General features: G+C 43.2%; 7 protein-coding genes across 16 annotated transcripts; 3 read left to right on the top strand and 4 right to left on the bottom strand.

The window, feature by feature from the left end:
- Positions 1-3852: 3852 nt before the first annotated feature.
- LOC120304100 (trophoblast glycoprotein-like) lies at positions 3853-11172 on the top strand. 2 transcript variants are annotated; one of them, XM_039334243.1, is made up of 3 exons: positions 3853-3980; positions 6333-6630; positions 8430-11172. In XM_039334243.1, the coding sequence occupies exons 2-3, from the start codon at positions 6365-6367 to the stop codon at positions 9265-9267; spliced, it is 1104 nt and encodes a 367-aa protein (XP_039190177.1). In that variant the 5' UTR covers positions 3853-3980; positions 6333-6364; the 3' UTR covers positions 9268-11172. The 2 variants fall into 2 exon arrangements, with proteins under 2 accessions (XP_039190177.1, XP_039190178.1); XM_039334244.1 differs by lacking the exon at positions 3853-3980 and adding an exon at positions 5536-5580.
- Positions 11173-13936: 2764 nt separating this feature from the next.
- SYTL1 (synaptotagmin like 1) lies at positions 13937-67576 on the top strand. Of its 5 annotated transcripts, none has more exons than XM_039334251.1 (16): positions 13939-14198; positions 17383-17505; positions 43259-43629; positions 45772-45920; positions 47691-47826; positions 49130-49181; positions 49847-49910; positions 50940-51028; positions 51634-51762; positions 54448-54614; positions 55225-55327; positions 56871-57032; positions 62835-62913; positions 63419-63518; positions 64905-65110; positions 65837-67576. In XM_039334251.1, the coding sequence occupies exons 3-16, from the start codon at positions 43448-43450 to the stop codon at positions 65980-65982; spliced, it is 1764 nt and encodes a 587-aa protein (XP_039190185.1). In that variant the 5' UTR covers positions 13939-14198; positions 17383-17505; positions 43259-43447; the 3' UTR covers positions 65983-67576. The 5 variants fall into 5 exon arrangements, with proteins under 5 accessions (XP_039190188.1, XP_039190185.1, XP_039190187.1 ...); XM_039334253.1 differs by having other exon boundaries at positions 43262-43629; XM_039334254.1 differs by lacking the exon at positions 17383-17505 and having other exon boundaries at positions 13937-14198; positions 47694-47826.
- MAP3K6 (mitogen-activated protein kinase kinase kinase 6) lies at positions 66258-123139 on the bottom strand. Of its 4 annotated transcripts, XM_039334245.1 has the most exons (29): positions 122004-123132; positions 113668-113807; positions 108155-108178; positions 107179-107366; positions 104780-104948; positions 101072-101178; positions 99483-99653; positions 97579-97691; positions 95271-95430; positions 93385-93535; positions 90188-90295; positions 89595-89644; positions 88599-88694; positions 86481-86559; positions 85126-85259; positions 84861-84988; positions 80409-80545; positions 80191-80296; positions 78332-78489; positions 76085-76256; positions 75830-75992; positions 74607-74778; positions 72931-73104; positions 72542-72647; positions 70227-70479; positions 69411-69520; positions 68105-68211; positions 67615-67691; positions 66258-67096 (listed from the first exon to the last, which is right to left on the bottom strand). In XM_039334245.1, exons 1-29 carry the CDS (start codon positions 122353-122355, stop codon positions 67012-67014), a joined length of 3990 nt encoding a protein of 1329 aa, XP_039190179.1. In that variant the 5' UTR covers positions 122356-123132; the 3' UTR covers positions 66258-67011. The 4 variants fall into 4 exon arrangements, with proteins under 4 accessions (XP_039190179.1, XP_039190180.1, XP_039190181.1 ...); XM_039334246.1 differs by lacking the exon at positions 68105-68211 and having other exon boundaries at positions 122004-123135; XM_039334247.1 differs by lacking the exon at positions 113668-113807 and having other exon boundaries at positions 122004-122139.
- Positions 123140-143029: 19890 nt separating this feature from the next.
- CD164L2 (CD164 molecule like 2) lies at positions 143030-174724 on the bottom strand. Its single transcript, XM_039334255.1, has 6 exons — positions 174487-174724; positions 167531-167638; positions 163801-163878; positions 160830-160919; positions 153244-153406; positions 143030-144178 (listed from the first exon to the last, which is right to left on the bottom strand). Exons 1-6 carry the CDS (start codon positions 174572-174574, stop codon positions 144172-144174), a joined length of 534 nt encoding a protein of 177 aa, XP_039190189.1. The 5' UTR covers positions 174575-174724; the 3' UTR covers positions 143030-144171.
- Positions 174725-196618: 21894 nt separating this feature from the next.
- Positions 196619-200718, top strand: GPR3 (G protein-coupled receptor 3). The gene is made up of 2 exons (XM_039334142.1): positions 196619-196901; positions 198194-200718. The coding sequence occupies exon 2, from the start codon at positions 198209-198211 to the stop codon at positions 199196-199198; it is 990 nt and encodes a 329-aa protein (XP_039190076.1). The 5' UTR covers positions 196619-196901; positions 198194-198208; the 3' UTR covers positions 199199-200718.
- Positions 200719-208556: 7838 nt separating this feature from the next.
- WASF2 (WASP family member 2) lies at positions 208557-262985 on the bottom strand. Of its 2 annotated transcripts, none has more exons than XM_039334256.1 (9): positions 262838-262985; positions 235353-235506; positions 225964-226098; positions 224448-224601; positions 222761-222878; positions 221058-221188; positions 218366-218521; positions 216199-216701; positions 208557-215460 (listed from the first exon to the last, which is right to left on the bottom strand). In XM_039334256.1, exons 2-9 carry the CDS (start codon positions 235480-235482, stop codon positions 215303-215305), a joined length of 1485 nt encoding a protein of 494 aa, XP_039190190.1. In that variant the 5' UTR covers positions 235483-235506; positions 262838-262985; the 3' UTR covers positions 208557-215302. The 2 variants fall into 2 exon arrangements, with proteins under 2 accessions (XP_039190190.1, XP_039190191.1); XM_039334257.1 differs by lacking the exon at positions 262838-262985 and adding an exon at positions 262525-262672.
- On the bottom strand, positions 235517-250366 carry LOC120304105. Its single transcript, XM_039334258.1, has 2 exons — positions 247501-250366; positions 235517-247276 (listed from the first exon to the last, which is right to left on the bottom strand). Exon 2 carries the CDS (start codon positions 242086-242088, stop codon positions 240691-240693), a length of 1398 nt encoding a protein of 465 aa, XP_039190192.1. The 5' UTR covers positions 242089-247276; positions 247501-250366; the 3' UTR covers positions 235517-240690.
- Positions 262986-288358: the final 25373 nt, after the last annotated feature.

Here is a 288358-nt window from a genome sequence, read left to right on the forward strand (position 1 = left end):
CCATCATAGCTGGAGACATATATTGGAATATTCTTTATTGACCAAGTGTGATTGGACACACAAGGCATTTGAGTCTCGGTGTACATACAAACAGCAAAGTGATAAGTCATAGATCATAAATCCTAAGATACAATCATAAATATACAAACAAGTGATAAATCATAAGATGCCAATGGGGGAAGGTAGTAGGAAAGGTGGGAAGATGAGAAAGATAATATTGAGTTAAGCCTGAAACCAGGAAACCAAGTCAAACTTTCCCTATGGTTTTACATTATACATGAATCTAATTACTAATTGCACACCTAAATATACTATAAAGCCTTGATCTGGTTAATTATATCCAACATTCTTATTTCAATTTAAGCATTTCTGGACAGGTGCAGGAAGTAAGTCTTTTCAGGTCCTTTCTAAAGAGAAACACATTTTGCCTGCTATGAAAATGAATGTGTTTTAACTTAGCCAAAATGTACAGCTTGGCTTACTTCATTCGTTTCTTTACCGCTCTTGTTTTCTCCTTCCGCTGTTGTTTATCCAAGGAAAGCTGCATTGCTTGATTATCCTCTTGCTTGAGCTTTCCATCTGTTTATCAGATAACATATTTCAAACTCTCAAGTCAAGCCACTTGCTTCATGTTTCACCCTTGCCAGCTCTCTAATCTTGGTTACCAAGATTTGGTTCTGATTGTAAAACTCTGCATGATAGTCCCTAATATTTGGGGGAGGGAGCTGCTTTCAAAACTAGTCTTTAAAAGTGGGAAAATGAAATGGTTTTGCCTCTATTAGTGTTCCCACTATTATTGCATCCTTTTTTAAAAAAATTGAAAGATAGCAGATCATAAGGTAAATGGGCCCAGGTGGGCTGTTTGGGTATATTTTGTCTCTCCCAAATGTAACTTTAGGCATCTTCTCTTTGCTTACAACTATGATTTAGCTCAGGCACGCTGGCTGAGGAATTCTGGGAGCTGAAGTCCACAAGTCATAAAAGGGCCAAGTTTGAAGATCCCTGATTTAGCTTATAGGAACTGAATATTATTTCTTTGTTGCTTGGAGAAAGAAAAGTTGGAAAGGGGAGTGAAGAGATTAGATAAAATGAATACAAAAAAGCTGTTGAGACTCTAGAAAGAGTGTAGAGAAGAGCAATGAAGATGATTAGGGCACTGGTGACTAAACCAGTGGTTCTCAACCTGTGGGTCGGGACCCCATTTGGGGTCGAACGACCATTTCAGGGGGTCGCCAAACAACACAGTCTGCCATTTTTTCCCCCTTTTCCTTAGCTGTGCTACTCCCTTTTATTCTATTGGCTTTTGAAAGCCAATAGAATAGACTCTCTTGAATAGAGTCTAATTCTATTGGCTTTCAAAAGCCAATAGGAATTGTCCAGGCTGTCTCTGCCCTGCTGAGCCCGCCAAAAGTCCCATTCTGCAAACGGTGCTGCACCAGTTGAGTAGTCCTCGACTTACGACCGGTTGAGTAGTCCTCGACTTACGACCGGTTGGGGTCGCGGCATTAAAAAGGTTGAGAACCACTAGACTAAACCATACGAAGAATGCTTGTGGGAACTCACTATGTTTAGTCTAATGAAGAGAAGGATTAGGGGTGACTTGGTAGCAGACTTCCAATATTTGAGGGGTTGATACAGAGAAAAGTGGCTATTCTCCAAAGCACCTGAGGGCAAGACAAGACGGATGGAAGCTTGACAAAAAGACACTCAACCTAGAACTAAGGATACATTTTCTATCATTGAAAACAATTAATCAGTGAAATGGCTGATTAATTGAGGGTGCTCCATCACTGAAGGATTTCAAGAAGATATTGGACTACCATTTGTCCAAAATGATATAGGCTCTCCTACTTGAGCAGGGGGTTGGACTAGAAGACCTCCAAGATCCTTTCTGTTATTCTCTAATTCAGAGCTAAAAGAAGGAATGCATTCTTGCAGCCCCTCCCTCCAAAAAAATGGGATTATGTTGAAGTTTTTAAAAGAGAAAGTTTTGCCTAAATTCTAAGGGGATAGAATGGGGGGAGGAAGATTAAGTCCCGGATATAGTATACTAACCCTTTGGAACAAGGAATAGGTTATAAAGTGCAACTTGGTGTCCTTTAGCTGCTTTGGATATATGATAGTAAGTAAATTTATTGTTGTAACCATGGGTCATAACATAATATATAAAATACAATAAAGTAACTGTAAAGCACTGTAAGATAAAATAACAAAAGGAGGATTGGATGTAAAATGTTACTGCAAAATCAGGCCAAGGCTACAGCTAAGAACTTAAATAGTTCTTTTTAAATCTTCATGACAGCAGAGCAAAAGTAGCAACTTGATTGCTGATGGTTGGAAACACATCTGCAAGAGGAATCTTTCCCCCCCCCCCTAGACTGGAGGCCCTAAGTCAGGGGTCTTCAAACTTGGCCCTTTTATGACGTGTAAACTTCAACTCCCAGAATTCTTCAGCCAGGCACGCTGGCTGAGGAATTCTGGGAGTTGAAGTCCACAAGTCATAAAAGGACCAAGTTTGAAGACTCATGCCCTAAATTCACCTACTATCAATAATTTGGCCTTAATCTCATTGTACATGGGGCGATGAAGAACATAGTAGCTCAAGTCACAATGGACAGTCAAGAACTGGAAAACAGGTGTACCAGACAACAGGGACCAGGAGAAATGTCTTCTCTGCTTCAGTTCCTGCCCTCTGGAACATTCTCCCTCCAGAAATTAGGGTGGCCCCCCCAACTCTGCTGATATTTAGAGAGGTCTTGAAAGCCTATGTGCCCAGGCTGAGGTCCCCAGTGTATGTAGGGTCCCTTTTCCTAGTTGTGTTAACACTGTTAGATTTTTAACTTTTAGCTGCCATTTGTATTTCTTTTCTTTTCTTTTTGCATTGTGTTTTAACCATGTTAATGGGGGGGGAGGGGGTTGTTCGCTGCCCAGTCATTGGCTTGAGATGAGCAGCTACACAAATTGAATGAATGTGACTTAGTCAGTCAATCAAACCAGACTCTTAATTTCCCACCCTTAGATGGATGTTTTAAAGTAGCGGCAGTCCATTTCAGATTTCATAGCTGACCAGGTGACCAAGGGATCCTCCAGAAGCAGCAGACACCTTTTCCCAGGTGTGCTAGCTGGGCATGATAAGGATTGTCACCAATCACATTTGGAGGGTACCAGCTGAGGGCAACTTCGCCAAAGATGCTGCCCTGTTAAGTGATGGGAGGAAGAAACCACATAAATCGTTTTTTTTTTTTTTTTGCAGCTGTTGCTGGGGCAAGTAAGATCCCCAACGCGGGGCGGGGCAAGACCAAAATGAGCAGAGAAGTGGGGGTGGGGCTGGGGGTGGCGGAGGAGCCTTCCGAGCTCTGCCAGACGGGAGGGTCTGTCTTTAAGGGGGCGGGCTCGGAAGGCTGGGAAAACGAGGCAGGATCCCCTTGCCCGGCATCTCCGCCTTCTTCGCCTCTCGGAATCTTTGCATCCCATTGTCTGGCCCGGCGGATCGGTGCTGGAGAAGGGGAAGGGTCCTTTTTTTCCCCCGGGGCTGGGAAACCGGGAGCCGAGGGGGGGGAGGGGTGAAAGCAAGCAGCACGCAGCTCCTCCGGGAGAAGTTTGCATCAGTTTCGCTCCTTCCCCCCCCTCCCGCCCCGTTTTTGAAAAGAAATGGCGCTTTTTGATTTGTGCGTATGTCTAGCCCGCTGGAGAAGCCGTTAGTGGGTGCATTTGTTAAAGCAGAGGGGGAGACGGGGTCGTTTTGGGGAGGGGGCTGTATTGAGGAGGGTTGGGCTGGGGACGGAGTGGGGTGGTGGCAAACCTGTCCTCTGATTGGCTGTTTGGCCCCAAAGATTTGGTAGGGTGGGTGGGAGGCAGTGAAAAGGGCAGAGGGGCGATCAGGCAGCTAACTTCAGCCTGGAGAGATGGAGAAGCCCCTTACGTTCAGACAGACGTCCAGCTTTTAATCTGACTTAACCAGCAACAATAGCCTTTCACTGGTGGGTGCTTGCTTATCTTTTATTACCTTGATTTGATAATGATTCTATGCTTGTACCTTACTGTAGTGTGGGTCCCTTTGAGCACTAAGGATAATAGGATGGAAAGGTAATAATTATTTTCTCATAAAAGGTTCCTGAGGATCCACCCTGGCTGAGGGGTGGTCTGGAATTGATGAAGGGGTTTTAAAAATGACATGTTGAGACTCTTCAGATTGTATGAGTGGACATTACCTTTTATAGGTGCTTTTTTAAAAAAAAGACATTTTCTTTTCCTTAAAAATAAGTTTTGACTTGTTCTCTCTTATGCTGGCTTTCTGCTTGCAGGTAGTTAAAATGCACAGAGGGTCTTCCATTGTAGTCAAAATGGAATGTCCGTTCTAGAAAGTTAGAACCAGATTGTCTCATTTCTCCTCCATTCTGAAAGCAGGTGTGACCAGAAGATTGGGTCGAGGTGTATTTATGATGACTGCTAAGGTAATGGGGGGGGGGACCTTAGACAAGAAATATCCACTAGTCATCCCGGCAGGAGCTGATGTCCAGCACAGTGAAAGGACCCCAGGATGAGGAACGTCAAACTCGCCCGTTGTCTTGGTAGTGAAATAATCATTGTAGAGTTGTTTTAAAAAAGGGTAGTTTTGCTTTATGACAGATATTTGAACAGACCAGGATCTCAATGGCTAAAACAGAGTTACAGTTCTTATCTTTCATCTATATTTACCAGGTATCGTAAGGTAAACTCTCTTACCAAATTCATTTATTCTGCCTTCTTCAGTCTGGACTCCTCCTGTTAGCTCCCTTCCCAGAATGAAGGGGGAATGAGAGAATCCAGTTCTAACTTTCTAGAATGGACATCCCATTTTGACAACAATGAAATATTCTCCATGTGCATAAGGGAGAACAGATGAGAACTTATTTTTAAGGAAAAGGAAATGCCTTTAAAAAAAAAAGCACCTATAAAAACTAATGTCTTCCACTCTACTTTTGCATCTCAAGAGTCTCAACATTTCATTAACTGGGCAGTCAAAAATGTAACAGTTAAATTCCACAGAGCTGGAAAACACCCCATTGGGAAAAATTGACGTGGTCTATCCTAACCCATACTAGGCTCTTTAGAAATTCTATAGAGCAGTGGTTCTCAACCTGTGGGTCGGGACCCCATTTGGGGTCGAACGACCATTTCACGGGGGTCGTCAAACAACGCAGTCCGCCATTTTTTTCCCCCTTTTCCTTAGCTGTGCTACTCCCTTTTATTCTATTGGCTTTTGAAAGCCAATAGAATAGACTCTCTTGAATAGAGTCTAATTCTATTGGCTTTCAAAAGCCAATAGGAATTGTCCAGGCTGTCTCTGCCCTGCTGAGCCTGCCAAAAGTCCCATTCTGCAAACGGTGCTGCACCAGTTGAGTAGTCCTCGACTTACGACCGGTTGAGTAGTCCTCGACTTACGACTGGTTGGGGGGTTGCGGCATTAAAAAGGTTGAGAACCACTGCTATAGAGGAATGGCTTAATTTTCATTTGCTACCTGATTCACTGAACCAGAAATGTTGGGTGTGAGAATTGCATGCAAAGCCTGAGAGTCTAGGACGGCCAGATTGCAAAAGGTAAACTTCTTCCATCTTCCAGACTGATGTAAATGGATAATCTTATAGCCTGATCTTAATTTACCTTACAGCTTAGTAAGGTTTAGTTAAAGGTTTTGTAATGTTTGTGTGAATATATATTATCTCTGAAGCATGTTGAATGCTAGGTCCAAAAAGTGTAGTCTGAAGTTGTATGAAGTAATCTAACAGAAGCCAAATAAAGTTTTGGCTGGAATGGAAAGTCTTTGGGTCCCATTCTATGGAAGAGAAATGGTACATAGAATTTCATAAATTTCATAATTGGAGGGGACATCAAACTCATTGAATTGAATCTCCTGTTTAGGACAGAAATCCAGATTTTAGCACTCATACAGAGAGTTGTCCACTTGCTCTAAACGCATCTAGAGAAGGGTTCACCACCACTTCAAGCCGTTCCCCAGTGATTCCATTCCCAAAAAATGGTTCTTGCCACTTCAAAGTTTCTCTTAATATTCAACTGAAATGTGCTGTCCTGTAACTTAGAGATCTTTATCCCACATCCTGTACTTGGGCCACAGAAAAATATGCTACAGTACCAGTGCTTGAGGCCTATTTGGATATTTTATACTTTGGGAACATTCCTCTGATAATGATGATGATTGGGAATCCCAGCAATTGTAGACCAACACATTAGAGTTATAGGTCAAACTGTTTATATGGAGATTCCTCTTCTTTGCCTGTCTTGGAATAGATTCTGTTTATGGATTCTGATCATCTTTTTCTTCCTTTATCAGCCAGGAATTGCTACAATTGGAATTTATTGGAAATGACCCCTGGGGGCCTCTACGGTGGTTGGACCCTCCTTTTCTTGCTTCTGGCACCCCTTTTCTGCCATCCGTGCCCCATTCCTTGTGAATGTTCGGAGGCAGCTCGTACAGTGAAGTGTGTCCAGAAGGAACTGACCTCCATCCCAACTGGCATTCCTGGGTACACCCGCAATCTCTTTATAACTGGCAACCAGATTGCCCATGTTGGTAGCCAAGATCTCCAAGGACTTCACAATCTGGTCACACTCTCCTTGGCTAACAACAGGTAATGCACCCTAGTGGGTGAGAAACTGCACTCAGATGAAATGGAGTAGGATAGGAGACAGGTTTGCCCTTGTTATTATTGGCTTAAGAAGGCTACAGGGTGGGAGCATATTAGGGTAAGGACCTCAAGCCTTGGAGGAAAAATACAGGTAGACCTAGATTTACAATCACAATTGGGACTGGAACTCTATCACTCAACAAGGCAGTTAGGTGAATTGTGCCCAAATTTGTGATCTTTTTCACTGTGAATAACTCATTTCTTAAAGAAATCTGACTTCCTCTGTTGACTTTTCTTATTAAAAGCCAACTGGGAAAATTGCAAATGGAGACCAGGTGACCCCCCTCCCCCAGGACACTGCCACCATCATAAAGACATGCCAGTTGCCAAGTGCCCGAATTTTGATCATGTGACCATGGGAATGCTATGAGGGTTGTAAGTGCAAGGACTAATTATAAGTTATTTTTTTTTCCAGCACTATTTGTAACTTCAAACAGTCACTAAATGAATGGTTGTAAGTCAAGGACTATCTGAGAATATGGTGGCCACTTTCTCAGAATGATTGCCAGGAGAGGGAGTTGCCCAGACTCAACCCAGCTGCTCTGTCAGCTACAACATTCCCAACTACCAAAAGATAAATAGTGAGGATGTTCCTTGTTGCTCCCTCAAGCTGACCCAAGATACTACTGAACCCCCAGTTCATCTTTGACAGGGGGTTGATGGGAACACTTCCAAGCAAAGGATTATGCTATGCAAAGGCCTCCGTTTTTATTATTACCAGCCTAATGCAACATTGGAAGAAAATGATGTTGGAGATCGGCCCTGTTTTTTTCTCTCTCTCCCTCCCTCTCTCATATAAAGCACATACTGTATATATAAAGCATATATAAAGCAGGATGTTTAAACCTTGTCTCCATAATTGAACGTAGTCAAGGCCTTGCGATACACATGGCAGAATCTTAAGTTATGGAAAGCTGCCTTTGTATCAGAATTAGATTGGATCCATGGCCTGTGCTGTGCATGAGGCATCGTGATTAAAGTATTATTCCCAAATGCTGGTTCAGAAAATTCCGGGAGTTGAAGTCTTAGACTTGTCAGTTTGAAAAACATTGATGTAAATTGTGAGCATGAGGCCTACACTTCATTAGTGGCAGCCAACAATTTGGTGTTTTTCAGCCTGTGTAGTCCAGTGTGCAATTTTTATGTAATCCAACTATACAGTTATAATCCTCATTGCATTATTCCTGGGCCTTGGATGCAGGTTTCCTTTGGGTCAGTCCTGGAGAAAACCAAATGGGAGAATGAACATCAGTTCTCCACATTCTCTTGGTGCTTTGCAAATTCTCTGATTGTAATTCCATACCTCGTGTTATCAGAAAACCCGATCTAGTCAATTTCATAATTCCTTCTGGTTAATGTCACGATGCTGATTAAAAAAAATGGGCTTTACTACCTTCTTTATGTGAGCTGTTCGAAGTCCTCCTGGCTTGCAGATGCTTATGAGCCCAAGGAAGGGGGGATTTATTAAAGCAGCCTGCACTTTTCCCCAGTAAAATCCCACAAATTAAAACTGCACATCTTTGTTCTCAGCTGTCAAACAACGTTTTTCTCCTAATACCCACTGCTTGATCCTTTTCACGTAGATATTCCAGAGATCTCCTTTTGAGTCTATGGAATGTTCCTTCACCTTCCTGCTGACTGACTTTACAAGGAGGGGCTAGTGATAAAAAGATTAAATCAAGATACATTTCACATGAGGTTACTTTTGAATGATGCCAGTGTTGTCCCTTTTCACCTTCCAGGATTAATGCTGTGGAGTCCCATGCCTTCTCTAATCTCCGGAGTCTGCGCTACTTGGACTTGAGTTATAACCACTTAGTCACCATCCACCCTGATGCCTTCAGTGCTAGAAACAATTCAGTCCAGGAGTTGAATCTCAGTCACTCACTATACAACTTCTCTGCCATCCGCCCGGTGGCAGCTGCCCTTGCCCACGGGGGTTTCCAGAATCTCTCCAAGCTTGAACTCACCAGCAACAAGATCATTTATTTGCCACTAGGAATGTTGTCCAGCCTCTCTAAACTTGAGTACTTAGACTTGAGGAACAATTCCTTGATCGATATTAAGAACTCTACCTTTTCTGGACTTCACCTTAAGTACCTTGATTTGACCTCAAATGCCTTCAAAACTTTGAGGAGTGAAGCTTTGTTTGCCCTGGAAAGACAATCCTACCTTAGTCTCTTTCTGAAAGACAACCCTTTTGTATGCAATTGTGACATTGAGGACCTGGTCAACTGGCTGAACCAAAGCCGGCAAGTAGTAGATGTAGAAAAACTAGCCTGCATTTCCCCCCAGGATTTGAGGAACACCTCCTTGGTAGAACTAGTGGGAACAGATCTGGAGTGTCACTACAGTCAACATAGTGAAAATGTTCTTCAGTCCTCATATGCTGCACTGGGTATCGTTCTGGGGATAATTGGCATCATCTTCCTTTTTGTGCTTTATCTGAATCGTAAGGGCATCAAGACCTGGATGAACGGTCTACGGGACGCTTGCCAGAACCTGATGGAGGAGTACCACTATCGTTATGAAATAGATTCTGATCGCCACATCACACAAATTTCGGCAGTGGACATATGACCTCAGTCTTTTCTTTGCAGTGGCATCTTTCTTTCAAACACGGCCTGTGGCTTGCAGATGTCCTTTCCATCAAAAACTAAACTTTAAAGAATTGATGTATAGATTAAACTCTGTATGGATTCAAGGAATTTCCTTTCTTAGCACAAGGAATTTCTCTAGGACAGTGGTTCTCAACCTGTGGGTCGGGACCCCATTTGGGGTCGAGCGACCATTTCACAGGGGTCACCAAACAAGGCTGTCTGCCATTTTTTCCCCCTTTTCCTTAGCTGTGCTACTCCCTTTTATTCTATTGGCTTTTGAAAGACAATAGAATAGACTCTATTCAAGACGCTCTAGTCTAGGAGATTTGACTAACGGGGGACAAAAGATTGCATTCTTAGTGCCAGTCTTGTAAACGTGAGGGGTAGGCAAGTCAAAATCCTAATCTGTTCAAATATTTAGATTCCTAGAAGAATAGGTGTCCTGGATTCTTGCAGTCAACCTTAACTAGGAGAAATTTATTTTGTTCTATATCAACAAGACCATTTATGTAGCTTGCTTGTGGAGGAAACCGGTTCCTTAAATTACAGTGGGACTTTGGCTTGTCACATATTCTGCACTCTAGACCAGGGTTTCTCATCCTGGACCACTTTAAGATGTGTGGACTACAACTCCCAGAATTCTGAGAGTTGCAGATCATACATCTTACGGCCCAGGTTGAGAAATCTTGCTCTAAGCAGACAGATGAAACATTATGTGAAGAAAGAACAATAGTGTGCAAATGATTCTGATCTTCTGATAGAAGAGGTGGAATAGCAGTAGATTAAGAAAAGGCAGATGTAATCGTGACTTCCTTGTCTCCTCTTCCCGGGAGCAGGACTTTCCTGTTGTGATATCAAGAACCTTGACAGTCCACCCAAGTGTTGACTTACAGGCAGGAAGAAACAAAAGCAAAGTTTATCCTTCAGAAATGATATCTCTCTGATTGGGGGTCAACAGCAAGAGAGATGGTTGAAACCAAGTCCTGCTTATGAGCATCTCAAATGAATCTGACTTGTCATTACTGTACAGGGATCAAAGTGCTTGACTTACTATATATCAATATGTTCAGCAGGACCCTTCCTGTGTGAAACTCACCAGCTTGATTCACAAGCATACTGAGATCTGGCTTACTTCTCTCGTATGGCTTATGGCCTATGTGAATAAGCCAATGTGATTTTACAACTATAGACTATGATTTTATATGAATATGTTGTGTGAGCACACCCAAGTGTGTGTGTGTGTGTGTTTAGTAAATCACAGTTAAGTAAACTACAAGTTAGCATGTATGGGAACACTCACTGCCTTAATTCAAAAGTATATGCGTCTTGGCATTTGTGACAAGAGAAGGAATGTGTATTAAGTTAGAAATTTGTTGTGCTTAATTCATTCAATATATTCCACTGAATTAAATTAACAGGCTGGAGAGTTAAAAGGATGACTCTGTGTGCATGTACTTTAATGGGTATAGCATAAGCTGGGAAGATGGATCGTTGGGGAATTCTGGGAGTTGAAGTCCACACATCTTAAAGTTGTTGAGGTTGAAAAACACTGGCTATTGTTTTGTGAAGTATGCAAAGGGCAAGAACATTTACTAAAGTCCAGAATCCAAGTTGATAAAATAAGTAGCCACAATTTGGAGGCCCAGTTACGGAATTCAAATGCAAGTATAACTTAAGCATGCAGTTGGTGAATTAATAGAAACTAAAATCTCTAAACCACATTTTGTTCAGTCTTAGGAAAATATAACATGTGGGCAGGCATCAGCTCTAGAGTTCAGTATGTTACATTTTCTTCTCTAACTCCCAAGGCTGCCAAGCATCTGGTACAACATGATGTTTTATTGTATTAAAAAAAATGTCATAGTAAAAACAATTTTTAACCCAATGATTCTACTCATGTTTTTGCTTTCTGTTTTACCTGAACTTTTTTTTCCCACCCAGCTTGGGGAATGGGAGTCTCCTATTGTGTAGCCTTATGCTTGAAGGGCTTATATCTCTGAGGAACTGTCTAATCTAGTGTGTCTCAACCTCAGCAACTTGAAAATATGTGGATTTCAACTCCCAGAATTTCCCAGGCAGCACAGCTTCTGGGAAATGAAGTCCACACATCTTCAAATTACTGAAGTTGAGAAACACTTGTCTAACCAAAAGCCAACATAAAGAGAAAAGACCAGTGGTAGCTAATTTTTTGTTCCTCAGGCCCAGAATGGACTTCCGGAAGCGGCATCCACACAGAGAAATGGTTGTTCTCATATTTGAATCCCACCACTGGAAAAGACCCATAAGAAGGAATAACGGCCTGAAAGTCACCCATCCATAGTGAATTGAGCAACTGATTGTTATGATTATATATCCATTTACAGGTAGAACTTCTGAATGCTGGTTTTCCATCTCATTGTCCCTGGCTACCGTGTAGCAAAGAGACTTGAGTTTCCTACCTAAACAGCTCTCCAAACCCAGCTGCTGGTTGAGATGTAGTCAAGATTGGGGGGGGGGGGTGTGAAGCCATGCAAATATTCAATTCCTCCCCGTCTCTTTATGAGTTCTGGGCAAGTCTAGGTTAGAAAAAAACATTCTGCATTTTAAGGAACTGACATACTGCTGTCATGTTCTCTGCAGCCTAACAGTGCATTCTGTCCCCAACAGTGCATTCAGGATGAAGTGGACACGTCTGATCACATGACCCAGGTGAGCTCTGTTTCTTTGTTTTTAAGGTATTGTAAATAATTTCCTTGAGAGAGAGGAATGCTTTAGGATGGCTGATCTTCTGAGATGGCCTCTTGTGGCTTGGGAAAAGCTTAAACACCAAAGAGAATGAGGATAGAATAGAGTTGGAAGGGACCTTGGAGGTCTTCTAGTCCAACCCCCTGCTCAGGCAGGAAACCTTATACCATTTCAGACAAATGGCTGTCCAGTCTGTTCTTTAAAAACTTCCAATGTTGGAGCATTCACAACTTTGGGAGGCAAGTTGTTGCACTGATTATTTGTTCTAACTGTCAGGAAATTTGGTGCTAGGTTACTTCTCTCCTTGATTAGTTTCCATCCGTTGCTTCTTGTCCTGCCTTCAAGTGCTTTGGAAAATAGCTTGATTCCGTCTTTGTGGCAACCCCTGAGATATTGGAACCCTGCTATCATGTCACCCCTCGTCCTTCTCTTCATTAAACTAGATGTTTGCAATGTTCGTATCTATTCAATCTTGGAGACTCTAGACCAGGGGTGTCAAACTGCCAGCCCACGGGCTGGTTTCATCATACCAAAGCCGCACCCTATTGCTGGCAATGCAAAAAAAGTCGCGATACATCGCAACATGTCACATGACGTGGTGAGTTTGACACCCATGCTCTAGAGCAGGGGTTCTCAACCTTGGCAACTTTAAGACTTGTGGACTTCAACTCCCAGAATTCCTCAGCCAGCTTTGCTTTGCTGGCTGAGGAATTCTGGGAGTTGAAGTCCACAAGTCTTAAAGTTGCCAAGGTTGAGAACCCCTGCTCTAGACAGTATATAAGAATACCATCTATATCCAAGGAACAGTACAATATAGATAATCCTCTTTTAGTGACTGCCTTGGATAGTGACCATCTGCAATTATGACAGTGATGAAAAAGTAACTATCACCAATCCTTGCATTTACAACCTTTGCAGGTCTGTAAAGCAAAAGAAAGATGAAGCTGAGCCATGCTGGCTCAGGAATTCTGGGAGTTGAAGTCCACAGGTTGTGAAGGGGCCACAGTTGCTCCACTCTTGCTGTATAAGTTTCCAGCCAAGCACAAAATAACTTGCTTCTTGAAACGGAGATCTTAGACTTTTGTTGTGAAGCCATGCTACCACTTCCACATAATTTTATACACAGTATACCTGGGACTTGGCTGTTTCCCTTACTAATTCCCTTTTTTTAAATTTTAAAAAAAATCGAACATACAAGAAAAGCCAGTTTTACAACCACACTGTCCTACTCTTACTTCCTACAATCTACAGGGTGGTTCTGAAGATGACACTGTTCCCAGCTAAACTGCCCTGCTTTTTTGGAGTAGAGGAAAAGGGGGAGACACAAAACTTAAAAATAAAACATTCTTTTCCTTTTATCCTGGGGAGAATGTATGTTTTCCTCAGAGACCCCTTGAAGAAAAAATACAGGCATCCGTCACAACTTTAGTCCATTCTCTGGGACCCCTGAAGCCCCACTTAGCCACGGATCACTCACTTGGTTATCCCAAAGATGCTTTTTTCACGAGGCAACTAGACTTGCTTTTTTTTCTTTAAAGACGTTTCAAGAAGCTTCTTCAGCTCTGGGTGCACAGCTAAATATCTATGGAGATTCTCAGTCATCCAGAGCTGAAGAAGCTTCTTGGATGAGAAGCGAAACGTCTTCAAAGAAAAACAAGCAAGTCCAGTTGCCTCGTGAAAAAAGCATCTTTGGGATAACTATGACCTGGATGACTGAGACTCTCCATAGCTTGGTTAGTTTAACCTTGCTTGGTTAGTTTAACATTGGCTAACCGTGGTTTGGGGCTGGGGAACCGTACGCAAACTCCAGCCAGCGCGCTAGTTGCGGGGGGGGGGAGCAGCTGGTGGTGCGAACGGGCGCCCCCCCACCCCCTCCCGGAGACGAGCGCCTTCGACTCCGCTCCAGTTCCGCCCAGCCAGCCGCTTGGACTCCAGGCCTGGTTTCCCGGCGGCTGCGCTGGGCGGTCTTTCCCTCCTCCTGCGGTCGATTCAGCTGGGTCTCCTGCTGAGCCTGCCTCGGCGGCGCCTAGTTGAGAAAAGGCTGCCCGGCCGGGCGGACCAAGGGCGCTTCCGAGAACCGACTTCTCCGAAGAAATTGCTCAGCCAGTCGCCTCGCCTCGCCTGCTCTCCCACTCCCCGGCTCGCTGCCTGCATCTGAGCCTTGCAGGAGACACCCCACCTGGCCAGGTAATGCGCGCGCGCGCCCTCCCTCTGCACTTTTCCCACTTTCTTTTTTGTTGGCACAAAGTTGGCAGGTATGCGCCGAAAGTTCGCCGGCTTGGAAACATATGGCCGGGCAGGGCTGGACGCGGAAAGCGAGCCTAGAGGAAGCCGTCGAGAGAGGGAAAGTGGGTGGCTGGTGCCTTGTCCTGAGTCCCTCCTGGCTGGCAGATCCTGTTCCATTGTGCGCACCTGTTTGGGCACTGGCCAGGGCAAGAAGGCAGGCAGGCAGGTAGGGTGTGTGCGCACGTCTGCGTGTACGTGCGGGCTTGTCTGGGGAGCGATACCTGTGGGGCGTGTTCAGACAACACGCCAAGCTAGGGTTTCTTGAGCTTGGCTGGGCTTGTGCAACATGTCGAGCCACGAAGTCACAAGGCTGAGCTGGGAAAACCCAGCCTGAAGAGCTGCTGGCAGCTTTTCCGGAGCTGCCAAGTCTGGGCCCTTGAATCTTCTGCGGGATGCCCCCTCTGTCTCTTACTAGGGCAGGGGTCTCCAACCTTGGCAACTTTAAGACTTGTGGACTTCAACTCCCAGAATTCCTCAGCCAGCTTTGCTGGCTGAGGAATTCTGGGAATTGAAGTCCACAAGTCTTAAAGTTGCCAAGGTTGAGGACCCTCTGAGAGACTCGGACCAAGCGAGCTTCACCCTTCAGTCTCCGAGATAGTAGATCCCTTTGCTTCGTGGGCTGAACGTGGTTACTCTTGGTTAGTTTTGGAGAGGAGCGGTAGGTTTGATTAGTTGCAGATTCAGTTTATAGCTGAATCTTGCAACTAGATAAACGCACCTAGAGTGGTCTTACAGAGGCATTCACACACAAGTACGCACCCTCTTTAGGGTTCCAGTGTGTTGTGTTCTAAAGACAGTTAGCCAACTGTAACCCCAATCCTTTTCTCCTCCTCCTACTAAAGTGGCCTACTAAAAGTGCATGGGCCAGGTTATGCCAGACTCCCAATGTTGGCACCGTTAAAATCCAAAGAGAAGTAAATGTTTGCAATGCTGTAAAGACAATGCTATAAGGATTATCTTTTATGGTGTAAAACCTTTCTATAAAACCTACCCCAAGGGAAAGTGGCAAAGACATACAATAGGGAGGCGGCAATCCCCTTTCTTGTTGGTTTCCTCCTTGCTTACCAAGTGGTGTTCTTACAGGCAGTTGTCGAATAGAGAGAGCCAGCTGCCTTTCAGTTCCCCTTTGGTCTGTACTGATTAATTTCTACCTATTGCAGCAAAACTTTGCAGGACGCTGCTCATTTTTGAGTAAAGGTAGAACAACTGAACTTCTGTCTTCGGCACAAGCACTTCTTCCTGTTTTTGTTTCTTTCGCGTTTTCATTCTGGAGAAACTTGACCTGTGTTTTGTAAAACAGACCTGTCTTTCAAAGAGAATGTACAAACATACATACATACATACACCTCTTTGCACCTTTAATAAATTTGCTTAGAGTAGCAACAACCCTTTTGCAACTTAGGACTTGGAGCTAAATAATTTGAGGCACTTCATGTTGCTACTAGAGCTTCCTTTTTATTTGCATCTTACTTCAAGATGTGGTAAGCACCAGAGGGGAGGAAAAGCAAACTACCTGCACATTTTGCTTAAAGGGAACTTTTACTTAGCATTTGCATTTCATTTAAAATATGTGTACCCTTCCTACTGTCCCAAGACTCTCGTGTCAGGTTCAGAAAAAAAAGATAACAGTATTCTTGAGTGGTAGGCTACAAGCCACTTAAAAAGGAAGGTAAGATGATATAGTGGTTAAGTTGTTGGCCTAGAAAGCAGGAGACAGTGAGTTCTAGTCCTGCCTTAGATATGAAGGCCAGCTGGATGGTTTTGAGCCAATGACTCTCAGCCCAACCCATCTCATGGTAGTTGTGGGAAAAATAGGACAAGGAAGAAATATTTAATATGTTCGTTCCTTTGAAGAACCTATAAAGCAGTGTTTCTCAACCTTGACAATTTTAAGGCATGTGGACTTCAACTCCCAGAATTCCACAGCCAGCATTGCTGGCTGTGGAATTCTGGGAGTTGAAGTCCACATGCCTTAAAATTGTCAAGGTTGAGAAACACTGCTATAAAGTAATAAAGGTGGGACAAACATCTAATAAATACATGCATAGTTGCCTATCCAAGCAGGATACATGGTAATTTTAAACATGGTCATCAACATAGCAATCTCAGCAGAGAAGTATTTGAGAGGCAAGAAGCTATAGAAAGTATGTCCCAAATATAAGAGTACAAAACATGAGTGGTTTCCTGGTATCAAAAGTTGAAGAACAGGGAAGACGGTCTGATCTGCAGGGAAAGGTCATTTCCAAACTGGAGCATCTTCCCAAAGGAGAAGTCTTATAAATCTCTCTGGAGGAGCAGCAGAAAATAAAATTACTTTACTTCCTTTGAAGCATCATCTAAAAAGCTATTTCAGCTACAGTGTTGAGTTTATTTCAGAATCAGATGCTATTAAGAAAAAGTACAAGACCATTATAGGAGCTCGTCAACTAATCACAAACATTTTTATTCTTTCAGAATTGCTATTTTAGTTCTGAAGTTGCTTTTAGGAATTCTGTTCAGATGGTTATATTTTATCTTTAATGGTAAGTTGGATCATGTGCAGCTGTCATTTCTTTGTGAAGAATAGTTACTTTAAAAAAACCGCTCTCAATCTTGGTTGACAAAAACCTCAAAAGCAAACTAGATACCCAAAGTAAACAAAGGTGCCCTTTAACATAGTTTTTCTGCTTAACTCTCCCCTTTCTATTAAGCCAGGGGTCTGCAACCTTGACAATTTTAAAACTTGTGAACTTCAGCTCCCAGAATTCCTCAGTCATCTGGCTGAGGAATTCTGGGAACTGAAGTCCACAAATCTTAAAGTTGTCAAGGTTGCAGACCCCTGTATTAAGCTACTAAAGTTTTAAACCCATTTAATACATGGCTTGAAGTTGAGAGTCCTTAATTTTAACAGCAGGAGCTCAGTTGCATGGTGTGTGCACACAAAACCCTTTAGCAAGGATATTCTTTGTTTAGAAAGGGAGTGTCTGTGTTCCAACAGGTGAAGCTTGTAAATACCCAAGGAGGAACTTGCAGTATTTCATCAGGAGCTTTACAGATTTTTCTTCATTTCTTCCATACCATTGTTTTTGTTTCTTTATTTTCTTAGTACTTTAGGTAACAGCTATTTATTTATTTCCATACCACCCACATCTTCAGTCATGGTAACTTTGGGGAGTCTCAGTGGAACCACAATCAGCACAAGGGAAGAAGCACACTGAACTTCTGTGAGGTGAGATGTTTGCATGAAGGCCTTAACTTTATCTAAACAGGACGTGGGTGTTTGGTAGCATCTTAGCTTGCTTTGACAGTAAGTATCTTCCAGTGTCACAGAAAAATATGGTCTAACAGGACAACTGGCTTCTCCTAAGTAAGGGGTCTTCAAACTTGGCCCTTTTATGACTTGTGGACTTCAACTCCCAGAATTCCTCAGCCAGGCATGCTGGCTAAGGAATTCTGGGAGTTGACGTTCACAAGTCATGAAAGGGCCACGTTTGAAGACCCCTGTCCTAAGTGATCATCCAGAAGCCTTAGGAAAACTAGAAAGCAGAAGATGTACCCAATAGCATCTCCTGGTTGTGTTGCTGAAAGCTGGTGTTTAGTACTACCATTACATTAGTCAATATAGATGTCATGGTTCCGAGAGATGAATCTCTTCAAAAGAACTTTGAGGCATTGTTTTCCTTAAAGAATCTTTTATTCGAGAAACAAAGTATTGGCACTACATAGTTGAAGCCAAAAACTGAATTCCCCTCCCCTGGCACAAAGTAGCAAAGGACAATTCCCTCCTCCAATTAACAGTCATAAATCACATTCCCCAATTAACTTGAAGCATGGGCTTTCTCCCCAGCTCTCCAGCCCGCCAAATCTCTGTCAACCCTAATAACTTTCAGGTAGATCTACTATAAAATCCATAGCAATTTCTTCCCATGGTTGGGAAGGGTCCGCCACTGGTTGCAATAACCCAGGGGTTTTCCCCAGAATTCTTTTCATGGTGGCACATACAGCACAACTCCGGACATAGTTTTCCACGTCCCATTTCAATCCAGGCCACCAGAATTGCCAGCGGACGAGGTGAAGTGTTTTTGAATATCCAAAGTGCCCAGCCTGTTTTATGGCCATGTCAGAGCGCATTAAGGCGGAGGGTTTCTGGCAAATATAGCTTTCCCCCCTTATAAGTCAAACCATCCCTGCATGTTAGGGAGGTTTGATTATTCTTGAACCATTGGTCGGTGAGGAGCTCTTCTTTTATTTTCTTTGCCCCAGGGTCATTAGGGTTAGGGACTCTTGAATGAGGGACTCTGCACAGTGTGAGTTGAGAAGCAGTTTGTGGATTGGAGATAATTGCCTCATTAACCTCTGTTTTTTCCTCCCAGTATGTTCTTTAAGGTGAAATTAAAATGATTAAAGTGCTGCGCCCATTGCACTTGTTTCAGGAACAATTTGTGGGGAGGTTCTAGGTTTTTGTGATCAATCCATATCTTGAAAGGCACCTTGCTCCCTTCTAGATAGTGTCGACAATTTAATAGAGCCCAACAGATTGCGAAGGCTTCCTTTCCCCACATAGCCCACCTCCTCTCGCACTCAGTGAATTTTTTCAAGGTATAGGTGCAGGGTTGTAGGGTCCCACTCTGGTTCTTTTGCAGTAGCGCAGCTCCAACGGTCACATCACTGGCATTGGCTTGAATCACAAAGGGCTTCCCTGGGCAAGGATGCTTTAAGACCGGTTCGACTGTAAATAGTCTCTTTAAATTCTCAAAAGCAGTTTGACAGTTCATAGTACATGCTAGTGGTTGGTCTGGACGTGGCTTTCCTCCCTCTTTGCCTGTTTTTAGTAATTCCATAAGGGTAGGGCAATTTCAGCAAAGGAGGGGATGAATTGACTGTAGAGGTTGGCGAATCCCAGAAAGCTCTGGAGCTGCTTGTGAGTCTTTAGGGGCTGCCATTCAATTATGGCTTTCACTTTGGTTGGATCCATTTCAATGCTCTCACTGGAAATTCTGTAGCCAAGATAATCTAGTCGGGTCTGGTGAAACTCATACTTTGATAGTTTAACATAACGTTTGGTGTTCAGCAGTTTCTTTAGCACTTCTCTCACTAGTTTTACGTGGTCAGCCATATTCCTGCTGTATCGAGATACACCAAAACCCCTTTGTATAAATGATCAAGTAGTACCTGATTAATCAGCTGCATGAAGACAGCTGGCGCCCCCTGTAGTCCAAATGGCATGGTTTTAAATTGGTAGCTCCCCATGGGACAGTTAAAAGCAGTCTTCCACTCATCTCCCTCCTTTATCCTCACCCAGTAATAAGCCTCTCTCAAGTCCAACTTAGTGAAGACTCTCCCCTTTGCCAGGTGGGTTAGTAAGTCCTTCAGGAGGGGGAGGGGGTATTTTTTTCCACATTCACCATGTTCAGACCTTTATAATCCATGCAGAGACAAAGCAACTTGTCTTTTTTTTTCTTTAAATAACACCAGTGCTCCCACGGCAGACTTGGCCAGTTCGATAAATCCCCTCACTAGGTTTTTATCCACATACTGCTGCATCTCCTCCATCTCAAGGGGGGACATAGTGTACATTCTTGGTCGTGGCAGTTTGGCTCCTGGTAACAGTTCAATAGAGCAGTGTTTCCCAAACTTGACAATTTAAGGCATGAGGACTTCAACTCCCAGAATTCCACAGCCACACTGGCTGTGGAATTCTGGGAGTTAAAGTCCACATGCCTTAAAATTGTCAAGTTTGGGAAACACTGCAATAGAGTAATCATTGGGTCGGTGGGAAGGCAGAGTGTCACATTCTTTCTTACTAAACGCCTCCGCTAGGTCCCGGTATTTGATGGGGATGAGTGGCTTGCCTGGTTGAGACAAGGCAGCCATTTGCGCTAGCTCATTGGGTGGGCTAAGTTCTCCTGTGACGTCCGACGAGTTGGGGGGGGGGGGCTTGGGTCCTATAGGTAACCTCACAGTCTTCAGTCCCTTCTCCCACCAGATAAATGGTTTCCATTTGTCTAACCAGGCTAGTCCTAGGATCACAGCCTCAGTCATTTTCGGGGCCACCATGAAACGAATGAACTTCCAGTGCTCACCTACTTCTAAGCATAGGGGTTCAGTCAATTGTGTGACTAAAGTTCCTATTAGGGAGCTATCGGCTTGCTCAATCCTCACGGGTTTGGAGAGCAGCCTTGCTCCTATGCCCCTTTCAGGGCAAGTGATAAGCTAATAACACACCGGGAGCATCCAGAGTCGAATAGTACTTTCAAATCTACCTGTGCCTCCGTCTTAGGGATTATGAGTTTGGCAGATAGTGAAGAAGATGGACTGTATCAACTCACCATCAGGTTATTCTTCATCGTCGCTGTCATAGGAGGGTAGAGCGGCAGCAGGTCCGGCTTGGGTTTCGGCATTCTCCTGCACAGGGGAACGTGACTTGGGCAACAGATTCCTGTGTGATCCAATTGGATTTCTCTTTCGCTGGCTGCTGGGCTGGTTTCTTTCTTACTGGTGGTCCCGGTCTATTCTGCTGCTGAGGGTAAGGGACTGCGCGACTCACTGCTCAATGTCCCTGTTGTCCACATCTGAAGCACTTGATCGTTGGGCCTGCAGGTAGCCTGGGATTGTCAGTAGCTGCGATGGTTGGAGGCTTTTGGGGGGGCTGTCATTTGGGTTGATCTGGCCTTGGCTCAGTTTCTTGTGGGAGTGGCTTCTTATAGCGGGTAAGCTGAACATCCAGTCTTAATGCTGCCTGGTACCATTCTTGTAGCTGATTAGGAACTGCTCTATAGATACAAGCCTGGGAGAAGTGGTTGTCTAGTTCCTCCTTGAAGTGATGGACTAGGGATTGCTTGGGCCACCTCCCTATTCGGCCGGCTATCTTGTGAAACTCTTGTACATATTCCAGTGCAGGCCTGCTGGCTTGTTTTATCTTGTGGACTTGCTCCTCCGCTTTGAGGGGTCCTCAAACCTTGCTCTCAGTCCTAGGAGGAAGAGATGGGGGTCTTCCAACTCTGGTACTTCCTCGTTATATAAGTTGTTCAGCCACTCAGATGCTTCCCCTTCCAAGTTGGAAGCAACCACGTCGAACATAGTGGCTGGGTTCGGGTACAAATAGGTACAGCGGTTCAAGTGAGAGCGCACCTGGTTGAGGAAAAAGATCAGCTTCTCCGGGTCCCCATCGAAGGTTGCTCTAAGAGGTGGCGCTATCAGTGGTTGCTAGCCTCCCCACTGTGGATGTTGCACCCCCACTGGTTGCTGCCCCCCCCCATGGCAGCTGCTGCATCCCCAGTTGCTGCAAGCCTCCCAGCGGTTGTTGCACATTCGGGGGCTGTTGCCACCCCCACAGCTGTTGTTGCATTGCTGGCGGCTGCGGCATCCCCAATTGCTGTATGACCCTCAACGGTCTCAGCGGCTGCTGTGTTGGCACCCCCAGTTGCTGTGGGCCTCCCAGTGGTTGCTGCATGTGCAGGGGCTGCTGCCATCCCCACTGTTGTTGACCTTGTGGTATCCCAGTTGTGGCCTCGGAGGTGGTTGTTGTTGGATCCCCATCAGTTGCAGGGCCCTCAGCGGTTGCTGCATGTTTGGAGATGGTGGCCAGCCCCACTGCTGCTGCTGTACTCTCAGTGGTTGCAGACTTCCTGGTGGCTGCATCACCCCCGGTTGTTCCAAGGCCCCCATCTGCTGCTGCACATTCAGGGGCTGTGACTCTCCCCAGTTCGGTTGCTGCACCACCAGCAACTGCTGTCTTCCCATCTGGGGAGGCTGCGACATCCCCCATTGCTGTATGGGTCCTGGGCTGCGTGGCCGGTAAGCATGTCGATCCGGGGTTTGGCTGTCCCGGTGACGGCTCGGGGTCTTATCTCGGCGGCGGCGATCAGGGCTTTTAAAGGGCGACGACTGGAGCTGTCTCCCTATGGGGCTGGAGGCCATGGTTGGTGGCTTTGAGGACGGGGAAGCTGCCTGACCTGCACAGGTGGAGCTGGGGCTTCTTCTTGACATGAGTTGGTGGCTGCCTCGCCGATCATCATGATCACTCGCATATGGGGAACGGGAGGGTTGTTCTCCACTTCTCATTTCTAGATCCTCAAATCTTTCCACCAACCTCTCCACTGATTGACTACGGGCTGCGGACAGGTACTTCCACTCACCCAAATCCTCAGCAGTAGTCGATTTTGTTTTTCTCCACCGGTCCGGGAAACACGACGTGCGGGAAGCCCCTCTTTGCAACTCGACCTCGTCCGCCTTCAAAGCACTTGATTGTGGCAAGGCCGTCTTGAGGTGTCTAGAGTCTTCACTGGGTAAGGTCCATTCCGACGACCAGATCAGCTGTCCTCACGGCTTGGGTCTTGCTCCCAACTGAGAAGCCTGAAAAAGTTCCTTCTCCACCAGCGCGCTGGCTTGCTCTTCCCCCTCTGAGGTAGTAGCCACTGCCAGGGTGCTGGTTTCAGGCACTCCTTCCTTCTCCATGCTGAGATCTTCCCCGAATCTTTGTCGGTCTAACCCTCAATTCTAGAGACAGTGACTGGGTAAAAATTGGAGTTTTTGGCTTAATGTCATGGTTCTGAGAGATGAATCTCTTCAAAAGAACGTTGAGGCATTGTTTTGCTTAAAGAATCTTTTATTTGAGAAACAAAGTATCGGCACTACATAGTTGAAGCCAAAAACTGAATTCTCCTCCCCTAGATACAAAGTAGAAAAGCACAATTCCCTCCTCCAATTAACAGTCATAAATTACATTCCCCAATTAACTTGAAGCATGGGCTTTCTCCCCAACTCTCCAGCCTGCCAAATCTCTATCAACTCTGGACCCAATAACCTTGGGTTCCCATGGCTGAGTTAATACTGTTATGACTAGTTGGACTCTCATCCACATCCCCCCTCCCAGCATCAATGAACTCTAAAAGTGACAGAGAAAAAATGGCTACATTTCTATCTGTTGTCAAAGCAAGAACATCCGATGTTAGCAACGTTGACAACAGCTAGTCTTCAACCCTCAACAGCTCATTTAGTGACCGTTCCAAGTTACAATGGCACTGAAAAAAGTGACTTATGACCATTTTAAACTTAGGATTGTTGCAGCCTCACCATATTCACGTGATCAAAATTTGGACGCTTGGCAACTGGCATGTATTTATGACAATTACAGTGTCCCAGTGTCACACAATCACAATTTGGGACCTTCTGACGAGCAAAATCAATGGGGAAGCCAGATTCACTTCACAGCTGTGTTACTAACTTAACAACTACAGTGATTCACTTAATGACTGTGGCAAGAAAGCTCGTAAAATTGGTCAAACGCACTTAACAGTCTTGTTTAGTAATCAAAGTTAATATACTAGTACAAGGGTATGAAAACTAAAATATACTAAAGTAAATGCTGGCCAGTGTTGCTTTTAAATCATGTGATTATTATGTTGTGGCTGAGCAGGCTTTTTAAAAACTTGTTAATTTTTTACAATGCTTTTATCTATTTATGCTTGCATTTCCCGAAGTTTTTCTTGAACAGTGATAAGCCAGCTTCAGAAGCCAAGGTAAACCAACACATGCCAGGAGTTGCAAACAGCTTGGAGTTTTTAGCAAAAAAGCTGTTAGTAATAAATATGCACAGAGGAAGTAAAGGTGTGAAGATGGGGCTGTTACAAATATAAAAGCTTGTTCTTATTTTTGCTCCGATAAATATAGCAGGGTATAGGATATCTGAGAATATAAAACCTTGTTCTGCAGTTTCATAGTTATTTCCCTGATACTTAGCACAAATTTCTGTTGCTGTTCTCCAAGATGCATTATTTGGCTGTTTACAAGTTGTGCTCAGTAGCTCTTGAATAAGCAATCCTTGCAGTGTTTGGGGGAGGACTGAGTGCATGAAGTTTTAGGCAATAGATGACCCTATGTCAGGGGTCTTCAAATTTGGTCCTTTGATGACTTGTGGACTTCAACTCCCAGAATTCCCCAGCCAGCGTGCCTGGCTGAGGAATTGTGGGAGTTGAAGTCCACAAGTCATCAAAGGGCCAAGTTTGAAGACTCTTGCCCTATGTCAATATTTCTCAACCTTGGAAGTTTTAAGCTGTTGGACTTCAGCGCCCACAATTCCTCAGTAAGACATCCTTCCTGTTGTTCTTTAGGCAAAAATAGAAAAGCTGGGTTTACTCAACAACAAACCACAGGAAGAAGAAATGGTCAAATTGGTTGTACTTTAACATGCTGGCTGGGGAACTGTGGGAATTGAAGTCCACACAACTTAAAGCTTCCAAGGTTGACAAACACTGTCTTATATTGAAGAGGATGGCCAGCAGATGTTCCAATACTGATGAATGTATAGCAGGCTCATAAAGCCAATATAATGCCCCAAAGTTGTATGATGATTTTGAGTCTCTCTCTCTCTCCCTCCCTCCCTCCCTCTCTCTCTCTCTCTCTCTCTCTCTCTCTCTCTCTCTCTCTCCCTCCCTCCCTCCCTCCCTCCCTCCCTCCCTCTCTCTCTCTCTCTCCTCTCCTCTCTCCTCAGCCCACCTTAGCAGGATAGCTGTTGTGGAAATAAATAAAAGTAGGGGAGACACAGGATACCAATGCAGTAAAGAAGTATTTGCTGTCTTCCGTTAGGGCAGAATAGAGAAGCTGGGCTTGCCGAAAAACCACAGGAAGAATTGGCTGTTCTGCATTGTGCATAGCACACTTCAAAGAACCGTACAGACATTTTGCCTGCACTAGGCCTTAAGCTTCTAGTCTGCAGTGGAGTGCATATTTTATTTATTCAATGTATTTATTGTGTATCCACCTATGTCATGTTTGGGATATTTGATTGCAGACCAGTGGTCTAGTGGATAGATGAATTTTGCTATTCTTGTTGAAGGTAAGGTTTAAGAACTTCTAAATACAATTCTCTCTCTCTCTCTCTCTCTCTCTCTCTCTCTCTCTCTCTCTCTCTCTCTCCCTCTCCCTCCCTCCCTCCCTCCCTCCCTCCTTCCCTTCCCTCCCTCCCTCCCTCCCTCCCTCCCTCCCTCCTTCCTTCCTTCCTTCCTTCCTTCCTTCCTTCCTTCCTTCCTTCCTTCTCTAGATTTATAAAGCCATCCAGCTCAAACTATTTTGACTGGGTGGTATACAGTGGGGGGGGGGAAAGTCCCAAACAACATGAAGCAAACAGATTACATAATTATATAAACACAAAATATAAAATGGCAACCAAGCCCACTAATAAAATCAACCGATCACATGACCATGGGGGTGGTGTGATGGTGTAAATGTGAATAAAGGTTCATTAAGCATTTTTTCTGAGGCTGTTGTAACTTTGGCTGTTAAATGAAGGGCCATATAAGTCGTGGACATCCTGGGCCTCTTTTGTCAGGGAACTACATGCTGCATACATACAGTAAACTGTAATTTCATACTGGTGTTTGATGCTATACAGCAGGGGTCTTCAAACTTGGCAACTTTAAGACTTGTGGACTTCAGCTCCCAGAATTCCTCAGCCAGCCCTGAGGGCTAGCTGAGGAATTCTGGGAGTTGAAGTCCACAAGTCTTAAAGTTGCCAAGTTTGAATACCCCTGCTGTATAGTCACCTTGTTCTTTGGTGAGGTTTCTCCATTTTCAGAACATGCAAGAAAGAGGAGCACCTTCTTTTGATTTTTTTTCACAGGCCACAATTAGTATGCCTCCTGATAATAGGCATTTGCAAAGCAAGAGGCCTATCATGGAATTAAACAGTTGGAAGCCCACTGAGAGCGACCCCAGTGCGGAGGGCAAAAATCCAAATTAAACCTTTCCCAGCAGATGGCTGTCCAGCTTGTGCATGTACATCTTCTGGAAAAGATGCTCACCATCTCCTCCTGTCACTGCTTCTTCCGCCAAACTGGCCTGACATGTCGGATCTTTTTCTTATTCATCTGCAATCTCACTTCCCATAACTTAATCATTTATTCAGAGGTTTCCATGCATGGATGCCCTTATGTTGCATAAGCCCTGGTAGAAGCACGAAGGGGGAGCACTGCAGAGTTTAAATTTTGCAGAAGGGGCAAAGTGGAAGCACAGCAGCTTAAACTTTGAAGTGGTGGGAGATCACAGGGTTGGGAAAGACCAAAAGGGGGAAATGGATGAATTGATTGATTAAGTAAATTTACAGGTAGTCCTCGACTTTTGACCAAAATTGAGCCCAAAATTTCCCTTGCTAAGTGTGACAATTGTTAAGGGAGTTTTGCCCCATTTTACGAGCTTTCTTGCCACAGTTGGTAAGTGAATTGCTGCAGTTGTTAAGTTAATAACACGGTTGTTAAGTGAATTTGGCTTCCCTATTGACTTTGCTTGTCGGAGGGGGCAAAAGATGATCACATGACCCTAGGGCATTGCCACCGTCATAAATATGAGTCTGTTGCCAAACGTTTAAATTTTGATCATGTGACCAGGAGGATACTACAACACTTGCAAGCGTGATCATAAGTCGCTTTTTTCAGTGCCATTGTAACTTTGAAGGGTCACTAAACAAACTGTTGTAAGTCAAGAACTACCTGTACATAAAACAGTTTGTTTAGTGACCCTTCAAAGTTACAACGGCACTGAAAAAAACAACTTCCAGATTCAGGTTTACAGCTTGTTAAAGAGCACTAAAATAGGAAAACACACACACGCACACACACATATGTGGCAGATGTAACCAATCCAGATGGGAACCAAAAAACAACACTCCCAGAGGCTTCAGTCACCCTTGCCAAAACCCTAGATATGGAGAGCCAGGTCTTCAAGGACCCTTTGAAACACCAAGGTGGGGGTTGTTCAAATCATGAGATGGACTCAATCCTGAGGGTAGGCAGTGCAACAGAGAAGGCATGCTTCCAGGGTCCTAATAGATCAGTGGTTCTCAACCTTTTTAATGCCGCGACCCCGAACTGGTCGTAAGTCAAGGACTACCCAACCGGTCGTAAGTCAAGGACTACCCAACCAGTCGTAAGTCGAGGACTTTCCCTGCCCGGGAGTGCTGTGCATGAATGGTGCCGCCCCCTGCGCCAGCTGAGGCGTAGCTGGCAAGCGGCAGAAACAGAGCAGGCTGACCATTGGCTGGGCCACCAGCTGGCCCAGCCCAAGGGAGGTAAGGCACCTGCCGGGCCTCACGCGCGCCAGCAACCCTCCCTGCGCCCGCCGGCCTCCCACCTCCCACCCCGGCCCTCTTTTACTTACATTTTTAGTAGTTGCTCAGCAGGGAGGGGTGGAAACTTCCAGACAGCTCGCCTTCGCTGCAGACAACTTGCAGCACCGTTTGCAGAATGGGACTTTTGGCGGGCTCAGCAGGGCAGAGACAGCCTGGACAATTCCTATTGGCTTTTGAAAGCCAATTGAATTAGACTCTATTCAAGAGAGTCTATTCTATTGGCTTTCAAAAGCCAATAGAATAAAAGGGAGTAGCACAGCTAAGGAAAAGGGGGAAAAAATGGCGGACTGCGTTGTTTGGCGACCCCCGTGAAATGGTCGTTCGACCCCAAATGGGGTCGCGACCCACAGGTTGAGAACCGCTGTACTAGATGGTACTGTTTAATGTATCAGCCTGAAGAGTGATAAAATATATAAAAGGAAGAAAGGGGACTAATTTGGTCTGTGTGAAGTCTCTGAGCATGATGGTTTTCTTGCAGATGTTCTATTACCACCAGATAACATCATCAGAAGGGAATGGGGTTTGCTCTCATTTTTTTATACCGGTTGTTTGCCGTCTCAGTATTAGTGGGAGTGTTCTTGGTGGTTCCTTGGTTAGGCTGTTGTTTACTACTAGTTGTTTATTTGTTTGGGTAATTCCTTGACTGGGGTATTGTTTACTTCTTGATTGCTGGTCTAATGTTAATCTTGGTGTTAATCTCTGCTCGCATGGGTATTGATTGCTGGTGAGGAAGTGTTTGGGTCTCTTTTGAATGGAATGTAGATGTTGTTTGCCTCTATATGCCTGTTGATGGCCGATTTGTCTGAGTGCCACACTTCCAGAAATTCTCTGGCTGTTTTGGACTTGATCTTCATCTAGGATGTTCACAGTTTCCCAGTTGAAACTATGGTTGAGTCTGTCCACATATTGTGAAATTAAGGAGTTTTCATCAAGTTTTCTGACAGCTAGCTGGTGTTCATGGAGGTGCTGTGCTACTCTTCTGCCTGTTTGTCCTACATTAGTGACAGTTACAACCTTACACTATATATTATAAATGACTCCTGTTTTTTCTTCTGGGGCTGCTGGATTTTTATTTTTTGCTTTTTAGAATGTTTTGGAGGGCTTTAGTTGGTTTGTGTGCTGCAGTGACGCCATGCATGCAATTTGGTCTGTCCATCAGTTCTCAATTTCTGTGCTCAGTTAAAAAGGCAAACACCAATTCCTTCCTTGATCCACTGAGACATTTTCAATCTTGGCCAAAATAAAGTCTGGCAAATGGAAGGACTTCGCAGAAAGAACAACTCATACAGTAATACATTTGAAAAGTGAATCAATTGACTTGAGTTATCAATTTCTGGGGCATTCCTTCCCTTTTGGGGGAGACCCCCCTTCCCTAGTAGCCAAAATCTGATACAATCTGCCAAATTATTAGCAGCACATTGAAAGGGCAGGAAGCAGCATAGTAGGAATGCTGAATGAATGAATTTATTTTACTTACACATACCCAACATTAGGGGTCTTCAAACTTGGCCCTTTTATGACTTGTGGACTTCAACTTCCAGAATTCCTCAGCCAGAGTGCCTGGCTGAGGAATTCTGGGAGTTGAAGTCCACAAGTCATAAAAGGGCCAAGTTTGAAGACCCCTGCCCAACATCATATGTTTCAATTCTGTTCCCTCCAGCAAAATCAACGTATTGCTGCTATGCAATTTTGCAGCCTTTGGTAATGGAAAGAGTTGGCAAGGAGATTGGGGAGGGGGTTGTGTTGTGTCAAATGAGAAAAAAAAAAAAACTGAAAGAACCTGAGATGCAGCATAATGGTTGCATTTATCTACATTAGTGTGTCTTTTTTTTTTCCCTCTCAGGACACCTTTCCTCTTTTAAAGAAGTTATGGAAGACCCCAAAAGAACATTATATTGATCAATATTTACCATATTAAAAATTAAATTTGATGCATTCGCTACTGCTGCTACTTCTCATGATATTTTTATTAATTAATTTATTAAATTTCTATGCCATACATCTTCGTTATAAGATGATTATAAAGGAAGTTATAAAGGAAGTAAAACATATTTAAAATATTAAACCTACACAGAGTATGATGATAAAACCATACTGAAACCAGAATCAAGAGTTTAATATGTATACTTTTTCAACATAGGCTGGTAGAGGTTCTTGGGAGAACTCCACAGTCTTAGGAATTGTACTTAAAAGCATGCTGGCCTGTGACATTAACATCTGGCATTGCAAAGTGGAATTGCTATGGCAGGCAATCAAGCAAGATGTTTTTTTCTGCACCATTTTTTTTTTTTTTTTGTCTTGCCTGGCGTTGAACTGATAGCAGTTATATTACCCCAACCGCAGAAAATAGCTCCTTCAGTTGTATATTTGCAAAAGGTTGTTTTCTGTTCATTATGAGGTATGTTTTGCTTGTGGGTTTGAAGGTTGGTTGTTGCTTAATTTATTTGTGGGAGAGGAGAGTTTATGTAGGTAGATGACAGATAACCTCTTCACATGTTTAGGAGTTAGTTGTTTTCTTCTGGGGTGTACTTACTTTTTGTTTGAGTTGACATTTTGCAGGATGATTGTGAGACTTTGTGGTGGGGCGCCTCTATTTTTGAAGAATTACCTGTTTCCTTTCAGGGGAAGGTATGTGATTTGGCAATTAGAGTCCCACTCCAACCTCTGCTGCATACAGGTAGTTCTTGACTTACAACTATTCATTTAGTGACCATTCAGAGATACAATGGCACTAAAAAAGTGACTTATGGCCATTTTCACAGTTATGACCTTTTCAGCATCCTCATGGTCACGTGATCAAAATTCAGCCGCTTGGCAACCGGCTCGGATTTATGATGGTTGCAGAGTCCCAGAGTCACGTGACCCCCTTTTGCGACCGTCTGACAAGCAAAGTCAATGGGGAAGCCAGATGGACTTAACGACCACGTTATTAACCTAACAACTGCAGTGATTCACTTAACAACTGTGGCAAGAAAGGTCGTAAAATGGAGCAAAATTCACTTAGCAACTGTCTCACTTGGCAACAGAAATTTGGGGTTCAGTTGTGGTCCTAAGTCGAGGACATCCTGTATGGACAGCTTTATGTGTGCAGGTTGTAGTTCCCTTACAAAAAGAGATACAGATCCATTTAACAATCAAAGTTACAACGGTCTCAGAAAAAGTGTTTTACAAACCTGTATTCACACATACAACCATCACACCACCCCATGGTCAAGGCAAGGGTTCCAAATGGTCAGTAGGGGGACTGCCGCCATGTTATCAAACCCCCCTCCCATGACACACGTTGTGATGCACATCAAAAAAGCATAATTGTGGTTGTTATTTGGGGAGTCCTCCTACAGGAGTGGTTGGGTGAGCAGGAAGTGCTGGGCCCCCCTCTCAGAATTCCCCAGCAGCTTGGACCATATCTGGATATTTCAGCAGTTGTGGTTGCAAGTGAGTGAGAAGAATATGGCTGCCCTGTGAAATGGCTTTTAAAGCAGTTCAGGGCTGTGAAGCAGCTGGCTTCGTGCTCTCATGCCATTCTGTTGCTTCACAGAGCAGATCAAATCTTTCTAGCTGTTTCTTTGACGGTAGTCTTTCTCCACTGATTGCCCAAGTATTTGTGTCTTTCCCAATCTAAGTTGCAAAAGGCTATGCAACCGAGTAGCTAACTGTAAGATGTGTACGAACTGGCTGGTGGCAAGTGGGAGAAACTGTGTAACTTTTTCTCCAGAATTGCATTTTTAATAGCAATAGCACTTAGACTTATATATTGCTTCACAATGCTTTACAGCCCTGTCTAAGCGGTTTAAAAGTCAGCATATTGCCCCCAATAATCTGGGTCCTCACTTTACCAACCTTGAGTCAACCCTGAGCTGGTGAGACTCAAACTGTCGAACTGTTGGCAGTCGGCAGTCAGCAGACGTAGCCTGCAGTACTGCATTCTAACCACTGCGCCACCACGGCTCTTTTTAAACCTGGCATCTTTCCGATTATGGAACTTTCACTCTTGTAGGATTCTTCTCTAGAAGAGATGAAGTGACTTGTATTCCACTATGGATTTGTAAGATCCCAGGTTGAGGAAGTCTTTTTCAGAAAAAAAATTCAGCTTATTCACCTGTCACACTTGGTACCCTCCAGTGGTGGTGGCCCAAGACCCCTCCACAATGGCCATACTAATTGCAGCTTCTAGGTCAGTGATTCTCAACCTGTGGGTTGGGACCCCATTTGGGGTCGAACGACCATTTCACGGGAGTCGCCAAACAATGCAGTCCGCCATTTTTTCCCCTTTTCCTTAGCTGTGCTACTCCCTTTTATTCTATTGGCTTTTGAAAGCCAATAGAATAGACTCTCTTGAATAGAGTCTAATTCTATTGGCTTTCAAAAGCCAATAGGAATTGTCCAGGCTGTCTCTGCCCTGCTGAGCCCGCCAAAAGTCCCATTCTGCAAACGATGCTGCACCAGTTGAGTAGTCCTCGACTTATGACCGGTTGAGTAGTCCTCGACTTATGACCGGTTGGGGGTCACGGCATTAAAAAGGTTGAGAACCACTGTTCTAGGTGTTGCAATCCTCTCATATATTAAATCTCTAATAGAACAAACTAGCAAATTTATCAGCACATCATTAAGAAATGTGTTTTTAACCTGGGATTTCACATCAGCCAAAATCCTTTATGCTGAGCATTTGCTTTTTGAAGCTGAGAACAGCATTAACTCATTCACGTTGCTCACATTACATATAAATGCACCCTACACATTTCAGTGTATTTAGATAGTGCTTATTTTTTTAATTGAAGTATGAGAAATAAATTTATATATATATATATATATATATATATATATATATATATATATATATATATATATATATATATATATATATATATATATATGTTTTCTGAGGTTTTCGGGGTATTTGTATGTAGGTCTTTGGTTGTTCGGGTTTTCTCCCACGTAAAATTGGAAGTGTCTTGGCGACGTTTCGACGAAGTCCCATTCGTCATCTTCAGGCTGGTGCTTTCAGCTTCGTGCTTTGAGCAGCAATGTGTGGTCTTAGCTGTTTCTTCCTTTTAACTGCCAGTGGGGGTATGAACTGATTGGGTGGGAGCTTGGCTGTGTTCTGATTGGGTGGAGGTGTGTTCTGATTGGTTAGGGGCTTGGCTGTGCTCTGATTGGCTGGGGGATTGGCTGGGGGAGTGTTCTGTTTGGTTGTGCTCAGGTTAGTCTGAGTTGCAGAGGGGTTTGAGATTTTGGGCTGCCTTGCTATTTTTTGGCTTCGCGTTCGTGGTCGTGCTTCCTCTTCATGGAGGGTGTCAGTTTGCTTCATGTATGGATTGGAGGGGTTTAAAGTGGCTAATGATGCAGCTGTGGTCTGGTTTCTGGTTTGTGGTCGTGCGTCGTCATCGGTGTGGCTTTGGGTTTGTTTTTTGCGTGGATGTGTGGTGGTGAGCTCCTGTGTGGTTTTTGTGAGTGTGGGTCTGGTATCATTTTTTGTGTTAGGGAGTCGTTTGTCAATAAGGGCGGGTTTCCAAATGGCTGGTAGGCGGGAGGTGTCATCTCGCTTGTTCATGCTGTGTGGGCGTTTTTCTATCTCGATGGCTTCTCTGATTATTCTGTTATTAAAATGTTCACTTTTGGCAATGGTTCTGGTATTTTTAAAGTCTTAACGAATTAACAAAGATCTCCTCACACTCCACCTCAAACTCAGCAACAAGATCCACCCCGCACTTTGGGACAAATCCAAACAACTCGCCGTCTGGAGAGCCGAAACACAGACCACCCTCAAGACAGATACACACACCAACAAACTCCGAAGACTACAAGAACGCCAGAAACAAACCCCTCCTCCCTCACAGCCACACATGAAACAAACAGTGCATAACATCTCAGATAGGATCCTCACCAAAGCCGAAACCAATGTCCTTTCCAAAGGATTCAACTTTGCAGTCGCTCCCAAACACATCCCCACTGAAACCATTATATGTGGAGTTGAAACCAGCCTGACCAAAATCAACCCCGACGACGCTAACAAAATCAGACTCGAAATCACCAACATCCTCTGCACCAGCAAGCCACCCAAAAGCAACTTACCCAAAGAGGAACAGACAGCACTACGTAACCTGAAAGAAGACACCAGCATAATAATCCTACCAGCAGACAAGGGCAACGCCACGGTGGTTATGAACACATCTGAACACATCGAGATAGAAAAACGCCCACACAGCATGAACAAGCGAGATGACACCTCCCGCCTACCAGCCATTTGGAAACCCGCCCTTATTGACAAACGACTCCCTAACACAAAAAATGATACCAGACCCACACTCACAAAAACCACACAGGAGTCACCACCACACATCCACGCAAAAAACAAACCCAAAGCCACACCGATGATGAGGCACGACCACAAACCAGAAGCCAGACCACAGCTGCATCATTAGCCACTTTAAACCCCTCCAATCCATACATGAAGCAAACTGACACCCTCCATGAAGAGGAAGCACGACCACGAACGCGAAGCCAAAAAATAGCAAGGCAGCCCAAAATCTCAAACCCCTCTGCAACTCAGACTAACCTGAGCACAACCAAACAGAACACTCCCCCAGCCAATCAGAGCACAGCCAAGCCCCTAACCATTCAGAACACACCTCCACCCAATCAGAACACAGCCAAGCTCCCACCCAATCAGTTCATACCCCACTGGCAGTTAAAAGGAAGAAACAGCTAAGACCACACATTGCTGCTCAAAGCACGAAGCTGAAAACACCAGCCTGAAGATGACGAATGGGACTTCGTCGAAACGTCGCCAAGACACTTCCAATTTTACGTGGGAGAAAACCCGAACAATATATATATATGCATTAAAGCCCTTGATGATCGTTGTTGATCCCCAAGGGAATGTAGCTTCTCTAAATCATTAACATCTTGTGATCTGAGATTAAAATCAAGCCTTCTTTAAGTTGCCAGGGATTCTTTGTGAATTTATGGATGTGGGCGTGTGGCTTTTTGGGCAACAATACAGAAGTGGTTCGCTGTTGCCTTTTGGGGAAATGTTGCTCAATTCCTCCGTCTAGACCAGCAATGTCCAACCTTGGCAACTTTAATACCTGTGAACTTCAACTCAGCCACAATGTTCGGAGTGGCATGATGGCTCAGCGGTTAAGACGCTAGGCTAGGCTTATCATCTGGAAAGCCAGCAGCCCAGGTTGGAGACCCAAGCGCTGCATGATGGGGTGAGCTCCAGTCACTCCAGCTCCTGCTTACCTAACAGTATGAAAGCATGCAAATGCAAGTAGATAAATAGGTACTGTCTCAGTGGGAAGGTAATAGCATTCCTTACTTTCATGCTGGCCACATGATGATGGAAGCGCCTCTCAGACAATGCAGGCTCTCTTGGCTGAGAATCAGAGACGAGCACTGTCCTCTTGAGCTGGTTACAACTGGACAGAGGAAACCTTTAAACTTTTAAATTCAATGTTCAAAGCAGAATCTTGATTACTCTTATAGATCAGCATTACCACCAGTCGTCCTGAGGCATGTCTTATGATCATGGGGCGGGTGAAGTCTCTCTCAAGTAAAGCTCGCCTCCTGCAGACTTCAGGACACACCCATGCCGTTTTCTTGTCAACAATACCCAAATTATTTGCCATGCCTTTTTCCAGGATGATTTTTTTACTTCTCCATTCTAGCCTTCTAATTCCTGGAAGGCTCCCATCCAGTTAGTAACCAAACCTGATCCTGCTTAGCTTCAGTGCCCCAACAAGACCCTCCATACATGGCCACATGCTAAGATGAGGAACAACTTAGGAGGAGCTCAGCCTTTCAGTTGCCTACCACCTGTATCGTCTGTCCTCCATCCATTCATCCACTCCTTCCTCCGAGAAGCTCAAAGTGGCTCTATGGTTTACCCTATTCCATTTTGTCCTTGAGATAATCATGTGAAATAGGCTAAACCATTAAGTTTATCCTGTGTGCATATAACTATGCAAATTTCATTCCCAAACTCTGAATATCTTACCCCAGTGAACTATTCATTTCACTGTAGTGCAGTGGTTCTCAACCTTTTTAATGCCGCGACCCCCAACCAGTCGTAAGTCGAGGACTACTCAACCGGTCGTAAGTCGAGGACTACTCAACTGGTGCAGCACCATTTGCAGAATGGGACTTTTGGCGGGCTCAGCAGGGCAGAGACAGCCTGGACAATTCCTATTGGCTTTTGAAAGCCAATAGAATTAGACTCTATTCAAGAGAGTGTATTCTATTGGCTTTCAAAAACCAATAGAATAAAAGGGAGTAGCACAGCTAAGGAAAAGGGGAAAAAATGGCAGACTGCATTGTTTGGCGACCCCCGTGAAATGGTTGTTCGACTCCAAATGGGGTCCCGACCCACAGGTTGAGAACCACTGCTATAGTGCCATACAGGCTTTTTTGGCACTTCTTCTAGAACCGGTCACTTTTCAAAGTAGGCAGTTACTTGGTGAAATTTAGTGTATTTTCATTCATTCTATTAACCATTAATCAAGGAATGAGACCTCGAAAAGGATTTAGTCCCCCTTGTTCAGTACACCATCTACAGTATATACAGGTAATCCTCAACCTACAACCCCAATTGAGCTCTCCAAATTTATGTTGCTAAGTGAGACATTTGTCAAGGGAGTTCTGCCCCATTTTATGACCTTTCTTGCCACAGTCATTAAGTGAATCACTGCTGTTGTTAAATTAGTAACATGGTTGTTAAGTGAATCTGGCTTCCCCCATTAACTTCCCCCCGCGTGACCCTGGGATGCTGCAACCCTTGTAAATATGAACCACGTCAAGTATCTGACTGTAAATCATGTGACCATGGGGGTGCCGCAATGGTCACAAGTGTGAAAAACGGTTATAAATCACCTTTTCCAGTGCCGTTATTGTAACTTCGAACGGTCACTAAAAGGAACTACCTGTACAACATTAAGAAGATTTCATTGAGTCTCATTTGCTGGAGGATAGGCAGGCTAAGGGAAACCATGTTGGATGGGTGTCCCCTGTTTATTTATTTATTTATTTATGAGACTTATATACCGCTTTAAGTGTGAGCACTCTCTAAGCGGTGTACACCAGTAAGCAATGTGTATATATATATATATATATTTACATTGCCCCCAACAATCTGGGTCCTCATTTTACCTACCCCGGAAGGATGGAAGGCTTGAGCCGGTGAGATTTGAACCGCTGACCTGCTGAACACAGTCAGCCAAAGTGGCCTGCAGTACTGCACTCTAATTGCTGCGCCACCTCGGCTCTTCTGTTGGATCCAAGGAGACTAAATGTTCAGCTTACTATTTTTTTTTAAAAAAGCACCCCTGTTAAAGTTTCCCTTAGGAAGTAACTCTCTGAGCTGGCTTATTTTCTTTCAGATGTTTCATTACCCAAACTAGGTAACATCATCAGTGCTAGTAAGGAGAGTTATTTGCTGTCAGTTTATCTAGCGGCTTTTGTTGTTGGGGATGGTCTTAGAAGTCCTTTGGTTGGGCTGTTGGCTTCTTTGGCAGTTCCTTTATTGGGGTTTACTTCAGGGGTCCCCAACCCCAGGTCCATGGACCATTACCCGGCCACGTCATGCCAGCAACCAGGCCGCACAAACCAGCAAAGCCCCATCCGCGAGATGCAGGCAGCACACAAAACCACGCACCCTCCAGTCCATGGAAAAATCTTTCTCCACGGAACCGGTCCCTGGTGCCCAAAAGGTTGGAGACTCCTGGTTTACTTGATGGTTGATCTGATGTTAACCTCGGAGTTAATCTATGCTGGTCTGGGTGCTGATTGCTGGTGGAGATGTGCTGGGGTCTTTTGTTCCTTTTTGGGCCTGGGATAGTCTCTTCTGCATAGTCTATAGATGTTGTTAATGTCTATGTGTCTATTGATGGCCTGTTTGTCTTCAGTGCAATAACGAAGCAGTTTTCGGCCAGATGTCCATTTCTAGGCTGTATTTACTAAGGTGACCAACTTTTTTACAACAAAAAGGAGGACACATATAAATTGAAGAAAAAAATATCGTAAATAAAAGAAACATTGTATTTATTGCAACAATAATACAGAATACACTATAATATGATAAATGCATAATAAAAAACATTTGTAACAATAACATTTTATATTGTAATTATGCTTACATGCCTATTAATTATTTAAATGAGTACTTTTCCATTGAATGAATATTTTTTGTCAATGTATCATTTTCTAACAATATATTGGAAATATTTGAACAAGAAGTATCCTTCATATTGAATTTTATGGCAAGTGCTGCCGCTAGAGTATTAACATTCAATCTTGATTTCTCACTTATCCAAAAATCTACACGGCTGGACTGCGTGGGGATGGGCGGCGGGGGCAGGTGTTGTGAGCCAGGTGCTCCAGGACGGCCACGTAGGTGCGCAGGGTGAGGTGGTGGCAGCACAGGTCAGCACTGCATAGACCACCAGCTGGCTCGGCCCATGGAAGGTCAACTGCCCGCTGCGCCCCTGCCCACAGCTGCCCCGCCAGCACCACTGCCCTGCAGTGGAGAGCCGCCCCCGAGGCTCACAAAGCACCAGCCGAGCCAACTCCGGCCCTGCAGCCGCCCCCCCAACACCACTGCCCACCCTGCGTATCCCCGTAGAGCTGGCCCCACGGCTCGCAAAGGCAAAGCACCAGCTGCCCCAGCTCCGGCCTTGCAGCTGCCCCCCCAGCCCCCCCCCAGCACCACTGCCCACCCTGCGCATCCCCCTAGAGCCGGCCCCGCAGCTCGCAAAGCACCAGCCATGTTGGCTCCGGCCCTGCAGCCACCCCCCCCCTAGCTGCCCCCCAGCACCACCACCTACCCTGTGCATCCCCATGTAGAACCGAACAGGGAAGATCAAGAGAAATTTACTGCTCCAGTCTCTTCCAGCTATCTGCGGAACTAAGTAGGAGATGGTGTAGTTGGGTAGCAGTGAGGGGTGCAAAGTTCTTGCAACTTGCACGTGCAAAGTTTGCCGCCCGGATGTTTTGGCGCGCTCAGCAGCAATTCCTATTGGCTTTTGAAAGCCAATAGGGGGAGTAGCACAACTCAGGCAAAAGTTGAAAAAAAACATCAAAAAAAGGTCCCGCAACGCCTTCTGAGCATTCTATGAGGAAAAAAAAGCCCTGCAGATAAGTCTTCAAATATAGAAAAAGAGGACATTTAGGAGGACATTTTCGAGGGAGAACAGAACTCCCAAAAGGAGAACTGTCCTCTCAAAAGGAGGACGGTTGGTCACCTTATATTTACTCATAGTTCACTGTATCTGCTTTTGCTCAGCTTGATTTGCATAGACTAAATTTGATAAACCAGCAAATCAAATTGTGGCTGCTTACTTTGTGATGCCACGTGTTGTGTGAACACAACTTTTGGGAGTTCAGAATCAACAGCCTGGTTGAAATTTACCTGCCTTCTAGAATATTCCCCCCCCTTCCCCCAGCAGATAAGACCTTGAATCTGACCCAGTTATTGTAGGATACATTTGAGCAAACCACGTGGCTTCCTGAGAGCTGACAAACCGGTTTTGTTTGCATAGCCTTCCCCCCTTTTTTTCTTTTATTTCTTCTTTTCTGGGTTTGAGTGTGCAAGATTGACACAGTTCTTTGCCAAAGGCCCCCTCCCAAACACACACACCTCCAGTGGAGAGACGTAGTCTTCCTGTTGCTGGTAGAGGTATATCTATCCTAGTTTGTTACAGCAAAAATGGGTCTGTGGGCATCTAGGCTACTTACCTGAGCCTCATTTTCGAGTTTGCTGAATGGTGAAGTTTCCCTTTTTTTTAAAAAAACCACTGCCTTTTAAAAGAGTGGCTGCTTAATGGCTGCTTGTGATATGCTGTGGAATTGGATGCGACCTTGATTGCCAGACAGTATTTAATCAGTAATGTGTATTAGTGTAAAACTGTTTGGGATTCCTCCTATTTTCATTCTGGAGTCTTGAACAACTTGGCCATAGACTCAATTCCTTTTTTTTTTTTTTAAATTACGTATAAAATAAGGTCAATAAACCATTGAAGTATCTTCATCACACTTCTTTGCCAGTAAGTCCTTGACTTACAACCATTTGTTTAGCGACCGTTTAAAGTCACAGAAGGACTAAAAAAAAATGACTTATACCTATTTTTCACACGATTGTCGCTGCATCCCTGTGTACAAATGATCATACTTTGGATGCTTTGGCAACTGGCATGTATTTATGACTGTTGCGGGGTCCTGGCGTCACGTGATTCCCTTTTGCAAACTTCTGACAAGCAAAGTCAACGGGGGAGCCAGATTCATCAAAGAATCCCACAACAATAAGAACCCTGTGAGGTGAGCTGGGCTGAGAGAGAGTGACTGGTCCAAGGTCACCCAGCCTGCTTTCATGGCCAAGGTGGGACCTGAGTTCCCAGTCTCTTACTTTTTAGCCTGGTGCCTTCATCACTAGACCAAGCTGGCTAGCTTTCCGAAGTGATTCTCTCGGTCTGGGTGGTTAGGGAACTACGACTCCTGTTTGTGAAAAAGGCCTCCTCTGGATTATTGTGACACCAGCACTGGTTGCTCAAAGCCTCTTTCATCATCTTCAGGAAGCCCACTAAGAAATTCATAGGTTGTGGGATCCTGCTGAAAAACAGTTGACAGGGAGAGAAGTCCACATTGCAAGAATTCAGAAGTTGCATGCTGCTTTCTTTTTTTTTTAAAGTGCTTTAATTTTCTACTTTTTGCATTTCTGTTAATCTTTTGATTTGAAGAGGTATCTTTACTTTTTTGCAAATAATGCTAGTGTCTGAGTTTTGCAATTCCATGCCAAAGTGTTTTAGCAGGCAGAGTAGGAAGTCTGTTGGTCATCAAAACAAAGTTTTCAAAACTTTCATTCATCCTTTTGAGGTGGGCATGAAAGAACCTTTTAAGAGACTGCCAACTTATTCAAGCTTATTTCTCTTTTCTTCTCCTTGAGTAATCACTCTTTTGAAAAGGGGATTTGCCACAGACTTCAGCGCAATTTTCCATAACGACAGAAAAGTCTTTACAAACATGAATAGAGAATTAAAAATGAATAAAATACACTTGTGTAGTCAAACAGCTATTGATTGTAATGAAATAAAAAAAAAATGTTATGGTTGGAGCCAGGCATTAGTACTTCACAATTGTTCCTGCCTTTTAAGGGTGAATGTAGATGGCGGGAGCTACACAGACAAGGAGCGAAACAGGAAGCTTGAGAAAGAATAAAAAGACCTTGACATGCTCAGGGAAGTGTTGAGATTGACTGAATCACAATAAGAATCTTGTTATAGAAATACAACCTTATGGATTCCAAAACAAACACAAGCTTTCCTCAAACTCCTCTCTGTTGGGCATATTCGGTAATTACAGTATGTTGAATGTTTGCTGTAAAAGAAGAATAAATATGAAGGGAGCTCCGTCCACCTATGGCTCTCTTGAGCTTCCCCTTGCTTTTGACCCAATCACTCTTCTTTCACAGATTCGTTTTGCAATTCTCTCTATATGACCACAACATTTTCTCCAAATCTTTCTTCTTGTCCCAAATTTTGCAAATTGGGCGTGCTCCAGGTCATAATTCAGGGATGGGCAACCATGGGAACTTTACAACCTGTGGGCTTCAAGTCCCAGAATTCCTGAGCCAGCATGAATGGGGGTTGAAGTCCACAGGTCATACAGCTGCCATAGTTGCCCACCCCATCCTAACTATTAAACAGTTCCATCTGGTGGGGCCCAGAAAGCATGCCTTCTCTTTTGCAGGTTCTACTCTATGGAACAACATGCCCCTTGATACAGTGGCACCTTGGTACTCAACTGATTTGAAAGTCATCAAATTTGGTACCCAATGCATTTTGATGCAAAAATTACTCTTTGCTTGCTTGGTACTCAGTGCACGTTAGAATCTGTTGGTGTCGGCTGAGTTGTGACTCACTACATCAGGGCTCTTCAAACTTGGCCCTTTTATGACTTGTGGACTTCAACTCTCAGAATTCCTTAGCCAGGCATGCTGGCTGAGGAATTCTGGGAATTGAAGTCCACAAGTCATAAAAGACCCCTGCACTACATTATTCCTTTTGGGAAAAAATTGTTTAGTACTTATCATTTTGGGTACCCATCGCATCTCCCAGAACCAATTCACATTAAGTACCAAGGTACCACTGTATTTGCTTGGCAATGACTCCACTGGCATTTCATAAATCCTTGAAGAACTGGTTGTTCCTTCAAGTGCAGAGTCTGGAGCTTGGATGAGCCCATCAATATAATGTTTCTTATTATAATTATTGTTTTATAGATTAAATTAGATTGTTCTTTCGGTACCATTATAGTGTTACTGTACTATTGTTAGAATTACTTTCTTGGATTGCTTCTGTTGTTTTTAATTCTGTGTTCAATACTCAGAGTTGCAATTGGGAGACAACAGAAGAACAGACTTGGAAGGGACCTCGGAGGTCTTCTAGTCCAACCCCCCGTTCAAGCAGGAGACTCTATACCAGGGGTCTCCAAACTTGGCCTCTTTAAGACTTGTGGACTTCAACTCCCAGAATTCCTCATCCAGCATGGCGGGCTGAGGAATTCTGGGAATTGAAGTCCACAAGTCTTAAAGCAGCCAAGTTTGAAGACCCCTGCCCTATACCATTTCAGACAATTGGTTGTCCAGATTCTTCTTAAAAACCTCCATTGTTGAAACACCCACAATTTCTAAAAGCAAGTCATTCCCCTGATTAATTGTTCTAACCATCAGGACATTTCTCCTTAGATATTGGAACACTGCTATCATGTCAAAGCATCCTAGTCTAGTTTAACAAAGAGAAGGACAAGGGGGGATATGATAGCAGTGTTCCAATATCTCAGGGGCTGCCCCAGAGAAGAGGGAGTCAAGCTATTCTCCAAAGCGCCTGAGGGCAGGACAAGAAGCAACTGATGGAAACCAATCAAGGAGAGAAGCAACCTAGAACTAAGGAGAAACTTAGTTAGAACAGTTAGAACAATTAACTAATGGAACAACCTGCCTCCAGAAGTGGCGAATGCTCCAACACTGGAAGTTTTTAAGAGACTGGACAGCCATTTGTCCGAAATGGTGTAGGGTTTCCTGCCTGAGCAGGGGGTTGGACTCGATGACCTCCAAGGTCCCTTCCAACTTATTATTATTATTATTATTATTATTATTATTATTATTATTATTATTATTATTATTACTATTTCCTCCAAATGTTTTTTATATATTTAGCCTCCAATCCCCTAATCCTCTTTGTTCTTCTCTGCACTCTTTCTAGAGTCTCTCCATTTTTTTTTATATCATGGTGACCAAAATTGGATGCAGTGTTCCAAGTGTGGTCTTATCAAGACATTATAAAGTGGTAATAACACTTCACGTGATCTTGATTTTATCCCTCTGTTAATGCAGCCTAGAACTGTGTTGGCTTTTTTTGGCAGCTGCAGCACAGGGCTGGCTCCTATTTAAGTGATTGCCCACTAGGACTCCAAGATCCCAAACTATATAAATTGATATAGAATAAAAAATAATGTAATCCTTTCAAATTAGTCATTCATATTTGGATTCAGTCCACATTTATTCAGCACCAATTTATTTTAACCCTCTCTCTTCATGTTTTGTCACGCACGCTTCCTAAGTGTTCCTTCCTATTGCATTCACTTATGTTTTTCTTGACAAATTCATCTCTCACTTTCATATAGCAATTTGGAGAGAATCACACTGTTATACACAGCCATTGTTGCATCTTTCAATAAGCATTCTCTGTCTCTCTCTCTCTCTCCCCTTTTAAGAAAAGCTATCTACATATGCATCAATTTGAGTGGGCCGTGGGCCCTTTTGTTAGCTTAAAAAAGAAAAGAAAAACCATTCCTTTATCTTTCCCCCCAGTAGGGTGCATATTCTCTGAAGGCAACCTGAATGGAGAGTCATCACCCATGTCTCATCGGTTAGAGCCAGGTGCTTCCTTCTTGAGAATTGTTCCTGTACCTATGGCAACAAGGAGAACAATAACATCTGCCTTCCAGTTCCACACTGAGGATGCATCGGCAGGAGGACACTAATGTTTAGCAAACGCTGATGGGATTAGAACTGGATGGTGTTGACTTGAGACATTCTTACCAAGTACTTTCCATGGATCAAGACCCTGGCATTGAGGCCCTGCTGGACCTCAGCTTCCTAACCGAGGAGGAGCAGAATGCAATTGTGGAAGTTTTGCACAGAGACTTGCAGCTCCAGATGTGTGAGGAAGGACGGATCAAGTGAGAACCTGTTCTGTGGTGGTTGTCTCAATAGATTTTAGATGCTTTCTTAAAGTGGCCAGATTAGGATCATCTCTATTTCTAATGGGGTCTTCTCTCCAAGATGTCCTCCATGGTTTCATTCACTGAGGCCGTACATAGGCAATCTATGGTCATCAGGCCAAATGTGGGACCTGGTACGTCTTTTGTACTGGTCGAGCCATACTGGAGTGGGCAGGGCAAGATTTGAGTGGGACATTTTCCTACCCATGTGCTTAAAGGAGCAACTCAGGAGAGTGTCCATTACATTATTCTTTCATTTTTGTCTTGCCAAACCCCACCCTAGAAAGGAACCCAGAGCCACTGATGTTTAGACTTGGGCTGCTTTCGTGTCCATCCCCATTAGGTTTTTTTTTTAAAAAAAAAAATTATAGGCCTTTTGCATCTATTAGAAATCATGACGATGACATGCACAACATAATTTATTGATTTGATTTAATTTGATTCAAGTTATATGGCCACCCATCTCGCCAAGGCAACCCTGGGCAGCATATACAAATAGTCCTCAATTTACAACCATTCATTTAATGACTTACAACCAGTATTTGCATTTAGAACCGTTGCAACATCCTCATGATCACATTATCAAAATTTGGGTGCTTTAGCAACCAGCATGTATTTATGATGGTTGTAGTGCCCCAGGGTTATATGATTGCCAGCTGGCTTCCCACAAGCAAAGTCAATGGGGAAAGCTGGATTTGTTTAATGACCGTGTGAGTCACTTAATACCTGCAGTGATTTGCTTAACTGTAGCAATAAACAGTGATAAAATTAGGTGTGAGTCACTTAAAAACTGCCTTGATTAACATCCAAAATTCTGGTCCCAGTTGTGATCATAAATCAAGGACTATATAGTTAAAAATATAAATATAACAATTACATATACATATGCACACACACAAAAGCCAAAAGGACAATTGAGGCTATATTTGTCAATAGTAGACTAATAATACCACACATAGGTCTGACACTTATTCTTGGGTGAACATCTAAGTCTTAAGAGTTTTTTAAAAGACCAGCACTGCTGGGGCATAATGATATTATGCAAAAAAGGCAAATTATAAAATTGCAGCAATATCATCAGAAATTGCATATTTTGTACTATAACACCTAAAGTCACTTATCATCTCTTACTTCCTATCACCTTATGAGGATACTTTAACAAACTTTGAGGTTCCTCCTGGTTGATAATGCTTCCTTACAAAGAGGCAATGCAGTGTGGGTTGTGTAGCAATCTGCACCGAATACTGAGTTTGCTATTAGTATGCATTGGAGTTGGGAACATATATATCCCTCCTAGCTTATCTGGCCTAAAAACTTTCAGCTTCTCAGCTTTGGTCATGTCAACTGTGATTTATGTGAGTCTGAAAAATGACACATGCCCTTCCTGGCATACGGGTTACTGTCCAGTCTTACGCCTCACAAAGAAGTCACCTTGAATTCAGTTGAACTTACTTCCAGGCAAGCAATCATAAGGTTGCATTTAGCTACCATAGTTTCATCTTTCTAGAAGCATTGGAATCTCCTTTTCCCAAATCCTTCTTGGCCTGAATTAATAATTTTAACTGTTTTGATTCACTTCCAACTAACTGTGTTTTCTGCCTTGAAAGCTTGCTGGACAAAACATTTGGATTCTAAATAGGCCAGTGGTTCTCAACCTGTGGGTCGGGACCCCATTTGGGGTCGAACGACCATTTCACGGGGGTCGCCAAACAACGCAGTCCGCCATTCCCCCCCCCCTTTTCCTTAGCTGTGCTACTCCCTTTTATTCTATTGGCTTTGGAAAGCCAATAGAATAGACTCTCTTGAATAGAGTCTAATTCTATTGGCTTTGAAAAGCCAATAGGAACTGTCCAGGCTGCCTCTGCCCTGCTGAGCCCGCCAAAAGTCCCATTCTGCAAATGGTGCTGCACCAGTTGAGTAGTCCTCGACTTACGACCGGTTGAGTAGTCCTCAACCTACGACCAGTTGGGGGGCGCGGCATTAAAAAGGTTGAGAACCACTGAAATAGGCGATAATGAGGAAGAAGAAAAAGAGGAGATTCTGGCCCAGCAAAGCTTTCCAACTTGCTTGTTTCTCTTTCCTTTTCTCTGCCCCCTCAAGCAACCTGCGCAAATCTGTCTCTGACCCAAACTGGCTGAAGATCTTGTCTGGCGAATGGTTTCGTGATGTCCGTTCCAAACGGCACCAGCGCAATCTCTTCGGGGCAGACATTGTCCGAGCTTCGATCCGACGGAAGAAGAAGCCCAAAGGTAAGAGAAGAAGGTGCTTGACTGTCCTCTTATTCCTTAGGTTTCAAGATTAGGGAAAAAGAAACAAGAGAAGCAATGTTTTGGGAACTCACTAACTGATGAAGATTGCTCCTCAAATAATCATATAGTCTTCTAGTCCAGGGGTCTCCAAATCTGGCAGCTTTAAGATTTGTGGATGTCAACTCTCAGAATTCCCCTGGGAGTCAAGGTCCACAAGTCGTAAAGTTGCCAAGATCTAGTCCAAGTCTGTGCCTAGTGCAGAAACCTTCATATAATTCTGGACAAATGCCTGTCCTATCCTGTCTTGAAAACTTCCAGTGATGGAGCACCCACAGCTTTAGGAGGCAGACTGCTCCATTGGTGTTAATAGCTCTCACAATCTTACAATGTAGCTTTTAAAGGAGAGGATTGCCTCAGGTTGCTCAGAATATCATGGTGAGGATGGATGATTTCTTCCCCCTGACTCATCTTCCTTTTCTGAGGTAATAAGGAGAGTTATCCTCAGTTCGGAGTTCTCATTCTTTTGGATCAATGCAGTATTGTTTCTGAAAAGGAAAGTGTTCTTGGTTACAGTTGACTTTGTTATGGCACATAAAGCTAGGCAGTCAAAGAATACAGAATACAAAATTATAGAGTTGGAAGGGACTTTGGATGTCTTCTAGTCCAACCCCTTGCTCAAGCAGGAGACCCTATACCAGTGATGGCGAACCTTTTAGAGACCGAGTGTCCAAAAACTGGCCCCGCCCCTGCTCCACTCACTGCCCCACCCCACCCCGCCCCCACTCTGCCTGCCTGCAGGACCACTCACCGCCTCCACAGCCCACCGCAGATCACCCAGGCAGCTCAGCAGCGCCATGGTGGCCACACTCTCTGCCCACGCCCCACAGCATCAACTGTACGTGATGGGGCATGAGGGCAGAGTCTTGTCTATGCTGCCTGGCTGCCATGTCCTTGGCTGCGTTGCTCCGCATGGGCCACGCTTGGGGGCAACTCTCTTCCAGGGGGGCTGCTGGTGATGGGGTTGTGGGGGAAGGCAAGGCTGGGACAACGGCACGTGTGCCCACAGAGAGGGCTCCGAGTGCCACCTCTGGCACCCGTGCCATAGGTTCGCCACCACTGCCCTATACCAGTTCAGACAAGTGGCTGTCCAGTCTCTTCTTGAAAGCCTCCAGTGATGGAGCACCCACGACTTCTGAAGGCAAGCCATTCCACTGATTAATTGTTCTCACTGTCAAGAAATGTCCCCTTAGAATAACGACAGAAAAATACGACAAGGGAACAATCTACCTGCTGCTACACATCCTGACTGCAGCTAGGCTTGCTTTTGCGCAAAAATGGAAGAGCAAGGAAATTCCCACAGAGGAAGAGTTAATACATCAAATATTAGCATGTGCGGAAATGGACAGGCTCACAATGATATTAAAAGATAAATGTGGATCAGTTTATTATGAAACCTGGAATAAATTTTACCGCTGGAGGAATTTGAAGAGGACAGTCGAGATTAAAGATGAACGTTAAGATAGAATTATATGTTATTTTAGAACAAGTATTGTATATAAAACTTAGATGTATATGTAGAGATGAAGAATTGATTGTAAAAAGTGGAATAATCTGATAAGAATGTATATACTGGAATGTCACGTTAAATCCAATGTTTGTTTGTTTTTAACTGTATTATAAATAAAATTTGTAAAAAAAAAAAAAAGAAATGTCCCCTTAGTTCTATGTTGGATCTCTCTTTGATAAGTTACTACTTTCACCCTACCAAAGCAGATGAACAGGAATTCAAGCAACAGAGAAGCCTGGAGAATGTAGTTATGATCAGTGAACCTGTGCCAGAGGATGGGAAGAAAATGGAGGCCATGGATGCACCAGAGGATGAGAAGACAATGAAGACTATGGATGTGTAAGCAGCTTTCATATTCAGGTGGAAGGAAGTTGTGTTTTTGCTATGAAAATGCAAGCTTCTCAAAAGGTGTTACAAACAGCTAAAGCTTCATTCTAACAACAGAAAACATTTCCTAAATTGTCAAGGAGGAAGAGTTATTTGAGAAAGCTGTAGACATTTTTTTAAGGGTGATGACATAAGAGGGTCTTTCAACAGAAGCTCAAGCAATGAGCTAGAGATAGGAAATGTGGCAGCAATGGCTCTTGAAACAAGTTTGGCCAGCAAAAAGAAATGTCAACCCAGACATTGTAATTCAATTTCTTGATTGAACACATGGTTTGAAGAATTTCAGAACAAGATATTTCTTCTGAACCCATGCCCAAATATGTGGCTACATTGCTAGAATCAGAGCTCAATCTTGACGCTTCATAAATAAATGTATTCCTTTCTTTGACTTAACTAAATAGAATTATTTCTGCTACCATTCAGCTTTGGGGTATCTTACTGATCATCTGCCTGTCATCTGAAGTTTTGCTTTCTCCCACTTGCAATCCAAAGTCTTTGAAGAAATTCAGAGGTAGAACATTCCCAAAACATAGTACTTCAACCTCTTGTTGAAGACCTCAACTGAGGAGAAAGTCCCTGAATCCCTTATATTGAAGAAGAGATCCTGTGTCCTCCAGATGATGCACCCACTGGCATGGTCAATAATGATGGAAGCTGGGAAATACAGTTCAGCATCATCTGCTGAGCCATGTAATCTCCCCTCCAATTGGTCCCCACTCCACTTTTAACTGCTTAACGCTTTTCAGTTGAAATTTATCCTTATCTGGAGTAGTGGAAGACAAGTTGTTTTCCTTTCCTATGTAAAAAACCTTCAGGTATTTGAAGAATGGTATTAACATTGTCCATCCACCCTCTCTGATATTTTCCAGAAAACAAATCCACTTCTTCCAATCTTTCCTTTTAGAACGTGTCTAAATCCTTACCATATTTAGTATTGTTATTTGTAGAGTGCCAAATCCCTGAGGATTTTTGGTAGTTTACACATAACATGCTTAAGAAATAAACAGATGTATATAAATAAAGGTCCAATGAATAATAAAAATATAGAATAAAATTAGATGAACCAAACAAAGCTATAATCAAACCAAGATGGAGTCAAAGTTTGATTCAAGGCCCAAATGCCTTTAAAAGCAGCTTCTGGAAGGCAATCTGGGTGGGACCCAATCAAACACCTCCTGGGGATGGAGCCAGAGACCTTGCTATGAAATAATAATAATAACAACAACAACAACAATCACATCTCTTTTTCTTATAGACTGCTCTCTGGGACTGCTGTGCCTCAGACTTTCCAGCTGACAAGGACCTCGGTAAGTGGTTTATTATGGCCAAGTAATCCATCATGCAGAGTAGATGGTGGTTGTGAACATTTGTGCCAGTTGTAAATGGCAGGAGGTGGAACAATAGAGTCAGGGTGCTGGAGCTGAAGGAGAATCAGGCAACTGCCCCATATGCTCATTTCTAAGGCTCTCCCTGCCAATAGCACACCGGGAGCAGGAGCATCACTTCTGAAATGCAGAAACTTTGATTCAGCTCCAGAAACCAAAGCCGGCAACCTCTAGAGATGCTTCTGTACTTTTCCAGTTCTCACTTACTCATAGGGAGACTAAATTTGGCAAAATCCGGAAAGCCACTGTTTGCCCTTTGGTATTAAATTGCCCCCCTTTAAAAATCTTGATACTTCATTCTGAGTGCAAGGGTGGCCTTTGTGCAAATAAGATTTGAAAAAAAATCTAAGGAAGAAGACGTTTAATGTTAGAACTTTGCAAATATCCCTGGAGACTTGTGGATCCAGAGCATTTTGTTGTTGTAAGCCTCAGAGTGCTTTGACAAATGGTTTGGGCTGTCTAGCTCTGGGTGCAATTGCAGTCGCTGGTGCAGTTTGGCTTAGGCCGATAAGGATCTGAAGATATATTTGTGTTCAAATCATCTGTGTCCAGTGTCCAGTGACCGCTTCTCTTTCTTTCTCTCTTAGGAGGCCAATCTCATGTCCAAGGATGCGGTCTGCTTCCCAGAGTTGGCTGTTGAAAACGCTTTTGGTAAAAACCCATCAGAAATGTGCAGCTGTGCTAGGGGGCAGCCACAAAACAGACATGTTGCATTAGTGTGTGGTTCTTTCTTTTGGGTGTAAATACCCACATAGGTCCCCCTGAACTTGAGGGAGGGTTGGGGCTGCAGAGATCTGAGAGAAGCAGCAGGATTCATCTCCCCGTAGCCATTACAATGGTGCCTTGGTACTCATTGTTAATTGGGTCTGGGAGGCACAATGATTACCAAAAATGATGAGCACCAAACTAATTTTTCCAATAAGGAATAATGTAGTGAGTCACAAGGCAGCTGACACTGACAGGTTCTAGCTTATGCTTTAAGTACCAAACAAATGATGAGTACCGGGAAAAAATTTTGCATCAAAATGCATTGAGTACCAAATTTGATGGGTTTCAAAGCAGCTGAGTACCAAGGTATCACTATATTCTGATGAAAATTCACTCCTCCTCCCAATCAGGGTTGTTATTTTGAGGGAGAGAGTTTTCATTTGTACTCAAGAAAGCAATTGGGGAGGAAGCAAAATAGTGAAGGTCCACAAATAAGAATTCATCACTTATGGCGACCCTGCGGTTTTCTCTCCCCAACCAGCTACTTGCTTGTTTCCAAAGCACAAAGCAAATCATGTATAAAAAGTCAGCTTTTTCCTCTCCATCCCTACTATGCATAAGCCCATTAGCAGCCATGCTTAAAGTTCTTTTAGCAAGTCCTAAAGTTGCCAAGTTTGGAGACCCCTGCTTTAGGAAAACAATCTTGTAAGATTTGGGGGGAAGGATACAAAACCATCTAATGATGAATGGGCACATCCACTTTCTCTGAATGGGTGTCTGGGTGTGGGGTGCAAACGACATGGGACTGGCTAGCTGGCATTCTGAACAGGAATATCCCATATTGTGACATTTTGTGGCAAACTCATTTGTGCTGTGTCTTGAGACTGGGGGGGGGGGCAGCACAAAACTGTCGAGTTTCCGAGTCCCGTGCCTCATCTTGTCCCTATCCATTAACCCCACTGACCATTGCAGAGAGAAGCAGCTCATTCGGCAGTCTGAATTCCGAGATAGAGGAACAAGAACAGCCTGGAGTGGACCCATTTCTCAGGGACACCGTGCAGGTACAAATGGCCACTTTTTTTTAATGACCCTGTAATTCAGGGGTCTTCAAACTTGGCCCTTTTATGACTTGTGGACTTCAACTCCCAGAATTCCTTAGCCAAGCAGGCGTGCCTGGCTGAGGAATTCTGGGAGTTGAAGTCCACAAGTCATAAAAGGACCAAGTTTGAAGACCCCCACTGTAATCCCTTGCACACACACACTTTTAAGAGCAGGCATCAGAATTTAATTTTTTAAATTTTTTTTTAATGTGTGCCAGTGTGTTCACAGAAAAAAGTGACAATAAAGGTTATCCCTGCCCTGCCTTGCCCTATTTAACGGACTTTATTCAGAGGTGACATCCAAACTAAAATTTTGTCTCCACTTCTCCACTCCCTGAATGGGGATTGGTAACACTGAATTTTTACCATGTAACCTCCAACTGGGAATTCACATATAGAAGGGCATACTACAGTTGTGATGTACCGTCCCTTCTTGTATGTACTGTATCCTTCTGCAGCTGGAATTTCACAGTGATGGGTTTTAAGATTAGGAGATTACCCTATTGTAGGCAGGTTATGAGAACATTCTTCTTTTTCTTCTTCTCCCAATTATTTCAAAACCTTAGAATAACAACGGATTGGAAAATGGACAAGGCTCAGCTTTGGTTTCTTCACCTTCAAGGGAGTATCCAGTGAGCCCCCCAAATAAAGGAATAAATACTAGCTCCTCCACCTCCAGTTTGAGTTCATCCACGGTACGTGATTTCATGGTTGTAGTAAAAATATAAGTTTTAGCTAAAAACTATATTATATAGGGCAGTGATGGCAAACCTTTTAGAGACCGAGTGCCCAAACTGCAACCCAAAACCCACTTATGTATCGTCGAGTGCCGGGTGGGCGTGGCCCATTGGGTGGGTGTGGCCCATTGGGTGGGCGTGGCTGCGATGGTAACGGCAGACTGGACGGGACTAAAAAGTTCAATCAATGAATTCTAACTTTGCGAGATTTTTTTTCCCATGAGAAGTTGAAATTGATTGATTGATTGAACCTTTTTTTTTTTTTTTTGCACACAGTGGCGGAAGCCTAAAGCGAAAAGGTTTTATAAAACCCAGCTGAATGCCTAGGACTGGGGTGAGGGCACGTGTGCCCACAGAGAGGGCTCTGAGTGCCGCCTCTGGCACATGTGCCATAGGTTCGCCACCACAGATATAGGGTGATGATGCAAAAAATATTGCTGGAATTCATAATGATAATCATATTTATAATACCTGAAGATAACAAAGAGAAGAGAGAGAACAATTCCAAATGGCATTGATAGAGATCTGCATATTTCTTTGTATCCCATATTATACTGTGTTGTGCCAGTTGCACATTTTAAGTCAATATTAAAATAATCACAATTAAATTCAGAGTATTAGGCAGCATTTTACAGCTATAACCAGTATGATTCAAATTCTAAATTATAAACTAGAATTAAAAATTGTAATAATTTCTGCTTAAGGCAAGGAATTTGCTGAATTTAGAATATCATAAAGAGATCAATATCTTAATCTTAATTACTAATATTAGGAAAATTTATCCACAGTAGAAACCTGCTCACAAGTTTATAGTCTAACAATGGATTCCATGTTGAATTAAATTCTATATCAGATATTCTTTTTCCAAATATAAAATTAGCTTTGGTATCAATGCATAGGTTTGGGGGAAAACTTAAGGTTTGTCTTGGCATTTAAAAATGTGTTAAGCCTTGTTTAGGACTTTTGTTTCTCTGTGGTTCTTCTTCTCCAAGTGACAGGAAACGGTGTCATCAGTGTTTAGTAGTTATGGGCAAAATGGATTCCAAGAATTGCAAAAATGGTCCTTGGGGTGAAGAGTTACAGACTGCTTCAGTAGAAAATACTAATTTCCCTGTTATCTTTTCTTGGATGATTTTCAACTTGAGGGCTGGAATGAATGTTGGATGTCTCCTAGTCTAACCACTGCTCAGGACAGATCTCTCCAGATCATCCCAGACAAATGCCTGTTTGAATAACTCCAGGAGGCAGGCTGTTCCACTAGCTCCTTGGTCAGAAAATAACTCCTTATTTCAAGTTTGGATATATCTGCATGCAAATCTTTCAGGGCTTGGTTCTTTTCCTATCTTCAGACACTGCAGAGAATAAATCTACATTCTATTCTTGGTGACAGCCCTTCAAGAACTGGAAGACTGCTACCATGTCTCTCCTTAAGCTTTTCTTCTTTAGGTTAAATGTACCCAGTGGTTTAAAATTATAATTCTTAGGATTCAGCCTCCAAGTCTCTCACCATTTTGCTTGCTCTTCTTTGCACTCTTTCCAGCCTCTTTTCATGGTGCCTCTACCCCTAAGTGGAGGGAACATTTAGATGCAGGAGAACTTCTCTGAGACTCCCGGTTAATTTTGATCTCTCCTCTCCTTCCCCCTCCCCTCCCCTCCTCTCTCCTCCTCTCCTCCCCTCCCCTCCTCTCCTTCTCTCCTCTCCTCTCTCCTCCTCTCCTCTCCCTCTCCCCTCCCTTCCTCTCTCCTCCTCTCTTCTCCTCTCCCTTCCTCTCCCCTCCCCTCCTCTCTCCTCCTCTCTCCTCCTCTCCCCTCCTCCCCTCCCCTATCCCTTCTCCTCTTCTCCCCCCCTGCCCTCTATTCTCCTCTCCTCTACACTCTCCTCTTCCCTCTCCTCTCCTCTCCTCTCTTTTCCCCTCCCCTCCCCCTCTCCTTCACTATCATCTCCTCTCCCCTCCCTTCTCCTCCCCTCTCCCTCCCCCTCCTGAGGGAAACAATTGCAGTAAGCAATTTATTTATTTATGAGACTTATATACCGCTTTAAGTGCAAGCGCTCTCTAAGCCAGTGGTTCTCAACCTTTCTAATGCCGTGACCCCATAATACAGTTCCCCATGTTGTGGTGACCCCCAAGTGGGTGTGGCCACCAATAAGAGGGAGTAGGACAGCTAGGGAAAAGAGAAAAAAATGGCAGACAGCGTGGTTTGGCGACCCCCGTGAAATGGTCATTCGACCCCAAATGGGGTCCCGACCCACAGGTTGAGAACCACTGCTCTAAGCGGTGTACACCAGTAAGCAATGTATATATATATTTACATTGCCCCCAACAATCTGGGTCCTCATTTGACCTACCCCGGAAGGATGGAAGGCTGAGTCAACCTTGAGCCGGTGAGATTTGAACCGCTGACCTGCTGAACACAGTCAGCTAAAATGGCCTGCAATACTGCACTCTAACTGCTGCGCCACCTCGGCTCATATTGTTTGTTTTGGGCTGGGTGTAGTATACCTATTGAACAGTGTTCAGTTTTGTATTGTTTTCAATTTCCTGGAAAGATTTCACACTCTTGAGGCCAAAACATTGTCCTTGACCTACGTTGAGAATCTGTCCCTTCCTTTCTTGACCCTTGACTGTTCTTATCTTACTGCAGATGAGTGGCAGTATGGCGAGCATGTTCAGTGACAATGATATTGGGAGCATCGAGGTCCGTGGTTGCATCCAGTTCTCCTTGCGCTATGACTCCTCCAAGAAGGAACTCCACGTCCAGATCATTCAGTGCCGGGATCTTGCTGAAGCTAAAAAACAGCGCACAGATCCGTACGTTTGGGGAAGGGGCTAGTTCTTAGATGCAGACCAATAGTTCAAGCATCCTTGAAGGCTGATGGGCATCTGGGTGTGTGTCTCACAATTTAAGAAGAATAGAAGCTGTTCAGGTCTTTCAACGGACTTGCAGCCGCTCCTAGCAGGATGATACCATAGTCAAATTTTGATTTAATAGACCTCCCTTTAGCAGATTGTGTTTTACTTGAGGAAATCTGGATTTGGACCTTCCCACAAATAATGAATTTAATTTGGATATTTTGATAGCTTTTGCACTGGTATAAACCTCCAGGAATTATTTGCATAAATTGGCATCATTTGCATAACCATGTCATATAAATTTTACCTAATGATATACTTAGGCAAATGAGGTCAATTTAAAACAAATCCTGCCAATTGATTGCTTGTCTGTAAATTTACACCAGTCAACAATTGGACAAAGGCCATTATGCAAACCTGTTTGTACATCATCTGTGATACGAATGGTGTATTTTATAGAAATGTCTCAGATGATTAAAACCTCATTCCAGGGCATCAGGTGCCAAATTCAGGCAAGCCTCTCATGGTGACTTACATTGACTTTGTAATGCCTTTCTCGCCCACCCAGATATGTCAAAACCTACCTGCTGCCTGACAGATCCAATCACAGCAAGAGGAAAACTGCTGTCAAGAAGAGAAGTTTAGATCCTATCTTTAATGAGACGCTTAAGGTGAGGGAGAAGCAGCAGCTTCTGATGTTAGCGCCTAGTAATCAGAAGCAAAGTGACGTACAAAGTCACCTTTCCAAGGACAGAGCCTTCCAGCCTTCTCTAGACATTCTCTCTTTCTCCTGGAATTGCTCATCCAGACATTTTCTGGCACAATGATCCGGTAGCTTTTTGACAATGCCACTCCTGGAACATTATGGAACTCTGTTTCTGTTCCAGAAAATTGACTTCTGGAAAACCACACTCCTCCTCAGTGTGGTTCTGGGAGAACAGAACATTTCTGAGAACATCAGAATAATTGTTAACTTTTATGCTCAACTAATCTAAAACAATGTTTCTCAACCTTTGCAACTTGAAGATAAGTGGACTTCAATTCCCAGACTGGGGAATTCTGGGAGTTGAAGTCCACCCATTTTCAAATTGCCAAGGTTGAGAAACACTGACCTAAAGCATTTTACATGAGTGGACGGGGAAAGAATGAAGCAGGCATAGGTAGTCTTGGACTTACAACCATTTGTTTGGTGACCATTTGAAGTTACAACAACACTGAAACGAGTGACTTACGATCGTTTTCCCACACTTACGACTGGTGCAGCACCCCATGATCACATGAGTAAAATTCGGATGCTTGACTACTGGCTCATATTTATGATGATTGCAACGTCCCGGGGTCATGTGATCACCTTTTGCGCCCTTCTGACAAGCAAAGACTATGGGGGAACGAGATTCACGTAACAACTGTGTTACTAACTTAACTGCAGTGAATCACTTAACAACTTTGGCAAAAAAGGTCATAACATAGGGCAAAATCCACTTAACTGTTTTGTTTAGCAACAGAAATTTTGGGCTCAGTTGCGGTCATAAGGACTACTTATATAGAGGAAGATGAATAAAGGTCTGGAACATGAGCAACTGATGGGGTGCCTATATCTCGTAATTTACAGTCTTCCTATATTGCCACCAATATTCAGCATTCTCACCTCTCAACAAAGGTGAAAATCAGAGCGTCTGAAGCCACCTGGTCCCATTCCCTCTTTGACTGCCCATTCAAAACAAAGGAAAAATTAGCTTAAAAGGTTCAGTCTCATTACATTTTCTGGGAATGTGAACAGGTGGCTTCCTGCAGCCAATCAAGATGTAGTCCTAATCTTTTGCCCACTCCTGCCCTACATGATAAAATTAGAAATATATCAAGGTTGGAGATATAGTCTCACTGTTTTCTACTATCTGAATCAGAAATGAGGAGACACTGTCTTTCAGATGTTTCTGAACAATTGCTCTACATCAGAGTTCCCCAACTCCTGGGCTGCGGACCAGTAACAGTTTGCAGCCTGTTGGGAACTGGGCCACGCAAGCAAGTGAAGTGTCATCTGCACTAAGTAGTGCACAAAACCACGTCCTCCCCCACCCCCAATCCATGGACATTTTTTTTCCTGTGGAATTGGTCCTACATGATTGTTAGGTGGAAAGTTGGAGTGTCCCCTAAAGTTGTCCATCTTTTCTCCTTCCCTTTTCTCCTATTTTCACCCCCAATCTTGACCTACAGTATAAGATTGAAAAGGCTGAACTCCAGGGTAGGATCCTGAACCTGTCTGTCTGGCATCATGATTCACTGGGCCGAAATCTTTTCCTGGGAGAAGTGGAGATGGCCTTAAGTACCTGGGACTGGAGCAACACAAGTCCAAAGTGGTTCAACCTTCAGCCCAAGGTAAGTGACCCTGGTTGGACCAGATTATGGGAAAAATGGGTGTCCTTGGATTAGTTTCCTGTAGCATCTCACCTTGTGTAACAACAGAAGAGGAAGTTTTGTATGTGAGTGATGGAGATTAGTTCTATTAGATATCTAATTCTCCATGAAAGTGGGTATCGGAATGTCTTCCACAAAGAAAAGTAGATGTTACAGCTTTCTCCTCAGCATTTTAGTTCTGCTCTGCTAAGCTAACTGATTCTGTACGGAGAGCAGTTATATTCTCTGAATTTCTATCAGAGGTTTGAAAGTCATATAGGTCAGGTACAAGCCTACCATCTTGATGAAAAGGAAATGCTTTATCTTGCAAACTTTCCCAAAACATTTCCTTCTCTCCTTCTGACCAGCTTCACGCATTGCTTAGTCCTTCCTTTTTGGACCATGATTAAATAAATAAATAAACCTTAGTGCTTGGACTGCCACTGCCACCTAAGCCAAAACCCTGGCTTCAGCCAGATTTCTTCGTTTGCTTGTTTATAGCACTTAGGCGCCCCACTGCTGAATTTGAAAGGTTCCCAGATCAGTTAATACTAAAAACCAACAATGTCCCTTTTCCTTAGGTCTAAATCTAAACAGGGCTTAACGTGAAAGGAAAAAGCAATGAGGCGGGAAACAAAGTGATCCAGGCACCACTCTTTTTTTAAAAATAGTTTTTTTAATTAAAAGATTTTACATGTACAGTGAGAAATACATTCAAAGAAAACAATATATTAAATGTGAAAAAAGGGAAAGAAAGGAAGAGACAAAAAAGGAGATAGGAAATACTGCAACAAAAAACATGAGAGAGAGAGAGAGAGAAAGAGAGAGAAATTGTGACTTACAGTTTGAACGATTAGAAAGAATTGATTATAGAAAGAAGGGAATTATTGTGTAATCTTACAGACGTTTAATTAGAATTATATAATGACTGAGAAGATCGGAATCCCTGGACAAGTCCTATGGCTTATCTTCAGAGAATCATTGGATCACTTAACCTTTGAAATTTGGTCTCCAATTAAGTTCAGTTGGTAACCACAGGAAGTAGTGGAGATGACAGTGCCCTGTTGTCTGCTTCCGTTGAAGATCATGTTGAGACAGGAATTAATTTTCTGTAGGTGTAGAGGCAAATGTGGCTCTTTGAAGGGAAGAAGTCCACTGAGTCATAGAGCCACTGCAAATGGTTAAGGAGGGTCTGTGGTTCAATACAAAATGCAAGTGATATGTGGTGAAACCTCCCAGCCTCACTATCTTATCATAGAATCCAATTATTGCCCTGTTTTGCTATCTCACTCTTTGAGGGTGGCGAAACAGACAGCTTTATGCACACATGTAGTCCTTGACTTACAAAAGTTCATTTAATGACCGTTTGAAGTTAGAAGAGGGCACTGAAAAAAGTGACTTATGACTGTTTTTCACACTTATGACCGTTGCAGCATTCCCCATGATAATATGACCCAAATTCAGAAGCTCGGAAACTGATACCATATTTATGACAGTTGGTGGTGTCCAGGGGTCATGGGATCACCTTTTGTAACCTCTTCTGACAAGCAAAATCAATGGGGAAGCCAGATTCACTTAACAACCGTGTTATTAACTTGACAACCGCACTGGTTTCCTTAACATCTGTGGCAAGGAAGGCCATAAAATGGGGCAAGGATTACCTGGATGCTGCTGAAATGCATGGAAAGGCTGCAAAAGGCTTCTTATGGATTGGTAATTACTGTAGTTCAAAAGAGAAATGGAGCAAGGACAACTGTCGGTTCTTATAGTAGGTTGGGTTAGTCTCTCCCAAATATTTTTCCTGGCTGATGCTCTTTTGGGGATGGGCAGTGAGGTAGCCAAAACGGCTGACCAATGGTGACTAATAAAAAGGAAGAGTGCTCCAGAAGTTAGCGTGACATTTTATTCATTTATTAAAGTTTTATGATGGCCACCTCCCTTACAAGGTGACTTTAGGTGGCTAGATTTGCTAAATTTGGCACAAAATGGCAAATTCAGTTAAGCAAATGTCAATAATACACACTGAGGCAAATATAGATAGTCTTTCAACCACAACCACAACTGAGCCTAAAATTTCTCTTGCTAAGCAAGGCAGTTGTTAAGTGCATTTTCTCCCATTTTATGACCTTTTTTTTAACCAGTTATTAAGCGAATTCCTGCAGTTGTTAAGTGAATTGCCTGGTTAAGTGAATCTGGCTACTCCCATTGACATTGTTTGCCACAAGCTGGCTGGGAAGTTTATGAATGGCGATCACATGAATGCATCCCAGTTGCTATTGGCCCAAATTCTGATCATGTGACTGTGGGGATGCTGCAATGGTCGTGTGAAAAACAGCCATAGGTCATGTTTTTCAGTGCGATTGTAACTTTGAACAGTCACTAAACAAATGGTTGTAAATCAAGGATTACCTGTTGGCTACTGCCTTAGTATTCTGATTGACCAAGAAAAATACCTTGTGGAGAGGAGCTTGGCTTAATACAGCTGACCTACATACCCTGTGTGGTTCCAAAGTATAAAATTCCAAGAAGCTAACGGGTTTAAATTGGATTCAGAGAAGGAAGAGAAACTAAGAGGAAATGACTAACAAGCAAAGATGAGATTACACAGTCATGAGCTGCTGAACAGAGACAATTTCCAGGGCAATTCAAGATCACTGAAAATGAGTTGACGTAGAAATCAGGAGGAGAATGACATGGCATGGGATCTGTGTAGCTGGCACAGATGCTCAGCAGGAGAAGAGGATCTGAAGACAATGAAAGGAAGATCAAGGTTGCCTAGCCAACGGCAGGTGCTATTTTTTATTTGAAGTCCTTGATTAACTCTTTGGGGAATGTAGTAATGCCTAGGTACCTAGCTAAGGCTTAGGATAGTCATGCTTTCATAGTAGGAGAAGGAGTTCTAATGCAGGCAGGAAGATAATTAATGCTATGGCAATTAGGCCATAAAGCAAGCTAGCATAGGAGGACAGAAAAAGAGAGAGGTGAATCTCTGGTGTGTGTTAGCTGGATGCTGCTTGCATAGTTATGTGACTGAGTCAGCTCAATTAGCAACTGTCTATCTTCTATCATTGATGTGCTATGCATTTAAAAACTGTGACCTGGTTCACAAGAATAGCCTTGCATTCTGGGTCCTGTCTGATCAATCCTGAGAAGGGCATGTGTTTGCAATTGTCCTAGAGTAGTGGTTCTCAACCTTTTTAATGGCGCGACCCCCAACCGGTCGTAAGTCGAGGACTATTCAACCAGTCGTAAGTTGAGGACTACTCAACTGGTGCAGCACCGTTTGCAGAATGGGACTTTTGGCGAGCTCAGCAGGGCAGAGACAGCCTGGACAATTCCTATTGGCTTTTGAAAGCCAATAGAATTAGACTCTATTCAAGAAAGTCTATTCTATTGGCTTTCAAAAGCCAGTAGAATAAAAGGGAGTAGCACAGCTAAGGAAAAGGGGGAAAAAATGGCAGACTGCATTGTTTGGCGACCCCCATGAAATGGTTGTTCGACCCCAAATGGGGTCCCGACCCACAGGTTGAGAACCACTGTCCTAGAGAAATATTGCACGTGTAGGCACATGGACAAACACACATATGACCATTGTAATTTGTACCTCCCATGTAAAGCTGGTCTTCGAGGATCTACTTGGGAAAAGACCAGAGAACAGAGGGAGGAATCTGCGGTTAAACCTCACTATTACATATATATATATGCCATCGTGCTATTGCTCTGGGTTTGCATCAGCACCAGCCCTCCCTGGACAGCTCCCACAACCCCAGCTTTCCCGGGCTTCCCATAGCATTCCTGTTGAATTTCCCATAATAGTCCCCAGCAGCCTTCCCCCAAAACTGTAACCCTGCAGATGTTCTCAGATTGCAGCTCCGTGGTGGTGATTCTGAGGATGTAATTCCAACATTTTCTTTTGTATCACTTTATTGATTTTCCAAAAATGTACAAAGTTAAAAGATAAGCAGAAAAAGATTTGAAAAAAAAAAAAAGTTCAGGAAAGAGGTAAAAGTGAGGAGAAGAGAGTGGGGAAAAAATAAGATAGGAAAAGACTGACTTCCAATTTTCTTTGGTACAGATATAGATTTTAAAAAATACATCAAACTCGTACCCAAAGCAAAAAGTCCAAAAATGATTTTCAAGTAGAAATAAAATTTGTCAAAGTCTTTCCTTTCATCAAAGCTGTCAGTTTTGCATCTCTGCCAATCCCACCAGCTTCATCCATTTTTCCATTCGGGGTATTTTATAAGTCAGTAATGGCTTATAAAGAGACCAAGACCAAGTGCTCAAACTGCAACCCAAAATCCACTTATATATCACCGGGTACTGGGTGGGCATGACCCGCTGGGTGGGCGTGGCCCACTGGATGGGCGTGGCTACAGTCAAGGCAGATGGGTGGGTGTGGCCAGGGTGGGCATGGCCAGTTCGATGTTGCTCCTGGGGAGAGATGCCTGTGGGGGCCAGGCAGAGTTGGGTGAGATCCAGGGGGTCTCTGGTGGGTGGGGTGATGGGCAGGAGGCTTGTCCTGGGGGTGAGGCGAGGCAAGATGAGGCAGGGCGGGGCGGGGGTGCCATTGTCATAGGGCAAGGTGAGGCAGGGGCGGCTGCTGCCTGACACCATTGGCCCCCGCACACAGAGGCCAGCGGGCGCATGGGTGCTGGGATTCATCTGGCCATGTGGGACCTCGGTGAGTTAGCGGGCGGCTGGTTGAAGAGGATGGTTGCCATCTCAAGGCATGGCATGCGTGCCCACAGAGAGGTTCGATATCACTGTTATAAGTTCTTCCACCTTTAAGCATATAAAAGCCTCACTGCCATTATCACATATAAAAACAAAGTTCCATAAGATGTTTCATTCGTTTATCCATTAAAACCAAAAGAAAAGCCTCTGATTTGAATTGTACATTCACTTTTAAATCTGCATCAAAATGCATAGTTGATCCCAATATTTTCTAGCTTTGTTGCACGTCTACTAAAGATGAAAGAATGTTCCTTCATTTGATTACATTTCCAACAAATATTTCAAGTTATACATTTCAATTTATCATAGATCAATGATACTGTAAGAGAAGAAGAGGCAGAGCCTGGGGGTGGAATCATGAGCGGACTTAGCCTAGAATTGTTACATGTTCATAAATGCTCCAAGCCCAGCCCCTTTTGAATTCCATTCACTGTTATCTAGCTCCAATTTAGTGCTAGATTCTTGTGTATAGGCTTGAGCAATAAATCTTAATTGGAACTTAATGTATTGTCCTGATTCTTTGTCTCTGACAAATACATCATTTTATAAAAATTCTCTTTAAAATGATACCAGTAATTCAATGTAAATTTCAACCCTTTCTTCCACATACTTTTCCACTAGTTACAATTCCAATATTTTCAGTGAATGCCTGATGGAATAAAATTGCCCTTTAGCAATGCAACATTGTGGACATAACCTATATAATACAATTAGAAGCATCAGTAGAGACTTGTGCAATTTCAAATCATTTTTTGAGCAGTGTTTTCATAGAATTATATAGTAAATTTTAGATATGCTTAATATAATTTTAGTGTTTACATTATAATTTAGTATAAGCTTTATCCTGGATTTCCCATATTAGCTGCTAGATAAGTTATTTTACAAATGTATTTTAACTCTGTCTTAAATTTTGTTTATTATCTGTTCTGGTCTTTGACCACAGTAAATTGAATTTAATGGCTGATTGAATCATATAGTAAGAAGGAACCTTGGGATTCATAACCACATTCCTGCTGTTGGCCGAATTTCTCCTTCCCACCTTTTCAGATTCCTGCTACTCCAGATATGGTCCCTAATCGTGGTAAACTCAACCTGGCCCTGAAATTTATTCCAGCTGGTTCAGAAGGTGAGAATTTAAGGATCCCTGGTTTTTTTTAGGCATTCTCCTTACTTCCTTATCTGCTATAGTTTTGGACTGGAACAGAAATGTCCATTCCTTCTGCAATATCTACCATTATGACTCCCAAAGGAACCATATCCTTAATTGACCTCAAATAGAGTCATGAGAATTAATGAAACCAGTATTTCATAGAGTCATAGGACTGGAAGGGACCTTGGCCGTCTATTAGTCCAACGCTCCAGCCAAGAACAAACTTATTTATGATATCTTAAAAGAATAACAGTTCATTGTTTTTGGAGGAATCCAAGGGATTTTGACTCCAGAAATCATTAATTAATCAACTATGGGCAATGGAAGAAGCTCAGGTTCTAAAATCTGGAGTAAGTGGCACACTTCTTGAATCTTTGGATGATTTTGGCTAAGGAGGGGTGTTGAACTAGAGGTTGGTATCATGCTGAGGGTGGATGGTATGCTTTCCAGAGTCCCCTTTCTTAACACAACTTTATTTCAGAGCCAGGACTTCCTCCCACTGGAGAGCTTCATATGTGGGTCAAGAATGCAGAGAATCTTGTACCTCGGTTAGGGACCACGGTAGATGCCTTCGTTCAATGGTAACTATCAGTAGTTGTAAGTCTTTTGTAATGGAGAAAGACTTGGATTGGCTAAGCAACTGAAGGCCAGGCTGGTTCAGTTATTATGTAGCTTGATGTGTATCTAGATGTTTCTTGTCTTTCTCAGTAGGACAGTCAGAATTATTCATTATTAGTCCTGTCTGCCTTTTTTTCCTCCCTCCCTCGCCAGAAAGACAATAGATTTCTTCTCTCCTTGTTCTTTCTGCAGAAACTTTTTGATGACAGGAAAATAACTGTATTTAAAATGAATCTGTCTGTCTGTCTGTCTGTCTGTCTATCTATCTATCTATCTATCTATCTATCTATCTATCTATCTATCTATCTATCATCTATCTATCTATCCATCCATCCACCTATCTACCTACCTATCATCTATCTCTGTACTTTGAAGGGTTATAGTTGGTTATAGAAGTTGCTCATGATTGTTTATTCAGTGATTCCTTTTTAAAAAAAGAATCAAAGTCACACTGTGTTTACAGGTCACAACTATGCCTGTTGAGAAATGATTTGTCTGTCAGGCTTCCAGGAATTCTCTAGCATTTTTGTCCTTGGCTTGGTCTAGGATGCTCTCTGTTTCCCATTTGAAACTATGGTTAAGCCTTTCTGTGCATTGTGCAATTAAGGAGTTTCCATAATTGTGTCCCAGTAATCTATTTGTGTCTGTTGGTTGGGCTGCTGCATGACATTGAATGCTAGTCTTGATGGCTCTTTGCACAGTGCTGCACTTGGATAATTTTAAACTCTGGACTCAGTGATCCAGATGGAGTTCAAACACTCTTGTCAGTGGATGGGCTCTTCTCTTTAGATGTAACTAGACAACTGTGTGATTTGTTGGGTCAACCTTTCAAAGAAAGGTAGTGCAATCTGATGTAACCAGAATGAACATTGCATTTTAGGTTGAGTGTATTATTTCTTTTTATCCCAATGCTGGATGGTCCTGTGATCATCTAAGAAAAGTATATATCATAAATAGATTAACTGTAGTGGCAAACAAACTTTTAAGGAAGAAAAATCCTGGGGAGAAAGGTTTAATCCTTCCTTGTAACAGTCTTGATCCAGCTTATACACCTGTCCTAACATGTAGCTACTTTTTGTTAAATAAAAGATGTTATTAGTTTGGATCAGTTTGTTTGATCCCTAATTTCTCAATGTTCAGCCCTCCCTGAAAAAGGCTACTGTACTCAGTGGACTAAATATTCCTGCACAGGGCTTAGCTTGCACTGTATTGGTTTGATAACAGAAACTTGGAAGCTTGGCCATTATTAAAAGAACAGTTGGGCCATGTCCAAATTGGAAGAACTCTTTCCTGCCCAGTTCAGGCTGAAACTTCAAAAATATCCATCTTGTCGCTTTATCCTTTTCTAGCTACATCCTCCCAGATGACACCAAGTTGAACCGCCAGAAGACCCGAATTGTGAAAAAGACTCTGAACCCTACTTTCAATCACACTATGGTCTATGATGGCTTTGAGGTTAAGGACTTAGCACAGGCATGTGCTGAATTCACTGTGTGGCAGCGGGAGACTTTCTCAAAGCATCGGCTAGGAGGCATCCGGCTGAGTCTTGGCACAGGTGAGACACCCAAGCACTAAGAGATGGAAGGATGGATGCATAAAGCCTCTTGTTTTGGAAAGGTAGTATTGGAGAACTTCATAATGTTCCATTCCTCCTCTGATTCACGTGAGTCTGGGGTAATCTGTCAGTTTTCCACAAATTAACTCTCCAATTTGCTTTAGAGCAGTAATCCAACCTCCAAAATCTTGAATAATGTCTTGAATACCTCAAACCACATGATTTGGAGGATTAATGTCTGGAAAACTAGCAAATGCCTCCCATTCCCCAAAATATAAGTGTATAAGTGGAGGTCTACATCTCTTTGCTGAAGATTGAACATCCATTGCTGTATGTATACAGCTCTTTGTTTGAGATGCAATTGTATGCACAGATCCTAGGAGTAGCAGAGACATTTTGTACGGCAGGGGTCCCCAACCCCCGGTCCGTGGACCAGTACCGGGCCACGGCATGCCAGCAACCAGTCTGCACAAACAAGCAAAGCCCCATCCGCAAGATGCAGGCAGCACACAAAACCACGGACCCTCCACTCTGCAGAAAAACCTCTCTTCATGGAACCGGTCCCTGGTGCCCAAAAGGTTGGGGACCTCCGCTGTAGGGCATTCCACTATTTCTTATCCAGAGAATTCATTATAGAAATCAAACACCCTGCCTGCAAAATTATCCTGCTACCTCTTGCTTATTATATACAAGGCAATCTCTGACTGGAAACTGGTTTTTATGCAGGGAACAGCTATGGCCTACCGGTCACTTGGATGGATTCAACAGAAGAAGAGCGCCACACCTGGGAGATGGTCTTCAAGCAACCTCAACAGTGGGTGGAAGCTGCTCTTCCCTTGAGGACCAACCTGACTTCAAGGACTTCGTCCTAGCCTTTAGCTGAACAACAGTAGGATTCCTGTGCTATCAGATTTAGTCTGATGGCAAATTGATGACTATACCTTATGGAGGCCCCCATTACAACCCCCTTGGTTTTGAGAGGATTTTGCCTAAGATCAGGTTCCTGATGCTGGGAATAGCTATAGCCACTGGGACAAAGGCAGAATAACAACTTTATTGATGTGTGAAGTTTGCCTCCTCTTACCGACTTAAGGAGAACCTTGTGTGGCTTCTAGGGATCTCTTGTGAAAAAAACTCCGCACTGGGATGACTAGAACACCCACTTTATTTCAAGGAAATAAACTGCCTTATAGTCACCTTTGCCCATTTCCAGTGTTCTCCATGCACATGGCCAAGGATTAATACTATTTTTTTAAATAACCATTTTGATTAAACATCTCTGAACTCCACCTTCGTTCCTTATGGCGATCCAGGGAAATGTTTAAACAGTCCCATTAAACTGTTCTTACTTTTTATAGGTCCCTTAGAGCACAGCTTGCAGTGTCTCTCATTACCACACCACTAACTCCTACAGCTGCACTGGTGGGTTTGTGCTAGAGATGGCAGGATTGGAGTGGAGTTGATGTAGAGCTGTCCACAATTGCTGAATTGATCTTGGTAGCCAAGGTGGGGCTTCGGCAGAGAACTCCTAATCCTGATGCAGCCTCTCTCGTAATAACAGTAAGAGTATCACAACATTCCTCAGTCCCTTTTGGGGACTTTCAGCAAGAAGAGAAAACGTTTTCTGCTTTTTCTCAGTCCATAATGCATGTTGCTAAATTTAGCAGAAGTCTTCCATGGAAACTGCCTCTGGGAGGTTCTCCCCAAATCTATTTGTTCTGAGGATGATTTTTTTTGGGTCACTTTCTTGGACCAAGGAAAGATAAGAAGCCAACATCTGACCTCAATATGAGGGCTGACAAGTTAGAAAATCTTTCCAGCCTTATCTCAACTGCTGGTGAGAAGATGGGCCGGGTGATCAGAGTCTGTTGCCTTGCCAAGAAATCCAAGCTTTCCTTTCCTCATGGTTGCTGGTGTAGCTGCTGCTGGGATAGGTTCTGTCGGTGGTCCACGATGGCTTTCCAGATACGGCACACCATTCCCCCTCTGCCGAGAGAAAACAACCCATCAACCAACTGGTATCTACAGCTGTGGAAGTGAACATTTTTCATAGGTCAAAGTAACATTGAACAGAACAAACGGCAGCTTCCTGTGGTTCCTCCTGACTGATATGCAGCATGCTTTTAGAGGAATTATTTGGCTTGCAATTTTTTAAAATTTCTGTTATTGCAGGATCACAAGTTCAATCCGCAGGAGCTCCCAAATAAGGGAGAAGACAAACAGCACCCTCTTTGAAATGTTAGAGACGTTCTGCTTAAATATGCATTTTTTTCTTAGGTAATCAGAACTAACATGGTGCCAAGGATAATACCAATTTATCTGCAGCAGGTGCGGCTGGCATCTGCGTGATGAGTTGATGATTCTTAAATCGTACACGCATAATAATAGTACCCAAACTTTTCAGGATTTTAACTAATTTGTTACAAATAAAATTATCTTAGGAGCCTTGCTTATCAGGCAAAATTACATGCTGACCCTGAAATGATTGCCTCTTTCCGCCCTACCTGATGCGCGTGTATCGGAGATCATCGATTGTAGCCAGCTTCAGCAAATCATTCAGGGTGAATCCATGGTAGCAGAACTTTAAGAAAAGAGGATAATTTGAATTCCTGACTTGATTTACACCCCAAGTTTCCTCCAAGCTCAATGTGGAATTTCTTTTGTCCAATTGTTTCTTAAAGCCACCACCTTCCATCACCTTGACAAACAGGTTGAATGGCCCCATGTCATCTTAGTAAGCTCCACAATTGAATGGAATCTTGACTGCAGGCCTCCCCTGGTCTTTGTTTAACCATTATGCCACTCATCCCTGGAAACAGAAGCTCTGCCTCTAAAGATGGGCATCTCTAAAGGCAAGTTTTCTACTGCTATTTTGAGGCTAGAGCGGCCTTTTGTCTGAGAAGACAAAATTTAGCCTAGAGTGGCCATCTTCTCCACCAGTCTCACTGAAGTAGGGGCAGATGCTTAAACCACCTGCTGCTGAATCAGACCTACCACTGCCACCGTGGCTTTGTCTGCACCATGTTTTTCTAACCATTCTGCCAGGAAGGGATCTCCAGCATTTTCTCCTTGGTCCCAGGAAGTTGGAGAAGGAGGGATTTCTAGGAAGGCAGGTGGAAAAGAACCAGATCAAAGCTCCTTCTTGGACCAACTCTATTTCTTAAAATTACACTTTGCAATTTCCCCACATTTCCTTGCTTCAGATGGTCTTTGTTGTCGTTCCCAAAACTGTATACAGCTCTCCTCCTGGAGGAAACAGTAAGCTGGGAGGTCAGGCAGAAGAGGCTATGCAGTTTCACAAGTGGGAAACAGAGACATAAGTGTAGAAGACAAGTCTTGCTTCTCTATCACTGCAAAGCTCGGTCTCTATGGACTGCTTATTGCACCAGGCCAAGCATGATCCTGAAAAGAGAAGACTTAAAAAGACGCTTCTGCTTCTTCTGCTCTTAAGGCTGCATGTGAAAGATCCCAGAACACTTTGCTACTGAAATTCTCCCCTTTGCTCCTGGATTTTAATTTTAATATTATCAATAAATAATATTAAATATATGGCATTCCCATAACACACTTCAGGAGGAAAGTTCAAGATTGAGGAGATACATTGGCCCAATAAGATAAGCTTAATTAATTTTAACCAGGAAGGGTTTTTGTGCATTGCTGTGTTACGGGAACCTAGCTAAAAAGTTATATTACACTGTATATAAAAGTGAAGTGCCACCTTTATCTTGAACATGTTAATTTATTACAGCTTTTTTAAAAAAGAGGAGAAAGACCACAGCAGTAGGTCAAACATGTGTTTTGCATATAGAAGGTCTCTTGAGCATGGCAACTGTCACAGCAGATGGCTGATCTTGATGCAGAGTTTGTCCTGATCTAAAACAACTTTCCACAAAGAGGTACCTGAACATGCACAGATTCTACTTTTAGAAATCTCATGAACATTCCCAAGGAACACATTGTAAGGCTTGAGTCCCTCTTGCAAAATTGGAAGTAGGTCAGTTAAGTTGCCCTCCATGCAGCAGCATCTGCCACTGGAAAGGGGAGGGGGTCAAAAAAGACAGGCATGGCTACACAACCGAAGCGCTGTCATGCATATAAAAAAGGGGCATAGCTTTGGTAACAGCCCCATCTTCATTCTTTTGCCCCTGGCAGATGTCTTTACCACCATGCCAGTTTATTTAAAAAGGTTTATTTATTTACAATTTATTTTAAATTCAATTTAAAATAGAATTCACTGATGCAGAAATGTTACTCTCAAGCACTGGTTCTAGTCTAAACCTGCTGCTATCCAAAACCTCACCTATTATCTGTGGCCGCTTCAGAGACCAGGTATCCTGTTCCATGATCTTCAAAGCTTCTTGTAGGAGCCTCTGACATTCCTGCTGCTTCTCTATCAGTTTCCACTGCAACCTACCAGAGCCAAAAAGATCAGGGCAAGCTGGTTATGTTCCTAAATTTAAAAATTGATCACTGAGTAGACGTAAACCAGGGCTTGGTTAGTACTCATTGCTAAACCTTAATGTGGCTTGATTCTGTGACCTAGATTGAGATGATTGAGAATCTCCATAGACATCTGCCTGTTCAGATCGTCCTTGACTCACGACTACAGTTGAATCCAAAATTTCCACTGCTAAGCAAGACAGTTGTTAAGTTTTGCACCATTTAATGACCTTTCTTACTACAGTTGTTAAGTGAATTACTGCAATTGTTAAGTTAGTAATACGGTTGTTAAGGTCAGTCTGGCTTCTCCATTGACTTTCCTTATCAGAAGGTCACAAGAGGTGATCACGTGACCCCGGACCCTGCAACCATGATAAAGACATACCAGTTGCCAAACATCCTAATTTTGATCACCTGACTATGCAGATGCTGCAACAGTCGCAAGTGTGAGAAAAGGTCATAAGTCACTTTTTTCAGTGCCGTTGTAACTTTGAACGGTCACTAAATAAATGGCTGGAAGTCAAAGACTACCTCTGCTTACTTGCAAATGGTTGTTTTCCTTGCTTGTTTTAAAGGATGTATATTTAACTAGCTGCACCACTGCAAAGTGGCTTTGTGCAGCTCCATCCCAGCCTTCTGGGATGCAATCCTCAGACGCAATCCAGGAAGAACTGACCTTCTGGTTTCTGCCTGCAGATGGTTGAGTTGAGTCATGAGGGGCAAATGGCTCTTGAAGGGAGGCTGGGAATCCAGCCAACTGTTGGTGTCAGTGCCAATTCCGGATGTTGGCGTATCTGCACTGTCCTTGAGGTCGCTCTCCTGCGTTTTCAAAGACGGGGGCTGCTGAGTCAAAAGTATTTCCTCATGTTCTCTGCTGCTTGGGTGATTCTGGCTTTCTTCCTGCAAATTCTGCGGCTGCACCTTGAGTTCTGGAAGAGCAAGTGAGACTCAGGAGCAAGGCAAGAACTCAAAGCTGCAGGAAGAGGCCTTCGCTGCTACTTGACAGGCACACGGTGATTTGAAACCTGAGATGGATAATCTCACAAAATGGCTCTCAATGAAGGAGGATCATATCTCCACAAAATGGCTTCCAAATGGTTGAAAATAGGGGAAGCTGTCTCCTGCCACCACCTCAGATGCTTTTAATTTCATGAGTTTACTTTTATTTGGGGCAGGGGGATTTGGGTTGCATTCTCCTGTCATTTAATTATTTTCTATAGTTTTCTATACTCAGAGGGAGGCACAGAGGCCCTCTCAAAAATAAGTTGTTTCCAATGCCTGTGCTTTGCATCAAGCAGCATTTCACACACACCCTTTTTTAATTAAATACCTCTGCAAATACATAAAGAGAGGAGGGAAACTTGGCAAAGGAGGTGTCTGCCCACAGATAGATTGGAGGAGTAAACAAAAAGTAAGAACAACTAAACAATCTATTCTGCCATGAAGAAAATATTTAAGGGTCAATCCAAGGGACAGAGCAGTTTTTAAAAAGTCTCCAAGATTTTTTAAATACACTGGTCCTATGTGGTCTTGGGTAGTTGGGATGTCACAGGAAAAAAAAAACAGTCCTAAGTTATGCAGAAGAATTTTAGACGATAACAGTTCTTCCTACAGAGATAAAAAGCCAAAATACACCAGAATTCTTTTTTTACCAGACTAACTATGTGCAATCTGTTTTTCTAAAAGAAAAATCCTTTAGTATAACAAAATGACTTGCCTTAAGTCCCGTATTCATCAATGGGAGACCAACATTTTTTAAAAGCAATTAAACAAGCAGCATTCTACACCTTGTAATTACAGGAAAAATTGGTCCTCATCAGCTATTCCCCAGGAATTCCCTTTAATTCATGTCTGTCTCCTGCCAAAAAATGGTTTCAGCTTTACTCTAACAGACTCTTTGTTCTGCCTTTAGCATTTAACAAAACTCATTTCTCTAGTTATGCATCTTGATCAGCATTTCTCAATCTTAGCAGGCTAGCTGGGGAATTCTAAGAGTTGAAGTCCACATATCCTTCAAATTGCTAAGGTTGAGAAACGTTGATCTAGAGAAAAGTGCATTGCTCCATATAAAATATCTTAGATCAGGGCTTTTCAACCTTTTCACCCATTGTACCACTTTTAGGATATGGCAATATCCAAGTATCACCAGTCACCTACCAAGGTGTCAAAAACTTGATGACCAAAAAAAGGAAAAAATGAAGTACAGGTATTCCTTGATTTATAACAGTTCGCTTAGAGACTGTTCGAAGTTTCAATGGCACTGAAAAAAGTGCCCCCCAAGGCACAACCCAGCAAGACACCTGCCTGCCTGCCTGCCCAGTGGCGCTCTTCCTCCTGTCCAAGGTTTTCATTGTGAGCATTTCTGTTGAGGATTGGCAGTGGGTGTGGGGTGGGGGTGTTTGGTTTTTATTCCCCTGTCTGCTGGTTGTAGCAGATTTTGGTCACTTCACATGACCCTGGGACACTGTGACCGTCATAAATATGAATCACTTGCCAAGCATCTGAATGTAAATCACAAGACCCTGAAGATGCTGCAATATTCCAGCTGATCGGCGCTTCTTCTGGGGCTCAGCAGAAGTGCCAGGATCAGCGCCGAGCTCCAGCTGAGTCCCAAAGAAGCACTGATCCTGGCGCTTCTGCTGAGCCCTGACAGCCCTGCAGCTCCAGCCATCTCTCGCTCAGGCTTGTGCGGTGCTGTCACCGGTTCAGCTCATTCCTCTCCCTCGCTACTTTTCTAGGATGGTCACGTACCACCTGCCAGGTGCCAATGTACCACAGGTGGTATCCGTACACTGGTTGAAAAGCCTTGATCTAGATCAAAATAATGTTGCCTGACCTGGCTTGGATGTTTGGGAAAAGCAATGGATTTTAGACATCGTCATGCGTGGCCAGACCACAGATTCTTCTCTTCAGTTCTCAGCTCCTCTGTCTGGGCTACTCTTATTATATTCAGGACTAAGCCAACTTTCTTCTCCTTCCCATTCATCCTACCTGCCAACAGGATGGTCAAGGTTGCCTGGACCGCTTGCCCCATGAGATTATCCAGGGCAAACACCCAGTGTGGCTTAATTTGGAGTTTCCGCAGCATCTGCTTTACCTAGAGGGGTGAGACAGAACAAGTGTGAGAAGGATGGGGCAGCCTCACTTGATGCAACGTGAGTCAGTCTTCCATTAGCATTTAGCAATATGTTACGGTTCCAGATTTTGGGTGCATTCTTTAAATTAGCCCATTTGAGGTACATTGACTCAAAAATGGTTGCCTCGAGATGCAATTGAAAATTACCAGAAATCAGACTTTAAATAATATATAGATCCCGGTTGTAGCAAACCTTAAGGAAGCTAAAGATTAATTCCTGGAATGCTGATTGTGAGATACTCACAGTGTCCTGGAAGGCAAAGAGTGGAGCTTGCACCTCACAAAAGCTCAGCCCATCCGACTGCAAGTGAGCCTGTAACTGGAGCAGGCTTTGGGCCAGCTGTTTGCGGCCTGGGGAACGGATGTAGCTCTTGAGACAGGATATCAGCTCAGCAATGTGTTCCAATGACAGCACCCTCTGTGGAGCAGAGTAAGAGTAAGACAAGGCCCACATGGAATATAGAGCCAGGAATAACTGCAGCAAGATGCAGCTATGCTGGCTGGGGAATTCTGGGAGTTGAAGTCCACAAGTCTTAAAGTTGCCAAGATTGGGGACCCCTGCTCTAGCACACACACAAAAATGGAATACGCACAGTGGAAGATGTGATTATAAAATGGACGGAACTGATGGGCATTTATTTATTTATAACATTTATATAGCCACCCATCTTATAACCAACTCCGGGCAACCAAAAATGGCAAAGCTAAGAAACGGTGAAGCTGAGCAATTTGGACTGAAAAAAAAAAAAAATGACTATTTGAAAGGCTGGACATCTTTCGCAGATTTTTTGAAAAAAAAAAAAAAAAAAGCAAAACACCCCATCTTCCCTCTGAGCTCAGGATTTCACAGCACACACTATTTGAGAACAGGAGAAGAAAATTACGAGTCATCTTCGCCTTACGACTACAACTGAGGCCCAAATTTCTGTTGCTAAGCGAGACCGTTGTTAAGTGAATTTCCCCCCCATTTTACAAGCTTGCTTACCACAGTTGTTAAGTGAATCACTGCAATTGTTGAGTGAATCTGGCTTCCCCATTGACTTTACTTGTGAGAAAGTCACAAAAGGTGATCACATGACCATGGGACAAGGCAACCGCCATAAATATGAGTCACTTGCCAAACATCTGAATTTTGATCACATGACCCCGGGGATGCTGCAATGGTCGTAAATGTGAAAAATAGTCCTAAGTCACTCTTTTCAGTCCCGTTGTAATTTTAAACGGTCACTAAATGAATGTTGTAAGTCGAGAGTACCTGTACTCTCAGCCTTCACCTATCCATCACCTTCAAGCCACATATCCCAAAGCAAAAAAATATTGGAATAAAATACACCTATGGTTGAGAGCTATGAAAAACAACACATAGATTTAAAACCAGAGATATTTTTATTAGGCATGTTACCAGGAAACTATAATAAAGGTAATATTTAGTTTTACATATATTAATAGCAGCTAGGAGAGTATATGCACAATTTTGGAAAAATGAAAAAAACCCTACAAAGGGGAATATAAATTAAAAAATACTGGAATGCGCAGAAACGTTAAAAATTAAAGAAAAAGAAGAAACTGATTTCTATATGACATGGGGCTTATTTTGCCAATGGTTAGCTGATAAAAACAGAGTTTAGAAAGTTGGAAATATGAGAAAATGTGGATTATGTGAGGAAGAGTTATAATGGATTAGTAAATATTTTGATCATTATACAATTAATGTTAATGTGGGAAATACTATTTTTAATAATATGACTGCTACTTCTGAGTATATGATTGTATTTTGATAAGATTATTATGAATGTGATGATTATTATATTCTAGTACTTGTATACCTAGACAACACACTGTTCAATATAGAAATGGAATTTTTGAGATAACAATAACAACAACAAAAAGCCACATATCCAAGACCCAAGTAGGCCTTACCTCTTTCTGGGCCTCATATATGGCTGCCACGATATTTGGGAGTTCCTCTGTCAGGACTTTGTGTAAAGTAGCTCGCCTCTCGCTGTCTTTCTTTAGCAAGAACAAGCAACTGCTTTCCTCATGGGAGGAAGCAGAGAGGTTGAGATCCACATTGGTCACTGCTTCAGGGGTCCTGCGTATATATATTGGAGGAGTTGGATTCAAGGCAACAAGGGTTGGGTGACAGTAATTTACTCGATCCCCCACCCTCAAAAAAACACAGTGGAGGAGATCCAGTTGGGAAACTCTCTGTTTAATAACAACCTGTCTGTATGTGACCAAATGAGCAGAAGTGAATGGGGTAAGGCAATCAGTGTCTCATGGATTGCAAAAATCGTAGGAGTATGACTAATTTAACAAAGGACATCAGGTCACGCATATATTGGCTCCAAAAACACTCCATGGGAGATTCCCTGTGCTAGTGTGCAATAGCAGGCACTAGATGGCAGTCCAACTCTTTCAGACTTTTCCAGACCTTAATCCATTGTGGGCAGATCGGTGCAGGTCTAGAAGCAAACACCAACCAATCATTTAGATTGGCCATGCTCAGCTCTTCTTTGTTTGCAGTCACTATTGTTAAAAAGAAGAAGAAGAAATTCTTTCTCCTCTCTCTCTTTCTCCTTCCCCCTTCAAAAAGTATTTGTTCTGAAGTATTGGAGCATCCCCGGTGCTCTCTGAGCCTGCTTATTATTTTTTTTGCAGACGTTTCATTACCCAAACTAGGTAACATCATCAGTGGATAATGAAATGTCTGCAAGAAAACAAGCAAGCTGAGAGAGCACCAAGGACCCTCATGTTAACCCTGAGCTACAAATATTCTCCTTTATAACATACTGGAGTGCATAACACAAGACATGTCACTGGAAGGAAAAAAATCACAAAACTGTCTCATTTATTTTGGCCATGTCACGTGGGGAAATTCAACAGAGAAAGCAATTATGCTTGGGAGAGTTAGTGGTAAAAGGAAACCAGGCCGCCAAAGCACAAGGTGGCTGGACACCATCCAAGCTGACACCAGCCAGAGCATAGAGCAACTCAACGAATATGCAAGATCAGAAGATGTGGAGAGACCCGGCCCACAGAATCGCCAGGAGTCAGACGTGACTGAATGGATAACATCATCAATCATCATCATCACCACCATTACCTTTTTCTCCCAAAAAAACCCATCAGCCTTATGTTACCTTAGAAAGTTGTTTCCCTGGTTCACTTCGCTGGAGCTTCGAGATAAAGTGATATTTTCCACTTGGGTTTTCAGGGGTTGCAAGGAAGAAGAACGATTTCTAGGTTCTGCAACACTTTCCGAAGAAGTGGACCTTCTGGGCTTGTTGGACACTGATGGATCATCTGAACGAAGAAGAGAAAAGGAGGCTTGTAGCTGAGAAGAGAAGTCGTGCCAGACTATCAGAATCTCAACCTGGGTTTGCCTCTTCTCTCACCTGGCACGGCAGGGCTCCTGCATTTCTTCCTGTTCCTCAAAAAGGGTTCCTGAAGCAAAGCAGCTGCAGTTGATCGCTTGTCTGGATCGGCTTCAAAACATTTCAGGATAAAATCCTTGGCTTCCTCAGACATGGAACTGGGCACCTCTGGATGGATCTTGAACATCCCCACCTGAAGAAAAGGAACTGATTAACAATAGTACGCTACTCAGAACACCCACAAGGTATCTAGAAATTTGCCTTTTTCCTTTTGTTTGTAGGATGATGGAAAGTAGGATACTTTGATTGGAGATGGTGGGGATTGAACTCAACAGCTTCCACAGCCAAAGAAGATGCTCTTCATGTCAGAGACTTTAATCCGGCGTTTCTCAATCTTGGCAACTTGAAGATGTGTGGACTTCAACTCCCAGAATTCCTCAGCCAGCCTTGCCAGCCAGAATTGAAGTCCATGTTGTTGTTAGTTGCAAAGTTGTATCTGACCCATCGTGACCCCATGGACAATGTTCCTCCAGGCCTTCCTGCCCTCTACCATCTTCTGGAGTCCATTTAAGCTCATGCCTACTGCTTCAGGGACTCCATCCATACACTCATAGAATTCCGGGAGTTAAAATCCAATTCATGAGCAGTTGCAGCTTGGCCTTAACCCAAGGCAGTGGCTGCCTTGATAACAGCCCTAGTCATGGGCTGGAAGAAGCAGCCAGCCATCGAAAGAGGCTTGTGCCAACTGCAGAGGAGAGGATTCAGGGACAGGTTGCCAAAGGCAATTACTGTCTCGTTTTTCACACTGAGCAGAAGAAAGGAATTTTGTTTCATTTACTGACATGCAGGAAAGGTAGAATTCGGGAACGTGCATGAATGTTTAGAATAATGATTCCTGTTATTTTCGGACTTATTCTTTGTGCAGAGAATTCCAGGCAATAGGCATAGTCATACCTTCCCATTTTTCCTGACTTCACCAGTCTGTGAGGTAGGCCAGGCCGAGAGATAGTACGACCTACTGACCCACAGATACTCAGTGAAATTTGAGGCTAAGTAGGGATTTGAAACTGGGAACAGTTTTACTCTAGAGCCCATTTGGTGTAGTAGTTAAGGTGCTGGCTAGAAACCAGGGGACTGTGAGTTTTAGTCCTGCCTTAAGTGTGAAAATCAGCTAGGTGTCTGTAGGCCAATTACCAGGAGATTGTAAGTTCTAGACCCCTTAGGCATGAAAGTCAGCTGGGTGACTCTGGACCAGTCACCAGGAGACTGTGACTTCTAGTGCTGCCTTAGGCATGAAAGCTGGCTGGATGACTTTGGGCCAGCCAGTGCTCTCAGACCATCCTACCTCACAGGATTGTTGTTGTGAAAATAAGAGGAGGAAGGAGTATTAGGTATGTTTGCTGGTCTGAGTTACTTGTAAAGTAATAAAGGCAGGATAAAAAATAAATAAGCAGTAGTCCTCATTGTCTTATGCAGACCCTATTGCAGTGGTGGCAAACCAGAGGCGGCACCTAGAGCCCTCTGTGGGCACACGCGCCGTTGCCCCAGCCTCGCCTCCCCCCACGACCCCCTCCTCACCAGCAGCCCCCCTGGAGGAGAGCTGCCCCTGAGCGTGGCCCACATGGAGCAGCACAGCCAAGGACATGGCAGCCAGGCAGTGTGGACAAGATTCTGCCCTCATGCCCCATCATGCACAGTTGACGCTGTGGGGCGCGGGCAGAGGGCATGGCCGCCATGGCATTGCTGGGCTGCCTGGGTGATCTGTGGCGGGACCTGGAGGCAGTGAGTGGCTGTGCAGACAGGCAGGGCAGGGGACAGGGTGGGGGCGGAGTGGGGGCAGGGCAGGGGGTGGAACGGGGACGGGGCCAGTTTTTGGGCACTCGGTCTCTAAAAGGTTCGCCATCATTGCCCTATTGCATTGGTTAAGGCAGTGTTTCTCAATCTTGACCATTTTAAGGCATGTGGACTTCAACTCCCAGAATTCCACAGCCAGCAATGCTGGCTGTGGAATTCTGGGAGTTGAAGTCCACATGCCTTAAAATGGTCAAGGTTGAGAAACACTGGGTTAAGGGAAGGCATCTGCTGCATTTGGTCTCAGATACTGTCCCAGGCTGAGTGCCCATCCTCGCCCACCCCACACATTTCTTGCATCCCCACCCATTCCAGTCTTGATGAAGAAACCCCAGACAGGGACAGTCGAGAGTTCTGGTGGACCCTTTTCCCGACCAGTTGCATTAATCTGAGGGACCCAAGACTGTCCAGCCTCACCTTGAACATTGCAGCCTGTGGGCTGCCCAGCTCAAAGAAGGGAGGCCTGCCTGTGGCCATCTCAATGATGGTGCAGCCCAGGGACCAGATGTCGGCAGGCTTGCCGTAACCTCGGGGCCCCTGATCAATGATCTCTGGGGCCATGTACTGCAGGGTACCTAAGGGAGGAAAGTCAGGGGAGACAAGAGTAAGGCCACACTTGGAATGCTGCATCCAGTTTTGGTTGCCATAATATAACAAAGATGTTGAGACTCTGGAAAGAGTGCAGGGAAGAGCAACAAAGATGATTAGGGGACTGGAGGCTAAAACGTATGAAGAACGATTGCAGGAATTCGGTATGTCTAGTTTAATGAAAAGAAGGACTAGGGGTGACAGATTCCCTTAACAACTGTGTTACTAACTTAACAATTGCAATGATTCACTTAACAACTATGGAAAGAATGGTCGTAAAATGGGGCAAAACTCAACCAATATTTCACTTAACAACATAAATTTGGGGGTTCAATTGTGGACATAAGTCGAGGACTACCTATAATCAGTGGAATGACTTTCCTCCAGAAGTTGTGGGTGATCCATCAATGGAGGTTTTTAAGAAGAGATTGGACAATTGTTTATGTGAATGGTATAGTTTCCTGCCTGAGCAGGGGGTTGGACTAGAAGACCTCCAGGGTCCCTTTTAACTCTGTTTTTCTATTACATGACAGCCACCCAACACTCTCCTTGCCAGCAACTGTGCAAGTAAATAATACTCGATTCTCTTTTGATGAGTTTGTGTAAGATTACGCTTCTTTTCAATTTTGGTAAGCCAGCTAGCTGTCAGCAGCTAGGAGCAGTTTCTGCTCATTCTACTGAGTGAGACCCTGGAAATCTGCTTGCTGGTTGCAACAGTTCTTGCCTGGGGCAGCTCATAAATCTACCCAAGACTGATTTCTCTTTTTGGGAGCTCCCAATTATTGATTGCCCAAACCCTTCTGAAATGCTGATCTGAACTTAATTATTTTACCCCGTTTGTCTTTCTCCTACTATTCTTGATCTTCCTAGCTGTTCCTCCTCATCTGCCTGGTGAACTGAAAACAGCTGCCAGGGTCTTTTAAATGCAAAATTGGATCCAAGAAAGATTAGCAACTTGAGAAAACAGCAAAGATGTCTGCAGAAAGTTTGGTTCTAATCTGTACCTTCCAGGATGAAGACAAACATTCTCTGATCTTAGGCTTATTGATTGCTGGCATTTTTAATATTGTTGTGCAGCTGATTATATTGCTCCCTCTAATGGAGAATTCAACTGGCAAGCACTGAGAGAGATATGGAACTAAATGGGGCCATTGACAAACAAGAAGTTGCTTGTCAACAATCCAGGAAAATTAATAGGTTTGCAAAACAAATACAATTCATGTGGAATGCTGAATGGCAGTTGAAATAAAGATGGTATGCAAGTGTGTGCAGGCATCCTCACAAAAATGTGCATGCATGTGCATATAGAAATACGTGTCCATGTGTGGGGTATGTGCACATGAATGTGCTTGAGTAAACTGCAGTGCAGTTGAGGATGGCATACTTGTTAATAACTTGCATTTGGGCATGAACAATTAAAAAAGCAATTAAAACAAGACCCTAATCAAAGAATTACCAAGTCCAACAAACAGTAAATAACAGCCTAATCAGGGAACAACCAAGAACACTCCCAGCAACACTGACAGGGCAAGCCACTAGTATACAAAATGAGAGCAAACCCCACTCCCTTCTAGAACTGATGATGTTACCTAATTTGGTGATGAAATGTCTGCAAGAAAACAACCAAGCTCAGAGAGCACCAAGGACCCTGCATTTCAAGTGTTCATTCATAGACCTTAATCCCTTACCTGTGAACGTCTCAGCACTTGGGCTTATCCCAGCCAGTCTTTTGGAAGTGCCGAAGTCTGAAATTTTTAACACTCCACTATAAGTGTTGATCAAGACGTTATCTCCCTGTCAATCACAAAAACTGTTGCTTTAGAGAACCAAAAAGTGTCCAAGATCTCTAGAGCAGAAAACAGAGGGTAACAATACCAAGCCATCCTCCAATGAGGCTTCCCCTCACCTTGATGTCTCGATGGATAATCTGGTTATCATGGAGGTAACGTAAACCCTCTAGGATTTGCTTAGTGTAGAATACAATGGTTGGTTCATTGTCCTTCAGAGGACCCCACATTGAACGCAAGAGAGAAGAGAGACTTCCTGTATGGAGAGATGGGGGAGGGGGCAGAAGAACCATTGGAAATTAGAGAGGCTACTTTGCACCAGAAATAAATTTTTGAGAACCAATTGCCAGAGACCGCACATGACCTTTGGTGGCTGGGAGAATGTACAGGTGGTCCTCAGCTTATAAAGATCATTGAATGACCGTTTGAAGTTACAACAGCACTGAAAAAAGTAACTTAGGACCGTTTTTCACACTTAACAACCATTGTACCATCCCCATGGTCACGTGGTCAAAATTCAGACACTTGGCAACTGACATGTATTTATGATGGTTGCAATGTCCTGGGATCACGTTGTCACCTTTTGTGACTTTCTGACAAGCAAATCAATGGGGAAACCAGATTCACTTAACAATTGCATCCATGTTTGATTTGGTGGCAATAGTGCCTCAGATAGAAGGTCCATACAGAGAACAGTAAGGACAGCTGAGAAAACTATAGGAAACTCGCTTCCCATTATTCAGGATGCTTACAAGCACATCAAGCAGTGTTAGAGACCCCACACCCACCCACTTCATGGTCTGTTTCTGTTGCTCCCCTCTGGGGGGAGGTTTCAAAGTATTTCTAGCAGGACAACTAGATTATGTAACAGCTTTGATCCTTATGCCATCCGTTTTGTAAATTTGCAGTTCTCTCTCTCTCTCTGTGTGTGTATGTGTATGTATGTATATGTATGTATGTGTGTATATGTATGTATGTATATATAAATAAATATATATATACATACATCCCACCCCGAGCCTCACTCTGAGGACGCTGGCAGAGGACCAGCGAAAGCTAAGTTGTTTTTAACTTTGTATATAACTGTTTTTATTGTTTTAAATATTGTTTTAACAATAAATAACTAGATTATACTCTTCCCGGAGATCGAAGATTGCATTATTGAACAAATATGCCCGGGATTCGCATTTTTACAACCATTAAGGATATATAAATATGTATATATGTAAATATGTATGTGTATGTATGTATATATGTATTGTTTTCGTGTCATATATATGTATATATGGGTATATACATAATTTTTTGTCGTGTTCATGTAGTGTATATTGGAGGTGGTTACCCTTTGAGAGCTGAATGCAACCAAATTTCATTTTAATATATGCTGATTACTGTACATTTCAAGTGGCAATCAAGTTATTCTATTCTATTCTGGCCATGTTACTTACTTAACAACTGCAATGATTCACTTAATAACTCTGGCAAAAAAGGTTGTAAAATGGAGCAAAATTCACTTAACAACTGTCTCCGCTAGCAATAGAAATTCAGGGCTCAGTTGTGGTTGTAAGTAGAGGACTATCTGTATTTACTATGCCACAATAAAAAGAAGCGAGAGGGCCAGGTCACAAAGGTGGAGCCAGAGTTTTCTGTTGGATTTTGCAGAATTTTGTAGAAGTATGTAAAACAGTCTGAGCTTGACATGTTTTGCATTTCTCTTAAGAGTTTGAGGGCTTTTTCTTCATTTTATAACCCACATTAAATACAAGTCAAGGTCTATACTTCAATGTTCATGTGTTTCTCATAGCCAAATGGCTAGAAAATGTACTGCTTGCTTTGATAATTAGATCTAGAAGGGGTTCCAGGAGGCAGAACAAAGAGCTCAAGATGCTTACCTAGAGTGACAAGAAACATTTACTTTCTGATCCTTAGCATAATTGATCCATGCATGCTGTCTTCCTAAAGGCCCTCATTTTAATACCCACAGTAAGATGGTGAAGGATGATCAGTTTGCCTCTGAAAATGCATTTTCTGAAAGCTAATTTCCCCAAACAGGTATGGGAATCAGAACTCAGTTTATGCACCTGCTTTAGCACCTTCACAAATTTTGTGGTGCAAATCACAGCTCAAAAAGGTGCATATGAAAACATGAAGGGAAAATACAACAGATGCAAACTCAGCCTGTCAGAATCAAAACAAGCATTTAAGAATACAAAGTGCAAAGATGTGCATCCCGGGAGAGAGCTGCACACCAATATAGGCACAAATTTCCACATGGACTTTTGCAAAGACATCCATGAGGAAAAGAGGCAGAAACGAGGTGGGAAATTGAAAAAAAAACTGGACAAAATCAAATGATGGGTTCATACATCCTTTTTGATGAAGTTTATATCTAGTACTGACAGAAAATCATTGGCACAACTCCTTGTGTCTATCACTTGTTCCTCTTTCCACACCCAACCTCCAGTAGTGTGTTTCTATATTGCAACCCATCTTATCTTTATTTAAGGAAAGATAGTGGGAGCCACTCTAAAAACCGAGAAACACCCAATAGTAGCAAGAAGTAAACAGCAAAGAAATAGCCTATAAAAGGGCATTGGGGATTGACCAAATTGTCAGGTTTAGCCCAATGATGACATAGAATAATCCAGCCAAAGTTTAGTTCTTTATTTGCTCATACCATAGAGACAGACCTCTGCTACCCTAATCTAATGGATATATCCTGAGAGATTCTAGGAAGTGGCTATCCTCAGTCTCCTAAAGGTGCTAACAGTGAGAACAATTATTAACCAGTGAAACAGCTTGTCTTCAGAAGTTCTGGATGCTCCCTCACTGGAGACTTTCAAGAAGAGACTGGACAGCCATTTGTCTGAAATGATACAGGGCAGTGATGGCGAACCTATGGCACGGGTGCCAGAGGCGACACTCGGAGCCCTCTCTGTGGGCACACATGCCATTGCCCCAGCCTTGCCTCCCCCCACGACCCCTTCCTCACCAGCAGCCCCCCTGGAGGAGAGTCGCCCCTAAGCATGGCCCACACGGAGCAGCGCAGCCAAGGACATGGCAGCCAGGCAGCGTAGACAAGACTCTGCCCTCACACCCCGTCACGCACAGTTGATGCTGCGGGGCATGGGCAGAGGGCGTGGCTGCCGTGGCGTTGCTGGGTTGCCTGGGCGATCTGCAGTGGGCCTGTGGCCAGGCAGGGTGGGGACAGGGCGGGGGCGGGGCAGGAGCAGGGGTGGGGCCAGTTTTTGGGCACTCGGTCTCTAAAAGGTTTGCCATCCCTGGTATAGGGTCTTCTGTTCGAGCAGAGGGTTGGACTCACTGGATGATCTCCAAGGTCGCTTCAACTGTTATTCTATGTTCTTTGTCTTCAAACAATGCAGCTCTGGGCTCTGCTCTCTCTAGTCTCACCCACCCCTCCTTGGAATGTGCTTCCTCCCTTCCTGGGAAACTGCTGCCTTACCATAGTCCATCACATCACTGCCATTTTTGTAGACACATTCCTTCACACAGAAAGAATTATCATAATGCTAAGTAAAAAAATTCAGTGGAGAAAAAAAAATTAATGGAGAATTAAGGGAAAACTAAGTTTTGCTTGGAGATTAAACTTGCCCTGGGTTAGACAACAGTAGTCTTTTTTTTTTAAAAAAATTCTGTGATGGAATGTGCAAGTGGAGTGGGAGGGGAAATTCCGGTGGAAGCATTAAGGTTTTCCAGGAAGGAGGATATATATTCCAGGGAGAAGCCCAAATTAAGAGACTGCACAGTCCTGAGCTGGATGGGGAACGGAGGAAGAGATTCAGGAAAGCCGCACCCTAGAACAGGAGTGTCAAACTCGCAACATAAGATGACATGTCGCGACGTATCGTGACTTTTTTGCCATTGCTGGCAATGGGGTGGGCGCGGTTTCATTATGATGCATCCCGGCGGCAGTTTGACTCCCCTGCCCTAGAATCTCACAGGTTATATCAGTCAGAGTAGAGGGTTACAGGTGGTCCTTGACTTACAAGCATTCATTTAGTGACCATTTGAAGTTACAACAGCATTGAAAAAAGTGACACTGCCATTTTTCACATGACCATTGCAGCATCCCCATGGTCACATGATCAAAATTCGGACACTTGCTAACTTACCCATATTTATGACGGTTGTAGTGTCCCAGGGGGTCATGTGATCTCCTTTTGCGATCTTCTGACAAATAAAGTCAATGGGGAAGCCAGATTCACTTAACAACCCTGTTACTAACTTAACAATTCCAGCGATTCACTTAACAATTGTGGCAAGGGAGGTTGTAAAATGGGGCAAAACTCACTTAACAACTGTCTCAGTAAGCAATGGAAATTTGGGCTCGGTTGTGGTCTTAAGTTGGGGACTACCTATATAGCTTTAGTCTGGCAAGATTCTGTCCATTTGGTGTAAGCAAATGAAAAATTGGACTCGCTTGGATTTCACACTGACATCTTTGGCCTTCAGCTTGGTACCTCTTTCTTGTCCCCAAGATCTGATTTTGCTGAAGGGAATCCATTCCCATCTTCAGTTGGGTTTCAGAATTGCATCTTCTGCTTACTCACCTCCAGGCACTTCCTCCATGAAGATTTTGAGGAAGCCATTTTGACTCACAGAACCCAGATAGCGGACAATGTTCCTGTGTTTCAGGCGCTTGTGAAGGGCAATCTCCTCATGAAGAGGCTGGGAGTATCTGAGAAGTAAGCCCAACAATGAAAGACCAAGGCAAATTCTTCCAAAAGCAAAAAGTCTGGGCCAAGGGAGGGGAGGAGAAAGCCACCACCTCCCCTTGAATGACCCGGAAGTGTTCTCGCTGCCCTCTGTTCCTACCTGCTGTCCCGTTCTGGGATCTCTTTAATGGCAATGCGCACTTGGTTGCTGCGGTCGCGTCCGGCATAGACCACGCCATATGTCCCTTTTCCCAAAATCACCCTGTCGCCTGCTTCGGTGTATTCATAGTCATACTGTAAATGGGAAAGCACAGAGAGAATATAAGGAAGTGCAAAGCCTGGTCAAAAGACCTTTGATATACAAACAGCCCTATAATTAGCTAGAGTGAATTTTCATGCCTGGGGCAGGCAGTCCAGGAAAATGTGACAGATAGTGAATTCTGAGTTCCTTAAATTAGCTTCTTGACCTCAAATATGGTAGAAGAAGTCACTACTCAACCTTCAGCTGCCAATCCTGGCAGCTTCCATAAATGGAATAGGGATAGTGACTTTTTTTTTTATGCAAGTGTGTTGACGTTTGTCTCCAACATCCTATTTTTCTGATGTTACAAAGCAATCTCAGATGATTTAGAACCATTATTTTTTTAAAAAAAACTATGGTGTTTGCAAACAATTTGAAGTTACTACACCCTTTAAAAGGACCAAAGTTCCACCTTGTTTTTCCTTCAAAATAGCTTTGAGAAAAGTAGTTTCAACACTATCTACAATCAAGACTAAACATTGAAATATGTGCAGCTAAAGATTTTAACAATTATTTCTCTGATTAAATATGTAAGCTCATGTACCCCATTAAATTTATAAATGAAATATTACACTTAAGAGAAAATAGGTATGATCGGAAAAGGTTTTCATTTCAATATTCATTCTTTCACTTTTTATTTAAAAATTATATGCTCTTCCATACTCTGGAAAAACTGCACTGTTTGAGATTTTTTTCAGGATTTCTTTCAGTGGTGTTCCTGAGACTGTTGCAGGATAACAAAAAAAACTTACGCAATTCTGTTTTTCTACACTACCCCTCTTTATCCCTTTTCTTCTTTGGAAAACTGTGCCCAGGTGGGGTTTCCTTCACTTGAATGGATGCATTAAAAGCCAAGGAAATTGCAGACCAGTGCAGAAAATGTGCACAATAAACAGACTCACTCATTTGCCTTAGCAAATCTATTACAAAGATAAAGGGCAAGAAACTTGTATCTCATCAGGGAGAATTTCACCAGTTTTCTCTATTTGAAAAACACACAAAAAACAATGTCTTCTCTATCATAATGTGAATGGTTGGAGGGAAAATTCAGAAGAAAATTTCAGCACTGCACTAAACAAGACTTCTGCATGGTAGCTATTTTTATATTAGTAACTTCTGGAGCTGGCTGGGTTTGTTGTTTCCTTCTTCATTCATTGTGAAATCCTTCCTAAGAAAGCCAAGGCCTGATTCACAGTGCCTTCCCCCCAATTCACCTCTAGTTCCACTGGAGAGCTGCACCAATTCCCTTCTTCACCCATCTCTGCCATGAAAGAATGAACCAGTTCAAAAAACCTGCATAAAAAAACAAGAGGAAGGAAAATCCCAGGGAATAATATAAGCTCATGAAACATCTTCATAAAGGTTGATACTGCTTTAAAGCAATCAGAGTGTCTGAGAAACTTAGAGAAGCCCACTTCCAGAGGTGCTGGCCAACAGTTGTCATTGTCCTCCATCAGCGACTTAGCTTTTGGTAATTAAAAATGATGGAAGCTGTAGCCAACACATTAAGAGGGACATGAGTTGGGGAAGACCGCCTTAGAGAAGGGGGAAACCGTGGTCCTCCAGAAGTGTCCAACCATGGCAACTTTAAGACTTGTGGACTTCAACTCCCAGAATTCCCCAGCCAGCCATGCAGGAGTTGAAGTCCACAAGTCTTAAAATTGTCAAGTTTGGAGACCCCTGCTTTAGACTATCATTTCCATCGGTCTCCATACCACTTGTAGCTTTAAGCACTGGCAGGTAATCTGATGGTCCACTCTGCATGAAGCAACAACCTGTATCTTTTTTTTAAAAAAAATGTCATTAGCATCATAAACAGCATGCTATATTTGATGGTTGTTTATTCTGGGGTTGGGGTTTTTCAGTCAATTTTTTTTTAGTAAAAATTGCCAAAGTGCAATTCTGCCTTTAAAACTGCTTTTTCAAACTTGGCAATTCGAAGTAACTGCCTATGGAATTCTGGGAGTTGAAGTCCACACATCTTCGAGTTGCCGGGTTTGAAAAACACTGTTTTGAAATTACTTACAATCCCATTGGAAATCAACGGGAAACTATTTGAGAATGTGATCTTCTTTCCGTTTATTGCCCTTGACTTTTTAAAAATGTCTTCACCCACACATTTTCAAGCTTTACAGCAACCCTGAAGCTGGCTGTCACATTTTTAATGTTCACACTGAAATAATCGAAACAGTGGCAATTGGATGCCAAGTACTGTTTGGGTGGTGCATTATTTACATCTGGGCTATTCAAGTATCTCCCTTCAATGATTAGGTTTTTGAACTTTGCAATTCATAGCCACTCCTCCCATTAGGCTTTGACTGACCCATGACATATAGCTAGCCAAACTGTAGCCTCTGTAATGCAAACATAATTCTTCCTCCAACATGCCACGTCTGTTTTTCCTTTACAAAACATGCATCAGGGAAGGAGCAGGTGACAAATGAAATGTATATTTCTACAGAGACCAACTTTTATGATTTTACACCTACGCACATTTCTTGAAATTGTTATTTCTGAAGCAGATCTGCTCTTAAACGAGACAGTGAAAAAAGGGCTGGAAAGGACCTCAGAGGTCTTCTAATCCTACCCTCTGCTCAAGGCAGGAGACCTTATACCAGGGGTCTTCAAACTTGGCCCTTTTATGACTTGTGGACTTCAACTCCCAGAATCCTTCAGCCAGGCACGCTGGCTGAGGAATTTTGGAAGTTGAAACCCACAATCATAAAAGGGCCAAGTTTGAAGACCCCGGCCTTATGCCATCCCAGTCAAATGGTTGTGCAATCTCTTTTTGAAAACACCCAGTTATGAATCACCCACAGTTCCAGGACACAAGCTATTCCGTTGATTAATTGTTCTGTCAGAATATTTCTCCTTACAACTAGGTTGGATCTGTCTTTAATAAGTTTCCACCCATTACTTCTTGTCCTGCCCTCTGGTTCTTTTGAGAATAAGTCAATCCCCTCTTCTCTGTGACAGCCCCTCAAGTATCATGTCGCCCTCCCCCCAAAAATCTTCTATTTCATAGGCTAGACACAACTAGCTCCCTCAACTGTTCATCATACAATTTAGCCTCCAGATGCTTCATCATCTTTGTTGCTCTTCTCTGCACACTTTCTAGGTTCTCAGCATCTGTTCTGTATTGTGGTGAGTAGAACTGGACACATTATTGTGGCCACTAGTGTGTCCTCACTAGTGTGGTATAAGGCGTTGCCATCACTTCTCATGATCTTGATGTTATCCCTCTGTTGATACAGCCCAGAACTGCACTGTCTTTCTTTCTCTTTCTTTGGGTCTTGGCTTCTGTTGGTACCCTCGCCTCAGCCCCAACTCACCAGCGGCAGTGATTTTGGGTAGGGAAGTATAACTGGAAATCTTCAACCGTATGCCGCACATAAAGGAAACAGCATCGTTCATCGCACTTAGAAATACTGGTGGAAAAAAAGAAAAAGAGAGAGAAAAAGAATTCAGCCTGCATGTAGAAAGCAGGCCTTCAGGAAGAAAAAGGCTTGGTCCACAGGAGAGAATTTCAGTTCTGTAGGAATATCTATCCCTTCTCACCAGGAAAAATCCCCAAAAACGTGACTTATCCTTTCAAGATCCTTCACCCCACATTGTCTATGATAACCTCAAAAGCTTCTTGATCAGATATTATCTTTCTATGTGCAGGGAATGTTGCATGAGCTGTTGATTTGCTTTGCATGAAAGTGTTTTCTTATCATTTGACGATGCTGATTTAAAAAGATGTGAGCTGTGAACACCCTTTACAGACTCAACGCCACTTGGATAACCTGTTAGAATTAAGCCCAGGAGATTCACGTGAAGCTTTAAAAAGAACAAGGAGATCACTTTTCTTTGGAAGGAAGATAGCCAATGCCTTTGATTTCCAGAGGGAGCTAAGGAAGTAACCTTACCATTAAGGTTTTATAACTGAACATATTGTCTGTGTTTGCCATTTTGTTCAAGTGCCCTTGATGTATTCTTAGACATCAAAATACATTCACTAGTGCCAAAAGCACAGATAATACTGTGTTAGAGAGGCATTAATTCTATTTGTGCACTAACTAAACCTAGTTGCTCAATTAAACAATTTTCTGGATTTGTGCAATATAGTGAACCATAAGTTAACCAAATCGGGTGAGTTTCCAGAATATGAAAGTCACAAAAAACTGATGAAGATTAACCCTAACCATGCTTAGCAAGCTAGTAATGTGTGGTTTTAAGTGTGATGTGTTCACAATAAGCAAAACTCAGAAATCTGCTGGATGTTGAGTTGAGCAGAAGGCCAGCATTTAAATGCACTCTTCAAAAACGGCAAAAATGATCATTACCTGATTCCCCGGATGGAGGATGCGGGAAAAGTCCAGGTGGAAATTCCTTCCTATAGAAGCCAAGAGAAACACCCAATAAGCAACTAAGCCTAGAAACGAAATTCCCAATCACGGAAAATTGTGAGAACCGGTAATCCTCTCTTAAGGACTACAACTGGAAGTGGCAACTCCATTGCTAAGTAAAATATCACATAACCTCATGGACCGAAGACTTCTCTTCTGCTGTGGTCATTAAGTAAATCACCCAGGGTCATTAAGTGAGACATAATGTGATCATTGCTTGTGATTTTACTTCTCCATCAACTCTGCTGGTCAATAGCCAGCTGTGAAATGCACAAACGGTGATCACATGAACACTGGACGCTGCAACAGTCATAAACTGGTGCAACCCACTGGTCACAAAACGCCTTGATCATGTGACCATGGGGATGTTGCAACAGTTGTAAATGCAAAGGGCTTGCCTTATATCTACTTTTTCAATGCCGTTGTAACTTTGGACGGTTGCTAAACAGGGAGTCATTAAGCGGGGACCAATTGTTATCAGGCAGCAAACAAGAAAAGGAAAATGAAGCGGGACAAATATCTGAAAGTACCTCTTCCAGGGAACCGATGTGGCTTAATGTCACTGATTTTCTGATCTCCTGGTTGTAAACAAAGAGCTGAGACGGTTGCAGCACCTTGCTCAGGTCGAGAATCAACACCTGTCAAGGAAAGTAGCAGCCTTCAACTTGGATGATTTAAACAGGGAAGTGAGGAGAACAATTGTGAAATCTCCAGGGACAAGAGCAGTAGATTATTTGGTTATGGCAAGGCCAGACAAGAAGGATATCAGGCACAACCCAACAGGGCCCCAGAGGGAAAGCTTGGCCAAGTGGTAACATAATTGGGGTGAGGAATGAACTGGCATTGCCTGAGGATCACTGCATCTATAAGGCTGCCTCCATGCATGATATTTTATGGTAGTCTGAAAAAAAGGGGTGGGTGTCCCTTTCCAAAACACTTACAGCCCCCATTTCTGCAAGAGGTGAGGAGTGACAAAAAGAGGGGACCGTGAAGGAAGCAAAGCCAGCACGCAATGCATTGTAAAGAAGGAGAGTTACCTGGACTATTGCTACATGCAGAAGCAAAGGGAGGAAAAGAGCAAGACAGAGGTCCCTGTTCCAAGGAATTTCCATCCAGGTTTCTACAACATAAGCTGGGACAACAGAAAAGGGAGAAACACAGATAGCAAAGAGAAAAAAAAAGAGATAAATCATAACAAGAGGCAGTTACCCGGACTATAACTTATCAGGAATAACAAACCTGTGGTCGTCCCGATGATGTTGGACTCCAACTACCATCAGCCCCAGCCAACAGCACCAGTGTTCAGGGATGATGCATGCTGGAATCTAACATCATGCAGAGGGGCCATGGCTTAATCAACCCTGACCTTTAAAAAGAGTACTAAGAATCAATGCAAAAAAAAAAAAAACAACAAAAAACTTCTGGGAGAAGACAGCATCCCACCATGTTCTGGTGCTCTGCAAATATCTGTTCTGCAAAACTTGCCCTGAATTCGCTTCAGCTTGAAGAAGGGAACATGAAAAAACAAAGGAAGTGAAAATTTCTTAATATCTGAAGTCAAGCTGGGTAAAGCTTTACATCATCTGCAAAAAGTCTCCGGTTGAATTCAAGGTACTTCTAGTTAAAACGATTGTGAAAGAGCTGCCTGCAACTGGCATTGTTTTCAGCAAGCATAAATCCCTCTGTGAATAAATGTATGCATTTTTTTCATACATAATATTCATGGCATTTTCATGTGCAACTGTCTTTTATATGGATAGTCCTTGACTGACAACCACAACTGAGCCCAAAATTTCTGTTGCTAAGTGAGACAGAAAAGCTCAAGAGGATTTTCAGCCAACACAACCTACGTGCACACTTTAAACCCAAGAATACACTAAGGCAGAAGCTTGTCCACCCTAAGGATAAACTACCCAGACACCAAACTGAGCAACCTGGTACATGCAGTACAATGCAGTGAGACATATGGAGATCTGTAAACCCATGGAGAACAAACCCATCAGGACAAGATTTGGCAGTCCATCCATCTACATTTAAAAGACAAAGGCCACTCTTTTGAAGAAAACAAAATCTACATTTTGGACAGAGAGGACTGCTGGTTTGAAAGGGGGGGGGGTCAAAGAGGCCGTCTATGTCAAAATTGAACAGCCCTCTCTCAACAGAGGGGGAGGGATACGACATCATCTACAGCAGTGGTTCTCAACCTGTGGGTCGGGACCCCATTTGGGGTTGAACGACCATTTCACGGGGGTCACCAAACAAGGCTGTCCGCCATTTTTTCCCCCTTTTCTTTGGCCACGCCCCTGGCACCCGGTGATGTATAAGTGGTTGGGGGTCACCACAACATGGGGAACTGTATTATGGGGTCGCGGCATTAGAAAGGTTAAGAACCACTGATCTACAGTATCTCCTGTCTACAACACAGTCCTTTCAGCAGTTCTAAGAAGGCTCCACACCCATTTGCATTACTCAGGTGACCCTGAGGACACAGATAAAACTGCCAGGGGGGGGGGGCTCAATGACTCTCTAAAAGAATGAAAATGAACAGTTGCAAGGAATATAAATCCTTCCATTCCCCACCATCCTGCCAGAGCTGAAGAAGCTTCTTGGATGAGAAGCAAAATGTCTTCAAAGAAAAACAAGGAAGTCCATTTGCATCTTGGAACAGCACTTTGGGACAACCATGACCTGGATGACTGAGAATCTCCATAGACAAGTGAGATAATTGTTAAGTGAATTTTGCCCCATTTTATGACCTTTCTTGCCACAGTTGTGAAGTGAATCACTGCAGTTGTTAAGTTAGTAACACGTCTGTTAAGTGAATCTGGCTTCCCCAATGACTTTGTTTGTCAGAAGGTCACAAAAGGGGATCACATAACCCTGGGACACTGCAACTGTCATAAATAAGGGTCTGTTGCCAAGTGTCTGAATTTTGATTATGTGACCGTTAGGATGCTGCAGTGGTCGTAAGTTTGCGAGACCGCCTACTACCTCATAGTTCCCTACGTCCGGTTAGATCCCACAGGCTGGGCCTCCTTCAGGCCCCGTCGGCCAAGCAGTGCCATTTGGCGGGGCCGCGGAGGAAGGCCTTCTCTGTGATGGCGCCCACGCTTTGGAATCAGCTCCCCCCGGAGCTTAGGACCGCTCCCACCCTGTTGGTCTTCCGTAAGCTACTTAAGACCTGACTTTTCCGGCAGGCCTGGTATTTATAAAACCTTACCCCTGGATGATTGTTTTTGTATTGTTGTTTTGTTATGTTTTATGTGTTTTTTATTGTTAGCCACCCAGAGTCCTTCGGGAGTGGGGCGGCTTATAAATTTTAAAAATAAAAAAATAAAAATAAGTGCAAAAAAACGGTTATAAGTCACTTTTTTCAGTGATGTTGGAACTTCAAATGGTCACTAAATGAACTGTTGCAAGTCAAGGACTAACTGTACTTTATTTGTTTTTTGCACACTAGTTTTGCAAACACGTAGATATTTGGCATGATGGCCTCAACCACGACCCCATTGCATTTTTTTGCAAGGGAAAAACTGAGACAGGTTAAAAAAGAAAAAAAGAAAAAAACCCTGCAAATGCTGCTTCATGGTTGAGACCAGAAAGCACAAGTTAAGATTTGCTCATATTCAAATGTGATCCAGACCAGTAGCTTTCCCATCGGTCTCAGGAGGACAATCTAAGTTCAAGAATGGCATTGCTCAACAAGCAGGACTTGCAGCTTCCTTACCAAACAGCTCTCCGTGGAGACAAAAGGCTGGCAGGACTCCATTAAAAACCCCAGCCAGAAATCAACCAGCTCTTGTTTGGGTGACCACGTGTCAGGGACAGTGTTGAAATGATTGTAGATTGTGTAAGTCTCCTTGATGGAAATCAAATACCTGGTGAGAAAAGATGAGACAAGAAGTGGAGAAAAGAAAAGGGCCAACACAAGCCAGACATTTACTTATCTATCTTATTGGTGTATACCAGTGTTTCTCAACCTTGACAATTTTAAGGCATGTGGACTTCAACTCCCAGAATTCCACAGCCAGCAATGCTGGCTGTGGAATTCTGGGAGTTGAAGTCCACATGCCTTAAAATTGTCAAGGCTGAGAAACACTGGTGTATATCCAGAACAACAGAGCAGTTCACCTTTCAAACTATCACTCTCATGCAACAAACTCAAGGTTTCAAGTCCTAAGCACCAGTAGGACTTCTGTAGGGGGGGAAATGGTTTTCTACCAAACTGTGGATTTATTATTTCAATCATTTTTCAAACACTTGCCAGAAATCACTATTGAATTACATTTCCCAAAAGGGAAAAAAAGATTAATGCATTTGTTCCTGCCTACTGTATAAGAGCGTTGCACCAAAGGACATAGGAAAGTGTACATGACCTGTTGTAGGAATTCAGCCATTGTTGGAAGTGTGTTGCATAAACCAGCCGGTTACATTGAGCCACATTAGGTAGGTGAAATCAGCAAATGTGCTTGGTTAATATAGATTTGTGATTTATTATGTTGTGTGGATCCAACCATACGGGTTCAAGAGATCCAGTTTTGCTGCAAGTCTACAAAGGAAGTTAATGTCAAGAACTTAGCAGATTTGACAATCTGGCAGCCAAGGCAAGAAAAATGTTACCCTTAATTCAGTTCTCCAATTTCATAAAATCCATTCCAATTCCAGATGTTGGAAAACAATTCTCAGATCTACATGATAAGATGATTAAAGGCCTGGAGACTAAAACGTATGAAGGACAGTTGCAGGAATTGGATATGGCTAGTCTAGAGAAAAGAACGACTAGAGAGCTGACATGATACCAATTTTCCAGTATTTGAGGAGGACAAGAAGCAATGGATGGAAACTAATCAAGGAGGGAAGCAACCTAGAACTAAGGAGAAATTTCCTAACAGTGAGAACAATTAACCAATTGAACAGCTTGCCTTCAGAAGTTGTGAGTGCTCCATCACTGGAGGCTTTAAAGAAGAGATTGGACAACCCCTTGTCTGAAATGGTATAGGGTCTCCTGCTTGAGCAGGGGGCTGGACTAGAAGACCTCCAAGGTCCCTTCCAACTCATTCTATAACTTGTAACAGATTGCATCCAGGAACTAATCTGCCTTCTGATTGGATCTCCCCCACCCCCCCATGAATAAGTGAAATAGTTTATTCAGTGACTCACTTCACACTTTCCACTAGGCCACAATTCATTTTAATATCTTTGTCTTGAATGACCCAGATCATTATGTTCATCACACAACACAATAAACAAAACTGAAATCAACCATATTAAGGTTTAGTGGTGCATCTAAGGCAGTGTTTCTCAACCTTGACCATTTTAAGGCATGTGGACTTCAACTCCCAGAATTCCACAGCCAGCAATGCTGGCTGTGGAATTCTGGGAGTTGAAGTCCACATGCCTTAAAATGGTCAAGGTTGAGAAACACTGATCTAAGGTGTTTCCCGCAAGATTTTCTCCTTTCAGAAAACGAAAGTAGGTCAGGCTTACTGATTTCAGAGTGATGCCTGCCCCAGCGCCCACTTTTGACCATTTCCTCCTGGTTACTTCGAAGTACTAGCAAGTCCAAAGTCCCTTTCCTCCACCTCCAGCAGATGAAAAATCACCACTACATACCACACGGGAGCATTCAGTTTGTACAGCTTCTCAGAGGCTTGGATGATCTTGTCGAAGTCGCCAGTTAAGATGCTTGCACCGAGATAAAAGCCTATATCCCAATAGTGCTTCATTTTTTCCAGGCTCCCTTTCCTCCCCAATACACAGCTCACTTTCATCCCTGCCAGAAGACAGGAAGGTCATTTCATGAGAAGGATAGTAATTTTTTTTTTTAAAGAAAATCCCCTATTTCAGTGATGGCAAACCTTTTAGACACCGAGTGCCCAAACTTACAACCCAGGGCCGCATTAGCATTGTGGTGTCCTCAGGTGGGGGGGCATGACACACTGGGTGGGCATGGCCCACTGGGTGGGCATGGCTGCGGTTGTCACGTCAGACTGGGTGGGCATGGCTGGGGTGGGCATGGCGACCTTGATGTTGCTCATGGGGGCTGGGCAGGGTTAGGGGAGATCCAGGGAGTCTCTGGCGGGTGGGGCAGTGGGCAGGAGACCCAGCATAGATGTGGGGGGGCACGCAATCCTAGCTGGGACTGGGGGGCCATGGTGCCGATGGGGATCTGGCTTTCCCTGCTCGGGGTGGCCTTTGGCTTGCTGGGCATGGGTGTGCTCTACCACCTCTATTTATTTATTTATTTATTTATGAGACTTATATACCGCTTTAAGTGCAAGCACTCTCTAAGCGGTGTACACCAGTAAGCAATGTATATATATATATATTTACATTGCCCCCAACAATCTGGGTCCTCATTTTACCTACCCCGGAAGGAGGGAAGGCTGAGTCAACCTTGAGCCGGTGAGATTTGAACCACTGACCTGCTGAACAGTCAGCTAAAGTGGCCTGCAGTACTGCACTCTAACTGCTGCACCACCTCTACTCGAGCTTGCTAGCTGGCCGCTTCACCTCCTTTGTGCTGGGTGGGGCTGCTGCTCCAGGCGGCGGCCTAATGGACCTGTGTAAGCTGCTGGCAGCGGCGGCACACATGCCCACAGAAAGGGCTCTGAGTGCTGCCTCTGACACGCGTGCCATAGGTTCGCCACCACTGCCCTATTTGGTTCCAGCCTTTGGCTAAGCCAATGTTTCTCAACCTTGTCAACTTTAAGATGTGTGGACTTCAACTCCCAGAATACCCCTTCTTAATGTTAAGGTTGAGAAACAACAGGCTGAGCAATATAATCACACTGGATTTGCAGCTGGATTTTTGTTCAAATGCAACTCGGTCTGATTTCCTGGGTAGAATATTGCATTTGGCATAGCCTGATTCTTAACTTTAGGGATGTGCAAAATTCACTGATTCAGAATAAACACGTTGGGAATGCTTAGAGCCATTTCTGCTTCAGTAGATTTCCTTGTTAATTGCTCAACCAGCCCTGAAGCAGTGTGAGTTCTCCACGTTACTCCATTCCAGGATCACTGAATTTTGCACATCCTTTCATAAAGAATACTTGATTAAAATGATTAGTCAAGAAGAAATGCATTGCTAAAAACCTTTTCCAAAACTCCAGGACCAACCATTTTATTATACAATCAAATTTCATGGAATTTTGCAGTATAATATTCAGTTGGGCCTTTTAAAACCAGCTACTATTTTAATTATTTATCTTCAGGTTTTCATTACTTAAATTTAATTTTAGATTATAAATGTCCAAAAATTAAAATAGCAGACGTGATCATGCAATGAAGTTTCACCCCATTTTTTTACATGCATCACAAATAAAAAAGAAACAGGATTTTGATTGTGGCTGCAATATTGGTTTTTTTTCCCATTTCTGTGCATGTCCCCATTGTAAATTATAATAAACACCTTGTGTCCACTGAGAAGAAAGGCAGGATATGATGTGAATAATGAAAGAAATGCAGATAATCTTCACTTAACGACTGCAGTTAAGACCAGCAATTCCATTTCTGATACCTTCGCTAAATGAACCATCAGATGACCATGGCAAACTTAACATGTCAGTTCTATTGTGGTCATTAAGCAAATCACCCAATCATTAAGTGCAATGTCATGTGATCACCACTTGTGACTTATTGCCAGCTTTTCTACTGACTTGTCGGAAGCTGAGTTGACACTTGCACATGGAGATCATTTGAATGGTCGCTAAACAAGACAGTTGTTAACCGAGGACTAGCTGAACTGCACATAAAGAAATCCATAAACATTCATAACAGCTTATGCTCCAATAAGCATTGTTTTTTATCCCAAATGACTAACATGCTGACCCTTCTTTCAAGCCTGCTGAAACTTTACTCCTTTCCTGTCCACCCCCATAATGAATTTAGTAAGTTACAAAAGAGAACAATCTCACACCAATCTGGCGAAGCTGCATAGAGGTTTCAAAACTATGGCCTGCCGCGATGAGGAACACAACGGAATTAATTCCAGCGTGAAGGCTTGGCTCTGTCAGAAACGCCTTGTGGTACCTGGGGAATCAAAGCACAAGGATGAAAAGTAACCCTTTCAGGGTCAAACATTTGGTGATTGGCACAGGCACTACATATTTTTGGGAGGGACAACAGAACAACAGAGTAATAATGATGATGATGATGATGATGATGATAATGATGATAATAATAATAATAATAATAATAGTAGTAGTAATAATAATAATAATAATAGTAATAATAATAAAGTTGGAAAGGACCTTGGAGGTCATCTAGTCTAACCCCCTGCTCAGGCAGGAAACCCTGTACCATTTCAGACAAATGGCTGTCCAGTCTCTTCTTAAAAACTTCCAGTGTTGGAGCATTCACCACTTCTGGAGGCAAGTTGTTCCACTGATTAATTGTTCTAACTGTCAGGAAGTTTCTCCTTAGATCTAGGTTGCTTCTCCCTTTGGTTAGTTTCCATCTGTTGCTTCTTATCCTGCCTTCAGGTGCTTTGGAGAATAGCTTGACTCCCTCTTCTTTGTGGCAGCCCCTGAGATACTGGAAGACTGCTATCATGTCCCCCTCGTCCTTCTCTTCAATAAACTAGACATTCTCAATTCCAGCAACCGTTCCTTAGTTGGAAGGGACCTACCTTGGAGGTCTTCTAGTCTAACCCCCTGCTCAAGCATGAGACCCTATTCCATTTCAGACAAATGGTTATCCAATCTCTTCTTTAAAACCACCAGTATGGAGCCCCCACAACCTCTGGAGACAAGACACCCCACTGATTAATTATTCTAAATGTCAGGAAATTCCTCCTTAGTTTCCATCGATTGCTTCTTGTTCTGCCTTCATTTGCTTTGCAGAATAGGTTGACTCCTCTTCTTTGCAGCAGCCTCTTAGATATTGAAACTCTGCTATCGTGTCACTCCTGGTCCTTCTTTTCACCAGAGTAGACATAACCAATTCCCGCAACCATTCTTTATATGTTTTAGCCTCCAGTCCCCTAATCATCTTTGTTGCTGCTTCCTTTTTGCTAATCATTCTGGCCTATGAAGAATTTTTTTTTGTGTTGGAGAAATGGAGAAGTCCTTTGGCAATTCCCAGAATTCCCCACCTGTGTTGGCTAGGGAATTCAGGGAGTTGAAGTCCATACATCTTAAAGTTGACAAGTTTGAGAAACATTGATTTATGTGGACATTATAGCCCGCTTAAAGGGATAACTGTTTTACTTATGGGATACACAATTCATCTACCAACCCATCTTCCTATTTCCAGTTTGCCTCGAAAATCCATACTTTTTCTCCTGATTGCCCCCAGGACCCATCTTGCTGTCAATTACAGCTTTCATGAGCTGCTGAGGATCATGTGTTTCAAAGCTTCAAATCAATATCACCTATGATGCGCTGCCAGGAAAAGGTGTGCATTACTCACATAAACTAAGAAAATTATGTCTGGGAGCTTTTATTGGGATCGTAAAAGTGAACGCAGAAAACTTCACTGACCAGAATGATTAGCAAAAAGGTCAGCTACCTTAGTTGGTTTACAAACGGTTTTGCAGGCAACACATCAAGGGGCCACTCCCCTCCTTTCAGCCACCGCTGCCCTCACCCCTCTCAAAAATATTTAGTGTATCTGCTCATGTCAAATGTTCTGATTCTTCATCAAACGATTGAGCAGTGATCCCAGTACAGTGCTGGACGGACATGGTTTCCTGCCCAAAGTTAAGGGCAAGATGGTACTCCTTTCATACACTGGCTTTTTAAATATCTAGCTACACCCCTGGCACAGTTAGAATGGTTTAGGAATGAAGGTGAACCCAAAGGATTCCCTTCCGTTACTCACCAAAAGAAGGCCTTGTCTCTCTTCTCGGTATCCGTGAACCCAGAGTCAATGAACATGTCTTTGTAGATGCGGCCACACATGCAATACAGGTCAGGTGCCACCCCTTCGGGCTTCTCCACCAGAGGCAGGAGAACAGAGAGAGCTCTCTCACGGTCCCCAGGTTGGTTCCGCCTGCAGAGATCTCACATGCTCAGGTACTTAATACTAACAAAGAACAGGTTCACTAACAGAGAAGAACAGAATCAAAGAGAAAATTTTCCTTACGTTTATTACATAGTGGGAGAGAGGGTTTTTTTTTTTTTTTGTAGATGAGCCACATGGTTCCAAAGTTAATCTGTGAGGACTTTCTCTGCCTCACAACAGTGGTCAAAAGTCAGGGGGCCATTTTACTCCTTATTGTGGCTTATTCTTTTCCAGTCTTGGCTACTATATAATAGAGTTTGGTGGTCACGTCTTTTGAACTGAGATTGAGAAAAGGGACGGTTTAGTTTTTATTATTATGTAAGCCACTATAACTCAATTTCACTGAGGGCCGCATCAGCATTGCGGTTGCCCTTGGGGGGGGGCAGGCGGGTGTGGCCAGGGTGGATGTGGCCTACTGGGTGGGTGTGGAGTGGGTGTGGCCTCTTGGGTGGGCATGGCCAGCTCTACATCATTTGCATCAAGGGTGCCTGTGGGGGCCTGGGCAGAAGTGGGACAGATCTGAGGGTCTCTGGCAGAAGGGGGTGGGGCCGGGGCAAGTGCCAAGGCATGGTCCACTGGAGGAGCCTCAATGCCTGCCGAAACCCCTCCCCCAGAGCCCATCAAGCCGAATATGTGAAGTAGGCGAGGGCCATTTGCTGGTCACTTCCAGGTGATGGTGCATTTCTTCATTCCTCACATACAAAGGGTGACACCTCCCCAGCATGCACCCAGGGGGTGGGGCCAATGCGGCAGGGGCTGGTTCCTTGCTGTTTCCAGATGGCTTTGTGGAGCTAAGACTGAATGCGTTTCAGCATAGATGGCCACCACAAAATTGTACATTGGCTCCCAGCCAGCCTGGGCCAGGGCCAAGGCAGTGGGGGCTGTTCCCTCACTGTTTCCAGGATGGCTTCGCGGGCCACATGAAACCACTTCGCGGGCCACATCCGGCCCCTGGGCCTTGTGTTTGACATGTCTGCACTATAGGTAATCCTCAACATATGACCACAACTGGAACCTGAATTTCCAATTGTCCCACTTATGACAACTGGACAGAAGTCACTTTTTTCAGTGCCGTTGTAACTTCGAACAGTTGCTAAACAGATGGCTGTAAGTCGAGGACTCCTTGTATGGGAAAATATCCATCCACCTGGTTATTCCTGCTTTGAATAAAGTTAATTAGCAGGGGGAAATGTGGAAGTACCGGAGCTTCTGAGATCCCCTGGGGCCTCTTCCCAGGAGGAATCTACAGCAACATGCAATTTGTGTTCTAAAAACATTCTGGAGCTGTGCTTTTCTTCCAGTATATTACTCACTGCCGCTGTATAAAGAAATTCCGGTTTCCGGTGGCCCAGGGCCTTGAGATGATCAAAACAAGAGACCTGCCTTTATTCACGGAAGAGTCTCACCTGTCAAGAGCAAAGGCATAATGGAAACAGATGTTGTGCTGCTCAGCCACACTGCAGGTTGGCAGGTTTTGGAGAGTCTCCACAAGGGTGATGATAGCATCACAGTCCTGCAGAAGATAACACCGAGCAACCATTAACTTTGAGGACTTAGTGTGACAAATGCTGTAGACCAGGGGTGTCAAACTGCCAGCCCGCAGGCCGGTTGCATCATACGGAGGCCGCACCCACCCCAGCTCCGGCAATGCAAAAAAAATAAAAAGGCATGATACGTCGCAACACGTCACGTGATGTGGCGAGTTTGACACCAGTGCGGTAGACTAACAATATCCGGAATCCCAAACTTTAACAAGCCTGGAATTAAACACAAAACCGAATCTATCCAAGTCACATTTTATCAAGTCCTTAGTTTGAAACCAACCAAGGTCAGAAATAGTCTGAGGTCCATATGACGTATCAGCCATATCCTGTGTCATGGGTAGACAACCTTGGCTCTTTTATGACTCGTGGACTTCAACTCCCAAAATTCCTGAGTCAACTCAGGAATTCTGGGAGTTGAAGTCCACGAGTCATAAAAGAGCCAAGGTTGTCTACCCCTGCCCTATGTAAAAGACTCCCTATTCAAATCTTGGAACTGTCAATAAGACTTTTACTTAAGGGCTGTTTTCCATTAACTTTCTCCCTGGGTAATACCAGAGATGGGGGGGGGGGGTAAACTACAGAACTACAACTCCCAATATTCCTCACAGCTATATTAGGAATTGAAGTCCAAGAATGCTAGGAGGGCATCAAGTGTCTTCTTTTTTAATTAGATGAAACAATTAAAATGACTGGATATAAAGCAGATTCCTATGTTCCACGAAGAATTATTTAGATGTGGCTCACTTGAGAGAAACCACCGATGGATAAAGATCACTATATCCATAATTTAGAATTATCTTCCCCAAGAGAGAAAACAGACTAGTCTTGGAGGGATCTGCTTGCAGATTCTGCTAGTTCGGTTATATTCTATTAAAGAGGTTGTTGAGTAATGGACTGTTGCTTATATTCAATATCTACAGTTCAGTCTCAGGTTGACCTGGGAAAAATATAGTGCTAGAAACCCTGATGAATTGCAGCCAATCACTATTGAGCAGATAGGTGTAGAGAGGCCACTGCTTTAATTGTATGTAAGGCAACATCTTAAACTCTAGTTCCCTCCCACTTCACTTCTGTTGATTCTCATGTAGCACTCACAACCCAGGAATTGTGTGGATGAAGAACAAGAGTAAACTTCTCTGCACAGAGATAAGCAGCAAATAGAGTCAGCCGGTGAGAGAATAATGAGAATCAACTAAAATCAATACATAATGAGAATCAACTAAAAACTTTTGCATCCCCCCTTGCTGACATGCTTCGGATGTTCTGGATTTTTGGTTGCCATAGAACAAAAATGGCCCTTGATGAATTACTAGTTCCAAAAACAAGCTGCTTAATGACCACCAAAACTTATAACTGTATAGATAGCCCTCAACGTACAACCACAATTGTGCCCAAAATTTATGTTGTTAAGTGAGATATTTGCTAAGTGAGTTTTGCTCCATTTTACAATCTTTCTTGACACAGTTGTTAAGTGAATCACCGCAGTTGATAAGTTAGTAACCCAGTTGTTAAGTGAATCTGGCTTCCCCTTTGACTTTGCTTGTGAGAAAGTCACAAAAGGTGATCACATGACCCCGGGACACAGTAACAGTCATAAATAGGAACCAGCTGCCAAACATCTGAATTTTGATGACGTGATCATGGGGATGCTGCAAAGGTCGTAACTGTTGGGATTAGTCATAAGTCACATTTTTTCAGTGACATTGTAACTTAGAACGGTCACTAAACAAACTGTTGTCAGTCGAGAACTACCTGTAATTCCGGACTCAATTACCATCATAAGTTGAGAACTACAGTACCTGTATCCTTTTCCTTCTATCTGCCCACAACCCCACTGATTTGCAGTGAACTATCTGCTTTGGGTGATATGTTAAGTGGTAGGAAAGAAGGGAGCAGGAAGTGGGGAGCTGGATGGATAGAAAGTTGGACTTTATGCTAAGGAAGCATTTTAGTTATTTCAGGAAGCCCAAAGTTTCAACCACAATTTGATTACTCTTTAATAGAACAAAAATACCAGCAAATAAGCAAGTTTTCTTTTTCTTTTCTTAATTCTGCAGAATTAATCAACAAGTTGCTTGTCATCTAGACTGGTACTTTCCAAATCTGGGTAAATTACTCAGAATTGGATAATGTTTGTTTGCGTAACATACAAACCCATTACCCAATCCCAACAGTCCCATTTAAATTGACGTAAGGTGTTTTGTCTTCATTGGGCAAAAAGGACTTTCTGATAAGCAGTTTTGCATAAGGAAGGAAAAAAATGTGGAAAGCGCTGATCTAGGCCTATTTACTTGATCCTAATAAAAGGACCACCCTCAAGGCTTTTTAGTTATCTTCTGAAGGAGCGCTACTTCTGCCAATGTCAACCTTTGCAGATTCCAGGGCACTCCCACTTGCTACCTAAAAAGATTTCTTCGAGGTTGCAGAAATGAGGAAAATGGGGGATTTGGAAAGATAATTTACCTGCCGGAATTAACAGACACTATCTAAGACTGTTGGGTACTCACAGGCAGAACGCTGCAAACACCTGGTTTCCAACAATATTACCAAGAAAGGCAAGAATAGTTTGACCTTCATTACTGCACAAAATCCTCTCCAATCAGTAACTAAACTAAACTAAATCAGTGGGGTAAGAATCTGGACCCCGTAACATGTTAATCCATGTGGCTGGGGGGGGAGGATTATGGGCAATTGTGGGGATCATGAGACAGTAGGAGGTGGGTCAATGGACAAATTATGTCATAAATGGCAAGTCAGCTCACCTTGAGCAACATCTAGGAAAAAGCATTTCAAAGAGACTCCACCTTAAGAAAAAAAGGCTGGAGAAATCTGCACTCATGCCAGGTGAGCATCACAAAGATCTTCCTGAAATCTCTGTAGGTCTTCCTTGCTTGGTCCTGCTGACTATATGGAACTTGACAATTTTGGCCTCATTAAGGAAATTATGGGTCCACATGATAGTTGAGCCTGGTTCCTGTACAAGGTCTCACTACATTTCTGTTGTCAGCCACGATACAAGGAAGCAACTGAAAACACAACCACTGTGCTTGGGAGTACAGGTAGTCTTTGACTTATGACTACAATTGAGCCCAACATTTCTGTTGCTAAGCGAGACAGTTAAGTGATTTGGGTCCCATTTTATGATCTTTCTTGCCACAGTTTTTAAGTGAATCACTGCAGCTGTTATTAACATGGTTGTTAAGTGAATCTGGCTTCTCCATGGACCTTGCTTGTGAGAAGGTCACAAAAGGTGATTGTGTGACTGTAACCATCATAAATATGAGCCAGTTACCAAGCACCTGAATTTTGACTAATGACCGTGGGGATTCTGCAATAGTCATTAAGTGTGAAAAACAGTCATAAGTCGCTTTTTTCAGTGCCATTGCAACTTCGTCACTAACAAATGGTTGTAAGATACCCTGTACAGCCCCCTTCACAATAGCAAGCTAAGATAGGCACCCCAATAAAAGAACAAAATAGCGCTATGGTGGTATTGTGACAACCAATCCTACTTGTTTTCAGTTACCTGTCGAGAGGTGAAGCCCAAACAGCACTGAGAGGTGAGCTCACCTGAGCATCTCGGTAGGAGAGAAGGAAGTTCATGACAATGTCTAGGCTCAGGCACTCCACGCTGTCCAGGCGCTGTAGAATGCTGGTCAGTTCACGGCTCAGTTGTTCCCCATGGTACATTTCACGAGCCTTCCGGATGTCACTGCGGATCATCTCCCGGAAGTAGCCACTGGAGGAAGCACACATACATTGGGCGTTAATGCTTCCAACTTGTCCAGGGAGGTGAGTGGGTTTGCTCAGGGTCCTTCCTCTCTCCTATGACTCATCAGTGTTTAAGAGCCATGCCCAGGATGAGCAGAGAAAGAACAAAAACTAAATTTGGATCAAATGTAATTAAAGACATATTTCATTAAATGCACACCATTTTTTTCTTCCTAGCTTTTTTTCCCAGATCAATCAAGTGTCGATCCATTGGGTGCAACAGGAATTGACTGACCAGCTTGTCGCCTCAGCCTGACATTGTAGGCGCAGAGACAGTGATTGGTCCAAAGTAACCCAGCTGCCCTTCATGTTACGCCTAAGGCGGGAGAAAAAAAAATCAGTCTCCTGATGATTGGCCCAAAGTCACCCAGTTGGCTTTCATGCCATGTCTAAGGCGGGACTAGAACTCCTCGTTTCCTGATGACTGACCCAAAGTCACCCAGTTGGCTTTCATGCCTAAGGTGGGACTAGAACTCACAGTCACTTAACCACTAGATCAAACTGACTCTCAAATGCAGGCAATATGGTTGTTAAAAAAATGAGAAGCAATCTGCTCCCTTCACATAAAATCACAACACAATGCCAACTTTTGTGGGCTCAAGGCAACTACAAATGTGAGTTTTTTTATGGATGGAGAAGTAGGATTATCTGAATAGTTGTTCCTAACAAATATTTTCTTAAATAAAAGAAGAAAGCATGCCCACTTTTCTAGACATTATGTCTATGGCAAGGACATAGCATTTGAAGCAAATCTCTGGCAACATATAACATTTTGTTGGGGTGACAATGGTGTGGTTTACCACAACTTCCTGCCATCTTGACTCCAGGACATTTTTGAGAACAGGAAGCAGGATCAGAAGACCAAAAAAAGAGAAATCCTTCTGTTTTCTTTTGGTTTCTTCCATTTCATATTTTACTATCCATATGAGCTACATCAAAGCAATCAACAATTTAGCATGACCCAACCTTGGGCGCTAAAGGACCAATCTTCAGGAATGAATAACATGGAACTGGGAATAGCATCATCACTCAGTCTCTATTTCTCACAAGTAAAGCAAGAACACCTGATCTATCACCAAAGAGATGATGACAGAGCTTTGTAATTAGGAGAAAGGTGATTTCCCAACCATTTCCCCATTTGACTTCTGCTGACATAGCACCAGTCTTAGTAGACATTTGGTTTCAAAAAATCAAAATGAGAAGTTTGACACAAGTTGAAATGTTACAATGGGGGGAAGGTCTAGAACAGCTATGCTGGCTCAGGAATTCTGGGAGTTGAAGTCCATGAGTCATAAAAGAGCCGAGGTTGCCTACCCCTGGTCTAGAATTTGAGGAAACGCGAGAAAGCTTTGGGGCAGTTTCCTAAGAAGTCTAACTAAGTCCTCAAATTACTCCAGAAACTGAGATCAAAGCGTTCAAAAGCTTTTGCTTTGATGGAAGTTCAGGTTTGGGAGGTACACATACCTCCAGAAATAGAAGGCTGTTCATCTTGTTTGTCAGAGAAGATTCCAAAGAATTTTGCATACAATCTCCCTGTCTTCAATCACCCGCCTTCTTGCTTAATTCAGGCAGAATTAGGAGTAGACACTAGAGTAGTCCCTAGCTACTATGGGTATCTCAGAATGGCTTCTTTGGGCTTGCTCCCTCTTTAATATTATATGGTTAATTTTTAACTATATTTAACTCTATTTGCTCACTTCTGTCTTCTTTGCTATCTACAAATGCACATAACTGTTCTTCAGAGTCAGATTAAAGATCTATTTCTCTGTTTTCTCTCCAGAGTAGGCAATAAAGGGCCCCGGGAACTCAACTGCTTTTGTCTGTTGACATTCCCAATGATAGGTATTGATCTAGATAATGCCATAGATACCAAAAATAATACACAGCTGTTAGGAATCAAAGATATATTTTTGAGAGTATATCTAATCACTCTGAAAGTTTTACAAGTGATCTGCCATGTTTACCTTATTTACAAAGTCGTGCTTCACATCCGTGCTTAGTCAACTCAATGTGCAGAGTTCACCCATCAAGCGACTCGTTATACTTGTAAATTAGCATAGCCCAAACCTTCCAAAGGTTGCCTGTCCCTGCCTGGGATATGGTTTCCAGGTTCTCACCTTTGAAGAACTGAGTCTGGAAAGGTTCTTCTTGCTGCTCATATCAAACTCCTGAAGTAAAAAGGAGGACTGGAGCATTACCTGGAGCTGACAGAAGTGCCTTCAAGCAGTTTAATAAGTTGCCCTGTCAGTGGATTGAAGAAGGCTTCCATGTTGAAGTTTGACTGGTAAAGTTCACTCAAGCACATCATGGTGCTGACGTCACAACAGAAGACCTTCTTCTGGTTTGTCACCACATATGGGATGAAGGTATAGCTCCCATTGCTGTCCTAGAAGAGATACAGGAGGTATTGGTACAGAAATCCCATCTACCTCCCATTCTTTACTTTGAAAATGTCTCTTGCATTACAATACCTTTGTTCATGTTTTCCCAACCATGGCAACTTCCAGGTGTATGGACTTCAAATCCCAGAACTCTCATCAATGGCCATTCTGATTGTGGATTTTTGGGATTTGAAGTCCAACCTGGTCATTGCCAAGGTTGGGAAACAGGGCTCTTAGTGACTAAATATTATTGCTAGGAACTCAAAACTGCATAAATAATGGAACTGGGATTGGGTGAGTCTTCTCTTCATTTTACTTTGGCCATAACTTCTTACAAAAGAGGTTGGATTGAAGGTTGAATTTAGGATGGATTGAAGGTTGAAAACATTCCACCAGACCCTCATATCCACCCTACACCATCAGCTCTCAATTTTTCACTTTCTGTGGCCTATGAGTTCACCAGAAATTGACTCTCACACAGGCAGTCCCTTTTCAGTGTTTTTTTTATATTTAAAACACTCTTATTTCTAAGATTTTCTTATGGCCCTTGCCTTAACCCCAGGCATCTGTATTTTATGATGGAATTTGTAACCAATATTTGGCAAGGAGTTCTGTATTTGAAAGCTGATCAACAGACCATTGGCTGTTATATCCATTTTATCCAGATAGTAGGAGTAGAAGTAGGAGTAGAAGTAGGAATAGGAGGAGAAGGAGAAGGCAAGATAACCTTTTGAATAAGCAATCTCAAGAATAGAAAAAATATCATGAATGACAGATAATAAGCTAGACTTACCGAATTCTTCTGAAAGATCACTTCCTGGAAAAAAGAAAACCAGGAAAACATATTAAAAAGTTGCCCACCGCAAAATATGCCTGAAGGTAAATGTGTAAAAGAGATCATTTCAGCAGCTGTAAACCTATTAAATTAAGGACTTTTTACTGAAATCAATTCTTCTGGCCAACAGTCACAAGTGCAAGAATGCTCAGTTTTAACAACTGGATACTCTAGAAGTTAGAGTAATAATAACACCTACATAAGAAAACTGTATCCTGACTGAGAAGAAAGGAATGCAATTACCATCTTATAGGTTAGAGTAGTCTGCAATTGACCAAACCTAGCTTTTTTGATGCATTTAAACCAAAAGGCCAAAAGCTTGAAGTAACTGTAATTTTGCAACATGCTGAACCCATCAACCAACTGGCCACATTTGAGCCTAGCCCTTTGTCCCAACAGAATCTGCATGGCTAATGTATGATCGACCGAGTCATTTGATCAGCGGTGGGATTCAGCCAATTCACACCAGTTCGGCAGAACCAGTAGCTAATGTTTGTTGCCCAGGTCCAGAATGGACTTCCGGAAACAGCAGCCACACAGAGAACCGGTTGTTCATATATCTGAATCCCATCACTGCATTTGATCTAGAAAATGAAATGAAGCAGAGTTGAGCATGGGGAAATTTGTTATGCAAATACAGCTACCAAGAGTTGAAAGAACAAAGGCTGCAAACCATAACTTTCAAGACCATAGAACTAGATCAGCCTTAGAACAATTAAACAGTAATTGCATATCATCCTTCCTTAACCTAATGCTCCCCCCCCCCCAGATGTGTTGGACCCAACTTTCGATACAGATAACAAATATACAGAGAGGAATTGCACTGTAATCTGTCAACATCTGGAAGGTTCAAATTTTCAATCTTTGCTTTAAGAGTAGTGTTTTTCAGTCTGGGCAACTTTAAGAGATCTCAGCTTTAACTCCCCAAATTTATCAGCTAGCGTTTTGTACACTGCACAGTGTTGCTTTTGGTGAAATGGGCAGCTATATAAATTAGATAGATAAATAAATGTCATCATTCATTTCCTAATTTCTTTGCCCAAATGATTTTTCTGGAAGCTTCTAATGCCTTTTATCTTAATAGGGAGGCATACAGATATGCCTCCATTGTGATGCAGGAGATTTAATCTAGTTTTAAGTCTGCATGCCCTTAAGGGTATACAGGTAGTTCTTAACTCATGACCATAATTGAACCCAAAACTTATGTTGCTAAGCGAGACACTTGTTCAATGAGTTTTGCCACAGTGGTTAAGTGAATCATTGTAGTTGTTAAGTTAGTAACCCGGTTGTTAATGGTTTCCCTATTGATTTTGCTTGTCAGAAGGTCGCAAAAGATAATTACATCTTTTGCGACACTGCGACCATCAATAATATGAGTCAGTTGCCAAGCATCCAATTTTTGATCACATGACCATGGAGACGTTGCAATGGTTGTAAGTGTGAAAAACGGTTATAACACTTTTTCATGTCATTGTAACTTGGAATGGTTACTAAATGAATTGTTGTAAGTTGAGGACTACCTGTATTTAGCACTACATAGCACATCAGAAATAATTAAGAGAAGATTCTTCAAAATGGTGGTGACTCCCTCCCTCTGGAATATCATCCGTCCAGAAATTAGACACTGACACTCTTTCAGAAGGCCCTGAAAACGTGGTTCTGCCAGCAAACCTGGGGAACCCAGAACAGGATGGAGCCCATTAAATGTGTGTTGAATGTGTGTTGTTGCCGGGATGGGTGGATTATTATTTTATGTTTTTATTATTAATTCTTTTGTGTTTTTATGTGTCCTGTAAGCTACAGTACCTTGAGTTGCCATGTGCAAGTAGGTGGCAATATAAATTTTCTAAATAAATAAAAATAAAATAAAATACTTGGAAACACTCCAACACTCCTTTTCGGAATTCTTCCCAAAGTATTGTACAGCAGTTGCCGTTATTATTCACGCATGGCACAAAGGGCAGAATTTTTATCCCGTGGAATTTATCTTGGAAGAATAATCTATTACAGCACTGGATGGAGAGGAGAGGTGCTGAAATTTAATGACCTCTTGGTCAATGAATGGTTATTTTTAATCCATTTAAACTCAAACACTAGCAAAATGATCTGTATCCCATATGCCGATTTTAAATAGCAATATCTTGGTGATGTAAGTTCAACCGAGATTACTCAGACTGAAAGCCAGTTGATAGAAATCAATGGAAACAGATTTTGTCCTGATTTATTTCAGCTTCACTAATTTCAGTGGTCTGACTAAGTGTGGATCTAATCAATTATTAATCACACCGAGTTGAAAAGTGGTCTGCAGCAGCCAAAGACCAGCAACCAGCAATATTTTTGCAAGCTCGCTCTGAAGATTTCCACATATGCCTGTATGCGACGGAATCTATTTGCATTTCTGATTCCAAGATATAACACTGTCTGCGCTTGGGGTATGTAATTCTTTTTAATTAGAAGAAGTGGGGACAATAAGAGATGCAGATAGCTTTGCACCAAGCTGCAGTTTGCAGTCGTATGAAAATGCTACAGCCACAGGATACGCTGGTTAGCACAAACCATAACACAAGACAGCAGCAACAGAGACCATACAGGTAGTCCTTGACTTAACGACTACAATTGCGGCCAAAGTTGATGCTGCTAAGCGAGAGAGTTGTTAAGTGAGTGTCGGCCCATTTTATGGCCTTTCTTGCCACAATTGTTAAGTGAATCATTGTAAATTGTTAAGTTAGTAACACGGTTGTTAAATGAATCAAGCTTCCCCATTGACTTTGCTTGTCAGGAGGTTGCAAAAAGAGATCACGTCACCCCAGGACACTGCAACCGTCATAAATATGAGTCAGTTGCCAAGTGGCTGAATTTTGATTGTGTGAACATGGACATGCTGCAACAGCTGTGTGAAAAACGGTCATAAATCACACTTATCAGTGCTGTTGTAACTTAGAATGGTCACTGAATGAACTGTTGTAAGTCGAGGACTACCTGTAAACTAGGCCAGCCTCTTCCATTGCATACTATGCTTCTGGGTTACCCAGTGCCTGTAACAACATCTGTCCATTAAGGTGGGTTGGGAAGCCACTGTCTGTGGGTGGGGCTGACACCAGAATTTCCAAGAACCAAGAGTATGACTCAGCAGAAAGCAGTTTCCTATATTCTTAGAATACCTATGTCTGTTCACGCTTTGGAAATGTATTGAGAAATCACTTGGAAAACTTCACTCTGGGACAGGAAGCCAATATTCCCCTCCCTGTTCCGGTCTTGTTATTAAATACGCTGCATGAAGATGGAGGAAGGTGTGCTAAAACCTCTGGTTGCGAATCCACATAGTTATTCTTGAAAAAAGGAAACGGAATGTTTCCCGCCCCTTAGGCTGTCTTACATAGCAGATTTCAGATTTCTAGTTCGGCCTTCCCGCCTAAAGATACGTCAAAATGATGAATCTCTACATGTCTATTGAGATTCTCAGTCACCCAAGTCATGGTTGTCCCAAAGGTGTTTTTCCAAAAGGCAACTGGACTTTGTTTTTCCTTGAAGACGTTTCGTGTCTCCTCCAAGAAGCTTCTTGGATGAGAAGTAAAAAAGGAAAAACAAAGTCCAGTTGCCTTTTGGGATGACTCCCATTTTAGAAATGTGGAAAACACAATACGAATCCTCATCGGAAACTGGGAGACTGAAAATAATTTTGCAAGAACAAAAGGACAATTTTAGAAATGTGTCGGATGTTTTGGAGAATTTGGAGCAACATTTTGGAAAACAAAATGCAGAGAAGGCCTTTGACAATTTAAATTGGGATTCCCAGTTCAAGATTTTGAAAGATACAAGTTTTGGAGCAAACAGGTAAGATCGATTTACGCTTCACAGAAAGCACAAATAATTGCTAACGGAGATCTAAAAAGCCCCGAGTGATACAAAAATGAACAAGGCAGGCTCCCGCCACCCTTTCTTTTATTTATTTTGGTTCTTGAAATATTGAATAGAGACATAAAACGATGAGAGGATTGTTGGAATAAAGATTTTAAAAAGAGTTGTAAGTTAAGAGCTTTTGCAGATCACTTGGTATTTGTTTTGGAAGATCCTTTAAAGGGAATTGAAACATTAATGGGCAAATTAAAATAATTTGATATAAAGGTAAAAGTAAAGGCTTTCCCCTTCTAGGGGGTGGTACTCATCTCTGTTTCTTAGCTGAAGGAGCCAGCATTTTCAAAAGACAGTTCTGTGGTCATGTGACCAGAATGACTATATTCTGAGGCACACGGAATGCTGTTTCCTTCCCACCGAAGTGGTACCTATTTATCTACTTGCATTTCCATGCTTTTGAACTGCTAGGTGGGCAGGAGCTGGGGCAAGAATGGGGAGCCCCCTCCATCACACAGCACTCAAACCCAGGCTGTCACAAGCACAGCATCTTTAACCAATGAGCCAGCATGCCCCCTGCAATTTGATATATTAGTAGGCTTTAAGGTTGATAAACAGAAGATGAAGATATTAACAAAAAAATTGAAAACAGATCAAATAGAATTGATGGAAAACATGGGTTTCACATTAAGACCAGATATTTGTTTTTGGAATTGCTAGACAACCAGTTTGAAAAAGTTTATTTTTGTTCGTGATAACTGCAGCAAGATTATTGTACACACAAAGATGGAAAGATTTGGCATTACTGACAATGGAGGAATGGTTGTTCAATATGATGGAACTTTCTGAAATAGTCACATCAACTTTTTTATTCAGAGAAAAGATAATATCTACATGTATTACTGGAAATCCCTTATTAGACTTTTTGCATGAAGCAGAACAAGAACAAAACTTATCATTTATGGTTTTGATAATTAGATAGGGTAGATTACAGATAGAAGCAAGTTATGTAGAGCGGTAAAGTAGTTATATAGTAAATTTATAAACGTATTTATAACCACTATAAAGAAGATCAGAAGCTACTTTGTATCTTTCTTCTTTCTTTTCTATTTCTCTTCTATTTTTTCCCTATCTTGCATTTCTTTTATTTCTTCCCCATTCTTTTCTTTTTCTTACTTTATATTAGTTTGTATTCATTCTTATGCTTTTTAAAATCTTTAATAAAAATGATAGATGTCTGGGGCTTCAGTTCTTTGAAAAGTAGATACCAGAAGTTTAATATCTTCTTCCCTCTGCCTTAGAAACAGCTGGTTCAAACCAATCTAGCCAAGAGTCTGAACTTCTCAGTATGGCTGAATCTCCAAAATGTGCCTCCTAACAAATTGCACTATGGAGTTCTTGGTGGTTGTTTGCCTGCAAAGGTTTCATTACCCAACTAGGTTAACTTCATCAGTGCTATGGATAGCACTGATATAGCATAGCATTGATGGTGTTACTTAGTTGGGCAATGAAATGTCTCTAAGCAAACAATGAAGCTCAGATAGCATCAAGGACTCCACACTTCAGCCCTGTGCTACATATATTTCTTTTTATTGAAACTGCCCTGTGATCATACTCACACGGAGAGCTTGCAATTCTGGAAGATCGGTGTAACAGCAAAGGAGAATATTGTTGTTCATACTGAAGCTCTCACGTACTCCCAGGTGATAGAAAAGTGAAGGCTGACACAAGCTGTTGCTCATCTCCACAACCACCACGTCTGCAAAGGTAGAAAGGGCAGATATCAACCATAGAGGACCAGCTCCTCCACTTTTCCACACTGCCTTCACCTGGTTGGTGGCCAAGGGCAGGTTACTGAACAACAATCTCGTTCATCTTGAGTAGCAAAAGTGCCCCCTCTTGCACAAACAGAGAAGAAAGCATTCTGATCCTCAGGGACATAATGTCCCACAAAAACATAACATACCCTGGTATCTTAATGTTTTAAGACCACACCCTGCTGCTTGTTCATTGTCAACCCAGAGCTTTGAAATTCCATGCAGCTTTGCAGCTAGCACCCAAACCTTCCCACGCAATTTATCAAGCAGTTTGAGATCTTTCTTGGAGAGAAAGAGAAGGCATCCGATTGTTCTGAGGACAATGGGCAAAACAAGAGGCTGCAATATGTACTTTGTAGGCAGAATTTCCCAGGATATCCCAGGCTGAACCAAGAACCCAGGCTAAAATCTCACAAAACCGTTGCTGCTCCATTCAAACAATACTAAAAGAGATGAACAACCTTAGGGTAACTTAGGGCAACACTGATCCATTCTATTCATTGCTTTTTTTTTTTTTTTTTGCTGCTTTTTAAGTGCGTGTATAATTGTTTGCATGAATTGTTTCTAATGTTCTTGTTCTTGAAAATTGTTGCTAGGCTTGTCTATTAGATAATCAGATATGTGTGTGTGCATCAGTGTATAAACATATGCACACGGGGAGGTAATTGCAACTGTAATCTTGAAGGACTTGTAAAAACGTAACAGAAAACACCTTCCAGCATCCATTTTCTTTCTTTCTTTCTACCAGGAATATTCCTGCTTAATGTTCTGGCCAGGTTGTGCCCTTTTCCTAAGGCAATCTGGCCTACTTTATAAAGAAAAACCTTTTTTGAAAAGTTGTTCAGTTCAATTTAAAGATAAAAGAAGCACTAGGGGGAGATTTATAATCAGATGCTGCTCGTTAAACTGATCATAATCTTTTCCAGAATTGTAAGCAGGGTCTACAGCATTGTTTTTTTAATCACAGCAATTGTTTTAAAATATACCATGTGTATATTTTATCTATATCCATCAACACTTTTTCCCTATTTAAGAGGGATGTATAAAGGGTCACCTAATCCTGGGCTGTGTTTCTTCTTAAATTCTTCTGCAATGACAACTGTAGATTTGGTTGAAGGTGGCGATGGTAAATCCTGTTTCCTTTTTCTGCCCCAGAGATGAGGCTTCTCTAGAGATTGAAGGCTGAAATCTAGAGATGGCCAAACTCAACCTGGGCTCACCAACAATGACTGAAAAATGTTATTTGCAAGTGACATCAGGTAAAGAATGATTGGTTAGGAATAGGCTGCAAGTAACCTGCCTCACAAGGTTGTTATGGGGAAAGTAGGAGGAGGAAGGTGTGTGGGTTATGTTTGTCGCCTTGCATCACTTGTAAAAATAATAAAGGCAGGAAGTAAAATAGATAGATAGATAGATAGATAGATAGATAGATAGATAGATAGATAGATGAATGAATGAATGAATGAATGAATGAATGAATAAGATAGTCCTTATAGTATTGTTTAGCAACCAATGAAAGTTACAATGGCACTGAAAAAAATGTGACCTACAACTGCTCCTCACACTTACAACCATTGCCACATCCCCAGTGATCAAAATTCATGCACTTGGCAACCAGCTTGTAGTTATGAAGGTTGCAGCATTTGGGGTTCCTGTAACCGCCATTGGCAACCTTCCCAGCCTGCTTCCAGCAAGCAAAGTCAATGAGGAAAGCCAGATTTGCAACTGCAGTAATTTGCTTAATAACCATTAGGCAAAAAGATCATAAAGTCAGGACCAACTCACAACCACCTTGCTTAGTGGCAGCAATTCAGGTCCCGGTTATGGTTGTTAGTTGAGGACTACTTGTATTTAGGGAGGGTCTACGAGAACTTGCCGTGGTCAACTCGCCACAGAGAAGTCGCCACAGCCACAGCCAACTCGCCATAGGACAACTCACCACGGGACAAGAGTTAGACTAATATCAAAGAAATAGTGGAATAGGATTGTGAAAAAAAGGATGCCAAAGGAGGGACAAAATGAAATGTGAACAACAAATAGTAACATAATTTTTAATTAGTTTAAATTTAGGTAAGAAAAACCAAATGCACAGGTACAGTATAGGTGGTACTTGCTCAATAGTAGTAACTGTGAGAGGGATCTCGGAGTCCCAGTGGACAACCACTTAAATAGGAGCCAGGTGTGTGCTGCAGATGCCAAAAAAGCCAAAGCTAGGCTGCATTAACAGAGGGATGGAATCAAGATCACATGAAGTGTTAATACCACTTTACAATGCTTTTGTAAGGCCACACTTGGAATACTGCATCCAGTTTTGGTCACCACAATATAAAAAAGATGTTGAGACTCTGGAAAGAGTACAGAGAAGAGCAACAAAGATGATCAGGGGACTGGAGGCTAAAACATATAAGGAACGGTTTCTGGAATTGGGTATGTCTAGTTTAAGGAAGAGAAGGACGAGGGGGGACATGATAGCAGTGTTCCAATATCTCAGGGGCTGCCCCAAAGAAGAGGGAGTCAAGCTATTTTCCTAAGCACCTGAAGGCAGGACAAGAAGCAATGGATGGAAACTAATCAAGGAGAGAAGCAACCTAGAACTAAGGAGAAACTTCCTGACAGTTAGAACAATTAATCACTGGAACAACCTGCCTCCAGAAGCTGTGAATGCTCCAACACTGGAAGTGTTTAAGAAGAGACTGGTCAGCCATTTGTCTGAAATGTATAGGGTTTCCTGCCTGAGCAGGGGGTTGGACTAGATGACCTCCAAGGTCTCTTTCAACTTTATTATTATTATTAAATTATTAAATTGCATTGTTGAATTGTTCCACAGCGAGTTGCCCCATGGCGAGTTGGCCGTAGCGAGTTGTCCATTCCGTTCAGGGTTACCTCCAGTCTGGAAGGAGCTGCGAGCAAATGAGGCTCGGCGGAGCTTCCCTTTTCCTCAGTGGCCATGCTAGAGCTAATGATGCATTAGCAGTGCTCCAAATACATTCATTAATCTGCCACACACATTTACTGCAATGCTTACAGCAAAGCTACATCAGGCTTTGCTGTAATGCTTACAGCAAAGCTGCAGGAAATGAACACTGTAGAGATATCCAGTGAAGTAATAATGGTTGTTGTACCTGGAAGGCAAGCCTTAATTAAAAGAGGAGGTCCAAAGAAGGTGTGTGTGAAGCTGGATGCCAAGTGCTGATGCTAAGTCTCTTGGACACGTTGGATTGTGGTGTGACAGTTTGACAAGTGGCTGTCCAAGTTTTAACTTGCTCAGCCTGCCAGGCAAGAACTGATTAAGAGGATGTTCACTCTCATATCCTTTGTGGCTCCACTAGTAATTACATTGCTTCTGTCCTGGCCCCACTACTAATTTCATTCATTTGCATAGAATTCCCCTTTTTCTACACAGCACTTCTCTTCCTTTTTGTGCTTCCCTGCAAGGCAGGCTGCAGAATATCGAATCCGATGTGGACGATCCAGACAACAAATAATATTTTTCCCAAATCTTCCTTGCGGATAGGATGGCAGCTCAGGTATAAATCAAGGCTATCTTTTCTATGCTGTTGGAATTCAGACCACAGCATTAGAAAGAAATAAAAAAAAATCCTAAAAGTGCCTCAGAGGACGCACAAGTAAAGGCACAGCAAGTGCCAATTACTCTTTAAAGTAGCTGCATCTTTTCTCAAGACTGAATATGCAATCCAAGGAAATGACACAGCGGCTTTGAAGATGGGCAGACAGATGTTGCAAGGTCTGAGACAATTTTCTGGAATCAAATCCAATGCATAATGCAGCTCAACCAGGAAATGCAAACACAATATTCTGTCTGATGATGGAAGCCAGGAGTACTTTGAATATTTAACACCTCCAGCAACTTTCCTTACTGAATGGCAATCTATCAGGGAATCCTTCCAGATCTGGAAGCAACTTGATTTTGCCTACCTTGCATATAATGTTAACTGTAGATGGGTTCTGGCTTAATAAGATCACCCATGCTGGCCTAGAATTACATGCAAATCAAGCCATGATTTATGGCCAAAGCTTAGCATTCTTGAATTAGCATCCTGTTATCTATGTTCACACACTTCATTAAGCCACATTATGGTTTTCTTGTATAATTGCATGGATTAGCATGTATGAACTAGATATTGTAGTTTGCCATCCATGGCTTAGAACAAGTAAAAAATTGTGGTTAGGCTCAAAATTATGTTTAAATGAATGACAGCTTAATATAGTATATGAACTTAATCACTGACTGTTCAAGCACTACACTCAACCACAAGTTGGCTCCACACATTTGTTAACCTAGCACAGAGGTGTGTCAAACTCAATTTCATTGAGGGCCGCATCAGCACTGCGATTGTCCTGGAGGAGGTGGGTGGGTGTGGCCAGGATGGGTGCGGCCTACTGGGTGGGCGTGGATGGAGTGGGTGTGGCCTACTGGGTGGGCATGGCCAGCTCTACATCATTCGTATCAAGGGTGCCTGTGGGGGCCTGGACAGGAGTGGGACAGATCTGAGGGTCTCTGGCAGAAAGGGGTGGGACCAGGGCAGAGCCCATCAAGCCGGATATGTGAAGTAGGCGAGGGCCATTTGCTGGCCATTTCCAGGCAATAGTGGATTTCTTCATTCTTCACAAAGGGTGACACCTCCCCAGCATGCACCCACGGGGCGGGGCTGACGTGGCAGGGACTGGTTCCTCACAGTTTCCACATGGCCTTGTGGCGCTAAGACTGAATGCGTTTCAGCATAGATGGTCACCACAAAATTGTACATTGGCTCCCGGCTGGCCTGGGCCAGGACCAAGGCCAAGGCAGCAGGGGCCGTTCCCTCACTGTTTCCAGGATGGGTTCGCGGGCCACATGAAACCACTTTGCAGGCCGCATCCGGCCCCCGGGCCTTGTGTTTGACATGTCTGACCCTGCATATTGCTGAAATCTAGCTTATTTGATTAGTTCGTGTTTTAGTGGGTTGGGTGAAGATCCAGAAAGTGGGGAGTGCTGAATAAACCATGTGTAAATCTGTGTGCTCTCACAAGGCCTAAACAGCTGCTTCATCATGGCAGAGATGAGGTGTTCTTACGAGAGATGAGCAAAGACTATTGGAAGTGTATAACAAGAGTTGGTTAAGGCATCAGACTAGAAACTAAGAGACCATGAGTTCCAGTCCTCCCTTGGTCCTGAAGTCAGCTGGTTAACCTTGGAACAGTCATCTCAAAGGTGCTTTTTTTCTTCAAAAGGCAATTGGACTGTTTTTTTCTTGAGGAAGAAGAGGGAAATGTTTTCTTCTCATTCAAGAAGCTTCTCAAGATGGTGGTGGGATGGAAGGATAGGTACTGATTGGGTGGGGGGGGAATGGATTATATTTCTTTGCAGAACCTATCCTTCCATCCCCCTCCCACCACCCAGTCTCAACTGTCAGTACCTATCCTTCCATCCCAACCCTGCCCTCCCTGTCATCAGAACTGATGAAGCTTCTTGAATGAGAAGCAAATAGTTTTCTTCCTCAAGGAAAAAACAGTCCAGTTGCCTTTTGAAGAAAAAAAGCACCTTTGAGACAACTATCACCTGGATGACTGAGAATCTCCACAGATACTTGGGCCAATCACTCTTTCTTAGACCTAGAACAGGGGTAGGCAACCTTGGCTCTTTTATGACTCATGGACTTCAATAGCTGGCTCAGGAATTCTGGAAGTTGAAGTCCATGAGTCATAAAAGGGCCAAGATTGCCTACCCGTGATCTAGAAAGAAGACAAGGGCAAACTATTTGCCAAATCTTGCCAAGAAAACCGCAGGGACTTGTATAGGCAGATGCCAGGAGTAAAAAACCAAAAAAAACCAAAAACCAAAGCCTGACGCAAAACCACAAACACACAACAAACGTATATACCCACAGCAAAGAGGCCCAAGGTGGAAGGTTATTCCAGCCACCCAGATAAAGCAAGCTGATGCCTACTTAGGAATCTGATGGAGGTGAATGATCAAGTTAGTGATGGTGGAAAGGTATAATTTAATATTGTATGGGAGAAAGCAATGGTACTATACCACATAGTATTTCTCAAGGTTGCCTTCTAGCCTTTTGAGGTTGGGAAATGAGGACCCAGATTGTTGGGGGGCAATATGCTGACTCTGTAAACCACTTAGAGCAGTGTTTCCCAAACTTGACAATTTTAAGGCATGAGGACTTCAACTCCCAGAATTCCACAGCCAGCGTTGCTGGCTGTGGAATTCTGGGAGTTGAAGTCCACATGCCTTAAAATTGTCAAGTTTGGGAAACACTGACTTAGAGTGTGCCCTAAAGCACCATGAAGCAATATATAAGTCTAAGTGCTATTGCTATTCTCAACCTTGGCAACTTTAAGATGTGTGGACTTCAATGCTGGCTGGGAAATTCTGGGAGTTGAAGTCCACACATCTTAAAATGGCCAAGTTTGAAAAACACCAAACAAGAAAATAAAAATGAAACAGGAGAACCATTTGTCTAACCAAAGAAGGGCAACAAATCTGGAGAATGACACAGTGGACAACAGATTGGAAGAGGTCAATTCCAAAAAAAGAAGATTTAACCTGGTGTGTAAATACTGCATTATATCCTTCATTTTATCTGCTAGCAAAATAACTGTCAGGATTATCCAGAGCAGATTAGATCCTTATATGGGAAAGAGAAATAGCAAATGTGGCTTTAGAAAAACTGGCCTCTAACCATGCTCCATATTTTTCTGCATCAGCTAAAAACAGAAAGATTCAGAGAGGCACCAGCTCAGTGAAAAAAGTGCGTGCTTTGCATGTTGACCGTTCCAAGATTAAGTTCCTGCTGTTTCTGATTAAAATGATAAAAGTACCGTAGTAGATACTGAGAAATAGCTCTTTGCCTCTGAACTCAGAAACTTACAGGATTAGATGCACTAAAAGCATTCAGTAGCTTGTTTTCTACATGATACTCATTCAATTTATTTTATTGTTAGATTACTGAAATAATTAGTTTGGGTTTCATTAACAAAGCTATGGAAGAATAGCCTCCAATATCAACAACAAAACAATGACTTTGCTTGTTTTTTATTTCCTTGTTATCACATGTTGCACTTATAGTTATTTCTGCTGTCAATTTCATTTTAAATTCTGTGCACTGCCCAGAGTTGCTTTGACAAGAGGGGCACTATTACATCTTGAAACAAATAAGTGAAATTTAATGGCACACTTCTTTATGTATTCAAGGAGTGGTATATTAATTTATCATTAGCTCAAAGTAATTTAATAATGTTTAAAACTGCAATTGCAAGGCTGAACAGTTTCTAAGAAACTGAAATTCTTGAAAGCTTTTTCAAGCAACTGAAATAAAACCTCCTCTCCTCTTCTGGTTTACAGTACTTGAATTTTCCCCAGACAGCTGCAAAGTTTCTGCAAAAACTCACAATGTACACAGGAATGTATTTATATATTTATTTATTCCCCGCCTTTATTATAAATAACTTTTATAAATAACTCAAGGCAGCAAACATAATTTGATACTACTTCCTCCTATTTTACCCACAACAACACCCCTGTGAGGTAGGTTGGGCTGAGAGAAACAGGGACTGGCCTCTCACAGAGCAATAAGTAGAACTGATTTCCTACCTTTACTAAGGTACGTGATTCCTATATTTGAAAAGAAAGACATGATTTTGCTGAGTCCTCAAAGAATAGATTCAAATTTGCAACAAGTTCAGAAAATTGCAGGAAACTTTCTGGCTGGATCTAAAACAAAACATTAAGCCTGTGTGTTTAACCAGATTTTAAATGCAACAATTAGGGCTTCCACAACTTGCCGGATTCACACAAAACATTCAGACAGAATAAGACTGCCACATCATAGCTTACCGTAACCCAGCTTTGACCGTGCCTCCCTCCCACTCACCCAACCAGTTCTTGCTGAAATAAACTAGATGTGTTAAAACTTCAAACTTCAGCTTGTGCGAGTCCAGCAATTACAGTACAATTCCGAACCTGCCGTCTCCAAACTGGGAGTCTAAGTCCAACACGGAGAATGGGGGAAACCTGGCTTTATGGTTTAGGAAGTCGTGGGAACCCAGTTAGGGTTAAACCAAAACCCGGCTGAGCAGAAATGAGCGCAGGAACCGGGCTAGGTAGCGCGGCGCAGGGGACTCACCTGCGTTATAGAAACGGTCCAGAGTGTCCGTGTCTCCCAGCATCACGGTGCCAAAAGGCACCGTGGCGAGCTCCGTGCCCGGGACTTCCTTGCAGGCTTCCTGCAGGCACAGGAGAGGCGGCTGTTTTTCCAAATCCTCGGTGAAGACGTAAACTACGCGCAGGGCTCGGGTCCTCCCGCCGCCCTCTCGGCAGCCCTGGCTGCCCGCCGAGTAGAGCGGCTTGCTGGGGGTCAGCGCCATGGCCAGCGTGTCCTGCCAGAGGCTGCCGGCGCTGCCTAACTTGCAGTCAGTCGCCTCCATCCCGCCGCGACGCCGGGCGGCCCCGGGTTCCAAACGCGCGTCTTCAGCCATCCGAGGGACCCATCTCTCCAACCCGGGAAGCAGAGCAATGAATGCGCCGGCCAGCCAGCCCGCCAGCTAATCAACCAGCCGGCACTTTCTCCCCTCCTGCATCGAACTTTCTCTCGAAAAGGCTATTTACAAACTTCCAGGGTGCGCGAGGCAAGCCACGTGGCTTTCGCGAGCCCCGCCCGGGCGGGGGCGTCAAAACCCGAGTGCCCGACGGCTCGCCCAGGGCCGAGGAAGCGGCTTAGGCAGCTGTTGCTGTCGGAAGCCTCGCGGGTAATTTCTCCTTCCTGTGCGCTGCTCGGGGCGAAGGGGCGGGAGGCGAGGCCAGACAGGCAAGCGGGAAAACGCCCACGAGCTCCTGGCGCAATCCGGGGAAAGGCCCCGACTGGAACGGCGGCGGCGTGTTTTTCCGCCGCCTTTCCCGTTGGTGCAAACCCGCAGGGCGAGCGACAGCGCCCCGATTGCGCAAGAGCGAAGCGGCGCCGAATCCCCGGCAAAGTCGAGGCTCTGGCGGTGGCTCCCGGCCCTGCCGCTTTTCCCCCCAAGGGCCCGGCTTTCGGCTCCTGCCTGGCAATCGGCGCTCCTTTGGAATTCACTGAAGTTCCGGGAAAGTTGAGCGTCGCCGCCAGATAAGAGATTTGATCTCTTCGCAGGAAGAGTTGAAAACCGCACAAGGAACCTCTGGATTGCTGCGGTAGTTGTTAACTTCTGATTCTTTTCGCCGTGATAGTAAACTTTCCTTCCTTCCTTTTCTCTCTTTTCCTCTCCTTTCTTTCCTCTTTTTCTCTTTCTTCCTTTTCTCTCTTTTCCTTCTGTCTCCTTCCTTTTTTCTTTCTTCCTTCCCTTTTTCTTTCTTCCTTTTCTCTTTTCCTTCTGTCTCCTTCCTTTTCTCTCTTTTCCTCTCCTTTCTTCCTTCCCTTTTTCTTTCTTCCTTTTCTCTCTTTTCTTTCTGTCCCCTTCCTTACTTACTTTTCTCTCTTTTCCTCTCCTTTCTTCCCTTTTTCCCTTTCTTCCTTTTCTCTCTTTTCCTCTCCTTTCCTCCTTCCCTTTTTCTCTTTCTTTCTTCCTTTTCTCTTTCTGTCTCCTTCTTTCCTTCCTTCCTTCTCCCTCCCAACTTAAACTGCCAGACAAATAACATTTTCTTATGATTGCTATCCTTTATCTGCTGGATCTTGGCAGCCACCACTGGTGGCCCTAAGTGAACTCATGTTGAATACCTTGTTATGGTACATTTGGTTACAAATAAATGCTCCACATTCATACAACATACAAGCCACTAAAAAGAACCCTGGAACCCATCCTTCTTAAGGTTAAACCAAACCAAGTGTGAATGGAGGCACGATGTTTATAAATGATTTGGTTAAGCTGTTGGGCGAATGCAGTCTTCATTCTATTACAGAGAACTAGCATGTCTTTCACTGAAGAAATTATATGCTTACTTCAAAAAAAAATATTTGAAAGGTCAGCATCTATCTGTGTAATGTTTAATTTTAAATTCTTCACTCTGAGATAAGAATGGGAGTGAAAAATGTGAAATGAGGCAGGAATGAGCTGTCAGTTCTCCAGTTGTTTTGGGCTTCACCTCTCATCACCAGCCAATATCACCAATAATTAGGAAGATAACGATAATAATAATAATAATAAAGTTGAAAGGGACCTTGGAGGTCATCTAGTCCAACCCCCTGCTCAGGCAGGAAACCTTATACCATTTCAGACAAAGGGCTGTCCAGTCTCTTCTTAAAAACTTCCAGTGTTGGAGCATTCACCGCTTCTAGAAGCAGGTTGTTCCACTGGTTAATTGTTCTAACTGTCAGGAAGTTTCTCCTTAGATCTAGACTGCTTCTCTCCTTGGTTAGTTTCCATCCGTTGCTTTTTGTCCTGCCTTCAGGCGCTTTGGAGAATAGCTTGACTCCCTCTTCTTTGGGGCAGCCCCTGAGATATTGGAACCCTGCTATTATGTCACCCCTCGTCCTTCTCTTCATTAGACTAGACATACCCAATTCCAGCAACCCTTCCTTATATGTTTCAGCCTCCAGTTCCCTGATCATCTTTGTTGCTCTTCTCTGTATAGATAGAAGATAGAAGCTGCAAGACGTTATATCTCTCGAATAGTTCTGGAGTAAAAACTTTGGCTTGTGTAGCTCATTACCATATTATTTTTATTAGCTGGGTTCACTTATCACACTAAACAAAATTAGTTGTCCAAATTTTGATCATGTGACCACAGAAACGCTGAGACTGTTGTAAGTACGAGGACCAGTCATAAGTCACTTTTTTCAGTGCTGTTGTAACTTTTGTTAGTCTTTAAATGAATGGTCATAAGTCAAGGACTACCTGTAGTTAATGCACCAGGTTACTGGTATATACTGGAAGACTGAATTCTAGTCCTGCCTAAGGCATAGTCAGTTGGTGATGGGCTATTCACTCTCTCTTAGCCCACAGAAGAAGGAAGCAAGGGAATGCACTTCAAAAATCTTGCCAAAAGAACTGAGTCACAAGTTTATAAATATACATAAACAGGATGACTGATTGGGTGCTTTTAAGTTGTTTTTAGACTCGTAATGACCAGACAGATAGATCCCTTTAGGGCAGGGGTAGGCAACCTCGGCTCTTTTATGACTCGTGGACTTCAACTCCCAGAATTCCTGAGCCAGCTGGCTCAGGAATTCTGGGAGTTGAAGTCCACGAGTCATAAAAGAGCCAAGGTTGCCTACCCCTGCCCTAAGGGATGCATATTCAAAATTTTTGACCAATAAAGAGGTGTGATCAAAAAACGTAGAGATTTCTGATGTTAAGAAGCGTGCAAATCTGCAGTTCCACAAGAACTGTTCTCAAGGGGTCACCAATAACGGCCAGCAGAGCACAGCTAACCTCCATTTACAAGAACTGGCTTTTAACCCTCATTCGACTTCATTCACAGGACCAATGTTTATTTTTGAGAGTAAGCACATTTTGAGTTAAAAGCATCAACCAATGGGGAAATCCCTACCTACATTTTTCGGCCTGTCAAATCATGCCCCAAGAAAGCAGGATAGAGTTTTCAAACTACTGCAGTTAATTGTATTTTGAGCGATCCAGGAGAAAGAAGCAAGTTTGTTAGTATGGCAGAATAATTCAAAGGGGTAAATTAAGGAAATTGTATTCATTTAAGGAATGTGTTTAGTATAGGGCAGGGTTTCTTAACCTTGGCAATTTGAAGATGTGTGGGATTCAACTTCCAGAATTCTCCAGCCAGCAAGCTTGTGCTGTGAATTGGATCCTCCCATTTTACCTAATGTACATATCTAAAGCCACCAATTCATAGTATTAAAAAAATTATGTATGCATAGAAAGATGCTTAGTTTTGGAGTTGCTTATTTTATAGGAAGCCTTTGGAGCTTGCTGCTTAGCTGAACAAGGTTCCCACACGAAGTCAGGGCTGATCTCCAACTTCAATAATTCTAGATGCAACATCAAAGCAAAACAGACTGGGAGGGAGAAGGAAAAATGCAAACTCAGACATGATCAGACTAAAGAGAAATTATTGCCTGTACTAATTGTAGTCCACGTAAAGGAAGAACCTGAACTTGCTGGCATCTGCTTTCCCCTTGTCTTCCTGTGAAGAATAAACCCTGCCTGCTCCCTAGCTGGTATATTTCCTCTTCCGTACAAAGTGGCTGAAAACAGATGGACTGCTTTTATGGCCACTAAATAAACAAGCGAAGAGTGGTCTGCAATGTCAGAGAGCCTATGGGTGCCAACGAATTTGTTCCAGAAAGAGTCTTTTCAGCAAGACTATAAACAACAGATGTCTAGAGCAGTGTTTCTCAACCTTGACAATTTTAAGGCATGTGGACTTCAACTCCCAGAATTCCACAGCCAACAATGCTGGCTGTGGAATTCTGGGAGTTGAAGTCCACATGCCTTAAAATTGTCAAGGTTGAGAAACACTGGTCTAGAGAGAGGGAGGGAGGGAATTCAGCAGTGCTCATCCAGTCCAGTTTCTCTTGCCTCTTTCTTACCTTGGCTCACTTTTAGGAACAGTCAAGATGGCAGCTGCAACTTCACTTAAAAAAACCCCCTGATTTCTGTGCAGTGGGGAGTGCGACTGGCAAGAAAAAGGGAGGGTGGAATTAGAATGGAGCAGTCATCAACATTCTAAGTTAGTATCCAACTTACTGTGCCATAGTAAGTCCCCCGTCCCCACTCAAAAGCAAGTTCCCTATAGTAAGTTCCTTGCCCCTAGACGCACACAGTTTGGCTGAACTAGGACTACACTAGGCTACAGAAAACTGCACAATCTGTAGGTGTTTGCTAAGAGGGTTTTCTATAGTTTTTTTTTTTTTTTAGCCAACTAATCTTTGTCTGGATTTTGGCAGCTCAAATGTGGTGGCCCCAGCATAGCCTTACGTATGAACCAGGTCAATGGATGGAACCCTCCTACTGCAAAGTCTTTGACTCCTTCCCCAAGGATCATAAAAGTCAAGATGGCAGCTGCAACTTCACAGTCAAAGCCTTACCCTTTTTATGTGTGTTGGTGCATGTTAAAAACCGCTGGGTTTCAAACACACAAGTGAGGCTGTTGACCTGCTGGAGATGATCAGCTCATAGGAATGCCTTGGGCAATTTTTCTCTCTCTCAGTGTTTCCTCCACAGCTCCCAGATGGATCCAGCCCATTTTAAACTCAATCAGATGTGGGTTATTGTTTTTTTTGCCAGTTTCTCCCTCCATGTCACATTTTATCCTGTTCTGTTCAGTTTTCTCAGAGTTATCCTCCTAATGGGGTTCCCAGGTCCCTTTTTTTTCTTTCTAACATCCAACATACTGGAAAGAATAAAAGCAAAGTAAATTCTGTTTGGTTAGCAATGCAAACCTATGTTTGTTGAGCAAAGAATCCTGCTAGGAGGAGGTGTAACTGCTTTGCCTATAAATATAGTTAAGTGGTTTATGTATCAGTCACAAACGTCCATCACTTTAAAAATGACAATTTGGAAGTAACCTCAGCTACTCTTGGCAGAAGAGTATAAAATGTTTTAAAGTTGGGGCTTCAGGTTGTGTATTTCTGGCTTACTGTAATATGCAAGATAGTGATGGTCTTCTGGAGCTATTGCTTCACATCAAAGATAAAACGGGCTTTAACTACAAGTTGAAGTAGAGGTAGAACTCAGCTTAAAACCACAATTGGGATGAGAGTTTCTATTAATAAGCAAAGAGGTTGATAAGTGAGACGCATCCGAAGTTATGACCTATTTTGCCACAGTTGTTAAGTGAATCATGTGGCTGTTAAGCAAACTTGGCTTCCCCCATTGACTTTGTTGGAAGCTGGCTGGGAAAGTCACAAACTGAATCACAGGACCCTGGAACTCTGCAACCATCATAAATACATGCTGGTTACCTGAATTTTGATCGTGTGGCATGGGTGTGTGTGTGCTGTGATGATCGTAAGTGTGATGACCAGTTGTAAGGCACTTCTTTTAGGGTTGTTGTAACAAATGGTTGTAAGCTATATTTAAACCAGCCTCTGTTGTGCTGAGGTTGAACATTTGTAAATAAATGCAAAGGTTACAAAATGCTGGGAGGCCTCCAGCAAAATGGAACAAGTGTGATGCCCTGCTATTTTTCTCCACCTGGAAAAATAATGGTTAGGCTTAGCTATTTGTTCACCTTCATCAACCAATCTGCTGCTTTGAAGGGTCACCCAACCAGCGGCTGGTCTCAAATTACGATCTTCCTGATGGATGTACCTCACTGCTTGAATCTCCCATTTCTTAGCATTCGGGGCTGTATCTTCTTTCTTTTGATTTGACCTCTCATGGTTTCTCACCATTAGGAAAGTTTTGAAGCTGCTGTTTATTGTGACATCCCATAATTGTTAATTCGCTAAATGGTAAACCAGAGATAAGTAATTCAGAACCAAACAGGGCTACCTTCAGCCCCTTTGCTCTCCTTTTACTGCCCCACAACCTTTGAATGTGATGCTGTACAATTTGCATTAGGAAAGACATACTTTTGTAGCTTAAGACGGTTACAAAACAAAGAGCGATCTTCAAGTTCCCTGACCTTGCAAACACCAGGAACAATATGAATGTTATTTCTTCATTTATTTAGAAAGTGTACAGGCAGTCCTCAACTTACCACCCCAATTAGGATCAGAATTTATATTGCTAAACAAGTGTTAAGTTAGTCATGCCAAATTTTATGGTGGTTTTGTCATGCTTATTAAGCAAACAGCAGTTATTAAGTGAATCATGTGATCGTTAAGTGAATCTAGCATTCCCCCCCCCCCCCCTGACTTTTTTTGTTGGAAGTCAGCTGGGAAAATTGCAAATGCCACTCACACGAACTGGGATGCTGCAACCATTGTAGATACATGTTGGTTGCCAAGCAACTGAATCTCGAAAATGTGACTGTGGGGATGCACTAACCTAGGGGTCCTCAACCTTGGCAACTTTAAGACTTGTGGACTTCAACTCCCAGAATTCCTCAGCCAGCAAAGTCCACAAGTCTTAAATTTCCATGGTTGAGGACCCCTGCTCTAACCATCATAGGTCACTTTTTAGTGCCACTGTAACTGAATGGTATCTAACGAATGGTTGTAAAATCAAGGACTACCTGTATATGACTATCTCTCTTATATATGATCACCCTACGCAGCTCACAACAACATTCAATAAAAACCAGATTAAATATGACCAGCCGAAACCCTTAACAGCCTATATCTCAACCACTGCCAACAATATCCCATTAATTCTGCCTTTCCACTTGGCATTTGCTGCCTTATGGAGAGGCAAATGCCACATGCATCATGACATTAATATGACATGACTGATGTCTTCGTCAGATATAATGTCACAAGTACTAAGGCAGTGTTTCTCAAGCTTGGCAACTTGAAGATGTGTGGATTCAACACGTTGTCAAACTGCCAAGTTTGAGAAACACTCTTCTAAGTTGTATCTTTTGAGCAATATCATCATAGCCCAAGCATCTAATTTTGACAGCACTGTGGCTTTTTTCAAACCCTGTTTGTAGGAAATACCTACTCAGCTATCAAATGGCCTTTGTGGCTCTCCTCTTCTCCAAAATATACATATCTTAAGATGTAGTTAATTATAAATTTGAAGCAGATGCTCTTGGAAGTGTGACACACAAGGTAGCTTAGAGTGGTTGGGGCACCACAACCTGGATCTATCACAGCAGGAATCTGAATATCCTTAGGCCTCGATAGTGAAGATCCATTAGGAGTCTGTACAATTTGTCTGGTGCTCAGAGCTGTCAACCAGAGCAGTAACGTTTGGAACTCCTGGTTGCAGGATATGGTCTTGGCCTATAGCTTAGAAACCTTGGAAAAGTTAAAATGGTGGATGGAAAGTTATCTATGGTCTTGCAGATTTTGTTGTGATGACTACTTAGTCATTTTAACTTACCTTGAGCTGAAGTTAGGTTTCTTAGAAGCAAGAATGAAAACAATGAGATGGAGATAACCTGATTAACAGGAAAAGTAACCAACCAACCTTTGCAGTAAACACATATAGTGTATAGATCATTGCCTCTGAATAGCAGAACAACAGAATTGGAAAGGACCTTGAAGGTCTTCTAGTCCAACACCCACTCAGGCGGGAAACCCTACATCATTTCAGACAAATGGTTGTTCAATCTTTTCTTTAAAACCTCTAGTATTGGAGCTTTTGAAGGCAAGTTGTTCAACTGATTAATTGTTCTGTCAGGAAATTCCTCCTTAGTTCTCGGTTGCTTCTCTCCTTGATTAGTTTCCATCCATTGTTTCTTGTCCTGTCTTTAGGTGCTTTGGAGAATAGGATGAGCCCGTCTTCTTTCTAGCAGTCCCTTAGATATTGGAACACTGCTATCATGTCACCCCTCATCCTTCTCTTCATTAAATTAGACATACCCAATTCCTGCAACCGTTCATATGTTTTAGCCTTCAGCCCCCTGGTCATTGTTGCTCTTACCTGCAGTATTGAACAGAAATGACCTTAGGATAAGTTGGTCATTCTCACCATCTTCCTTGAGCTGGAAAAACTCCTAATGAGCAAAAGATTTTGGATCATCAAAATCCATCTAGTCCACTCAGAATCATGCTGAGAATAATAAGATGCACATTCAGCACAACCTCTGCATTCTTTTACCAAAGTGTGAGTAACTAGGAATCTTTTGAGGTCTTTGGACTCCAACTTCTGTCAGATCCAACCAACATAATCATGGCAAAGGAATGTCTATGCTATTGTCCAAAATATTTGAGGGCATTGATTGCCTGTTCTTGCCTTAGCTTGTTTTGCTATAGAGGTACAACATATTACAAAAAATGTTGCCTAATTAATACTGCCAATTCAAATTCCTAGGAATTGCTGTCTTGACATATCTGGAAGGCATCTGGTTAGGAAAGCCCCACTAAATTATGATGAGGTTGAATTGTTGTGTTTGTTGCCATTGGAGCATACTTTCACTATCCTTCCAAAATCTCTTAAAACAATCTGAATGACTGAAATATCCACTGCTGTAAATTAGCTTGCATGTGTTTTTCCCCCCCTTTCCCAAATATAATTTTAAAAGTAAAAAATGGGGTGACATCATTAATCCATTTGTGTTTTGTTTTGTTTTTTGTTACTGGGGCTCATGTCTACTTCATTTTCTGAGTCTTTTTATTTGCACTGTTTCTTTCATTATTCATTTGTTTGCACTGACTCTTTGCTTTTCCGGTGCTGTATCCGATTAGTTCAGGCCAACATTTTCTCCCTGAAAAAAAGTGTTTTCATTTTTCCGCAATGGCATTTAGGGGTGCAGGTGGAAGATGGCATCAGTCTTACAGCCAGTGACTGCAGTTACAATGGCCCTAAAGACGGAGTAGTTATAGCCCAGTGTTTCTCAACCTTGACAATTTTAAGGCATGTGGACTTCAATTCCCAGAATTCCACAGCCAGCAATGCTGGCTGTGGAATTCTGGGAGTTGAAGTCCACATGCCTTAAAATTGTCAAGGTTGAGAAATACTGTTATAGCCGGTCCCAAAGGTTCTGGCCATCGCAGCATCCCAGTGGTCATGTGATCACCATTTGGGTGCTTGGTAATTAGCTTGCATTAATTGCAGCATCCCATAGTCACCTGGTCACAATCTGCAACCTTCCCTCTTGGCTGCCCATGAGCAAAGATAAGTCAATGGGGAAATCAGCAGGGAAACCTACATGTTGTTTAGATTACTTTACCCCCTCCACACATCCATGCCCTCCCCCCCCCAACCAGACCCCTCCTCAGCTTGCAACAGTTCATTTAGTGACCCTTCAAAGTTATAATGGTATTGAAAAAAGAGACTTATGGCCGTTTTTCACACTTACGACTGTTTCAGCATCACCCTGGTCACGTGATCAAAATTAGGATGCTTGGCAATGGATTCATATTTATGGCCGTTCCAGTGTCTTGAGATCATATGATCAACTTTTGCGGCCTTCTCATAAGCAAGGTCACTTAAGGACTAAGTTAACAACTGCAGTGACTGACCTAACAACTGTGGCAAGAAAGATAATAATAATAATAATAATAGTAGTAGTAAAGTTGGAAGGGACCTTGGAGGTCATCTAGTCCAACCCCCTGCTCGGGCAGGAAACCCTACACCATTTCGGACAAATGGCTGTCCAGTCTCTTCTTAAAAACTTCCAGTGTTGGAGCATTTACTGCTTCTGGAGGCAAGCTGTTCCACTGATTAATTGTTCTAACTGTCAGGAAGTTTCTCCTTAGTTCTAGGTTGCTTCTCTCCTTGATTAGTTTCCACCCGTTGCTTCTTGTCCTGCCTTCAGGTGCCTTGGAGAATAGCTTAATTCCCTCTTCTTTATGGCAGCCCCTGAGATATTGGAATACTGCTATCATGTCCCCCCTTGTCCTTCTCTTCGTTAAACTAGACATACCCAATTCCAGCAACCGTTCCTTATATGTTTTAGCCTCCAGTCCCCTAATCATCTTTGTTGCTCCCCTCTGTACTCTTTCTAGAGTCTCAACATCTTTTTTACATCGTGGTGTTGTTAAAATGGGACAAAATTCACTTAACAAATGTTTCAGTTAGCAACAGAAATTTTGGGCTCAATTGTGGTCATAAGTCAAAGACTACCTGTAACTTAAAGAGGTAAATTTATAACTGTAGTTATAACTACTGTGAAAAAAAAATTGTAAGCCACTTTCTTTTTCTTTCTTTTCTGTTTCCCCCCTTTCTTGCACTTGGAACTTTTTCTTTCTTTCTTTCTTTCTTTCTTTCTTTCTTTCTTTCTTTCTTTCTTTCTTTCTTTCTTTCTTTCTTTTTCTCTTTCTTTCTTTCTTTCTTTCTTTCCCTTACTTTACGTTTGTTTTTATCTTCCTCTTTATCTGGAAAGAAAATGTTATGAACCAGAAGACACATGACTGCTCAGCTGTTATCCGGCCTCGATAAAACTTCTTCAAATGATACCGTCAGAGCTGTGCAAAAACAGCTTAAAGAAATAAATGTGTCTAAATCAGAGCCTCACACAATATTCTGTTTATTCCTCTTTCCATTCACTTTGAAATTAATTCAAAATGAACAAAAAAGTCTGTGCTGGTGGGATTAAAACTAGATGGGGCATGGCATTCCTGGGGGCATTGAGCAACTACAGGGAGATCCTTGGGTCATGCCCCCAAAATGCCAACATTTTTAGAAATTCAATCCTTCTTTTAAAAAAAGTTCTAAAATATGTTTAGGGCAGGACTTAAATAGGACTGCTGTTTTCAGGAAGAGGACGAGAGATATGTTGCAACAGGTAATATTTGTTTTGTTTTTATTAGTCCAGAGAGAACATACAGCCTTCAGTATGAGACACAACTCTACACTGTGTACTCAGCCTCTGGCAAGCTAAAGCTTTCCAAAGATCTTAGATGTTAACTCCCTTGACATTCCAATACTAACTTAGATGGAAACAGGTATGCAGCAGACCCTAGCATATAAATTTGGAAGTGGGGCTACCCATAGAAGGAATTTCCAAAGGTAATATGGGACAGGAGAATAGCTTTGCGTGGGCTCCATAGGGGAAGCATAACTGAGAGGTCCTTAGTGCTATTTAAGCTTGGTGGTTTTCTTGCAGACGTTTCATTATCCAAACTGTGTAACATCATCCCTCCTAATAAGCAGTGGGGTTTGTTCTCAGTTTATATCCTAGTGACTCGCCCTGTCAGTGTTGATGCAAGTGGTCTTGGGGGTTTCTTTGATTGGCTGTTTACTATTGGCTTGCTTGGGTGTTCCTTGATTAGGGTGTTGTTTACTTCTTGATTGCTGATCCACTGTTAATCTTGGTGTTAATCTATGCTGGGTGTTGACTGCTGGTGGGGGAATGTTTTGGTCTTTTTGTTCCCTTTCTAGCTTGTTGATTGTCTCCCTGCACAGTATGTACATGTTATTTATGTCTATGGGTCTATTGAGGGCCAATTTGTCATTGTGCCAGGCTTCCAGAAATTCTCTAGAGTCTTTGGACTTGACTTGATCTAGGATGGTCAAAGTTTTCCAGTTGAAACTATCAATTCTGTCTGTATGTTGTGAAATTAAAGAGTTTTCATGTCTTCTGACTGCTAGTTGGTGTTCATTCTGCTAGTCTTCTGCCTGGTTGCAGTGTTTCCATTGAGTGCAAAATTGTTTTTATGTTGAAGCTTAACTCTTGCTCGCCTCCTGCAGATTTAAAGATGCACAGCAGGTACTGCTTTTTATTGATTGATCCTGGGGGAATTCGCTAGAGGGGCCATTGACAAGGGAATCAAAAAAAATCAAGAGGGTGGCCTGGCTGTTGGATTGAAGCCTCGCCCTCTTTTATGTTCATTGCATAAAAAATGGTGCAGAGAACAGCCACCATTTTCACATTTTTGATTCTCTTGCTCAAGATAGGAATAACTCTTCCAATTTTATCCTTCAGCAGCAAATTTGGGGCTGATGCTGGTGGCTTAGAGCCAGTTCTTGATTCTTTTTTTTTTTCCCAGAATGGATGAATTCTATTCCTGGGTGAAAAAATCTTGAGGCCTCTGGATGAAGGGGTTAAAAAAACTATATCCCAAATAAAAAATAGACTGTGTTCCGAAGAATTTTATCCTTAGTTCTGATCCTGGATACTCTTTTATCTGATTTTATCTCACTAGGAGAAAACAGCCTGATTGTAACGGAAGGCATGCTCAGTGGAGAGATTAAAAAAAAGTTCAGTCTTAATTTAAAAACAGAGAGTGGGATCAGATTCAGGGTTGGAATTTTATTTTTAGATATGTTCCTGAATAGTCTTCTCCAGATTTGCCAATTTTGGCTCTCCAGGGGGGGAAATCCTGATTCCGGTAGTAGATGTAGGTAGGTGAGGAATCAAAAAAAGTAGAACCCGAATTCAAAAATGGAGGGCAGATTAGATTTGGGGTGGAATTTTATGCTTAGAACTAGTACCTGATTTGTATTTCTGGAATTCTCCAATTTTGCTCCCTGGAAGAAAATTTCCTGTTGTTGTCGGTAGGTGTGCTATGCAGATGGGCCCAAAAAAGTTCAATCTGAATTCAAATTAAAAAAAATGGACAGCTCTTTGCAATTCAGCATGAATTTTATGCTTAAAACTAGCCCTTAATTCTCTTTCCTGGATTGACCAATTTTTGCAGGTATGCATGGATTGACCAGATTTGAAGGGATATCAAAATAACACAGTGAAAGGGACTTTGGAGGTCTTCTAGTCCAACCCCCTGCTCAGGCAGAACCCCTATACCAGGGGTAGGCAACCTTGGCTCTTTTATGACTCATGGACTTCAACTCCCAGAATTCCTGAGCCAGCCATGCTGGCTCAGGAATTCTGGGAGTTGAAATCCACGAATCATAAAAGAGCCAAGGTTGCCTACCCCTGCCCTATACTATCACAAACAAATGGCTGTCCAATCTCTTCTTAAAAACCTTCCATGATGGAGCACCCACAACTTCTGAAGACAAGTGTCTATGGAGGGTCTCAGTCATCCAGGTCATGGTTGTCTCAAAGATGCTTTTTTCAGGAGGCAACTGGACTTTCTTGTTTTTTATATTACGGTGACAAAACTGGATGAAATTTTCCAAGCATGGTCTTACCAAGGCATTATAAATTGGTAATAATGGACAGAATGTTTTCTGGGAAGGCTCCAGCAAGCAGTGGGGACAGCGACAATGATCTAAGCAACACCAGATAGGTAGGCTCAACCTTCTGATCTAGTCTTCTTGGAGGAATTGTGGGAACTTGAAATGGCCCAATGGCCTTGTGGGAAATTAAAATGCTTCTAGATACTAGGTCAGGAACAAAAAAGAAATTAAGGGGAGGCATGGCAGGTAATAGCAATTAGCTGGGCAGGCAGCTTCCCAAGGATGTCAGATGTTGACCCTGAACTTTCTTGGAAGTTGAGTCCATTAGATAATGTATGCATCCATCCCTAATAGTTAATAATCCTCTCCACAGGCTTATAAATGCTCTAGATACCCATTTCAATGTCATAACCTCTTTTCCACTTAATTAGTAATCTTCCTGCATTTTAATTATGTGGCATTTTACTTTTCTTGCTCCTTTTTTTTTTTTTTTTCAAATTTAGGCTGCTATAAAATCAAGAGCCGGTTTGTTGGAGTGGTGAAGGCATCTGGCTAGAAACCAGGAGATTGTGAGTTCTAGTTTCACCTCAGGCACTGAACCAGCTGCCTGGCCTTGGGCCAGTCCCTTTCTCTAGCCCTAGGAAGGAGGCAGTGGCAAACTGCTTCTGAAAAACCTTGCCAAAAAAACTGCAGAGACTTGCGCAGGCAGATGCCAGGAGTCGGTGCTGACTTGAAGGCACAAAACTAACCAAAAGGAAACAATGCAAAAAGAAAACAGAACTTTTACCTTTCTTCATTGGATTTACCCTGAATACGTTAACTGGTACTTTAACTTAAATGGTAGGCAGAATTCCCACATCAGCCCTGATTACAGGACTGCTGAACGTGTTCTAAGATGGTGACAAACCATCACTGCAAATTTAAGAGTGGGACAAGATAGATTAAAGTGCATAAGGACTATTCTTCCTGTTAGGTTCACTGCTTGCTTCCATTTTGCTCCATTGTGTCATCTTCCCAAGGTGGCTTAGCTCCTTCGGCTCATTTCAGAGCTTATTGATATTTAATAACCATTTTATTCAGGTGTGTGCCTCTATCAGTCTTCCCAAGTAGACCAGACAGAAAACAGACCAAATGAGCTAATTCTACAGTACTTTACTATAAGGCAGGGGTCTTCAAACTTGGCAACTTTAAGACTTGTGGACTTCAACTCCTAGAATTCCTCAGCCAGCTGGCTGAGGAATTCTAGGAGTTGAAGTCCACAAGTCTTAAAGTTGCCAAGTTTGAAGACCCCTGTTATAAGGATACATTAACAGAACCTTGCACAGCTCTGCCACTTTCTCTTTTTACAGCCTGATAAATTAGGGAGAGTCCTTTCTGAGTGTTTGCCCTCCCCCCCTTACCTGATTGTTCCCTAGACAGCATCTCTTCCCCCTCTCCCAAGCTCATTCCCACATACCATCACATATGGACATTGTGGACATTGTCCGTCACAATACGCTACCTTACCCAAAAGGAAATGGAAGCAATTGCTTTTGCCTGGAATCCTTGATGTGACACACAAACATACACACATGGTTTTTATCCCACATTTTAAGCCAAGGAGACCGGGCGCCCCTTCTTTTCTGGCAAGCCAGGGCATCCTTGCAGGATGGCAAGGAACACATCATCAGAAAGACCTACAATCTTCTCCTCTGCAGAAAGACAAAACCACAGCAGGAAACTGCCTGCTCCTTCCAAACCCCGAGCCGTGAAGATTTCAGCTCTCTCACCAAGAGAAGCTTTTTCCAGCTTGTCAACCATAGCTCTATCACAATCAGTGACATTTTTAACCACACTCCATTATAGCTGATGCAGAGCAATTAGGCACTGAAGCACTGAATCTCATGCCAGTTCTGTTCAAAACCCACATGGGGGGATGAAAAGATATACTGGATTTAATGGAGGGAGGAAAATCGACTCGCACATACCATAGTAGTCTTTTTTTTTTTTTTTAAGGTGAGTCAATAGGTAGTCCCAACTTCATCTGTCTGATGGAGTCTTCTGAGAATTGGAAAGCCCTGCTGGGCTCTCGCCAGCAGAGGGGAAGTGAGAAGGAAGAGGCATTTATGATTATCATAGGTTGTTGTTGTTGGTGATGATGATGAGGGTGGTGATAAATCAGATTCACTTTTTTCCTCAAGAGTTCAAGGCAGCTTGTCTGGGAATTTCCCCACATTTTTATTTCCACAAAAAAAAAATAACCCCGTGGATGTGCATTGAGTGAGAACACCATCTATGACAGTGGTTCTCAACCTGTGGGTCGGGACCTCATTTGGGGTCGAACGACCATTTCACGGGAGTCGCCAAACAATGCAGTCCACCATTTTTTCCCCCTTTTCTTTAGCTGTGCTACTCCCTTTTATTCTATTGGCTTTTGAAGGCCAACAGAATAGACTCTCTTGAACAGAGTCTAATTCTATTGGCTTTCAAAAGCCAATAGGAGTTGTCCAGGCTGTCTCTGCCCTGCTGAGCCCGCCAAAAGTCCTATTCTGCAAACGGTGCTGCACCAGTTGAGTAGTCCTCGACTTACGACCGGTTGAGTAGTCCTCGACTTACGACCGGTTGGGGGTCGCGGCATTAAAAAGGTTGAGAACCACTGATCTATGATAATTCGCCACAGCCAATTCACCATAGCTGTCAGGACCCCAAAACCCTCCTCCCTTTCCTTGGGCATATATTCTGCTTTGGGGGCCTGCCATTCTGTTGTGGGGGGGGGAAGAGGGGGAGCTTGCATGTGCTTGGGATAACTTTCGCTTTCTATATTCCCCTCCTCCCTCCATCCCCTTGAGATAGGAATGTGTCTCCCTTTATCAGGGAGACAGTTGCAGAGAAACGAAACTGGAGCAGGCCTCGAGATGCCCACCAACTGTGCCAGTTACCCGCTCATCAGTCCACCTGTAGATTGGCTGGATTTCAAATGGACATTATGGCTTTGGTGGGAAGAGGAATATTGCTTGCTTAACTATACTGTTTCGGCAGGTTTTTCCCCAGATCCCGCCTTGACTTCCCTGTCACTGACCCCTAATAAAAGTATTCTTTTGAGACAATGCCTGTTTCAAGAGTTCTGCTTTCTTGGGTGGTTAGTTGAAGTAGGACCTTACATAAGCCAACTTGCCATGACCAACTTGCTGCCACGACAACTCACCACGGGACAACAGCTCGCTGTGCGATAAGAATAGAATAGAATAGAGCCGGAAGGGACCTAGAAGGTGTTCTAGTTACAGTAGAAGGGTTACAGTAATATCAAAGAAATGGTGGAATAGAATCATTAAAGAACCGATGCAAAAGGAGGGAGAGAATGAAATGTGAATGACAAAAATTAAAATATTTATTTTTAAAAACTAAATTGAACTGTTAAAATTGTCCCATGGCGAGTTGGCCGTAGCGAGTTGGCTTGAAAGCTTCCACAACTGAGAGACAGACGTGCAACTGGTCTCTGCAGTTGTAGTCCAGCAGAAGCTCCCTTCTCTTGCAAACAGAAATCTACACCCGCTGTAAACAATGCAAGACTGCCAGAAGCTAGTGATACGCATATTTAGAAACATATTTAATGTAAGATTCAGGCTTCTCTGATTTGGTTTTCCTGCCAAGGGAGAAGGTTGGTTGGAAATTTGCAGAGCATGGAGTCCCAGTGTAGATGGAGAACAGTAGGTTGAGAAAGATAAAGTACAAAGCAGAGGAATTTCCAAATGCAGACAAAGTCCCCTCTCAGTCCACTTGGTCTTAAGTGCAAAGCTTTGTATTTTCAGATCTGGGTGGGGAAAGCCCTGGGTTGAAGTTTGGCCACTGGTTTGAAGAGAACTGAATCACTGGTCTGACCTGATGGGAGGCAACATCTCACGTTCAATCACTGTCCAAACAATGAACAGGCTCCTATCTGGACATTCTTTTAGATAACTAAGGGCCCCCATCCCAGTGGAACACCAGATCAAGACTGCAAAAACCCTTCATATTTGGTCTGAATTCCTCCCCTTCGTCCCAGAGTTGTTCATTCTCCTCCCCTCCCTTTGTCCTCACTCTTCATACTTGTTGGGAACAATGACATTTCAGTACAGTTATCTTGGGAAGTAGAAGATTTCTCACCATTGTTCAAATTGCCCCACGTAACAACAATCTCTAAAGATACTGATCTCCTACTTCTTGGAAAGGCCAAGAGCAGACTGAAGTGAAACATTGGTCTCAACACTTTCAGCATTCCTCAAATTTTAGACTAAGATCAGTTCCCTCCCAATAAATTGGAAATCCTGTAGTCCTTGTACTACCCCAGAGCGTGTGAAGAATTTGTCCTATTTCTCTCTGCTTGTCCAATGTAGGGTTATCAGAACTGGGATGCAAAAATCCTGATGACCACTAGTTGGCAGCAAGAGCTTTGCTGCCACCCAGTGGTTGTTTGTTTTTTGCATGTTGGGGAGAAGGGGGGGGGGAGGAGGATGCAGCCTGAGAAGGGAATCCAGAAGCAATTTCAGTTGAAAAGCTTTTTGCCACTGCTGAGCTGAACTGCTCTAGTCTCCACCCGACCTTGAGGCAGCTGAAAAATATGCTGGCATGACATTTGCTGTTCACAGCCTTGCTCTCCATCCTGCTTTTATTGTCTTGGTTCCCATTCACGGCTGTTGCCAGCTTTCCCTCCCAAGTAATGGGTGATTAAGCCTAACAGCTTTCACACGCCCTGAGGCTGTCCTTGGATGGTGTCAGAGTAAGGGGGTGGGTGGGATGCTTCTCTGACACTTGTACAATTAATGAAGACTTCAGCTTGTCTCCTTTGTAAGCTGGAGGCAAAAATGAGGAAAAGAAGATGGGAACCCAGAAAGGAAGAAGAGGGGGGGGGGAAACCATCCGCAGGAGATACTGGTCCAATAGTTGGGTGCAAGTTGAAACAATCCCTAAATCTGGTTGCTAAAAGAGTTTTTTCTCATTGGGCTTGCTTAGGGTCTTGTCTGTTGAAGCCAGAGGGCACAGATAGCGTTTTGAGAGTGTAAGGGCTAAGGGGAAGGATGGTTTGCCCTCGCCCAATGTGCCTGCCTAATGGAATGCAAATCCCAAAATAAAAAAGGCAAAACCAGTGACACTCTAAGATCATCAAGATCCCAGGGTCAAGGATGTCTGAAGGGTATCAAGATGGTGGATTGTGAAAGTGCAATGGAAGCTTTGTCCATTTGTATGTGCACTGCACACAAAACCTGCATAATAAATGGACAAAGCTTCTGTTGCCCCACAGAGCCCGCTATCTTGACTCTTTGAATTATACCAAAAAGTCACCCCAGGGCTCCAAATTATAAGCAGAAGCAACCCTACAAAACCAAATGAAGTTCCCATTATATTCTGACATAACAAACTAATCCTCCAAGGACAAAAAACATGAAGAACTTCCAGTTGTTGAACTATATCTTCTACCCTTGACTATGTTTAGCAGAGGCTGCAAGGAGCTGTCAACAACAACTGGAAGTGTGTATGTGTGTGTATACTTTGAACTGATCTTGCAGCCTGATGATTATCTGAACCAGTCTGAAGTTTTCTTGGCAAGATTTCAAAAGTGTTTTGCCATTGCCTGCTTTTTTCCTAGGGCTGGGTGGGCGTGACTGGCCCAAAGTCACCCAGCTGGCTTTATGCCTCAGGCAAGACTAGAATTCATACTCTCCTGGTTTCTGGCCTGGTTCCTTAACCATCAAATTGGTTCTCAGCAACTGGGATAGCGGACACAATTCTCCTCCCCGCTATGGTAATAGCAAGCTGAGTTATAGCCTCATGTAATGTAAATACTGAGGACAAGTGGCCAGCACCCCCAGATTCATAGAAACTGAGAAAATATATGAAGGAACCTACCACAGCCCCTGGCAATAGTGATCAATCTAGCAAAGGCCGATTATGCTTAATGAAGCACTTAATCCCAGCATCCATCCATCCCAACAGTGGCAATCAAGATGACCTTCAGGCTGCAGAAATGGACTGGGGGAGACAAAAGTCGATCACCTTCCTAAAGGGATATTTTTAACTGGGAGGACCCCATTTGTTGTGGATGAAAACATGCCACCAGAATGCCCATATCTGTTTGTTCTATGCTGCAAAAAGTGTGTGTGTGTGTGTGTGCAGGCTCTACTTTGGATTGACATGCAAAACAATGCAAATGACCAGCTGTCTGCAAGGAATATAAATCCTTCCATTCCCCACCATCCAGTCAGAGCTGAAGAAGCTTCTTGGATGAGAGGCGAAAGGTCTTCAAGAAAAACAGGAAAGTCCAGTGGCCTCTTGAAACATCCCTTTGGAACTACCATGACCTGGATGACTGAGAATCTCCACAGATATTTAGCTATGCACTTTGGGATGAACACCCTTTGAATGGCACGGAAGTATGAATGGATTTCCGGGAAAAAAAAATGCAGACTACAGGAACCATTTGCACTTCAATTTGAGATGCAGACAACACAGACTCATCCCCAACAGCCTGCACCTACTGTATGTTCAGCCGTGAAGGGACCCAGGACAGAAAACACCCTGCAGAAAGCGCAGCTCCACAACACGGTCCTTTCAGCAGTTCCAAGAAGGCTCCACACCCATTTGCATCACTCAGGTGACCCTGAGGGCACAGACAAACCTCAACAACTCTCTAAAACAGGGGTGTCAAACTCACAATGTCACGTGATGTGTCATGACGCATTGCAACTTTTTTTCCCATTGCCAGCAATGGGGTGGGTGTGGTTTTGCCATGACGCATCCAGCCCATGGGCCGGCAGTTTGACACCCCTGCTCTAAAAGAAGGCAAAAGACCAGCTGTCTGCAAGAAATATAAACCCCTCCATTCCCCACCATCCAGTCAGAGCTGAAGAAGCTTCTTGGATGAGAAGCAAAAGGTCTTCGGAGAAAAACAAGAAAGTCCAGTTGCCTCTTGAAAAAGCTCCTTTGAGACAACCAAGACTGGGATGACTGAGAATCTCCACAGGGAAAGTGGAGCCTTCTTTTTTCCCCATTCAGCACAGTACTATTTTGCACACAAGGTGGCACTGAAAGGCAGCCCAATTCTTCCATTAGGAGCTTTAGAGGGAAGGGAAGATTTCTCTCTCCCCCCCCCCTCTCTCCCTCTGTGTGTGTCTCTGTGTGTGTGTGTGTCTGTGTGAGTGATTTGCTGAAAGGCAAGTTTCTCATCACTTTATGGCTTGAGCAAGGCCATTAGCTGTGCTTGTGCTGAGCTGGCCTCGGTGGGTGGGTGCGTAGCAATGGAGATCTTCCTTTAAAGAAGGATAAAGTAGTTCTCTACCTGCTTTTATCCTTCCCTGAGCTTTTAGCACAGCCTCAGACTCTCTTCCCATTTTGCCAGTCCAGAGACGTAGAATTCAGGGTCAACCCGCTCAGCAACTGACTCTCCGTTGTTCATTAATTAAGTTAAAAAGGAAGCCCTGGGGGAAAAAAAATGACTTGCAACATTAAAAGTGATACAAATGCATTTCTTAGAGATGAACTTAATAGCAAGGCAATCTTTAGGAACACTTTGGACCTGCTTACTGTTTTAAGCTGCATTTTTTTTTTGTCTTTTTGAGATTTCTATTGAGGACCAATGCAATGTTTCTGTATATATAAAGATGAATACATACAATGTCCATAAATATTGCATTTTATTTGAAAAAGCCTCTTGGTTCCCCCCCCTTGCTTTCGCTGCCAGTTTTGTAGCAAAGGATCTCTCTGCTTCTCGAAAAGAACCGAAGGATGTGTTTTAAGGGTGTTTTAAGGGATTCACTCTTCAATAAACAGGCAATTTCAGAGAGGCTCAACATTAGTTCAGTTTCACAAAGCCTGCTAGGTTTCTGCTCCCGTCGTCTACAATTCCTCTATCAGAAAACATGCTACGTGTGAAGGAGACCCCTTGTCTTTTGCGCAATCAGTTTAACAGGAGGAACCAAGCATTTTAACATCTGAATACGGTACCACTATTGAAAAAGCACCTGGCTAAATTGACATGTATCGAAGCAGTTCAGGTTGCAAAACTATTCCACATTGGCTGTTAGGATTGAAAAACAAATAAACATTTGAGCAATAATGGGAGAGACTAGAATGGGGCACTCACATTTTTTTTTAAAGTAACAAAGTTTTACACTGAAATCGTAAGTAACTAAAACTAGTAGATCACTTTGCTAATCCTTAGGGCTGCCAGGCATTTAAAAAAAAAAAAGGATTAGCAGCTTAATCTGCAAATGCATGAACTATATATATTGTTCTGTTGTAGCACTGCTTACAACACCAGGAAAGAAATAAAAAAGATCAGAAAAAAAGAATTCAAAGGTTAAAATAAATTCTTAAGATGCAAAGTCGGGGCTTGATCCATTGTATCAAGAAAGAGATAAAAGGCTTTTTGTGGGCTTAGAAGAAGAATAATTACAATAAAGAAAGCCTATAAAGAAAAATTCCAGTTGGTTGAAGAGATTCTTAATCTGAGTTACATACATCCACAGTCAAGCAGATGAAGTTTCCTGCAGCTCAAAGCGTGGTCTTGTGGATAGTCATTTATACTGTATAGTCTTCTGCATCAAGTCTAGAGGAGCCATATTGTACATCCAAGCCAAGCACCATGGGCTTGGTAACAGGGTGCTGAGGTTCGGATTTTTGGATTATCTTCTTCAGAAGTTCCATCAGATGGAAAGAGAATGTCCTGGCTTCCAAACATGGCCAAATTGGCCTCTTCTCCAAGTGGTCTTCCAGCCAAAACGATGTACATCAAGACACCTCCCTGGAGATCAGCCTTTAGATCCTAATGCGATGGAGCAAATGAACATAAAGGAACGAAAAACATTTCACCAGGCCAGAATACAATGGGGAAACTTAAGCTAGTTAGTTTACATGCCCACAAAATCTCCTCCTCTTGAGTTTGCTAAAAACAGGACCTGCATCTGCAAAATAGAGAAACTTGCAATAGTTGGAACACAAGAAGTGCACTTCCTGAAAAAAGTCTAGGACAGTTGGAAGGGACCTGTCCAACCCCCTGCTCAAACAGGAGAGGCTATACCATTTCAGACAAATCGTCCAATCTCTTCTTAAAAATTTCCAGTGTTGGAGCACCCACAACTTCTGGAGGCAACCCATTTCACTGGTTAATTGTTCTCACTGTCAGGAAATTTCTCCTTAGTTCTAGGTTGGTTCTCTCCTTGATTTGTTTCTATCCATTGCTTCTTGACCTGCCTTCAGGTGCTTTGGAAAACAGGTTGACCCTCCCCCTCTTCTCTGTGATCAGCCTCTCAATTACTGGAAGACTGCTATCATGTTATCTCATTTTCATTAGACTAGATATACCCAATTAATAAGTTAGTAATCACAACCATGTGATCAAAGCACTAACCTCCTTTTTAAACATGTACTATATTCAATGTCTTGACCTCTTTGATCTTCTCCCTGTACAGTAGGCGCTGCAGAGTCAATGGCCTTAGTGGGTAAACTAGTTTAACACCCAGAGCCATCCTACAGTTTGTTCAGAGATAGCATGCTATATAGACAAAGCATTTTGGTTTTGTTATATCAGTTTTATATTAACCTGGTCTTATGGCACCATCCTACGTGTGTTGATTCTGCATACAAATCCCTTTGATTTTAGTGGTATCTACTCCCTAAAGCAGGGGTCCCCAACCCCCCCCCCCCGTCCGTGGCATGTCAGCAACCAGTCTGCATAAACAAACAAAGCCCCATTCACAAGATGCAGGCAGCACACAAAACCACACTCCCTCCGGTCTGCGGAAAAACCTCTCTCCACGGAACTGGACCCTGGTGCCCAAAAGGTTGGGGAAGCATTGATTCTCAATCTTGGCTATGTTAAGATGTGTGGACTAACTCCTAGAATTCCTTAACCAGCATTTCTGAGGAAGTTGCCAAAGTTGAGAAATGCTGCTTCAGGGAGTAGATATCATTAAAATCAAAGTATATCCACCAGCCATCTTGAATCTACAGACTTTGAGTCAGGTTGACTCATGGCAACTGCCTGGGTAAGGTTTCAGAAGAGGTTGGCCATTGCCTTCTTCTTCTTCCTAGGGCTGAGAGGGAGGGGCTGGCTCAAGGTCACCCAGATGGCTTTGAGCCTAAGGTGGAGAACATACTGTAGTTTTGTAGAATGATCTCGTGTCTTTTCAATGTTGAGGAATGGTTGCAACTCAAAAGTGACGCCAGACTCAGTTCCAGATTGATCTAAGAAAGCCTCCCCAGCCAAATCTGTAGCACTCCAAATACTAAGCGCAGGAGTCTGACTCCATATTGGGCAGCTACAGTGCAGAGTTAAAAAAGTAGGAATCTAGGGAGCAGTTGTGGCAGAAGTGGAGATGATTATTGTACAGCTTGGGGGAAAGAACTTCCATCAATTTAGGGCTCCAAAGATTGAAGTCACATAGACAGACAGGTGATCTTTACCAGCTCCGATGGTAAAGACCCACCTAGACTGGTATTACCTTCTCTGGCTGGCAGTTGGTCTTTCCAGATTCTTGAGAAAGGGATCTCCCCATCACCTCTTACCTTATCTTTAACTGGAGAGGCTGATAATTCAACATGGAGCTGTTTGACTACAAAGCAGCTGCTCTTCTACTACAGAGGTGGGGAAAGATGCCCCCTTTATAACTTCTGGGGATTCTGGGAGTTGAAGTCCAGAAGTCATAAAAGGTCCATCATTCCCCACCCCTGTTCTATTGAGTCATGGCATTGCTTTACCACCAGCAATACTATTCTGCTCTGAGCTACGGTAGAGAAAGTAATACGGGGTGTAGTTAGGGGCTGCACTAAGCCTAATATCCTGCCCTGAAGTGTGTCTTCCTCTTGTGCAGCTGCTGGAAAACATCCCCCTCCCCAATTGTCTTGAAGCCACCTCTTCTGCAAGAGCTTTCTGTTCTTCTCCATCCAGAAAAAGATGGACATCAAAGACCTTTCCTAAGAGAGGATCCCATATACAACTTCTTGGCTCTTCTGGAAAACATCATCATTACCAGTGGTGATCTTTCTCAGCAGGGTGAGACTTACCACCTACTTACTACACAGGGCTGCCCAACAATGACATTCAGGAGCATCAGAAGTCCTGGATAAAGGAAACGCCCATAAGCTTTAATTCAGAAGTCAGGATCACAAGTTTTCACTCAAGAAGGCAACTAGCAGTCAATTAACCTCTCTCCCTTCAATCCTTCCCCCCACCCAAGAAAGCTTCAACAGCACAAAAGTCACACAGCAACCCAAAAGAGACACAGCATGAAGACCCAGCATTCCTCAACTGGTTGGAAAAAGAACAGCCAGCAGGAACACCTCCCCATATCTATTCACAGCAGACCCTGCAAGCATTGGGACTGAGAAAAGGAGGGGTGGGGTATGCTTTTAACTGCTCTGTAATCTCTCCAGAGAACTCTGGCTGTTGGAAAGATTAAAAACATGAATTCATTAAGCAAGAGACCAAAAAGAATGAAACTTTTAAAAATATTTTTAAAGGGTCAGCTCTTGCAGTTGGTACTTCTGACAAATGGAAAGAATTGGCTGCTTCTTGTTGGTATTCTGAAGTCAAGCTCACGGCTTAGTTTTTCAGCTGGTCTGCTGTCTCATATACCCGGTTTCAGATCTGCCCATTTTTAGAAACACAAATGGCTTACTAAAGAATCCAGCTGCTGCCAGGATAGGTTTTTAAAGGGGATGTTTATCTCTCTCGGCTCTTGTGGTAATTCCTCAGTTCAAGTAGCAGTTATAATCAACTGTACAATTCTTGTTATTGGAAAGGAAAGGACCACTTCCAAATCTGGATGATTTCAAGAATAAAGGCTTGATGCAGAAGTACGTAAGAGTTTATTCCATGGAAGCTTTGGATAGGAACATTTGTCTGCATACAAGTTGGGTGCTTCTGAACATGCCCTAGAACGGGGGTCCCCAACCCCCAGTCCATGGACCGGTACCGGGCCATGGCATGCCAGCAACTGGTCCACACAAACAAGCAAAGCCTCATCCGTGGGATGCAGGCAGCACACAAAATCATGCACTCTCCGGTCCGTGCAAACACCTTTCTCCAGGGAACTGGTCCTGTTGCCCCAAAGGTTGGGGACCTTTGCCTAGAAGTACTAAAGCTGGTTCTTGAAGCAGCTTTAGAGCTAATTAAGCACTCGGGTATCGGCCCTAGAAAAAGTGACGAATGTTTTATCAATAATATTTGAAGCCAGGAGAGGAAATGTAGGAAGAATTCTCCAAGAATCGGGAAGCTCATTGGGTGAGATGCAAAAGGGCACTTAAAACGCCTAGTAGATATGAAGAAAACATGTTCATGAATTGATGAATTATGCCACCAATAGAGACTGGGTTATTTTTTAAGATGCAAAACTGAATTACATTGATTGAAGGCAATATAATTGATATATTTGGCCCTCCGTATGTAGCTGGATGCTTTAGGTGGGGTTGCTGGGAATTAAATTTCACTATCTACCGGTAGAAGTTCACCTCCTATGTTAAGAACATCCCATCCAGAACCTCTACCATCACTATCTGACTTTAAGAACAAAAAGCTTTCTCTTTCTAAAGCATAGGTCATAGGACAGTGTTTCTCAACCTTGACAATTTTAAGGCACATGGAATTCAACTCCCAGAATTCCACAGCCAGCATTTCTGGCTGTGGAATTCTGGGAGTTGAAGTCCACGTGCCTTAAAATTGTCAAGGTTGAAAATCTTTTGAATGTTCCACCAAATCATAATCCAAAAAGCCTTTACTTTTTTACAATTCCACCAAATATGAAAGTATGTCGCATCATTATTGCCACATCTCCAACATTTGGGCTGTATGTTGGAATACATACAAGATAATTTTTTAGGATCTAAATGCCATCTATAAAACATTTTATAAAAATTTTCTCTCAAATTTTGAGCTTGTGTAAATTTAACATTTCTTATCCAAATTATCTCCCATAAATCCAATGAGATCGGCTCCTGTATATTCTGAGCCCATTTAATCATACAATCTTTAACCAATTCTGTTTCCGAATCTAACTCTAATAAAACATTATATATTCTTTTTATATGAGCCGGACCTTGGTTTTTAATCTGAATAACCAATTGTCTATCTTCTAGTGTTATTCCCTCTTTCTTGTCTACAGTCCATCTATCCATTATTTGTAAATATTGAAACCATGACTGTAGAATATTTTGCTGCCTTAATACATCTAGGGATTTCAAATGCCAATTCGAACCAGAACAAATTAACAATTCTTTGTATGAAATTTTATCAAAATTTGTCCCCTTAGAGGTTCCCTCAATTGCATGTCTGGGAATCCCCCAGATAGGTATTTTATAATTTAATCTATAATAATACTTCTTCCAAACACGAAGTAAGGCATTCCTCAAAATATGTGATTTAAAAGTCCGATCAACTTTCTTATTAAAAATTAAATATGCATGCCAACCGTATATTAAATCCCAACCTTCCAAAAAAAGAATATCCATATTTGTTAAGTTAAGCCAATCACTTAACCAAGTTAGGGCGGCTGCATCATAATATAATTTCAAATTAGGTGCCTTAAGTCCCCCTCTTTCTCGAGCATCCTGTAATATCTTAAATTTAACCCTTGGTTTCTTCCCGGCCCATATAAAATTATTGATACCCTTTTGCCATTCCTCCAAATTTGCCTCTTTTTTAAGAATAGGTATCATCTGAAACAAAAAAAGAAACTTTGGTAGAACATTCATTTTTACAGCTGAAATTCTCCCCAACAATGACAATTGCAATTTTTTCCAAAAATTGATAAAAAGATAAAGTTTACTCCTCAACTATTTTTACTTGGTATTTTTGTTGACTTAAATGAAAAAGAAACTACTTTGATGTTGAATTTATTAACTGCAGCAAGGTTACTAGTAGGTTTATATTGGAAGAAAGATTATTTGCCTACTTTAGAAGAATGGATATTTAAAGTATCTAGTTTTGCAGAAATGGCAAAAATTTCTGCTTATTTAAAGGATCATACACAAGAAAGATATATTACTGTATGGGGAAGGTGGATAGATTATATTCAGAAAAAGTATGGAATTAAAAAGTTTTATTTATTTTATGAATGAATATCAAATATTATAGAGAATTGTTTTATAGGTTATGGAGTTAAAGGTTAATTATGATATTCTTTTTTCTTTCTCTCTTTTTTTTCTTTTTTCTTAATTATTATAATTTTCTTTTTTTTTTCTAACCCTGTATTCTGCTCTGGGAAGTGAAGGGAGGGGGGGTGGGGGTGGGAGGGAGGGTAAGGGGGGGTTCTCTATTCTAAAATTTTATTGTATTTTTATAAATGATTGTATGTTTTAAAAAATAAAAATTTTCAATTAAAAAAAAAATTGTCAAGGTTGAGAAACACTGTCATAGGACATTGTAATCCACTGCTTTTCTCCTGTTCTTCAATTAAATAGCTATGAAAACTGACTGGGAAATCAACCAGTTGAGGACAGAATTCAAAAGTCACTATGGAGACTTGATAGCATTAATGGCTCTCAGCCATTTACTTTGTAAACCACACACAAAGAAATCCATACATCTGCTTTCCCTAAACTGGCACCCTTCAAACATTTCATGGGAATCATATGGCAGAACAAGGTGGGGAAACATGTCTTCCAGGTATTGCTGGATTACACCATAAGCAATGTTCATTTGAGTTGCTAGAATTTTTAGTTCAATATCACTTGGAGGACCAATTCCACACTTTCAGCACAATAAGAACAAAAGACCTGTCTGGGAACAACAGAATATGCAGTGGTAGCTTACTAGTCTCAGAGCGTGGTTAGTCTTCAAACATTCAATGAATGTTCTTGATATCCTCATTAAGTAGCAGACAAAGCAGAATAGAATAGAATTTATACTCCCCAGGTCAGTATTATTTATTTCCCATTTCTCTATTCATTTCCTCTTTGGAGGGTGGGCAGCAGGCAGTGGCTGCTCCATTCACTGATCAATTCACTCTTTTCCATGATTTTTGGTAGCAAAAATGTCAGCTTCTTCATAGATTGTGCTTCCCAAGTCAGGAACCTTACATTCAGGCCAGCTAGGATACAGAGGCTGACTCTGGTCACCTCTGAACAGTTTGCACTCTATACTCTTGATTTGGGGCAAGGAAGGTCCATAATTTCTAAAGACAACAGAATAAGATGATGATGTGTTTTTAACACATATACACAAATTCATCAAAAGATGACCTCTGTTTGGTTCAAAATTGTCCATATACTTCTTCATCCAGAGCAAGAGAGAACAAGTTAAGGAGAGTCTCCAAAGATAAAATCTTCCATCAGAAGGAAAGAATGTTTTGCTATCTGCATTATCCTATATCTCTGCAAACGAAAGATTAAGGATTTGAGGAAATCAGGCTATTTTCTCTCCTGGGATATGGTATTTTTCTATATGCCCATTGTCTAGAAAATGAGCCATCATTGTATATTCGATGTATTCAAACTGCCCTACAGCTTTCACGATTCTGAAGAATAAATAGTGGAGTAATCTTTGAAAAGAGTTATGCGTTTTCCTGGTTCTGGAGGCAGCCCTTAACTTTCCTGGTGTTTTTTCACACACAAACACACACACTCTTCTACACCTACTGCTGGTTCTCCCCTCTGATAAGCAGCATGCATGGGGAAAAAAAGTGGGGGGAAATGGACATGTTATGATATAATATGATGCATTTTTGATACAATACAAAAGAACCCAAAACCTTTAACCCAGGGGTCTTCAAACTTGGCTTTTTTAAGACTTGTGGACTTCAACTCCCAGAATTCCTCAGCCATCGTGCCTGGCTGAGGAATTCTGGGAGTTGAAGTCCACAAGTCATAAAAGGGGCAGGTTTGAAGACCCCTGCTTTAATCCCACTCTCTATATTTACAGGTAGTCCTCTATTTACAATCACAATTGAGCCCAACATTTCCATTGCTAAGTAAGACAGTTGTTAAATGAGTTTTGGCCCATTTTATGAGCTTCCTTGCCACAGCTGTTAATTGAATCACTGCAGTTGTTAAGTTAGTAACAGGGTTTTTAAGTGAATCTGGCTTCCCCACTGATTTTGTCAGATCGTTGCTAAAGGTAATCACATGACCTGCAATGGTCATAGATATGAGCTAGTTGCCGAGCATCTGAATTTTGATCACACGACCGTGGGATACTGCAACCATCAGAAGTGTGAAATGTCACTTTTTTCAGTGCTGTTGTAACTTCAGACAGTCACTAAATGAATGGTTGTAAGTCAAGGACTACGTGTATTTTCTAAGCAAACAAGAACATAAGTTGATAAAACTTTCCATAGCTATAATCCCTGCATAAACTAACAGGCACAGGGAGAATGTAGATTTTTGTTTCAGAGTCAATATGGTTAGGAGAAGACACTGAAATAACAGATCAAGTTATTTTGAAAAGAGTAAGTTAAAATTCCAAAGGGTAAAAGGAGACAGACAGTAGAGGACTATAATTTCCATTACCTGTGAAAGGAGAGAAAGATTTCAAGAGCTCTTAAGTGATCACATTGTAAGGAAGTTTGTTAGAATTGTCCCCCCCCCATTTTATATTTTAAGGATTAATATTCAATTTGTGAAATATTTGCCTTGTGTAGGGTTTGAACAACAAGACAAGTCACTCTTCCTCTTGGAATGTGAATGATCTCAAGTCACAGTTGAGGCTGTCTCTGATGCTCCAGAAATGACTGGACATCAGCATTCATCATTGCTGCCAGCTGTTGATCCAACAGAATTCAACCATCAGCTCTGAAGAAGGACCATCCCCTGTGGCTGAATTACCTTATTTATTGCAAAGGCTACACTAGGACAGGCTGGGACGTTCCATAATCATTAATCCTATGCCACTAGTTAGCTTCCTTCCTGCAGGAACGTCAGACAAACTCCTTCTGAGGTAAGCCTGCAATGATTCAACAACCCATTAAGCACAAATGGGCTATGCACCTCATTTAGAAGCTGGAGAAGATTTGCGTATGGTCTCAATTGTGCCAGTTAGTTATGAAGGATTTCAGTGTCCAGAATTATTTGGCTGGGCTGCCTATGCAGCAAAGTCACTCGGTTAAGGAGGCTGGAAGGGAAGTACAGCAAAGATGGAGAATTAAAAGCAAAACAAATCAGGAGTCAAGGTCCGGGGATAGGATAGGATAGGATAGGGTAGGGTAGGGTAGAATCGAGTAAAGTAGAGTAGAATAAAGTAAAGCAGAACAGAACAGAATAGAATAGAAGCTGGAAGGGACCTTGGAGGTCTTTTAGTCCAGCCCCCCGCTCAAGCAGTGGGAAAAAGCCACGATACGTCGCAACACGTCACATGGCAAGTTTGACACCCCTGGTTTAGGGGATGTCATTATCAAAGTTCTTCTCTTTATAAGAGCTTCAGGTGTGGGGGTGTCGGGTGAGGGTCTTGTGATGAGTCATTCGAGAGCCTCTCAAGCAGAGATCTTCAAACTTGGCAACTTTAAGACTTGTGGACTTCAACTCCCAGAATTCCTCAGCCAGCCAGGGCTGGCTGAGGAATTCTGGGAGTTGAAGTCCAGAAGTCTCAAAGTTGCCAAGTTTGAAGACCTCTGCTCTCAGGGATGACTCACACCTGACCCAGTGATAATTCACACCCTACAACTGGACCAATCCACACCTGAACCCCTTATAAACAGAAGGACACTGACACAGACAAATGCCGCTGAAGAGGTTATCTAGCCTGGTAACGAAACGTTCGGAAACCAACCCACAAGCTCGGAGAACGAGCCTTCACCCTCAAAGCCTGACATCTCACCTTCTGAAACCTGGCTAGCTGAAAAGCCTAGCATTTCCTTTCTGCACTACCTTGGCACCCCCAGCGGTCCATAGGAAACTTACAGCGTCTGATAGGTGTTGTCCTTTGACCGGAGGAACTTCACCACAAAGAAGGCGACAGCTTGGATGCTGAGCACCAGGACGATCCCTCCAATGAAGCTGGCAGAGTCGAAGCCGGCCGGGTAGAACTCAGGTGGGAGAGTTTTGGGTGGGCCGGTGGTCGAACCTAGAGGGCAACCAAGTCAAGGGATTGAGAGGGAACAAGGCAAGAGAGCTCATCTCGGAGTTTCTTCCAACTTTATTGCAGATGCTGGGTAGGAATAATGGAAGATGAAATATCCTCCTTCTTTCAAGGACAGGAGAAAATAATAATAATGATGATGATGATGATGATAGGGACCTTGGAGGTCATCTAGTCCAACCCCCTGCTCAGACAAGGTTACCCTATGGGAAGGTTACCCTATGGACTTCATTGTTTGGGGATGTTTTTGCTGCTTAACCCCACATCTGAACTGGACATCGCAGCAAGCTAAATCCTAATAAAGAGAAATATGTTTATACTGCAGGTTGTGGAGGATTTCTGTTTACTTGTCTTTGGAGCCTTCAAGTCATTGTTGACCCCAGACTAGTCTCTCTGGTTTTCTTGGCAAGGTTTTTCAAAAGTGGTTTACCCTTGCCTCTTTCCTATGTCTGTAAAAAAATGACTTGGCCCATTTATCCTTCTGCCTAAGGCAGGACTAAGAACTCACAGTCTCCTGGTTCTAGTTGTGATGGTGCAGTGGTTAGAATGCAGTACTGCAGGCTACTTCTGCTGACTGCCGGCTGCCTGCAGTTTGGCACTTCGAGTCTCACCTGCTCAAGGTTGACTCAGCCTTCCATCTTCTGAGGTCGGCAAAATGAGGACCCAGATTGTTGGGGGCAATAGGCCTGACTCTGTAAACCACTTAGAGAGGTCTGTAAAGCACTGTGAAGTGGCATATAAGTCTAAATGCTATTGCTAGCCAGATGTCTTTGCCCCTCCACCAAAGTGGCTCTAGAGTACTGCACTTCCTATCATCTAGCAAATTGATTCCACATCTGTCCTTTGAAAGGATATGAACATGGAAGTGTTGGGAAGGCATCCAGCTTCAAACCAAGAGAGAAAATCCTCCTTCCTACAAAGGTCTATGTTAGCCCTGTTACAAACTGCTAGATGCTTAGAAGCTGCTAGATCTCAACTTGGGTAGGATCCAAGACCCATCAACATATACCTTTCAAACTGCATACACTCCTACACACCCCCAATCCTGCACTGATGATGTTACTTAGTTGGGTAATGAAATGTCTGCAGGAAAACAACCACGCTTAGAGAGCACCAGTGACCCCCCCCCCACAATCCAATCCTGAGCTACAAATATTCTCTTGTATATTTGTAGCAAAGGCTCCTCCCCTCCCCTCTTCTCTCCTCCCCTTCCTTCCCCTCATTTCCTTGGAGGATTTCAAAATAGATCTACCGCTCTTCTCCCAGGCGCATTTTGCCCCAAAGTGAAAAAGAATGACAATAAACAGGATGGCTGACATGGGTTCAAGGGGACGGATTAACAGAAGTCGGTCCAGAGGATCCCTAAACAGGTTTGGGGCTGGATACTCAATAGCGGTGTGCCTGCATAGCAACCTTTCATTATATGTGCCTCCGGTATCTCTCAGGGCCTTTGCACACGGGATTTCTTTGTTGTTTCCAATGAAAAGCTGCACCTGTTGTTCTCATTATGTGCCCAGCAGCTGGGCTGATTTATTGCCACCTCTGTTGCAGGGAATCGAAAATTACAGCAAAGCTGGGCTTTTCCCTTGAAACAACAGCAGCCCTGAGAGCTTCTGGGCAGCTTCTGTGTTTTGCTCTCTCCCCTCTTTTCATGATGTCAGGGTCCTATTAAACGTCACCCCAAGGTTCCTATTTTGTGTCCTTGGTGGGAGGGGTCTTCTGAATCAGCAGCAAGCCCTTCGGAATGGAGTACAGGTAGTCCTCGAGCTACAGCCACAATTGAGCCCAAAATTTATGTTGCTAAGGGAAACATTGGTCAAATGAGCTTTGCCCCCATTTTACGACTTCTGTTGCCCCAGTTGCTAAGTGAATTATTGCATTTGTTAATGCAGTGGCAAGTGAATCTCAATTCCCCATTGACTTTGCTTGTCAAAAGTCTGCAAAAAGGGATCACATGACCCCGTCATAAATCTGAGTCAGTTGCCAAGTGTCTGAATTTTGATCGTGTGACTATGGGGGTGCCACAATGGTTGTACTTGTGAAAAACGGTCAGAGGTCACTTTTTTCAATGCCGTTGTAACTTTGCTCACTAAATGATCTGTTGTAAGTTAAGGACTACCTGTAGTTTTATTCCGAACAGTTACACAACCAAAGTAACAAAACAACACCTCGTGCGAAACAAAGGGGAGTCTACGGAATCATCTGAGGATTCTGCCACCTTATTCTGCAGAATGTGTGAGTCCAGAATAAAGCTGTTCTCCAAGGGAAGATTTCCCTTGACTGCCAAGCAAAGGGCTCTGACGTCAGAGTGTGACAGTGGTTAGCTTATCTCATAAATCAAATTTCTTCGAGCCAGACACCTGCATGAGGCCTTCTGATTGATCTACCTGGCCCACCCAAGTGAATAATAAAAACACCTGAACAGCAGAGTGATTTGGCTATTACTTGCTATCCCCAGCTGCACCCATATAAGTAGGCAGGCATTTATTGATTTCTAAGATTACTACCCTGCTCCTTTCAAACTGCCTCTGAGCTGCAAATATATTGCTGCAAGGGCATCTGCGCCTGCTCCTTTCCCCGTGGTGGTTCATTTAAAACAGAGGTCTTCAAACTTGGCAACTTTAAGACTTGTGGACTTCAGCTCCCAGAATTCTTTAGCCAGTCATGCTAAGGAGTCTACAAGTCTTAAAGTTGCTAGGTTTGAAGACCCCCTGACTTAGAAGAAGAGGATAACTTAATTGGGGACATTGAATCCTGCCCTACAGTGGAAGGGCTTGAGTTTGTTAAGCCAAGAGAAGACAAACTTGGGGAAGAGAAAAACAAACAAACATGGTTTTCAACATTGTGATGTTCTGACATGCAGAAGATGGAATAGAGGTGTCTGTTTTGCTTCAAGGAGAGGATGCAAAATAATGAGGTCGCTGGGAAGCTGATTTGGGTGAAACTTCAAGAGAAGCTTCCTAACTGACAGTGGAACAAGTGCTTCAGAGATCAGGATGACAGTGGAACTCATTAGCTCTGGAGGGCTACTGGTCAGGGATAAGACTGTGGTGTCAGATGCAACATGGCCAGGAAGTGGGGGGGGGGTTGAACCATTCATCCTTCCTCATCAGGTGCTCTCCAAATAGGTTGAGAAGGGAACCTTCCAGCCAGCACACTGCAGTTGGCAGTTCAATACACAAGCCGCAGATTAAAGAAAGCTTGCATGAGCGGCCTTCAAGCTTCCTTTGAATCCCATTGTTCGCCTTCCTTCCTCTTCCCCTTCCCCTGTCCAGCCTAAGTTAAATTAGGCCCATATGGAAGGGAGGCAAACACTCCTCCCCAGTGTCTTGGCTTTTTTCTCCAGCTCTTCCAACAGTTAAGATTCAGAGCAGTAAGGTCATTGGGGCTTTGAGAGCTTGGTTTGTTTTGCTCGTTAAACTTCATAAACTGCCACATGCACCAAGAGTGTAGAATAAATCATTCTTATTTGGCAGGCAGGCACTCACAATACTGCCTCCGCTGCTAGCACCATTATCTGTTTTCAGCAAAGAATCCCTTGCTGGCAGAGTTAACAGGGGGGGGGGAGGAGCAACCAGCTCTTTTAAGCAGCAATTCTAGTTTCCTGGTGGTGGAAGAGATTAGATTATGCTGAAGGGGCCGATAGTGGAATTTCTGGCCAAATCGGATGTTTTCCTTGCAAGCTTCCCCCCCCCCTCTTTCTGGCCACCCACCCCATATTAGTCAACTTGAAGCAGCTGCAACTCCAACACACAGTTAACAAACTAGCCTTTTCCAGAAAGAGGTCCATCCTACACGGAGATGCAGCAAAATGATTGCTATGGGAAAACGCCTGTGCGCGAATGGAGGCTTCCAACAGGAAATGCTGAGGAAGAAGGGACGCAATTAGGACATGTGAGAGAGGCTGGCATGGAAACCCCACCAAAGCTGCTTCGTGTGCCCTGAGATAAATGCACACACAATGGCCTATAGGGAGCCTCTGGCAGATCAATAATTCAGAAGGTTCTGGGATAGAGTTTCTCACTTTAATTAGCCCAAAGCTCCTTGCTGCCTGTGCTTCATTTCGGCAGGAAGATTCATCTTCCCAACGAGCACCCACCGCTGCTCCTTTGCACCCATCCATCTCCTGCTCGCTTCTTTATTAAAGAGCCATTTCCTCTGGCCTGCCTTTTTAAGCTTTGCTACCTAAACAGGGCAGGTCTGGCTAGAGCTTTCCAAGCCCCTCCAAGAGGGGAAGGGATCTTTTATTAAGTCTCTTAATTTCCACCTGCAGTGAGTAAGTGAAAGGCAGTGGGAGCCTTGCAGGCTTGACGCCATTACAAGCCTACATGTTTTCAAAGGCGCTCAGAGATAATCCTCCGAGCCAACGTTTGTAAAATAAGGGAACAGGCTGTGGGCTTCTCTGCTCCCAATTCTTTCTCACATCCAGATTTTAACTAAAGTTAGAAATGTTAGGAAGTATCTAGAGTTGCAGAGAGTCAGGCAGTATATAAATATAATCACAACAGTAATAAACATTGGCCGAAGTGGCCTCTGGGGTTATCAGCACACTGAGAGCTATACCAAAAAAACCCAAAAAAACCCCCTTGGATGTGCAAAATCTGAACACTGAGAAAATTTCCATTTGTCAATTACACAAGGCTACATTGCTGGGATCCACACATATACTACACTGGTACATTAAGTTGTCCTAGATTTTGGGGAAGAACTCAATACATATGAAGGCCAATATCAGCTAAAGAATTGGCAGTTGTGATTTCACATTGTTGTATGTATACCGTATATTCCGGCATATAGGGCGACCCGGCGTATAAGACGACCCCCTAGTTCGACACCAGGTTGCAAGACGATCGACGCCGAGTCGCAAGACCATCGACACCAAGTTGCATGCCTAGAAAGTCATCTTATACGCTGGAAACTACCGGTATTTCCAGCATATAAGACGATCGACGCCGAGTCGCATGCCTAGAAAGTCGTCTTATACGCCGGAAACTACGTTATTTCCAGTGTATAAGACGATCGACGCCAAGTCGCATGCCTAGAAAGTCGTCTTATACGCCGGAAACTACGTTATTTCCAGCATATAAGACGATTGACGCTGAGTCACATGCCTAGAAAGTCATCTTATACGCCGGAAACTACGTTATTTCCAGTGTATAAGATGATCGACGCCGAGTCGCATGCCTAGAAAGTTGTCTTATACGCCAGAAACTACCTTATTTCCGGCGTATAAGACGACTAGGCGTATAAGACGACCCCCGAGTTCAGAGGCTGTTTCGACGCTCTCAAAAGTTGTCTTATACTCCGGAATATACGGTAATATAAAGAGTGGACTGTCAGCCTTCCCAAATAGACCAGGCAGGAAATGCAGCCAATAAGCTAATTCTACTTTATTGAAAAACTTCCTTAACAGAACCTTGCAAGTCTTGCAAGACTAAAAGTATTTGCAAGTACATTGTCCCCTTTACAATCCTAGGGAAGGTCTTTCTTGAGCCTCTTGCTTTGCCCAGCATGCAGCTGTGGGCTATGCTACCTCTTATCTAACAGTTCTCTTTGCCCAGTTATTTCCACATATTATTACATGAACACAGTGTTTCCCTGAGCATGCTGGTTGGGGAATTCTGGGAGTTGAAGTCCACATGTCTTAAAGTGGGGCAGATGAATCTGATATCCTTTATGGACTCTTCCAATTGTTAATCTAATAATGTTGGTTGCCATGACCTCTAAACCACAGCAAAATACGTTTTTTAGTAGAGGTAGTGGAAGACTCATTCAACATCTGATCCAAATGAGTTATATATTTGCTTCATTTTATTTCATATTTTTCCACTCACAGGAACTGCTGCCTTTAAGTATGTACCTTCAATGTGTTTCACCTTAAAGCTGACATTTCCAAATTCAGCATTTTTCTCATGTCTTTTTAAATGCTTGTTAACCATCTGAGTTGAAAACTCTGTTCCATCCTTTAGAGAAATGTGAAATCCAACGGATAACTAGAATCCAATTTATACATTAGCCCAAGAGGTCAAGCTAAGCTCGTCTCTGAATTTGCAAAGATGGAATCCCTTGACCATCCCTCGTTAATGCAAAATCCTAAAAATAGACTTTCTCCAATTTTCTCTCTTTCAAAAGTCTTGGGGCTGCCTTTCCAGAATCCTACCCCCTTTCAATAAATCCATTGGACCTGCTCACTAGAAAAGATGAAAGAGGTAATTTAGTACATCTGGAAGGCACAGTCTTAGGTCAAGGCTGTGCTCACAAATTTGCCCAATTCCCACAGAGCTCCAACTGCACTCCATGAGGCTTTCAGCATCATCAAGGCAGTGTCTTTTGCTGCCCAGTTTGAAAGGCAGAGATGATGAAAACATTTAGCAGGAACATTTTGCATGCCTTTATAAGTAAAGCATCTCCCCAATTTGCATGCTTCCAAACATCTTGGCCTACATTTTCCACTAGTCTCCTATGTCTCTGTATGCATTCGTTAGTGAATTGAGAAGGCAAATGAATCTCTGCTGAGGAAGGAACAACCCCCTTCCCCCATTCTGTGCCTCCAGATTAGGAGAGTGAAATGTCCAAGATCTTCAGCTCACGAGGAGGGCACCAGGTGAAGGAATGGTGGGATAGTTAATCTTGAATTGGGCGGATTCTTAGTTTGACCCAATACAGGCAGTCTCGACTTACCACAGTTCATTTAGTGACTGTTTAAAGCTACAACACCACTGCAAAAAAGTGACATGACATTTTTCACACAATCATTTCAGCATCCCCATGGTCACGTGGTCAAAATTCAGACACTTGGCAACTGGCATGTACTTATGACAGTTGCAATATTCCAGGATCACGTGATTCACAAGCAAAGTCAACGGGGAAGCCAAATTCACTTAACAACCGTGTTACTTAATAACTGCAGTGATTCACTTAACATCTATGGCAAAAAAGATCGTAAAATGAGGCAAAGTTGGGCTCGGTTGTGGTTGTAAGTCCAGGACTACCTGTAAAAGGCCATCTTTAGGTACGTCTTGGTCCACACACACAAACAGATGAGACACCAGCAAGTTTTTGGTTGTGGTAATGATGGATGCTCATTCCCAGATCATTGTCAGCTTAAAGGACCTCTGAGTGCTGGTTCTGTTAGTGCCTCTGGGGGTCCTAAGTGAATGAATGAAGGGATATCAGAGCATCCCTGCCCTCAAGCCTTTTTCTGCAATTGGGACACGTTCATGAGCTGTGCCACTGTCACTCAACCTGCTTGAAAGGAGGAGCAATGAAGAACAGTTGAAAATGTAAGCACTTACCAGAAATATCCTGATCAGGAGCATCTGCAAGAGCTCAGAAGTCACTTGACATTTTCTATGTGAATAGCTGCCCTTCCTCTTCCAGTGTAGACAAACTTACACAAGTGACTTACCATGTGTGGGAATCTTAGGCTGCTTGGAAGATGGTTGCGGAGGCTCCTTTGTCGTTGGGTGGGGATGCACTGTGGTAGTTAGCTTTAGTTCTATAAAAAAAGATCAATTAAAAAAACCCTCCACTGTATAGCAAGAAAAAAAAGGGATAGAGACCTTCAATTTTTTTTAAAAAAACTGTTGCAATGAAAATACAGTTCTGGTATTCCAAAGGTGCTTTTCAAAAGGCAACTGGACTTTCTTGGTTTTTCCCTTGAAAACTTTTCGCTTCTCATCCAAGAAGCTTCTTCAGTTCTGGTATGTAGATACCAGAACCTTTGTAAATTGTATGACAGAGATGGAAAGAGTACAGAAGAGAACAGATGATTAGAGAGCTCAAAGATCCTTCTTTTATAAGAAAGTTTGAGGAGCTTTTGCTTGGAGAACAGGAGAACACAACTGAGATGTAGGAGGCCATGCCTGTCTCCAAAGGCAAGGACAAGGAACCATCCAATGAAACTGACTCAGGGGGAATTAAGAAAAGAAGAAAACGCTTCTTCACGGAGCACACCTAGCTTGTGAAATTTCCCCCCATAAGATGTAGTAATGCTCATTCACTCGGATAACTTTAAAAGGGATGGGGTAAATTATCCTAAGGCTTGAAGATTTAGGATTATCTCCCAGTCAGGGGCTGCTGTGACAAGCAGGCAGCCGTATAAATTGAACAATGAAGTAAACGCTCTTAGGCTGCTATGTGAAACAAAGTGTTGGACTACCTGCCTGACCCAGCAGAGCCGTTTTTAGGATTTGATTCCATTATGCTCTCTTAATAAAACAGGAGGATGAAAGCAAAGGGGCAAAATCTCCAGACGTCAAACAGCGATCAGAAAGAAAGGCAAAGGTGAGTTTCTCTGTGCCCTATGCTATGGTGTTTCCCTGAAAATGAACCCCACCCTGAAAAAAAGACCTAGCCTGATTTGTGGGCCTAATATAAGCCCTACTCCAAAAATAAGCCCTAATTAGGACCCCGCCCACTCCGTCTCACCTGGCTGCCATAATGGAGCAGGAGGCTCCATGACACATTGGGCAGGTGATCTGTGGGGCGAAGCGCGAAGAAAGCCCCTCCAGCGGCACACAGTGGCAGCGGAGCCTTTTGCCGTCACTTCCCCCTGGCTCCAAAACAGTGGAGAGTGACAAGGCCTACCGTGCCCATCCTCCGTGCGGGAGCACGGCAGTCCGGTTCGGGAGGGGAGTGAAAGGGAGCAAGGAATGGACTGGCTGGGGCGGGGGGGCTGAAGGAAGCAGGTGCAGGGCATGTGGGGCAGCTGCACCCCCTCCCCCACCTGCCTCGCCTTGTGGCGGTAGCGGCGCGATGTGCCATGTGGCCTCCTGCTGCGAGCAGTCGCAGAAGTGGGCCAGCAGCCACATGGGCTCCCGCTGGATGGGGCTGTTGGTGCCGCTGCTACAAGGCGAGTAATGGAAAATATAAGACACCGCCCAGATGTAAGACCTAATGCCTCTTTTGGAGGCAAAAATAATATAAGATCGGGTCTTACTTTCAGGGAAACACGGTATTAGAAAATAATCTAAGTACAGGTAGTCCTCGACATATGACTGAAAGAAATCTGCCCATTACAGTCATAAAATGAGTCGGGTCATATGACCGACTCTATTTCACGATCCCTTTTTTTTTGGCAGTTAGGTAAATCACTGGGATTGTCAAGTGAATCTCTGGCTATTAAGCAAACCAGTGTTGCAGTTTTGCTGAAAATCAGAATTAAATGCCAGGTTTGGGGAAAACTATCATAAAACACGGACATGTGACTATGGGATATGGCCAAACATCCATAAATTGGCCGTGTTGTCAAGCGCCTGAAGTTTGGTCACCTGACCACAGAGGGGGCCCAACCATTGAATCTAGGTCAGGGGTTCTCAACCTTGGCAACTTTAAGACTTGTGGACTTCAACTCCCAGAATTCCTCAGCCAGCAAAGCAAAGCTGGCTGAGGAATTCTGGGAGTTGAAGTCCACAAGTCTTAAAGTTGCCAAGGTTGAGAACCCCTGATCTAGATTAAGTCTCCTTTCTCAGGTCGGTCGTATCTTTGAACTGTCACTAAGTGACAGGTTGTAAATTGAGGACTACCTGTAATAGCATTAAAAATTTCTTGCCAGAGAAGCACCTTAAAACGTCTAAGTTTGGGATTGACCAAACTGGCCTCAGATGTGGAAGCAGAACTTTTACCTGCCCTTTTTACAAATGAGCCAGAAGAAGAAAGGCCAGGGCAAAAAAATCAGCTGCGCCAGAAAAACATAATAAATTGGGTTTAAATTACATTGCATCCCATTCAATACTTAATTCCATTAAAAACAGAAACTTGGTGACATTTTTATAGAGGTCCTGGGTGCAGCCAAAACATTTTTTTGGGGGGGGGGGGAATATGCATCTCTATGATGCACTCCAACATAGAGCAGTGGTTCTCAACCTTTGGGTCGGGACCCCATTTGGGGTCGAATGACCATTTCACGGGGGTCACCAAACCATGCTGTCCGCCATTTTTTCCCCTTTTCCCTAGCTGTCCTACTCCCTCTTATTGGTGGCCACACCCACTTGGGGGTCACCACAACATGGGGAACTGTATTATGGGGTCACGGCATTAGAAAGGTTGAGAATCACTGACATAGAGTGTCTGTACCAGGACTGTTCTAATTGCAACCTTTATACTGGTTTATCATATTATTCATATGAGAGCTGAGCACAAACCTAGTTAGTATCCGCCATCTTGGTCCAGTCGTTGCTGTCCATGACAACTGACAAAACATTCTGATTAAGGAAGGAACATACAACCAACATGGACAAAGAGCTGCCCACAGTCTTTTTGTCCACGAATTTGTACTCTAGATATTGCTTATTGTCTAGTCTCCACAAATCAGTAAACTTATAATACAGACAGTAGCTTTTGCAAGGCCTCCTAACAAATCCTCGCCCAAGGATTACCTTCACAGCTGACAGTAGTGTTGAAAAATGAACATTTCTCCTTCAACGCTTCTCCATTCTTCACGCAGCTCCCCATACCTAGAAATGAAGGAAGTCATATTGAAACAGAGGGAAATAATAGCTTTTACTTCTTCTTCCATATATGGCAATACCGAACCAGGCTGGCTGGGTTAGTTTGTGACAATAATATCTTAGGTGGTAATAATAATAATAATAATAATAATAATAATAATAATAATAATAATAATAATAATAATAATAATAGTAATAGTAGTAAAGTTGGAAGGGACCTTGGAGGTCATCTAGTCCAACCCCCTGCTAGGCAGGAAACCCTACACCATTTCGGACAAATGGCTGTCCAGTCTCTTCTTAAAAACTTCCAGTGTTGGAGCCTTCACCGCTTCTGGAGGCAGGTTGTTCCACCGGTTAATTGTTCTCACTGTCAGGAAGTTTCTCCGTAGTTCTAGGTTGCTTCTCTCCTTGATTAGTTTCCACCCATTGCTTCTTGTCCTGCCTTCAGGTGCTTTGGAAAATAGCTTGATTCCCTCTTCTTTATGGCAGCATAAGCTATGGCACGTTTTAATTGTGGTTTGCAGGACCATCACCCCTCATTCACAGAATGCCTCCAAATCCAGTTGCAAAGGAACTGTGGAGGGAAGGGATTAAGTCTCCGTCTTCTGCTTGGGAGCACCTGGTGAGGGGTCTAGGACAGTGATGGTGAACCTTTTAGAGACTGAGTGTCCAAATCTCAACCCAAAACCCACTTATTTATTGCAAAGTGCCAGGGCCACATCAGCATTGTGGTGCTCTCAGGGGGGTGGGATAGGCGTGGCCCAGTGGGTGGGTGTGGCCAGGGTGGGCGTGGCCACCTTGATGTTGCTCATTGGGGGTATGCCTGTGGGGGCTGGGCAGGATTGGGGGAGATCCAGGGGATCTCTGGTGGGTGGGGCAGTGAGCAGGAGGCTCATCCTGTGGGGTGAGGTGGGGGTAGGGCAGGGGTGCCATTGCTGCAGGACAAGGCAAGGTAGGGGCGGTTGCTGCCTGACACTATCAGCCCCTGCACACAGAGGCTAACGAGTCTACCACCTCTACTTAAGCTTGCTAGCCAGCTGCTTCACCTCCTTTGTGCTGGGTGGGGCTGCCGCTCTGGGCACCAGCGATGGCCTAATGGACCTGCGCGAGATGGTGGCAGTGGCAGGTGTGCCCACAGAGAAGGCTCTGAGTGCCGCCTCTGGCATGCATGCCATAGGTTCACCATCACTGGTCTAGGACAACTCACGACAGCCAACTTGCCACAGCCATCTCGCTACGGGACCACTCGCTGTGGGACAATCTACACGGGATTACTCAACGCAATAAATGTTATCCGCCACTGCTTCTTCTACATTCCTTCCATTTTTGTCAGTGGAAATAATGTCGAAGAAACAGTGGTGGATAATATTTGTTGCATTGTAATTAAGTGTAATTAACTCTAAGAAAATCTTAAGAGGAAAAAATGTTTTTTGAACATTGCGGGGAAAACAAATTTAAATGAGAAGGTGATTAAGATGATTAATTAGAAAAGAAGATTTATATTGATGTGGGTGTTATTCGTAGAAATACTAGAAAAAAATGTCTATATTCAATTGCTATTTACTAAAATTACTAAGAAATGTACTAATTTAATATTATTGGAAGAAGAGAAGATCAAGGAAAGCTATTATGTGGAGTATGGAACTATAGAAATTAATTGTGATTGTAAATATAAATCCAGACAACACACTGTTTACCAAATATTAATGATGGTTATGTTTTAAAAAATTAATAAAATATATTTTAAAGAAAATTGTCGCACTGAGTTATCCCGGGCTACAGCAAGTTGTCCCATTCCTCCAGGTGAGTGGGAGCCATATCAGTTGGGGAAAGACCAATAGACTTTCCTCCCACATAAGACATGGTTGCTACCTCATTCTTGACTTAAAGTGAGCCTTAGAATTGTTTTGTTTTGTCTTAAGCAAAAGCAGTTCTATCAGCTCCTTCTCTCCCCAAAATTGCACTGAAGCAGTAGTTGCCAGAAAAGTGAAGAATTCACTCCTGCTGTTGCTTTTTCATCACGGGAACAGCAGAATTTTTTTTCTAGTTAGATTTGTTCTGGCAAAACAAAGAAGCATTAAAGTGCCTTTTGCTTTGAATCAGTGGAAATCCGAAGTCTGGAACTTATTGCTGTCATTTTTATTTGTTGTGACTTAGGAGAAAAGCCATTTGGGGGATGATGTGAAATGCTTCTTCTTCTTCCAAGTTTAAAACTTCACCACTATCAAACCATTCAGACTCAGGCAACAGGAAGATGGAAATGCTGATCTGTTCTACAGGAGTAATCTAAGAACTACTACACAAAGCAACTTAAAACAGTACTACTCTCGGACTCAACTTAGGACAGAACAGTAAAACTCTCCTCTGTGCTCCCTGCAACTTCATTGATTTATTCCTGCAATTTTCTAAGCACCCAATATAAACACAACCTTGTTTTCTTCCACAAAGCATATAAAACCAAGAAACTCCAGTTGCCTTTTGAAAAGCACCTTTGGGACAATCATGACCTGGATGATTGAGAACCTTCATAGACCCAAAGCATTTAAAACCATTCTTAAAAATTGCCTAAAAGAAACAACAGTTGTAGCTTAGTTATCCTCAGCTTGCCTATCTTTTGCTTGGCTTACTGAGTGTTAAAAGAGGTCCAGGTGGGCCCGAAGGTGGATAAGAAAATAAGCTATCCTATGGAATCCTTGTTACTCTCTGAACTTGGTTATTTTGTTGCAAATGATTCATTACCAAACTAGGTAACATTATCACAGCACTGATGAGGTTACCTAGTTTGGTAATGTCTGCAATAAAACAAGCAAGCTCAGAGAGCAACAAGGATCCCACGGTTGACCCTTGAGCTGCAATTATTGTATTCTGTGAACTAACGTAATTCTCCCTGCATCTTGAGGCAAACTCTCAGTTTCTAATCCATACTGGCCAGCAATTCTCACTAGCAACAGGCACCAGATCTCAAAAATCAACAGCAAAGGCTGTTCTTTTATAGCTCCTGGCTATTACTCCCTTCCTGGAACTGTAGCCAGGGTAACAAGTCAGGTACAAATCAAAAGACATTCAGATCTTGAGATGGCTTAGATGTTCCCATAAAATAGAAGGATTTTCAGAGTGCTGGCCTTAACGTGGCTCTTGTGGACAATTAAACCTTTCAGCATCTGTCACCATTGGCCATCAAGGCCAATCTGCTAGAAGTTGCAATCTGCCACTTGGTAGCCTTTCTTTGCAAAAAATAAGGTCCTTACAAAAAGGCAGTGGGCAGCATCCATCAGTGTTCTGGATATTGGTGACCTAGACCCTGACCATTCTGGGCAGCATTTCAATTTAAATAAAGTGCCAGTAAACTTTGACCAAAAATTCAAGCCTGTGCTGATAAGACAGACAAGTACACTCTATAATAAGGGTCTAAATCTAAATAGTCATTAAAATTAATTTATGGCACAGGTCATCTTCTGACAGTAATTTTGGGTGCTGCTGCACAAAACCTAGCAACAGTATATGCATGTTGTCACAGGGTTGGTATCCAAGAGCAGTAGGGAGCTGCGAAATTGCCCTTTGCAGCCTGAGTATTTAGGCAATAATGATAAAGTGGTAAGTAATGGTAAAATGAAGCATGCAATCCAAATATTTGGCCATCAATTTTTTATTGACTTACCTGACTTCTCATGAGATTCCTGACAGTGTTTCCAAATGCAGTTTGTAATATTCTGGGAAGGAGAGCCTTCAGTGCACTGCTTACATGACTCCAGATCTTTACATTCCCCTGTTTAAAAAAACAGTCTATAGATGTGGATCCTAAAGGGTCGGTTGGAGTGACAGAAAATTGTTAAGTTCTAGGGTTATTCAATGACCAGGATGTGTCAAAAATTGCCCTTTGCCTTTTGCCTCCCACTTCCAAATTTTCAGATATTTAATTTGGATTCAACAGGTAGTCCTCAACTTATAACCATTCGTTTAGCAACTGTTTGAAGTTGCAACAGCTCTGCAAAAAGCTATTCATGACCAACCTTTGTACTCGGGGACTGTCATAGTATCCCCACAACCACATGAACAAAATTGAGTGCTTGGCAAACTGGCATGCATTTATGATGGTTGCAGCATCCAATGGTCATGAGATCATCATGGGTGACCTTCCCAGCCAACTTCCAGGAAGCAAAATAATGGAGGAAGCTGGATTTGCTTAATGACCACAGAATTCTCTTAACAATGACAGTGATTTGCTTAAGAACTGTGGCAAAAAGTCATAAGATCAGGGGCAACTCACTTAACAATCACTTTGCTTAGCAATGGAAATTCTGAACTCACTTGAGGTCATAAGTCAAGGACTATCTGAGCATACAGTAGTCCCATGCTACTTTCAGAACTGTCTTTCTTTTTTAATGTATCCTTAACATTAGAGGTTCAACACGAACTCAGATCAAAACACATTGCTGGTCCTATACTGCCAAGGTGCTGAAGTCTTCATCCTGGACTCCATCACCACCGGAAAAGGGACTTGGAGCACCAAACACATTTTGTGTTTGCTGCAAAGAGACTGTGACACTATCTGTTAATTTTTAGAGTATTTAACTGATCAAACCAAGAAAACCCAGGCAGTAACTATTCAAAACATTGTGAGAATGATTACAGTTGGGTGCACACACTGAGTTGAGCCCAAACTTGTCTCATTTTGTTTGCTTTTGTTTATTTTTGTTATTTTTATGCAAGAATCCAGTTTATGCTTCCTTTCTCTTGAAAGCCATACTATGTATCGTGTGAATCTGGCCAATGATGATTTCTAAAAGGAACAAACCCTAAGGAACAAAATAATTAGCATGATGTGTAAGCCGTAAGCCAAGATAGTATTTCTGTCACTTTTAGGAAGAGATACTTTGATCTCCTTGTTTTCTACTCTTTCAGTATTATATCCTTGGGCTTCTTTGTGTCTACTAGCTTGTTAGCCTGCAGGCAGTTGCCACAGGCCCATGTGTGTGTTTAGTTTTTGTATATTATGTAGAAAATAATACAGTATTCTTCTCTCTGACTATAGTCGATGCACTGGATGGGGTGGACGGTGATCTAGAAAAGCTCATGCAAGGACTATTAAACTTTAAAGTGCCACAAGATTCTGTGTTGTTTTTGCCATAGAAAGTGAACATAGTTCTCATACTGGAAATATTTTAAAAATAATTTTATTATTGCAATTTACATAGCTGCCCATCTCACAACACGATAACAGTACAAGATAACCTAACAATGAGAAAAACAACATTGACAGTATGAATGATTGTCCAAGGATAATTGTATATAATTAAAGGCTTGGAATCAAGTAAGGGGCCGCATGTAGCTGATCTTGAAATGCTAAGCGGGGTCAGAACTGATTAGGAGTTGGACAAGAGGCCACCAACAAATCCCCCCAAGCTGTAGGCTAGACTGCAAAGTTGAAAAGCCATCTGGACGAAGACAATGGCAAACCACTTACATGCTGAAAGCCAGTTTGGAGTGGTGAAGAAACTGGCCTAGAAACCAGGAGACCATGTGCTCTGGTCTTCCCTTAGATGTGAAAGCCACTGGGTGATCTGGGCCAGTTCCTCTGCCCCCAACACAACCCATTTCACAAAGTAACCGTTGCAGGGAAAATAGAAGGCAGGAACATTATGTGTGTGTATGTATGTGCATAAAGGCAGAAGATAAATCTCATGATCAATTAACAAATACTGTTGCCAAGGAAAGTACATTCAAAGTAGCTGGGAACTGAGCTTGTCAATAGCACCATTTTGCTGGAAAAGAGCCAGACCACCTTTACAATACTATACTGAATGTTGTATCTCCAAAGGAGGGGCATCTGTATTCTTGCCACGGTTGTTAAGTGAATTTGGATTTCCCCATTGACTTTGCTTGTCAGAAGGTGGCAAAAGGGAATCACATGACCCTGGGGCACTGCAACCATCATAAATATGAGTCAGTTGCCAAGTGTCTGAATTTGCAATGGTTGTAAGTGTGAAAAACCGCCCTAAGTCATTTTTTTCAGTGCTATTGTAACTGTGAATGGTCACTAAAGGAACTGTGGGGAGTCGAGGACATAGTCCCTCTTAAGCAATTTGGATAGCTCATAACTTCTGGAGATCTTCCTATTCTGCAGAGGGCAGAAAGATTTTATATCTGCTATGCAACTTTAATCCCCTGCAGATTTACTCAACCCCAAAAGGATGCCAGTCTTGGAATGCAGCTCAGGAACCAAGCTGAGAGTGGGAGGCAACCACTAGTAGTAACATCCAGCCCTTGCAACCAGTCGCCAATAAGGAAAAAAGGTCCAACTTAGCGTGGGAGTCTTTTCTGTTTATGGAGACAAACACACATGTTCTCTCTCTCTCTCTCTCTCTCTCTCTCTCTCTCTCTCTCTCTCTCTCTCTCTCTCTCTCTCTCTCTCTCTCTCTCTCTCTCTCTCTCTCGTTAACCAATTATCTTTGTATAGTGGAAGGTTGATGGGCTCTATTGCCATGGATACAGTGTTCTGGTTATAGCACTTTAACTAGCAGTGAGTGACTTAACAAGAGCCAGTAAGAAAGCAGGATTTGGTTCCCCAAATTTTTTGCAGGTTGGTATGTGTGTGCGTGTGTCTGCATGTTGTTAAAAGAGCCCAGCTATTTTTGTCACAAGTACAGAGAAATTCGATGCTTTGCCCAATGCCTTCAAATCTTGGCATGCTGCTGCATCGGAAGGGGGAGAGGGGAAAAAACACTGCCTGCTTCAAGCTCTTCTCCCATCTGTTCCAGCCAACCCCTAAGCAGAGGCCTGTTCACACATTTAGCAATAGCCCTTGTCCCTGTCATCAGCAACGCTCAGGAAGGCACATGAGGCAAGGCTGCCCACTTTCCCATCTGCAGCGCTATGGAGTCTTTCTCCACATCTGGACACATCAGTGACCTCTGAAATCAGCATCCTAATACACAGGAGTGTCATTTATTCCCCAAAGTAAAGCTTACTCCTGAGCAAGTGCGCTTGCAAGTATTATTTGCAAGCACAGCTCCAGGTAGACATACCTGGGGAGAGGTTCTAGGGGCCCACATTATTATAGTTTGTTGTTACGGTAAGCCAGATGTTCAGACTGGATTTGACATTTTTATCCATCTATCAAGTCCTGCCCAAGGACCTGGGAAAGGCAGATGTGGATGTTTAAAGGTATTGTCTCAGGTTGTTCTGAGTACAGCTGCCTTTTGCCACTGACTGGGGGCGATGTTGTCAATGCCAGTGATTTTGTGAACGCCTCCATTATTACTGTCAAATGCACATGCCACCTGACTTCCAACAACTCTGGTCCCAGAGGAAGACCATAGTTTAAAGGAAAACTGCAGCTCTGTGAAGGAGCATCTATGGTACATTTTTTTCTAGCTTCAGCTGAGAAAGATTTTGACCTGAAATCCTGCAGAATAGCTACCATCAATGTGCAGGTCCAGCTTATTACAGGGTACCCTCCTGATTTGCAAAGAAACTCATTCCAGTCCATAATATTTTTTTTAGGTGAACAGAAAGCAGAACACAAAAAGGGCAGGACGTCTGTAATAGATACACAGAAATGCCTCTTCTTACTATCTTGCAAGGCACGGTTTCCCAACTCCAGCAACTTTAAGATGCATGGATTTCAACTCCCAGAATTCCTCAGCAAGACATGCCAGCTGGGGAATTCTGAGAGTTGAAGTCCACAAATGTTAAAGTTGTCAGGGTTGGGAAGCCTTTGCCTTACAGCAGGGGTCTTCAAACTTGGCCCTTTTATGACTTGTGGACTTCAACTCCCAGAATTCCTCAGCCAGGCATGCTGGCTAAGGAATTCTGGGAGTTGAAGTCCACAAGTCATAAAAGGGCCAAGTTTGAAGACCCCTGCCTTACAGGATGGTGGTGTCTTAAAGTTGCCAAGACTAGGAAACCCTGTGAAAGGCAAATATGATCCAGTCTCCGTATGACATCATAGATAACTGGAGTAGAAGCTCAGCCTTCTTTGATATTTCTGCACCCCAGATTTTGTAGTGCGTCCAGCAAGCACCACCTCTTTTCCAAACAGCATATCGAGGTCCTGAGCTTTGCATTGCAAAACAGTTGTCGGTATCCCTGATCTCCAGGTCACCCACATGCACTTGTGCATGTATTCCCAGGGGATGTTTTATAATTGATAAAATAATAGTTGACATTTGACTCCGCCCTCAAGGCCTCATTTTGTGATGACTGCTGTTTGGGAGACTTCTAATGAAAAGACAGAATAAAACAGGTCACACCGGCATGAAATCCACCCGCTGCTGCCCCAGGGGAGAGCCAATCACAAGAGACCAGGTGTTTAAAAGAGTCTGCACAACACTTTCCATTCTTGTCTATAAACCACTTGGGCCAGCTTCAGGAGGAAATTATCTTGCTTTCTTCTCCTATTTCCATGGATTCAGATTACATGACATGCGTCACTAATTTGCTTCCTCAGATAACAATTGCCCTGGAATGAATACCTGGACAATAGTGAGTTGGAAAGATCCAGGCTTGCAAAGACCCAGATTTGCACAGATGCCTTCAACATCTGGCTTACTACATTGTTTTCAACATGACCTAATGAACTCCCAGCATGCTAACTTTGGTTGGTATTAACCTCATTTTTTGTTCATATTTCCCATGTTATGGGAACCCAGCCCATTTAATTAGTTGATAGGTCAGTGTATTGTGCAACTCCCCAAAAGGGGTCAATTCAGTACCCCAGTTCATCATGATATGTGAACCTAGCTAGCTGAGTGACCCACTCTGCATTGCTGCCTTATTTGCAAGATCATGCGAACCATCCCCAAAATGTTAATTGTGTCCACCAGCTATGGAAATGTTGCACAGCCCTGAGCTACTGACTTGTTCATTGAATAAAGCCCAGTTCAGTTGAGCTCACCCAACCTGTTAAGGCACACATTATACGAATTGTACAATGACATAACATGCAGCCATAGAACACAAAACCCTGCTCAACAACTGGTTTGTAGAACAGGCATGCGCTAGCATCCTTCAGATTGTTCTAATGAATGGGCTGATAGCTTTGAAGGATAAAAAAAAAAAAAGAGTAGGCGAAAAAGAAAATATGACTCCATCTGCATTACTAAACCGCTTTCCTAAAATACTCAAAATCAAGTACCAAGACAGATTGGCATTAAGCATGCTATCAAGTGAAGGAGAAGAATTCATGTGGTGTGCTTCTGCAGTACACCCTGTTACAGAAATCACTGGCAGCGAATAAGTTTGCGGACCACACGAGTGTTTTGTGGTACAAACATTTCATATTGACCTTTTTGGAAGGGACTATCAAACCCCGGATTCCCAGAATTTGGAACAAATCAAGTCCTAAATATATAATGATTATATTGGACCTCTTCAGTTGCAGCAATACTATTTGGTGTCCATACTAAAAACTTGGCATTTGGGGTGGATTTAGACTTTCAGATCAGTAGGTTGGAAAAGTGCAAGATAATAGCTTGCAGAAATGAACTCATTACAGACTTTCACATCTATGGAAGAGATTCACCACAAATATTACCTTTCCTCTAATTAATCAGAGCTATAGTTGGATTACAGCTATATTGGCCAAAGGACAAAAACAAACTAGAAAGGAATCCTGGTCTGTGGAACCAAGCCCTTTCCTCCCCAAAATGTAGGTCCTTTCAACATCACAACTAGTTGCAAAGTGCTATGTTCAAGGCTTAACTTCCCCTAAGTCTTGCATTATTGCCAGGTGAGCAGCTGAGTTCCAAATGTCAAGGCAATTAAGAGTTCAACATATATGTGTGAATCAAAGGAATGGGTGATCTGGGAGAATGAGCATCAGGTTTTGACTAAGGAGATCTGGGTTCAAACCCAGAGACATCAATAAAGCCCATTGGCTCTGTTCACCTATGACATTTAGCCTAACTACAAAATAAGCAGAGAAACTCTCTTTGCATAATATATATACCAAGTCAGGAAAAAAGTTGAACTTAACCAAGTTCAGGATGTAGAGGAAATACAAGCATTGGGTGTTTAATAGATCAAATTGTACAAATTCAGCTGTTCCGAGATTTCAGATCAACCACTTTAATACCTGCTGAGTTTTTGTGAAAAATAATGCGGGGGGGGGAGGAAATCTTGGAGGAAGGGCTTATTAACATTAAGGTAACAATTAGGATCTACCACAAGGAAGCAATTTCCTCTCTGGACTACGAAGTGGCTAGCTAAATAGATAGAACTTGATGCTCTAAGATGGGAGTTGACCTATTTTACAGCATGCTCTGCCGAAGCCTTCAACAACTTTTCCTGATCACAGGGACGATGGCAGCTGTAGTCCAACCCTCTAGCATGTTCGAGGAAAGGGGGGAACTTGCACTCATCTATTACACACAAACACACACACACACACACACACACACACACACACACACACACACACACACATCCTTCCCAGCGCCCGTTGCAAAGCCACCTCGAGGCCAGAGGTCGCCACAACTTTGCACCCCCGTCCCCGTCCTCCCCAAGAGCAGCGAAGCGACAACCGGCTCGGGGTCCCAAGTGAGTGGATGGGAGGGAGGGAGGGGACGGAGGGCAGCGGACCCCCGCCAGAGGGACCCCCGCGATCTCACCCACCTGCCTGGCTGGGGACCAAGCCTCGCGCGCACAGCAAGGCGCAGAGCAGCGCCGCCCGGAGCTCCCAGAAGTGGGCCGGGGCAGGCATGGCTGGGGCTTCTCGGCGGGCCAAGCAAAAGCGGCAGCCACTCGGGCGGCGGTTTCTCCAATCACTTTGGAAACGAGGCTCGCCTGAAAAGCGCTCGGGAAAGGGAAGCGCCGGCGTCGAGCGAGCACATGCGCGCAGGGCGGAAAAAAAAAAAAAAGCTGGAGGTGGGGCAGGCAGGTGAGCCGGCTGGGCGGGGCAGGTGGCTCCTCCCCTGGTTCCTGCCCCGCCCTCGGAGAAGGGCGAAGCCGGTGGCGGGCGTGTTTTGGTGGCACTCAGCGCACAGGAATTGGACCTGAGAGTCCGGTTCGGAGTTTTTAACTTGTGGGGTTACAACTCCCATAATCCTCAGATAGCTTGGTCTGACTCGTACTGAGTCACCGGGCAGCCCATTTAGACCAGGGATCTTCAAACTTGGCAACTTTAAGACTTGTGGATATTCTGGGAGTTGAAGTCCACAAGTCTTAAAGTTGCCAAGTTTGAAGACCCCTGATTTAGACCGTAGGATCAGCGGGGGTAGCGATCTTAAGACTTTTGCCAGCCAAGTTTGGCTCTGACAGTCCTACCGCTGCTTCCAGTCCAGTTTTGTGGTCCGTGAAAGGGAAGGGCGATGAGATCCCTTTCGAATTCGCCTTTGATCTTCCCTTGAGAATGTGCCCTCTGAAGAGAGCCTGGAGATCTAGCATTTCATTGGAACCTATGGTCATATCATGTTGGCTGAGGAATTCTGGGAGTTGAAGTCCACACATCTTAAAGTTGCCCAGGTTGGGAAACATTGGGTTGGACCATCCTGTGTCCAGATGGGAGATGGTTGTGGAAAATAAGAGAGCTAAGATGGTATGGGACTTCCAGATACAGACCGACAAGCAAGTGCCGGCCAATCAACCAGACACTGTGCTAGTTGACAAGGAACGGAAGACAGCAATGGTGATAGACATAGATTCCAAGTGACAGCAATATCAAGAAGAAGGAATCTGAGAAGCTGGAGAAGGACCAGGGCCTGAAGGAGGAACTAGAGAAGATGTGGAAAGGAAAGGCCAAAGTGATTCCAGTGGTAGTTGGAATACTCCTGGGACCTCTAACCTGGGGGAATGGTTCCAACAGATCCCAGGAACAATATCGGAGCTATCTGTCCAGAAGAGTGCAGTGCTAGAAACAATTGAGATCCTGCGCAGATCCTGCCTCAACCTCCCAGGCCTCTGATAGAGCACCCCAGATTGAGGAAGTCACATACTACCATAGGGATGAGAAGGGATTTTTTTTAATAGACCTGTTTTGGTTCATTTGCAGCAATCTTACCAATAGCCAGCAAAGATTGTCACCCTGTAGATGTGTAGGAGATACAGTTCCCAGATAACTGTTTTCCATACAGTATGCAGGGCATCCCCTTGGGGAAGGTAACAAATGAGGACAGGGAAGACAAAATTATAGCAGCCTTGGTTACATAACTGAGCCTCCACTGCACACGCACACACACAAGCCCTTTTCAAGCAGCATCTTCTCAGTCAGCCTCCAAATGTATCTTTACATTTTTGGATTAGACTCCTTTGCCCCCATACATTCTCTGCCAACTCTCTGGAGAGAAAGTCAGCATTTCAATCTGGCATACTTAAAGAATAATCTAAATTAAGAGAGTGCAGAGTTTGGTTCCATTTAGGGAGGGGAGCAAGGAATCCTACACTTGGCAGGTTTTGCGGTAGCTGGTTAATTAGCACAAGAATTAATTGATTCCAAAGTGTTTCAAAAGATCAACTGACATCAGCCGTTTTGGCATGGTCTCAACAAACTCAGCAGTGGGGCTTGACTGCACTTAGACCTCTCCATCGGGAGAAACTGTGAAGTAAAGTTATGATGCTTTTATTGGACTGGCTCAAGTGAGCGCCATGGTGGCCTAGTGGTGAAGATGCTCGCCTCCCACTCAGAATGTTGAGAGTTCAATCCTAGGTAGTGGCAGATGTTTCTCTCCGAGGGCACAAAGAAAAAAATAGACCTGCTGTGAACTCTGCATGGCATCAGGAAGGGCATCTGGCTAGTAAATGCTCAGCTCCATCCAGCTGCAAGGAAGGGATCTAGGCAATATCTTCCATTTGCAAGTCTTCTGAATTGTAATTGCGATTGTAAGGTTGATGACTACCTGAATACAGGTAGAGATACAAGCGCAGGTATCAGTATAGGTATAGAAAGATGTATAAAACTTACAGGAGAACAATTTTGGATAGCATCAATTATATATGAGGTGGCTAACTTGAACAAAGGAACCCAAAGGAAAATTCAGGGGTGCAAATGTTGAACTACCTTTCACTAAAGAGATAAAATTGCAGATATTCATTCCATTGGGCATGTTATGAGCTAAATAACATGAGCCGAGGTGGCACAGCAGTTAGAGTGCAGTACTGCAGGCCACTTTAGCTGACTGTGTTCAGCAGGTCAGCGGTTCAAATCTCACCGGCTCAAGGTTGACTCAGCCTTCCATCCTTCCGGGGTAGGTAAAATGAGGACCCAGATTGTTGGGGGCAATGTAAATATATATATATACATTGCTTACTGGTGTACACCGCTTAGAAAGTGCTTGCACTTAAAGCGGTATATAAGTCTCATAAATAAATAAATAAATAAATAACACCTATGGATGTATCTGGTTCAACTAACTGCAGCTTGCAGAAGGAGTTGTCTTCTCCAAGTTCAGAACCTCCAGATATGGACCAATAAATGGGGAGAGCAATGGTACCATCAGTGTAGGACTTCGAGCAACAATCCAGTGTCCCATTCCACAATTGTCTTGTTACTATAACTGTGTTCTTTATGTGGTTCTGCGAGTTAGAGACATCCTTCTTTTCAACACATCAAGCAAAGTTGGTTGGTGCTGCCACCTGCTGCGGGCTCTTGATATAGAGACTGAGAAAAGACTGAAAGATTATAGAGGAGGAGGAGGTGTGACTGTGCTTGAAAGTTATTTTCCATCAGGATGATGATTGGGTCACTCAAGGAAAAAGACACAATACGTGTGCCAACCTACCCTCCTGTTTTATTTTCCCTCTCCCTCCCCCCTCCATTTTTACTCTTACACATTTTGTAGGGCTTCGGACAATTAGAGTTTGGATTGTTTGCACTATAAAATGCAGGGTGTTTCAAAGTTGTGACATCAGTTTCACTTACAGGATGTTGCTGGAGGAAAGCGTAGGGCAGGTATATATATGAGAGGTAGTTTGGTGTAGTGTAGTGGTTCTCAAGCTTTTTAATGCCGCAACTCCCAACCGGTCGTAAGTCAAGGACTACTCAACCGGTCGTAAGTCGAGGACTACTCAACTGGTGCAGCACCGTTTGCAGAATGGGACTTTTGGTGGGCTCAGCAGGGCAGAGACAGCCTGGACAATTCCTATTGGCTTTTGAAAGCAATAGAATTAGACTCTATTCAAGAGAGTCTATTCTATTGGCTTTCAAAAGCCAATAGAATAAAAGGGAGTAGCACAGCTAAGGAAAAGGGGAAAAAAATGGCGGACTTCATTGTTTGGCGACCCCCGTGAAATGGTCGTTCGACCCCAAATGGGGTCCCGACCCACAGGTTGAGAACCACTGGTCTAGTGGTTAAGGTGCTGTCCTAGAAACTAGGAGGCTGTGAGTTCTAGTCCTGCCTTAGCCACGAAAGCTGGCTGTGTAACTTTGGGCCAATCAGCAGGAGACTGAGTTGAAGTCCACAAGTCTTAAAGTTGCCAAGGTTGAGGACCCCTGTTCTAGTCCATCCACAGGCATGAAAGGCATCTTGGCAACTCTGGGCAGGAGACTGTGAGTTCTAGTTCTATTTTAGGCATGAAAGCTGACAGGGTGACTTGGGACCAGTCCTTCTCTCTCAGCCCAACCCACCTCACAGGGCAGTTGTTGTGGGGAAAACAGGAGGAGGGGGGAGTGGTATGTATGTTTTCATCTTGAGTTACTTAAAAAGTAATAACAGCGGGACAAAAATCTAATAAGCAAATAAGCAGGGAACATCAGCATGAGTGGGCTTTATGAATTTGACTAGAAGGCATTGTGAAATTGACCCAGGCTGGGTTTTCTGGTAAGAGCAGGGGATAAGTGTGACCAATGCTTATATCCCTTTCGGCTTATGCTTCTTCCATTCCGATGAAGTTTGCCAGTCGGAAGCCAGAAATGAGATTTTTCTACTGCTCAAAGACTTAAACCACCAGGATTTCAGAGCCAATCTCCGGACAATGCTCAGAAACCGAAATATTTATTGTTTGCATTGCTTTGGTTTCCTAAGCAAAAATGTAGTTCCAACAACAAGGCTGGAGCAGACTTGAACAGCTGCAGCCTATTGGATCAGCTCCTCCTGCCCTGAGCTGCCCAACCATTGCCCAAATTCTGCACTCGAGAGCAATCCATTACTCGGAGACTGTTTCCATAGCAACCGGACTTCTGAATGGAGAAAGAACACTTTTTGAAAATCCAGCCCGAATCTGATGGCTCAGGAGAACCCATCCCCTCCCCTGTTTGGATAAAGAGATGGAGTTTTCTCCAGATAGTTTCCTCCCCAATTCTTGGAGAAACAGAAGCATTTTTTTAAAAAAAAAACTACACCATGCTTATACTTAAACCTTATCAAAATGGATAAGGTCCTTATTCCTTCCCCTTTATCCCTCAAAGGAGGTTATTAGAGAAAGAGATCTTATTAAGGTAAGCCTGGAAGGAACACACAGCTCAGCAGCTGAGCACCTGCACTGCTCACAGGTCACGGGTTCAATCCCTAGCATCTCCCAATGAATCCTTTTGAAATCCTGGGAGCATCTGGTGCGAAGGGCCTCTCTTTGCTAAGATCGGGCAGAGGGACTGCTGATAATCTTTGCATCAGTGGAGGAAGGATGGAGAGACTATATGTTTCTGGATCTAATTAGGGATCAAAGACTCCGTTGAATTGTGTTTTGATTAACACAGGAGCCCCATCAACTGATGTAGGCAAGCAGGCAGTGACATCACGTGAGACGCTGACATTTGTTGGAGGTGCTATATAGCTTTCCAGAGGCTCCTTGACAACCTGGCAATGGGGTCTTGCTCCTGTCTGACAGCCATCTTTGCTATGCCTGGGAGCTGTCCGAGGTGCTGCTGGCACTCCCTTCGACTTTCTGCCAGCTCACGCTAGGAAAGGCAACCCAAAGCTCTGCACAAGGTGGTTGAGTGCCATCAAGGCAGTGGAATGGCTAGAGAATTTAAAAATCATGGGGAAATTGGTGCTTTTAGTCAAAAGCATTTGCTTTTATTAGGAAAAACACAAATCTTGTTAGCCACAAAGTATTTTGTTTTGGACTAAGCACTTCCTTTGCCTAGGCCAGTGTTTCTCAACCTTGACAATTTTAAGGCATGTGGACTTCAACTCCCAGAATTCCACAGCCAGCATTGCTGGCTGTGGAATTCTGGGAGTTGAAGTCCACATGCCTTAAAATTGTCAAGGTTGAGAAACACTGGCCTAGGAGGCTAGTTTAGTTTTAAAGAAAAGCTGAAGAAATATAATGAACTTCTGTATAACTGTATTGTTTATATGGCATGTACATGGTAGTAAGTACATTGTGTGAGATGAGAGCGTAAACAATAAAAGAACATATATAACTTAATTCTGTTGAACATGGAGAAAAAGCTGCATTTCTAAGTTCTTTCTCCAACATCTAAATCAGAAGTGTCCAACCTTGGCAACTTTAAGACTTGTGAACTTCAACTCCCAGAATTCCCCAGCTGGCCAGGCTGGGGGAGTCTTCAAATAAAATAATTAAGGCAGCATATAGTTTAGTGCTATGTACTGCACGATAGGTTTGGTAAATAAAAAGAGGGAGAAATTATTAAGATGAATCGTTACTTTGAAGTAGGATTTTTGTTTAACCTTTAAAAAAACAGTTGAGCTCCATCTGGTGTTGTTTTGAAGCTAAAACCATGTATTGAATTGTTAACCACTCAATTTAATATCCAAGCTTCTACACAAATCAGAGTGATCAAGAGGTAATATCATTTTTCTCTGTCATAGCTTACAGAGCTAAAAAAAAAACCCAAAACATTACATTTAGGTTGGATTCCAACAATCAAGAATAAAATAGGGTTGTATTATACTAGAATCCAATCAATTCTTTCCAAGTTGTATAACCAAGTCATTGCCTTAAGTCGCTGTATGATTTCTTTGTCTGGACATAGCATATTCTACCCAACACAGTTGTAATTTGTTAACCCAAGTGTATGGATGATCATGTTGTGAATCCAGTCTTAGGTCTGTTCAGCATCTGGATAGAGCTAATGGCATGAGCTGAGCCAATTCCCCTTTTGAAGGGAACCACTTAAATTTCTTCAAATATTGCTGTAGAACAGGGGTCTTCAAACTTGGCCCTTTTATAACTTGTGGACGAGGAATTCTGGAAGTTGAAGTCCACAAGTCATAAAAGGGCCAGGTTTGAAGACTTCTGCTATAGAAGCATGGCTACATGGGAATTTCCTCCTAGTTTTTTCACTGAGCAGAACCCTAAAATGGTGCCCAGATGTCCTGTCTCTAGAACAATGATTCCCAACATTGGCAGTTCTAATAAGTGTGGACCAACTCTCAGAATTCTTCGGCCAGTATATTCTGATCGGGGAATTCTAGGAATTGAAGTCCACATATCTTAAAATTGTTCCAAAATATGAATCCATTTCTGCAGATGGCTAACACCTTTCTGAGAAAGGAGGAGCATTTTTGGAATCTTCTAACCATGTTTTTTTTTTAACATGTTTTCTGCCAGAAAAAGTGGAAATGAATCTTCCAGGTTTTATTGTTGAAGCTCTTTGTGAAAGCAGCAGCAACTGAGTTTAATGAATGCTTGTATTGCTGTTAAGGCAGAGCAGCAGGAGGGACTGGTGTGTGTGTGTGTGCTATGACGGGAGCCTTGTACCCCTCCCCGGTGATGCTCTTCCCCCCGAGAGGAAAAAGCCATTGTAGCAGCAATGCATGATGTTTTCCTGATTGCTAACTCTACTGTGGCAGCTCATCAGAGGAGAGAAAAGGAAGGTGGTGTCTAGAATCTTAATTCATGCTGGTGAGAATGAGATGCTGAAACTTGCTTTGTGTCTAATACAACTGTAGGGGATGGAGTGGGGGAAGTTAATAGTTGTCAGGAGTGTGGCTTAAAAAGAGTGGGACCAATTTAAAGGCTAGGACTCATCTCTGATCCCGGCTACAAATAAAGAGAGTTTCTGAGCATGGCTAGAGGGATGCATTTCCCTGCAGCCTCTACTATTGATCTCAGATGGTTGCTGTAAGGAGAGCATTTCATGAAAAAATGAAACCTCAATACTTTCCTCCCAAAAGTAAGGATTCCAAAATTGAACTTGTCAAGGAATGAAAAGGCCAAGGGACAATTTTCAAGGAAGTGATTGTTGTGATTGTTTGGAGGTTTGGGGTCTGGGAGTTCTTGTTTGCTGTTTTTACATTGCCTTGTGAGCTGCCCAGGATTGTGGTTATAATATAGACAGTAATGTAGGTCTTATACCTACATTTCTCAAACACTGATCATCCTTGAGTGTTGCCAACATCCCAAAAGGCCTATAGCAGTGTTTCTCAACCTTGACAATTTTAAGGCATGTGGACTTCAACTCCCAGAATTCCACAGCCAGCATTGCTGGCTGTGGAATTCTGGGAGTTGAAGTCCACATGCCTTAAAATTGTCAAGGTTGAGAAACACTGGCCTATAGGGAGGTGCTTCACACTGGCCTTTTCCTAGACAGGCACAGAAATCGGCTGATTCAGGAAGGAAGTCCCAATAGCCCAGCTGATCCTGTTCACAGATGGAGATTGAGCATATTATATGCCTTTTGTCACACACATGCCTGAAAATAGTGACTTATCACTGGCTCTTACATTTATCATTGTTGCAGCATCCCCATGTGGCCACGTGATCAAAATTCAGGCACTTGGCAACCACATATATTTACAATGATTGCAACATCCTGGAGTCATGTGATCACCATTTGCAACCTTGCCAGCCGGCTTTTGAGAAGCAAAGTCAATGGAGAAATCAGATTTGCTTCACGATTGTGTGATTACTTAACAACTGCAGTAGTTGACGTAACAACTGTGGCAAAAAAAAAAAAATGAATGGGGCACAATTCACTTAACAGCCATCTGGCTTAGCAATGGAAATTCTGGTCCCAAGTATGATTGTAAGTCAAGGATGATCTGTAGTTTGATATGTCCAGAGACAAAGATTATACAAGGCAAAGAAGAGGGGGGTGGTCAACCTATTCTCCAAAGCACCTGAAGGCAGAAGAAGAAGCAATAGGTGGAAACTAATCAAGGAGAGAAGCAACCTAGATCTGAAGAGAAATTTCCTGATAGAACAATTGAGCAGTGGAACTGCTTGCCTCCAGAAGTTGTGGGTGCTCCAAACACTGGAGGTTTTTAAGAAGAGATTGGACAACCATTTGTCTGAAATGGTATAGAGTTTCATGCTTGAGCAGGGAGTTGGACTAGATGACCTCCACGGTCCCTTCTAACTTATTATTCTGTATTTTGTTACACAACTGTAGGCTAGATGGAGCAGTATTTTTTCCTGGTTGGAGGCAGCTTCTTATGTAATTCCTAATTTTGGATCCATCCAGCATAGGAAGGAAAGGGTTTCCAGCTAGGACAGTAGGCATCCTATTTTATCCTATATATTTTCTTCAGCAAAACACAGATATAAATTAGGGATGACAGATTTATAAAACTCCAGGAGAGCAGGACAGGGACCTTGTGAAATGCAACACAAACATGAATAATTGTACAACAGCCATCAAAAGCCCCTCTCTGAGGGAGATGGGCAGTTAAGAAATACGAAATATAAATAAATAAAATACTATGTTACAAACGAGGAATTAAAGTGAAAATCCACACAGGCAATATCCTTATTTGGAGTTTCTTCTATGGATTTGCTATACAAGTAATCCTCGATCAATCAAGCCCAAAATTTCCATTGCTAACTAAGACTTAAGTGAGTTGCACCCTATTTTATGACCTTTTTTGTCACAGTTGTTAAGTGACTCACTGCAATTGCTAAGTGAATCCATTTCCTCATTGACTTTGCTTGTAGGAAGGTCATTTATGGTGATCCTGTGATCCCTGGACAGTGCAGCCCATCATAAATATGAGTCAATTGCTAAGTGCCCGACTTTTGATCACGAGACCAAAGGGATACTGCAATGGTTGTAAGTGTGAAAATTGGTCTTAAGTAGCTTTTTTCACTTTTAGAGACCCTTTGTGATTTCAAAGGGTCTCGAAATGAACGAAAGTTGAGGACTATCTGCAATAGGCAAAGATTTGATTTATGTAATCTTGAATACATAACAGTAGAAATCCCTCACCTGCCAGGTTTCTGCCAGGCAGAAGAGAAAGCCTGGCAAGAAAGGTAGAAGTCACTACGATATGAGATGGAGATATATTACAACTTTTGGGGGCAGAGAAGTTGTAAGATTTAAAAAGTCCATGGCAGTTGCAGTGCCCAGAGTTTACAGCTAAATCCATTCCCCACTGTTGCCATCCTGAATGAAGACAGATGCAAGGACCAAGCAGAAAGCATTAGTGGCCCAGTGCGCTTGGGATGCACATGACCAGTGGGTGGGATTCAAATAGGTCAACAACCGGTTCTCTGTGTGGATGCCGCTTCCGGAAGTCCATTCTGGGCCTGGGCAACAAAAAAGTAGCTACCGGTTCTACCAAAGTGGTGTGAACTGGCTGAATTCCACCACTGTACGTGACCCTTTCTTCCCCCTTGCTTGCAAGGCTCTGAACAGCAGGATTACTTTGCAGCATCTCTGCGTAAGTGCTTGGAATACTAATAATCATGGTGATGGCTTTCATTTTAATTTCCCTTATTAAGAAAGAGGACCTTTCTAAAGGAAGGAAGCGGAGGCAGTTTATTTGGGAGGAAATCTACCTCTACGAATAAACCGATCTATGTACATATTGACACATACAGGATCTTTGGAGTTGGGGGTGGGTGTCAACCAAAAGGTTTTTCAACCTTTTCACCCACTGTACCACTTTTAGGATATGGCAATATCCGAGTACCACCAGTTGCCTAGCAAGGTGTCAAAAACTTGATGAGAAAAAAAAGGAAAAAAGTGATAAAGTACAGGTAGTCCTCGACTTACAAAAGTTTGCTTAGTGACTGTTCGAAGTTACAATGGCACTGAAAAAAATGCCGAGCAAGACACCTGCCTGCCCGCCCGGCGGCACTCTTCCTCCTGTCTGAGGTTTTCATTGTTGTGAGCATTTCTGTTGAGGATTGGCAGCGGGGGTGGGGCGGGGGGTGTTTGGTTTTTATTCCCCCCGTCTGCTGGGTGGTTGCAGCAGGTTTTGGTCACTTCATATGACCCTGGGACACTGTGACCGTCATAAATATGAATCAGTTGCCAAGCATCTGAATGGAAATCACAAGACCCTGGAGATGCTGCAACATTTCAGCTGATCGGCGCTTCTTCTGGGCTCAGCAGACGCACCAGGATCAGCTCCAAGCTCCAACTGGAGTCTGGCTCTGATCCTGGCACTTCCACTGAGCCCTGACAGTCCCGAAGAAGCGCCAATCAGCTGGAAAGCGGCACTGATCCTGGTGCTTCCGTTGAGCCCTGACAGCCCTGCAGCTCCAGCCATCTCTCGCTCAGGCTTGTGCGGTGCTGCCACCGGTTCAGCTCATTCCCCTCCCCTGCTACCACTTTTCTAGGATAGTCGCGTACCACCTGCCAGGTGCCAATGTACCACAGGTGGTACCCATACCACTGGTTGAAAAGCCCTAACATAGAGCAGGGCGTTCCCTTGAGCTGAGCTGAGTTTCCTCAAACATTATGGAGAATCTGACCAAGACACAAGAGATATTAAAACAAAGCTTTACAGTTTTGTTTTGTGGGTTCCAGCCAGACAACCCTAACCTCTTTCAAAGAACTCTACTCTATTCCTTCTGAGTTTTCCATTTCTCTTTTTTCGAAAGAAGTACACATAGTCCCAGACGTATGACCACAACTGAGTCCAAAACTTGTGTTGCTAAATGAGATAATTGTTAAGTGAATTTGCCCCATTTTGCAACCTTTCTTACCCCAGTGAATCGCTGCAGTTGTTAAGTTAGTAACACGGTTGTTAAGTGAATCTGGTTTTCCTATTGACTTTGCTTGTCAGAAGGTCACAAAAGGGATCACATGACCCGGGGACACTAAAATCGTCATAAATATGAGTCAGTTGTCAAGTGTCTGAATTTTGATCACGTGACCACAGGGAAGGCTGCAACAGTTGTAAGTGTGAAAACCGGTCATAAGTCACTCTTTCCAATGGTGTTGTAACTTTAAAGCAGTGTTTCTCAACCTTGACAATTTTAAGGCATGTGGACTTCAACTCCCAGAATTCCACAGCCAGCATTGCTGGAATTCTGGGAGTTGGAATTCTGGGAGTTGAAGTCCACATGCCTTAAAATTGTCAAGGTTGAGAAACACTGCTTTAAACAGTCCTGTTGTACATTAAGGACCATCTGCAACTGTCTGAACCAAGCCTCTTTACTAGCCTAGTTTGGCTAAGTGCTTGGGTACCAGTTACTTGCTGATGTCTCCTCAGCAGAGATAATATTGCTGTGGTTACTAAAAAATCAACAAGCAGGTGCCAGCTTGCCTTTCACCTAAGATGTTCCCAGGGGTTTATTTAAAGATCAACCCTTCTTTTTATCCTCACAACAACTGCCTGAAAGGTGGGTTGGGTAGGAAAGAGTAACCATGGAATCATTCACTGGAACCTGGATATTTCGGGTCGCTTTATGATTGTCTAACCACATGCTCCCTCTTTTGATCTCCAGATGGGATGGAGCTGCACCAAAGTTAGGAGAAGACAATATTGAACTTGGGGAGAAGTGACCCAGCAGCTGGAGAACATAATGTGTGTGTGTGTGTGTGTGTGTGTGTGTGTCTGTCTGTCTGTCTGTATGTATGTATGTGTGTGTGTGTGAATGAGAGAGTGAAAGAGGGCATTTGGGGAAATAGAAACCAAAACCAAAATAGAAATAGGTATGACCTATTAAATCATATGTATAATGTGGACAGCTATATAACTTGGAAGAATAAATAAATAGCTATGACTTACTGTCCTGGGGGAGGGGGCACGGTGGCCTAATGGTTAAGATGCTAGTCTGTCAACCGGAAAGCTGGCAGTTTGAGACCTGAGTACTGTGTAATAGGGTGAGATCCTGTTCTTGCCCCAGCTTCTGCCAGCCTAGTAATTTAAACGCATGCAAGTGCAACTAGATAAATAGGTACCACTTCAGTGGAAAGGCGACAGCATTCTGTGCACCTCATTGTATAGTCATGCTGACCACATGCCCCCAGAAGCATCTTTGGACAATGCTGGCTCCCTCAGCTAGGAAATGGAGATGAGCACCTCAATGGAATCCAGTCTTTGAATTGGGCAGTTCCTATTGTGAGTCTCATACTTGCAAAACCAAATCACAAGTCTTATCCATGCATTAAATGGAAGTTATGGGACAACACCAAAATTTGCTAAAATGTAAGAATCATTTCCTGATGATGTCTGTGGAGGTTCTCAATCATCCAGGTCATGGCTGTCCCAAAGGTGCTTTTTTTTTTCTTTGAAAGAAAAAGAACAGAACTGAAGAAGTTTCTTGAATGAGAAGCGAAATGTTTTTAAGGGAAAGGGGAAAAAAAACCCCACCAAGATAGTCCAGCTGCCTTTTGGGAAAGCATCTTTGGGGCCTTTCCTGAAGAATGAGGATAAAGGATCACAGTGAAATGGTGGAGGTACTGACTTTCAGTGATAAGGCGAGCTTGGAAATGAGAAGAAGAGGGACAGAATGACTGAAATTCTGAAGAGAAAGATGGTGTGCTGTAATATTGCCTCAGGGGTTCTGCTTTTCCCTCTTAAGCTTCTTGTTAATATCTATATACTTAGACAAAGCTGATGGCTAAGCAAGACAGGAATCCCCTATAGCTCCTGGATGTTAAGTTTGGAATGCATCAAAAAAAATATTCTTCACTAGGATTCCAGTTAAAACAACATGAAACTGACATGGATTCCTGGAATTATTCTTTTGCTCCCTCTTCACCTCTTTCCACCACACACCAGTCGACCTTCACAGCTATTTCATTCTGTTGCTATGAAACCACACACAAGCATCAAGAGAGAGAGGCTTTTCAATAAACCAACTATTTCCCCCTGCCCAACTGTCCCGGTTTGTTGAAATCGGCAATCAACTTGGCACAAATGTTCAGAACAAACCAAAGCAGAATGACATCAAAATGCAAAGATAAAAACAAAAATAACAGGTGTCAATTATCCAACGTTGCTTAATCTTCCCAACAGTATAATTAAAAACACGACTTGTTAGGCTGTTGTTGTTGTTGTTACTGTTATTATTATTTGCCATGACGGGAAAGAGCAGCTAATTACGCTTTAAAAAGTGCAGCCCAAGAAGTGTTACAATCTTCCCCACAAAGTGTCTCCATCTCAGATTCATTTGGAAGGCTAACCAATTACTTTTCTTCTGCCAAGTATAGATAGATCAGCCATTTGGTTGCTTGGGAAATCAGTTTTTGTTACTTGGTTGCCTCTTAGGGAAACCAGAGCTGATGTTGTATTGGATGCTGAAACTAAGTAAGAAACCAGTTTGGGGGCTGGTATGATTTTGAGACAAATAAGAATCATCCAAGCTGCATTAAAACAACGTAAGAACTTGCACTATCTGTGTGGGATGATTCTGTTGCAAAGTGGGTAGGGTAGTCTTTCTAACCACCTAAACCAGAGGTAGGGAACAATGGCCCCTTTATGACTTGGGGACTTCAACTCCCAGAATTCCTGAGACTTGTGGACTTCTGGGAGTTGAAGTCCACAAGTCATAAAAGGGCCATCATTCCCCACCCCTGACCTCAATGATAATCCTAGTGTCATGCTAGTAGCACTTTTTGAAATGAAAGAAACCATTGCAACCCAAGTAGACACGCCAATGGTTTCACTGGCATGCCCTTGAAATAATGCCGTTGAAGAGGAGGGGAAGAATTCTCAGTGTCTGTTGCAACCAAATGTAGAATTCAAGCTTCCTTGATTTTCTTCACTTCTCCAATCTGCTGTAGGGAGGAAAACAAACTGTATGGGTGGTTCTGAAAGCAATGCAGCAAAGACATCAGAAATGGATGGGGTTGAAAAGCGACTGTACTCTTAGGAACATGAAGAGATTCTCTCTGCAGTGTACTGAGTCACCAAAGTGGTGCATCCTACACACATTGATTCATAATTCAGCATATTAGCTGCCTGGTCATAAGCTACAAGGACTTCCTTTAGGATTTATTCCTTGACTTGTGTGCATGCACCTAGGCTATGAGCAAGCAAGATATGCTTTTATTTGGACCGAAATGCTGTCAAAGAAAAAAAATCCCAAGGTCAATGTAATCCATGCCTCACATCCACAAGCAGACCAGTTTCTATTCCCACCCCTCCCTGTCATCGATTCTCCTACAACGACAAAGATGTTCTCCTGTCTGACCCAAAAAGCAAGAATTAAATGTTCCTTGTGTAAAATCAAGGTGAGCTGTGAGTTACCAGAACAATGTCTTCTTTCTGAACAGTAAGAAGGAAAGCCTAGCCTGTGGGGCATACAAAGCAGGTTCAGGGTTTTATTGCTCTGGCCCTGTGTGTGTGCCACCTTAGAAAGTCTAAAAGGACAGGTGCAATCCCTTATGCCCTGTCAAATTGACCCAGGGGAAGAACAGGGCACAGTGGCTGCAGCAATAAGCAACAATGACCGTGCAATTTCAGTTATTCATTCTTTCATTAGCTAATTTAGGTTGGGATTGCAATGCTGAGAATTGTCAGGCATTGGAATTCTGGGAATTTTAATCCCAAAGCATTTGGAGGGTGTCAGATTGAGAAATATTGTTTTAGTAGAAGGAGACAGGGGAGGGGGAAAGGGGAGGGAAGAGAAGAGAAAAGAAAGGCATACACCTGGAAATTTCTAGCAATTAGTATCAGCTGCCTGGCTCAATAAACCAGGCACTTAATTACAGGTATGAGCTGCCGTTACTATTTTCAGAAGCCAAATACTTGTTAAGGGAGGAAAAAGAGAAAAAGCCAGCAAGACTTGCTTCTCCGGAGTCTTTAACGAAGATCACATGGCAGGAGACGGAATTATGTAAAAATGGTTTTCCTTGATCTGAAGCCCTCCAAGATGCCAGACGCAATCAAGGTTAGACTGTTCTGTTGCATCAATGTGATGATTTCCCCCCCCCCCCATCTCATCTCAAAGACCTCCACAATCTATTCTATGGCACCAAGTGCACCATAATATGGCGCTTAAAAGCCTTAGCTTTTGAAAAGTCAAATTGCTCCTGGCCAGTAATCATAACACCCCAATGGAAAAAGCAAGTTAGGAAAAGTGGAGCTAGTTTGCTAGCATTGTCGAACTAAGTTGTTTGTTGGGAGCTGTCCCTGGTTCTGAAATCATTGGCCTGTCTAACTGCCTCAAGGGCTTTGCAGGCACACCCCTTCCGTCTCTTGGGTTCTGATCTTGCTGTATTGATCTGCAAAACTTCAAAAGCAGGTTCTACTAGTATTTGCTCACGTGCAAGGACTATGACTAATGGAGAGAAAAGAAGTTTATGTATCCACTTTTTGGCTTCCACCCATCACACCAAAAGCTGGAAAACACTTCCAGGGCTGCTTATTGTTTGTTTTTTTTAATCTAGAGATCTGAGAAACAAATGCAAGTTTCCAAACTAAAAGAGACACTTTTTGTGAGAGCCACACAACCCTGCATGTTTTCTCAACTCACACTAGCTAGCCTAGTGAAGAATTGCCTTTGGGCACTAGTTCTGTGTCGCTCCTGAGGACTAAAATTCCTCTACTTTTTTATCCCTTCCAACAAGGCTTAACCAATCCATCCTCAGTGCTTTCCTCAGATCTCCTGCTATTTTTTCCACTACTGTTTTTGCTTTATCCAGTGGGAATTACTATATCAGTGGCTTCTACTTCCCAAACTATCATAACAATCCAAGCATATTCCAAATGCAGCCATCACTAAAAAGCCTCACTTTGGGCTTTCAGTATTAATGATATTATAATCATGTGGATATCCATGAAATATTGGTGATTTCTCTTGGGGTACACAGGTTGCATAGAAACCTATTTCTTTGATCTATCTGGTATGGATAAGTCTGAGGCAAACAAGAATCTTGTGAGTTGAGCTGAATAATAATACCATGACAAGGCACAATGCAAAAAGATGCAACACTTTGAACTGGAGCACTCTCTCTTCTTCGGCACAGGGAGAGAAAAACAGGAGCCACAGACATACAAATCTCTAGAAATGCTCTTCAGCTCCCATTGAGAGCACAGTATTGACTCCTACGTAGTGCTCTTAACTTTTCAATAAAGCTGAATCAACATTTCTCCAAATACCTTTTGCAGAGATTATCCCTCACAATTGTTATTTTCCCACTTGGGAGAAATCTGCTCTAAAATTTACCACCTTAATTTTGGTGGTGGTTTTAAGAGTTTGTTGCCCTATCTTTCATTCTCCTGTGTCTAGAACAGTGTTTCTCAACCTTGACCATTTTAAGGCATGTGGACTTCAACTCCCAGAATTCTGGGAGTTGAAGTCCAAATGCATTAAAATGGTCAAGGTTGAGAAACACTGGTCTAGAAGAAGGAAGGAAGGAAGGAAGGAAGGAAGGAAGGAAGGAAGGAAGGAAGAAAGAAAGAAAAAATACATTGTTAATGATGATAGTACCTTCAAGAAATTTGTGGTGAAATTTACTTTCCTTCAGGAGGAATTTAAAGATATGTTTCCCCCCACAGTCAATTTCTCTTCATTTAATGGAGAAAAAAATTAAGTGGTCATTAGTGCACAAATGCAATAGGTCACCATAGAAACTATCTTTAAGTGGTTTAAAATGAATATAACGATGGACATATGCTATGGAGAAGTGGGTGAAAACCAGTGACACATACTGAATCATCTGAGACCCTAACCTTCTCAAAGGATCAAGGTATGTCATAAGGCTAGATCAGGAGTCTTGTGGTCTTATGTTTTAAAGTTGGTAAAATTCTAAGTATATAGTAAGCAGGAACAAACTTACCTTGGAACTCTTTTGAGTTCCCCAGCACACTAAACCACAGCCTGTTAATCTCCATTTCAGCCTTGCCTAGTTCATATTGTGAAACCAGTCTGAGTAGACACCCACTAAGACTGGGTTAATTTAGGCTACGCTGCTTCCTCAGTGAAGGAGAACAGCCTTAAATTTAGAAACAGCACAGTATATAAAGAGAATAACAAGCATGATAAAAGAAGGTACAGAAGGCGTAGGAAGTCACAAGGAAAGAAAGTAAGCATATCATACTAAATATCATAGTGCTATTTTAAATGTTTCAGAACATTCTTCCACAAGTCAGAGTCTTCTTAATGTTCATCTTGCTATAATTCTCAACCTATAGATCTTTTACAACAAAGAGAAAACATTTTACATTTGCTGCAATGTGTCAACTTGGTATAACTGACCTCTGTATGCCATTTGAAAAAGTTACATTAAAACAAAAAATAAAACAACAAGAACTAGTTGCCAGTTCAAAATCCAAAGCAAAAGCAATTGCCCCAGAACAGAAGCACATTTTCTCTTAAAGCACATATGCTTATAAATGATTACTATAAGAGGAGGCTGAATGGACAACTGGACTGCTTGTCCTGATCAAAGTCAGATGTCAAAATGCCTGCTCATTATTTTTTGCATCACTCAATTCAAGGTGAATTTTCAGAGAGGAAATTTCACTGAATTGCATGCAATCGGCTATGATTGATAGCCCCCCCCAACAAACAGGATGACAAACTCTCAGAAATCACATGGCTGAATATCCCAAAAATAACAAAAAGTGAAGAATTCAAAAATGATAAAATCCAATTTCATTCTCCTAAATCAGGGGGCAGACACAATGGCTGAGGAATTCTGGGAGTTGAAGTCCACAAGTCATAAAAGGACCAAGTTTGAAGACTCCTGTCCTAAAAGCTGAGTTTTGATTGAGTATAGGGCAGAAAGGAAAAGAGAGCAGAGGGGGGGAGGGGAGGGGAGAGGAGAGGAGAGGAGAGGAGAAGAAAAAGTCAAGTCCTTCCACCTCTGAAATTTACCAGTTAAGGCAGTGGTTCTCAACCTGTGGGTCGGGACCCCATTTGGGGTCGAACGACCATTTCACGGGGGTCACCAAACAACGCAGTCTGCCATTTTCCCCCCCTTTTCCTTAGCTGTACTACTCCCTTTTATTCTATTGGCTTTTGAAAGCCAATAGAATAGACTCTCTTGAATAGACTCTCTTGAATGCTGCACCAGTTGAGTAGTCCTCGACTTACGACCGGTTGAATAGTCCTCAACTTACGACCAGTTGGGGGTCGCGACATTAAAAAGGTTGAGAACCACTGAGTTAAGGCAATAATTTCACATTGTTTATGCAAGAACCATGCAAACTTCAAAACTGACACTAATTCAGCACCATAAACAGCTCCTTTCACGATAGCCTTATTGCTCTTAACTTTCTAATTTATTTGGTAGTACTATCATAATGGGCCTTTAGGATGTTCAGATTCTCACTCAATAAAATGAATGGTGGAGGATTGGCTCATCATATTTTAAAAGAAATGAACTGCCATCTAAAGGGCCCTTCAAAAACTGCTTTAGAGATTAAAAGAGGACATCTGAACCACTATCACTGATCTTAACAGATAAAGCAGTAAGTTTCCTTCCTAATCAAATAAACATCTCACGTTTTAGTTCAAGGCAAAAACCAAACTGTCATGCATCCAGAATAATTCATAACCTCCTACTGAAATATTTCAAAGATTGCTCATTCCACAGCTTGTTCTAGTGGATCCAATTACACATATACAGCTTAAAATAAGCTATTATATAACTTGGGCTGTGTCTATTTCATATTCTGTTGGTGAACACAGCAGCCAGAGAAAAAAAAGGAGAGATGTGTTTTGCTTCCTTTAGCAATGTAGTCATTGATTTTGTTTTTTAAAAAAGGATGGAGCCAGTGGGTGCATCATAGGTTCAATTAAGATGTTCTGGTTTGAAAGCTCTCCTATCTCCACTCCAGGGAAAAGAGCTTAAATTAATTATTTTAATTGACAATGATCAAGTCCCATTTCACTGCAACCTTACCCACATTGTCAAATTATTTTTGTAGTGAGGAAGAGTGGAGGAGAGTGTATTAACTCCAAAGAATCTTTTCACTCTCCCTGATTTAGAAACCACAGGCAATCAGACTTACTTTCTGCAGCAAGAATAATTTTCAACTTATAGAACATAAGGGGCAGATTTTCCAAGGCTCTAAGTCAGGGGTCTTCAAACGTGGCCCTTTTATGACTTGTGGACTTCAACTCCAAGAATTCCTCAGCCAGCATGCTGGGGAATTCTGGAAGTTGAAGTCCACAAGTCATAAAAGGGCCAAGCTTGAAGACCCCTGTGCTAAGTCATGTTGCGACTGGAACTGTAGAGACCAAAACTGTCCTGTGTAGACATTTGCTTCCCATTTAGAAGGAAGATGAACCTGGTGACTGAAAGTAGTGAACCCTGTGCATTCTTCTTCACTGTCAACTGTCATGTATGTAGTGTGAATGCCTGAACAATGAACGATGTACTCAGTGAATGAGTTGATACTGTTGATATACAACAATTAATGGTTTATACAACTGTCAGTTGAAATGGGCTGGTTTCAGGGTTTTTCCTGGACATGGCAATGAGAGCTCTTCTATAGTCTGAGGCCTTCTAGCCCAACCCCCTGCTTAAGCAGGAGACCCTATACCATTTCAGAGAAATGGTTGTCCAATCTCTCCTTAGAAACCTCCAGTGATGGAATGCCCACAACTTCTGGAGGCAAGTCGTTTCACTGATCAATTGTTCTCACTTTCAGGAAGTTTCTCCTTAGTTCTAGGTTGCTTCTCTCCTTGATTAGTTTCCATCTGTTGCTTTGTGTTCTGCCTTCAGATGCTCTGGGGAATAGTTGACCCCCTCTTCTTTGTGGCAACCTCTTAGACATTGGAACACTACCTTCCTGTCACCCTCTAGTCCTGCTTTTCTTTCTTTCCATTAAAGCAGCACCTGCTCTATTCTGGATCTCACTCACAAGAGAACTGACCATCACCAAAGACAGCCGTTCCCAATGCAGCCTTTTCACATGTCCACAAAAATTGCCTGCAGACAAAGAATACTACAGGTAGTCCTTGACTTACAATAGTTCATCTAGTGACCATCCAAAGTTACAACAACCATTCGACATTACAAAGTGATTTATGACCGCTTTTCACACTTATGACCATTGCAGCATCCCCACAGTCATGTGATCAAAATTCAGACACTTGGCAACTGAGTCATATTTATGACCATTGCAGTGTGTCCCGGAGTTATGTGATCCTCCTTTGTGACCTTTAGACAGGCTAAGTCAATGGGGGATGCCAGATTCACTTAATAACCGTGTTACCAGCTTAACAACATCAGTGATTCCCTTAAACAGGGATCTTCAAACTCGGCCCTTTTATGACTCATGGACTTCAACTCCCAGAATTCCTCAGCCAGCATGCCTGGCTGAGAAATTCTGAGAGTTGAAGTCCATGAGTCATAAAAAGGCCAAGTTTGAAGACCCCTGCCTTAACAATTGTGTCACAAAATGGGGCAAAATTCACTTAACAATTGTCTTGCTAAGCAACAGAAATCCTGGGCTCGATTGTCATCGTAAATCAAGGACTACCTGTAGTCTGCTTTTATGAGTGGGTGATACAGGACAGATGTCTGCTTCTTCTCCTCTTCCTCCCCTATTTCACTGCCCTTCTATTCCAAAGCCGGCGCTCCCTGACATGCAGTTCCTGGTCACCTACAGCCACCAAGCAAATTATGTTAAATGAACAACTATAGTTGCACTCAAGTGTTTTTAATGTTTGTACTGTATTCTTGGGGTTTGAGGGTATTGTTTAGGGTATAATTTTATAAGCTGCCCAGAGTTAGGCACGTGGGATGAGCAGCTATATAAATCAAATATAAATATTATCTGAACACTGATTCATGAGAACATGGGAACTATTTTAAACCAGGATAGCATTTTTCATCCTATAATGTATGGTCTATTCTGATGCTGTAGATCAGGGGTCTTCAAACCTGGCCCTTTTATGGCTTGTGGACTTCCAGAATTCCTCAGTTGGCATGCCTGGCTGAGGAATTCTGGCTGGTTGAGGAATTCTGGGAGTTAAAGTCCACAAATCATAAAAAGGCCAAGTTTGAAGACCCCTGCTGTAGATTTTTGGGTAGAGGGACTTCTTCCTCTCCTCACTTGTCTAGCTAGCACTTTTAGCAACAAAATCTGAATTTGGTGGGGATCTTGCTGCAAGGAAAGATGAGCTATGATCCTCCCTTAGGTTAGGGTTGTTTGTCTTATAGAAGAAGCAACCATGTCATAATGACAAAATCAGCTCACCATCTCAGGTGTAGAACTTTCCCTAAACATTAAGGGCTGGTTTATACGGAGGTTAAACCAAGAGATTTAAACTCTGCGTCACGGAATAAGTCACAACGGACTGGAATGACACATCTTGACAAGCCATGGTTTATAAACCTCAATCATGCTGAGCCCAAACCCAGGAGCCACATTATGGAGTATTATGATGAGTGAACTACTCAATGGTGCAGCCTCCGCCGCTGAGCCCTGAATGCCTTAAGGGATTCTTAGGGGATTCGGGCCCCCCCCCCCTATTTCCCGTCACCTTCCCTACGCCCCGCAAAGCCCTTTGAACGGCCACCGCGTGAGCGAGACGCAAAAGGAGCGAGGAGGAAGCCCCCCCAATGCGCCTACACATCAAACGACTCAGTGGCGGCGCTGCCCTCCTCCCTTCTCGGTTTTATGAATGGAATTCTCCAGCCCCAGCCGGATTACTATGCCGCCCGGCTCTTTAGCGCGCGATTGTCCGCCTTCGCCACCCGATTGGCTCCCGCCACCATTGACGTCACCCGAGCGAGTGCCGAGCGGAGGGAGGAGTCGCACGGCCAGAGCCCTTAAGTATGAGTCAACCTCAAAAGGGGGCTTGTTCAGTATAACACCGGGCGTGCCCCCCACCAACTCCCGGCCAGCCTGAAATCCGTCGCTGCAGCTGGACCGGGGCTCCTCCATCCTCGCAGCCCATCTGCTAGCTCCGGCCCCCTCTGCATTGGGAGAGGCGGATTCCTTCTACCTGCAGCCATCCAATCGGACACACGGATCGATCCCGCTGCTATCCGCCCCCTCCCCAACCGAGGCTTCTTCCTCGCTGAATGTGCAGTGGGACCCTTTTCCAAGGTGAGTTCAGGCGCCTTTCTCTTGCCGTTGTTATCTGATAGCCCAGAAGAACCTACTTACTACCTCTTTGCAAGATATCCAGCGCTTAGGGATCCTAGGTCTAGTTCCGTTAACATGCGTTCAAAGATAACCGGACGCCAGGCTAGACACTTGTTTTAAACGACATTTTCCGCAGTGCAATTCTAAACTTGATAAGTTGGCTGCAAGTCAATAGGCTTTACTTAAGGTCGCACCGTTACCAGTCATCGCTGAAGTGAGATCTGGATGGTGCAGCGGTTTTCAGGTTTCTGTGCCTGATACTGATCAACGTCTACAAATCCTAAACGTTCACCCACAGATCACAGATATTTTCTCAGAAAACAAGCTAGAATTGATCTCTTGAAGGATGGGCTTCCTAATTTGATGCCTTCCAGATGTGTCTAGACTACAACCTTCCTAATTCCCAGCCAGGAGGGTTGTTCGCCACTCTGGCTGTGAAATAGTGTTCCATACATGTAGGAGAGCAGGCTTTTGAAAGTTTGTTAAAGATGTCCCTTTATTACAGATAAATTCCTATGCTTTATTGCATTCATTAGCATGATGATTTAACAGACATAGGCAGAATAAAAATGACTTTTTTTTTTTTTTTACAAAGGAGGATATAAACATGGCTCAGCTTGTTCCCTTGACTTTTCATGTTTACCAGCTTGTTAGCAGAAAGGCAGACAGAAGTTGGGTGCTTGCTGCACAATCTATTGTGTTGCACAGTTTACAAAGCCATCTCTTCCCTATAAACATTTTTAAATGCCACGATTGGGGGAAAAGCTAAGTTAGGTTATGTATCAGAGCAAATAAAAGAGAAAGGGATACAGACAGGAAGGCCTGTCCAGGAACATATGATGTCATCTGAAGAAACCTACGTTGACAAGAGACAAAATTGGTTTGTCCTCTTTTATCCCGATGGGCTTGTTTGAAGAACAGAAAAAAGAGACAGGGAAGGTGGCAACCAATGACAGGCACAAGCCAGAGATATCCCATCTAGAAGGCATTGATGACAAGGACCCAACACTCAGATAAACTATACCTACAAAATTAGTCACCTTTGGTTGTTGTTTTAGGCACCTTTAAGGTAGCTGGTTTGCCTCCATTTTGTTTCCAACCCTAGAAAACATGTATTAATTCAGGGATTCCCTCCCTTCCAAACACACACAAAGAAATATACATATACAAACACGCCCAAATACTTACAAATACTTGCTGCTTCGCTGCAAATCTGAGTTGAAACTGAATTGATTTTTCATCTGCTGTTTCAGATCACAGTAGAGAGCATGAAAGAGGAAGTGCCCACTAACACGACCAAGATCCATCCAGGCTGGTTTGTGCCTGCTAATGGCAGCACCAGCAAGTCCTACTATTTCTCAGAGACGCCTCCTGTTCTTCCCTTAAATCCTTGGGATGTCGTCCTGTGTGTTTCTGGAACTATCATCTCCTGTGAGAATGCCATTGTGGTGGCCATCATCTTTTACACCCCAACTTTCCGGACTCCGATGTTCCTGCTGATTGGGAGCTTAGCCACTGCCGATCTCTTGGCTGGCTTGGGCCTGATCTTTCACTTTGCCTTCATTTATTATGTCCAATCACAGATAGTTAACCTCCTCACCATGGGCCTTCTGGTGACCTCATTCACTGCCAGTGTGGGCAGTCTCCTGGCCATCACCATAGACCGCTACTTGTCTCTCTACAATGCATTGACCTACTACTCGGAGAGGACAGTCACCCGGACCTACGTCATCCTCATCCTCACGTGGGGGATCTCCATCAGCTTTGGACTGTTGCCTGTGATGGGTTGGAACTGCTTGAAGGACAACTCCACCTGCAGCATCATCAAACCGTTGAACAAGGACCACCTCATCATCCTGTCCATTTCTTTCTTCATGGTCTTTGCGGTCATGTTGCAGTTGTATGTGCAAATCTGCAAGATTGTCTCTCGGCATGCCCAGCAGATTGCCCTCCAGAGACACTTCTTGGCCACCTCGCACTATGTCACCACCCGGAAAGGCATCTCCACGTTGACTCTCATCCTGGGGACCTTTGCCTCATGCTGGTTGCCCTTTGCTGTTTACTGTCTCCTGGGAGATTACACCTACCCTGCCCTCTACACCTACATGACTGTGCTCCCTGCAACCTACAATTCCATGATCAATCCGGTGATTTATGCCTTCCGGAACCAGGAAATTCAGAAGGTCCTATGGGCAATATGCTGCAGCTGTATCTCCTCCTCCATGCCTTTCCAGTCCAGATCCCCCAGTGACGTCTGATTCCTCCCTCTCTTGCTCCCTCTCTCTGCTCCCTCTCTTCTGCCCAATCTCTTGCCGCTCAAGAGAGCTCAAATGTGCAAAACCTCTTTCTAATGTCCTTCCCTTCTCCTTGCCAATGTAAGTGACAAGGCTGTCCTATCTTTATTTATTTTGACTTCGGGAAAAAGACAAATCTCGTTTATTTTTTTAACCATGCCTTTTTTAAAAGACAGGGGAAAAATATATATTTCTGCTTTTGTGTGTATGTGCATGCGTGGGTGTATTGGTTACATGTCAGATCTGATACAAATATTTTGTCTGAAATATTGAGAGTGCATTATTTTCTTAAAAAGGAAAAAACGGCAAGAAGAAGCCTCAAAACCTTCAACCTTTCTTTTGAGTTTTTATAGCCTTAATTACCTCAGATCTCTAGAAAGCTATTTTTCTACATTTAAACAAATACCATTGTACCCACTTGTATTTCTCCTTCGATCAGTGGGGATAAAAAAAAAAAAAAATAGCCCATTGCTGTGCCAGGTTTCAAAAACAAAATAGATTCCCCCCCCCCCAGTTCTGTATTTGGCTGCCCCCTGGTGTTTATTCTAATAAATGCAACCATAGGAAGATTGGGGTGGAGGGCAAGGGGAGAACAAGAACAGTATTAATAAAACAATGTATAATATGAGATCTGAAGCAATGTGAATGTCCAGAGTACAGGCAGTCCTCGACTTACAACCATTTGTTTAGTGACCATTAATGGCACTGGAAAAAAAATGACCTATGACTGTTTTTCACACTTCCAACCATCTTCAGGGTCACATGATCAAAATTCAGACACTCGGCATCTGGCATGTATTTATGACAGCTGCAGTGTCCCAGAGTCATGTGATCACCTTTTATAACCTGACAAGTAAAGTTCCTGCTTTCCTGCTTGAGTAGGAGGCTGGACTAGAAGACCTGCAAGGTTCCTTCCAACTCTGTTATTGGGGAAGCCACAGTCATGTTACTAACTTAACTGCAGTGATTCACTTAATAACTCTGGCAAGAAAGTTCATAAAATAAGAGCAAAACTCACTTAACTATCTTGCTTAGCAACAGAAATTTTGGGCTCATAAACTGTGGTCATAAGTCAAGGATTACCTATAACGCAATACTAAAGACTTTCAAAGGCACTATTTCTGAATAATCCATGTCAAGATAGCAGCCTACATGTTGCTTGTCCCAATTTTAGATTCTAAGTTGGGCTACGGTTTTCATTTTCCTAGCTGTCTGGGTCAAAAATGAGCGTTTGTAGTTCTAGCTCAGTATTGTTGGGACCAAGGCTAAAATGATTGAAACAATTGCACTAGGGTGGGGTGGGGGAAAGAGCACCTAGATGAGAAGAAGTTCATGTCGTGTTTATTGACACTGAAAAGTAAGGGTTTCATCTAGTCTAGTTCCAGGTGCCCTCAACATGTTGTTTACTTCAGCACCCATCATCCAGCTGGCTTGACCAAAGGATTATGAGGGGGCTTTAACCCTAAACAGACAGAGGGCATTCTTCTCTCTCTCTCTCTCTCTCTCTCTCTCTCTCTCTCTCTCTCCCTCCCTCCCTCCCTCCCTCTCTCTCTCTCTCCCTTCCTCCCTCCCTTCCTCCCTCCCTTCCTCCCTCCCTCCCTCTCTCTCTCTCTCTCTCTTTCTCTCTTACATTTTGCACAGCTCCTAGAAAGGAAATGAATGTAACAGGCACTTTGGAAATAGGATTATTTTATTGTTTTGAGCCAGTTTGGTGTAGTGGTGAAGGCATCAGGCTAGAAATGGGGAGGTCATGAGTTCTGCCTTAGGCACAAAGCCAGCTGGGTGACTTTGGGCCAGTCACTTTCTCTCAGCCCTAGGAAGGAAGCGATGGCAAGCCACTTCTGAAAACAAAACAAAAAAAACTTGCCAAGAAAACTGCAGGGATTTGTCCAGGCAGTCTCTGAGAATCAGACATGATTGAACAGGGGAAAAAATTGCTGTCTTGCAGGAAAACTAAGATGTTCTGTGAGAGCACTGTATTTTTTTTTTGTTGTTTACAATCATAAGAGGGGAAAAAAGAAATAAAGATAATTTTGTGATACTTGAAGATGTGTCAGTTTTCTGTCCACTGCATGAAAGTCACTGTTTCCTTGACGGGGCATCTTATGGGCAAGTTAGATTACACTTGCCATAATCACCAGCTAACATGCATGTTTGCTGGGGATAATATGAGCTATAATCCAACTTGCCCGTCATGTTAGAGGAGAGCAGCTTAGCTGCCACAAGACCAGTAAAAGACACTGAAAGGAATCTTAACTCTTTGGCTGCTTTTGAAATTCCTTCAGATCAAGTATATCTCCTCCATGAAATTACATGCTTTCCTCTCTCATCCTATTCTTGGGTATTGCAAAGGCAACTGGACTTTCTTTGTTTTTCCTTGAAGACATTTTGCTTCTTATCCAAGAAGCTTCTTCAGTTCTGGGACAACCATGACCCTTTGAGGCAACCTGGATGACCGAGAACCTCCATAAACACGATTCAGCTGTCCTCTGTAACAGACCAAGATGGTGCACACGTCTTCATCTCGGCCTCTCTTCTTTTTCTAGGCTGTTGCATACACATTAGGCTGCACCAACCGTTCTATTTGCTAAGAATTCCTAGGCACTGGAGGCTGTAGGAGGAGCTTCATGGTATCCAGAAATCAGAAGGCTAGTAGCATCTTTTCAGACTGACACAATTTACCAATAAAGGAAAATATTTGTAGCTCAGAGTTAAAATGAGGGGTTCTTGGTGATCTCTGAGCTTACCTGTTTTCTTGCAGATGTTTCATTACCCAAGTAGGTACCATCATCAGTTCTAGAAGGGAGTGAGGTTTGCAGAAATAAGAGGGAGGGTTGGAGGAAGGAGGAGGAGGAGGATTGTGGGGGTCCTTGGAGCACCCTGATTTTGGTTGTTTCCTTGCAGACATTTCATGACCCAACTAGGGAACATCATCAGTGTTAGGTTGATTTCTTGCAGATGTTGCACTGCCAGCTAGGTAATACAATTTATTAAAAGGCATAAGCTTTTGGGGACGCAATGACAGCTCGCAAATGCTATGCCTTTAATAGAATCTATTGGTCTGAAAAGATACTACAGGTGTCCTTCTGATTTAGGGTGAGAAGCACGTTCATCAACAGAACAAGCTAGAGGTGGGCCTTTTGCCAGCTTCCCATTTTTAAAGACAGCAGGCTGCTGAGCAGCAATCAGGAGGTACCCAACACAAGAGTACCAAATTGCTAATATTGCTGAGATGCTGCCTTTTTAATATGTTGCAGCAAAAATAGCAGAGAGTCTGGGGTCACCTTAACACAGCTTTGTAAATCAGCCCAGAATAGTTACTAACATTAAAAACAAAAAGCCTTTGCTGCATGTCAACGAATAGGGAACACTGTGTCTTTGTCAGTCAAGATCAGTTGTGACCTTGGGACCATCCTTGCACCCAGGATAAAGTGAAGAGGACAAAGATAAAAAGAGTCATGTACAGGTAGTCCTCGACTTACGACATTTGTTTAATGTCTGTGGGAAGTTATAACAGCACTGAAAAAAATCTGTTTACAATAATTGCAGCATCCCCAGGGTCATGTGACCAAAATCTGGGCCTATATTTACGATGGTGGCAGCCTCCTAAGCCACAGCACTGATGATCACAAATTGGCTACCAAAGAGCGAAGTCAACGAGGGAAGCTGGATATGCTTAACAACTTGGTGATTCATTCAACAATCGCTGCAAAAGCGATCGTGAACAAAACTCATTTAATGACACATTGCTTGGTGGCAGAATTCCCATCCCAATTGCGGTCGTAGGTTGAGGACTATCTATACACTATGTTGGGCTCGCTTGGGAAGCTAAGAGGTCTGAAGATGCCAGAGTTGAAATCACTTGACTTGCTCAGCCTTCCCCCCCCCCCCCCCGCTAGCCTTCGGATCAACAGAGAAGAATTAAGGAAATCCTTGACTTACGGCTACCGTTCGGACTGGCATTTCCATCATTAAGCAATACAGTCATTACATGAGTTTATGCTGTATTACTATAGTCATTACGGAAATCATGCAGGGATGAAGTGAATGCCCCAGTGATGTTGCTCGTTGGAAGCCTCTGAGAAGGTTGTCAATGACGGCCCCCATGACCTGGCAGTGTTGCAAATATCGTAGGTAACATGCTGGTTACCGAACGCATGAATTTTGATCATCTGGCTGTGGGGATGCTACGCCAGCTGTAAGCATGAGGATTGCTCGTTAAGTTACTATTTTCAGAACCATCATAACTTCAAATGATCATTAAACAAATGGTCATAAGCCAAGGACTACCTAGAATGCCAGGTGAAGAAATCCTGCTGCATTGTTTCCCGAGCATGTCCCCGTCTGCATGAGAGGGAACTTGCTTTAGAACTTTAGAGAGCTTGTGTAGAACATTTTATTTTAAAAATCTAGGCTACTCCCCAAAAGGGAAAGGGAAGTAATGCCTCCGCCTGAATGAGCACTAAAGTGGTCAAATGCTACACGCCATAGCAAGTGGCAGCTCCAGCTAAAGCAGGACTATATGCATAGCCTCCTAATTAATCTTCAACAATGGCCAGAAGAAACTTCAGCTAGCAATAGCAATAGCACTTAGACTTATATGCCTCTTCACACTGCTTATATGCCTCTTCACACATCCCTCTCTAGGCAGTTTACAGAGTCACCATATTGCCCCCAACAATCTGGGTCTTCATTTTACCGACCTTAGAGGGAGGGAAGACTGAGTCAACCTTGAGGATCAAACCCCTGGCAGTCAACAGAATTAGCCTGCAATACTGCATTCTAACCACTGCGCCACCAGGGCTAACCCAAAAGTTCAAGTCCCCAGTTTGTTGTACACATACGGTACATACAGACACAGAGGAAATGCATGTTTGGATTGGAAACAGAGAAAGTAAGTTTTGGGCTTGTCGGATGACTCTACTGCTGCATCAGCTTTGCATTTCTGACTCAACCTAATCCAATGAGCTCTTTGCTCTCTTCTGGCATGTCGGTGTTGGCCTTTGTTACATACTGGAGCCTTCTACCGAACCCAAACTACCAGATAGCAAAAGTTTTTCTGGCAGACGGATTTGCAAACAGATTAGGGATTATGGAGGGAAGGCAGGCTAGCAACAAAGCCCAGTTTGGCTGAAAGGTTGTTTGCGTTTCTACTGAATCAGCTGCCAAATCCACTGTCAAAATGTCAGCCATTTTGACAAAGCTCAGCCAGGCTTCTCCTAAAACTCCTAACAGGAGCTTCAAGTGGCAGGATGCAAGGATTATGGAGGATTGGAACAGCAGGGAGAATTTGCTTTTGGAAAAGGGAGCAAACAAGGAAATTTTGTCCATGTGCCTCCCTTGCCACATCCACACACCTCTTCCCTTTACAGCATATTTTGTCCTTTTTCTCAAGGTGCCTGAATAATACAGCTTGGCCAACAACCAGGATGACACAGCACGCCACAAGGTGGAAAAGCATCCCTTTAACACTGATTGGAGCTGACAATATTTTTTCTCGTCTCTGATCCCAGAAGGGAAATTAAGGCAATGGGAAAGATAAAACATGACATCAGAGAGGACAGGCAGCCCTGCTTAATCTTGGTATTGTTAATATCACCTTGCAAGGAGAAATTAAACCGATCGGTGGGGGCTGAAAACAGCATCCAGAGGCAAAGATCTGTGGCACAAAAGAACAGCCACAAGGCTCCGCTCTTACTGGAACAGTAAGATGCTGGCACTGCCATTCCATGCCCCATCCCATGCTCATCACAAATAGAGGGAGTCCTCGACTTAAACAATAGTTCATTTAGTGACTGTTACAACGGCACTGAAAAATGTGATTTATGACCATTTGTCATACTTACAACTGTTGCAACATCCCCACGGTCACATAATTAAAATTCAGACACATGGCAACTGACTCATATTTATGACAGTTGCAGTGTTCCAGGGTCATGTGATCACCTTTTGTGACCATCTTACAAGCAGGACCAATGGGGAAGCCAGATTCACTTAACAACCAAGTTCCTAACTTAACCACTGCAGTGATTCACTTGACAGCTGTGGCAAGAAAGGTCGCAATGGGGGCAAAATTCAATTAACTGTCTCACTTAGCAACAGAAATTTTGGACTCCGTGGTGGTCGTAAGTGGAGGACTACCTGTAAATATTTTTAAAAGATCAATTAAAGTATTTAAAACAGAATTCTCCACTGTGAAGGCTTTTGGATCCTCCCTTGGATTTGGATTTAACCCAAGATAAACTTTTAAGACTGAAACTGCCCCTCCCTAACCTCAACAGGTCTTAGGTCAGAGATGGAAAACTAATGGTGAAAGGCCCCAATGTCTCCCAAGACTGCAATCCCCGCAATTTATCAGCAAAATGAGCTTCTTTGGGAACATGTTTTGGGATCACCTTTAATTGGGGAAATTCAGGTGTTAATGTTAGCAGTTTGAATCTCTGCAGCTTCCTGTTCCAAACTAAAACACTTAAAACATGATCTCATTAGGGCATTATCACAGAGTGGCCTCTTTCAGCCCAGCAAAGGAAAGGGAGACCAGTCGCAGCCCTCAAGTTTTCAGCAGCTGTTGTCTTCTGGCTTAGGTTCCTTCACAACACACACCAGCCTTCATCAAAACTTAGTTAAGAATGGCACACATCCAGTGAGCTCATTTAGTTCTCCCTGTTCATCCCCCACAGTTTTGATTCAAGTAAACTCATAGAAGAAAGATCAATCATAGTCTGCTTCACATCTGCCACACTAAGTTCTGCAAATCTGGTATTTTAAAGTTTTCAATATTCACCGAGCAGCTTTTCCAACTGGGGTCTCCTTCCCCACATGTGCCCTATTGGGACAGCTAGATAAGTGGTGGTGGTGGTGGTGATGCTGTCCAGTATTGCTTGAAAGCACCAAGGAAAGATGTTCCAATTAATATGTGCCACTAAATATGATTTACTGAACAATTATTCAATTATTTGCCCAGCATTCTAACCTATAAACTACACTTTGCAAGTCACAGTGGACAGACGGTTGTACTAAAACCAAACAAGCCACATGACTTAGCCTAACAGACATGAAATATAACGGAAGTTTATACCAGATGCATCCGGTTTAATACAACATTTGGCCACAATTTGTGGGGTGGGAGAAGCTTCTTGCCAAAGGGACAAGAGTTTCTTCTTCTTTTACTGTCACGCGTTCTCTCAGCTGCACTCTATTCCTTTGGACCAAATCCCTACCGTTGCTTCTTCAGCCTGGAAAGGGATGAAAGGAGAGGCTCTTCTTATGTTGATTTGTGAAGTCTTACTTTGACCATGGCTGTTGCCCAAGACTAGCCTCCATCTGCTGAAGGAGGTGGTCTCTTCTAAGATCTGCGGTTCTTTTTTGAGATGCTAGAAAGAGAAGGTAGGAAAGGCTGGAACGGCCTGCTGGGGGAGCTGTCCAAGTGCTGATGGCCTTTCCCATTCTTCTTGCCCTACTTCAGACATGTCAAACACAAGGCCCGGGGGCCGGATGCGGCCCGCGAAGTGGTTTCATGTGGCCCACAAAGCCATCCTGGAAACAGTGAGGGAACTGCCCCCGTTGCCTTGGCCCTGGCCGGCCGGGAGCCAATGTACAATTTTGTGGTGCCCATCTATGCTGAAACGCATTCAGTCTTAGCGCAAGGCTGTCTAGAAACAGCGAGGAACCAGCCCCTGCCATGTTGGCCCTGCCCCCTGGGTGCATGCTTGGGAGGTGTCACCCTTTGTGAGGAATGAAGAAATGGACCATGCCTTGGTGCTTGCCCTGGTCCCACCCCCTTCTGCCAGAGACCCTCTGATCTGTCCCACTCCTGCCCAGGCCCCCACAGGCACTCTTGACGCGAATGATGTAGAGCTGGCCATGCCCACCCAGTAGGCCACACCCACTCCATCCAAGCCCACCAGTAGGCCACACCCCCCAGCCCCCCCCCCGGAGGGCAACCACAGTGCTGATGCGGCCCTCAATGAAATTGAGTTTGACACCCCTGCCCCACATTGAGAAGGTGGCAGTCATTCTGTTTTTTTTTTTTTAAAGGAAACATCTTGGCCACCTCCCTGCCAAGCCTGTGAACATATGGCAGCCTATTAAAGTAGGAGTCCCCAACCCTTGGTTCTGTGGACCAGTACTGGGCCGCACAAAGCCCCATCCGCGAGATGCAGGCAGCACACAAAACCATGCACTCTCTGGTCCGTGGAAAAACCTTTCTCCGGTCCCTGGTGCCCAAAAGGTTGGGGAGCTCTGTATTAAAGGGAATATTGCACTCGAGCCTCTTTCACAAATAACTATCTCCTGGGATACTTTGGCTATGGCCATCTAATTTTATACAGGTAATCCTTGACTCACAACAGTTCATTTAGTGACCGAAGTTACAATGGCATTGAAAAAAGTGACTTATGACCAGTTTTCACATGGCCGTTGTAGCATCCCCACGATCTCGTGATCAGAATCCAGACACTTGGCAATTGACTCATATTTATGACAGTTGTAGTGTCTTGGGGTCATGTGATCTCATTCTGACAGGAAGTCAATGAAAAAAGCCAGATTCACTTAACCATGTTAACTGCAGTGATTCACTTAACAACTGTTGGCAAGAAAGGTTCTAAAATGGGGCAAAATTCATTGAACTGTCTCTTAGCAACCAAAATCTTGGGCTCAGTTGTGGTTGTAGGTCAAGAACTACCTATACTGAGGCTTTGTAAACCAGTTTGATCATGAAGGGTAGCACGCAAATGCATAATACACAATGGTTTTCATTTTAGCTCATGGTTACTTTAGTGCTTGACAAGTAAGCTGAAAACAGACTTGCCTGAAGTGGGGATGGGCAGTCATAGGTTTGCAGCTGCGCAGGCCCAGCATGCCTGGATTTGGCCACAGGCAAGGCAACCGTGAGACTCAAAAACAACCTCCACTGACATCATTACCTTATGCTCAGAAGATTCCTTTTGTCCTGTAGGAAACATCCTAGATGCTGAGGCTATTTGGCTTGAGCTCCTGGAAGTGAAACCTGCTATCTTTGGGGAGGAACTTTTTCAGGAGTGATGCTACACTTTATTAAAACCACCACTTCAGGAGAGATTTGTCAAGCTGTTGTATACTTTAATCCAAGGCAGGTAATTAAGAGCTGCCCTCCCCCACCTCCTTAAAGCATCTCTGTGTGTGTGCAGACCGACACACATACAGGCAGGCTTTTAATATTACAGGCAGATTTTTAAGTGCTGGGCTGTTGCATTTATGCTGCATGGTATTGTAATGACTATGGAAACATTTTTAAACACTGCATCCATCCCCTTATTTCACTCATTAGAAATGCAAAACGGTATTTAAATAGGCTGAATCATTTAATGGCTTAATCAATTTTAGTTTTGTCAACAGCAGAGCTAGAAGAACAAAGTATCTTCCCCTTCAAACAACAGGAAAAAACATGGTAATTTCCCACACACTCACCAGTGGTTTTTTTTTTTTTTAATCACACAAGGGTCTATTTTGACAAATTATAACAAAAGCTTTTTTTTTTTTGTCTTCCTTCAATTGTGTCTGATTCTTGGAGACCACCTGGACAAATCCTTGCATATTTCCTGGTAAGGTTTTTCAGAAGCGGGTTTGCCATTTCCTCCTTCTCAGGGCTGAGCGTGGGTGACTGGCCCAAGGTCACCCAGCTGGCTTTGTGTCAAAACAGGACAAGCCAGTCTCCCATTTTGTAGCCTGATGTCTTCCACATTACACCAAACTGGCTCACAAAAGCAGGCCCCAGGCTTAAAGGCACCAGGATACTGCTTCATGTGAAACAATATTTCTTTTTGAAAATGTTGAAAACACACACAGTATATTTTTAACCATTTATTTCCATGAAGAGTAGAGAGAAGGGGCAAAGGACTGTTTTATTTTTAAATTTAAGAGAGTAAAAGCATGAAAGAAATAAAACAAAAATGGGTTATTTACCCTCCCTGCCCACAGTTACGCTGAAATAAGTTACCCTATGAAGTTAATTATGGCAAATTTGAGGAAAATAATACAGTAATTATTTAAGCATTAAAATGGCATTATTTACTACCACTTCATGTGACAAAGGTTTTCGATGGTGACCTATCAAGATGTAGAAGACTGCTCATGCCATGACATCAGATATTAGGCTAGATGTGCCATGGCTTCACTTCAATAAAGTTTTATGTCCTTATAGCATTCATATAAAAATAAAATAAAAGCAGAACATGATTGGATTGGGTTGCATACCCATTAATCATATTTATACCAGATTAAAGGCCTATCAATTATGGATATTTTGAACAAAACATGGGGAAAGGACATAAGAATCTCAATCCAACATGCAGAAAACAATTCTAATGCAGGTGGGACTCAACTTACAACCCAATGCTTAATGACCATTTAGAGTTATGACAGACCCCCCCCAAAAAACTCCTACTTATCACTTATCCTACTTATCCTAAAGTTCCCATGGTCTTCCCCCACAGTTACATGACTTCATTTGGGCACTCAGCAACTGTCTCACACGTACGACCATTTGCAGCATCATGTGATTGTGACCCACATTTTGCCATAAAATGACCCATGGAGAACAGGATTAATTACCATGGCATCCGCTTAAATGGAATGCTGGCTTGACCACAACAGTTTACTTAACTACCAGAAAAGGTCATAAAATCGATCACATAATGACTCACTTTATAACTGTCATGACTTACCACCTTAATTGTCAGGCTTAATTATGGTTGTAAAGTGAAGGCTGCTTGTAGACCCAAGGCAGAAAACGTTTGTATTTGAAGTTATAATTTCCAGAATATGCTCAACTTCCATTTGTTGTATCAACAATTCTTCTAGGGTTTCTACATATTAACTGCATTTATCTCCAGTTCTAATGAACTTCACTCACCTAAAAATGGATTTGTTTTCTTCTGGCAGGAAAAAAAATCAATCAATCACATTTATTGCTATGAAACGTGCAAAAATATTTGAACAAATATTTCCTATCAAATTCACATATAGTAGAGTCCCCAAAAGAATTTGCAGTTAAGTTGTGAAAACGTGATGAATTGTGGATCAGGAGAGAAAAACTGGAAGTTATTGGGTAGCTTCTTTCAATGTCTTTAGAACAAAATGAATACTTAGCATTATATCCTCCCAAGGAAAAGACTTTTTTAACCCCAGATATCTATTAATCCTGAACAATTTCATCTACCTTTTGATTTTCTAAAATCAAGGATCTCTGCCATATAAATGGACTATCCATAAAACTTATCAATGTTTCCAAATGTTTTCTTAAACCAGGGCAGAGGGTTTGTCGACTGAAGTAGGTAGAACCCACATGTTAAGCCAATCCATTGCCCAGGCACATCCAATGTGGTAAGGAAGGATGCCAAAATGACTGCCAAATACCACACAATATTCCTTTAACTGTAAACTTCTGATCTTTAGGGCAGCAGATAAAAAGTGACTTTAAAAGAAGGTGAAAAAGAACAGCAGGACCAAGATTTGCAAGGTGATACTAAGGAAGAGGATATTTTTCACTCCTATAAACTGGAACAGCTATCTTGCAGTCCTCGGGCTGCACTGAATTTTCCAATGAAATTCTCACCAGTGTAACAACGCACAGGGCGAGGGAAAGGGTGTACAAAAAGCACATATGCATTCATAATTGTTAAGTTGTAGATATACCAGGAGACATAGGCAAGAAAAGAAGATCTCCTGTGAATGGCAGTAACAGATTATAACCGAGCATTAGAGAAAGTGACCGATTAATCCAACCCTAAACATAACACAATGGCTAGAAAGGATTTCTCATTTCTTTAAAGTTTATATGGTAAAGTTTTGTTTAATCACATATACTTTACAAGAAGTCCCTCAAGGAAAGACAGACAAAACGAAAGAGATTATAAAAGTAGTTTTTTAAAGATTTGGATTAAAAATAGCAACTAGGGACAGTAAAAAGAATATGGAGAGTCAAACTCTGCATGAGTGTGTGGAAGAGAAGCAACAATTCCAGTCTCCATTGTGCTTCTCCCACTTCACCCAAGACATGCCAGGCAGAATTCGGTACTGATAATCAGGCTGTACAGAAACAACCTGAGGATCACTGACCTCTAGCATAAACAAGACTGAGGTCACCACAGCACTTTTTGCTTTAGGTTTAAGGCTTTTTGAATTCATACCAACAGCCAATTCCCACAACTGCTGAGTTTATAGTAAAGCAGACTTTCAGCATATCATAGAACGGTTGCCCATTTTCACTAAATGTCTAAGGGTACACTGATAAACACCTAGAGAAATCATACCACTTGCTCTTATATTCTGGAACAGGTAACGTTCTTGGTCTCTATTGATAAAACCAACAACTGTGTTCATAACCATCTCCTCCTGCAGTTAATTAAGGTATATCTATTGATCTCTTTTTACAAACTGACCATTTAAGAGAACTTTGTTAAAAGAACACTTTCTTCAACATTCCATATTTTGTTTAGATATGACCTTATGATACATTTGAAATAATTACTCTTACATAAATATATTTTATGAAATAAGGCACTTATAGAAGTCAACTTATTCTACATAAACATTGTTAGTTTTTGAAATCATTTAAAATGAATCACGTTAAAAGGTGCAATAAGGAAAGAAAAGGTCACTCTCTCCCTCCCCACTTCAAAATTCTGTTTAAAAAGGAAATCAAGCAGAGCAGACTCCAGAGTCTCTGTAGTAAAGCAGCCTGGTAAAAGGACACAGCATCCTTCTCCCCAGCTGTGTGATTCAAGAGGCATATTTTAAGTCTTTCTCTCTACTCAAATGCCTGCTTGACGAAGCTTTATGACCTCTGAGATTTTGAAGGGTCCTTCCTCATGATGTGGTCAACTGTGCTGGAGAAGGAAAGAAGTCAATCTTCGAAGATTGTAGAAAAGTTTTTGGACCCAGCATTGTAGAAAAAGGTTTTGGACCCAGTGGCACAATCAAGAACTTAAAATAATTTAAAAAGAAAAAAACTTTGAAAAACTAGTTTGCTCAGAAGCTGTGATGCAAAAGGAAAAGAAAAGGAAATTAAATAATGGGTGGGCTTTCTGTAGAAATCAGGCAGTAGCATTGTTGTCCTAGAGCAGGGGTCTTCAAACTTGGCCGTTTAAGACTTGTGGACTTCAATTCCCAGAATTCCTTAGCCAGCCGTGCTGGCTGAGGAATTCTTGGAGTTGAAGTGCACAAGTCTTAAAGCGACCAAGTTTGGAGACCCCTGTTCTAGAGGGATTTCTTCTCCACCCTATTCTTCCATTGAACCAAGCAATTGTTCCTGCTGTTTAGATGCTATAAGAAACCCTCAAATATCCCAACTAATTCGAGAGAATGAAATCTGTACAGCCTCTTCCATTAATTTCAATTAACTAACATCTTCGATTAACTTCAATTAACTATTCTAAAATCAGAATAGCAAGACTAAAGCCATCTTTTGGAGATGAATCAAATCTACTTTGATGCTTCACAACAAGCATGAATGTCTTGATGGTTTCAGGGAGAAGATCTATTTAAAACTGGAGCAGAAAGTGAGGCAGCGACTCTATAGCATGGCTGATAACTGTGGCCCATCTGGTTGGATAAGGTGTTAGACTGGTTTTCTGTTTCTCAAACAACTTTTTTTCAGAGCAGTTCATTGAACATGATGCTCAATGTAACAACTTGTTGTTTTCCAGCAGGTTGTCACACCTCTTAAAAGTGCAAAAGAGCAATAAGAGGGATTTAAATTGAAAGGAGTTAACTTCAAGCTTTTTACTAACTAGCATCTGAACTCATCCCTACCTTCAGAATGTGCAGATATGTTTGAGTACAACTATGTTTGAGTACAACCCCTTTATTTTCAGTTGTTAGTAAACCTAGGCAAGCAATTTAAAAGCTGTTAAGTGAGAGGCATCAGGTTGTGAAAAGCTGACAAGATAAACTACTCTCTCTGTACAGGACACCCACCTCTCAAAGAACACAGAAAGAATTAGCACCACTTTCAAACTTAGAAGTCAACCTTAAGTCAAATCTATTTAAATGTTATATTAAGAATGCCCATTATCCTTATGCAGCACATTGATGATAAATTGATACAGTCAATCTGCAAAAAAATCATTTATGGGGATAACTAGGAAAATAAGTTATACTAAATACAAAGGCTCCCTAATTTCATTGGCACAGCCATGTAGTTTTCTTGGCACCGTGTCTGGGTAACCGTTTATTCTGAAAGCACACCTGGAGGCCTTTTTATGTTCTTGTGGCTCTCGTTAGGAGGAACCATTCACAGAGATTTATTACTTACAGTCACGCAAAGTTAAAGGTTTTGCTGTGTATGAAATGCCAGGCAAATCAAAAAACAGACCAAGTTCTGTCATTTCATTCTAAGCTAGCCACTACTTTTAGTAGTTGAATATTAATTCTGGGTTACTAATGAGCCTTGGGGTCATTCTTGAAATTTTGAAAGGTTTTATAATTTATCAGTAAACTACCCATCGGCCTATCCTTTATGCACTCAAATCAGATGCTCAAAACTGTTCAGTGCCTCAAAGGCAATCACCAAACAGAAGGAATTTCTCCAAGATAATTTAGACTTTCTGCCTACTTCTGAAAGTTTGGTCCTCCTCTGGCTAAAGAAAAGCTCCACTTATATTGCCATGGCACCAGAAGCTCAAAACAAAACAGGGACATGGAATAAAGATCTGTAAGGATAAAAGCAAGAAAACAAACACTCTTTGGGGTATAGAAGCTGTTACAAGGCACATCCTATTAAGAAAAGGCCAACAAGGCATATGGCAAGGCAAAGATTTTCAAACCAATAAATAGGTAGGCATGTTCCCTATTCAAACCATCACTCTGATTAAAGTGATAGCACTGTTCCAGTAAGTGGGGTGCCTGGATAAATTTAGGCGGCTGCCCTTTGACATTCTGTATACTAGTTCTTGGCGAAGTAAATCCAAAAAAAGGCTATTTGAAATATGTATATCGAATGCTGGTAGGGTAAAACCCAAAGTAAATTTGTCAATAAACCACTTTTGTAACTGAAGTTGAGGCTCTGTAGGCTCCAACAATGCTGAAATAACTCTGTGGTAACTATTGAAGGATTAAAGCAAAATAATAAGGAAGACTGGGCATATATTACGTATGGCCAAGTTGGTCCATGGACACTTCAAAAGTCCCATGTGGTGTCTAAAGAGGGGGCATCGCTTGATTTTACCACATCTCAGTTTCTAGCATAATGTGCTTGCTTTTTTAAAAAAAGCACTTACAGATAATTTGATTCATGTAGGACCTTCTAATGAACTGAGAATCTGAAAGTCTTCTGATTACAAAGCAAGACCACGTCCAGTGCTTAAAGTTCTGTCTTCAAGGCACACGGAGGGACATTCTTCCTAATTTTGCATATACTAAATTCCATCATCATTATAAAAACTTAAGTGGTACTATGGGTCAAGCAGAAAGGATCCCTGTTCCCAGGCTCATTCTATGATTTAACAGGCATTGAGGGGGGAAGAGATAAAATTTTTAGAAGATCCTGTTATGTACATGGTACAGTGTTTTTTAAACTCCAACCTAAATTAATACATTCCAAATTTAGCATAAATAAACTATTGTTAGGGCTGGTGGGAGCAGAAATTTAAAATTATACCCTATCTGACGGATAAAGGTGAATCACCAGCTTACTACAGTGTTTCCAATGCCTCCACATACTGTTGCAAAGGAAATTAGTACTACTTGCGAGTTTGTTGCTGTTCAACATGCCTGTCATCTTAAACAACACTTCCTGATTGCACCAGGAGCTGCAAATTTAGTCCTAAACCAAAGAAAATCTTTAACAATATATATATATTTTCATAGTAACCTGAGAATCTGGAAATCTAGGGTTCATTTTCCTTCTTTCTTGGAAGGATGTATAAGTCCCATCAACTGGGAGGGAAGGCAGTTATTTGGAAGTCGGGAAGATCAATCTTTGGTTATTGGATGAAAAGAAAGAAAAAAAAATTTGGCATTCTGGGAAGCGATGGCCGTTTTCTCTCCATCTTATCCGCCTCTGTCCCCATATTGGGAGTGTGCAGGGGCTTAATCAGACCACTCGTCTTCATCAAACTCTGATGAATCATCCTCTGAATCGCTGTATTCTACCGCAATGCGGCGTGAGAGAATGGTTGCCACGTCATTGCCCCCAACATCTCGCTTCTCTTGTTCACGCTGTTCTTCAACTTTACGGAGCTGGAATCCTGGCAAGGAAAGAAAGAAAGGAAGTTGCAGGTGCCGACTGTCATATATACTCTCTCTCTCTTTCTCTGTGTATGTATGTGTACGTGTAGAGACAAAATCACATAATGCTGAAGTAGCATTACGGGAAATAGTTGTGCACTGCCTTGCCTCCCCAAGAAGAGGGAAATGGCAGCAACTAAGACAATCAGGAAAAAAGCCCAACACAAAAGGTAACTTTCAGGTTTTACAGAATTATTCAGCAACTTGCATGTTTTGAAAAAGCAAAAATATAGTGAGGAAGATGTCAAAAGTGAGGATTATACTGTATGAGACATTGGACAAAGTGAGCTACACCAAGATGATTTTAATGATGAGATGTAGGAAGAAACTAAAAAGAATGTAACAAACGCAGAAGAATTCAGACCACAGTAAAGCATATAAAGCAGCAATGCGTATCCTCTCTCCAAAACACAGGAGTCAGGCAATTTTTCAATTAGTCCCAGTAAAAAGGATGCAGCCAATGTTGTTGTTTAAGCTTGCTGGATGGAACAGAAAAGTTAAGCTGCTACTAGTGGTTAGGAATCCAAAGGCACAATGGCAGTTGGGGAGACTCAAAGAAAATACCTTGTATGAGATTAAATTATTTCCAATATATTTTGCTAAGTTCAGAATTCCAGCAACAGCAGAACGGCTCCTAATTGGGTTGTGTTTATGATATGGCGCTTGGTCTTCAGATATCCAAAATGAGAAGAACTTACCTTGACGAATAGCAGAAAGTAAGTCACTCCTAGCTTCGCTAACAGCAGGCAATGAGGATTTTGGCTTGGAGGGCACCAAATCGGGTTGTTGAACAGAAGCCTCTGGAACACCCATGCCACCAAAAGATAAAGGGGGTGGGCCAGGAGGAGGGGGAGGAGGGGGAGGGGGTGGCACCCCACTTGTGGGCTGTGATAGCAGGGGAGATGGCACAACGGCATATTCTGCTGCTGGAGGTGGAGGGGGTGGAGGGGCAGCAAAATCTGGGTGAGGAGGAAAGGAGGGTGGAGATGGAGGAGGAGGACTGCCAGGAGTTGGAAAGCTGGCAAGTGGAGGTGGTGGAGGAACTCCCTCCATCGGTGGTGGCGGTGGTGGAGCAGGAGGTGGGGCAAAGCCGGGTCTGGTTCCCAGGGGTGAACTAATAGGAGGATCTGGTGGAGGATGGCTGGGGCTGACGAGGATGGATTTCTTCAGCCCTCCAGAAACACTCTGGCTAGGTGGATAACTGTGGAGTAGAAAGTGGGAAGAATGGAGAGCAAAAGAACCCCTCATGAGTTTTTTCCAAACAGGATCAAACACTGTCAGTGAAAAAGTACATCTTGACTGTAGTGCAAAGCAATCGGTTTTTCACGTTTTCTGATATCCCTCACAAGAACTGACTTAAATTCTGTAATTTAGATTCAATGTTCCCTCTGGAATCCTAGGCTTTTGGAAAGATTCCAACGAATGTGAAAAGAATCTGAACATAGCACCCACACTCAAATAACCTTGACATGCAATTTTTAAAAAAATCAATGTCAACAAATGCATGTCCCTTGTAATCCCACCTTTATAGAGTTCTGGCTTTCTGCAATTCTAAACAAATTACAGGCTGAATCCCCAGCATGGGATCTGGTTAACAATGTGCTCGCTGACCCATTTTTTGACTCTTGTAAAGCTCCCTGCCCCTACCTAATTTTATGTTTAGTCTTTAAATGAGAAGAATCTTGAAAAATCTGAGGACACATTTGGTGCTTTATTTGCAGTACATTGGCCCTTAAAATTAAGAGTTAGCATGCAACAAAGCACCAAGTATTTTCAGTATGCTTCTAGGCCCGATATTCTTAGAAAATAACATTGGGGATAGGGGTGGGGGACATCAGTCCAATGTTTGGCTTGATTTCTGATAAAAGCCTATTTTATAATTGATGTAGCCTTCGTGACATGCTCTTCATGGTCTCCATATTCCAAATGCACCCATATTTCAAAAGGCGTATGAGTATCCAGATACACCCACTTACATTTATTAAAATCCTTAACACCATAATATATTTATTTCATATCTTTTACAAGTAAGAATTTGTTTCCTTTTAATTAAAGTACTTAGCTAATTCCCCATTCCTCTTTAATTTGTAATTATGGTAAGATATACCATCACCAAGACTATAAATCAGGGGTGTCAAACTCAATTTCATTGAGGGCCGCATCAGCATTGCAGTTGCCCTCAGGGGGCCGGGTGGGTGTGGACAGGGTGGGTGCAGCCTACTGGGTGGGCGTGGATGGAGTGGGTGTAGCCTACTGGGTGGGTGTGGCCAGCTCTACATCGTTTGTATCAAGGGTGCCTGTACGGGCCTGGGCAGGAGTGGGATAGATCTGTGGGTCTCTGGCAGAAGGGGGTGGGACCAGAGCAGGTACCAAGGCATGGTCCACTGGAGGAGCCTCACTGTTCCTCTCAGGCCATGTGTGTGGGGGGGGGCTTATGGAGCTAAGACTGAATGTGTTTCAGCATAGATGGCCACCACAAAACTGTACATGGGCTCCCAGCTGGCCTGGGCCAAGGCCAAGGCAGAGGGGGCCATTCCTTCACTGTTTCCAGGATGGCTTCGCGGGCCACATGAAACCACTTCGCGGGCCGCATCCGGCCCCCGGGCCTTGGGTTTAACATGTCTGCTATAAATAACTGAATGTTTCTACGAAGGAAAAAATGATATATAAAACAAATCGTAACAAGCACTGCAATGGAACCGCAAACACAGGAGGGCAACTCTTGCTTCAGCCTAGTGTTTCAAGTATTGCTTGAAAAAAAAAAGTGTTTTGACAAGTTACAACCACTGACTGCACTAATGGACAGGTTCTTTAGGATCTTGTCTGAGTTGTTTTGATGGTTAGGGAGCCTTCAGCAATACTTACCTAAATTCTGCTGGTGGTGGCGGAAGACTATCATCGAATATTGGAGGAGGTGATGGTGAAGCTGATTCTGGCTGTGGAGGAGGTGGATAGTAGGTAGCATCAACGCTCTCATTGGAGCCAATGCTACCATTCTGATACACCATGTTAGGAGGGTACCTAAAACCACAAAAGTACAGTTGTGAGCCAAGAGCCTCCCCTTCCCAAAGTTCAAAGGAGCTTCAAAGGTAGAATGCTTATAGCATGTGCAAACCGTATAAACCAGTGTTTCTCAACCTTGACAATTTTAAGGCATGTGGACTTCAACTCCCAGAATTCCACAGCCAGCATTGCTTAAAATTGCAATTAAAATTGCAATTTTAATTGCAATACCAATTGCAATACCAGTGTTTCTCAGCCTTAAAATTGTCAAGGTTGAGAAACACTGGTATAAACAATAGTAACTTGGCTAGACTTTTATATCTATACAGGAAGTCCTCGACTTATAACAGTTCATTTAGTTACAACAGCACTGGAAAACGTGACCTATGACTCTTTTTCACACTTACAGCTGCTGCAGCATCCCCATAGTCATGTGATCAAAATTCAAATGCTTGGAAACTGGTTCAGATTTATGACAGTTGCAGTGTCCTAGAGTCATGTGATCATCTTTTGCAACCTTCTGACAAGCAAAGCCAGATTCACCTAACAACCATGTTACTAACTTAAGAACTGCAATGATTCACTTAACAATTGTGGTGTAAAATGGGGCAAAACTCACTTAACAAATGTCACACTTAGCAACATAAATTTTGAGCTCAATTGTGGTCGTAAGTCGAGGACTACTTGTACTGCAGCTTCTTACTATTAACTTGAATTTCAGTTATAGGGGCAGAGATCACTTTACCCATATGTGTAGACTCAGACCTCTGAAATCAATATAATTTATCTCCTTATAAAAATTATACTATTCTTTAAAAAAGAAAAATGATGGCTCACACCAGCAATCTTTTCCTATTCAAGAATGATTTTTCATCTGTTCATACCACATGGCACTTACACAAAGTGGCAAGTGTAAAAAAAAATATGGAAGGGTTCAGATGCCAATCTCAAAGTCACTTATTAGAAGAATAGTACCAAAATAGGGCCAGCAGTATATCACTCTGATTCAGTTTAACCAATTTGCTATGCATTCCCAAGCCAGCTGATCCTGGCTACAAGTGATGGATGTAAAACTAATATGGAGAATTATCCAAATTTCACCCGTTTGCCAAAACTATTAAAAAGGCTTTCAAGATTCGTAATTGACATTTTCAGTTCATTACAAGAGTAAATATGTGTGGACAATAAACACACGTGGTCACGGAGAGAGGACCTTGGAAAAGTAACTGGACAGCTCTCTTCCAATGATTTCAGAATACACACGGGAAAAACTTCATGGCCTCGCTCAGCCATTCATTTATTCCAACATTGTCAAAGGCTTCTCTTTCGCAACACAAATGATGTGCCACTCTAGAAACAATTTTAGATGTGGGGGTTTTCCCCACCTTTTTCTAAGGGAAGAAGAGCTGAATGTGATTGTGTATGTATGACCTTGACAAAAAGGTCAGTATATCATGAAAGATGGAAATTTGGCCTTTATTGTAAGGTTATCCTATGGGATGCGATGGGATGGGACAGGACGGGAACATTTCACTGCAGTATCCCCCTAAATGCAGTGAAATTGTTTTTGAAATGGATAGTTTTCTTTAATCTGCAGCTTCGATTAATAAGATTATTGACCCCTAAAGGAGATCATGTCTACCTTCTCCTAAATAGCAGAAGACCGTAAGAATTATCTCATACGTTTGTTTCTTAGGGTAAAAATGCTATTCCATATTAGTGTTTCTAATTAATGTAATTAAGAATACACCACATCCAATATATCTCTACAGCAAAATGACTGGCCCCAAATAAAAGTAGACAATTTATATTTCTGATAGATGAAGATATCCCCAAAAGTCAAGCTGATAGGTAGAATTCTCTTCTTTTAAATGCCACAGTATGGCCTAAGTAATGAAGAGGTAGTTTGTTGAACATGTCCCAATTCTAAAGCTGCTAGCAGGAACAATAATCTCCAAATCAGCTCCACTATAACAACCTATATTGGTTCTAATCAGCAGTAGACAAATTCAGCACTTGTTGAAGGGAAGTCAAGGTTGCATAGTTAAGATATGAATAAGTTTGTACTACTAGGCACTTATCTCATCTACTTTTTCTCAATTTGCTCACTATGCAATAAGTAAATGGTTTTGTGAACTCTAAATGAAAGAGCATGGTAATTATTTCACTAGTCTCAAACCCCCACATTTCTATATTAACTATAATAAAAATAAAGTTACCTTCAAGTCAAGCACTACTCCTGGTGACTTACACTTCAGACCCATGCAGTTTTCTTAGCATGACTCAAAACTAGTTTGATAAGGAGCCAGATTTTTTTTTTAAAAAAAATCTTTTTTTAAAACATAGCCTTAAAGAAATGTGCTAAGATTCAAAAATCTACCTCAACTATTCACTATTAACTAGAGCAGGCTCAGTCAAGCAGACTACACACGTTATATCACAATCAATTTTAACATTCCTTCTTAGGAAGGCTACTTACTATTCAGGAACAAAAATATTTAGCCTTGTTGGCCACAGGAACAATTCCATGGCCAGCATTACAGTTATCTCTTACCCTCCTAGTCCATGTTTTTCCCTTGTATCAACAAACTCTTGACCCATTTTCATTTTTTCCCATTCTTCTTTTCGGCTTTTTATCTTCCGAGGATTTACATTTCCTCTATTAGGATTATCCTTCTTTTCTTTCTATAAAATAAATAAATAGGAAGCAACTGTAGGTACCATTAGCCCTTTAAGCTTGTCATGTGCAAAGAAAGGTTATCTCAATAAAAATGTACATAATAAGGAACATATTCTCTCACTAGATCTAGCTACACTTATATGTTTTATTTATTTAATTTATATGCTGCCCATCTCCCGGATAAGGTGAATCTGGGTGGCTTACGCCTATCCAATAGCACAAGTATTTAATAGTTCTTAGGCATCAATGCTTTATCTGAGTTATGTGTTTTGTAAATAGGTGTCCACTGACAAATGAAAATAATGTGCATCTTTACAAAAGAGACCAATAAGATATTCTTCAAAAGTCCAATCACAGGATTATATCTTACCTACTATAAGAAGATACCCAAGTGTAAAAACACAAATAAATAAGAGCTGGGGTGTTATGTTGTTTTTTTGCTATTAGCAAGCAACTGCTACATAATAGTCTCTTGATGTCACCGCTGCTAAATCAAACCTTAATTTAATGGTTCAGAATTTCCACAAATTAATTGCAGAAGGCTGGCTGGCACCAAGTAAGGTAATATTTTGGTTAAGAAAGCCTAAAAGGAAGCTACTAAAGGGATTGTGGGGGATAGAAAAAGCTTCTTAGAAACTGCAAATTTCCCACATAACTATTTGCCTTTTCACTAAGTGTTGTTAGAATGTAATTTCTATCACTTTTACTCATCCCTAAATAAAAATGCAGTTAAAGCATAGGAAAATGCCATCTAGATAAAGCTTTTTTATGAGTATGATTTCCCAACTGATTTATTTCAATTGAAAATATTCCCAAAATAAGACATCTTTTTGCAACATCTTAACCCAGAAATATGGAGCAGATAACTTAATCCACATTAGATAGATAGATAGACAGACAGACAGACAACCTTTATTGTTAATTTTAATGTGGGCACAATGGCACAGGAAATCCCAACTTTGCTCAGTTGCAGGTTTAAGTGTACAAATAATCCTACCATTGGATATTCAATTCATATTATTATAACAATATGAACTATTTTGTAACAAAAACTTATTCAAGATGGGCAATGTTTTCAGACCACAGAGTTCCCTTCTAACAATTATTACTAAAAATAATGGCATACCTGTACTGTTCTGAGTTAGAAAATAGAAGAAAATTCTAAATCCAGAACAGGGTTATCAGTGATAAAAAGGAAACAAAGGCCTTAAAACCTCTTTCCCCAAATAGTCCCACTCACAGTAAGAGATGTGGTTTCATCTACTTTGCTGCCTGCAGCTTCTCATAAGCTTAAGTATGAACTTTGGCCATCAAAAGTTGCCTTATTCTGCTTCATATATTATTCTTGTAATTGAGTACATGACACTAGAGCAGAAGCACATATAATGCATAAAGAAAATTGAGTGAAGTCTGTCCCCCAGCCAATCCCCCCCCCCCACAAACCAGCTGTGTGATTGTCCATATCCACCAAGAGTTGCCAGCAGTCAGGCAATGGCAATCTCCTACCTTTCTCTTCTCTTTGTTCAAAGTTAGAACCAAACAAATTTGCATAAGCAAAACTGTGCCACCCATCTCACCCTATGCTTCCGTCTCTCTTTCATAATATCCTTGGTATCCTGCAGCATTTTCTCCTTCCAAAGATCAAAGAAATATGATGGATCTGTGTAGAATTTAAGTGCTTCCTTGCCATCATCCCTAGGAGAGAGGATATCCATACAGAATGAGATGGTTACATATGTGTACCCGACAACCAAATATGAAACAGAGATAGTAAGGGAAAATACCACAACAATAAGTTTCCCTTTTAAGGTAAACCAAAATAAGTGGAAATTCTACACCAGTGACAGACTTCAATATGCAAAAGGCAATATTTTGAGATAGCATGGAGATATATATACTTCCTCAAATTTGGGGCAAAGCAAAGCAACGGGAACCGGAAGTTGCCAATTGCTTGGTCAACAGGGGTGGGCTCGGCTGCACGGCACTGGAAGCGCAAGGCAGAGGCGCCCTGAAAACAGACCAGAGGGAAAGCAGAGCAGAAGGGAAATTGAAACCACCACCTCCCAAAACCCCACCTCTGGACAACCTTTTCCTCTCCTTTCTGAACACCCTGATGGTCCCCTGTGATGGGCAAGGGGGGGCAGCAAGAGGAGGGTGCCGTCTGCTACGGGGACTTCGACCGGTACTTCATTTTGGAGTGGCAGGGCGTTGCAGTGGCTGTGCAGGATGAGGCTGGACTGCACAGGACGCTTTGTTTTGGGAAGGGGCACAGCAGTCCTGGCAGTTTTTCAAAACTCCGCGGCAGTTTTTTCCCTTTGCTTTGGGTACCAATTTGGACAAAAAACACTTGGCGGATGCCGCGTTCCTCTTTCATTCCTCTTTGAAGGAAGGTTGAAAGAAAATTTTGGCTCCTTCACTGGTTTCTTTTTGCAACGCTGCTTTTTTGGGGAGGGGGGAGTTTAGCAAAGAGAGCTGTGGCCTGTTTGGTCAGACTTACAAAACCCCGTTTCCAAAGTAAATCCCTCGCTCGGCTTCCCTCATGGGATGCAATTCCCGCAGAGCAGCCATTTAAGACAGGGCTGGGGAACCTTGGCTCTTGTATGACTCATGGTCTTCAACTCCCAGAATTCCTGAGCCAGCCATGCTGAGGGGAAAGGGAGAGGTTTCCAAGCTGAGCCATGCTGGCTCAGGAATTCTGGGAGTTGAAGTCCACGAGTCATAAAAGAGCCAAGGTTCCCTACCCCTGGTTTAAGATCTCTGAACTCCAGAGTCAATTTGAAACTTGCTCCATGGCTGTGATGGATTATTGATTCAATCAATAATTAAAAGTTAGCATCTACATACCCATGAAAAAGAAATATATTTGGGAAATATTAAACAGGCAGGAACAGTAGGAAAAGAGCTAGAAAACCTAGCCCCCAAAACCAACTATTACAAATATGAAAGGCTGCTTCAAAAGAAACATCCATTTCCCTTCTCTTAGAAAAGTCAAGCTGAAAAATAAAAGCACCAGAGAAGAAGGGTTCCCCCCCCCCTCTCTCTTCCTCCCCTTCCCAGTTAGTAGCCTCTGGCAGACAGCCAAGAAGCAGGAAGCAACAGAAACAATGCAGTGATAAGCCCTAGCCTTGAACAAATTAAAAGAAAGCTGCTGGTCAAGTTTTTGACACCTTGCTAGGATCCTAAAAGTGGTAAAAAGGTTGAAAAGCCCTGCTTTAGAGGGTGGAATTTAAAGTAAGCACATGATATTTCTCTGGGATATGTTACCTGTATGAAGATAGAATGTTAAGAGGTGGTGGTTTATTACAAGTTTTGTATGTTTCAAGGACAGGCAGAGGGGCAGACTCTCTCTCAAAGAGCTTTTGGTCCTGAGTCGTGGAGCTCTTAAAGGCTTTCCTGGTGTTAATACCTTGCAATGACACTATGAAGAAAAAGTAACAGGAAAGAAAATAGTCATTTGAAACCCAAGTTAATATTTTTACAAACAATTTTTTTGCCACATCTCCAGGAAAGCTTTCAAAAACGAAACTCTTTTTTGATGCTATTTCAGAAAGGATTGTCAGGAAGGGAATTGTACAAAAACCAATAGAAATTATTATTTACCAAAGGACCCAAACTGTTATGGAATTAGTTATCATATTCAAAGTAAAATACTACCCAGAGGTCATGCAGTTTCTCTTTTTTTTTTTCTTGCAGTTTATGAGGCAATTCCCAGATGTGGCCAAATTTTATCTAGCAGTTTTGGGAATGTAGCAACAAATATTATCAAACATGGCTGGGTTCTTTGAAATGTTTTTTTTTTAAATCAATATTTCCATGGGCAATTCCTTGTTGCCTCCTGGATCCTCTTCATTGTTAATTATGATTTTGATGGATTTTTGTGTATATGCTTGTCTTTGATTAAAAACAGAGAAAAGCATGGAGAATCGGTCCTCTCTAAACAGAGGAGATTGAAAAAGATATCATGTAAAATTAGCAGTTGGCAATTTTATAAAAAGATTATTTAGCCAATCAAAAAGTAAAGTATTTCAAACAGCTTGACGTGAAAAAGAAACAACTATCCAGATGCTTTTTGTAAAATCTAGACTCTAATAAAACTCAGGTCAATATGGTGCTTCCCCTCCCTACTCTTTCCAGTAATCCAATGGATGCAACAGATTGGAGTGTCCAACCTTGGCAACTTTCAGACTTATGGACTTCAACTGCTATCTGAACTTGCAAAAAGTGACTGTATCCTGCATGTTTATTTCTTAATCTCTTTTAATGTTCCCTTTCTTTCTCAAAAATGTTGGCAGTTAACCCGCACACTAAACACAAACAGCTGAATTCTACGGTCTCACCAGAAGAAAGGACTGGAGAGGACCTCAAGGCAAGGGGTGCTTCTTTTGAACATGGTTGCCCTTTCCTCTATACCAGTGTTTCTCAACCATATCAACTTGAAGATGCATGGACTTGAACTCCCAGAATTCCTGAGGCAGCATGGGAAATTCTGGGAATTGAAGTCCACACATCTTCAAGCTGCCAAACTGACAAACACTGCTCTATACAAAGTGGTAAGCAAAAAGGCATTCAAGCTTCTCACTATTATGAAGTGACTTCTCCTTCCATAACAAAGCAGGGTACCACTTTTATACAAGAATCTCTTGGGCAAGCATGATGAAAAACTTGATGGTCAGCTGAGACTGCTGGGTGACTCAGGGTGATTTCCTGAAGTCTCAAGAAAAAATTGGCTACTGCTGCAGTTCTGAATCATAATGTTCTAAAAATATAACATTTTATATACCTTCTTCCTCCTTGGGATCCAACTGAGTAACTTTCATCTGAAGGCGATCAACTCTCTCAACTAAAGAGCTGACTCGAAAGGAAAATGTGGTTGCTTGCGTAAATAGCTCTCCGAATATGTCCTCCGCAAACTTACCTAGAAAAAGAAAAAAGAGCATGCAAATTGAAATGCTGGAAAAAAATTCCCAGAAAAAGATCAACAGTAAAACCACTTTCATGCAATTGCTCCTGCAAACCCTCCCCCCACATGTGTGGGCCAGGCAATCACAAGTTGACCTCAATGAAATGAGTCTTTAACTTAAGCATATGCATAATTAAGTATTTTTACTGCTTTTATTCCCAGGATGCAATTATAGAAAACAATACATTTTCCTTTAAAGCTAGAACATTAGGTTTTTTTAAAAAAGCTTCCATAGAAATACTGAACATACACATGGTACTTCCATAAGTTAAGCTTATTTATGGTCTCAAACTAATAAAGCATAAAATACAATACTTAAAAGCACAGCAAAAGCAAATCCAAAACAAACAGTAATGAGGTACCAATTGACTTCTGCAAGCTATAGCTACAAATTGACAAGAACATCTTTCAAAATAAAAGGAAGGAAGTGATACATAATTGGTAAAGACTTATTAAGTAGTAAGAAAGATAATCAGGAGTCAAACTGTAGCATCACAGAAAAGCAGCTATTTACAACCAAAAAAATAAGATTCTCACAAGCTTAATAATCAGATTTACTGGTAGTATAAAGCAAGTTAGATTACAACAATCTTGGCAAGTGGATATGTTTATTTTCTGCCAATTATTAAAGTGGGCATTCCCTGAACCTCCTCCCAATTGCCTGTTCTTACAATGTGGAAGTGGCTTCCTGTTTTCCTGATAAAGAGGAAATGGGGCGTTGTCTTACTTGAACACCTTTTCTCAGCACGGAGATGGAGAATCCACCAATGGGTTTAGACCAGTGGTTCTCAACCTGTGGGTCGGGACCCCATTTGGGGTCGAATGACCATTTCACGGGGGTCGCCAAACATGGCTGCCAGCCATTTTTTCCCCCTTTTCTTTGGCCACGCCCCTGGCACCCGGTGATGTATAAGTGGTTGGGGGTCACCACAACATGGGGAACTGTATTATGGGGTCGCGGCATTGGAAAGGTTGAGAACCACTGGTTTAGACTGTATTCCTGCCCAATCAGATCAAGTCAGCCAAAGTTGCCATGCCCGTCCTGGACCATAGAGATCCCAGTCTTGACACGAGCGTAGCCATTGACTGACAGCAAGATGTTATGGCTCACAAAAAATAACTAACCCTAGGCCTATAAGGGCAGGAGTGGATTCTCCATCTCCGTGCTGAGAAAAGGTGTTCAGGTAAGACAATGCCCTTTCTCCAGCACTGGAGATGGAGAATCCACCAATGGGACATACCAAAGACTACTGTCCCTGAGGGTGGGTAGTAGACTGGTCTGGTGTGACACTTTGATGTAAAACCTGTTGGAGAACTCTCCTACTGAAGGAAGCCTCAGCCGAGGCAAACCTATCAATTTTGTAGTGTTGTATGAAAGAAGATGGTGAAGTCCATGTAGCCGCCCTGCAGATGTCCTCAATGGACACCTGGGTGGCCCATGCCGCAAAAGTAGCTGCACTCCTTGTAGAGTGGACTGTAACGCATCGTGGAACCGGCAATGACTCAGCTTGATATGCCCCAGCAATGCATGTCCTGATCCACCTGCCAATTGTGGAAGAGGAAACCATCCGACCCCTGGAGGAAGAATGGAAGGATACAAAGAGGGCTTCAGATTTGCGGAATGCTGCTGTCCGCAAAATATAGTATCGAAATGCTCTGCGGACATCCAGACTATGCCATTACTGTTCCAGAGCATGCGATGGATTGGGACAAAAATCCAGCAGTACTATTTCCTGAAATCTATGGAACAGAGAGTTGACCTTCGGGATGAAAGTAGGGTTGAGTCAAAGGACCACTCGATCCTGATGGAAAATGCACAGGTCATCCCCTGTTGAAAGCGCTGCCAATTCTGAAATACATTGTGCTGACGTGATTGCCACCAGGAATGCCACCTTGTGAGACAGGTAGCGAACATCGCACGTCCTCAGGGGCTCAAAGGGGAACTTGGTAAGAGCCCGAAGGACCCGTGGTAATTCCCATGAAGGGTACCTGTGTACCGTAGGGGGCCTGGTGTTAGAAGCTCCCTTAAGGAATGAGCGAATTAAGGGGTGATGTCCCAAAGACCCCGCGGAGTCACAGGTGAGGACTGTGGAAAGAGCAGCTATCTGTCTGCGCAATGTGTTTGGGGCCAAGCCCCTTTCCAGGCCTTCTAACAGATAGTCCAAGACATGGGGAATCATGAGTTCCAAGAGTGTCAAGTGTCGACCATGATTGAAAATTCTTCCACATGGCCTCGTAAATATGATTTGTGGAAGGACGACGGGAGGCCTGGATTACCTTAATGAACCCTGGTGAGCATAGCTCCTGTGTCAAGATTGAGCACTCAAGTGCCAGACGGCTAACTGGAGCCATTGGGGATCCGGATGGAGAATAACCCTTTGGCTGAGAGAGACTCGTTCCGGATGAATCCACCAAGGGTCTGCTAGAGCGAGGCTCATCAGATTGGCGAACAAATGCCTCCTTGGCCAATAAAGGGCCACCAGGAGTACCTCCGCTCGCTCCCAAAGAAGCTTGCGTATTACCACAGGGATAAGAGGTAGAGGGGGAAAGGCATAAAGCAGGCCTCGTAGCCATAGGCTCCGAAGAGCATCCGTCCCTTCCGCCCCTGGAGATGGGAACCTGGAGAAGAACCGAGACAGCTGAGCGTTGTTCGGGGATGCAAAGAGGTCCAAAAGTGGAAGGCTGAAACAGTGACAGATCTCTCTGAAGACCCTCCGGTGAAGGCGCCACTCCGAGTGATCCACCGTTGTTCTGCTCAGAAGGTCGGCCTGAGTGTTCGCCTCCCCTGAAATATGATCGGCCTTGATGGAGGCCAGATTGTGTTCTGCCCAAGATCCCAGTAAGAGCGACTCGGTCAGTAAGGCCCGAGATTTGGTGCCTCCTTGGTGGTTTACATGAGCCTTGGCAGCCACGTTGTCTGTGAGGACCAGCACATGATGCCTTTTTATCAGGCTGTGAAAATGGCGAAGGGCTAGATGTATGGCCCGTAGCTCGAGCCAATTTATGTTGTGGCAAAGGTCTGAGCGAGACCAGCGGCCCTGTGTCCACTGCGAACGAAGGTGTGCTCCCCAGCCGAACAGACTGGCATCTGTTGTTAGTACTATCCGGTCTGGTTCCCTGAAACAAGACCCTCTGAGCATGGCGAGTGATAGCCACCACGTGAGGGAGTGCACTACCTATTGTGGGAGTCTTACCCTTCATTGGGAGGCACTGAGGTTCTGTCTCTGGAAGGGTAGCATGAACCATTGTAGTTCCCTGGAGTAGAGCCTAGACCAGGGGACAATTGTTATGGCCGAGATCATCTTGCCTAACGGTTGGGAGAGACTGACCAATGTCACTGTCTGATTCCTGTGCAAGTTGAGGACTGACTCTTATGCTGTTCCGGCGTTCTTGGAATAAGTACACCCAGCACTCCACCGTGTCTATGATGGCCCCAAGGTGCAACAGCCTGGTCGTGGGGACCATATGACTCTTGGGAAAATTTATGGAGAACCCATGGTCCTGGAGCAGCTTTACCACCAGTTCGAGGTCCGTCATGGAGGACTGGGTGGACAATGACTGGATTAATATTAATAAGCAGCTTGGAGACTCCAAAAAAAAAAAAAAGGCTGGCGCAGTACAATGACCTCCCTATCTGGGAGAACTCTGCGCCCCCAACTAATGCCTTTTTTTGGAAAACCGAAAATTCTTCGTCCCTCTGTCTGCCGCCGAACAGCTGATCAGCGGTTGCCGTTTGGCGAGCAGCGTGCCTTCGGCCTGAGAGGGACGATCGCAGCTCCCGAACTAAGTTAAACAACCAGAAAAAAATGAGGGGCTTAAATGGGCAGCGGAGCTGCAGCCGCAGCTTCGAGATCGATTGTGAAAGTCTGAAAAAAACCAGCTCTGTTAAAAGAGGACCTCCCCCACCCCGCCTGAGCTTGCCACGAGGCAACGGAGCTGCAGCCGCAAGCTCCGGCAACAATTAGACCAATTTAGAATCAGTTGGGGACTAACAGCCGTTAGTCCACAGATGATAGAAAAAACAATTTAGGGACTTTGAGGAGGTCTGTGTATCAGAGAGGAGAAAATAAAGGTAAAGAGAGGAAGAAAAGGAAGGAGCCCCTTCCTTGAACCCTCAGTAATTCCCCCCCCCACAACTGGAATCTTTTGAATGGAAAATTTTAGACTGTTCCTGAATGGAAATCAAATTATTAATATAAAGCCAAATTCTGTGCTGAATACAGCACTGCTCAACTACTGGATCTGGAAATCCACCAGTGAAGACTGTACCTGCCTAAGAGCCAAACTTGCATGTCTGTCCTGGGCAAGATCAAGTCAAGACTGGGATCTCTATGGTCCAGAACGGGCGTGGCAACTTTGGCTGACTTGATCTGATTGGGCAGGAATACAATCTAAACCCATTGGTGGATTCTTCATCTCCAGTGCTGGAGAAGCAGATATTCCATACTTGCAATACTTGGAAACACACCGTTCTCTTTCCTAAGAAGGCCATTACACATACGGTGGGGTCTTTTTAGCTTCTAATATGGTCTGCGGGATAAAAAAAATATAGCTCTATTCCACTGTCTTCTGAAAGCTCTAAAAGACTGACTTCATTACATGATACCCAGAGGAGGTCCCATCTCTCTGCTTTCCTTCACACTGGGCACAAAGTCATTTATTATTTGCAGGTGGCAGCACCAGACACCAAAGCAAGGTACTTTCAAGGTTGAAAATAATGTTCCCAATGTTGTATGGGAGATTTAATGTTTCTACTAAATCAAACAAAAGATCCGGAAAAGAAACTTCATGGGGAGCAGATATTAAAAAACGTTTAAATAAATAATTAAAACAAATTAAAGTCTACAGGCAAACTTATGGAACACCTGAAATTTCCTGGGGATGTCTGAGAGGCCCACAGCAGCATTCAACAATTTCGAAATGCCAACAAAACGGACAAAATCATTTAGTATTTATTCAGTTTTATTGATGGGCTCCTTGTTTTCACAAAGACAAGATCCTAAGTGTGCAGCAGGAGAAGCAATGATGGTTAACAAAGACTGAAAGATGTAGAGATATATGGTGAACAGCATTAGTGTGAATTCTTTTTAGCCATGTTTCCTTCACCCGTCCTCACCTTAACTACTTCAGCATACAAAAAAGACAGCAAATTATTTTATGGTTATGCATTTATGTAATATACTTATGTATACATACTATGTATTACTGTGAGATTTCGAGTGTGAACCTATCTAGAAAGAATACCCAAATGTAGCCTGCAATGTAAAGTACTCTTTGTCACACAGTACTTTAAAAGGGTTGTCTTTCACACTTCATAGTGCCAAATTTGCACTCTATTCTTTGTACAAACATAATTCTCCCTTGATGCTATCACCTTTGATTAAATGGAACACACACTATTTTATTTGACTCACTGTTTGTACTTCTATTGAGTCTCTACACCTCAGGGAATTAGCAGATCTCTGGGGATCCGCAGGTGAAATGTTAACTTTTTCAATAAACCCTTTTATCTTGAAAAGTATTGCTTTTTTCACCATACTATCCCCTTAACTCTGTAACTGCACAAGTGTCACATATGAAAATAAGTGGTTTCTCAATCCATAAAGTTCACACACTACTATATGTGAAGCAGGGAGAGAGAAAAACAAACTCAGATAAAATATGCTACATCTATATAATGTTTCTGGATTAACTGCAGCAAGGGTATATGTACCATTTCCAAAACAATCTAGAAAGAGCAAGGCTTAAAGGTTTTGACTATCTTCAATCATACACAAATTTTAATAATAAAAATATCATAATCAGGGACAGAACCAGAGCTGCCTCATCCCCCCCCCATTTCCTAAAAAATGAACAATGATTTCAGAAAAAGGCTCTTTCCACAATTTTCATCCAACATTAATATCCAAACTGTTCTGCTGATATATTTCAACCTTTTCAAGAGTTTAAAGCATCATTTTATGTACATGTCAAACTGTCTTGTATACATATTTGCTTTGCAGACAGAAATACTACGGTTCCTTCCAAAAAGAATGGGGAAGAAGAGAGAAGACAACAGATCTTCAGCAGGGGAAGAAGCAGCAAGCCCCTTTACCACATTAGCCCCTTGACTCACTATAGTCATTATTTGGGATTGCACAGTAGAACAGATGTGGTAAACCTATTTCTTTTTCAAACTGAACTGAACTACTAGTGTCAGCATGAACATGTGTACTGAGTGATCTGTAATAGTTAGTTCTGCAAGGATGTTGGCAGTTGTTTAATAGTAAAACAAAAGATTTTCCACCAACACAGTCCCTACCCTCAATAAATAAAGCCTGGAACATCTAGAACTAGATTATATGTAAAACAAAAATATTTGCTCTGGTTAATCCTAAAATTCCAAACAGGTTTTGATTTATATTTTGTTTTTTTGTACAATCTGACACTTGGTTTTTCACTCTAGCTTGTTAGGTACAACTCAAGCTCCTGATACACATGTGAAGTTAAACAAGGGACTTCCACTTGGAAGTGGGACTTGGTTGATCCTGCTGACAGAAGAGGTGCAACAGGAGCAAGTAAGCAACATGTACCAGCTTACTTGCATGTTTAAGCAAGCCAAAAAACACATAAAAAGGTAGATAGATCTCTGCATTTGAATTATACTCTTAAATGGTAAGACTGTGTACTGCACCTTCTTGGGTTCACCTTTTCCTGAACTCTGGGAGACAGCAAGCTACCTAGCACCAGTGGTAGTTAAGTGAATAGGCAAGTGGAAGTAAAATGCAAGGCACTGAGACGATTGCATGATGGTTGTATAATAAATAGTCTCCTTTGCACAACTGATCCTATGAAATTTATAAATTTGCTTCTATGATTTTCCTAATCCTAATTATTAGATTTTTTTCCTGCTGCTTGGACAGAGATGGCCTATAAATAAAGCAGACGAACAGCACATTTTCTTTATAGCTTGTGTCATGGACACACAATGTGCTTGCAACTTTCCACTCTTCTATAAACGCTGGGATGTTTACAGCACAATCTTATGTATGTTTATGCAGAAATGTTTCACTTCATTCAACAGGAAATTCAAATACATGTTCACAGGATTGAACTTTTCAACTTCAATATGCACATTTACATATCCTTGCATGCATATAGGGAAGTCTGTGAGTAAGCTCTATGACAGTGACAGTGAACCTTTTAGAAACCAAGTGCCCCAAAACTGCCCCACCCACGACCCCACCCTGTCCCTGCTCCGTCCCCCCACCTCACAGGACCACCCACCCCCTCCACAGCCCACCGTAGCAGATCTCTCAGGCGACCCAGCAGCATCATGGCGGCCATCCCCTCCGCCCACATCCCGCAGCATTATCTACGCGAGACAGGGTATGAGGGTGGAGTCTTGTCCCTGCTGCCATGTGCTTGGCTGCACTGCCTCATGCGGGCCATGCCTGGGGGCAACTCTCCTTGGGGGAGGGCTGCTGGTGAGGAGGGGGCGAGGCGGGGCTGGGGCAATGGTGCGAATGCCCACAGAGAGGGCTCCAAGTGCCGCCTCTGGCATGCGTGCCATAGGTTCGTCACCACTGCTCTATGACTTGCAGGAATAAAGGCTTTGAGTTGTGCTTTTAGAATGATTGTATAAAGCAATCTTTCTTCATCTATTCATCTTCTGATATCTGGACTAAAACTAAATTCCTATGTTACGGAAGAATGATTCTGTTATATAGCAGCGTGTCCAAGAAGCTATAATATTGCAATCAGGTTGTATACAGGTAGTCCTCAACTTACGACAATTGAGCCCAGAATTTTGATTGTTAAGTCATTGTGGGCCTGTTGAATCACCACATAAGTAGACTCAATCTTATAATTATTTTTCTGATGGTCGTTAAGTGAATTTCCATGGTCATTAAGCTAATCACATGGTTAAGCAAATAGCAAAGGTCCTCAGAAGAAAATCAGTGGAAGCAACTTACCGGAGCAAGTTGCGACCTTTCCTACTGGCTTTCCCATTGACTTTGCTCGTGGGAAGGTGGCAGGGAAAGTCACAAATGGTCATCATGTCAGATGTTGCAACAGTCGTAAGCACTGCTGGTTGCCAAGCACCCATATCATGATAATGTGACTGTAGGGATGCTATGATGCTTAGAATTTTGAGGACTGGTCATAAATACCACTTGTTCAGTGTTAAGGAACCATCAATTAGTCCTCAGATTATGAACTCATTCACTGACTGTTCAAAGACACATCAGATAATCTTCATAATCTGAGGACTATCTGTGGTTCCTTAGCACCCTCAGTCATCTTTAGAGGCTCTCCTCTAGGTGTCCTCTGCCATGAAATAAGGCAGAGAGGGGCCTGCTTGTGAAATGTTTGCAGAGGATAGCATACCAGGCACTTGCACTGAAGGGTATCAATGCCAGGTTAAGACATTCTTTTTCTTCTACAGGAATATAGTTAAAAAAGCAAACATTTTTACAATCAACTTTTGATTTTAAGTGTTCATATTATACTGAGATTTTGGTTCTGTATGGTTTTCATTAAATCATTCCTGCTCTGCTTGTTAATTCATTTTACTATTTGTTTGCCATGCTTTAAGTAACTATAATCTGCTGAGAGAATTCTGGTTATTGGGCAATTTGGAAATATTAATAATTTTAACCACCACATTTTTTACTAGCTTGGATAGAATCACTAATTATTTATTTCAAAGAATATTTATTTATTTATTTCAAAGAATAAATGAAGTATGTTTAGTAAATCATTTTGAAAAATGAAGTCTGCTAGAATAAAGTAACACTTCAGTTGCAAAAATTTCTCTTTTTATTACTTCAGCCCATGTTTTACTCAGCTTTTATATGAAGATATTGTTCAACCAGATTAAAACTATACCCAACTAATTAATATTCATCTGCAGACATATTCAGCAAGAGAATAAATTAAAACTGGGGGATTTCAGGTACGCAATGAAGTTTCAGTTCTAATCATTAAATTGCCTCATATTCTGACAAAATTCTGAACACTGAAATCTGAACAATGCTTAATAGTGTGCCCCGTGTTTTATCTCAGCTTTTAATCCAACTATCCTGTGCATTCCTCTCAAAGAACATTACACGGAAGATCTTTTGGTACCGAGAAAGATGGATAATAAATAAGTCACAAGGAAAGAGGGCAGCAAGAAAGAATTGGGAGTCCAACAGCTCTTGAGAGCAGTTTGCTATGGTACTTACTCAAACTGCCCAGCTGTCGAATGACATTTGCCAGGGTGATGTTGGTCGCACATTCCAGCTCATTCCGAACACTGGGCAATGTCTGGCGGCACAGGTGCCTTGGCTCAATATTTCTTGTTACTAATGGCATGGTGGATCAGCTTCAAACAGGGCTCTGAAAGATAAAGAATAATCCCCAAACAGCAAAAAGATTATATGGCCACAGACCTTAGCAACAATAGAAATACACTGATTTTCCTTTTCATACATTCTATCATATCATAACACAGTTATGTATTCCACTCTCTCATAACCTCTATGAGATATTTTTAAAATAAACCTATTTTTTAAGTTGCCAGAAGGAAACCAAAGCTTGATAGTTCCAACTCCCACCAAAAAATGTCACTGCTGTAACCTGTCCCTTATCCATTTATTCAAAACTATAAATTGCTTTTAATACTGTTAAATATTTTCAAAAACTATTCTTATTTATTAAATCTAGAAGCTGCCCATCTCACCACTAGCAACTCTGGGCACTATAAAACTATGAAAGACCAATGTGAACATTAACACAAACATTTTAGCTGGAGGAAAGATAAAAATTTGTCATGCTAGACAAACTGGATTCTCATGAGAAAACAGGAAGTGTTGATAGCTGACCAGGCAGCTTACTAACAACTGCTTTTTAGCCAGAGGGCTGTACCATTTCTCCTAAATTCCCTCATGATGGAAGGGAATTTTCCTACTAATACATTTTACTGTACAGAAGAACACAGTAGGCAATGGCCTATCACAATCAGATAAGTGCCCTACCTTTTGAAATTATACTAGCTCAGAAAGATTCTGAAGGACAGCCGTGTTTGCCTTTCCCAAAACTTTTTTTTATCAAGGCATCTTAATTCAGTTAATCTAACACTTAAAGAAAACATTTATTAATAAATAATATTAATTAAACAAGTCAGTTTGTAGGTGGGAGATGCCTAAATCGAATTAAATCTTACAGCCACTAGGGATAAAAATGTCAAAATACAAAAAGAATGATACCCTTTTGATGTTCACAACCTTTCTACCTTCTATAAAGCTAACTATTCGATTCTTGGCAATCATAAAGTATTAGTGCCTGTATGCTTGTGCCATTCATCTTCAAAAGACACTGATATTTCTATTCAAGAATTTGCACTCTGTTGGAGAATACAACCATGTGTTTACGAACTGTCCAACTAGTAAAACTAAAATATACTGCATTTAATTAGCTAATTTTCAAGGAGGAAAAGGGAACCCACTCCTCTCTGAGGTTAGGCAGCAAACAGCTCTGCTAAAGGAGACAGCTGTCTTGTGACAAATGCTCTGATCTGCTGTGGGATGGAATGGGGGGGGGGAGCAGGAAGCTGACAGCTTGGGGAACATGGCTTCCTGTCACCAACAGCAACAATCCAAGACTCGTTTTCTTTTTTTAAGTCGGCTGTTTATACTTGACTTTGAACCACCTTTTTATAGTCTCTGTGGCAGCTGGCAGCTTATCTCTGAGGTGCAGGAGTCATTCCTGAATGCTTTTCTATCAGGATGTTAAGGGACAGAAGCTGATTTAGCTTTTGCTAATTACCTCCCAAGCCAAAATCTGAATTTCCAAATTTGACCTACCACTGCAGAGGAGTCCAAGATCTAGAGGGTACAGAACAACATCCAAGGTTTTATGTGTAACATAAAGTTACAGTGGGGGGGGGGAAACCTCTAAAATTAACAGTCGGAGCAAAGAGCAGCCAGGAAATCTTAAAATAAATTAATTTACCTCTTACCAAGTCATCCAATGCTTGAGTATTTCAGAGATCAGTCTACACATTGTGCTCATAATCACAATTATTAGGAACAACCACTAGTTCTGATTTTGTAATAAGTATACAAGGTAGTGTCTCACTCAATCTTTATGTTAATTCTGCAGTGTTGCTTTGACTAAACTTTTAATTGGGAAACAGGTTAAGTAAGATATATTTCAAGCTACTACAATGTTCTTGGCAAGTCTGGCTCTGAACCTAACTCAAAGGTTAATTTCAAATGGATGGTTTTCCCTACAGTAATTAGCTTCAGAGAAGGATTAGCATCCTTCAGATGACACGCATCTGGTTTGCTAAATGTCAACTACTGTTATATAGTATGTTGAAAATGGAATATCATTCTGAAGAGATGCACAAATGCAGTCTTTGTTCATTCTTAGAGTCTGCGAAGCAAACCTAGATCACTGTTTGAAAAATATAAAAAATTATCTACAAAAGTCTAATTGTGGCAATCTATTTGCCTGTCTATACACTTAAGTTAGCCCAAATGGTGCATTATACAGAATAATTTTTTGAATCAAGGTACTTAAAATCCACTAACTTAAAAGGATGCATAAAAAACCTGGGAAGTTTGGTTTAACAAAGCAGGAAAGAACAACTGAAATGCCTATTGAGACAAAGACTAACATAAAAGAGGTAGCAGCAATACAAAAGCAGAAATGGAAGTGCAACTGTAAGCACATACCAGTGGAGTAAGAGTATCACAAAGCTACCAGTTATATAGAAATAACACTAAGAAAACTGCAATCCTTCATAAATGAAAGAAGAAAACCCCAACTTTATGAAAAATAAGGTGAAAATAAAGTTTTTCAGCTGGGATTATGAGAAGTGACATCCAAACACCAGCTTGGGAGAAGTTTGATACAAACTATGAAATGGACATCCTCTTAAAATTATACGATCATGCATTTTCATCTCAGATCCTACAGTAACAGCCTTTCTGCCATGTGGCAGCAGGCTACATTTCAAGATATATATTGATACAATATATAAAGTTAAACAAATCCAAGACTTCTTACACATGGCTTATTAAACATTTTTGGTTCTATAAACTGAAATGTGGGAAGAAGAGATTCACCACTTGCGTACAGGGCATATTTGGCTAGAAAAATGTGCTATCATTTGTATGCAGATACTACTAACATTTCAGACTATACAAACAAACAGTAGCTTGTAAAAGGTTCAAACATCAAAAAGAGGAGAGGCACCCAAAACCTAATAAAATAAAAGTACCTCAGAGGACTCTCATGTTCCCCTGAACAAATCAGGATTTTTTTTCACTGTCACAGATCACAAAAATGCTTATAGAAGGATTCATTCAGATAAACAATTCTTTTAGTATGTTGCTTTGTCGCCTGCTTGAAAATTAACAGTGAACACTGAAAGGAAGGAAACGAACAAGAGCCCCACCCTCACCTAAATTAAGGGCAAGAAAAGCTTCAAATAAAATATTTCTGAAGAAGTTGATTCCCAGTCTTGTAACTGCAGTAGAAAAACTCCCCCCTTTTTAAAAAAACAAAAACAAAAACCAAAGACAGTATGTGGGGGAAAACCTCCAAATCAGCACTGCCACAACAATTCATCTCTAATGACATACCACACTTCAATATCAAGTATCTTTTAGGATATACATCCAAAACACTGCTATAATGATTTTGACAGCAATCCACCCTATATGTTAAAAGGAAGAATTCTGAGCTCTATTTAGATGTTTTCCTGAACATGTCAGCAATTATACCTCTGGTTTAAAAAATATAGTTCCCCTTCGGACTTTCAGAATGTTTGCATATCTTTGTTGCTGAATGTTATCAGAGGTTAAGATCGAAGTTGGGTGTTTGTTTCATTAATTTCCTAATATTATTCAACATGTAAGGTGTCAGTGTGAAAAATAAACTAGTTCCTTAGATTCATTATCTGGGTGAACCATCTTTAAATGCAAAAATTGCAATCAAATGCTTCCTGCTACCAGTTTCTTGCACGGCTATGTAGAAATATTGGTGCATTTCTCCAAGGCAAACTAATTTTGTAAGTAATGTGAGGGTTTTCTAGATGAATTGATGGTTCAAGTCCTATCACATATGTTGGATTTAAGTTGGAAATCTGGAAAACCTCTTTTAAGTGGTACTTAAAAGTTTGCAAACTTGTGAATTTTCAATATTTCTGCATAAAAATGACCAAAAACTAAAGGGAACCCAATTAAACAAATGAGTCAAAAACATTATATTTGTTCATTTATTTATTGAGGAAAATGATCCAAAGCTAGCCCATATGTATGCAGAAATATTGAATGTTCAAAGTTTTAGCCACCATTCCAAACGGTGAATCTATTCTTCTTCATCTCTAAAGGCATTAATGACTTTATAGAAGTCATCAGAAATTTCTGGGTGGGGTATGACACGCACTCGGAATCTCTGTGATGAAAATTTCATTGAAATGTTGATCTTTTTTTGTAGGGTAACCCCAAATTAGCTCTGGTTGTTAATGATGTACTTAGACAGCTGGTCCTAGATAGCCCTTTAACTCAACAGACTGAACTGGCGATTGTTGGCTCACCAGACATAAGATGGCCTTTGCTTATGACATAAATTGATCAAACAATCAATGAAAAATCAGGACTCATATGAAAGTCTAATAATTTTGTCTAATAACAAAGACATGCAACAATTCAGAAAATCAAAGCAGGGGAAAAATACTGTTTCAGAAAATTGTAAAACTGAGTAGAGCAGTGCTTCTCAAACTTTCTTTCATTATTCAAAAACACTTATCAAAAGTCGTAAGAAACTTCCTTCAGCATCGTTTAACTTTCAACAGTCACTAAAAGAATGCTCATAACTCGAGGACTACCTATATATAAAAATAATATTACTAAAGGATTTTTATGTCATTTCAATGAATTATCAGTAATTTCATCAATTTTCATCTTATTTGGAAGATTCTGAATATATTTTAGTGCACATGGCAATCTTTAAGTCAATTTAAATGTTCCTGTTGTGATGGGCAATGGATTCATGTGACATTAACCAAAGAAAAGGGGCGTTGTCTTACCTGAACGCCTTTTCTCAGCATGAAGAATGGAGAATCCACGAATGGGTTAAAGACGTCCTCTAGACCAATTAGACCAAATCAATCAAGTTGCCACGCCCCTGCTAGACTGGACCCTGCCTCAGTTTCGAAAAGGGCGAAGCTAATGACTGTGCAACGTGTTGGCTCCCAGGCTACTGGCACTGACCTGACTGTGAATTTCAAAGGGGAGGGGTGGATTCTCCATTCTTCATGCTGAGAAAAGGCGTTCAGGTAAGACAACGCCTTTTCTCCAGCATGGAAAAGAATGGAGAATCCACGAATGGGACATACCAAAGCCCATAGGACCCTACAGGTGGGAAGCAGGCTGGTCAAGTGTCGACGCTGCCTGGACCACCTGTTGTAAGACACGGCAGCCGAAGAAGGCCTCTGCAGAGGCAAATTTATTGAGCTTATAATGACGGATAAAGGGGGAAGGCGAAGACCACATCGCCACTCTACAAATGTCAACGATAGAAGCTTGAGTATGCCACGCAGCTGATGCAGAGGCACTGCGTGTGGAATGTGCTATCAGATGGCTTGGAACTGGCAAGGAGCATACCTGGTACGAACTCTGCGATACAGGCCTTAATCCACCTGGCAATGGTAGAAGAAGAGACCTTCTGACCCCTAGAAGCCGGATGGAAAGAGACAAAAAGTGCCTCCGATCTATGAAAAGTAGCTGTTCGCTTAATGTAATATCGCAGTGCCCTGCGGACATCCAGAGAATGCCACTGCCATTCCAAGTCATGTGATGGGTTAGGACAAAAGTCTGGCAACACAATCTCTTGTGCCCTATGAAATAAGGTGTTAACCTTAGGAATGAACGAGGGGTCCAACCGCAGGACCACTCTGTCCTGGTGAAAAGTGCATAGGTCTTCCCTGACGGAAAGAGCTGCTAGTTCCGAAACGCGCCTCACCAATGTAACTGCAATTAAGACGGCCACCTTATGGGACCAGTGTCGCAAATTGCAAGACCTGATGGGTTCAAAAGGGGATCCTGTAAGAGCCTGTAGTACCCGTGGTAACTTCCAAGTGGGGTAACGATGGACTACAGGAGGCTTGCTGTTTGTAACCCCCTTGATAAAGAATCGAACCCTCGGGTGCTGAGACAACGGCGTGGAATTGACACAGGTGAAAACTGTGGAGAGTGCCGCCACTTGACTACGGATAGTGCTGGGTGCTAGGCCCTTATCCACACCCTCCAAGAGATATTCAAGTATCCTCGGAATAGTAACAGAAGAAATGGACAAACTATTTTGGTCACACCAGTGACAGAAATTTCTCCAAGTAGCATCGTAAATCCGATCTGTCGCCGGCCAAGAGGCCTGAATCATTGAGATCACTCTTGAAGGGTATGAACCCCATGTCAGGAACTGGCGTTCAGATGCCAGGCGGCTAGCTCCAGCCACTGCGGGTCTGGATGTTGTATGATCCCTTGTAACAGGACTATCCGATTTGGAGGAATCCTCCACGGAGGAGCTACGGCTAGGCTCACGAGAGCTGCAAACCATGGTCGCCTCGGACAGTGTGGGGCCACAAATATCAGCTCCGCTTGTTCCTGTAACAGTTTTCTGATGACAGCCGGAATCAGGAGAAACAATCGGAAGGCATATAGTAGTCCCCAAGGCCAAGGGCTGCTGAGAGCATCTACTCCCTCCGACCTGAGAGGGGAAACGGGAGAAGAACCGTGGGAACTGGGCACTCGCTGGGGAGGCGAATAAGTCGACACTCAGTTGACTGAACCGCTGTGCGATCTCCCTGAAGAGACGTGGATGCAGACGCCACTCTGAATGGTCTATCATAGAGTGACTCAGATAATCCGCCTGCCGGTTCACCTCGAAAAGAGATTCCACTCCGTCCATGATCCCAGTAACCAGGCCTCAGACATCAGGGCCCGAGATCGAGTGCTGCCCTGCCAGTTGACATGGGCCTTGCTGCCACATTGTCCATTAGGACCAACGCGTGGCACCCCGCAATCGTTTTGCGGAAGTGGCAAAGTGCCAGGTGTATAGCCCTGAGTTCCAGCCAGTTGATGTTTTGTCTGAGGTCCCGCTGTGACCACCGGCCCTGGGTGAACTAAAGTTGAGGTGTGCCCCCCAGCCGAATAAACTGGCGTCCGTGGTCAAAGTCACATGAACGGGCTCTCTCAAAAGGGACCCCTTGGACAAAGCTGGGGAGAGCCACTAGAGAAGGGATCTGAGCGTCTGTGTTGGGACTTGTACCCTCTGGGGAAAGGAGCTTATGCCCCGCCTTTAGTAGGAGAGTAAGAACCACTGGAGCTGTCTTGTGTGAAGCCTGGCCCAGGGTACTATGGCAATGCAGGAAATCAGTTTTTCCAACAGTTAGGAGAGCAGGGCTAGGGTCACCTGTTGCTCCCTGCAAACCTTGAGGACCAGAATATGGATGCTGACCTGACGCTCCTGGGATAAGAATACTTGGCAAAGGTTTGTGTCTATTATCGCGCCCAAGTGCAATAGGCAGGTGGCTGGAATCAAGTGGCTCTTTTGAAAATTGATTAAGAAACTATGACCTTGAAGTGTCCCAATCGTTAGCTCCAGATCCGTCAGTGCGTTCAGTGCAGAGGACAACTGAATTAGGATGTCGTCTAAGTAGCATTGAACGCGAATTGGTACCGACCTGAGATGTGCAGCAAGTACCACCAGGACCTTGGTGAAAACCCTGGCAGCCGATGATAGGCCAAACGGGAGAGCCTTGTATTGGTAGTGATGGTTGGAGTACCTGAACCTGAGGAATTGTCTGTGATCCGGGTGAATGGGGATGTGAAGGTATGCCTCTGTAAAGTCTATTGATGTCAGGAAGTCTCCCTGCCATACGCTGGATTGGAGTGTCTGCATTTTGAATTTGCGATACGACAGGTATGAGTCCAGAACCTTGAGATTGAGTATCGCCCTCCATCCCCCTGAAGACTTCGGTACTACGAATAGGATGGAGTAAAACCCTGCCCCAGTTGGTCTGATGGTACCCGCTCTATGGCCTTTATGCTTAATAAATGTTGAATGGCTTCCCGCATGAGGCCCTTCTTTACGGGATTACGCGACAAGGGACAGATGATATAGCATCGGGGGGGGGGGGGTTATCACGAATTCCAGGGACAAACCGTCCCTGATAGTGGTGAACATCCAAGTGTCCGTAGTGGTATCCTCCCATTTGTGTATGTAATAATTCAGTTTGCTGCCTATGGGAGAGGTCCACCCCAAGTCACCTTGACCTACGGAAGGGGCGACCTCCTCTACCTCGAAAGGGCCTTTTGTTCTGAACCTGTTGTCTGGACTTGTTTCTGTAACCGGAACGGTCCAAGGAATGGTCTGGTCCTGCTGGAAAGGGCTGTGGTACATTTCCTGAGGTCAGTTCCGATCCTGATCAAAAAGGGCGACGGTTATATGGGACGAAATGCCTGCCCGATCTTTTGGAAAGATGGTAAAGTACCCTCTTCTTTTCCCTGTTTTCCACCAAGTACGGAGTGAGGGCCTCTCCAAAAAGGCAACCACTCTGATACGGGGCAGCAGCCACCCTCCATCTGTGTTTGGTGTCGGCACGCCAGTTTCTAAGCCAAAATAACCTATGTGCGGTGACATTGGAAGCTATAGCACGGGCCAAGAATCTGGCCACTTGGAGAGACATGTCTGCCATATATTCCAAGGCCGCCCGCAACTTGGTCACGTCCTGGTGTACTCTTACCTCTTCTGGGGAGATTCTAGACTGGAGTTCACATAGCCAGATAAGGGAGATCCTGGCGAAGAATGAATTCGATGTGGAAGCTCTTACCGCCCACGGCAAAGGCTGGTGTGTCCTACGGAAGGAAACCTCGGATTTTTTGTCCTTGGCCTTCAGCGCCTCTGACATGTCGCTTGGAATCTTGGATTCTGAAAGGATGGGAGTAAGGGACTTGTCCACTCCCGGAACTTCCAACGCCTCATTCAGGGTCGAAACCATATCTATGAGTTTACAGTCAATCCCCCCAAGGGTGGAAAAGATGCCGGGGGAACCCCATTGGTCCTGTACCGATTTCAAAAACATGGGAGGACAAGGAATCTGCTGGTGTTTTACGACTGATTCCGAGAACAGGGAACTGGTACCCTGACCAGGTGTCTGACCGGACACTGTGGATTTCACTGGTTCAATCTTTCCAGTGGCGCAGGCCTTACATAAGAGAGAGGGGAAAGATGTAGGACTGAACAAGCCTACCAAGGGAGGGGCCTCCGTGTGTGGCTCTTCATCATCCGGCCACTGACCCTCTTCGAGGACGTGCTCCGAATATTCAGACACCTCGCTCCCCAGGAACGTGGTGGAGAGGCTGGATCCGGGTACTGATAATCCCTGGATCGTGAAGTCCCTGCGGATGGAAGGGGGTTAGATGGTCCCGGGGTCACTAGAGCATGCGCTGAAAATGCCATCGCTTGAGCAACTGCCTGAAAGATCATGGCCTGGAGTTCGTCAGTAAATGGTGATTGCTCCAGGGGATGAAGTTCTGCCGCCGTAGGAGTGAATGAAGCCGACAGAGCCTGAGGTGGACCCGCAAGGGAGAAACTCTCTGAGGTTCCACACGCCACTGTGGGAGGGGTGAGCTTGGCCCCTGATACTGGATCTTGGTTCCGCACTCTCAGATCCTGCTCAAAGAGAGAAAGGTGATCCTGGCTGAACCCGAGTGAGAGACCTTGATCTAGATCCCGTTCTGGAGACCATGCCCGCACGAAGGACGAGGGCATGCCCCCCCCATTGTCGATGCAATAGAGGGAGGAGTCAAGGGAACCGGACCCTCTGCCGCACAATTTTGGGCTTCTGAAAATTGTCTTTCTAACGCCCTATGTCTACGACCAGCTTGCTTTTCGGCCGCCTTAGATGTTCTTTTGGTTTTGGCCTTGATTTTCACGGCTGCTTCTTGGTTGGGTGACTTGTGTTTCTTATTTCCACTGGAGGTGGAAGCTTGTGGAACAGTGTTGTCCGCCATAATGAGCAGGAGTTTTCCAGCAGATCGCTGAAGCTGTCCTGGTCTGCAAGAGATGCAGCTACAGCCCACCTGGGTGATACAGGCCTACACAAGGATCTGTGAAGTCCAGCCCACTGTTAAGCAAGGAGTCACACTTCGCGACGAATGTCGCGCGTCACTAAAAGAGGTCTCTTCTCTCTCTTCTATATGTGTATTTGTGTGTGTGTGTGTATAGCATAATTATTATTAATAATTATTATTTTTTTGTTTAGTGACGGATCCTTTGTGCCTCACTTAGTGGCGGCTAGAACAAAAAAATTTGCCGAACCACTAGATCCAGACAGCGTCAACAGGCTGTGATGGAATAGTCAGCTGGGCCCAGCTGACAGATGATATATTTCAAAAGCTGGGAAAGGTAAGTGGTGTTTGTTTAATTGCAGATTATTATGAAAACTGCAGGGTGTAACAGTATTGATGGAAAAGAACCTACAACATTGGAAAGATCAGCCATCTATTTTTTCCCGCCAAAATACCGTCCTGTGGAGGCTTGTCTCCGCAATTAAATCACACTGTAGAGGCTGAGAAAAACACTAACCAGGCACCCCCACAATGCAGTTTAAGAAAATCAAGCTGGAAATTAAGGAATAGGCAGGAAGAAATCAACTTTGAGAGAAGGGGGAAATAACGAAACTAAGGCAGCCGCCAACTGTGTGGTGGTCCAAAATGGCGGCCGTGCTGGCCGACGCAAGAAAAATTGAAGCGAAAGCTGAGATCAAGGGGAGACAGCCTCCTGTCGAGCAAGCAGCAAGAAAGAAAAGGCAAGGAATATATGAAGGAACGGAGAGTTTGCCAAAAACAGCAGGGATCTGAAGAGAAAAAGCCCTATCTTCGTGCTGCATTCAGAGCGGCAATAGCGACGATCAGCTGGCCAATACAGGGAGAAAAAACTGCCTCAGCAAATTTAACTCTTTGGAAGCTCTTGCGGAACTGGGGCAGAGCTGATCCCAGTGCTGACCAGATGGCAAGAGAATGAAAAATCCACGAATGGGAGCAGAAAGAAATACGACCTGAAAATTTCTCTTTGGGAGCCAAGTTTCCACGTCAGTCCTAGGCTGAGACCAAATCGAAACTGGGGCATGGTCCAGTCCAGCAGGGGTGTGGCAACTTGATTGATTTGGTCTAACTGGGCTAGAGGACTTCTTTAATCCATTCATGGATTCTCCATTCTTTTCCATGCTGGAGAAAGCACGTTTACACAATTTGAGGTTACTTACCCAAGTATGGAAAGCACCCGAGTAGAGGATGAGACCAAATAAAATGGCCATATTCCATTTCCCCATATCAAATGTTGAGCAAAGGCTAAAGGAGAATTGCATCTGAGGCTATTTAAACACACTTATAAATTTGATGCAGAGGAGCAAGGAGATAGCTTTGAAGAGGATACATGGCAATCACTGGTAAAACATGGGCTTAGGGTAGAAAACAGGAAGAATGAGAAAAACACAAGACTGCCCTGCCTTGACTCTGTTTGGTAGAAGGGAAAACAGTGACATTTTTCAAGAGTCTATTGTTATAAGCTATAAATTGAGTTCTAGCATTTCTTGTGATATGTTTCCTAATCTGGTCTATTTTAAAGGGTTGATACATAGGATTCAACCAACTTCATCTGGGATTCAAATTGGGGCTCAATGACTCAGCAGTTAAAGATGCTAAGTTTGTCAGCCAGAAAGCTGACAGCCCAGGTTCAAGACTTGAGCCACACGACAGGTGAGCTCCTATTATTTACCTCAGCTCCTGTCCACCTAGCATTTTGAAAATATGCAAATATGAATAAATAAATAGGTGCCACTTTGGTGGGAAGGTAACAGTGTTCTGTGCACTTTGGCATATAGTTACACTGGCCACATGACTATGGAAATGACAACGCTGGCTCCCTCAGCTAAGAAACGGAGATAAGCACCACCCCCTAGAGTCAGATTCAACTGGACAAGGGAAACCTTTACCTGGAATTCAAAACAGGATCCAGAATTAGGCTGAAAAATGTACCCACAGCTGTTGAGTGCAATTATGCATCTTTTCAGATCTCCAAGGTCAACTAGATGCTGGGAATAGAAAGGGGTAGGATGAGAGGACAACAATGGTGGAGGCAGAAAGTAGACATCCTTCTTCTATACCAGGCATGTCAAACTTGCGACGTCATGTGACGTCGCACGACGTTTCGGGACTTTTTCCCCATTGCTATGGTTTCGGTGTGACGCATCTGGCCCATTGGCCGGCAGTTTGACATCCCAGTTCTATACTCTCAATCCCTCATGCCTTCAAATACCTGAATAGGGACCTTGTTAAAATATCTGCAGATCCACATAACAAAACTAAGCACCACAATTTTCCAGATTCTTAGGGACAGTTTTTCATAATATCCAGTGGTGGATCAGACACACCAGAAGATCTAGAAAAAAAAAATGGGAAAAAAGAACTAAAGGGTCAAAATTTTAAATTTCTATCAAGGCCACCAAATCAGAAATCTTATATTTCCTTTAACCAAGCAAAGACCACTTGTTATTTCCAGTGTCTTAAGACAGTGAGTTCTCTCAGCAGTTAGTAATTTCTCTGCAAAATTGCCAGAAAGAACAATTTCAAGTAATTCTGAAAAGCCAGGAAAAGGGAGGAAATGATAAATATTAGAAAACTTTAAAAGGAAGATCCAGAAGAAAATTCTGTATCATGCCAAAAAAGGATGCTGTAACCTACCTAACAACCTACCAACAAGCACTGCATAAGTAATTATTCAAGACACCATTATTATATCACATATCACATCCACCTATAATAAGCACTTTGCCATTATGTCAAATGCAGATTTATGTCATTTACACGCAGCTATAGCTAGCAGACAAACAATAATTGGAAAAGAGAAACTATGGTTTTAACTCATTCTTTCCTTCCCACCCCTGACCAAATTATGATTTCTTTCTTTACATATTTCTTAAAGAGCTCAGAGTTACAAAACAGTAGAAATGCTAACTATACAACAATTAAATTGTCCATAAGATAGGCAGATATAAAAACAAAATAAATTGTGAACTGTCCAAAAAGAATTTAATTAGAGCTTTTCTCAACAACTCAGCCTTAAATCCTTATTTCCTGCTCATAAGAATTGATTCATATAATCTTAGTTACATCTTTCTTATAGAATACACTTCTTTTTATAGAACCAAGGACAGACTAATTATTCCTTAATGCCCAAAGTTTTGTATACATGCATGAAATTTACACAGGTGTTACTGCAGGTTTAACCCTTTGAAGTTATTTCCCATAATCATCCAACATATTCAAACTTACAATAGAAATTTATTAATTAATGTATATTCTGCAAAGCAACAATACAAGCTCAAGCTTTCAGATTGTTTTAATAGCTTCTTTTGCAATTGTCTAGATTTTAAAATAATCCTTAGCACACGAGGACTAAGTTTGCTTGGTTAAACTAAGCTACAATAAATTTGAATAACTTGTGGTTCAGTATGTTGTGGAAACACAGTAACTCCTTGTCATGTTGTGTGAAGTAGGCCTTTACATAAAGTTATAATATCAATTATTTATCCAGGCATAGCATGTTATGTAAACATAGCAATTCTCTTTTGTTAGCGTTAACATATCACACAAACTAATCTGTTAAACTGAACTGAAATTCTGATTATTTTTTCCTAGCTACACAGATGGAAAAGAAGTAGGAATGCTTTAACCTGACACATGTGCAGATACCTATTTATAGCCATATTAAATAATGGTTTATCATTACACATAAAAACATGCTATTATCCACTCAAGTGATCTTAGGCAAAAGGGAAAACTGGAAACAGATTTCAGAACAAGAGAGTTGTTGCTACCTATTCCACATCTTAGCATCTTTTACACCCAAACCTAGTTTTAACAACCAATAGCTAAGCTATACCTTACAGTACAGGTAGTCCTCGACTTACAATAATTCATTTAGTGTCTGTTCAAAGTTATATCACTGAAAAAGTGACTTATGACAGTTTTTCACACAACCATAACAGCATCCCCATGGTTATGTAATCAAAATTGAGATGTTTGGCAATTGAATGTCTCGAGGTCATGTGATCACCTTTTGCAACCTTCTGACAAAGTCAATGGGGAAGCCAGATTCACTTAACATACATCTTCAAATGACAAGACTGAAAACTATAAATTGAAAACTAGTTACTATGCATTCTTTTGCCCTGCTCAACAACATTTCACAATTAATGCTATACATTTGAAAGCTGAATTGATGCCAGTATGCAAATATATCTAAAGATGGTTGCCTGTCTCATTTGTGTATGGCTGCCATATTGTTTTCTCTATCTGGGAAATACAAGCATCAGTTACTTCCCTACACAAAGATTTGCACATATTTCTCTTTAGAGATCTTCCCTCTCCAGTCACAATGCAACTACCTAGGAATGGTTTATCTGCTGGCATTCTTCAGGACAAATATCTAAAACTGTGCCATTTAAGTAGCTCCCCTTTCCTTAATTCAGTTTTTAAATTATGCACTACACTTTCAATGGCAGTTCTAAATTACTGAAATAAAGCAGCCTTTCTATAATACCTGCAAGCTCTTTTTAATTCACCTTATATTTTAGACTTTATACAATTAATTATATTCCAATATCCAATTTCTTCACCTTACCATTTGTTGGGAAATACTGGGAAGATAAGTCTTTTCTTAATAATTAAATGTAAATATCTCATTAAATATAATCCAATTACTTTAAGAAAAATCATTACAATATGTGCATGCATTCTTGCCTGAACAGTTTTCGTATTTTAAATTAATCATTGCTAAATACATCAAATCAACCTCTGACATTACAAAATCTACTACTGCCAATTTCTTCTTCATAAGGTATTTTTTACAGATAGCTTTATATTTCATTATTTTTTTCTCAGAAGTATTTTAAACATTTGAATTAAGAATGGCATCTTGAACAGAGCTTCCAAACAATAAGAATGATTATTACAAGAACATATATGTTGAAATCAGAATAGGACACTTTTATAAATTTTACAAAATAGCCAGCTTAAATGAACTATTAGCAAAACAATCACTGTGATATAAAAGGAGCGTTGGCTTACCTGAACGCCTTTTCTCAGCATGATGATGAAGAATCCACCAATGGGTTATTTCAGTCCTCCTGCCCAATCAGACTAAGTTGTCAAGTTGTCACACCCCTCTTTGTCTGGGACCTCCCAGTTTCATCGATGGCGTAGCCAATGACAACAGTTCGACGTGATGACTCTCAAGCAGGTACCAGGAAAAAAAACAAGTCCCCAACACAGACCTAACTAACCTCTAGAAGGGAGGACGTGGATTCTTCATCATCATGCTAAGAAAAGGCATTCAGGTAAGCCAACGCTCCTTCTCCAGCATGATGACTGAAGAATCCACCAATGGAACGTACCAAAACTCCTGGAGTCCTTATGGATGGGAGTCAGTTGGGGTCTGTGAACATGATGGTGTCTCTATCTGCTGTAAAATACGTCTACCGAAGGTGGCCTCAGCCGATGCAAACTTGTCCAAATGGTAATGTCTAATGAAGGGGGAAGGCAAGGACCATGTTGCCGCCCTGCAAATGTCCTCAATGGATGCTTGAGTTGCCCACGCCGCAGTTGTGGCAGCACTGCGGGTAGAGTGAGCCATCACATGACTAGGAACGGGCAGGGCAAGAGATACAGGGGAGTACAGGGCCCTAGTTGTAGGCTGCTGTTGCTTAATGCCAGGTCCATTGTCAACAAAGCCCCCCTTGTCCGTGATCTAATATTGGACAGGGGGGCAGACCTGACATGTATAACCGAAACCTGGCTGGGCCCTGGGGGGGGGGTGTTCCCCTCTCGGATATGTGCCCAGATGGGTTTGTGGTGCTTCATCAGCCTCGATATCAGGGCAGGGGTGGGAGAGTGGCAGTCATCGCTCGGAGGTCCCTGAGTCCTCGTGGGATCCCTGCTCCGGAGATTGTTGGGTGTGAGTCCCTCCTATTGAAGTTGGGTTCACGGGTTCAGTGGGGCTTGTTGCTGATGTACCTACCTCCCAGCTGCGTTGCAACAGCCCTGCCTGCGTTGCTGGAGTCAGTAGCCGGGTTGGCGGTGGAGTTCCCCAGACTTATGGTACTGGGGGACTTTAACCTGCCATCACTCGACGAATGCTCAGAGGCGGCGCAAGAGTTCATGGCTTCCATGGCAACCATGGACCTGACCCAGGTAATCCAGGATCCGACTCATAGGGGTGGTCACACGCTCGACCTTGTGTTTCTCTCGGGGCAGTGGAGACATGATCTGGAACTAAGGGGAATAGAGATCTCTTCCTTGTCATGAACAGATAATTTCCTATTGAGGCTGGACTTCAGAGCATCACTCCCCACCACAGGAAGGTGGAGCCGACTAGGTGGTTCCGCCCCAGGTGCCTAATGGACCCAGATTGGTTCCAGGAGGAGCTTGGGGAAATACCTGACTCCCTTGTCCACAACTCGTCCGGGTCCCTGGTTGCGGCCTGGAATGAGGCAGCTTCCGGGGCCCTGGATTGAATTGCGCCTTTGTCACCTCTCTGTGGTAGTGGTCCCCGGAGGGCGCTTTGGTTTACTGAGGAGCTCCGGGAGATGAAGCGCCACAAGAGACGTCTAGAGCGACGTTGGAGGGCCAGTAACTCGGAATCTGACCGATCACTATTAAGAGCTTATCATAGGACTTATTTAGTGGTGATAAGGGCGGCAAAGCATGTTCAGCTGATGTTTCCGCATTATTGTGTCCACAGAATCTCACCCGGCCGCCCTGTTTAGGGTGACCCACTCCCTTCTTAAAGTGAAGGAGGCGGAGGAACCCTTGCAGGGGAGAGCTGAGGAGTTCGTTCAGTTTCTTTCGGACAAAATCGCTCAGATTCAGAGGGACCTGGACTCCGACTGGGCAGTGCCAGCCGAGATGCCGGGGGCTGGTCTTAGTCATGTTATCTGGAGCGAGTTTGAGCCTGTAACCCCTGATGAAGTGGACAAGGCCGTGAGGGCAATGAATGCCGCCACGTGTTTATTGGACCCGTGCCCCTCCTGGCTGGTTTCTGCCAGTAGGGAGGTGACACGAGGCTGGCTCCAGGACAAACACCTCTTTGATGGAGGGGTCTTTCCCGCAACCTTTGAAGGAAGCGGTGGTGAGGCCTTTCCTCAAGAAGCCTTCCCTGGACCCAGCTGTTTTGAAGAACTTTCGTCCTGTCTCCAACCTCCCCTTTGTGGGGAAGGTTGTAGAGAAGGTGGTGGCGTCCCAACTCTTGCGATCCTTGGATGAAACGAATTATCTGGACCCTTTTCAATCTGGCTTCAGGCCCGGCTACAGCACTGAGACTGCTTTGGTCGCACTGACCGATGACCTCTGGTGAACCCGGGATAGGGGTCATTCCTCTATCTTGGTGCTTCTTGACCTCTCAGCGGCTTTCGATACCATCGGCCATGGTATCCTTCTGCGTCGTCTCGGAAAGGTGGGGGTGGGCGGCACTGTATTGCGATGGTTCTCCTCCTACCTCTCTGACAGGTCGCAGTTGATGTTGGCGGGCGGACAGAGATTGACCCCTAGGTGCCTCGATTATGGGGTGCCTCAGGGCTCGGTCCTGTCCCCCCTTTTTAACATCTACATGAAACTGCTGGGTGAGATCATTTGGCGACACGGGGTGAGGTATCATCAGTATGCGGATGATACCCGATTATATATCTCCATCCCGTGTCCTTTCAGTGAAGCAGTCGACGTGATGTGCCAGTGCCTGGAAGATGTGAGGGTCTGGATGGGGGTGAACAGGCTTAGACTCAACCCTGACAAGACCGAGTGGCTCTGGGTCTTGCCCCCCAAGGGTCATTCTGATGGTCCATCATTAGTCCTGGGGGGGGGGGGAATTTACCTCCCTCAGTGCAGGCACGCAACTTGAGTGTCCTCCTGGACTCATAGCTAAATTTGGAACAACATCTATTGGCTGTGGCCAGGGGGACTTTTGCCCAGGTTCGCCTGGTGCACCAGTTGCGGCCTTATTTGGACCGGGAGACTCTACTCACGATTACTCATGCCCTTGTCACCTAAAGACTGGACTACTGTAATGCGCTCTACATAGGGCTACCCTTGAAGAGTGTTCGGAGGCTGCAGTTGGTTCAGAATGCAGCCGCGAGAGCAACTGTGGGTGCACCAAGGTACACCCATGTGTCACCTATCCTCCGCGAGCTGCACTGGCTTCCTGTGGGTCTCCGGACGCAATTCAAGGTGTTGGTTGTCACCTTTAAAGCCCTTCATGGCTTAGGACCAGGTTACTTATAGGACCGCATACTGCCGCATAGTTCCCAGAGACCGGTGAGGTCCCACAGATTGGGCCTCCTTCAGGTCCCGTCGGCCAGACAATGTCGGTTGGTGGGCCTTCAGGGAAGGGCCTTTTCTGTGGTGGCTCCGACATGGTGGAATCAACTTCCCCCCGAGATTCAAACTACTCCCACCTTGCCGGCCTTCAAGAAAGCTATTAAAACTCTCCTGTTCCAGCAGGCTTGAGGTTGATGTCCCCGGGGGAGCCGGGATTTGATTGGGACATGCTGTGTGAATGTATTCATTTTTAATTGTTATACTTGTTGTTTAAATTTTGTACGCCACCCTGAGTCCCTAGGGATTGGGCGGCATATAAATTTTACAAATAAATAAATAAATAAATACGTGCCTGCGATACAAGTCCTGACCCACCTACCTATGGTGGAAGCTGACACCTTTTGGCCCACTGAGGAAGGCTGAAAGGATACAAACAGGGCTTCTGACTTACGGAAAGGTGTTGTGCGCTTGATATAACAGTGCAAGGCTCTCCTTATGTCTAGTGAGTGCCATTGCCATTCCAAGTCATGCAACATGAGGACAGAAGTCTGGGAGAATAACCTCTTGTGCCCTATGGAACACTGTGTTTATTTTTGGAATAAATGAGGGATCTAACCTAAGAACCACTCTGTCCTCGTGAAATGTGCACAGTCCTTTCTGATCGATAAGGCAGCCAATTCCGATATGCGTCTGGCAGAAGTAATTGCTATCAGGAAGGAAACCTTAAGTGACAGGTACCGCAAGGAACGTGTTCTAAGTGGTTCAAAGGGAGAAGAGGTTAGTGCTTGTAGAACCTGGGGTAGATCCCAAGAGGGATACCTATGAACCACAGCGGGGCTATTATTGGTGACCCCCTTGAGGAAAGATTGGATGGTAGGGTGTCGAGTCAAAGACTCTGAAGAGTCCCAAGAAAGTACCGTGGAAAGAGCCGCTAGTGTTGGGCAACAACCCCTTGTTGACACCCTCCAGTAAGTATTCTAACACCCTGGGAATGGTTACCTGTAACAGACTCACGTGACTCTTGTCGCACCAACGACAGAAGTTCTTCCACGTATGGCCGGTCTCCTGGCAGCCTGAATCATATCGATCACCCCTGACGAATAAGACTCCCAATTCAGGATCATCCTGATAACTGCTGGCAACAGGGGCAGTGGGGGAAAGGCATACAAAAGGCCTTGCAGCCATTGGCTGCGTAGGGCATCCACCCCCTCTGCTCCCTGCGAGGGGAACCGAGAGAAAAATCTGGACAGCTGGGTGTTCCCGGCGAGACGAACAGGTCCACGATCAGATGACCAAATCTGTCCAAGATCTCCCTGAAGACATCCGGATGTAACTTCCACTCCGAATGGTCCACTACTGACCTGCTGAGGAAGTCTGCCTGCCGATTTGCCTCTCCCGAGATGTGCTCTGCCCTGATGGAAAGCAGGTTGCTCTCTGCCCAGGAGCCCAGTGCTCGAGCCTGCATCATGAGAGACTTGGACCGGGTGCCCCCTTGCCGGTTCACGTGAGCTTTTGCAGCCACGGTGTCCATCAGGACCAGCACATGTTGCCCTCTGACTACTGTGTGGAAATGTTTGAGCGCTAGGTGGATCGCTCTGAGCTCCAACCAATTTATGCTGTGCCTCAGGTCTGTCTGTGACCACTGACCCTGAGCCATCCAGGTTTGGAGGTGAGCACCCCAACCAAAGAGACTTGTGTCCGTGGTCACACTGATGCAACTGGGCTCTTTGAATAGAATCCCCTTGTGAATGGCCGAGGATGCCCACCAGCCGAGAGACACACCTGACAAGGGACGCGCACCAACTGGTTGGAGACACTGGTGTGTTGTCTCTGGTACGGGAGCAGAAACCAATTGCTTCTCCAGAGCTCTGTGTGTTCGATCGGCCTGCCTATCGCTTGCTAGACTTTCTGCCGTATTTTGATTTGGCTTTGGCCTTACCTTTAGACACTTCGGGAACCAGCTCAGCTTGGACGGAGATGTTGTCTGTGTCCAAAGGCTGTGGCTCAGTGGGTTCTGCCATATCGATCGAGATGCACCCCAGATGAGATTCTGGAACTGACTCACTCTGCAAGAGACGTCAGGAGCCCTCCCGTAGAGGGACTGACTGCACGTGGATAAGCGTGAGCCGGCCCACTGGCAAACCTGGGCTCACGCTGAGCGCTCCAAAGCACTCGTCACCAAGGCACAGGGCAATCCGTATGCCAGGCCTAAAGTCAAAATGGTGATGAAATCACACGTGTCTCACAATAGTGGCAATGGTCAGGATCTTGCAAGCAACCACTAGATGCAGAGTGGCAGATACTCAGGCAAAGTATGGCGAGCAGGGCCTGATAGACCTTCGCTTCAGCAATGATTCCACCAAATTGTTGATTTGATGTCTCCAAGTAGGACAGTAGCTCCTGAAACTAAAGCTCAATTGCAAATGTAGTTTAAAGATATATGTTGTCAAAGAAACATCAGTTATAACTGTGAATAAATTGTATGCAATCAAATACAAAATGGCGTCCTTGCCTGCCCTAGGTGTTTCCCTATGGGAATAGTAGCTGACAAAATGGTGGACACCCTGAATCCAGAGGTGGGGGGAAGGGAGAAGAAACAAATTCCTATGCCAAGCTTTGAATGTTCTGAACCCAGAAATTGCAAAATCTAATTAATTCAATTTTCAAAGTATCTAATAAGCAAATCGCGCCATCAGTTTGGCGCTCCTAAACGAGGCTTTGTTTCTTTTAGCGGCAGCCGGAAAAAAGCGTTTTAAGACAAAAATGATCGTCCCCAGCAGCACACTCCGTGCGGTAAACAAATCTTGATATTAGCCCGAAAATGTTTCAAAAAAGAAATGTAGGCCAGCGGACTCAAAATGGCGGCCCTTAACAAGAAGCTCCGACCGGGCCCTGTCAGAGAAGAAGCCACGTGGCCTCAAAATGGCAGCTACTAGATGGAATGCGTCCGCTGCCCAAAAAGTGAGAAGAACTCAATTCCTTTATTAAGCGAGAAAGAAAGGAACACCCCCCACTTCTATCTTTTAGCTTAATTGGGAAGTAACTCAGCGGACTGCTAAGTTTAGGGGAAAGGCAGCCACCCCCCCTTACATGGAGAGGACTACTACTCTGCCCCTAAAGGAAAGGGAAAAGGGCCAGACCTCCCAGAGAAAGGAACAATCAAAAACTATAATTCTCCTATTCTCCAAAAAGAATCCACCAATGATTTATCAATATCTAGTCCAGTGGTTCTCAACCTGTGGGTCGGGACCCCATTTGGGGTTGAACGACCATTTCACGGGGGTCGCCAAACAATGCAGTCTGCCATTTTTCCCCCCTTTTCCTTAGCTGTGCTACTCCCTTTTATTCTATTGGCTTTTGAAAGCCAATAGAATAGACTCTCTTGAATAGAGTCTAATTCTATTGGCTTTCAAAAGCCAATAGGAATTGTCCAGGCTGTCTCTGCCCTGCTGAGCCCACCAAAAGTCCCATTCTGCAAATGGTGCTGCACCAGTTGAGTAGTCCTCAACTTACGACCGGTTAAGTAGTCCTCGACTTATGACCGGTTGGGGGGTCGCGGCATTAAATAGGTTGAGAACCACTGATCTAGTCTGACCTGCTATCCAAATGAAGAGAGAGTCAAGTTATCACGTCCTCATGGGTGAAAGACTAAGATGAAACTGAGAGGTCCCAGACAAAGAGGGGCGTGACAACTTGACAACTTAGTCTGATTGGGCAGGAGGACTGAAATAACCCATTGGTAGATTCTTCAGTCATCATGCTGGAGAAAAGATGGATATACCAACCTGCATTCATAGGTTCTACCTCCAAACTTCCTTTTTAAGCAAGCAGCTAAACAAACCAGAATTTATAGCTGATTTAATTTGAGAAAATTATATACATTTATCTTAATGGGACTGCTTTTAGTAGCCATGTCAATATTTCTGATAAAAACTCTGTACTGATTACAGTCCCAGTAGACCTCAATTTATGACTGGTCACTTAGTGACTGTCCGAAGTTATGATGAATTCGAAGTTATGATGAAGCCCGTAAAACTAATTTTGAAGTCCCAACATTGTCTTCCCCCATGATCACATGACTACATTCAGCAACTGAACCACATTTGTAGCCATTTACAACATCTTGTGGTCACAACAACTGCAATTTATAATGTTTTAGCCAGAAATTGGCATTTACTTCTGATTACCAACAAAAAACAGCTAATAGAGAAAAATGGATTCTCTTACAACTATGACGTTCCTTAACTGCCACAAAAATGTTTGTAAAATTGATCCAGTCACATGGTAACCCACTTTACAACTATCACAACTTATAAGTCTAATTTCCAGGCTCAATTACAGTTGTAACTCGAGGACTACATGTACACATTATCCCTCCAAAGCTAGAAAACGGGACAGATTTACTTCTGCAATTCTGCTATCAACCAAAGTAAAGATACCTATCTTTCTTTCCATCTTCACATTTGGAGTAGGGATAGAAAGCAAAGGATTACTTTGCTGTCACGTCACTGATGCACTCTAGACTGCAATCTAAGCAGAAAGCTACAGCCTTTCCCCCCAAAGATGGAGAGAAAAAGGTTTGGCACAGTTGGAAGCCAGGCTATTCTTAGAACCACAACTATAGCTTGAGGCTAATGAGAAACTGGCCCTCCTATTACATTCAAGAGGAGGCAATGAGGCACTTGCTCTGACAGTAAAACTGTCTCAAAGTACAGTTGTCAACAATTCCTCACTGACGTTTCTCATAAATCAGTAGCATTTTACAGAAAGAGATCAATCAATCCTGAATTTCACAATGAATTCACAAATTCAAAGATACTTGATTCTAAACCCAAATCTGAAATGTCATTGAAAGGATAAAGTACAATATTCCATAAAACCAAGAGAATCAGCACAATTTGCAAAATTCTCTACCCCATTATACATAATTATACATAATGTGGTAATTGAACATCTATAGCAATTTTAACAACTTTTTTTCTCACATCTTTCCTAGGGAATTCAACGATCATCTAGGAGCCATTGCAGAAGAATGAAGATAAACGAGTCTAACAAAAGGCAATAACTGATAATGCATATATATATGTGTGTGTGTGTGTGTGTGTGTGTGTGTATGTAAAATATATAAATTATTCCTATAGCCAACAAACAAAAACTTATTTTTCTTCTCTCTAGATAATCAGTATTAATGAAATCTTAATACTCTTGTATGAGTTGATATTTTTCTAAACCTCTTATAGCTACCTTATAGCAAAACTAAGAGAGAAAATTGTCGGAACACAAAAAAGGGCAACAATCCATTTTTATCCATTTGATTTTTATACTTACAAAATAATAATTGACTCTAATAATAATGATGATAAAGTTGGAAGGGACCTTGGAGATCATCTAGTCCAACCCCCTGCTCAGGCAGGAAACCCTATACCATTTCAGACAAATGGCTTTTATTCTTATTGATCCAACAATCTTCTTTTTGCATAGGCCCATCAAAAGTACTAATATAAGAAATTATATTAAAGTGTATATGACTGTATTTTCTATGAAAAAAGCACAAAAGTATGAAGCATCTAGAAATCATGCATATCACTCTCCAACTATAATCATGAATATCAATCCCAAAAGTATACATACATAGGCATATACAAACAGACCTATATCTTGCTATTGTTGTTGTTAGTTGCGAAGTCGTGTCTGACCCATCGCGACCCCATGGACAACGTTCCTCCAGGCCTTCCTGTCCTCTATCATCTTCTGGAGTCCATTTAAGCTCACACCTAAATTTTGCTGCCAACTTAATTCCAACATGAGGGTTTTTTTGATACAATGTAAACTGTATCTACCTTATTTCTCCAAATACCTTGAGAATTCCCAACCCAAGTAACTCTCCAAACTACCACCTTAATATCTTCCTAACCGGTGCCTCTAGGATAAGCCAGGGTATAAAATAATCCGTATATCTAAGTCACAGATGTAAAACTTGATTGCGTCACGTGATGTATCATGATGTATCACAATGTTTTTGCCTTTGCGGAGCTGGGGTGGACATGGCCGATGCATCCAGCCCACGGGCCACCAATTTGACACCCCTGATCTAAGAGATATCATTCCTTTTCTTATCAAAGGATGCTTATTTTGATGCAAAGCATCAATAGAAGCAATTTCATGTTATGTCATTCCACTAAGCCTATATCAATAGAATCCAGAATATGAGTTTTTCCTGAGTACACACTGGATAGATTCCAATACCACTAAAGCCAATGGCTCCATTTTGGCCTCCTGACATTTTAAAGTGCTTTAAGAGGCTGTTTAACTATAAGGTTAAAATGAAATGAAACCAGAAGGTCTCTGGAAGGCAAACTTTTCCACTTATCTCCCATAACATAGATCAAAATAAATTTTCCAATATGATTCTAGACCATTTTAAAAGTTGGGAGGATTAAGGGTGGGGATGTGGAAGTAGCTTTACCTCCCATTCCCATCCAAAATATTAAGCTATAATTTGGAGTCTTGGTTTATCATGAAGCATAAATCTAGCCCATGTGATTTGTAAACCATTGTTAATGGCTTACAGACCATTATATCTTGTTCAAAAGTACTGTATTCAACAAATTATTTAAAAAAACCAATATATTATGATCTGCTTTTTCCCATTTACTGTCAACATGGGTGTTTAACTACTTTATAGGGAAACAGTCCTCTCTTTTTAATTACTTATTACACCAATTTCCTTTTCTCAATGGAAAATTACTCTATGATTAGTATTTCCTACTTTAAATAGAAACATTCTTAAATCCCATAGGTTCCTTAATCAACTAGTACATGATTATGTCATCATATCTGTTTGTAGAGACTCCACCTTCTTGCTTCATTTCATTTTGACTTTCCTGCATCAGCATTTTCCTGGCCTATGAATCACAGCAAGAAGTGTATTCCAAGACCCCATTAAAGCCACAGAATTGCTTTCTTGTTCCTCTATTATTTTGTTCAGTTTCATTGAGTACATCACTCCAATGCTTTTCTTTTTACCAAGATAAATGCCAGAATGCTTTGATTTTCTTCTGGCCTCAATGTTCCCATGTCCTTCCCTGCCATCCTACCCACAAAACTAAGCAATGTCAGACAAAAAAACCCTTTTCCCATTCTTTGTAACAGATTACGTATTTAAAAGTATCCCAATATGAACTATTTTTGCTTAAGAGGAATATTATGAAAAGTACAATGCATACATTTCAACTACATTTTCAAAGAATAGCAATTTAGCTTAGAAACACACTATTGTTTTGTGCTATTCACCAAAGTGATATTAAAAGATCCCCAAATTATGACACATATAAAGGCATTCCAATGACATACCAAACAGAAATGAAAGGCTCTAGAAAATGATCCTGGGAAATTTTTACTTAGTATGTGCAAATTACAATTCTAAATTACAACAGGATACACTCCTTAAATTGTTTATGTTAATAATGTTAATGTCCCATCATTCCCCAAGGAGTTCTGAATACAGTTTCCCTCCCTCACAATATCTACATATCTTCCTTGGGATGAAGGTTACAAAGAGCACTAGCCCAAATGTCCATGTATTATAGACTGACAGAACCCTCTTACAGCCAATCATTTTCAAACACACTACAACCACCATATACCAAAATGATTCACAGTAAAAATTCAAAGTAATCTGGGATGAACAGATTCTTCCCCTCCAGATACTACATACATTATATATAGTTTGACTGGATTGTCTTCTAAAGAAGCAAATGCCTACACTGTGTAAAATATCAAACTTCCTGGTTTTACACTACTGGCTTCACTTCCTTATCAAGAGTGAAAGACAGCGGGAGCATAGTTATTGAGAACTGGGCAGAATATACATTTAATAAAGCAATTTACAAAAAAAACTTATTGCAGGGTAAATTTATCAATACAGGTAGTCCTTGACTTACCACAATTGAGTCCAAAATTTCTGTTGTTAAATGAGACATTTAAGCGTGTTTTGCCCCACTTTATGACTTTTCTTGCCAAAGTTGTTAAGTGAATCACTGCAATTGATGTTAATAACCTGGTTAAGTGAATCTGGCTTCCCCAATGACTTCATCAGAAGGTAATCACAGCAAGGGTTCCAAATATGAACCAGTTGCCAAGCATCTGAATTTTGATCACCTGATCATGGGGATAATGCAAAGGTCATAACTGTGAAAAAACAGTCATAAGTCACATTTTTCAATGCCACTGTAACTTTGAATGGTCACTAAACAAACTGTTGAAAGTCAAGGACTACCTGTATTCCCAATAACCACACAATCAGGTTATCTAAAAGCCATTTTAGACCAACACAATATCTTGCTCTTTTGAAAAGTCACTCCACTGCCTTTAGTAAGATTCTTTTGCACAGTAAAAAGTACACATCTACTGTGATTCTTTACACAATACCTGTATAAACAGCAAACTGATTACCAACAGAGAATAGGACCAGTATACATATGGACCAAACCAGAAAACTAGGTAACGCTATTCCTGAATAGATAGGTTAGACGTGTAGTTCTCAGATTTCCTGTCTAACATGAACATGGAAAACAGTCAGATTATTAATTGTCTTTGTATGGTGCAGTGAGAATAGCAGAGTCTTGGGTCCCATGAATCCTAACAAATACGTCACAGAACAAACTTGCAGGTTTCATAGCCCTCAAAAATGAGGCGGTAGGAACCTTCACCTTTAATCCAACCCAATCCCATTTCTGACTTTGAGTTGTAATTTTTAAAAGTAACAAAACGTTCAAATAAGACAAGTTTAAAACATTTTTAAAAGTTCTCTCCCCACCCCTCCCTATAAAAATAACTCGGGGAGGAAGAAGAGGGACAAATAACCAGGAGGAAGCTCTAGTGGGGACGGCTCCTGATATTAGTTCTCGCCTTGACCACAAATTCTCGGGCACGGGACTCCGGAATTCTTACCGTGACCCCATTTACTTACTTCAGCCATTATTGTGCACTTGGAGGATCTCGGTGAACCAGCAGGAAGCAGAAGCCGCGGTCCCGAAGTTTGTATTGTCCCACTCCACTACCAGGCGCCATTCGTAGGACAAACCACGCCCCTCACCTGTCTGGGCACCACCCGCATAGGCCACGCCCCTCGCCCCCGCCGCCTCCTCGACGTCACCCCCAATGGCGCCACTCCCACTACGATGTAGATCACCTTTCCATTTTACCTTTCCCCACACCTCTTTAAGGTGACCCCTGGTCCTTTTCTTCTCAACATCCCCTCCCTGTCACGGAGCAAGGCTTACCCGCCTACGGCCGCCTTCTTCGACGTGCTTCCACTCAGCTCTTCACCACCGAAGCGAACCGTACCAACCGTCCGCCATTCCACAGCTTTCCCCCTCAGCTTCACCTCACAGATCGTAGTTCCACCTATTCCACCGGTCCATTTCCTCATTGGCTCTCGTGCGTCTTCCCGCTCTCACTGGATTGGCTGAGTTTCTCTGCCTGTCAAATATTACCCTACGCGATTTGCGTAGTCAGCCAACTTCCTTTTTTCTTTCAACGACCACACCCTACGAAACCTTTTTTTAAAAAAAGAAAAAACGTAAACAATATGGGCCGTACCATATTCTGAGACTAGCAGGGGGATTCGTGTGGGGATAACAGTTTCGGACAGGGGTGACAATAAGCTTCGAAAAAAAGGGATCGTCGGATGTTGTCACTAAAAGAGAAAAAGAAGGCATTACTGGCGCCCTGTCTTCTCAGAAATTTATTAGGTTCTCAAAGTCCTGTTTCGTTTGCTCTATCTTCCTTTATTCTGCTTCGCTAGGCCGGTTTGCTCTATGATCCTGAAGTTGAAAAAAGGGTGAGTCCTCTGGCGTTTGGGAGGTATTACTGCAATACTGGAAAGTTTGGGGAGTTCCAGAATGAGAAAACAGATAGGAAGGGAGAAGCGGTGGGGGGGGGATTGGGGGGTCAGGCTTTTTCACGCAGCAGTATGGTCACTGGGCGCTGTTCCGCTACGTGAGTTTCAAGATCTTCCACACCACCACCTCCTTTTCTCTGTACAATTTCTGACTGAGACAGCTCGTTGCGGGGAAGCAGCCAGCCTCTAAGTTAATGCTCTCCCCGTGTTCGAACTACGACTCCCAGAATTCCCAGAATGCCGGTCTAACACCGGCTTGGAGTTCGAGGAGTTATAGTCTTAACTCGGATTGAGGCGGTGCCGCAGGTTGGGTGGTGTTACTTTAAGAAAAAATTGCAAACTTCGTTCCTTTTTGCCATCCCACCTTTCTACCTGTATTTACGAACGTTAATTTATTTTCTCAGTTTGGTTAGAGAGAAAAAAATACCTAATCAAATGAACTGACTTAAGCTATACATACGTACATACATGCATGCATGCATACATACATACACACACACACACACACACAAAACAAAAACCCCGCAGCTGCCAGATGGGAGGTTGGCTTGGTTAATCAAAAACCTGTTTAGGCAAAGCAGGTCCCACAGACTTGCCAGAGGCAATTTCTACATCCTGGGCAGGGAACATAAAAGTATTTAGACTAGTATCCCTCGGCCATTTCTGGCTTTTGCAGGGCTGGGTGGGTTTGGATTCTTGAGAGCCAAATCTCTTCCTGCCCTACCGGACTCCTGCCCCACACCCTTCTCAGGTATTCCTTTCCTTTAAGAGAAGGAAGGGGAAGCAAGATGTGGAATCTGGTACATGATCCAACGTTTTTTCTCCCTTCTAAGATCAAAGCCTGGTCTGTGATCTAGAATGAGAAACTGGATGTATGTGCTACTATTGTAGCTTGTTTGAATTTGAAACTTGGACCTGGTTAGTTAAGTGTTTGGAAGGGAAAAATGGAAACGAATGGAAAACAGCAAACTGCAGCTGGACAAATTTATTGTTAAATTTATTTGCTGCCTATCTCACCCAAAAAAAGTGGAAACAAAAGTAAAATTATAGAACAATAAAAAAAACTAAAAAGGACAATGAGAATACATCAATAGGATAAAATAGGTGTTTTAAGAGTACACAGGGACACCAACAGCCTTCTGCAGTTGTATTTTCCCCTGGGATTGCATAACCACCTTCTGCAGTTGCAATGTGATCCCAGGAAAAGAAGAGTTTGGTTAAGAAGTTGCAGGCCAGAGACATTTGTGCCTTCCCGTGAGCTTTTTGAAGCACCTTTTTGCCTTTAAAGCACATGTATATCTCTTTCCATATCAGGCTGAGAAAATGACATATACAGGTAGTCTCAATTTAACGACCACAATTCTGTCATAAGTCAACAGTTGTAAGTTGAGTCAAAACCGATTTTACAACCATCTTTACAGCTTTTGTTAAGCAAATCACTGTGGTTGTTAAGTGAATCATGCAGTTGTTAAGCAAGTCCAGTTTCCCCAATGGGTGTCTTTTTGCTGCCAAGTGCTCAAATTTTGATCCTGAGACTGCAGAGATGTGACAGTTGTAAGTGCAAGGACCAGTTGTAAGTCACTCTTTTTCAGTGCTGTTGTAACTTCAAACGGTCACTAGCTAAATGGTTGTAAGTCAAGGACTACCTGTATTGGGGAGGGCGGTTTCTCATATTATGCACACAACAATCCTGTGAGGAAGGCTGGACTGAGAGAAAGAAGAACCTCCCCAGTTAGCCAGGAGATCTGCTTTTGGATCTCCCAGGTCCTTATCTAACCCTATGAATGTAATCCTTGATTTACAACCATTTATATAGTGAACGTTCAAAGTTACAATGGCACTGAAAAAGTGATTTATCACCATTTTTCACACGACCTTTGCAGCATTCCCCAGGGACACATGATCAAAATTTAGATCAGTGTTTCTCAACCTTGACAATTTTAAGGCATGTGGACTTCAACTCCCAGAATTCCACAGCCAGCATTGCTGGCTGTGGAATTCTGGGAGTTGAAGTCCACATGCCTTAAAATTGTCAAGGTTGAGAAACACTGATTTAGATGCTTGGTAACTGGCTCATAATTATGACAGTTACAGTGTCTCAGAGTCACATGATTACTCTTTGCGACCTTCTGACAAGCACAGTCAATGGGGAAGCCATAAAATGGGGGGGGGAACTCACTTAACAACTGTCTCAACCACAGAAATTTTGGGCTCAACTGTGGTTGTAAGTCAAGGACTACTGTATTGTACTCTGCAGAGTTGCCATGGCATAGCTTTCGATTTGAAGGTTGAATTCTTTAGGCAGTATTTATCATGCCAATTTCTCCGTTCTCTTCCAAATTAGGATGCATGTGGAGAGGAAGAGCTGGAATCCAGGTGTTTGCAAGAGACAAACTGCAGGTGTAGATGCTTGAATCAACTTCAGCAGAGATTAAAAACCCCTGTGATGTATTCTACACCCTAGCAAGCCCCTCTACATTCATCCCTTACGCACATTCATGTTTCAGGATATTGTTTTTGTAATTTGACAGTTTTTACCATCCAATGCCAAGAATGTCCATTCCAAGACTTGCAATTGCACATGTCCAGCATTTGGGCATGAGATTAGCAAAGCTCCATCTGCCCTTTGCTTGAATTTGTTCATCTTTACCTCCTCAGGTTTGCAGTCACCTGAAATAGCTTTGAAAAAACCTTTTGGGAAGGTTGGGTTTTTGATGAGAGCAGCCAATTAATTGGAGAACTGGATACAGGAAATGAAGAATTATCTAAAAGGATCCTCAGCTATAAAGTTAAGGGAATAAGTGTTGCCCCCAAGTCCTGCTTTTCCAGCAATACCCTGCTCGCACTGTGTAAAATACCCTCTCCCTAATTCTGGACAGGGGTAAAAAATAAATAAATGAGGAGTTCACATAGATAAAATTGAGTGTTGTAGAGATGGGGAAAAAATGGAAAATTCCCAATTTTTCCAGGCCTTCCCATTTCTAAGCTGTGTGACCCTGCTGGACTTCATAGATGCATCCATACAATTTTTTTGGCAACAACATGGAAGCAGTTTACTTGCTGGAGAACCTACTTAATCTTCAAAATGCAGAAAGGAGTGGCACACGCTCCCAGCTGCCCTCCCTGAGAAAGCCAGAAAGGAGAAACAAGAGCAGAGACAGAGGCCGTGCCGTGATGGTATGGCAAGATGCAAGACCTCCACATAGACATTAAACTCACATTTATGAGTTTATGGCATCCATATCAAGTTTTATTTATCAGGCAGCTTAATCTACTACCAGAGCAATAATTCAGTGAAGGCAGTGAAGATGTCCACAATTATTCTTTGCCGTCATAGAAACTAGGATCAGAAAGATTGGGTATAACGATTGGTTGCATAATATTTTTTTTTAAGTATAAGGACAGCCTTCAGTTCAGAAGTTTTGCCAGATACTAAGCTGAGTCTATACAATGCTGTCTAGGCCCGTTTCTCCCTCTCTGGAGAATCTTAGAAAGGGGCTGGACAGCCAGGACATGTGGATGGCTTACTTGGTTTTCCTGCATATTGTAGAGGGTTGATAAAATCAGAGGTCTTCAAACTTGGCCCTTTTATGACTTGTGGACTTCAACTCCCAGAATTCCTTAGCCAGGCATGCTGAAGTCCACAAGTCATAAAAGAGCCAAGTTTGAAGACCCCTGGATAAGATCATCCTAATGGTGCCTTCCAATCTATAATTTTATGACACCAAAATTCCCTCAAGAATTTATAAAAAATTCCTTCTTCTGGTTCTATATAGGTCAGTGGTTCTCAACCTTCCTAATGCCGCGACCCCAACCATGTGGTCATAAGTCGAGGACTACCTGTATTTCCCTGAGGGCGGGGCAGGAGGAGGCGTGCACGCTCCGCCTCTCCTGCGGCTGCACGCGGGCCGTCGCCCAGCAACCGCCTTGCCCCGGGAGTGCCCCCTGCGCTGGCCGAGGCGTAGGTGGCAAGCAGCAGCGATGGCGCAGGCCGACCACCGGCTGGGCCACCAGCTGGCCCAGCCCATGGGAGGTAAGGCACCGGTCGGACCCCACGCACACCAGCAACCCTCCCTGTGCCTGCCGCTGCCCTGCTAGCCTTACCTTGGCCACTGCACGTTTGGTGCGGTGGCAGGCAGGCCCAGGTGCTCTTGGGCAGCCATGGCACGCGGCAGCGAGGGCGAAGGGTGACCACCGGCTGGGCTACCAGCTGGCCCAGCCCAAGGGAGTTAAGCCACCCGCTGGGTCCCACGTGCGCCAGCAACCCTCCCTGCACCCACCGGCCTCCCACCTCCCACCCCTGGCCCTCTTTTACTTACATTTAGTAGTTGCTCAGCAGGGAAGGGTGGAAACGTCCAGAAACCTCGTCTTAGCTGCAGACAACTTGCAGCACCGTTTGCAGACTGGGGCTTTTGGCAGGCTCAGCAGGGCAGAGACAGCCTGGACAATTCCTATTGGCTTTTGAAAGCCAATAGAATTAGACTCTATTCAAGAGAGTCTATTCTATTGGCTTTCGAAAGCCAATAGAATAAGAGGGAGTAGCACAGCTAAGGAAAGGGGGAAAAAAATGGCGGACTGCATTGTTTGGGGACCCCTGCGAAATGGTTGTTCGACTCCAAATGGGGTCCCGACCCACAGGTTGAGAACCGCTGATATATGTAATCCTTGGGACCAGAATTTCCATCATAAGCAAGGCGATGATTAAGTGACTTATGCCCAATATTAAAACTTTTTTTGCCATTGGTATTGACTGAATCATAGTAGTTGGTACAAGAAAATGCAACCATTAAAAGAATCCAGCTTCCTTCATTGACTTTACTTGTTGGAATTTGGCTGGGAAGGTTGCAAATGGTGAACACATGATCCCAGAAAGCTGGAACCATCATAAATAGATGATGGTTGCCAAGCACCCAAATTTTGATCGTGTGATCGTGGGGATGCTGTGACAGTGCAAGGATCAATTGTAAATTGCCACCGTAACTTCGAACAGTTGCTAACAGTTGTAAGTCAAGGACTACCTGTATCTCTGCAGCAACAATTCTGTGAAGTAGGTTCAGCTGAAGGACACAGAACCAAAGCCATCCAGTGAAATGCACGGGAGAATGGAGACTTAAACCTGGATGGGTCTGTACAACCCAAAAGTCAACACACAAATTGCTACAACAGGTTGCCTCTCAGATACACCTATATTGTCTCATACTGTTCAATCATTATGCCAACGCAAGTTTCTATTTTTTGAAAGCGTATTACCTGCCTTCGCACCCCATGAGTCAAAAGGCCATCAATTATTACCTATCTTTTGTTTTGACAGACACAGGTGACTTGACATAACAGCTACCATCCGAGCTTCTCCTAATTCTTAGCCAAGTCACACATCTAAATAAAATTAGCAAATTTGCAAACTGAAGATTGCAGGAACGACATCATTTGAGGGCTTGACTTGCAATGTAATCTCCTGGTCTCCAGTTGGGCTAATTCAATTTTTGGCTTTTGCAGAGCAGGGGTTAAGAGAGGAGATGGGGATGACGGGTTGAAAGGGAGGAACCAGTTCAAGGTCACCCAGATAATTTTTGCAGCTAAGGGAGAAGTAGAATTTTGATCTCTCTACTCCCAGTCCAGCATCTTCACCACTTCTCAGCCTTGACTCTTGGATTAGGAGAAATGGATTGGCCCAGAAGCCCGTAGGAAGTAACAATGGTAACACTGATAATGTTACCTAGTTTGGTAATGAAATGTCTGCAAGAAAATCACCAAGCTCAGAGAGCACCAAGGATTCCACAAAACCATAACGAATAAGGAAACTTGGGGCTTTCTGCCTGAATGACCTTCCTCATGAGATGCCCTTTCTTGGTGAAATTTATTCAAAGGGGCCTCGAATCTCCTGGCCAGTTCTGCTTTTCATAAATTATACCTTTCTGAAGCAACTCTCTAGCACTTCCCCTCGGGGGAATCCTGGTTGACCAGTCCCTTGTCCATGTTATGGTAAAGCTGCTTTGGAGTGGCTGACGGGGATATAGACATGTCAGTTACTCAGCCACAGTGCAGAAGGGGCTTCCTGTTACCTTCTTCCAGGATGTTTTTTCTGATTTCTGGTCTAACTTGCAGTCGTTCTACTCCTCCATTCTGGTGGTGCCCCCCCCCCACCTCATCTTCACCAGATCCAACCTTGTTCGGCTTTTGAGATCAGCAAAGAAAGGGGGAGGGGATGCTACCTTCTAAGGCCCCTCCAAGTGCCCTCTTGGGGAACAATTTGGAAACCGACATCCTCACCCTTTTGGCTCTTTACAAAAGTTGGATTCCAGCTTTTCTTCTATTGCGATTGCCCTGTGCTCTGGTGGTGGGGGTTGCATATTGCACATTGCTCTCTCTGTCGCACATACACATTACCCACATCCACTTGGGAGAGGGGCGAAGGCGGTTCCTCCGAGGTCGCGTAGCAGTACCTGTTTGAATCATGAACTGAAACGAGGCATCAGCAGATGTGAACGTTGCTATTTCCACTGGTCCCTCAGCCCAAATCCTGGAACTTGCAAAAAGTCCTGGTCCAGGCTACAATGACACTACAATGACACCACCTCTGCAGAAGAGGCCCCTCTTACACAAGTCTTCACTGCTTAGCTTTGCAAGGAGAAAGCAGCTGTTTTCACATATCCTCTTTTCCTTCCTCCCCCCCCCCGCCCACCTCCGGTTTCTTTCCTTTCAGCTGGCTCTAGCCTGCTGAGTTTTCCTTTCTGACAGGGACCCATGCCAAGGAGGATGGAGGGCAGTCCTAGAAACACTGCTGACATGATCCCACTGACATTTGCTAATCAGCTTTAACCTTAGATCTACACACGCAGTGTCTGGCTTGCTGTCTTGTCTCCATGGAGACATAGCCAACCTTTGCTCACCAGCTCAGGTGGGGAGAAAAATCTTGCCCTGGAGGAGCACGCCTGGGGAGAGCGGAGAGGAAGCAATCCCATTTGCCTCTTTAGACGACTCTGCCTTCCAGGAAGCCCTCACCCCACCGCCTCTGCTGCTTATCTGCGCGCCCGGGTGGGCAACCAGCACCATTCAGGCCACAAGCAGGCCTGATGTTCCAGAATTTCCTGCCAACAATGCACTCAAACCATCGGGAGACGCCAAGGATGCTCCGCTCTCCATCGCCAATCGGAGTCTCATTTCTTCTAGACGGAAGCCAGCACGGCACGGCTTTCCTTTGATTGAGTTTGCCATTCTGCACCAGTCACGCAAGTTGGCAACACCACAGTGCCGACAGAGGGGGGGAGGAGGGCTGCTCACCCAGGGTGCTATTTATTTGTTCTAAGGCCAGCCTTGGCCGCAAGCAAGGGAACAGCTAGAGAGAGATCTCATAGCCACGGCAGCTGGAACATAAAAATAACAAGCAAGCTTCCCTACCAGCAGAATGTGCAGCGTGCAGCGCTCTGGGGCTCAAAAATAAACAGCTGTGGGTTTGCTTTTTTTCCCTTTTTCTTTGGCACTTCATTGCAAATGCAAGTCCTGTGCTCATGACCGTTGGTTTGAGACCCCAAGGCACCCTGGCAAGATGGCTGGGGATGTGTCTATGCATGTGCTGCTTTTCGTTTTTGTACAATTTCTTCCCTGGCTTCCCCCACTTCCACTGAAGTGAACAGGAGAGCTTCAGAAGGGCCTAAACACACACACACACACACACACACACACACACCCCTCAGGACACATACATCTCAGAACACACACACACACACGCACACACCCCTCAGGCTTTTCAGATGGGGAAAGCAATGGAGCCAAGGAGGCCGCAGAGCCATGGGAAGGCGTGTCACAGAAAGCAGCGGCAGCAGCAGCCTCTGGTGTCTTCAACAGATGTTTCTTTGTTTGTTTGTTGGGCCTTCAAGGCGGTCTAATTTTCTAGGCAACGTTTTCAGAAGTGGTTTGCCTTTGCTTTCTTCTTCCTAGGGCTGAGAGTGTGTGACTGGCCCAAGGTCACTCAGCTGGCTTTCTGCCTTAGCTGGGACTAGAACTCCCGGTCTCCTGCTTTCTAGCCCGGTGCTTACAACAGTACTACCACAACTAGAGCAGACGAGCTCTTCAACAGTCTAGCTGTTCAACACTAAAAAAAAAAAAACCCGAGACAAAAATCGGACGATTTTCTCAAGCATCTGGAAAATAACAAACAAGATTCGCACCAAAAAACAAACTTTAGGAAACTGAAAGACAGATTTTGGAGCAACATACTCCCAACGAGAGAACACAATGTAGATTTTTTTTTTAAAATTATCATTATTATTAGTAAAGTACTTACAGGACAGTCCATGAAGCAAAAAAGAAAGGCTGTGCAAATGAGCAAGCCATCTGGATAAAAGAGATGGAATGCTCTCTGTTATGTCCCGAGCCTTTGCAAACGGCTCGGGCGTTTGCAGGCAGTCCCGGGCAGGTGCAAAGCTGCCCGGGACCAGACAGGCTGTCGCCAGCGCCGTGCGCATGCGCGGGTGCTGGCGCGGGAAAAAGTAACCCATTTACCCGGGAGTTGCCTATATAAGAGGCTGCGAGGCGTTTGGGCGAGGCTGAAGCCATCTTCCTGTAAGCTGAACGCTGAATAAAAGAAACTGAGAACTCCAGCTGCTTCTCGTGTCTGTTTTCCCGCCACGGACTCAACAATGGCGACGAGGATGGGATGCCTTGCACTACCTGGAAAGGAAGAAGTGTAAGCTTACCCAAGGAGTCCTGAGCGGCGAAAGAGGAACGGCGTCGACTCGGCAGCTGCCCGCCATTCCGGTGCGCATTCGGGGGTAGGCTGGCTGATAGACCCGTCTCCTGAAGATCCGAAGATGGCGAAAATCGGAAGGCTTTCAGAATTCGACGTCTCACAGCCAGAGCGGTGGGAGTCCTATGTATCCAGAATGGAGAACTACTTCAAGGCAAACCAAGTGAGGGAAGATAGCTTGAAGGCTGCCACCCTGCTTTGCGTTTGCGGCCAAGACGCCTTCGAAATCGCAGAAAACCTTGCAGCACCTGTTCCAGTAGAGTCTGTAAGCTACGCAGACCTGAAGAAGATGATGAAAGAGCACTTCCACCCCAAGGTGTCCGTTATCTCATGGCGCCACACCTTCGAGCAGAGGGATCAACGGTCCGGTGAAACAGCCAAGGAATACATCGCCGCGCTACGGAAGGCCGCCAAGCCCTGCGAGTGCAAGGACCTCGAGGAACGACTGAGGGACCGATTCGTGTGCGGGTAGAGGCATCGAGAGCTACAACAGAGACTTTTCGCTAAGGAAGAATTATCCTTCCAAGACGCTTTAAGGGAAGCCACCGCGGAAGAAGCAGCAGGCGGCGCCGTCAAGAACATGCGGCCGATCAGAAGCAGTGCAGAGGGTGCGTCCGTGCACCAGGAAGACGTCCGACGAAACTCCGAGGAGGATCCGGACAAAGAAGTCGACCGTCTACACCCCATGAAGGAAGAGAACCAGAAGGAAAGCTCTTCGGCTCCGCTCAAGTGCATCGGCTGTGGAGGTCGCCACAGGAGAACCGACTGCAAGTTCCGCTCCGCTACCTGCCGGGCATGCGGCAAACAAGGGCACATTGCAGCTGTGTGTCGGGGCCGACGAAAGGCACAACCCAAGAAGAACGCCTGAAGGGTACCAGATTCCCCAGCCAGAATAGGGTAGGTTTTTGCGCTTCGCGAAGAAGCATCTGTAGAACAGGCACACACAAGCCCATGAAGAAAAAGCTGTCACTCAACGTGAAGCTACAAGGGGTTCCATTATCTATGGAACTAGACACAGGGTCTGCCCTTTCCATCATTTCATTGCATACATTTAGGAAGATTTGTTCCAGTAGTGGGACTAAGGCCAAGTTAAGGCCTTCTGATATTGTATTAACAGATTTTCAGAACTCAAGAGTGTGTGTTAAGGGGGAGGCCACCCTTAACGTGCAATACAAGAGTTTTGAAGGTCCACTAGACTTATTAGTAGTAGGGGGTGAACGAACGAGTCTCATAGGACTCGATTGGTTTGAGGCCCTGGGGATACACGTCACAGGACTCAACAGCTTACAAACACTCGACCTACAGGAAGTCTGCAAAGAATTTGCAGATGTTTTCAGCCCCCAGCTGGGCACATTCAAAGGACCACCTGTGTCCTTAAAGCTAGACCCCACTGTCACTCCCATTAGGATTAAAGCAAGAAGGGTCCCTTTTGCTTTAAAAAGTAAGATTGATACTGAATTAGACAAACTAATCCAACAGGGAATCCTAGAACCTGTTGATTCCAGCCCGTGGGAGACCCCCATTGTCACGCCTCTAAAGGCAAATGGGGACATTCGCATTTGTGCTGATTACAAATGCACACTCAATAAGGCATTGCAGCAACATGCCTATCCTGTTCCTGTGGTCAGTCACATCCTGGCCTCTCTCAAGGGGGGGCGTGTTTTTGCAAAGCTTGACCTAGCTCAAGCATATCAACAGCTGCCTGTTGATGATGATGCTGCCATAGCTCAGACCATTGTGACCCACAGGGGAGCCTTTAAGGTAAAAAGGCTACAGTTTGGAGTGAATGTCGCTCCTGGGATTTTCCAAAGCGTAATGGAAAACACACTACGAGGTATACCAGGGGTCTGCCCCTATTTTGACGATGTCTTGATTGCAGGAGACTCCACACACATTCTAGCTGAAAGGCTTAGGGCTGTCCTGTTAAGATTCAGGAAATCAGGCCTCAAGCTCAGAAAAGACAAATGCAAGATTGGGGTGCCTTCTACTGAATTTCTGGGATTCAAAATTGATGCTGCTGGGATTCATCCTGCTGAATCCAAACTAACTGCTATTTTAGAAGCACCCAGGCCAAAGTCTAAGGCCGAACTTCAGGCCTTCTTAGGCCTCCTGAATTTCTACAATTCTTTTCTTCCACATAAAGCTAGTGTAGCTGAGCCTCTTCACAGGCTACTAGGACAAACATGCTGTGTGGCTGTGGTCACAAGCACATGAGGCTTGCTTTAAAGAAGTCAAGGCCTTGCTCACTTCTAACAGTGTTCTTGCACATTTCAACGAGTCCCTTCCTGTGTGCATCGCTGTGATGCGTCCCCCTACGGGGTTGGAGCTGTCCTGAGTCACCTCAGGTCTGATGGAACTCAGGTTCCTATTGCATACTACTCCAGAACACTGTCTTCTGCCGAGCGCAACTACGCTCAGATAGACAGGGAGGCTCTGGCTGTTGTTGCTGGAATTAAAAAATTCCACGATTTTCTATATGGCAGGCATTTCACGGTCTTCACTGACCATAAGCCTCTGCTGGGACTGTTTACCACACGTAAGCAGACTCCCCACATCATTTCCCCTAGAATGCTTAGGTGGTCTATTTTTTTTGTCTGCATATGATTTTTCATTACTCCACAAGCCTGGGAAAGAAATGGGCCATGCTGATGGCCTCAGTAGGTTGCCTCTGCCAGTAGTAGAAGCTGACCCTGCGCCAGCTGTCAACATTCTATCAATCCAAGCCTTGCCCGAGCTCCCTCTTAGTGCCAGGGATGTTACCGCTGAAACAGGTACAGATCACACACTTTCACGTGTCCGCTCCTGGGTCCTGTCCGGGTGGCCTGAGCACTGCCCTAGTCCTGAGTTTCAGAGTTTCTGGTCCAAAAGAAACGAACTGTCCCTTTCTCAGGGTTGTCTGCTTTGGGGAAACAGAGTTGTCATTCCCACCTCAATGAGGACTAGGGTCTTAGAATCCCTCCACGAGGGTCATCCTGGCATTGTTCGTATGAAGGCTCTTGCACGAAGCCACTTGTGGTGGCCTGGTTTAGATAAAGATATTGAGGCTAAGGTGCACGCATGCCACCTGTGCCAACGATCTCGCCCAGAGATGCCCCAAGCTCCTGTGCATAGATGGGAGGAAACACAGTCCCCATGGTCTAGGGTGCACATTGACTACGCTGGGCCCTTTCAGGGCCAGTTCTTCTTGGTCCTTGTTGACAGCCATTCAAAATGGCTTGAGGTTGTGCCTGTCTCATCCACCACCACTGCAAAGACTATTCAGGTACTGAGGGGGATTTTTGCTGCACACGGGGCTGCCAGATGTCATTGTGTCCGACAACGGCCCTCAATTCACCTCCTCCGAATTCCAAGCTTTCTTACAGGCAAACCTGATTCGTCATGCCACGTCTGCGCCTTTTCACCCGTCCACCAACGGTATGGCTGAACGCATGGTGCGCATCGCAAAGGACGCCTTGAAGAGACTCACCTACGGGGACTGGCATCACAGGTTGGCTGACTTTCTCCTTTCTTATCGCACCACACCGTCCACTTCTACAGGGAGAAGTCCAGCTGAACTTCGTTGGGGGCGCCAACTTACTACTAGACTTGACCGGTTGCATCCGGACAGACTGCCTTCATCTACCTCACATCCTAGGGCACCTAGACAACTACTTGTGGGTGCCCCGGTTTGGGCTCGCAATTACGGGCCTGGTCATACATGGGTCCCCGCTTCTGTTTCCAGGATCACAGGTCCTCTCTCCTACGAGGTTGCCCTGGACAACGGTCGTGTCCTGCGGCGGCACATCGACCAACTTCGCTCTAGGCGAGACTTTTCTGCTGAGACTCCTGGGTCTTTTCCAGGGGGGGAGGGGGACCCTTTGGAGCAAAGGGAAGGGCAAGAGCTACTGCCCACCTCCACTGAGGGAGCCACAAACGGCCCATCTCAGGGTTCTGCAATTGCTCCGAAAAGAAAGTCATGGAGCTTACCCACACAACAGGCACTCACGCCTACTCCAGCCAGGGAGTCACCCCGGGGGCATACTCACTTTCCACACACATCACACAGCACTCCAGCAACGGAGGATACCCGGGGGCATCCCAACAAATCATTCCCCGCAAGAGAGCTGGCACACAATTCCCAAGGTTGGCCTGACCTTACCCCAAATCCTACAGGGGGTCAAACATACACAGAGCTAGTCGAGGAACCAAGTCCCGACTACAACACCCCTAGCACAAATCAGGGAACACCTGAGTTTTGGGAAAGTACAGAAACCCACACGAGCCCGAGCACAGAATGGGGTTCAGGGAATGGACAGCCTCCTGACAGGTCTTGGACTGACCTAGGAGGTTCTACAGAGACGCCCAGCAGTGGCTATCACTTCAAGGGGCCTGAGGGTCTACAGCTAGGTAGGACAACCAGGTCACAAAGCAACAGAAGCCCTGGCCTGACGAGCCCGGTGGGCAAGCAAGCAGGCCAGGCATCGGGGCACAGTCCTTGGAAGACACCAGGGCACAATAGAGAGAACAGGCTCACGCCTCCCTCCAGTCAGGGGACTTATGCCAGTAACCCAGAGCTAAGAAGGTCACAGAGAGCAAAGAAATCTCCTAAGTATCTAGAAGATTACATAACATTGCTGGCAAGGCAAAAGCCAGTAATCAGTGGGAGCACTGGGGAGCAAAATGTCATATAAAATAAATGTTGTATGTTGGTAGTAGTTTTAGCCCGGGGGAAAGGGGTGTTATGTCCCGAGCCTTTGCAAACGGCTCGGGCGTTTGCAGGCAGTCCCGGGCAGGTGCAAAGCTGCCCGGGACCAGACAGGCTGTCGCCAGCGCCGTGCGCATGCGCGGGTGCTGGCGCGGGAAAAGTAACCCATTTACCCGGGAGTTGCCTATATAAGAGGCTGCGAGGCGTTTGGGCGAGGCTGAAGCCATCTTCCTGTAAGCTGAACGCTGAATAAAGAAACTGAGAACTCCAGCTGCTTCTCGTGTCTGTTTTCCCGCCACGGACTCAACACTCTCTATGCCCAGCAGGGAAATTATGGGATGTTTATAATTATGGCAGCCTCCTTCCTTGGCCCAACTCTTTATTTCTCTTCTGCTAGAGATGGCAGTCCCCTGTTCTTTGATTTGAAACTTGTTTTGTGTGCAGGCTAGTCAATCTGGGGGACCTCTAGTTCTCAGAGGTGTCCGCAGAGCATGGTTAAAAAAAAAGTCAAGATGCTACCACAAAGTTGCAACCAAATACTTGTCTGTTTGGATTTTTTTAAAATGTTTGTCACCTTGATAGCTCTTTGCCAGCTATTCTTGGACAGACAAACATTCAGGCTGATTCCTTACCGTGCTAAGCCCAGATATCTGGTTTGGGCTTAGCAACCTTTGTGAATTCAGCCATTGTGAGCTACAAACCATAAATTTGGGCTTAGTGTGTTGTGCAGACTCAGCCAATAGTATTTTGTTTTTTGTTTTTATTATTTTTGCATTTGTTTGTTTTTTCCATTTCTTTTTTGACCCTAGTTTTAAAATCAACAAAAGGATAAATATAAATAAATAATCAATATTAAAGAATCATGGCTTGATATGATTTGTGAACTCTGCCACGCAGTTCTGTCTTCCCTAATGTGGCCCTTCCAGGCATCTAGGAAGAGAAATGTAAGAATTTCCAGTTGTTGGAGAAACAAGCTTTAAACAGACATTTTTTGTAAACTGCATGGTTCACGAGGCAAAACTGCTCAGGTGGAGGATGGGGATAAAGTTTTAGAACTCAATCTTGGCAACTTTAAGATATGTGGACTTCAACTACAGAATTTCCCAGCCGGCATGCTTAACATTCTAGAATTGCCAAGGTTGAGAAACACTGTTTTAGAAAGAGGAGAATTGCATAAACACATTAAAGTAAAACTAAACACACCACATACAGCTTGCTATGTTGTATGAACCCAACTATTGTGGTATGTCTTAATGTGGCAAGGAACTCAGCTAGCTGTGGCTTAGCTAACAAACTAAACAAGGCTTGGCAGGATCCGCAAGTTAAATCTCAGAGAGATACACTGCGTTAAATCCAATACGCAGATAGTCCTCGACTTATAACCACAATTTAGCCCAAAATTTCTTTTGTTAAGTGACACATTTGTTAAGTGAATTTTGGCCCCATTTACGACCTTTTTTGCCACCATTGTTAAGTGAATCACTGCAGTTGATAAGTTAGTAACCTGGTTATTAAGTGAATCCAGCTTTCCCATTGACTTTACTTGTCAGAAGTTCACAAAAGTTGATCACACGTGACCTGAGGACAGGGGTAGGCAACCTTGGCTCTTTTATGGCTCGTGGACTTCAACTCCCAGAATTCCTGAGCCAGCATAGATCCCCAATTCTGAGAGTTGAAGTCCACGAGCCATAAAAGAGCCAAGGTTGCCTACCCCTGCCCTAGAACATTGCAACCGTCATAAATATGAACCAGTTGCCACACATCTGAATTTTGATCACATAATCATGGGTGTGCTACAAAGGTCATAACTCTGAAAAACAGTCATAAGTCGCATTTTTCAGTGCCGTTGTAACTTTGAACGCGCACTAAACAAACTATTGTAAGTCGAGGATTACCTGTACTGTCAAGGGAGGAAGGGAACCTAACCCAGATCTTACATTTCAAGATGATCCCACGATTATGAAACAGAAATGTACTTTCTTTATAACTCTCCTGAAAGAGAGGAAATATGCCAAAGGTGAAAAATTCCAATCTTGGGGAGGGCTAAGTGCACACCTTTCTGCATTCTTTCTTCCTGTTTTTTTTTTCTTTCTTTAGAAGTGCCTTTCTCTCATTCCCTTCCCATCTCCAAATTAGCCCAGGAAAGATGCCCGTTATTACCTGCCATTGGATAATGATTATAATTAGGTGGCTCTCTGCCACCAGCCAAGATCTGACAAGCCGAGCTGCGCCCCAGCCGAGCCCGCACACTGCAAAACACACGAGCAATAAAGGTGTCAAGAAAAGACGTTGGAAAACAACGCTGGGCAGCAGCTCGGAAAGGGCAGGAGCTGAAAGCGCTTTGATTATCTTCTGCAGTGGGTCTTTGCATTTGAGCATCTGGATTGAAAGACAGACACAAAGCAACTGGCTCACCCCAAATGCGAACCGGGTCTATTAAGGGAGGGAGCGGCTGGAGCAGAGACAAACACTGTTCAAGCGGAAGAACTGTGCCCAGAGATTATTGATTGCGCTTCGCACATCAAAATACAAGGGACATAAAAACGGGCTTTACAGGACCTACTAAATACAAAGCGAGCTGTTCCCTTGAGGCTTCACAAGTTGTGTGAAGAAGGTAGCTATTGTGGCTTGAGAATCCTGGCTTGTGGATGAGCAGGCAAATCCAGCCAGCCAGTGGAAATGAATAATAATAATAATAATAATAAGACAAATCCAGTTGAAACTATGCTTAGTCTCAACTCAAATGGGGTTCTGTGAACGGATGTTTCCAGAGATTCTGATTTTTTTTTAAATTCCAGCATAGATTGGATGACCGGGTCATAGTCCATCTGAAAAAAAAAATGGCTTACCGATATGAATGTGTGCTGCCTTTGGACACTGCTTTATCATTAGACCCCAGTAACAGGAATTTTTTTCCAACAGCTGTTCTCACTCTGTCACCTGCAGCTTGTCAGAGACAAAGACTGGTATGTTTACCAAAAGCTAAGCCAAGACTTGATTTAATCATGGTTTGTTAAGCAGGGTGAGACTAGGTTTGGGCATTCTGGCAAACCAGAACCAAATAACTAGATGATGGCTTAGAATGAAGATGTTTGACATGAGACCTTCCAGGATCTCCAAATCTCATTCTCAAAGAATAATTCCCAGTGCAACAAAAGGGGTAATTCTTAAACAGATTATGGGAGAGGAAAGGCTTTTTACAGATTACGTTTGATTTTAAATCTGTTTTAAAGGAAATAGAAATAAAATCAACTTTAGCTGTGTCCTGTTCCTCAGTTTGCCTTCCTCCCATAATTCTGCTAGGCCCCAGATGGTATCCCAAACGTTCCCCACAGGAGAAAACAACTGGCACGGGATGGGAAGAGTGGGTGTATGAAGAATATCTCTTCCTGGTCTAGAATAGTACTTCTTTTTTCTTTTTAAAAAGAGTTCCTGTGTTATGTTAGCTTCCCAAGCCCACTTGGGGAATAGAGCTCTGCTCAGGCAGCCATCCTGCTCCCTTTTATAAAAAATTCACTGTTTCATGTACTTTTGATCACCGAAACCCTGCCTTTTCATCACTACTGTGCCAAGGGCGGACAAGGGAGGCATCAGATTTGTGGGCTACCCACAAGAGCAGTGTTTCTCAACCTCAGTTACTTTTAAGATACATGGACTTCACCTCACAGAATTCCCTAGCCAGCTGGATGGGGGATTCTGGGAGTTGAAATACATGCATCTTAAAGTAGCCGAAGTTGAGAAACTCTGCACTTGAAATGCGAGGGTTTGTGTGAATGGCTCCCCTCAGAGGAGTATTCCCTTGAAGAAATCTGTCTGTGAAGCTCTTGAGATTTAATCAGAGGTAGACTTCATGCCTTGTATAGGTAGTCCTCAACATACAACCATTCATTTAGTGGCCAAAGTTATGAAAGCACTGGAAAAAAAAGTGCCTTAAAACCAGTCCTCACACACAACCACTGCAGCCTTCCCATGGTCACATGATCAAAATTTGGGCACCTGGCAACCAGCATGCATGTATGATGATTGCAGTGTCCCAGGATCACATGATCACCATTCTCAACCTTCTCAGTTGCCTTTTGACAAACAAAGTCAATGAGGGAAGCCAGATTCACTTAACAGCCAGGGTGATTCGCTTAACAACAAAAGCAAAAAGGGTCCTAAAATCAGATGCAACTCTTTAAACAACCACTTGTTCCACAAATCAAGGACTACCTGTACTCAGCCTTTTTATATTTGGTATGGTGGTATCTGAACATACTTTGTAAAGCTGACCATTGAGGTTATAAATTCTGGTTTTGGATTTAGAATTCCATGGGCATGCAGCCAATGATACTTTGTTCCAAACCATAATTTAAAAAACCTGGCCGGATCATATACATGCTATATACAACCCAACACAGCCATGTTTAATTGAACCATGGTTTATTGAATCACCTCATTTTTTCTGAGTTTGCATGTCCCATGATTGCGTTCATCTATCATTTTTGTATATCCCAGTTACAAATCTAACAGCTGCATTCACCCGAAAGATTAACCTTCCTTAATTTTAGTCTTGTTCAGAGGTTGTATATGCGGTGTGTATAAATATGACTTAGTATGTTTAATGTATTGAACAAACCCAGAAGACAGCTTAACTCTGTAACCAGATTTAGCATGTTGTGTGAACCAAGCCACCAAATTATCAAGTAACCATTAGGGTTTTGCTTATACCCTAAGCCAGTGGTGGCGAACCTATGGCACATGTGCCAAAGGCGGCACTCAGAGCCCTCTCTGTGGGCACGTGCTCCATGCCCCGGAGATGGCAACTGTCCCTCTTCAACCAGCCGCCCGCTAACTCGCCAAGGTCCCACGTGGCCGGATGCATCCCAGCATGCTGGTTTCCCTCCCTCCCTCCCGTCCCATCCCTCCTGGCCTCGCATGCTCTCCTTTTCCTGGGCACAACCCACTGCATTGCCTCCTCAGCTGTTGGCCGGACATCCAACTCAGAGGCGGCTTCTCTGAACTGCTGGCGGCAGGCTGCGGAGCCCCAGATTGCAGGCTGTGGCTGCTGACAGACACCGTCGGCCCCCATGCACTCGCTGGCTTCTGTGTGCAGGGCCCGATGGTGTCAGGCAGTGGCTACCCTGGCCCTGCCTTGTCTTGCCCTGAGACAATGGCACCCCTGCCCTGCCTCGCCTTGCGTTGCCTCACTCCGCAAGATGAGCCTCCTACCCACCGCCCACCTGCCAGAGACCCCCTGGATCTCCCCCAACCCTGCCTGCCCCCCCCAGACATCCCCCCACGAGCAACACTGAGATGACCACGCTCACCTTGGCCACACCCACCCAGTCTGCCATGACCACCACAGCCACGCCCATCCAGTGAGCCACGCCTACCTGGCTCCCAGCGATAAATAAGTGGGTTTTGGGTTGCAGTTTGGGCACTCGGTCTCTAAAAGGTTCGCCATCACTGTCCTAAGCTGTAATGTAGCTGTCTAGTTTGCGATTCAGAAATAGCCACAGTTGTTTATCTTGCTATCCAGTCTCCTTGATTTTGTGTTATAAAATATTAGTATGCATATCCACCCCTCAGGAAAAAGAACGGGAAAAGTGTGATTATCTTGCTGACACTAGAAATGTGGTTTGCGCCAAGGTGTTGCTCAGTGGAGCCCTTTCAGCATCTTCACCTGTGCAAGGTAGAACTCTGGGGAACAACCAGCTGCATTTCGTTCCAGAACGGGAAAAGCGAAGGACCAAGACCATGGATTTGGAACATCAGCAGAAGAAAAGAGGACTTTGGTTTGCACTGGAAGGAACGAGACAATGGCTGGGGAGAAAAACACCACCCCATGAAATCACAAGTGATGGGATTTCAATGTTTTTCTCTTGATGATGGGTTGGTGAGTGGGAGACAAACAGATTAGTGGCATCTTCAAGAAGACAACCTAAAGTCACGATGACATTAAGTTGCTCATTCTGAAAAGGAGAATAAATTTAATCAGAAAGGCAATGGATATTGTTTTGAAAATTGGTAGGATTCACTCACAGCTTGCTGTTTTTCCTTCCCCGCCTTTTTATCCAGAGCATCAAAGCAATTTGAAATGTAGATTGATGCCTATTGTCTTCCTCCTCCTCCTCCTCTTGTTGGTAAACACTTTGCACAAGTTTTTCTCTGCATAAAATCTGTTGGATCACAGGCAGTCTTAGGGCCCGGTGAGACAGTTCAGTCATTTAAAATCCTGGACAAAATGGACTTTCAAGGGCTGCTCAAGATGGTGACCAAAGAGCAGGTTGCAAATCCCACTGCTGTGTGTTGTGTGTGTATGTGATTGTTTAAATAACAAGAATGCGTCATTCTACAATTGACTGGCATTGTGTACATTCTTAAAAGGCTCCTGTTCTTTTCATACACTTCTATGCACACCAACGACAAAAGCTGCAGAAGGTAATTCTCCTGCTTTATGTTCAGAAGAGAGATCTAATATTTTGCACAGCAGGCATGGAGAACCTGTAACCCTCTGACCCTGGAGAAAGCCTCTTTCCGCATAGCCTCCGAAATCCTTCCTCAACACATAGCCAAAGTGAGACTTTTAGCCATTAAACATTTACCAGCCCTTTTATACCACATGCTGGTAAATCTGGTATCTTAGTGCACCCTCCAGAGCAGGGGTCTTCAAACTTGGCCCTTTTATGACTTGTGGACTTCAACTCCCAGAATTCCTCAGCCAGGCGTGCCCCTGCTCCAGAGACACCACTATGTCCTTGGACACTTTACCAAGTTCTGTGCCACCCTGGGCTTTTTATGTACAGGTATTCCTCGACAGCAGTTCATTTAGTGAGCATTCACTAAAGTTGCAATGTCACTGAAAAAAGTTACTTATGACCATTTTTCACACTTACGACCATTGCAGTATTCCCATGGGTCATGTGATCAAAATTCAGATGCTTGGCAACTGGCATGTTTTATGATGGTTGCAGTGTCCCGGGGTCACGTGATCCCCTTTTGCGACCTTCTGACAAGCAAAGTCAATGGAGAAGCCAGATTCACTTAACAGCCATGTTGGTATCAATTGATTCACTCAAGAACGGTGGCAAGAAAGGTCATAAAATGGGGCAAAACTCAATTGTCTTGCTTAGCAATGGAAATGTTTGAGCTCAACTGTGACTTAAGGATTGCCTGCATTTCCTTTCAAATGCAGGGCTGAGTACAGGTAGTCCTCAACTTATAACCATTCATTTTCAGTTGCAACAGCACTGAAAAAAGTGACTTAAGAACCGTCCTTGCACTTATGACCATCGCAGCATTCTTATAATCACATGATTAGAATACGAGTACTTAGCAATTTATGACAGTTGCAATGCCATAATCCCGGGGTGACAGGATTGCCATTTGTGACTTTTTCCAGGGGGCTTCTGACAAACAAAGTCAAAGGGGAAAGCCGGATTAACTGATAGTAAGATTCTGACATTCTGCTTAGAACGGGGTACTGATTAAAGCATTAGATTAGAAGTGGGGGAATCAGAGTTGTAGACTTGCCTGAGATCCACGGCTGTCCAACCTTGTCAATCGTAAGACTTGTGGACTTAAACTCCCAGAATTCCCCAGCCAACTGAATGAATCATGATTGCATGATTCATTTAATGACTGTGGCAAAAAGTTCTTAAAATCAGGCATGATTCAATGACTGCATCACTTACTACTACTCCTACTACTAATAATAATAATACAGTTGGAAGGAACCTTGGAGGTCATTTAGTCCAACCCCCTGCTCAGGCAGGAAACTTTATACCATTTCGGACAAATGGCTGTCCAGTTTCCTCTTAAAAACCTCCAGTGTTGGAGCACCCACCGCTTCCGGGGACAGGTTGTTCCACTGGTTAATTGTTCTAACTCTCAGGAAGTTTCTCCTTAGTTCTAGGTTGCTTCTCTCCTTGATTAGTTTCCATCCCTTGCTTCTTGTCCTGCCTTCAGGCGCTTTGGAGAATAGCTTGACTCCCTCTTCTTTGTGGCAGCCCCTCAAATATTGGAAGACTGCTATCATGTCCCCCCTCGTCCTTCTCTTCATTAAACTAGACATACCCAGTTCCAGCAGCCATTCCTTATATGCTTTAGCCTCCAGTCCACTGATCCTCTTTGTTGCTCTTCTCTGTACTCTTTCTAGAGTCTCAGCATCTTTTTTACATCGTGGTGACCAAAACTGGATGCAGTATTCCAAGTGTGGCCTTACCAAGGCATTGAAGAGTGGTATTAACACTTCACGTGATCTTGATTCTATCCCTCTGTTAATGCGGCCCAGCACTGAGTTGGCTTTTTTGGCAGCTGCAGCACACTGCTGGCTCATGTTTAAGTGATTGCCCACTAGGACTCCGAGATCCCTCTCACAGTTGCTACTATTGAGCAAGGTACCCCCTATACTGTTCCTGTGCATTCGGTTTTACTTGCCTAAATGTAGAACCTTGCTTTTTTCACCATTATTGACAGAAGTTCTGGTCCCAACTGCGGTTGTAAGTCAAGGACCACCTGTAATGGGAACCTGAGTAGCAAGGAAGTTGCAAAGAGTTGATGGTACTGTACAATGGGAAGAACACTGCAGCCTCTTGGCCACCAAAGAAGTATGAGAACACCGCTCAGAAAGTCTGAGCCCAGACGGAATGAGAATTGGTAGAGAAATAAAGAAACCACAGGAAAACGTCTCTCCCGAGCCCTCTGCCAGGCTAGAAAAAAAAAACACCTGTTTATTTTAATGGTATGTATCTTGAGCTGAACCTTCTTCCCCCACTCCGGCGGAGTCCTTGCTGGAAAGGAACTGCCAGGCTGCGGTCAAGTCACCTCCTCCAGGGAGGAGAAGAGGACGGGAATGATTGTAGAGTCACGTCAGCAGCTGCAGTGATGGCACAGCTAGATCATTTTGGACCTCAGCCTTAATGGCCTTCGGGCCCCCTCCCTGGTCTTAAATGGCCATGTGCCTGATTTCAGCTCTGAAGCACAGACTTTTTCTTCTCGCCAACCTGCCCTCCCGCCATTCCGCACTTCACAACCGCTGCTCCATTTGATTAAGTTAGAGCAAAAACCGAGAAGGCTCACCACGCCTGATTGGAGGAGGGGGGGGCGAGGAGAAAAAGGGAAGAGCGCTCGCTCGCACTGGGCCAGTTTTACATTTTTCAACTGTGCCTTAATCTTAACGGCAGGACTGAGATGGAGTTCGCTTCCGCCAGGCTGCTGCTGGCCCAGAACATTTTATTGGGGAGTAAATTAAATTAATTTGGGAGCTCATAGCAGGAAAGGCTCAGAAAATCTGCTTCCAAGGAGGTTCTCAACAATACAGATTTTTTTTACAAAAGCCACCTGATATGCAGCATCTTCCCCCCCCCTCAAGACAATTTCCATGTTAAGCAAGATAGAAGTAAAAGGTGGGGAAACTCTACCCATTTCTGCAGATAAGGCAGGGTGATAGTACAAAAAAGTCCCACTTGGAAGCATCTCTTCACTTAAAATAGTTCTAACTCATTTTTTAAAAAAATCTATGCCTCTTCAACTTGCACCTCATCTGCAATCTTATCTGTATGGAACTTTTTAAGATTAAAAAAAAAAAAGCCCATTCTTCTTCAACCAATCTTCTCAGCCCCACTGCTAAGGTTTCTCCATTCTTTGTCCTGGTTCATGTCATGGAAGAGACAGGGGGCATTGTGTGTGTAGCAAGAGGCCGCTTGTCTGACAGATGTTCAGCTATCTCTCCTGCCCACAGAAGTGGAAGGAAAAGTCAAATGAGAAATCTGGGGAATCTGAGGGAGAGGGAAAGAGGGGGAGAGGGAGAGGGAGAGGGGGAGGGAAAGGGGGAGAGAGGGGGGTGAGGGAGAGAGAGGGAGAGGGAGAAGGGGAGGGTGAGAGACAGATTGGATGGAGAGGGAGAGGAAGAGGGGAGGGAGAAGGAGGGAGGGGGAGAGAAAGAGGGAGGGCGGGAGAGAGAGAGGGAGAGGAAGAGAAGGAAGGAGAAGGTGAGGGAGAGGGGGGACAGAGATGGATGGAGAAGAAGAGGGGAGAGAAGGGAAGAGAGGCAAGGGGGTGAGAGGGGTGAGGGCAGGAGGGAGAGGAACAGGGGGAGGGGGAGAGGGGTAAGGGAGAGGGGAGGGGAGGGGAGGATGGAGGGAGGGAGAGAGAAAGAGAGGGGGGCTTCTGCAGCTTGTGTTCAGCTGTCCTTGTGCTTCCTTCTGAGTAATTCTCTTGCAGAAGGTTTTCCCATTCCCCCTTTTTTGTGTTGTCTAGATTTGGCTCTCTGAATAGGCATTCGTTGTGCCCAACCTGCAGGGCACAACTGTACATATGGAGGCGTCCTTGACTTAACGGTCACAGTTGGGAGTGGAAATTTGGTCACTCAGCAATGTGGTAGTTGAGTCATGCCCAATTTTACAACATTTTATGTGATGATGAATGAACCCTGAGCCCAAATTCGGATGGTGTGGGGTGGAGGTGAGGGGTGAATGGATATTTTTTCATTCCATCTATATCAACTGATTCCTTGCCACCCAAAAGGCTTCCAGCAAATGTTTGGAATTAGGTCGGGAGCTGCTGCTGGCTGTGAAGCCATGTCTGAACGTTCACACCAAGCCAGGGGCGCAAATGGCCCTTTCTAGGATTGATCTTTGGCCACATTGGGGGAACAGGCCAGGGGCATACACAGCCAGTAGCCTGAGCCTATGTTGCTGGCGAAGCCCTGAGCGGGGTCCTTTGGAGCTCCTTCAAAAAGTGTCATCAAATTAAAATCTTTAAACACGACAGAGGGAAGATGAAATGATCAAATATCCAGGTAGCAATCATATTAACTCTAGGTAATTAATACAGTTAATACACTAATACATATTAACTGTCTTTAATTACAGTTCCAATTAAATTGAGTGCAATTTAATGTTCATTCCAACTTTGGGGAAAAGTTGACACGTTTCAGCTTTTTTAAAAATAAGGGTCCGTGGGAAGGGTTCTTCCAATAATGTGTTGTGCAAAATCTGTTGCAGAGAAACTGACAGCAGCTCATTAAGTCGGTTGGTGGTACCTTCAGTCATTCCTACCAAAGCTAAACAGGCCTTGCATTTCAAGATCGCAAGACGTCACTGTATCCCAGTCCCAAATTTCTACCACAAAACTACGGCCCATTGTCGGAAATCAAAACTCTTCCTTTAACCTAATATTGAAACCGGAATTTAAATACTCTCTTACCTTGCCCTTGCATGAATGCAAAAAGCTACTCTTAGCTCCCCCTCTGCTTCCTGGATCAATCAGAAGACATGCCTCATTCCATTTGCATGTTGCAAGATTGCCTCTTCATCACAAAGTATTTGGGCTCCAACCTGAAGAATTGTCAATAACAAATTTTCTTAGTCAATGTCAGGAGGAAAAGAATCAGGAGGATACTAAGTGGCAGTTCAGAAGATTTATTGCTTAAGCCTATAGATAAGAATTTACTCAACTAAAGTTCAGTACTAAATTGGCACCAGGCA

Source organism: Crotalus tigris, unplaced genomic scaffold (genome assembly GCF_016545835.1).
Source record: "Crotalus tigris isolate CLP2741 ecotype Arizona unplaced genomic scaffold, ASM1654583v1 scf7180000017628.32516253702:7417878, whole genome shotgun sequence".
In the NCBI taxonomy this organism is placed as follows: Eukaryota; Metazoa; Chordata; class Lepidosauria; order Squamata; family Viperidae; genus Crotalus; species Crotalus tigris.

Coding starts and splice junctions, on each gene's coding strand:
- LOC120304100 (XM_039334243.1), top strand. CDS start 6,365: ATGACCCCTGGGGGCCTCTACGGTGGTTGGACCCTCCTTTTCTTGCTT. Junction 6,631..8,429: donor CTCTCCTTGGCTAACAACAG/GTAATGCACCCT, acceptor TTCACCTTCCAG/GATTAATGCTGTGGAGTCCC.
- GPR3 (XM_039334142.1), top strand. CDS start 198,209: ATGAAAGAGGAAGTGCCCACTAACACGACCAAGATCCATCCAGGCTGG.
- MAP3K6 (XM_039334245.1), bottom strand. CDS start 122,355: ATGGCTGAAGACGCGCGTTTGGAACCCGGGGCCGCCCGGCGTCGCGGC. Junction 69,521..70,226: donor CTGCAGGCAGAAACCAGAAG/GTCAGTTCTTCC, acceptor TGGCTCTGGTAG/GTTGCAGTGGAAACTGATAG. Junction 67,097..67,614: donor CTCCGATACACGCGCATCAG/GTAGGGCGGAAA, acceptor TTCTCTCGGCAG/AGGGGGAATGGTGTGCCGTA.
- CD164L2 (XM_039334255.1), bottom strand. CDS start 174,574: ATGCCTGCCCCGGCCCACTTCTGGGAGCTCCGGGCGGCGCTGCTCTGC. Junction 167,639..174,486: donor CTTGGTCCCCAGCCAGGCAG/GTGGGTGAGATC, acceptor TTTTTTAAACAG/GGGAATGTAAAGATCTGGAG. Junction 163,879..167,530: donor GGAATCTCATGAGAAGTCAG/GTAAGTCAATAA, acceptor CTTCATTTCTAG/GTATGGGGAGCTGCGTGAAG.
- LOC120304105 (XM_039334258.1), bottom strand. CDS start 242,088: ATGGACGGAGTGGAATCTCTTTTCGAGGTGAACCGGCAGGCGGATTAT.
- WASF2 (XM_039334256.1), bottom strand. CDS start 235,482: ATGCCATTAGTAACAAGAAATATTGAGCCAAGGCACCTGTGCCGCCAG. Junction 226,099..235,352: donor TCGACAGCTGGGCAGTTTGA/GTAAGTACCATA, acceptor TTCTTTTTCTAG/GTAAGTTTGCGGAGGACATA. Junction 215,461..216,198: donor ACTTTCTGCTATTCGTCAAG/GTAAGTTCTTCT, acceptor TTTCCTTGCCAG/GATTCCAGCTCCGTAAAGTT.
- SYTL1 (XM_039334251.1), top strand. CDS start 43,448: ATGGGATTAGAACTGGATGGTGTTGACTTGAGACATTCTTACCAAGTA. Junction 49,182..49,846: donor TCCAGCTGACAAGGACCTCG/GTAAGTGGTTTA, acceptor TTTCTCTCTTAG/GAGGCCAATCTCATGTCCAA. Junction 62,914..63,418: donor TATTCCAGCTGGTTCAGAAG/GTGAGAATTTAA, acceptor ACTTTATTTCAG/AGCCAGGACTTCCTCCCACT.